We start from the raw sequence: 288,358 nt of genomic DNA on the forward strand, positions 1-288,358 counted from the left end.
TTTCCTCTCTCTCGCTCTCTCTCTTTATTTTCTTCTATTTTCTCCTTCCCTTTGCTCTCCTTCTCTCTTATTTCCTTTCCTCTCTCCCCCTCCCGTCTCTTTCGTTTCTTTTATTTCCTTCTTCCCTTTGCTCTCTTATTTCCTTTCCTCTCTCTCCCTCCCACTCTTTCTTTTCTTTCATTTCCTCCTTCCTTTTGCTCTTTTATTTCATTTTCTCTCTCTCCCTTCCTCTCTTTCATTTCTTTTCTTTCCTCCTTCATTTTGCTCTCTTTCTCTCTTATTTCCTTTCTACTGTCCTTCTCCCTCTCATTCGTTTCTTTTATTTAATTATTCCCTTTCCTCTCTCTCGCTCTCTCTCTTTATTTTCTTCTATTTCCTCCTTCCCTTTGCTCTCTTATTTTATTTCCTCTCTCTCTTCCTCTCTCATTTTCTTTTTTCCCTCCTCTCCTTTGCTCTTTTTCTCGATCTTCTTTTCTCTCTTTCTCTATCACCTTTATCTTATTTCTCTTTCTCCAACTTCTTTTATTTCTCTCTCTCCAGTTTTTTTTATTTTCTATCTTGGCCTATTCCTTTTCTCGCTCGCTTTTATTTCTGTTCTCACATCTACCTGCACATATTTCTTATATCTCTCAAAACATTCCTATTTTACTTTGACCCATAAACATGAGAACAACGACTTTCTATGTGCCTGTATCCCAACACAGAATACAAACGGTTTTTTGTATTCTTCTTAGAAACTTTTCTATCTGTGCCAATGATCATGGCAATTAAACAATAACTTTATATTTGCTATGAGAGCCCCTTCCCCTCTCTGGAATTTTAGCAATATAGATTGGGTTGTGCGAAATAACTACAGAAAAAGGACTTTACAGCACATTTTTTAACATTGTACCAAAAGTATTGTATTTGATATTAACAATGTAATAGATAAATGTAAAATAATATTTACAGAAGTCATTCTAAAAATCACAGACACACACGTACACGCGGAAGGATGCGTTCCCATTCACACTTGCTGCTTTTCGAACATGAAGTCTCCTTTGGAACCGAAGGGTTGGAAGAGAAGAATGTTGCTTGGAAGTTGATTTATTTCCTCTGCTTCCGGTTTCACCACCCGTGCTTCGTCCTCTTGCTTCTTGTCCCACGCCTGTCTCTTTGCGGATGCGAATATAATGTAAAAGAGATTCCCCAAGAGATACGTAGCTGATGCGATGAAGAATACTTTTCTCCATTGGGCTTGGCTTGGCTGAAAAACGGAAATAAATTGTCTCCTTATTTATTCTGCTTACTGTATGTGCTCACAACTAGTGATATTGGTGCAATACATAATTGTTTCACAAGCACAGTATGTATCATTAGTTTACTTGGCTTTCAGATAAATGAGAGAAAAGGAACAAAGGGAAGGAGGAAAGAAAAGAAACGAAAGCGAGGGAGGGAGAGAGAGAGGAAATAACAGAGAAAGAGAACAAACGGAAGAAAGAAAGAAGAGAAACGAATGTGAGGGAGGGAGAGAGAGAGAGGAAAGGAAATAAAAAAGATAAAAAGGAGGAAAAAAGAAACGAAAAAGTGGGAGAGGGAGAGAGAAGAAAGGAAACAACAGAGAACGAGAGCAAAGGGAGAAGGAGATAAAAGAAACGAAAGAGAGAGAGGGAGAGAGAGAGGAAAGAAATAAGAGAGAGAAAAGCAAGGGGAAGGATGAATGCGAAGAAATGAAGGAGATGGAGGGGGAGAGAGAGGAAAATAAAAGGAAAGAAAGAGAGCAAGGAAAAAAAGGCACAAGAAAAGAAACGAAAGAAAGGGCGGGAGAGAGAGGAAAGGAAATAAGAGAGAGAGAGCAAAGGGAAGGAGGAAAGAAAGGAAACGAAAGAGAGAGAGAGAGAATGGGAGAGAGAGAAAGAGAGAGAGAGGAAAGGAAATAAGAGAGCAATGGGAAGGAGTAAATAAGAGACACGAAGGAGAGGGAGGGGAGAGAGGAAAGGAAATAAGAGAACAAAGGGAAGGAGGTAATAAAAGAAAGGAAAGAGAGAGAGGGAGAGAGAGGAAAGTTAATGAGAGAAAGGGAGCAAAGGGAAGGTGGAAAGAAAAGAAACGAAAGAGAGGGAGAGAGAGAGGAAATAAATAAATAAGAGATTAAAGGAAAGGAGAAATGAAAATAAAGGAAAGAGAGAGAAGGAGAGATGGAAGAGAGGAAAGGAAATAAGAGAGAAAGAGAATAAAGCGAAGGAGGAAAGACTAGAAACGAAAGAGAGAGAGCGCTGCATATTATAATTTTCCTTTTTTTCTCAAATGAAACTTGAAAAGATATTTACAATGAGGAAGGGTAGTAAGACGAAACAATAAATGCCGTGTTATGATTGTGGACCTCAGTAGCGGAGTGGCCACACACCAAGGGTCTCGGGTTCGAATCCAACGAGAGACATGATTTGATTTTTGTTATTTTCTTTCACTTTTAGATAATCGCAACAATAAGGATTAGCGATTTGATAAAACTTATGAAATGCCACTCACAATGTAAACCTATCACCGGTCCGGAATTGGGTCCTGGGGCCTGTGGGCAAGATATGGGAGATAGTGTTTATCTGTCCTGTTTAAAATGACATGGAAATTATAAGAAGCAATAAAATGAATCATAAAATACGAAAATAGTTTTTTTGTTTTTAAGTCCGTAGTGCGTCTGACTTCCACAAGGGAGATCAGGGTTCTATTCCCGGTTTGGTCATTTCAGGAGGAATTTTTCAAACAATGCCCCTGCATGAAGGAGCTCTGGGGTTCACCAGCTCCACCCCATACCGTACAAATTAAACTCAAAGAAGTATTTACTGTCCAAACAACAGTGTCTAGCTTTGTCTTTCCTGGAAAGAACAGGAATGAGGTTCGTTTGAGTTATTAATCTGTAATAATAGTACATTAAGATAAGAGTCGTTTCCTCTCTCATTTTCTCCAGTTGGCTAAGAATATACAATTTTAAGAAATTCAACAACTAGAGGGAATATTTTAGAAGAAATGAATTCCTTATCGAAAATAGCTAAGCACAATGGCTTAAAATGACGTAAGCACTGCTAAATCATGCAAAATCATATATATATTCCCATCTATGCATACCTATCAAAGACTACTGAAGCTATACTAGAATTACGACAAGGAATAATTCTATTTATTTCAGAAATATTTCCTTCGCCTTAGAAACACTTTATATATTCCATTACATGAATTTCTATGTATTGCAGGAATATCTCAACCTGACCAAAAAAATATGTCATAAAAATCTACCCGCAGTAATAAGTAGTAGCTACTATTAAGTAATTAAAGGTCTTTTCTACTGTTACGGCGGCCGATCCTAATGCTGGCAAGGGAAGTGGGAAGCGAGAAAGCCACCAATCCAGCACGATAAGAAACGCAGCAGCCAGTAGAACGAGGTTAACGTAGTACTTATTCCTGCCGCGTCGTATCTATCGGCGCCACCGTTGTTGTCTGCTTGGTATGCTGAGTAATCCCCACTCCCCACTTCCCTTGCTAGAGTTTTATCTGTGCCTATAGTATCGAGAAGGAGACGAAATGTATTCATTCACAAGATTCTAACTCACAATTTTACTGTAAGATTACATTTAGCTTTATACAAGTTAATTAGCGAGCTTTACAGTAGATGGCACTATTGTTTTCCCTAAATCTCTTTATCTCTAGTAATTCTCTTTATTTCTAGTAATGTTAGTGATTTTAATATTCAGCTGACTGGTACTGTTTTCTTTAAATATATTAAATCATTATATTATATTGCTTTACATTAGATCATAACTATTTCCCAAAAATCAAATAGCACAATTAATTTTCTAACTTCTTCTATGAAAAGAAGTTTTGTTCCTTATTATGACGATAATTAGTAAGAAAATTATAAAAATATAATTAAATAAAGAAGATTGAGAACATGTGAGTGAGAATTCTGTACAATCTGAAATTCCTGATTCTCACCTGAGATTCTTTCTGAGTCAGCAAACTATCTATGAATCAGCGGAATTCTTTATTTCTCTACTAACAAAAAATGCCAGTGTTTCTTTGTTTCTTTTATGCAAAATCTTCACGACTATTCCTAAACAGATGTCGAGATTGCAAAATCTCGTAAAAGCAACTTCATTTTTTTGTTATTGTCAATGTTGTACTCACTGTCACGATGAAAATTTAAATCAACTTTATACTTCACCATTTTGTACAAACGCACACAAATATTTTAAAAGCGTTTTGTATCAAAGAAGATTTATTCGTTCTTCACAGATGGAGCTACAAAAAAGGATTACAATCGTCCGCTTTGTCACATGAGAAATAATATCCAGTATGAAGTTTGAAACTGAACTTTTCGTAAAATAACTCCTCGTAACAACCAAGCTATCAATTTTACAGCTTAAATGAAAATTATCTAAAGTTATTAAATTTTATCTAGTATGTTGAAAATGGTTAAATAGTTATTCTTTAAAATGAAATTGTTACCAGTAATGTTGATACCAAGTTTTTAATGTAATTTTCGTTCCCCTAACATCTAAACATGTAGTCTACACATAGCTTGGGAAATAAAAAAAGGCAAATTATTACATTTCGAACTGTACATATGTGTATTCCTGCTATACAATTAAGATTGATTCACATCTGGGACTCATATTCCAACATTAATATCTTGATTGATTGATTTGATTTACTTTACTTCGCTTTTTGTGCCACTTTTGGCTAATTTGCGAAGATTGGGGATGAGTGATGATATGATGAAATTGATGAATGAACACTCACCAACATCCATGCCCAGGCCGGGATTCGAACCCGTAACCCCTGCCGTTGGAGCGCGATGTGCCACGGGAGCCGGCAACTTTAAGATATCTGTAATAGCTCTTATTCTGTTTCATGGATCGGATATTGTTAGTATTCTGATGGATGCTTAAGTTTTTGTTGATGATAATTGGAGCAGAAAGATTAAAGCTTTCACATAGATGAGTTGGGTTTAATGTCCACAGATAGGTTAGGCATGTTTTGGTTAATGTGCATAGATAGGTTAGGTATATGTGCTATTTACTGTGAATGAATAGGTTAGGTATATGTGTTGTTTAATGTGCTCAGGTAGGTTACGTGCATGTTTTGATTAATGTGTATAGATAGGTTAGGTACATGGTATATGTGTTATTTAATGCGAATGAATATGTTAGGTATATATGTTGTTTAATGCGCATAGATACACTAGGTATATGAGTTGTTTCATTTAATTGATTGAATAATTTTAAATCTTTGGGTATGTGGGCACACATGGCAATGTTGCACCCTTTAGTGTATACGGGAAATAGCCCGTTATCTAAAACCCTCACCTTCAAATAATAAAAAGCCCCTTTGAGAAAGGTTAAAAATGCAAGCTGTACAGGGACCTGGATATGACAAACACAACCCATTAAAAAAGGTAAGGAAAATTTTAAACATTACCTCAGAAACAATGTTTAAGGTTTGCTCTTCTCAATTTTTTAAAAAAGATGCTAAAACACTGTCATCGTTTCCCATCATGGCTGATAAATCGGTAAGGTGCACAAATAGGTTAGACATGTTTTGATTTATTTGCATAGATAGTTTAGGTACATGGTATGTGTTTGTTTAATGTGCACAGATAGATTAGGCATGTCTTTATTAATGTGCATAGTAGCTTGGGTACAGGGTATGTGAGCTATTTACTGTGAATTAATAGGTTAGGTATATGTGTTGTTTAATGTGCCCAGGTAGGTTAGGTGCATGTTTTGATTAATGTGCCCAGGTAGGTTAGGTGCATGTTTTGATTAATGTGCATAGATAGGTTAGGTGCATGGTATATGTATTATTTACTGTAAATGAATAGGTTAGGTATATGTGTTGTTGAATGTGCACAGATAAGTTAGGTGCATGTTTTGATAAATGTGCATAGATATGTTACGTATGTTTACTGTGAATGAATAGGCAAGGTAAATGTGTTGTTGAATGTGCCCAGGTAGGTTAGGTACATGTTTTGATTAATGTGCATAAGTAGGTTAGGTACATGGTATATGTGTTATTTACTGTAAATGAATAGGTTAGGTATATGTGTTGTGTAATGTGCATGCATAGGTTTGTGCATGGTACAGTGAGTTCGTTTTGGTTCTGAGCCGAGATAGCTCGTGAACAAATTTGAATAACTCTTATAACACAGGTTAGTACTCGTTATGCAATTCTAAATATAATCGTGTACATGTTAAAGATACTGCACGTGCGTAAATAAGCGAGACGTTACGGGACGAAAATCCCGGCATCTGAGCCATGTCAGGTGCTATCTCTCGGTCCAGAACCAAAACGAACGCACTGTATAGATGCTGTTTTATGTATATAGATAGTTGAAGTAGGTGTGCCTAGATTGTTTAGGCATATGTTTTGTTTCATACGCATAGAGACGTTAGGTATATGTGTTGCTTAATGTGAATAGGTAGGTTAGGTATATGTGTTGTTTTATCTGAGCAGATAGGTTAGGTGTATGTGCTGTATATTGTGTAGAAATATATTATTTATTTGTGTTATTTAAAAATTAGTGTTGTTACTTTTAATTAGTTGTACAAGGATTTTTATGAACAAAAAAACCGAACGATGCAAAATAAGAGGTATACAGCGTGTCTCAAAAGTAATATCGCAAACTGACACAGGTGAAAGTACACAATAATAGAAGCAAGAAAGTCTCAGAAAACATGGGTCTGCAAACGAGCCGTTTTCGAGATAATCGCAAATGTGTGATTACAAGCCGCCATTGACTTCATTGTTTGTAAACGTCGTCCTAGTTGGTAAAATGCTTATAATGTGTTCAAACGTGTGGTTACAAGCTGTCATTGATTGCATTTTGTAAACACCGAGTGCTTTTCTCCTTGCGTGGTCCGAGAGGTGGCGTTGCAATCAAACAGAACATTTCCGAGAGGTGGTACGGCTTGTACCCACACATTCGCACACATTATTAGCATTTTACCAACTAGGACGACGTTTACAAACAATGAAGTCAGTGGCGGCTTGTAATAACACATTCGCGATTATCTCGAAAACGGCTCGTTTGCAGACCCATGTTTACTGCGACTTCTTTGCTTCTATTATCGTGTACTTTCACCTGTGTCAGCGGAACGTGACAGCAAACAGCGATGTCCGTTGAAAGCGGAAACGGCCAGCGGGCGCTGCGAGTAGGTGCGTGCGGTGTTGGCACGTTCCGCGTACAGATTTACTCCGCTGAATATAAAAATCTATATAAAATCTGTTTCGAAATGTGAATTGACAATGATAATGGATTTTGAAAACAGATCCAAAGAGCTTCAAAATAATGTCAGTATTGTATTTGTAGGACTACCCAATACTAAGAAAAAGTTGTATTGGGCCTCCCCGATGGCGCAGTGGTAGCGTCGTCGCCTTGTAATCAAGGGGTCCCGGGTTCGATACCCAGTGGAGGAACAAGTGGTTCGGATCCCACTTTAAACTGTAGGTCCAGTCCCAATTAGCCTTACTGTGCATAAAGTGGACTTAAAACAACAAATCAACCAACCAACCAAGAAAAAGTTGTTTCGCAAAATTGAAAAGAACGTTTGTTTTTTTTTTTTAAAAAAATTGAAAACCTGAAAATTAACAATTGTTTTTAAAACCTTTCTGTCTGCACTCTACTAAAATTTCATAACGATCGGAAAGCCCGTTTTTTATTTACAAAATTTCAATGAGAGTGATCATTTCCAAAACTAAAAAAAAGCGGCCCTTTTTTTGTTCTCACGGCGATAAAAAATATAAGGCATACTCGAAAGAAATTTCGGTTAGCATAGTTTAACGCAGAATTGAATAAGATAAATCTTGATGTAACTCACTTTTATGTAGGTCTACTGGTTAATTTTTAATTGGAGTCCAAAATCGACTATCTATAATTTTTAATCCGATAGTAGATTCAGCATCCTTGCGTTAAAATCGAAACCAAATTCATGTGCAGACTTTAACAAGAGAATGAGTAATATTTTCTTTATCTGTTTTATATTGTTAGTTACCACAATATTTAATGTGGATAAATGTAATTGAATACCTACATATGTTAGAGCAGCATTGTTTTTTTTTTGTTTGTTTGTTTTTTGTTTGATTATACAAGTTTTGCTCCTTAAGTAGCAAAGCAGCCACAGGCTGAACTTCGCCCATGAACGAAGAATTTCTAATTCTAAGTCTAATTTGTGACCAACACTCACGTTATTGTTGATGATGATCCCAGCAGCCGTGGGGGCCATGAAGCCAGCGACGTTAGCCATGCAGTTGGTGATGCTCATGAGGACGCCTGCGAACCTGGGCGAGATGTCCATGTGGTTCACCTTGAATCCAGAGTAGGCTCCGCCATTGAGACCGACGCCGATTGTCAGAATGGCCACCGTCAACACCGGATTGCAACCCGTGTACGCTGCACCTATCAGGGCAATGCCAGGGGACCACTGACCTGAATGACATAAAGAATTGCTTCAGATGATTATAGTACAGTACCTTGTACTTTATTTTGAGGGGAGCTGAACTTCGTGTTTCATATATTCTATGTTATAACGGGTAGTTGACGATTACAAGTGAGAAAATCCATTAAAAACAGTAGTATTGGTTTGAATATCCTAATTAAGCACATTTTAAAGTTTGGTAAAGTAAAAGTAAAGTGTTCCCCTGTGCATAGCACCACGCCTTGAAGGCGTATAGGGGGTGTGGGGGTAACGCCCCACACTTTCTTGATCCGGTCGTGAGTGGGGGTGATGTGATCAGCATCACGCCCCTGACCGCCTTTACCCCCCAGGGTTTCCCCCAGGTAACCATGTTATTCGACGCTGGGTGGGCGCCGGGGCCGCTTCCACCGTTAGAAAAGTTCCCGGATTTGAACCGGCCGGGGATCGAACCCGGGACCTTGAGCATGGTAGTCAGACGCGTTACCGACTGAGCCACCGTTTGACACCTTTAAATGATGTAGAATTGTTTGGATCCAACAAGTATATTGTTTCACTTTTGTTTTCAGCATGTTTTTTTTTTTTTTGTAATGAATTTGTAGATTCGTAACACCCATGACAAAACAAAACACCCGTAACGCAGGATTGTTCTTTTTTATGTGGAATTTAATTTTCAATGTTGAGAATTTATCTCGTTCTTTATACATAACACAATGCATAAGGTTTATTCAGGGACCAGAGTTTTTTTTTTTTTTATTTCAAGATTTCTATCTGCAAAAACAGTTCACAAATTTGGTAAACATCTTTGAACTCATATTTCCTTCGATTTCTCTAACAAGGTTTTAATTTAGTTAATGTGTGATTGGCTGCAGGAAGTTTTTGATGTACTACTTCCGTTTCTATTCAGTTAGGAAAGAAAAGTAAGTAACACTAACGTTACAGTTTAAACATATATTGTCTGAAGTGCAACTGTGTACATAGTTCGTACTTACGCCCGTCCACACACAACAGAAGAAAGAAGATGTTCATATCTTCCGGAGCAACCTTATGCTTCGAAAAACCTCAATGATATTTCAAACTATGGAAAATTAAATATGCTTGGAATTCCTTCCACAGTATTCAAGTGAATGTTCATGTGGCTTTCTGGGGACAACCCTGGGGGGGGGGGGGGGGGTAAAGGAGGCCGCAATTTCGTACTGATCACATCACTTCCAAAATGGCCGACATCGAGAATGTGCGGGGCCCTGTTCCCACATCCCATAAATGTGCCTTCATGCCTTCAATAAGGAGAGCACAAAGTCGCCTCACAACTACATGATTGATGTACAACTTTGTCACACCGATTTTGAATTTGTACAAACCAAATTATTCAAAGGTTCTCATTCTGTGACGGAATGATCCGTCTAAAAGCAGTCTTTCAGCCTCATTAAGTTCATTAAAATTATCATACGTAATTCTTTTCAGATGTGCTGATTGGTACCCTAAAATGTATTGAAAAAACAAAGCCAACTGTAGCATTTACTTACCAATTGTATTTACCACTTTCCTCGTTGTGGTGTGAGAAGCACACCCACTGGTTATCATCCAATCAGCCACGTGACTTGCTGCTATAGAAAACACCCACATTGCCAAGTATGGTAGAGCAGACAAGAATCCATTCTGAAAACAAGAGCAGAAACGAAATAGTGTATAGACAATAAACGTACGTCTATAATCAACAATCCATACACAGATAAAGCAATGTAAATACATAGATTAGTGGGGTACGGTATAATTTTCTGATCTGTATATTGTATGAAAACTAAATAAGGAAAGACTACTGCATTATATCATACTTTAAAAGTCATATCTAGGTTCTCATTATCCCTAAACACCCTAAGGGTTTGGCTTGTTTTAACGTGATTTTTCTCTAAACATGACAAAACATTCGTTGTACAGTTGGGCGATCATTGTACATAGTAACTCTTCGTTAACAAAAATGAAACATTTCAATGTTGTATAAAAAAGTAAGTAAGAAAAAGCCAAGTGGGTTCACCACTGCCTGATTTTTCTTGTTTTGCTGATGTGGGAGTGCCGTTTCCATGACTCCTATTTGATTGTTTCTCATCGTGCATTGGTGTTCTTGTCTTGATTTCTTTTCATCTGCTACTATCGCTCGAGGTGTTGGTTTTCTTCTAGTTATTTGAGGGCTCACTCTGGTCGAGGCATAGGCGTGCGCACAGGAGGGCAGTTGCCCCCCCCCCTAACCACGGACGTTCGCAGATTTATTTCCACGAAGGCACAAGCAAGGTATTTTTCCATGGGGCATATTACCCGGATAATAGTGCTGTCCCGTCAAGAAACATCACTTCGAATTTGAAATTATCGCATAATAATTAATGTAAATTACTATGACTGAAATCAAATTATACGTGTAAAATATATACTTTTAGGTTGACATTCATTTTCGAAGAGCGGGTGTGGCCATTGCCCTCCCCTTCCAGACGTTCCATACCCCTATATTATTATACTTTCACTTAGAAATTTAGTGTAGAGGAATCTTATTGCTGTTATTAAACGATATTATACTCTTGAAGAAAATTAGATATTTTCAAGCCGATGAAAGTTCGTAGCAACTACTACAGGGGAAGGGGATTCAGTGGCGCAACCATAAGGGGGCAGGGGGCATTGCCTTACCCAACCTTGGGCGGAAATGAATTCTAGGAAGGCAAAGATTGAAGTAAAAGAATGCAAGACTAGAAGAAGGCAAGAGTAGTGGGGCAATTGCACTCTTGACTTCAAATTTTATACAAATAAAAACGCAATTTGTGAAATTTTCTTGCTCGCTTCGCTCGCAACGTATACTTTTCTTACAGTCTTGTCAAGTTCAGAGCAGTAGTAGTTAGGGGGTGTGAGAGTTCTCTCTCTCTAACTGAATGATCTGAATGAGAAAAAATTGTAAAAGAATGCCAGGGCGTTCCATGAATTTTATTGCGTGCTATTAAATCAATACTGTTTGTAATTTCCTTTCTTTCTGAAATGCATTGTGAATTATCAGAAGGGCAAGTATAAACAACTAAGTACTTTAGCCGCCAGTTGCTGCTATAACAGTTTGGTTTGGATGAAAAGGATTTCAAAGACAAGTTATATCATTTTTGCATTTGGTTTGTTATGAGCGGATGAATTGATTAAGTAATGTATTTAAATAATGTTACATACACACAAACACATACACACAAACATACATATATACCCATCAATGCAAAAAACTAAAAGAGTGAGATAAAATGAGATTATTAATTCCCCACTGAGCTTTCATCATGGATTTTGCCCCCTCCTAATCGGAGGGTCTGCGCACGCCTATGGGTCAAGGGCCCGATGTGTGAGCTTAAGGATGGCCGCTGTACCAATTGTGTTGACTGCGGAGTAGCTTTCTAATGCTATCCCAGAATTTGGCTGTTTTTCGTCTTATGACCTCTTCTATTGTATCAAACTCCACATCTTCCTGTATTTGGATGTTTGTTGTGTATCTGTCATGGCCACTTATTATCCTTGCAACCTTGTTTTGGAAGACTTGTAGTTTTTCTATTGTCCTCCTGGTTGCGTGGTGCCACGCTGGTATGACTGGTCTTATTATTTATTGTTTGTAGAGTGATATTCTCGTAGCAAGTGTCAGCTGAATGTTTCTGGACATTGCGTCTAGAAACCCCTATACTACAGCGCCTTGAATAACGTAGTGTGGAAAACGACCCAAGAAATTAGTTCCCCAGACGGATGAGAAACATAGATGGCAGTGCCATCAATGCCGGTGCTAATTTTCTTATGAAAGTAATGTGGCTTTGTTAGTAATGTATTGTATAGATTTGTTTGTCTTGAAATGCGGTACGTGAATTGATGGAAACAGTTATATTTGTGGAGTGATTTGCAGTCACGAAACGGCATTAATTTGGAAAGAAAAATAAAATAAAATTAATAAATAAATATCATGTGTAGAGTCCAGCACAGATATTTCTGCTGTGCGATGCGCGACAGAACTAAAGAAGCAGTTTTGCTAATGGAGCAGATAGAAACATCGCTGCAGTGCGCCGATGCACAGCTGTTACGTACAACAAGGAAATTAGATAATTCAGGTCTATCTAACGTTGAGTTTTAAACGTCATGCATTATACCAGGACTAGGATTAATATGTGCTAACAAGTGGCTTTGTATGTAGCTACATACATATGGACTAAAAATTCGCAAAATATGAACTAACACATACGTAAAATTACCAAAAATGCTGCAAAGACGACTTCTTCATACGATTCCTTATTTGAGTGATTTCAAACAAAATAAAAAAAATATTATTTTCATTGCATTAATGCACTGGTGGCGTTCTAACTGTTCACTCCCAAACCCCGTATACATTGGTACGGAACTGCAACGGCAGATAACAACATGCCAACGTGTTAAACCGCGACAATTGGACCACAACACTCCTCCTCAAGCAGTATTATTATTTCCTCTCTGTAATCGGCGAAAGTCGGTTGCCTTTGTTCTACATTTACAAACGATGCCGGCTTCCACAACAATAACAAGTACATATACTGCCACTAGACGATAAGCTGCGCGTCTTTTTCTTTTGCCTCCCTGGGGGGGGGGGGGGGTGGCGTTAGATGCCGCTCCATTTCGAACCCCCCGCCATTACGCAGCAACGGGAAATTGAAAATCAATATATTCCTAAGTAAAACATCAAAATATAAAATAAATAATGAGACTTCTTATGCTATTTCATACTATTAAGCGCAAAAGAATATCTCGCTCGACCACAGTTTTCAATAGGCTTATTTTTTTCTTCTCTTCAAATTTTGCCGCCCTGGCCGGTGGCACGGTTCGCCCTCCCCTTCCGCCGGCCCTGCTATGAACTTGGTCACCCATCAAAGCATGGCAATTTTAACACAGAAAACAATATGCATCGCATTAACCCATTACTGCCCAAATTATTTATTTTTCGAAATTTCTTGTATCCTTTGAAACCCTTTTGTAGTTTGTATAAAATAATGCCAAAATAATGATTTTTATTTTTTACGACCAATAGTCTTTTAGTTTTAGCATGTCAACAAATGTCGACAGTGAGCACCATCAATACTGAATAACAAAACCTTAATAAACATGATTATTTTACTAAATATATGGGCAGTTATTACAAGGAAATTCCACATATTTTATATTTTTATTGTTTGACATTCCGATTATATTGATACATGAACATATTTACAAGAAATTACAATGCTCATTCATATTTTTACATTTGCAGCGGTACATAATAAAATTCTATCAATTATTTCTGAATTGAGTTGCTACTTTCGAACCTAACTAAATAAAAACATAATTAAATTTTGGAAATAGAAAACAATGCATACTTTGTGTAAGTGTTGCTGATCTATTTCTGTGTGTGAAATGCCTCTGAACACTGTATATGGCATCCGACATTGCACTTCTTACATTTCTTCCTTGTAGCCTTTCCACAATGTCCACAACGTACTTGCTTGGAAACAGTTTCCAAATGATGTGATGTGCCATCAAATCGCACTTCAGGAAATACTCTGGATGAGACTTTAACGCTTGGCCTTCCTGCTAGTGGACGGTTTTTCACGTACGACTGCATATAATTCCGTACTACATACCTCGTAAATGAGAGCAGATCAAGCCCATCTTCTTTTCCTTTAGCAGTCAGGCGGTAAAGTTGCCATGCGTCGTTCATGCAAACGTTAAGCAAATAACTTATCATTGGCCAATACCACTTCTTGTTCCTGATACTAATCCTGTAGCATGCAATGTTTTGGTCCATGCGGTCAACACCACCCACGTAAGTATTATATAGAGCAACAGCCCGACCCTGTGGCCGAGTGGTGGTCTCGCGCCTAGCGCGGAACAGGTAGGTCGTGCTGTACGAGCTCTGTGCTTTGAGGAAAAGTGAAAGTTCAGCGCGATATCGGTACGTACGTGTGGGAGAGGTTGTGCTGTTCAACTGTGCTAGTGAAGAATTGGACAAAAGTAAAATATAGAATGGATCGCGAAAATACGATACAAATCAGTTTTGAAACGGGAACTTTGAAACCTAGTCCTTTGGAAGTACATGAATTTATTCATGATAAATTCAAACTGAGTGTGGATGAAATTGCAGCCATACAAATTCCCACGACGATGAAATGTGTATTTTTGAAATTAGTGCGTCCGGGAAAAATGAGAAAAATATTAGAAGAAAATACTGGTGAAGTGAACTTTTATTATAGTAGTGGAGCTGTGACACAAGTGAAACTGAGTGATGCGAATCGAATTTTGAAGCCGGTTCGAGTGTTTAATCTTCCTTTGGAAGTGCCAGAACGACAAATTCGTGAAAAACTGAGTGAATATGGGACAATCGATGAATTGAAAGCAGAAACTTGGAGTGACAAATTTAGGTACAAAGTGTATAATGGGGTGCGTCAGGTTTTGATGGCAATTAAGAAGCCAATTCCCTCCTTTGTGAAAATAGGTCAATATACGGCACATGTAGTATATAATGGTCAAATCCCGACTTGTGAATGGTGTGGTAGTAGTGATCACATGCGGTTTAATTGTACTTTACGGAAACCAACAGTGTTCAAAGTCATGGGTCGTGCAGTTCGGTCCTATAGCGAAGCAATTGCACCGTCTACATCTACACACGAAGATATAAATGTGAGTCAAGAATCAGCACAACTGTCTGTGATAGAAGGGCTTCAACAGGGAAAACATATACAGGAAGAGAAAAATATTCACAAGAATGATCAACAAACTTTGACCAAGGAAGGAACTGAAGAAAATATGCAAGATCAACCAAAAGAACCTGTGTTAAATGTTCAACTTATGCGACCAAGTGAAGAAATTTCCCTGGATACTATGGAGCAGAAGAAGGGTGGACCACTAAGACAACAAGAAGACATAACTAAAGTGCAAGAGGAATCGCGTGATGAAGTGCTACAGAGCAACAAGGAGAGGAAGCAGAATCAGACCAAGCAAAAGGACTTCAGACAAGAAGCTGAACAGGAAAAAGATTCGGAAACGGATAGTGAAAGTGGAAGTGTCCAAAGTAGTACGGGTCATTTGGTTTCCGGCTCACAAAAACGACCAAAGAGTATAAGGAAAGCGTCAGGCAGCAATCGGACGAAAAGACGATCATTGCGACATGTAAAAACAAATGTCCAAGACATGGTTATTGATCCAAGTCCGACAGGCCATGAAAGTTTGTGAATACTGGATACAGGTAATCACTTTAATGATTAGAAAATAGTATTATTTGGAATGAATATTTTTATATGGACTGTCAGAAAGTTAATGATATTGTATTGCGTGGTGGTAGATATTTATGGATTAAGCTATACAAAGGGAAGGGGTATTTCCTCCCCCCTACTAAAATAATATTGTTAGTGTGTTTGTTAATTTTTGGTGTATAACATTAGGGGCATATAAAAATAGTGTAAGAACTATTACTCTTAGATGGGGCAAAGGTGGAAGTATAAGTATTGGGAATACCCAATCCCAAAAATTTTGTTCATAGTATTTATGATGACGACCCTTCGTTTTGCTACAATAAATATAAACAAAATGAAATCCCTTACAAAACAGGCGGCGTTAGAGGACTTTATTATACAAGCTTCATTAGATATTGTATTTCTCCAAGAATGTGGTCAAATGAATTTCAATTTTTCCCCAACGATAAGAGTTCATAATAATGCAAATTTCCAATCGACAGGAACAGCTTTGTTAACACGTAATACGGTTCCCCTCACAAATGTGGTATGTCATCCTAATAATAGAATCATATCAGCAAAAGTTGCAAATGTATGGATATATAACATATATGCTCCATCCGGGTCACAGTGTAGAAAACAAAGGGATGAGTTTTTTGCGCAGGAAGTTGCTGTTGAAATGCAGGGTAGGAGAGAACACATAATATGTGGGGGAGATTTTAATTGTGTATTGTATCCGCAGGATCAAAGACCTGGATTTAACACGTCGAATTCATTGCAAAAATTAGTAACTGGCTTTAACTTCACAGATGTCTGGAGTGACAAATGTTTTGGGCAGAGGGGTTTCACGTATATACGTGACAATTGTGCATCCCGTTTGGATAGATTTTATGTCACACCCACATTACGTCAGAACGTAAAGTCCATCAGTATAACACCTACATGTTTTTCAGATCACAGTGCTGTCATTATGATGATAAATGTGGACATTCCAATAGTCCCGAGAGGGTACGGTTGTTGGAAATTAAATGCTTCAATTCTTAATGAGAAAAATTTCCAACAAGCATTTAATGACCAATGGTCGAGATGGATAACACACCGTCTGAGGAGGATAGATATAATCCGCTGGTGGGAGGAGATTCTCAAACCGGGTATAAAAAGATTTTGTATCAGTTACTGTAAGGAACGGTCGAGAGAGTGGACAAATAAATATAATTTTTACTACAGGGTATTGCGTGAACAAATTCAGCAAGCAACAGACGGGAAAAAAGTGCAAACTGAAGTCAAACGTATACAAGCTGTATTGTTAAAAATGACTGCAGAAAGGCGTCAAGGGGTCAAAATTCGTAGTAGACTTCCTCATTTTGACAACGATGAGGTCGCCTCTATCAGCCATGTAATTCATGAAAGAAAAAATGCTAAAAGACAATGTATTAGTGAAATATTTGATAATGGGGGAACAAAGATCAATTCAGCCCCTGAAATACGTAACTGCATTTATAATTATTTTGAGCAACAATATTCCCAACCAGCGTCACATAATGGAGCTTTAATGGATGAATTGGCATCCGAATCAGAGGTTTTTACAGATGAAGAAAGTGAAAACTTAAACAAAGAATATACAAGTGAGGAAGTGTTTCGAGCGGTTACGGTAGGGCAATCATTTTCAGCTCCTGGTTGGGATGGGATACCCAATAAGTTTTATCAAACCTTTTGGAAATTGATGGGTCAAACAATAACAGATTGGATAAATGCAGTGTTTAGCAAGTATCAAATGGGTAAATCTTCCAATACGGGTATTATAATTCTAATCCCAAAATGTCCAAAACCAAGCGAAGCTGGTCATTATAGACCCATCACCCTCCTTTGTACGGATTATAAAATATTGGCGCGATGTATGCTTGGCAGACTTATGCCTTATGTCGACAAATTAGTAGGAGAGGATCAATATGTTTTTGGTTTAAATAAGAAAATCACAAATGTTTTACAAACGATGCGTGAAATAATTACATGTTATAGATTACAGAACAAAAACTCTGAAAATGCTATATTAGCATTAGACTTTGAACGTGCTTTTGACTCGATAAATCATGAATATCTATTTAACGTTTTGCAGGGCTACGGTATACGTGGACATTTTCTTTCAGTATTTAAAAGTCTTTATAGTCATGCAACAGCAAAAATTCAAATAAATGGTTTTCTGACAAAAGAACTCTATATTTATAAAGGTGTAAGGCAAGGAGATCCTTTGTCGATGTTAGCGTTTTGTATTGCACTGAGACCCATTCTGTCTGAAATAGGCCGAAAAGTTCAAGGAATTAACATACACTCTAATACCATTAAGGTGTTAGCGTATGCTGACGATGTTACTGTATTAATAAATGAACAGTCTGATATTGATGAAACATGTCAAGTATTACAGAAATTTGGAAAATGGTCGGGATTAAAAATAAACCAAGAAAAATCGTCAATTTTGAATTTAAATTTGGTTCATTCTCACTCGCAGCGAGGTAATTTTAAGGTTGTACAAATGATACGTATACTAGGTATAATATATACGCATTCTATCCAAAGTATGATCCAATTAAATTATGATAGAGTATTAACTGGGGTTAAAGCGATATTACAAACAAATAAATTTCGCAGCCTTAGTTTACAGTCAAGGGTGACCTTTGTACATGTCTATGCACTGTCAAAGGTATGGTACATGGCAAAAATCCTCCCACTACGGAAGTTAGATATAAATAAACTTAAGAGTGCAGTAAATTGGTTTATTTGGAATGGTCAGATATTGAGGGTGAAACATGTATTACTTTGTTTGCCTTTTGCCGAGGGAGGAATGAATCTTGTGAATATAGAACTCAAATGCCAGGCCTTACGTATTCAAGCTGACACGCAGACATTGATTCAGCATCCACTCAGCCTCACAAGTAAAGTTTTGAGAAGCGCTTTGGACTATATTTCACTAGAGGCTCCTATTGATATTACTAGACTGGTAGACACTTTATGGTATTTTAAGTCAACAATAGTGGATATTAGTTATGCCCTATTACAATCTCCGATATTAACAATACCAGTGACATCGGAAATATATCGCAGACTATGTAAATTAGAACAACCAACTTGTAAAATTATTGAGCAAAATCCTAGAATGAAGTGGAGAGAAATATGGAATAATATTCAGGCTCACCATCTTACATCACGAATCCGATCAGCATGGTATATAATTGTCCACCAAATATTAATCACTGGAGAGAGACTGTATGATCTTAAATTAATAAATACGCCAATGTGTGCCAAATGTAATGTATCTGATAGTTTAGTCCATAGACTGAGTGAATGCCAAATAATAGAAACATCATGGCTTTATATAAGGAAACTTGTGAGTACTATTTGTCGAACATCAGTGTATAACATCTCTGTAAATATTCTTTTATATCCAGCTTTTGAATATTACCCAAAAACAAAACGTAAAAGTGTACAATGGCTCCTAGGACACTATGCCTATTTCTTATCGACATATCGGCAACCAGATTTTAATATACAATTTGTAAATTACCTCCATCAAGAATACCACAGGATACCTGACTGTAAAAGAAATAGATTGTATACTAATTTTCTTACTGTAATGTTTACTTGCCCAATGAGTTGAAATGTAAATTGCAAATGTAATGTAATAAATTGCAAAATGTAATAAAAAAAAAAAAAGTGGTTAGCACATCGCACTGCGACGCCAAGGGTCCCGCGTTCGAATCCCGGTCGGGCTTGGTTGTTTGTGAATGTCCATTCATCAATTTCATCATTTCATCATTTCATCACTCATCCCCATCTTCGCAAATTAGCCAAGAGGCACAAAACGCGAAGTAAAATAAACTAAAATCAATCAATCAATCAATCAATGTATAGAGCAACACACGAAGGTTGAGGAACTGAAATGTATTTTTTGTCCGCATTGCTCGATCGCCTTGCATGTCCCAGAGGTGACACACCCGAGACAGCCGATGCTACCGTAACGATGTTGTTATCATGGTAGCGTACAAGAGTAATGCCAGTACTTTTGTCTGTTAGTTGATGGTAACTTCTCCGCTCTTGTTTCCTGCACGAACTAACATCCGGAAGTGGAGCATTTTCTACACGATTTGGGCAAACCGTACCAGTTCCATCATGACCGCTTGCTTGTAAATGTTCCAGCAGACGAATGGAAGTAAAATAGTTGTCAAAAAACAAAGAGAGCCGTGAACGAGCCGAAAGTTCGGATATCAAATCCATGACTACAGAGCCACCTACTCCCAATTCTGGTATTGTATTTCCCGTCGCAGCACCTTGATACGGCTCTCCTTGAATAAGATATCCAAGACAGTAGTGGGAAAGTATATAGGATAAACCCAGGAAAGTATGAACCCCCCTCAGGCAGATTTGCTTACACTTAAAACTTGCTCAACATGCCCATATGAGCTTTTTGCTCAAGTGTGGAACCCTGCCTAATCAAAGATTTTTGTAAAAATGCCCTCGGGAATTTCTCGGAAAGTATGAACCCCCTCAGATTGATTTGTCTACACTTACAAAAGGCACTTCTGTGAGATTGTTGTCCATAAACCTGTCAAAAATATGCCCCTCTTGATATTGTATGATATCTTAAGTATAGTAACTGTTATAGTGCCCTAGCATGTATAGATTTCAAAATATTAACAATTTTGTTAATATTGCATTTTTCAGAAAATTCTATTTATAAAAATTGGACATTTACAGCTTAAGTATTGCATATATCAAAAAAATTATAGAGACATAAAATGTAGAGAATCTCGAGTAGAATATGTATACAAAATTTCAAATTTCCAATAGTGATAGTTGTTAAAAAATCGATAATTTCTTTAAATTTGAGATTTTTTAACAAAACTTCTAAACTTCATCCAGAATTGAAATAAACAACTCCCATGCCTCTATCTTGAAAAATAGGTAAGTTATTCAAGATCTAAAAAAAAAAAAAACAAGTGAAAAATTTATAGAGACTAAAAAAGTTGCATCTTGCCATGCTGAGTCCAAAGCAACAAACCCCATGTTTCTAGGATTCATGGTTCTCAAGATATAAGAGAAATAAAATTATCCCAAAATGTTCAGTATGTTGTTTAGGGGACCCGGTAGGTCGTGTATATGATGTCCCCAGAGCTCATATTCTTACAAGGTACCCCCCCCGTTGAGAACTGCCTGCCTGCCGGGGGGAATCAATATCCTCTGACCCAAGTTCTCAACAGCTCCTAGGAAATCAATATATTGATTCTCAACTCCCACCTTGCTGGGGGAAAACAAACAGTTTTATTACCTTCAGCAATTCTTATTAGCAACTCCGGCATTCTTATTAGCAGTTTTATTGCCGGATCAATACTTGTTGGAGCAGTTCCTCAGATTCCTGCACTGGCAGCACCGAGGTGTGATTAATACTTGAGCAAGTTCCTCAGATTCCCGCGGCGCTGGTAGCAGCAGTAGGATCAATACTTGGAGCAGCAGTTCTATTGCCTTCAGCAATTCTTATTAGCAAAAGCTCCTGCAGTTTTATTAGCAGTCTTATTGATTAGTTCCAGAGAGTCCCGCGCCGCCGCCGCTGCGCTGGGACATGGCGCTGCGGTATGGATTGCATGTACGCTCAGTAGAAAAACGGGATGTACGCCCAGAAGAAAATACTTCAGCAAAAAATATTAGAGAAGAGCTCATGTTTCTGAATGCACCCCCAACCCACCCCCACCCACCCCCAACACACCCCCACCCACCCACACCCACCCCCAACCCACCCCCACACCCACCCACCCACATCCATACATATTTACTTCCCGGTCCACTTCTATTGCATCATGTTGTGCAATATTAATTGATTAAATGGTTATGACATAATGTGATGATGTGGTGTTTTCTGATTGGTTTAAATAAGCAGTGTTTCTATTGGCTCTGTAAATCTATATAAGCCAGGGCACAGTGCAGATTCTTCACCATTGCTGGATCGGCAGTGGAACCCACATTGCGGGGGATAGAACCTGAACAGGCTCCACCAAAGTATAGGAGACTTGAAGCATATAATTTGGCGGAATAACCCAAGTAAGGTCATAGAGACAATATACACTGATGCAATAAAAGCCAATTTTTGGCAGGGGGGCCAAAGTGGTTCCTAAATACAAAATCTCAAGAACTAATTGACATAGAGCTATGCAGTTTTTTTGTCTGCACTGAACCCAACTGATATTTTTTATTAAGCATAGAATTTTGATTTGATTCCCAAGAAATTTTATATAAATACCAAAGCCAAAAATATTCACACACATACACACATACACATACACACACATATATACATACACACACAAAGCACAGTGCTGAACCCAACTGATATTTTTATCCAGCATAGAATTTTGATTTGAATCCCAGGAAATTGTATATAATAAACAACAACAAAAATGCCAAGTCAAAAATATTGTAATCAATGCAATAAGAATATATCCAGCCCTAATTGGGCCAAGCACCAAAAGATTTGTAACCCGGACAAATACAGAACTCCCACAAAAATATGCCCTAAATGCCATAGAAAATACAGCATGCAATACTTCACATATACACATAAAGATACTTGCTCTGTACAGTCATCAACACAACCATCCACATCTGGTCTGAAAAGGAAGCATGAAGCACCTGTTAATGCTGGACCTGCAAAGCAGCCATGCTATGCACCCATCCATAGCAGTTTTAATAGCCAATTAAGAGATTATCGGTTTGTATCAGAGCCAAGATGTGGTATTAATAATTTTTTGAACAGTGTAAATCCTGATGTGCAGGCAATTCTAAATGCACAAAATGGCTCTTATAAGCTGTCCCTCAAATTGTTTGCACAATATAAGAAACCAAATGGCACAAAATTTACACAGCCCCACATAACAGAAACTGTACCTGTATATTCAAATACAAATTCAGACAAAATAATAAGCAGTTTGATAGATCAATTGAACATTAAACACTCTGAATTTGCAGCAAAAGAGTCTGGATGGAGCCTATGCGGTTCATCACACAAGCTTTATGTTAATATTTCTGAATTCAGCTCATTACAAGGATCTACATATGTGCCATTACCTGCAAATATTAAAAACAAAAGAGCCGTGGTTAATATAGAAAATACCGACCAGAAATGCTTTTTGTGGTGTATTTTAGCTGCTTTGTATCCAGTTTCAAGGCATCCTGAGAGAATAACTTATTACAAACAACATGAACACAATTTTGATGAGGCAATGGAGGGTTTAGAATATCCAATGTCTGTTCAGAATATTGATAAATTTGAAAAAAAGGCCAGGCATATCAATGGCAAACAATTATATATTAATGTATTTATTTGTTCCACTGGCAATTGCTTGATAGAACCTCTCAGAATCAGTATAATTGATGATGATTCTGCTGTTCCGATTGATCTGCTCTTAATTGAAGGGGATGGCACATATCATTACACTCTGATACACAGTCTTGAAGCTTTAGTGAGAACACAACTAGACAAATCCAATACAATATTCAAGTTGTGCAGAAGATGTTTATGTGTATTTGATGGTAAAAAAATAATAAAAGGGGTTTGTAAAGTGAATGCAGAAATTGCCAAAAACAAGTTAATTGAGCATCTGAAATACTGTGGCAACCATAAACCTGTTCATATGGTGATGCCTAATCCAAGTGAAAAAGCAAAATTCAAAAAGTTTGAAGCCTTGTTGGAACACCCAGCATATATTGTCTGTGATTTTGAATCAAACCTCAAACCTCTTGTATTCTGCAATCCAGATCCTGAAGAATCTTCAATTACACCATACCAGCTACATGAACCTTCCAGCTTTTGTTATGTGGTTGTACAGGATGGTGTAGCTAGTGAGCCACACTTATACATGGGACCAGATGCCATCAAAGAATTTGCACAAAGAATAGAAAATGAGTGCCGTGACATAGCATCTAATATTTTATTAAAATCAAAACCCATGTTGCCTTTAACAGAGAAACAGATTGAAGATTTCAACAATGCAGAAAAATGCCCGGTATGTGATTCTGAATTTTCAGATACAAAAATCAAGGTGAAACACCATTCTCATACAGATGGTAAATTCTTAATGGCCCTGTGTAATAGCTGTAATATTAAGATCCAGAGACCAAAATTTATCCCTATATTTTGCCATGGAGCATCCAATTATGATTTCCATCATCTGATCAGATACGAGGGGTTTGACAAGCAGAATTTAAATATTTTAGCTGAAAATGATGAGAAATATATATCTATTAGCAAGATAATTAAAGTTAATGGTGTTCCTATTCACATAAGATTTCTTGATTCTTACAGAATTTTATCTGCTAGCCTGGCTACACTGGCAAATCAATTATCTGATGATCAATTCAAAATCACATGTGCTTTGTTTCCAAATCAGGACCTGAAATTAATTAGGCGGAAGGGTGTATATCCATATGACTATGTTACAGATTTTTCTAAATTTGATGAGTGTTCCCTGCCACCACAAGAAGAGTTTTACAGCAAAATCAGAGGATCTGGAATCACTGATGAAGATTATCACCATGCCCAATTGATGTGGAACAATTTAAAATGCCAGACATTTGGTGATTATCACATGGCATATTTGAAACTTGATGTCACCCTCTTAGCTGATATAATACAGGCATTCAGAAAATCTTCCATGCAAAATTATAGACTGGATCCAATATATTTTTTCAGTGCCCCAGGTCTAGCATGGCCCGCAATGTTTTTAAACACAAAAATGCATTTGGATCTGATCCAAGATCAAGATACGTATCTGTTTATGGAGAAATGTATAAGAGGAGGGATGGTACAATGTTCCCAGAGATATGCCAGAGCAAATAACAAGCATATTCCTGATTATGATCCAGCACTGCCATCAAATTATATAGTGTATGTAGATGCAAACAGCCTCTATGGTCATGGCATGATGCAAAAACTGCCATATGCAGGGCTTGAATGGGTTGAAGATTTCAATATTGAGGATCTTAAAGATTTTGATGACAGTAACTATGGCCTGTTCTTAGAGGTTGATCTGACAATTCCTGATAATTTACACAACAAATTTTCTGATCTGCCCCCAATTCCCGAGGTTCAGTGCTCACCTGGCTCTAAACAGAAGAAGCTCATGATGACTCTAGAGCCGAAACAGGATTATGTCATATATTACAAAAACCTCCAGTTCCTGATGAAACATGGTGTTCAAGTGACCAAAATTGGAAAAGTTTTGAGGTTCAGGCACTCAGAATGGTTGAAACCATACATTGATACAAATACAGAGCTTCGAACATCTGCAAAGAGCCAATTTGATAAGACCTTGTTTAAATTGATGGTTAATTCTGTGTATGGCAAAACTATTGAAAATGTCAGAAAACATACCGATGTTAAAATAATTACTGACCCCAGCCTGAGCAAAAAATTGGTTGCAAAGCCTAATTTCAATTACAGAAGAATTTATGATGAAAATATGGCACTTTTCAACATGAAAAAAACAAAGATTAAGTTTGATAAGCCTATTTATGTAGGGGCTGTGATATTGGAATTGGCCAAATTACATATGTTAAAGCTCTATTATGATGTGTTGAAACCTTTTTATGGTGATAATATAAAATTGATGTACATGGACACGGATAGTTTTATTCTTGATATTAAAACAGAAGATGTTTATCAAGATATGTCACAGCCTGAATTGTTTAAATATTTTGATACCAGTGAACATACAATAATTCAACCCCACAACAAAAAGGTGCCTGGCAAGTTAAAAGATGAGACACTTGGTGATGTTATTGTGGAATTTGCTGGGTTAAGTGCCAAGATGTATAGTTTTAAAACATGTAGTGGTGTTGCTGCCAAAAAAGCCAAGGGTATTGGCAAAGTAACTGTTGAAAAAAAGCTTGAATTTGAGGATTATAAAAATTGCCTCAAATCCCAGAGTTTAATCAGAACATCAGAATCCAGAATTCAGAGTGTGGATCACTTATTGACTTCAAATATTGTAAGAAAAGTGGCCCTGGACCCACATGATGATAAGAGATGCATTTTATCATGTGGCATACATACTCTACCATGGGGTCATTGTGATTTGAAAAGTGGGAATCAATGCCCAATTCCAGAGCATGATTTGAAATAAATAAACATGCCTATGAACTTATTTGGGTTCAAAAAACAGGCTATTATGGAGCTGCCAACACCACAACCCTCTCCTGATATGATATCTAAACTAAGTGGCTTGTTAATTATTCATCTAAACAGCATACTTACAGATATTGATGATGAAACAGGCAAAACATTGTACATATTTAACAATAATTTAAATCATTACCAATTACCTGTAGGTGGGCAATTGCAATTTATTACAACCCCTGAGGGTGATGTTAAAATTTCAGTAGGGAGAAATATTTATAGAATTAAGCACTCAAACATGATTTCTGGCACTGTATATACTGTTTCTGCTGGTGACTGCTTATATATTGAGATCCCTGGATCCTATGGCAAGCTTATACCCTTTTTTATAGAATTAAGAATTAGATATTCAATAATAAATAACCGCTAAAACAAAAATGCCTAATGATATATTTGGCCATACAAGACATGAAGATCACAGTGATGAGATTCTGATGCTTGATGTCAGAGTCAAGAAATTAAGAAGTGATTTACAAGCTTTGCAAACTACACTGAATGCCAGTCTTCAATTAGAAATTACAAATTTACAATCACAATGCATGGACCCTCTTCTTAAAATTGATTCTGAACTCAAATTGTTGCTTCAAAAATATACTGATCTGGCAACATTAGATAATTTTCAAAGTTTAGAAGAAGCTGTAGCAGCTCTTCAAGCCAAATTTAAGACCCAGGCCACCAACTCTGAGCAATTGAAACAGCAATTGGAAGAGCAGATAAATAATGTCCAGGCACAGCTCCAAACAATTGTCAAAAGCATAAAATCACAAGAAGATTTTGATCTAGTCATTTCCACTCTAAAAGAACAGATTCAGTCACTCCAGATACCTAACCTGGATCCTCTGCACAATGCCATAGCCGAGGTTAAAGAAAAAATTGAGACACTTGAAAATTTTATGAACAATTTGCCATCTTCTGATGCTTTGAATGCAATAACTCGGAGTGTTGCAAATATTAAGCTGCAACTTGAAACATATGAAGATTTTGGAAAAATTCAAAGTACCATAACCCATCTTGAAGGTACAATAGCAGCAGTGCAAAATGATTTGGCAAATGTACTAGAATCCAGATTGCCCGGTATTGTAGATACACTTGTCAGTGTCCAGCAACAAATCACAAAGCTTGAAAACCTCAACACTGAATCTGAACTATCTCATTTTCATCACTTGATAGATGATATCCAAACAAAACTTGAAATTTTACAACAATCCACACCCTCTGAGGCAGATATAGCCCTGCTCCAAAATGCTATGCAAAATGTGGCTGATGCTTCTGAATTAAACAATGTGAAATTGGCACTTGAATCTTTGCAAAATACTGTGTCTAATCTGCCTACATCACAGGAACTTAAAAATATAAAGAGGGCAGTGAATAGGATATTGAAATCAGAAGATATCAAGAATATCCAGACAGAGATCAAACAACTCACTCAGACAGTGGCCACTCTACCAACTAATCAACATATTAATGAACTGCATGTCCTGTTTGAGGATATCAGAAGACAGGTCCATGATCTTACTGCTCAAAATTCAAAATTGGCAGTTATTGAAAATTTGCAACAAATTGTAGCTAATATCAAGCAACAGCTAGGGACCATGGAATCCAATCAAGCAAATGCTCTGTCTGTTTTTGCCACCCAGCTTCAAGAGATTGTGCAACAATACAAGAAACTTGTTGTGGACATAAAAATCAAGCCAGGCTATGATGATGTTGTTAGGACCATCAATGAGCATCTTGAATCTGTAACAAGCAGATTGCTTACAGCAGAAAAAGAAATAACAGGCATAATCGAGAATCCAAAACATACAGTAATTCTTGAATTGTACAGCATCCCCAACAAAGAATATGATTCACCATTTACACCAGGTGGTAAAATATATATGCTGTCCCCTGCACAATTTTATTACCAGTTTTTTGTTGGGGGCACACTGAGACCAATCAAGATCAAATATTGGCTTCAACCACAGGCACACCACTACCCTACCTTATCAATAACAAATGCTGATAACAAAGTGAAAATCACCAGTGTAGAGTTAGAGGATTTTACAGACCCCAATACATTAGAAACAGCCTATACTGAAGATGATGGCTCTCTGGAATTTAAAATACATATTGGAGACAAATTATATTTAGAAAATCCTGTAGTATCAGCTGCTGAACACCCTATAGTTGCAATATTCTTGTTTACATATTATGTCTAGACAAATTATTGTTGATGAATTACACAGACAAGCCAGACATAATTATAAGAGACTGCCAGTAGTCACAAAAGGCATAGATGATTTATGGCAAGGGGACCTGATTGAGATGGCAAGTGGACAGTTGAAAAACTTAGATAAAATCAACAAGGGCTACAAGTATCTACTTACTGTAATAGACACATTTTCAAAATTTGCCTGGGCTGTGCCACTCAAATCCAAGACTGGAAAATGTGTTACAGAAGCCATCAGAACAATCATCAATCAGAGTGGAAGATCCCCGCGCTATTTGCAAACAGATAATGGCAAAGAATTTTATAATTCAGTGTTTCAACAATTTATTAAAAGCCAGGCAATAAAACATTACTCGAGTTACAGTGACCTCAAGGCCTCAATTGTAGAGAGATTCAACAGAACCCTAAAAAATCTTATGTATAAACAATTTACCCTCCAAGGTAATTATAAATGGATTAATATTCTTCCAGAACTTCTACATAAATATAACAACTCGGTCCATTCTACAATCAACATGAAACCCTCTGAAGTAACTTCATCTGATGAGCAAAAATTGATCAGGACTGTTTATTATCCTAGATACCAGCCAACAACAAGAAAGGCCAAATACAAGGTGGGTGATCAAGTAAGAATCAGCAAATATAAGCACTTATTCAAAAGAGGCTTTACAAGAAACTGGAGCTCTGAATTATTTACAGTGGTTCAAGTTAAACCTGGGACCCTTAACACATATATAATAAAAGACCACCGAGGAGAAATTCTCAAAGGCAGATTCTATGAAGAAGAACTCAGCAAAACTAAACAGCCTGACACATATCTCATAAAAAAAATCATCCGCAGAAAAGGCAACAAGTTATTTGTCAAATGGCTAGGACTTCCAGAACACAGCTGGATCGATGCAGACAAAGTGATAATATGAGCACCTGGGATGTTATAAAAAGGCTGCCAGAACCTGAACAGCAGATTAAGAGAAATGGCAAGTTGCTGCCTGAAAATATTAGATGTCTTATTGTTGGGCCATCGGCTTGTGGTAAAACTACACTAATGATTGATAATTTTTTATTGGCACCCAACTGGTTAGACTGGAAAAATAGGCACTTGTATGTTTTCTCTAAGAGCTTGGAACAATTAAAATATCAGCAGCTGATGAAGCTATATGATGGATTGGATATTGCCACTTTTGAACCAGATGTTAAGCCACTTCATGAATGTCTCGATAATTCTGTTGTTGTGTTTGATGACATTATACTGGATAATCAAAACAAGGTTAGAAATTTCTTTACACAGGGCCGGCACAAAAACATTGATTGTTTCTACCTGGCACAGACTTTTTCTAAAATTCCGAAGCAGCTGATCCGAGACAACAGCAATTTTATATGTGTGTTTCATCAAGATCATACCAACCTCAAACACATACATGATGAATATGTAGGTGGGGACTTGAGCTACAATGATTTTTCTAAATTTTGCAGCAGGTGCTAGAACCAGGACAGTTATGGGTTTGTCACTATTGATATGACAAGAACACCCAATAGTGGCAAATACAGAAATAAAATCAACAATTTTCTAGACATTGAAATATAAATAAATAACCATGAAAAGGCCAATCATTGATGTTCTTAAGTTAAGAGATTATCTTGTAAAAAGATTTAAGGGATGGAAATCAGAGAACCGGGGAATTTATGAAAAACACAAACAAACAGAACAGCCTATAATTGATTCTATTGGTGAATTAGGTAAGAATATCAAAACTGTTACAGAGCAAAATCAAAATTTGATCACAGAGCTTGTACCTGTAGCTGCAAGGAACATATTAGATTATCCATTCACCCCACTTTCCAGTATTCATACACCTAGTCCTATTGCTCCTAGAAGAATTGAAGCTACTCAGGATCCTATTGAATTGGGTCTTCTTGCTCAAAAATATTTAACCACACCTAAAGACAATAAAGATGAGGTGTTTGGCTTATATGCTGACACAGAGCTTGATGGTAGCATCATACATAGAATTGGCAATTTCAGAGTAACATTTATGGGGGATGATCTGATTGTTTATTCAGAATCTCGTCTCGGAGAAAAAGGTGCTTTTGTTAAGTACCCCGGCACACCTGGATTGTGGGAACTGATGACTCGGAAAAGGCCTGGCAGCTATACAGATCAAGATTATGAGCATTACAAAGAAATATTAATAAAATCAGATGCTCTATACCAGAACAATGATCCTACACAAAAAAGAGTTAAGTCTAGCAGTGGAGCAAAATACAACAATTTAATCAAGCCCATATGGTCACAGATCAAGACAGGAAGTGGGATCAAACAATACAACACCCTACCTAAAGAATTTGTGTGGGTTGATGATGTCAGGAAACTTGTAGATAGGTTGCTGGTGATAGCTGGGGAGGAAAATGCAGGGAACCACAATTTTTACAATGAAAAGGTTGGAATTATGGACATGATAAGCACCAAATTGTCTAATTTTATAGTGAATGACACTAAGGGGATTGGATATCTCATAAAAATTATTAATACTCTACCACCTAAATTTTGGAATATCTCTGAGGGTCGGGGCCTTGTTAATGACATTATAAACAAGCTGCCATTTGAACTACACATTCCCGGCTATCAGTATTGTGGTCCAGGTACAAAATTGGACCATAGATTAAACAGAGGTGATCCTGGTATTAATCCCCTAGATGCTGCTTGTAGAGACCATGACATAGCATACAACACACATTCTGATCTTGACAAAAGACATGTTGCAGACAAGAAATTAGAAGAGGCTGCATTTGGTAGATTTGTAAGCAAAGATGCTTCTTTGAGTGAAAAAATAGCAGCATTGGGGACCACCATAGCTATGAACACCAAACAAAAATTGGGGTGGGGGTTGTGAATATGTATATAATAAACCTACAATGAAGGCCAAGGGTGTTATGTATCAAATACCTTATGCAGGTCTCAAATCTCTTGGGCCTATTGATAGCCTTTTGACCAAAAAGCAGCGCAAGAAAAAAAAATTCTTGTATTGCCAAGGGCCATGGTATGAAATTATTACTTAGCACCCCCCAATTAAAAAAATTACAGCAATCTAGAAAAAAATCACATGTGGGGGGTTTCATATTTACTATCCCTGCCATCTTAGCTGCTCTCGGGGCTGTTGGGAGCTTGGCCGAGGGATCAGCTGCCATAGCAAAAACAGTAATAGATGCCAAGAAAAATAGGGCAGAATTAGATGAGCAGAGGCGCCATAACCTGGCCATGGAGAAACAAGGCAAAGGTGTTAAGAGAGCCATGAATAAGTTTAAAAAAACAAGAGCCGCTTACAAACCAAGATATTGAAGCTTTAATCAAGCCACTGGGCATCAAAAATTTTAGAGGTGTGCACATGTCTGATTCTTTACCAGAACAACCACTCAACAAAGAGTGTGGCATTGTTAATTTGGATAAGTACAAAAATCAGGGCACTCACTGGATCTGTTATCTTAAATATTTAAACAATGAGGCATTTGTGTTTGATTCATTTGGAGGTGTTCCACCTGAAAATTTAATAAAATATCTAAAATCAGCTAATCTTTATTACAATAATGCCCGTGTTCAAAACTTCAAAGATGTTAATTGTGGACATTTGTGTTTATCTGTTCTCAGATATATGTCTCAAATAAATAAACCATCAATTGAAGATTTTCAAAAAGCCTTGTGGTATCTGAAACATCATGGGGGTATTCCATCTCACCAGCCAAAATTCAATATTGAAACTCAAATTGCATGATGACATAGTGTATCCCAAAACAATAGCTCTCAGAGCATTTTATGGCATGTACTTGATCCCTAATATTACACACCACAACAACACAATTGCAGTAGGGGATCAAAAAATTGTCATCACTCCAGGGCAGTATAATCTGTCCACTTTAAATGCTCAATTACCCAGAGGTATAGTATTAACTCAAAATTCTGTCACTCACAGAGTAGAGATTGTATCTGCTACAGAAACAGTGGATCTGGGTACTATAGGAGAGCTGTTAGGCTTTGAGAACAACACAAAACTTGAACCAGGCATCAAACACACTGCTATGAATATACCCAAATTCTTAGCCATAGAGACTCTGAATATTCACTGTAATGTGGCCGAGGGTATGATCACCAAATCAAATGGCATAGGCACTCACAAACAAACTGGCATTATTGCAACATTTAAACCTAATTCTGAATTTATGGAGCCAATCATCTACACTCCATCCCCAACATTATATTTTCCTGTGTGTCATAACAGAATAGATAATATTGAATTGATGGTCACTAATGAAAAAGAAGAATTAGTTGATTTTGCTGGAGCCACAACAACTGCAATCATAGAGATTAATATTTAAATAAAAATACATACAAAAAAAATGGAAAATATTGAGAATTATGAGCTACAATCATTCCCCCCAAACAGGAGGACATTTGCAAATTTAAATCAACCCAACACAGAGATTGAGGTTGATCTTGATGTAGGAGATGGCTTTATACACCCCCACAGAGCAGATCTATACATCAAATTTGATGTTGTAAAGCTCGATGGAACAGATTATCCGGCAAATTCAAATATAAGATTGGTAGACAATTTTGTGCCGCATCTGTTCTCTGAAATTGAGATCAGAAAGCATGGCGTTGTTATAAACAGAGTGGATTATCCCGGCATTACCTCCACAGCTTTGGCCACATTAAAATTATCCAAAACCGAGGCTTCTTACTACAAAATAAGTGGATTTGAGGCTGGTGATAAAATTATATCTAAAAGCCACACAGTGCTGTTCCCTATGCGCCTGTTGCCAGGATTCTTCTCAGATTACAAAGATATTATGTGGAAGGGTGGTTTAAGAATTACATTTAGAAGAGCTGCCAATGATAATAATGCTTTGATGAGGTACAGTGCGATAAACTCTACCGGGGAAGCTTTGCCTAATACCTTACCAGATGCAGGCAAATGCATTATTCAGACTATGGAGCTAAGAATCCCGGTTGTTGAATATGAAGCCAGTTATGCTCTTAAATACAAAGCTGATATAATAAAAAATCCACAGATTCCTCTGCAATTTTATACATATCAATGTGTACAGAAGCCCGCAACTGGTACCTATTATGAGTTTGATGCTATAAATTCATTCTCCAGTATACAATATGACATGCCTGATTTTGTGGTGGTTCTGTTTCAGACTGGAAGACACAATAATCAGGAAAAAAATTCAAGTAAATTTGATAACTGTAACATCAAAAACATATATCTTAAAAATGGCAGAAATGAGGTCTTTCCTAGAGAAAATTATAATTTAGACATGTCCAAGAATGATTTCCTCAAATTATATGAGGCATTTACAGCATTCAAAAGGGTCACTACTGGCAATACTGACATGTATTACACACCAGATGAATTCAAAGCACAGAGACCCATGTTTGTCATCAACACTTCAAAAAGGAAACAAGTTGTGGTTAATGACAGGACAAACATTAAAATTATCTGTGAATTCCATGAGGCATTACCTGATGACACCATATGTAGTGTTATTCTCATAGGTGAAAAATCATATGTTTATGATGTAAGAAATGAGAGAGTCACGGAGCAATTCTAGAGGGTCTCTGCATATTGCATTTTTTTTAATAAACAAATTGAAGCTGGTATCCAATTGAACTTAAACCAGAAGTAAATATGTATGGGTATGTATGTAGGTGGCTCTTATAAGCAGCTTGGCCTAGTTTTAAGTATGGCTAAAAAAATATCAAGAGGTTTGACAGGTTTATGGACAACAATCTCACAGAAGTGCCTTTTGTAAGTATAGACAAATCAATCTGAGGGGGTTCATACTTTCCGAGAAATTCCCGAGGGCATTTTTACAAAAATCTTTGATTAGGCAGGGTTCCACACTTGAGCAAAAAGCTCATATGGGCATGTTGAGCAAGTTTTAAGTGTAAGCAAATCTGCCTGAGGGGGGTTCATACTTTCCTGGGTTTATAATATCACAAATACCACTACTCAAGACGCGTCGACAATGCCCATACTTTGAAACCAAAGCGAATGGGTTTCCCGTGGATGTGCTGTTTGGCGCCATGTCTCCCATAATATGGCACCATTGACTAGTCAATTGAGAGAGATGTATCACCTGGATAAAATTGAAGCCAACGCTCATTTATCATAGACCAAACTGGCCTTATCTTCCCAAAACGATCAACAGCGTCTAGTTTTGAATTGTCACAGAAATGTATGTATCGCAGTTTCTTCAAACCTATTCCTTGACATTGCTTTCGAAACACCTGCGTGATGTACATCTTCAGATAATTCCCAATACATTCTGGTTCTAGCCATTACATTGTATCCAGAAAGGAATAATATTGCAAAGAAAAGTTTGAGTTCATCCTTGCACAATGTAAATGCAGGTTTTCCCTTCTGTACAGCATACTCAATCGTGGATTGAACTATAAATTCAATAACTTCATCGTCCAAAAACATTTCGAACAATTGTACCGGTGTGAAATCATTTTGAAGAAAGTCGGGCCGTGTGAACTCGATCGAAGGTTTGTCTCCGATGTCACTCTTTTCCCACTTACGAACTTCAGACTTTATTCTCTGATGTGAAGGTATAACTTTTACTCCAGTCTTGATTTGTTTACTCTCGATTTGAACACAACTACCGGGATCTTTGCTTGTTGACGCTTCAGATTTTGGTCGCTTCTGCGGAGGACTTCCAAAATCAAACTGAGGCATGTCGGACACTGAAACAGCTGCAACCTTATCGCACGCATCATCATCTGGTTTACCCTGTCTCAAATGCACTATTTCCTTATCGGTGCTTTTGAAGCAAACCAGCACTGCACCTGTCCGAAGTTGATTACCAGAAAGTTTGTTCGTATCTCCAACGGGTTCATCTTCGTCACTATCACCATCGCTTAGAAGAACATTCTCAGGAGGCTCGGTGTATACGATTGCATCTAAGAGGTCGTCTGTCTCTTCTAATATACAAGCGATCTGCTCTACAGTCAACCTGGAAAAATTATACGACTGATATCGTAACAGGGCCGGTGATGAAAACAGTGGACCCGTCCGTGCTCACTGTAGACAAATGTAGAAGATGATAACAACCATTCAACGAAAGTGAACATAGCGTAAATATAACCAACATGTGCTATTTATGCACACATAAAAATAACCTAATTAAGATTTAGGATAATACGAAAAAACATACCTATTGCTAGCAGCCATAGCGCACGATGCAAACACAATGCAAACACGTGTGAACAACAATGACTCTCCAAGCTCTGTGGAGGGAAACTGAAGGTCACTATGCTGCAGTCGCTGAAGTAGTTGCCAACTCATCCACAAAAGTTAGGGTTGTAAACAAATATCACAAAACCCATGAGAAAAAAATTATACTAAATTATTAAATTTTATGTCGACAAATGTCGACAGTGGGCAGTGCAGCAAAAATGACAGCCTCCTCTTCCTCCACCTAAATCCCATCTTTCGCAGCAAACGTCGCAAACTCTCTTGACTTCCAGCAAAATGTATGTCCGCCTGTAATTTGACATGCAATTTTTTCAATGTCGGCACTTAATTTTCACGCAGAGCGTAGTCGTATATGCGCCTACGGACAACGTTTTCATCGAAAGCGATTTGGTCGCTGGTCTTTGTCGTTCTTTCCCGGGAGTGTGGAATGATGTGGAGGGCCTTCTGACATCTCAAGAGATTGTCTTTCGTTCATGATAGCCCTGATTGGTCGTTCAGGAACTCCAGTCGCAGCCGCTGCTCTCTTGCCAAAGTGCTGTATTGGGATGCTAACACCTTCACTGGCGTCCTCCTTCATGAACTCGTGCACGTTGCTTAGAATTTCCCGAGCTTGGCTATCCAAGATCTTTTATTTCAACTTTGACAGAACTGGAGGCATTATGGAATTTAACGTTCATTAAACACACACTTTCACATACACACACGCAATACACGCACACAACGTCAAACCGGTAAAATACTTAGTATGAAATAAAAATATGGTGCTTCCAATCCAACAAAACTCACCTTCATTTTACCTGCCTTTCCCCTTCCGTGACAGAAATAGTGCTTCATTATTACAGTTGGCAACACTAGTTACTAACTAGCCAATGAACATGCACTGCATAAAAGAAGCAACCACTACGCCGTGCTATATTGCCACATTACCGTCCCTGCCAAACGGTGGGAACCGCGAGCTGGAACGCTATTCAATGATGTTTGCGCGAGTGTGTCCAGGAATGGAATGACAATATGGCAACAATAGCGAAGGTTTTCGAGCAGGGTAGAACACGTGATACTAAGAGAGAGGGAGACGAAACGAAAATTGGTATCTACGCAACGGCAAATTTATGTGTGTTGTACTCTAACACAAGAAGAAACATCGCAAAGTGATTCCGGACGTCAGGTGTTGGATTGTGTACTAGAGTTTTATTTTCCTATGTTATTAGAATATAAATAGTATCCTGACAGATATTTCATACCAAGGTGACAAACCACAAGTGTCGCTTGGAAGCGAGCAGTACGTAATCAATGCAGCCTTTCGAACCGTAGGGACACAAGCTCTGACTGCACCATTTCCTCAAGGAGATTTTACGCCAAAGCGACACGCGACAAACGATACGAGGATTTCACATCAAAGCGACACGGGTCCTTCGGTCCAAGGCAATTTTCACACCGAAGCGACACATGTTGCTTGGAAACGAGCCAATCAAGAGCAACATTTCACATCGTAGCGGCATGACGGGAAGAACAGGCCAGAGTTCGGTTGGTGAAATCCTCAAGCGATAAGTGTCGCGTGCCGCTTGTCGCTTTGGTGCGCAATCTCCCTAAAGCAAGACACTTATTGCATAGCTCATGCGCGAGCAACAAACCACGGCAACATGTTGCAAGCTATTGAGGAAATGGCCCAGTTTGAGCGACGCACAAGCGACAAACCGACACGTGTGACTTATCGTGTCGCCTAGATCTGTTGTTGTAATGTGCGGTTTTTCGTGTCGCCTATCTTTTGTTCGCACAATTAGCAGAGAACGCTTGCCAATAGACTGAAGGCACCATGTCGCTTGTCACTTAGTTGGGAACTCCCCCTGTAGCGCGTCGCTTCGGTCTGAGCACCCTTACTTTAAGGAGCTTTCCGACCGAAGTAACAAGTAGCACGCGAATACGCCATATGAACGTGTCGTTTGCTGTTTGGACCCTCATGTGCAATGAATTCTATTTTTTGAAAGTTTCCTTACACTCATGTCGATGGCACTAAGAAAGTTTTGTGGGGTTCCCCTTGTCGTTTCACGCAATCGTCATTATCATCATCGCCGCGATTAGTTTAAAGCGGAAGAATAGAGACAGTAAATATAAAAAATACAAATGCTTCAGTGTGTATATCTTTAAAAGAAATTATGATTATGATAATAATAATGAACCTAATTCATACACAAAAATTTAGTTGCCAAGAGCATTCCACGCGTATTTTTTATCCCGTATTATTAACGAAAGTATGACGATAACAGGACGTGGTCGACTGTCTAGAATGTTCGTTAATATCTTCGCGACCACTGTACCAAATATCATAGCAATTATCACATTCATAGAAATGCTTCATGTAAAATAATCAGATGTTGCAGCGAAAACTCCATTTACTTCCATTATATAAGCAGACGAATACCAAGCACCGGGTTCAACACCAGCGCCTCTAGCGGATCATTTTCGAGTGGAACCCGCCAGAGCGCGCAGAACTGTGCCGTTTTCCACACTACGTTATTCAAGGCGCTGTACCTATACGTTGGTTTCCTTTGTTAGCGTTTCCGGTATATGGTTTTTGAATGTTAGCCAGGAACAGAATGCACCTGAGATATTTATTTGCTGTCAGTTACTACTTTAAAAACTTTAATACTTGAATATTTTACTTAAACAAAATTAACTGAACTTGTAAATCCTGGTTAATTATTTTGCATAGAATGTGCTATGTATTTTCAACAATGCACAGCTTTCTTGCAGATCGATTTTTGTCTCAAATGTCCTTCTGAACAGCAACGTATGCTACAGAGAACGGTCGTTTACTGAATATAACCTAATATATGAACAGGTGCTGCCATCTTGTGCTTGGAGCAGCAGGCTACTCTGCAATGGCTGTGTGCTTATTCGTATATTCGTATGTTCAGTTTCACAAATGTGAAATTACTCGTTTCTCTAGCGCCAAAACGGAGCATCCTAGAAGGAACACGCATAGAACATTTCGTGTAGAGACTTTGATGTAGATTAATTCTTGTTATAACCTGTTTTGCGATAGAATGCTTTCCAAACAAGATAATTGCTAAAATGTGATTTTTGGTGCCATTTTCAAAGATGGCGACCAAATCCGGGGCGGCAGAGAGGTGCAAAATTAATATGTTATTAAGAAATATTTTGGGAAGATACAAAATTTGTTCCAGCTTTCCATAATTTTTCCTTATTGGACCCCCTTGTTGATTGGCCTATGAGGTTTATTTCAGCCTACATGCTGGTGAGTTTCAGTTTGAGGTTAAGTCCACTTATATGCACTGAGAAGCTAATCGTGAATGGACCTTAGTTTAAAATTGAAACCTCCACAGGATATCAAGTCGGAGGGGTCCTACCTACTTACGTAGATAGGTATACTTTGGATATTTTAGGGCACTCTGCCAGTAGGTTAGGTGCTTTGTTTGACTACTTCTGTCTTTCGTATGTATACTGTGTCCCGGGAATCTTTGGAGCGAGCAAGCGAAAACAAGTATCTCTACACAAGACTCGAGACGGGTAAACCAAAGAATACGTGAGAGAGAACGGGAGGAAAAGCGACTACAGCTATCGCCTATTTATAACAGCGTAAACTGCTTCGCTTCGCCCACTCGCTTTCTCCCCTTCTCTACAGCAATGCGCGGCCTTGCTCCATAGATTCCCTGGAGAGAATATAGTACCTGTCATTTTATAACGGTTAGCATAAAACATTAAAATGCTGACCAAAGCAAACTTTTATAGTATAAAAATATACATAAAAACGTAACTTTTCCACCCTGTAACAGGGTCTTCTTCAGACGAAACTTCACAGCATTTTAATGTTTTATTAACATGGAAACAAGGCTTAACAGTGTTACCATTGGTACGCATAAGCTTCATTTCCAGGATTCGAATTGTTGTTGATCAGAGGGGATGGACTTATTGGGTTTTATATGTTATTAATCTTATAGATGAACACAGACTCGTATAGCACATAGACTTCTACCCTGAAAGCCTGGAACCTTTTAAACAACTCACCTGGTCGTCAACCTCACAGCTACAGTCTACGTTTCAGAATGAAACTTGTTCACAACCACTACTACGGCCGAATTTAAATGTGAATAGAATATTAAAAAAATAACTTTTGAACATGGAAACGAATTCCTGACACTTTCTCTTTAAAAAACATATTTTACTAACACCCCTTGTAAAAAAAACCTACAAAAATCAAGATTTTCAAAAACTGTAGATCCGAAATACGTTTTGGTGCAAAACCAAACAGCTTCTCCAAATATCGTGCAGTTCCGTGATTAAGATGCTTTGACTTGGAACGGTCCATACACAAACTTGTACCTAAATATCATCGATTTAACTTTCCACTTACTGCAGAATTCATAAGGATACACTGCTACATCTTACCTGTTGGATGTCAAAGTGAAGAACCTGCTTCATGAACGTCGGAAGCTCCGTCATGAGGGTTTCGTAGCCCCAATTCTGAGCAACATGGCTGACAAGAATGGCCCAAAATGGTAGGGAGAGAGCGATAGACTTCCATGGAGTTGGCATTGCCTGCAACAGAAAGGCATTTAATTGTTGGTTCTTCAACAAACAATACACGGATTTCAAAACAGATTTCGCTTCACTTTTTGTGAGGGAGAAAGTGGGTAATTAAAATTAATGTTATTAGTAGGAGTATTTAGAGATTTCTGAGCCCTCATTTGGCGCTCGAATCATCATTTGGAGCTCAGTGTTGCCAACTCACCCCACGAAAATTTCACCAACTGATATTTTGAAGCTTTTTACGGTGTATGTTAACCTCACAAGCAGTGTTGCCAACTCGGGCGAGGCGTAGCCTTTTATGGTGTATGTTAACCTCACCAGCAGTGTTTTTAACTCGGCGTAGCCTTTCACGGTGTATAATTTTTTAGCTTTTTGTGTGAGTGTACATGTGTTCGGGCGAGGCGTAGCTTTTTACGGTGTATGTTAACTTTACTAGCCTCAGCGTACATGAGAGTTCTGAATTTTTTTTTGAGGCTCGAATCATCATGTGGAGCTAGTCGTAGCTTTTTATGATGTATATTTTGAGGGGCCTAGTGTTGGCGACACTGTGGGTTTTTTACTGTAGTTTTTATGAGGGGGGTCTATTGCCCTCTGTTTACATCTGGCAACACTACCGTAGTTTGACAGTGTTGTTAACCTACTGGGTTTTTCACTGTAAATTTTCATCAAAGGACCTGAGGGGTCCATGTATTTTTTATGTCTGGCAATACTGTTGGGGGCCTAGTGTCGGCAACACTGTGGGTTTACTGTAGCCTTTTATAAGGGGGGTCTATTGCTTTTTGTTTACATCTGGCAACTCTATTGGATGTTCCTTTTTTGAGGCTCGAAATTATTATTTGAGGCTTGAAATCATCATTTGATGCTCGTCGGTGTTGCCTACCCACTCTACAAAAATTCTACTATATCGTAACGATATGATCTTTCACTGGCTAAGCTAACCTACAAATAGGAATTGGCGGCACTGACTTATAAACCAACTGGGTCCTCTTGGCATGTTTTTTCATGATGTGTTGCTAGGCTATTGAGCATCTTGGCGTATACAATGTATATATTTTGAGAGGGGGGTTATAGCTTTTTACGCTGTACGAATACTGGAAGCTTGACAGTGACAACCAACAGAGTAGGTAACACTAGTTTCTGACAGTGAATTTGAAATAAAATATTAAACAAAATACATGAGTAAGCACTGTAATTACAAATAGTACTAGTGTTATGCCCCCCCAACTCCAACTGGACAACTGGGGAAAATAATTGTACAACAATTTGTACCTAATTGTACAATACTTGTACCTAATTGTACAACATATACACAGACATAAAAGAGAGAGCCTTCCCGTAACTTACTTCATGTACAATTTATATGTTTTTACAACTGTGAAAAGAAAGCATATGTGTTCTGTATGCACACATTTATTCTTATTTTTCGAAGTTGAATGAAAGCACGTGTTTTTACGTTCTCGTAATACTGACCTTGCTCTACTGATTTTAAATTGCTTCCATCCGCTTTTTTTTTCTGTGTTATTTCCGTATGCACGCAACATTCGCTTTCAATAGACAGAAGGAATGTTAGTATAGCAGGCTCCGAGTTTACAATTTATTAAATTAAACAATAATTTATGTAAGAATATACTTGTACTTACCGAACACAAAATAATAAACAAGCACATGTGAATGTTTGTGTGTGTTCATGTTATATGACGACTGAGTAAAAAATAATGTTGACTCCCCGAAAGATAAAAGTTCCTAGTTCGACACCAGATGCATGCAAATTTTATGTTTTGCTCTCCAAAATCTTGATTTTTATGTTTGTGCTATTTGTCATACAGCAGAGGAGAAGAGGGGAGAGGGAGGGAAGGGGGTATTATTAGCGCCATCTATTAGCAAACAATAGAAATAAAAAGTAGGGTCAAACTTTTTCAACACCCAAAAATTTTAAACGTCCTCGTTTAGTAATACGATCAGCAGAAGACGTTTAAAAGAGTACTCTTTGTCGAGAAAGCTAATTGCTAGGGCCCATATATTGCTAAAATGTTCTTTAATTTACATATTTCTCATACCGCCATATGTTGTTCTAGTTGACTTCTTCCAAAAAAATGCTAATTAGCGAGAGTTAATTAAGCCAGGCAAGTAAAAGAAGCAAATAGGACAATATGTGGCGGCGTGGAAATATGTAAAAATTCGATAAAATTCGAATTAAAATTGGGGGATATTTTGCATTTTTTTCCTATAATGTACAAAACATTTACCGTACATAATCTTTTCTATTTACAACAGTATAAAATAAGAGGAATGTGTGACAATATCCATATTAATTAGGAAGGTATGTTGTATGCTAGGTTAGCTAATTGTGTCTTCTACAGCTTCACTGTATAGAGGAAAGATGGAAAAAGAGAGCTCTACAAAAACTAACGCTCTTAACAATATTGTACGCCCCGTGAAAATTATATATAAATAAGGCATAAGCGTATTATCTGCTTTCATGTCAGATTTTCCCGACCTGTGAGCTGTAGTGTTTAGGCGACAAGCGACCTGCTCAAATATAATACTGTTGACAATATTGTACGCCCCGTGAAAATTATATATAAATAAGGCATAAGCGTATTATCTGCTTTCATGTCAGATTTTCCCGACCTGTGAGCTGTAGTGTTTAGGCGACAAGCGACCTGCTCAAATATAATACTGTTGACAATATTGTACGCCCCGTGAAAATTATATATAAATAAGGCATAAGCGTATTATCTGCTTTCATGTCAGATTTTCCCGACCTGTGAGCTGTAGTGTTTAGGCGACAAGCGACCTGCTCAAATATAATACTGTTGACAATATTGTACGCCCCGTGAAAATTATATATAAATAAGGCATAAGCGTATTATCTGCTTTCATGTCAGATTTTCCCGACCTGTGAGCTGTAGTGTTTAGGCGACAAGCGACCTGCTCAAATATAATACTGTTGACAATATTGTACGCCCCGTGAAAATTATATATAAATAAGGCATAAGCGTATTATCTGCTTTCATGTCAGATTTTCCCGACCTGTGAGCTGTAGTGTTTAGGCGACAAGCGACCTGCTCAAATATAATACTGTTGACAATATTGTACGCCCCGTGAAAATTATATATAAATAAGGCATAAGCGTATCATCTGCTTTCATGTCAGATTTTCCCGACCTGTGAGCTGTAGTGTTTAGGCGACAAGCGACCTGCTCAAATATAATACTGTTGACAATATTGTACGCCCCGTGAAAATTATATATAAATAAGGCATAAGCGTATCATCTGCTTTCATGTCAGATTTTCCCGACCTGTGAGCTGTAGTGTTTAGGCGACAAGCGACCTGCTCAAATATAATACTGTTGACAATATTGTACGTATATTGTATTGTATAGGAGACTAGAAGCATATAATTTGGCGAAAAAAACCCAAATAAGATCATAGAAAATAGTTAAAAAAAAAGTGAGCAATTATATTTTGCATTGCACAGCATTTGGTATTAAATAACATACCCCCAAAAAATCTCTGCATTATGCGTTCTGTAAAAAATTGCCCTACGTGCCAAATTGCTATGTCAAGTGAACATTTTCAAAGGCACTGTCGTACTTGTGTGCCGGGAAAGCGAATATGTGCAACCAAACTGTGCTCTAAGTGCGGAAAAAATAAATCTATTGCCATCTTCAAGCGACACCAGCTTACTTGCAAGAGCACTGGAACATCTCTACCGCAACCTTCCAAGCGAAAGGTAGAAGTAACCTCCCTCGATGCATCGCCACCTGCCAAACGCGTCAAGCTGGCGAAGAAAGCAGACCGAATTGCGTTTGAGCATTTATTAGAAGACTTTAACATAACATCAGACAACTTCTGCGATGTGCGTAGTTTTCTGGAGAGCGAGCGAGCTAAGATAATATCCATCCTCAACGATGCATTGGCTACATACTCCACTAAATTCTATGCTGTGCTATGCTGCAAGTATAAGAAACCGTCTGATGAAATATATAAATTCTTCCATGCCACAAAAGCAAAAACACTGCATCAGGCAGATATCACTGACCTCGACAGCATCTACGACAAGTTTGTCGAGGAGCTTGTGGCAAAGCACGAGGAGCATCAGGCTAAAGGCTCGGGCGGTTCGCTGTGTGGCGACCCCCACGAACTTTGTCTGACACTTAGCAAGTTCCTGCCACTGGCAGGGTCTAGCTATATTGCCCTGCCACCCGAGGTTGAAGCAAGGAAAGCTGTTCTCAATATTCAGAACAAAGACACTAAATGCTTCCTCTGGTCGGTGCTGGCAGCATTGCACCCTATACCTAGGGAAAACCACTCGTACCGTGTTAACCACTACACGCAGTATGAGTCGGAACTGGAGGATGCAATGGCCGGGATTGCCTACCCTGTAGAAGTCTCGCATATTCGCAAGTTTGAGGTTCGTGCTCGTGACTTGTTGGGCCTACAATTAGCCATCAATGTTTACGGTCTCACCGAGAACGAAAATGAGGTCCACCCCATCCGGGTGAGCAACGTGAGCAACAACAACGAGGTACGAGAAATCAACCTCCTGCTCATCAAGGACGAGACCCATCACCATTACACCCTTATCCGTTCCCTCTCTCGGCTTGTTTCAAATCAGAAAAATAGACATAATGGTCACATCGTGGTGTGTCGCAGGTGCCTGTCCACTTTCGACAACCAAAACCATTATAAATTTAAACACTCTCGAGGACCCAATATTGCTGCTGAGAAGCTAGCTCGCCACATGTTCTACTGTGGTACCAACAAGCCTGCACGAATTATCCTGCCCGAACCTGGTGCAGTAGAGTGCTTTCGCATGCACAGTGCTATGGTGAAGCATCCTGCCTATATTGTAGCAGACTTCGAGGCCTTTCTTCAACCTTTGTCTAACTGCGAGCCCAACCCCGAAACATCCTCTACCATTCCTTTCCAAATCCACGAGGCCTCGAGTTACTCCTATGTTGTGGTGTGGCGAGACCAACATATTGCCTCCGAGCCCTATGTGTATCGCGGTCCCGACCCGGTCAAACACTTCCTGGAGAGAATGCAACAGGAAGCCATCAAGATAGGGAAGGTGCTGTTGGCCCCCAAGCCCATGCTGCCTCTGTCTCCGGAAGACAAGCATCAGCACGAAATAGCTCTAAATTGTCCTGTTTGCAACTCAGTCTTCACTGACGATAACAAAAAGGTCCACCACCATGACCATTATGGGAGCGGAAGCTACATTGGCCCGTGGTGCAACAGATGTAACTTGAGAGCCAGGGACCCGCGCTTCATACCGGTCTTTTTTCACAATGGCTCGGGATATGATTTCCATCACTTGGTCACACATCTAGGGTACGACAATGCGAGAATCAATGTCCTGGCACAGAACGAGGAGCGTTATATTAGCATCAGCAAGTGGGTGCCGATCCCCAACTCAAGCAGCAGCATCGAGCTTCGGTTCCTCGACTCTCTGAGGTTCCTCCAGGCAAGCCTCGATGCTCTTGCTGGGAAGCTCAGAGACGACCAACTAGCCATTACTACATTAAGTTTCCCGAACTTAGATGTCGCACTCATCAGACGTAAAGGGGTCTACCCCTACGAATACGTCACAGACCCTTCCAAGTTCGAAGAAGAGTTGCTGCCTCCCCAGGATAAGTTCTACAGCCAGCTGAGAGGTTCAGGTATTACCGACGAGGAGTACAAGCATGCTCAGTCTATGTGGGTCGAGTTGGGTTGCCGAACTTTCGGTGATTACCACGATGCATACCTGAAGCTTGATGTGACGCTTCTTGCCGATGTGTTCCAGGCGTTTCGGGCGACTGCGATAGACATTTACAACCTGGACCCTGTATATTTTTACAGCCTTCCTGGACTGGCATGGTCGGCCATGCTCCTGCTGACTAAAGTTAAACTTTCACTTATCTTCGATGTTGATATTATGCTTTTCATCGAGAGAGCTATCCGGGGCGGCATGGTCCAAGTGTCGCAACGCTTCGCACACGCCAACAATCACCACATGGCCACTGGTTACGACCCCTCCCAACCATCAAGCTACATCATGTACACTGATGTGAATAATCTTTACGGGCACTCCATGATGCAGCCACTCCCAACAGGACAGTTTGAGTGGGCTGATCCTTTATACCACGACATCGAAAAAGAGTGCGACGAGTTTGGGTTTTTTGCCGAGGTGGACCTTGACTTCCCCGAGAAGCTGCAGGATACATTCTGTGACCTTTCGCCTGCTCCGGAATTCAAGTGTCCACCTGGTTCGGATCAACCGAAGCTCGTCATGGACTTGGAGCCCAAAAAGCGTTATGTGCTACACTACCGGAACCTCCAGTGGTTAATGCAGCAAGGGGTCTCGGTCAAAGCAGTTTACCGCGTGCTCTTGTTCAGGCAGTCTCCATGGTTGAAGCCGTACATCGAACTGAACACCAAACATCGCACTGATGCCACTTCGGAACTTGATCGCGATTTTTTCAAATTAATGAACAATGCGGTATTTGGGAAGACCATGGAGAATGTGCGAAATCGCGTTGATGTGAGGTTGGTGACGAAGAAAACACAGTGTCGTCGACTTGTTGCAAGCCCGCTGTTTAGGTCTCGAACAATTTACAACGAACAGATGTCTCTGATTCACATGAACCGGGGCAAGGTGTTACTCAACAAGCCCATCTATGTGGGAGCTGCAGTTTTGGATCTGAGCAAGTTGTGCATGTTCGAGACATATTACGGCATACTACGTGCACACTACAACCACAATATCTCGCTCCTCTACACAGACACAGACAGCTTGGTGTACCATGTTCGCACGGCCGATGCGTATGGTGATATGGCCAAAGTTCCAGCTCTTGTCAAGCTCTTCGACACATCGGGCTATCCCCAGCTAAACCGGTATGGAATTCTGCCCCGGAACAAAAAAATACCCGGCAAACTCAAGGACGAGAAAGACGGGGATGTGATTGTGGAGTTTGCTGGACTTCGTGCCAAAGCCTATGCGATCCGGGCTGAGGGTTCAGTAACAAAAAAAGCAAAGTGTGTAAGCAGGCAAGTGGTTCGGGAGCACCTCAAGTTTGAGGATTACCTCGAGTGCCTCAGAACAAAATCACCCATTCTACAAAAAGAACATCGTATCCAAAGCGTCGATCATGTACTTACAACTAATATTGTCAGGAAAGTTGCTCTGGATGCACACGACGACAAGAGGTGTATTCTTGAATGTGGGGTCCATACACTTCCGTGGGGCCACTATCGCCTCCAAACTAGTAAGGCCTGCCCAGAGTGCAACAAAAAGTAATAGGCAATGCGAAAAAAACAATTTTAATTTACTTCCACTTCCTCGATTACATGCATGCATGGCACAGCAAAATTAAACTTCTGGAAACTGCTAATTGCAATTTGTACTTATATATATAAAATTCCACATTTATGATTGTGTGCTATTTTTTTTTATTTATTTAAAACTGTTCAGTCACTCTTTCATTCTTGACGTCATACACAAATGTTTTCTCTGCAATAAGAATGACACTGCACAGAGTATCTGCAGGCAAGGCATCGTGGAACTCGCATACAATCTTGATGTTGGTACGATCGTTGACCACAACCTTCTTCCTCTTAGATGTGTTGATGACGGTCATGGGTCTCCGTGCTTTGAATTCGCTGGGCGCGTAGTACACGTCCACGCTTCCCTCGGTCACGCGTTTGTAAGCCGTGTAAGCTTCGTAAAGTTTGAGGTAATCGTTTTTGGTCACGTCGAGGTTGTAATTCTCGCGCGGGAACACTTCGTTGCGTCCATTTTTGAGGTAAACGTTCTTGATCTTGCAGTCGTCGAACTTGCTGGAATCTTTTTCCTGATCGTTATCGCGCCCGGTCTGAAAAAGCACTACGACGAAATCTGGCATGTCGAACTGTATGTTGTTGAACTGCGTCGTCACGTCGAATTCCATGTGACTTCCCGACGCCATCTTCTGCACGCACTGGTAACCGTGAAAGTGAATCGGCACCTGCGGACTTTTCAAGATCTCCGCTTTGTACTTGAGGGCGTAGTTCGTTTCGTATTCCACCACCGGCATTCTCAATTCCATGCTCCGGATGACGCATTTCGCCGCTTCGGGTAAAGTGTTGGCTATCGGCGTGGTGCCGTCCGGACCCAAAGTAGCGTATCGCATCAGTGCGTTGTTGTCGTTGGCCGCTCTTCGAAACGTGACCCTCAGTCCTCCCTTCCACATGATCTCCTTGTAGTCTGAGAAGAAACCAGGCAGCAGACGCATGGGAAAGAGCACCGTGTGACTTTTCGTCGATATTTTGGTCCCGGCTTCGAATCCCCCGGCCTGGTAGTACGCTGCGTCCGTTTTGGATAATTTCAACGTTCCCACCGCTGTCGACGTGATGCCTGGATAATCTATTCTGTCGATGACGGTGTTGTGTTTCCTCACCTCCACCTGCGAGAACAGGTGAGGCACGAAGTTGTCCACGAGTATCAAGTTTGCTGCTGCGGGAAACGCGTCTCCGCTTTCCTTCTTCACCACGTCGAATTGAAGGTAGAGGTCCGCTCTGTGAGGATGAATGAACCCGTCGCCTACGTCCACGTCGTATTCGATCTCCCTGTTCGCTTCGTTCAGATTGGCGAACGTGCGACGGTTGGGAGGGAAAGACTGCAATTCGTAACTTTCGATTTGCTCCATTTTACATGTATGGTTATTTATTATACGTTGATCTCCACGATGGCCGTCGTAGTGGCACCTGCGAAATCCACCACGTCTCCTTTCTCGTTCGTCACCACCAACTCTATGTCGTCTATGCGGTTGCGACATACTGGAAAATAGATCGGCGAAGAGGGCGTGTAGATGATCGGTTCCATGAACTCAGAACTTGGTTTGAAAGTGGCTATGATTCCCGTCTGCTTGTGACTTCCTAATAATCCGTCCGAAGATTTCGTGATCATGCCTTCCGCCACGTTGCAGTGTACGTTCAGAGTCTCTATGGCCAAGAATTTAGGAATGTTGGTTGCTACGTGCTTGATGCCAGCTTCGAGTTTGGTGTCGTTCTCGAAACCTAAAAGTTCTCCCATGGTACCCAGGTCCACGGTCTCCGTCGCGGATAGGATTTCCACTCTGTGCGTGACTGAATTTTGAGAAAGGTATGTGCCTTTGGGTAATTGAGCTTGCAAAGTGGAAAGATTGTATTGTCCTGGCGTGACGACGATGTGTTCGCTTCCGACGCTAATTTTGTTGTTGTGCTGGGTGACGTTAGGTATGAGGTACATGCTGTAGAATGCACGCAGAGCCACGGATTTAGGATAGACGATGTCGTCGTGCAGCGTGAGTTTCAAGATTGAAGATTCGCTCGTGAGATGGAACACGCCCATCCTAGTGATGCTGTTTCAGGTTCCACAGTACTTTCTGGAAATCTTCGACCGTAGGGTTATTTATTTTAGAGAGAAACGCGAGCACGGAGAGGCAGAGATGACCGCAGTTCACGTCTCCGAAATCTTGAATGCGTTCGTCGTTGTAGTATATAGAGGTTTTGCTCGTTTTCAGATAATGAATTAAATTTGTAGGTGGAACACCTCCGAAAGAATCGAAAACGAATGCTTTATCATTGTCGTTTTTGTGGTAACATATCCAATGCGTGCCTGGATTTTCTTGACCGTCCAAGTTGACTACTCCGCATTCTCTTCTTTTAACGCTTGAAGGTAACGAGTCGGACATGAAAACTCCTCTGAAGTGTTTGATTTGTAACGGTCCGATCAGAGATTCAATGTCTCGGTTGGTGAGTGCTTCTGTTTCTTTTTTTTAAACTTTCTCATCACACCCTTCCCCTTTTTCTTCTCCATGGCCAGGTTGTGACGTTTCTGTTCTTCCAACTCGGCCTTGTTCTTCTTCGAGTCGATGACGGTTTTCGCGATGGCGGCGCTACCGCCGGCTAAACTTCCAACAGCCCCCAATGCTGCTAGGATGGCCGGGATGCTGAATATGAAACCTCCGACCTTTTGCTGTTTCCGCGAACGCTGCAATCTTTTCAATTGAGGTGTGCTGAGCAGCAATTTCATTCCGTGTCCTTTCGACAAGCAAGAACGTTTCTTCTCGCGCTGTTTCTTGGTGAGTAACCCATCGAGGGCACCTAGATTTTTAAGATTGGAGTATGGTATCTGGTACACGACACCCTTGGGCTTCATGTTGATGCTCTATGTGTTATTTTCACGGTATGTTATTTATATATATATTCTGAGATTTTTTCTTGTGTAGTTTTTTTTACGGTATGTTATTTATATATAAATATTCTGAGATTTTTTTTTCACGGCCCCGCAGTCGCTACACAAATTCTATTACGTGCTTCGTTTTCTTGCCAAGAAGTTCCTTTGCCCCCTTGTACACGATTCGAGTTTTGTTCTCGATTAAAATAGATAGCTTCTCGTCCGATAACATGTTAGCGTATCGATCTGGTAAAAATAGACTGTATTGTGCGTTGAGCAACAGGCGTACCTTGGGACCATACTGGGTAGAAACGATTGAACCGGAAGTTATCGTGTAAGATTTGCCGACTTCCAATTCCCGAATTTTTACATACTCGAATGACAAATTTAGCATTTGTTTTAATGCTTGGAGATCACTTATTTTTTCAGTTGTCATATCGAAGAAGAGAAATTTTCAGTGTATGTGTTAGAGAAATTTAATTTTTTTTCACGATGTGTGTTATTTATATATACCGAAGATTATTTTTTTTCACGATGTGTGTTATTTATATATTTTTTTTTCATGATTTGTATCGAAGATTTTTTTAACAGAGGAAGAAAGTTCGTGCTTCGGAGAACGCGATGATTTGCGTGATGATTTCTTCAGTTTCCTGTTTGGACTTACGCCAATCATCAGTATATCGTCTTCTTCCCTGCCTCGCCTCGTGCAGTTCATCCAACCTCTCGTTCAATTTCTCCCCCGCGGCCGACAGAAGAGTGTCGAGATCACCGCACCTCATTCCACTGATCTCCCGAAGACGGTCCTTGAGAACTATTTCGCATCCCATGTGAAATGCCGGCGTCGTTTTAGCTATGATCACAAGTTTATTAACATCTCCGTTAACTACCTTTTTGAATATTTTAGATAGTAGTTCGTGCGGCAAATCAGTTATGCAAGCCATGTTTATTTTTTACTGTATGTTATTTATATACCCCACCCCAATTTTTGTTTCGTGTTCATGGCGATGGTGGTACCCAGTGCGGCGACCCGTTCACCCAGCGATGCGTCTCTGCTCACGAATCTTTCGAAAGCTGCGTGCTCTAACTTTCTGTCTGCTTCGTGACGTGCGTCCAGATCCGTCTGCGTGGTGTTGTAGGCGATGTCGTGATCTTTGCATGCGGCGTCCAACAGATTCACACCCTTGTCTCCTCTCTCCAATCTTTTCTCGAGTTTGGTACCCGGTCCGCAGTACTGGTAGCCAGGTAGATGCATCTCGAAAGGTAACTTGTTGATGATGTCGTTCACGAGTCCCTTTCCTTCGGCCACGTTCCAAAATTTCGGAGGCAGCGTGTTGATGATTTTGATCAGGTAACCTATGCCCTTGTCGTCGTTCACGATGAAGTTGGAAAGTTTCGTGCTGATCATGTCCACGATGCCAACCTTCTCGTTGTAGAAATTACGATTGCCTGCATTCTCTTCGCCGGCTATCACCAACAATCGGTCCACGAGTTTCCTAACGTCGTCCACCCAAACGAATTCTTTGGGTAACGTGTTGTAGCGTTTGACGCCGCTGCCTGTTTTGACCTGGTTCCAAATCGGTTTGATGAGATTCCTGTACTTCTCGCCGCTGCTCGATTTCACCCTATTCTGCGAGGCGTCGTTGTTCTGGTACAAGGCATCCGTCATGATCAGAATTTCCTTGTAACTCTGGTAATCTTCGTCGGTGTAATCTTTCGGCTGCTTTTTGGCAACGAGTTCCCACAGTCCCACCGTACCCGGATACCTGTTCCAACTATCCTTGTCGCCTAAATTGACTTTAATGTCGTTGCCTTCGAAGGTCACCTTCGATTTCCCAATCTTCCACACCACACCGCCGCCTTCGCTGGTTTCCATGCTGGGATACAATCCGAACACTTCATCCTTGTCGAATTTCCCCGTGCTCAGGTAGTCTCGTGCCAAAGGCCCCAACTCGATTTTATCCGAAGACGACGACGTGCTGCCTATGGCTCGACGTCGTGCCGGTGCATCCTTCAGTTCGAACGGCGTCGAAGGAATGCTCGAAATAGGCGTGGGTACGGCGTAACTTTTAGCTGCGAGCGGTACGAGTTCATTAATCAAATTTTTATTTTGTTCCGTGACACTTTTAATTTCTTTACCTAGACTGCTGATGGCATCGATCACAGGTTGATCCTGACGTTTCTTCTCTTCGTAGAATCCGCGATTCTCGGATTTCCAACCTTTGAAGCGTTTCGCGAGGTAATCGCGAAGCTTGAGATTTTCGTCTTCGATTTTTCGTTTCGTCATGACGTTATTTATATACGTCGTTTCTCACAACGTTGCAACGTTTAGAAAGTCGTTGATTTTGTTTCTGTATTTTCCATCGTTGGGTTTTCTCGTCATGTCGATCGTCACAAATCCGAAATCGTCACCGTTCCAGCAAGTAGAGCAGCAGCGTTCCGAAAATTGATTGTAGTTCATGTCTCCGCCTACGTAGTCATCGTACGCGTGCTTGAGGTTGGTGTGATCTTGACGAAACAAACATATGAAATTAGCGTTGTCGCGTACTAACTGTTTTGGAATTTTGGAAAACGTTTGAGCTAGGTAGAAACAATCCATTCCTTTGTGACGACCTTGCGTGAAAAAGTTGCGAATTTCATTTTGATTTTCCAGGATGGCGTCGTCGAACACAACAACTGAATTTTCACGACAATCGTCGAGTGGTTTTATTTCCGAAGCGAACGTTGCAATGTCCAGACCATCGTACACTTTCATCAGTTGCTGGTATTTGGATTGCTCCAAACTTTTCGAGAACACGTACAGGTGCCTGTTCTTCCAATCTAGCCAATTCGGTGCGAGGAGAAAATTGTCCACGAGCAGTGTCGTTTTCCCACACCCCGAAGGACCTACGATCAGACAGCGGATGCTGTCGGGAAGCAACTCGCCGTTCTTTTTCTTCGTTTGACTTTCCGGATCCGGTAGACGCTTCACCACGTTCCACGTACTTACAAGATCACTTCGTCCGCGTCGATCCAACTCTTTTCCGGAAGTCCCAGCCATTTGACAAACAGTTTGTCACCTTTCCTACGCAATACTTTCTCGATGAGGTACGTGTCGGGGTGTTTCGTTTTAGAGAGTTCCTCTTCGTAAAATCTTCCTTTCAAAATCTCACCGCTACTATCTTTTATTATATACGTGTGTCGGTTTCCAGGTAAAACTCGAACCACCGTAAAGAGTTCCGTACTCCAATTTTTTGTGAATCCCTTCTCGAAGGTGCGTTTGAATTTGCTGATCCTCACTCGGTCTCCAATTTTGTATTTAGCTTTTTTTGTCGTGGGTGTGTACTTTGGACAGTAAACGGTAGAAATTAAACGCTGCTCGTCGGACTTGGTAACGTCAACTGGCTTCATGCCTATCGTTCTGTGTACCGTATCATTATAGGTGTCGACGAGTTCCGGCAGGATGTCAACCCATTTGTAATTTCCCCGAAGCGTGAATCGTTTCCACATGTGTGTTTTCAAGGTTCGATTGAATCTTTCCACGATGCTGGCTTTGATGTGACTGAAGGTCGAATAATGTCGAACGTCATGTTTTTGAATAAACTTTTGGAATACAGCGTTATAAAATTCCTTCCCCTTGTCTGTTTGCAGAAACCGAGGTCGTCTGCCACCGCTTTCGCGAAAAATTAATTTGAATGCTTCCGCGACGCACGTTCCCGTTTTGGCTTTCAAAGGTAGAGCCCATGCGAATTTCGAAAACGTGTCTATGACGGTGAGGAGGTACTTGTTGCCCTTGTTCAATTTATGCACGTTTTTCAAATTGCCGCTACTCATCTCCACGAGGTCACTTTGCCAGAGGTCGTCGATGCCCTTGGTTACCACAGCCAAACGTTCGTAGTTACGGCGTGCAGGTTTATGCAATTCTTCGACGATGGCTTGCCTAGACATTTTTTTTAGAGATTACGTTTCAAGAGAAGCACAAGCGTGATGGGATTCAAAGAGGGTGGCACTTCGCTCGTGTTTTGAATGATCAGCTTATCGCCGGCACTCACGTCGAAAACGGTGAGATCTTCGTCTTCGTGTATTTCATATATGTTGCGCGTTTCGTTCCAACGTGCCAGAGGAATGTTTCCTGCTTTCTGGACACCACGATTCGATATCAAAGTCATGGTGGGAACGCTAGCTTTTCTACCGTGAGACCAGTACGAAAATTCGTTTATCTGAATCGTGCCATCGAGGAGAAACTTGTAGTACGGATGATATGGATGCAACATGTACAGTTTGTTACCTTCGACGAACGTGGAGATTCTCTGTTGATTGGGTACGCTGTTGATTTCGATGGCTTGCAGAGAATGCAGTTTAGCGAATTTAGTGTCGACGCCGAGCAGATTACTGTGAACTTGTCCGAGTTTATTTTCGATGGGCAGCAAATGCTCGACTATGGTATCTGTTACGGCAGAAAACGACGGTTTGATTTTCACTTCCACGTTCAACTGCTTGTAGTTTTCGTTGAGTTCTTGCAACTTGGCACCGAAAGAAGCCAGCGTCGATTCCTGCGTGGATTCCAGCACTCCAACTTGATCTCTGATGTTGACGACGATGTTCTGAAGGTTCTCGACTTGATTCAATTTCGAGCTCTTCTCGGTAAGATCGTTCACGATGCTTCGCATCTCTGTAAACTGCGTGTGAAGGTCGGCGACGCTCTGGGAAGTGGGCAGCGTCGACACCAGCGAACTAATTTCGTCTAGAATCTGTTCCACGTTCGCCGTTTCCGTTTCTAGTCGTTTCAGCATTCGAGATATGTTTCTTTTCAAAACGTGCAATTCTTTGGAGGTGGGGAGATTGGCCACTTTACTCTCGAGATCGCTCAATGAACTTTTGATGTCGTTCGAATCGGATAGTGCCGTCACCGCCGTTTTCAATTTTTCCAAATCTTCGCTCGAAGGCACGCTCGTCCGTAACGATTCCAAGTCACCCTGTATGTTGTCGAGTACGTGATGAAAATGAGCGAGATTCGTTTCGACGTTCAAATTTTCTAAATATTCGATCTTCTGCTGAACCGTGCTCAACGTGTCTTGAATGCTCGTCAACGCTCTCGCTTCAGCGTGAATATTTTTAATTTCTTCGTTGATCAATTCCAAGGACGCCTGAAGCGTGGCGATGGTGGTTTGAATGTGTTCGAAATCTTGATAGGCCTCCAATTGAATTTTTATGTTCGCGACGCTTTTACCGATGACCTGCAGTTCGTCCGACGATGGTAGGTTCGTCATTGTATCTTCCAAAGTCTGCAACTTTGATTTAATTTCTTCCAACGTGCTGGTGAATTCTTCTTGTAATTTGGAAACAACGACATGCAAGCGTTCTGCGTCTATATCGTTCACGACGGTTTGAAGTTCAGAGAAATTCTTTTCTATTGCGGAAGTTCGTTCTTCGATTTCGAGTTTCAGTTTTTCCAAATCTTCATTTTTCGATTGAAATTGCTGTAATTTGGCCAAATCATTTTGAAGCGAATCCACGCTCAACTGTATATTTTGAACGCTGTCGTAAGAAGGTACGTCTACATAATTTTTTATGAGCGTTTTCAGTTCGGAATCGATTTTCAGAATGGGGTCGAGACATTGCGTTTGGAGCGTGGCGATTTCCGACTCTAAACTTTTGTTTAAGGTCTCCTGCAAAGCAATCAAATCGGTCCTCAACTTCTTAACTCGAATGTCCAACATGAGAATCTCTTCTGCGTGGTCTACACGCTTGGTGTTGCCGAAAATGTCGTTAGGCATTTTTGGTTAACGGTTATTTATAATAGGATAGACGATTCGTAATTCTACGAAGAGAGGAATGAGTTTGTCGTAATCTCCGAGAAGTTCCATGTAAAGATAATCTCCTGCAGAAACATCGTACGTAATGTTAGAAAGCATCTTGTCGTGCTTGATTCGAAAAATATTCTTGCCGGTAGAAATTTTGATTTCGCCTGCGTTTTCCGGATTCACGGTGATTTGAAGTTTCCCGTCGATCGGAATTTCGTAGAAATGTAAATTGTTATTAAAAACATAAAACATCTTGCCCACATCGTCATTCAGTTTCGTCCAAATGCTGTTGAGATGAACAATCAGTAAACCATTGAGTTTAGATAATACGGAAGATAAGAGGTTATTGGAATTTGGCGGTGCAGTCTCCATGTTGATCTGTTTGCGGAAGCCAAAAAGATTCATTGTCTTTGTTAGTTATTTAAGAATACGGTCAAAATTTTTTTTTGTTTGCTTGCGTCACAATACAGGCACGCGCGCGCACGTGTGTGTGTGCGACACATTGTTCCCGAAAGAGGTTTACAAAAGTCACGATATATAAACATTTGGTCCCACAGTTGGAAAATTACGATAAGTTGCATTCAAAAGTTTCAAAATATCATATAGTAGAATTTTTGTAGAGTGGGTAGGCAACACCGACGAGCCTCAAATAATAATTCAAGACTAGTCAGTGTTGCCAATTCCTATTTGTAGGTTAGCTTAGCCAGTGAAAGATCATATAGTGGAATTTTCTTCGGATGGGTTGGCAAAACCCAAGCCTCAAACAAAACATCCAATAAAATTGCCAAATATAAAAAAAAGACAATAGACCCCCCTCATAAAAGGCTACAGTAAACCCACAGTGTTGCCGACACTAGGCCCCCAACAGTATTGCCAGACATAAAAAATACATGGACCCCTCAGGTCCTTTGATGAAAATTTACAGTGAAAAACCCAGTAGGTTAACAACACTGTCAAACTACGGTAGTGTTGCCAGATGTAAACAGAGGGCAATAGACCCCCCTCATAAAAACTACAGTAAAAAACCCACAGTGTCGCCAACACTAGGCCCCTCAAAATATACATCATAAAAAGCTACGACTAGCTCCACATGATGATTCGAGCCTCAAAAAAAAATTCAGAACTCTCATGTACGCTGAGGCTAGTAAAGTTAACATACACCGTAAAAAGCTACGCCTCGCCCGAACACATGTACACTCACACAAAAAGCTAAAAAATTATACACCGTGAAAGGCTACGCCGAGTTAAAAACACTGCTGGTGAGGTTAACATACACCATAAAAGGCTACGCCTCGCCCGAGTTGGCAACACTGCTTGTGAGGTTAACATACACCGTGAAAGGCTTCAAAATATCAGTTGGTGAAATTTTCGTGGGGTGAGTTGGCAACACTGAGCTCCAAATGATGATTCGAGCGCCAAATGATGGCCCAGAAATCTCTAAATGCTCCTACTGTTATTGTAGACGATTTACAGGTAAAATCTTCCTTTTTAATGAAAACCATCGCATTGCTTATATTTATAATATTACTGTGGACTGTGTACACTGGAAAATTACCTTCAAATATTATTCTAGAGTTAAACTGGAACAGTCTGCCTGTCAGTTTACAAAACCGGACACAACAGTTATTTATTTAATACATTTTATCATGCATAAAGACTGATAATAATTATAAATTACAGTGAACCATAAATATATTTTTAAAACGGAGTCATTAACATTATTTAACTTATGTTGACTATGTAATATTCCTTAATACAAATTAACCGTCATTCACTTGAAAGTATTTAAATGGCAGAGCATATTGACGGCCAAAGACCGTCATTTATGTAGTCAACTTTTCTGGTATAGTTGGAACAAAAACCCGTGTAAACAACAACTTCTTGCCGTTAAATATTCCTCATATCAACTAATTTGGACAATTAAAATTGTTGCCTATCTAGAGAAGAAAATTTTGAAATTCGCCAAAAGAAATTTAAAATATCCTCACCTACCAGGTGAAGCATAGCTTGTGATGTTATTACAATTTTGTTGGATAATTTGAATTGCGTCGTCTTGCCCCATTTTTGATACTATGCAACGTACCTAACCTACTTATTTATAAATTTTAACCTGATTAACATCGTGACTATCATATGTTGACCTTAATGAAATTCAGACACGATGCCTGTATTTTTTCAAAATATTTAAATCAAATTACTCACTGTTTATCACAGTTTGAGGAAAATATAATTAATATTATTTGGAAGATACTGAAAATACTTATAGATATTTCCAGATTTTAATATTTTCCAGTTTTATGGAAGATAGTGCATAATACATCTATCTACACAGGCATTCACATAATATTTTGCAATTTTTTAACAACGGGCTGCTAAGCATATAGAAGTTGCTATAAGTACATAAACACCCCTGCCATCTTTCTTTATTTTTTAAATTGTTTGAAGAATAAAGTTGTGTAAAGTAAAAAAATGATCATGTGTAAAATTGTGTGTGTTTAACGTTGCTTTGTTTAACTTCCTCACATTAATAGCGATTATGAGCTTCAGTAATAATAATCAACTGACGAAATTTTAAAGGATAAATGTGAAAATGTCCTTCATGTACCCGAGGATTCGATGTCGTGATACCTGTGTTAAGAAGTTGGTCAGGAATGCTGGCTTTCAGTTCATCAAACAAACTGATTACTTTGACGAGGTACATTGATTAAATGTGTCATGGACAATTAAACGAACACGTTACTTTCTGTAATATTTCCTCACACAAACAAAATAAAAAATCTACAACAATATGATGTTATACAATCACTTACCGTCGAAACCCTTTCACTTCCCCAAAGAGACTTCATAATGTAAGACTTTTCCTCTGGAGATATGTGTTTATGGGAGCTGGGATCTTCGTACACCAGGAACAGAAACGCCACTGACCAAATCGTGCTGATGATACCGAAGACGTAGAAGATTGATGGCCAACCACCTGCAAAGCCATACTTTGCTAGCAGACCACTCAGGGGCATCGAGATCACAGTGCCGAATTGGGCTCCTGTAACAGAGAATATGACTATCACAGGATGTTTCGAGACCAGAGTAATAAATTGGGCTCGTACAACACAGAATATGACTATCACTTAGAGACATAGAGAGCAGAGTTCTGAATTGGGCTCGTACAACATAGAAATTTACTATCACTGGATGCTTCGTAACCAGAGTGATAAATGGGGCTCGTACAACACAGAATGTGACTATCACTTACGGATATAGAGAGATCACAGTGCCGAATTGGGCTCCTGTAACAGAGAATATGACTATCACAGGATGTTTCGAGACCAGAGTGATAAATTGGGCTCGTACAACACATAATATGACTATCACGGGATGTTTCATGACCAGAGTGATAAATTGGGCTCGTACAACACAGCATATGACTTTCACTTAGAAATATAGAGAGCAGAGTTCTGAATTGGGCTTGTACAACATAGAAAATGACTATCACTGGATGCTTCGTAACCAGTGATAAATGGGGCTCGTACAACACATAATATGACTATCACGGGATGTTTCATGACCAGAGTGATAAATTGGGCTCGTACAACACAAAATATTACTATCACGGGATGTTTCATGACCAGAGTGATAAATTGGGCTTCTATAACACAGAATATGACTATCACTTAGAAGCATAGGGACCAAAGTGCGAAATTGGACTTCTGCAACAGGCAATATAGCTATCATTTAGAGGCATGGGACCAGAGTAACCAATTGGGCTCCCGCAACATAGAATTGACGATCACTTAGAGACATAGAGATCAGAGTGACACGCTGGACTCCTAAAACGGAGAATTAATTGACTATGTCACTTGGACGCTAAAGACCAGAGTGCGAAATTGGACTCTGCACCAGGCAATATGGCTATGACACAGAGTCGTAGAGACCAGAGTGACAAGTTCGGCTTCTACAACAGGCAATATGACTCTCACATAGAGGCATCAAGTCCAGAGAAACCAATTGGGCTCCTGAAAAGGGGAATATGAAAATCACTTCGATGTTCCTATACCAGAGTGCTGAATATGGTTTACACAAAAAATATGACTTTTTAATAGAGACTTCCAGGTCAGAGTGAATAATTGGGCTCGTAAATAAGATAATATGATTATCACGGGAACAAAGTTCTCAATGGGGCTCATGCAACAGAGAATTTGATTACTTATTAAGGACAATCTAACTACAGTATTATTTTATTCGAAAAATATAAATTCCACGAAGATATCGACAAAGTATTTCGTACAATAATCATCTGCAAACCTAAAAGGGTATTTTCAAATTTTCTTAAATTATAAATGAAGAATTCCTTCTGAGATATATTCTAGGGAACGAGCGCACTTTATTATCTCGATTCAAAGTTTATCCATATAATTGCACTGGCCTGAAGAAATGTACAAGTAACTTTAGTATAGTAATAATTTAACATGAGTCGACTTGGATCACATTTCATTATCTTCTAAAATAGATTGGAAAAAGTTGGTTGCTGATACAGCCTTAATACATTCACAATGCTTGGTCTACGGAATAAATAAGTGCAGGGAAATGTTAAGGTTATATTCAACACGAACGGTTTTATTTATGGTAGAAACAGCATTCCTAACACTCATACAGGACCCAAAACGTATCAACTGGCACATATATGTTGACTCCAATGACACAGTAACAGTTGCGGGAATTGTGGAGGCAGTTGCCCCCAACTTTTTACCACTTGTGCCCCCACTTTTTACCACTTGTGCCCCCACTTTTTACCACTTTTGCCCCCGCACTATGAAGGGGAAGTAAACTATCCTTGCGCCCCTATACTTTTTGCACCTTACCCCCAGTTTTATTTATTTATTTATTTGTTTCCACCTATAACAGAGCTTTGGCTCAAATTGTAATAGGCTTACGTATATTATAAAGAATTAAAAAATTACAATTTCAACAATACAAAAACAAAAGAAGAAGAAAGAGTGCAAAACTACAATAATCATTGCGTAAAGAATACTAGCACAAATTTTATAGAAAACATAAACCTAAAAATGACATTTACAAAAGTATAACAAGATACATATCTAACAGTTGGGCTGAAAAGTTCGTAGGCTGACTCATAGATGGCGTTACTAGAATTAATTCCATGTGATTTTTACTTATAGCTCTTTTCAGTTCTTACGGCGGGCGCTCTAGAAGCTGACAGGGGAAGTGGGGAGCGGGGAAGCGACCAATCCAGCACGATAAGAAACGTAGCGGCCAGTAGAACGAGTTTCACGTAGTACTTTTTCCGGCCGCGTCGTGTCTCTCGGCGCCACTGCTGTTGTCTGGTTGGTCTGTTGAGTAATCCAGCTCCCCACTTCCCTTGGCAGAACTAGGACCGGCCGCCGTAAGAACTGAAAATAGCTATAGTACTAACCTTCAAAAGATACGTGTATAAATTTCACAGCTGCCGGGTAATTAGTTCGTGAGAGATAGCATTGTGAGTGAAGCAGCGTTTGTTATTGTGAAAAAATTGATAAAAAAGAATTTCGTGTGTTAATAAAGCATTGCTTTTTGGCAAAACAAAATACTGTTGAAGCCAAGGCTTGGCTTGATAAACATTATTCGGACTCTGCACCAGGAAAATCAACCGTTGAGAAGTGGTTTGCTAAATTTAAACGAGGCGAAATGAGCATCAAAGACGATGCACGCAGTGGACGCCCCAAAGAGGCTGTTACCGACGAAAACATCAAAAAAGTCCACAAAATAATTTTAAATGATCGTAAAGTGAAGTTGATCGAGATAGCTGAGACTTTAAAAGTATCAAAGGAACGTGTTGGACATATTGTGCATGAATATTTGAACATGCGCAAGCTGTGTGCAAAATGGGTGCCGCGCGTGCTCATAATCGACAATGCACCGTATCACAAATATGAAAACGATGGCAAAATTATATGAATTAGACTACGAATTGCTTCCCCATCCACCATATTCTCCAGATCTGGTCCCCAGTGACTTTTTCCTGTTTGCAGACCTTAAAAGAATGCTCGCTGGAAAGAAATTTAGCACTGATGAAGAGGTAATCGCCGAAACTGAGGCCTATTTTGAGGCTAAAGAGAAATCGTACTATAAAAATGGCATCGAAAAATTGTATGACCGCTATAATCGTTGTATCGTCCTCGAAGGCAACTACATTGAATAATAAAATCGAATTTTGTCAAAAAAATATTTTTTACTATTTTAGCCTACGAACTTTTCAGCCCAACTGTTATATGCAGACAGTCATAGCTATACACATGTATGTACTCATATATAAACAAATATATACATACGGGCATAATTATATTTACAAACATACCCATGTACGCAGAAGCCGGCCCTCGTGGTGATGTGGTTAGCACATCGCGCTACGACGACAGGGGTCCCGGGTTCGAATCCCGGCCTGGGCATGGATGTTTGTGAGTGTTCATTCATCCATTTTATCATGTCATCACTCATCCCCATTTTCACAAATTAGCCAAAAGTGGCACAAGAAGCGAAGTAAAATAAAATAAATTAATCAATCAAACCATGTCGCGTAAAAAACATCTATAATTGTTTGATTTGTTCATGCGCCAGCTTCGAAGGAACCTGCCACTGCACATTAACGTGCATAAACTACAAATGATTCACTTTTTGGTGTATCAAAATACAATGCATGAAAGGGCACTTTTCACAGCTGGTGTTCCGTGTGATGCTATAAAAATGCATGAATTGGGAAGATGTAACAAGATAATTTCAAAGATAACAAAATTTCACTTCTAATGCACCAATTGAGAGAGCTAGATGTGTAATTTTGTTATGTTTGAAATGATCTTGTTACATATTCCCAATTCATGCATTTTTAGTGCATCACAAGGAATACCAGCTGATAAAAGTGTCCTTTTACTCATTTCTGTGTGCATTTTGACACACCAAGAAGTGCATCATTTGCAGTTTACGCATGTTAATGTGTTATTGAAGTCAAAATATATGTGTCAGTTGACATGTTTTGGGGTCTATGTGTACTGTTATGACGGTACGCCACAGGTGCGGTGGCTCCCAAAGCATCCAACTTACAAAACCCCAGCTCCATACTCATTACTTCCAAAATAAATAAAAATAATAACTTTAAAAAAAAGCAAAATTATCCACATCAAATTTTAATGGAAATGTAACTGCCGTCCAGTAGCACACGATGCGCAGTTTAGAGGTTCAAAGATCTGCAGACTCAACAAATGAAAGATTATAAACAACTATTCCACTTTCCATATATAAATGAGGATCAATATATTCTACGCTATATTTATCTTTTTATCTTGAATTTTCGTTATCCGTCCTGTTACTTCATGGGCAACCCTCGGATATAATGCACTAATTCACTTATTTGAAGCCAAAGAACATTTGATTGTGATTACTTTGATCTAAATGTGGCACTTTTTCATCAACCCTCGCACAATTGACAATTAAACACACATGTTTGTTATGCACAGGGAAATTCTACAACCTGAATGAGAGCGATTGTTATTACACACACAGCAAAAAATCATAAATCACTGGATAAATTTGAACAAATTCCAATTTAGAACATTATATTTACGCGTATTATATTCATAAATTTGAATGTAGCCACCTCCTTACTATGCAAAGTGAAATCGACAAGTTCTTGAACATATGTAGTGACAATAATTACTTCGAAGTTACTCGAAAGGAATAATCTTTACCAAGGTAGGTATTTTATCCTACGAACCTGATGTTTTAGAAAAAACGACGAACGTGATTTGTTAATGAATAACCCTTTTCACAGTGGGGTGAACATTACTTTCAAACTCAACATACATGTACCAAGTCAGTCACCGTGAATAAACTTTCAAAACTCCCTTGTGATATACGGTTATGTCCTAATTGCGAACAGTCCTAATTGCGAGGAGTGCCTAAAACGTCCTAATTGCGAACACATAAAAATGAGGAAATACTTCCATGACCTAATTGCGAACACATAAAAATGAGGAAATACTTCCATGACCTAATTGCGAACACATGTAACTGAAAAACCTTTTTTCAAAAACTATTAAGGGTAGTGACTCAGAGAGAAAGCTGGTTTGACTAGCAACAACAGCTAACCTGATTGACTTATCATGGTCTTCTACTTTGTGAAGCTCTTCATAGTCAATTCACCTTTTCAGTCTATCGAACTTTTACTTTTTTTTTTTTTTTTACGAAAAAGTGGTGAAGAAGAACTAACAGGTATTGATGGTATACATACATTTTTAAGTACAGCATAATGTTTTGAAATTTGAATTTGAAATTAATACTTATATTATATTACTATTAAATGACTAAGCCCTTTTAAGTTATAAAGTGTGCAGTATGTAGTCGTATACAGAAAATAGACCACACTTGTATTATTAAATTATTTATACTTGGGGAACGACTTTAATCATGTCACATTTTCTATATTCCAAGAAGTCCCTTAAAAAATCGTTAAAAAGGCACAGAAAGTGGGAGAGAATGTTGTAGTTCCAAAGGCAGAAATTGTGTTCGCAATTAGGACCCTGTCCTTCGAGGTTATTCCTGTTTAGGCAGCAAGTGTTCGCAATTTGGACTGTTCGCAATTAGGACGACACCTGATATACAGACCGTAATACAAATGTGGATGCTTTCAAACAATATCACATTCAAGTTAAATTTAGTGACAATTTTCAACACTCAAGTAAATGAAAAGGATCCCTAATGCGTGAGAGATGGGTGTAAAAAATGCTGATAATATGAACGAGACAAGTTACTAATTCGTCCTAGACAGTGATGTGCGTTTACGCGTAAACAACGATATTCTACATTCTACACGTAGACTATTTTATACACGTACATTACGTAGTCTATGTAAAGAACATGGCGAAAGGTGATAACTTAGCAAAGAGCGCATTGGAATTAAAAGAAAATTATACGCGTATCAGTTGCTGATGTGTGAAGAGAACTTTTCATACTCTTTCTTCAAAATTCGAACAATTTCTCACCTAGGAAGAAACGTAATATAGGAAATATTCTAGTGTTTTATGGGGAAAAGATGACTTGCCTCACGACTGCCATCTGTTATTGTTTTTTTCATACTATATATCTTCTTCCATAGTTGATGATAGAAGAGAAGAACTTTGTTGTAAATAGGGTACTTTTCATTTCGTTGGGAACCAATATAGTTGAAAATGTCACTTTCATTTCAAGAAACCCTTGAAAATTAATTTTAATGCACTTTAGATTGTCTACGTAGTCTATGTAAACTACAACCCAATGTAATCTACGCGTAGATTACGTGTAGACAACGAATGTAGATGTAAACTTATACTCTACGGCACATCACTGGTCCTAGATTAATAAAGGGTTAAGTGGGCAGAAAATAGATTGAAGCGCGGCTGCCAATTACAATGCTTAACGCTCGCTTTCCTTCGCTTGGGACTTTTGCCAACTCACAAGTTCAGCGACCAACACACGACATAGCTGTGGATTCCTTTCTATTCGCAATTCAGTAATGGAACGGGTTCATCCCTGTTTCGCGGAAATGCCAACAATGTGTTGTTCCATGGGGAGCACGATTAAACGTCCTTTCCTTTCTGAAGCTCTACATGGTAGTGATCTAGGATCATTCTGACCTTATTCGCTGATGGCCTTGTCGAATGAATTAAACATTTTGTGCGAGTCCATGGGCGTCGGAAGGTAGGTCGAACAGGTCCGCCGGACATTAAAATCGAAACATTCAATTCACAGAGTTCCGTCTAATACCGTTTAAAAAGGACTGTAGTTTTTATGTAGATTCGAGCGACACCAATTTTCTCCAGGATGACTTCACGTTTTCTTCCTTGCGTGTGACAAGGAACTTCACATAAAATCAGTAGAAGTTCACTTCTCTCGGTATCTTCCTCAAAAATAATCTTTTAAAGTCATCTTACTTAATTTCTGACATCAAAACAGAATCATTTAACAAAGGACTAGGGGTACGGACGCACAGAAAGCTTTTAATCAAATGACTGATTGTATCTGACAACGTGTACCGTCAATAACTAGAAAGCTCCTTGTACTGTTCGACAACAAAAGACGAGCTTGACTCCAGCGGACGAATCCATACACAAACGGGGGAAGCAGAAACATTAATTTTTAGATCAGTGTTTCACTTATGTGCATTCAGTTATCTATTATCGCTCGATAATTCTGTTTATGATTTGTGGTGTTCGTAACAACTCGAAACAAACCCTCTCACAATGGAACAAACATGATTTTCGCGTTGCATCTGCTGCCATCCCTATTTTGTCAGTGGACTCGTCCAGTTAGCGCATACGGACTGGCGTCGATTGTCTCTACTAACGCAAAACCTGCTTCCCCCTCTACGTTCCACTTGCAGCCGTCACCCCTACTTTGCCATTGGACTCGTCCAGTTGGCGCATGCTTACTTGCGTCAACGTTCGGCAATAACGCAGGATGTGCTTCCTCGTGTGCGTTCAACTTGCACCCATCGCCCCTATTGTTCCAGTGAACTCGTCCAGTTAGCGCATGCGCACTGGAGTCTCAACTAACGTAGGTGGAGTGTAAACTACCCGAATGTGGTGAATTTCGTAATTAGAAAACCTTACATTCAGCTAATGATGTACGTCAAGTCCGGTGGCTTCCGTTTACTTGCTTAGAAGGCTCCCACATGAAACGGAGGTGACAAAGAATGGGGCACCGGCTGCTGTATAAGCTAAGGGTGCCACGAGGCAGCTTCTATTTAATGCAGTAGGGAGCACAGAGATTGTTGATACTACTTAGGATGTAAAGGTAAGTGTTGGAGCGTCCTTCTGCCTCCTATTTCCCTTCTCCACCTTTGGCTTACTACGTAAAAGCTACAAATCATAGCATTTTACCGAGTTTATATGTAAAGAGTGCTCGAACAATACAATGGTTGGCTAGGCATTACATTTCGTTCACGCCAACAATAGACTAACAAAATTGTTGGAAAATGATACGCAACCGTGGATACAAATGATTGTCTGCAAGTGCTTGAAATGACATCATATTTAAAATCCATCTGAAGTCATCACACAGGTTAGTATACAAAATACGGAACTAAAAGTTAAGACTTCAAACTAAAGAACAGTCATTTAATATTTGACAATTTTTATTGTCGATTCTTGTAAGTTGCTAATTAATAACATTATTGTAAATTTTAGAACCTTGATAATAGAGGGCTCTGTAGTTCGAATGCATTTCAATGATCCTGATCTAACCTACCGTTTTAATATATTTATTTGGTTCTACCCATTAATCTATGCACCAGTTACATTTCTTACAAATCCACAATACATGTAGAGGGAATTGAATATCTCAAGTGAATAAAAACTGTCTCATTTTCTTGGATCTTTTTCCCATTTTAAGTCCTCGTCGTAAGAATGTCGAATCGACCTTTCCTAATACAAATATGTATGATACGTCATTGTAAAGGGTACGAATCAAGGATTCCAGAAATGTAGGAGTTATGGTGAGGAAACTATTGGAATTGTAGAGAAACACGGTTTTAAGTTTGAGGAACCTCCATTAAAAATGAAACATAATGATCCTAATTTGCGTGCATGTGTAAGTCAAATGTCTAATTTGTTATGTATGTGTTTTTTTGTTTAGTTATCTTAGGATAAATAATACATTTACAGTGTGTTTATGCTAAGAGAACCAACCTAACAACGTACGCATTCCTTGAGAAACGTCACAACGCAAGGTTGTCCTCACGTTGTGCGATAAGGAATGCAAGCAGGGTCTCCCTTATTGCACAACGATCAGAGAACCTTGAGTAATAAAATAACCAAAAAACATATATTTCCAAAACAAATTGAAGAAAAACAAATTAAAATAATGAAAGTTATTTACAGCTATTAAAACATAGAAACTTCAATGTCCAAAAATAAAATTAAAATCATAAATACGGATGAAAACACAAAATAAAGAAAGGTTAATCCTAGTGGAAATTAGCATTTATATCCACGTTAAAAATCAAAGTTCGACCTGGCAATACTGTGTTTATAACATGAATGTGAATACAAGAAGAAAGCTATGGTAGGGTAAGGACGGGGCAAACGGACACCGGGGCAAACGGACAGTCCCTAAGAAAAATACGAATAATTTGCCTTTGAAGTTTGCAACAGTGCATCGGTTGGCGTTGTGATTTGAAGCAGAACGTTGGCGAGAAGGTGTGTTGAACATCGGTTGAAATCTTAAAGAAGAACGCCAATCCAGCCGTAAAACCTGACCAGGTAAGGATATTTGTACTAGCAAAAACCTAAACAGTAAAAATCTGTGTACGGAACATAAGGATTGCTTGGATTATGATGGTCCCGCCAAAGTTGCGCTTTGTAGTGTCGATATGTCATTGCCTCCTAGACATACACAGCCTGTGTCAACATGCTGCTGCCATCTGGTGGGCTTTATCGAAAATGTAAAGCCCAAGGCTACAGGCGGGGCGAACGGACAGGCTTGTGTTGGGGCAAACGGACATGCATAAAGTGCATATCATTTAAATACTATAAGGTATTATGTAATTCAGCAACTAATCTAAATTTGACTCAAAGTCGAAAGGGCATGTGTGAATTGTATGTAATGCATGTTTTACCCTCCAGATGTATGCCTTTCTAAAATAATGTGTCCTTGTTACAGGATAGTGCGACATCGTGAACGATCCACAGACAGCTGTTCCTGGACAGATGACAATATGCAGAGGGCTGTTAATGAAGTACAAGATGGCATGCCTCTAGCTACAGAAGAACATTGTCTGTCCGCGAATCACTTTACAGAGACGGGTGAGTAGCAACGTGAAATTCCGAAATTTGGCCAGCACACCACGCTTTCAAATGCAGTGGAGGTACAACTGGTGGAGCACCTTCTGAAACTTGATTCTATAGGATATGGTCTGACCTTTAAGGAACTCCGCAGTTTGGTATATCGGTATGCATTTACAAATGGTGTGCCACATTTTTTTAATGATCTACAAATGGCAGGGAAGGACTGGATACAAGGATTTTTAGCTCGTCACAAGTAACTCAGCTTGCGTGTTGCAGAGGCTCTGTCATATGCTCGCGCTAAAGGATTATCTAAGGCAAGTGTTAACATCTTTTACAATAATTTAACAAAGTTGCTAGACGAACACAATATGTGGGACAAACCTGCCAACGTATACAACTGTGACGTGACAGGCATGTAACTGATCTACAAACCAAAACGAGTCATATCAATGCGGGGCAAGAGAAGTCGTGAGCCAAACGAATTGTAAAAGGGGAGAAACAATCAGTGTTATGGAATGTGTATCTGCAACTGGCCACTATGTGCCTCCTTTTGTTATCATGAAGGGGTAAAGATATAATGAGAACTATGAAATTGGCATGCCTCCTGGGACGAAAATAGTTCTTTCGGATAGTGGATACATGCAATGGGAATAGTTTGCTCATTTTATGGACCATTTCATTAGTGTCAAACCCCCTGCTCTTGTAGTGCTCATGCTTGATGGACACGGATCGTATTGTTCAGATCCACCAACTCTGGAGAAGGCATTAGCCAATGACATGTACCTTCTGTGTTTACCTCCACACAGCACACACAAACGTCAGCCGCTCGACGTTTTGTTCTTTGGGCCACTTAAAACATTTTACAACGACGGCTGTAGAGTTTATGTGCGAAGAAATCCGGGGAAAGGTATCAATAAAGTGGCCTTTGGTGAAATTTTTGCAGAGGCTTGGAATCGTGCGGCCACAGTGGGGAATGCAGTAAATGGGTTTCATCCATTTAATCCACAACGCCTGCCTGAGCACGCATTTATTCCTGGAACTGTCCATGAAGTGAATGGTCAAGATCAGCGATCACCAGGACCTTTAGCGACAGACGATGCCTCATCCCAAGGAAGATTTCAAGAACTCAACCCCTTGCCATCAACTTCTGGGACCTCGAGCAGGAAACGAAAAACGGGAGAATCGCACTTATTAACGGATCCTTCTTTCATCGCTCGCCTCAAAGAGAAAAACTGACTGCAGCTAATGAAACAACAAGACTGGGAAAGCATGTTAAACGCACCGCAAAAGATGTGTGCCGTGTATGCAACGTTGTGTACAAGCAGGGTCAACACTGGGTGCAGTGCTTAGTGTGTTCTGTCTGGTTCCACCTAAAGTGCGTTGCAAATGGAAATGAGCTAGTGTCCATTTGCCCCTCTCACATGTCCGTTTGCCCCGCCATGGTGGGGCAAACGGACACTGCTACACACACTGATTCATTTAACAATTTGGAGGACAACGTTCAGTATTTTGAATTATACATTGTACTATTTGTTAGCTCAATGTTCACACTTTCTATATCGACCATAATTGTAATTTTTCAATAAACAGTTTGATAGTTATTTTTCAATATATCCTTAGAGTGTCCGTTTGTTTGCCCCGTCCTTACCCTAAGTAATGTAAGGAAGTATGTATTATTTCTCAGAACAGGAACATCTAATTGAAAAACGCACAGTGCCAAATAGGAGCTCGAATGAAGTACTACGATTGAACATATTTTTTTCTTACGCCCAAATGGTAAAACATACAACGTCCCCCCCCCCCGGTTGTACACCAGTCGTCACAAAGTTAGTCCGCTAATCCTTTAGTCGGGAACATGAGAATTTTTGTAAATCATCAGGGCTTGCTGGTCAGAAAAGAAACACAACACTGTTTTCCAAGTTAAAACGCAGTTTTATGATCGCGTATATTTCAAAATCACTTACCAATAAAACACTAGAACATTCAATAACATATAGCGAAAGTCCAAGTACATAATTAATTGCTTACTTTCAACTTATCGGCAATAAGAAAACTCGAAAACCCAAAATCTATACTTGAATTCTCTGAAAAACTAAATATGCTGACCAAGGCAGTAATTTATTTTATTAAAAACGTAAACTAAACGTAACGTTTCAACCTTCTAGCAAGGTCTTCTTCAGACTCTGTATCAAGTACAAAAGTAAAAGATACAAAAACGGGGCATTATATATACACACAAACATTACTCCCTCCAGACTATTTAGAAAGTTGTTTGGAACTTTCTAGCAGGTGACTTTCACTTTCCTAATTTACTTTCACCTAAAAGACTAAACACAATTACTTCCATATTGAATGTGGTTGGACTTTTAATCTCACGCTCTTTTCCCTTCATTTTTCTTCCTTCTCCTCTCCTCTTTATCTCTTGTCCTTTCCACTCTTTCTAACATCTTCTTCCATTCTTTGTTTAACTTCAATCCCCCATTCCAGTTCATTGTGTTTTCTTCACCTTTCTTCTCTATTTCCTTGGCTTCCTTCCATTTTCTCACTAGCATTCTCTTCTCCCTTCCTATCTGCTTAGCCTCATCCCACTCTATGTCATGTCCTGTTTCTCTCGTGTGTTTAAATATTGCATTTCTTTCTCTCTTAAGTCGTACATCATCCCTATATAGTTTCAACCTGTCTTTCAGCCTCTTTTTCGTTTCTCCTATGTACACACTCTGACATTCTTTACATTTCACTTCGTAGATAATCTCTTCCTCTTCCTCTTCTCTGTTTTCCTTTTTCTTGTTTGCATTCCTCGCTATTCCTAAGATGCTTCTCCCTCCCTTCCTGTAAGTTTTAATTCCCGCTTTCTTAAGCACTTTGCATATCTTTTCTGTGGTCTTCCCCATACTCCTTATTCCAAACCTTCTCTCTTTTTCTTTCTCTTCCTCTTCCTCTTCCAATTCTTCCCTGCCCGTTTTCTTCCTTCTTCTGTTTATGTCCAGTCTATCCTGCTTCTCATAGCCATTCTTTTCCAGCTGTTTCCATAGGCTATTTATTTTGCCTTCTTTTTCACATTCTTTCATGCATATTTTCTTGATTCTGTCCTCCATATTCTTTATAAAATTTATTTTTGTGAAAGTCACCTGCTAGAAAGTTCCAAACAACTTTCTAAATAGTCTGGAGGGAGTAATGTTTGTGTATATATAATGCCCCGTTTTTGTATCTTGTTACTTTTGTACTTGATACAGAGTCTGAAGAAGACCTTGCTAGAAGGTTGAAACGTTACGTTTAGTTTATGTTTTTAATAAAATAAATTACTGCCTTGGTCAGCATATTTAGTTTTTCATAATCATGGAAACAAGGCTTAATGGTGTTATACTTGAATTCTCTCCGTTTTCAAGTTCTTATTGATTCTTCACCCTCACCTGTTTATCCAAACTCAGTCTGTCGTCAGGTGAGAAACATTCAGGTGGGTTCACTTCCTCTGCTGAGATGAGAAAGTGACGTCAACACGAACAGATTTTGACGTATTTATAAACATATATAAAAGTTCCAACTACAACTGTATAAATCTAACTATAATTGTCTGTGACAACTTGCACATTATTGGAAGTAACAAACATTTTAAAAATCTTAACTTCTTACAAATATAAAACCTTAAACTCTCAGGTTCGTTACAAACAAAAGGGTCGATTGCGCAGTATAGCCTTCCTCGAAAAATGGTAATTTGTATTTCAGAATATACGATATCTAACACCTACATACTACAGTGCGTCCATTTCGATCTGCAGCCGAGAGATCGGGAGAAACGTGGCGGGCGGCGCTAACGGAGATGCCAACATTTGAGGCCTGTAATGCCCGCTTATTTTTGTGGACATCTTGCAAAACGAGCACTAACCTGTGTTATAACACGCAAAAGTTCTTCTGTAATTCTTCCAAGTTCCACCCTTATATACACAAATAAATACGCTTTAGAAATTATATTAAGAGCCACAGATAATACTCTGTAAAACATTTTAATCATAGTTTTGACCAGTAACGTTCTGCTTAAGTTTATATCCTTGAAAGAGTTTTGTGTCGATGGGGATCGTTTGGAGGTTTCGAATGTGCAACACTGTATCAAGATTACGCTGCAGACGAACCGTTAAAAGCTAATGGTGTTCGTGAGCTTCCTTGCAATCCGAAATCTCCTAGCTCAAGTTTTTTGTTCCTTCGCGACTACAAAGCTGTGAATATAGTGGCAGGCAGATGTAAACCAAGAGCGTGTTAATTTCGTACTGTGCGTAAGAGTGTTATTCTTGGTTACTTGCCGTTACTTGTTTGTGTTATTGCAGTATGTATGTGTGTTGTGTCAGTCAGACGATTGGAATGCCAGCCGCAAGGTTCACGTTAGAATAAAGAATTTTTATGTATGACACTTACGTGAAAACAGACTCGTGTCGAGACGTGTGTAGGCAATTTGTACAGAAATTCCCAGGCGTTTCACCTCCACATAGAGATACGGTTAGACGTCTTGTCCTTAAATTACGAGAAACTGGATCGTTAAATTTTAAAACACCTAAGCAAAAACGACGGATTCTAACCGAAGCAAAACTCGATGAAATTGGTGCAGCGTTAGAACGTTCTCCAAACAAACCTCTACGCCGTGTTTCACAGGAGATGGGCGTGTCAAAATCATCAGCACATACAGCCACTAAGGTACTAAAATTAAAACCGTACAGAGTTTCTATAGTGCAAGAATTACGGCCCCCTGACAACGTACGTAGAGTAAATTTCTGTAATTGAGTTTTGCAGAATATTGTAGATGGTATTGTTGATCCACAGTTAATAATTTTTTCGGATGAGGCATGGTTTCACTTGCGTGGTCATGTTTGTTCAGAGAACAATAGATACTGGAGCACTGAAAATCCCCGAATAATACACGAAGTTCCGTTACACGATGCAAAAATTGGTGTGTGGTGTGCTGTAAGTGCCAAAAGAATAATAGGGCCTATATTTTTTGAAGGCACAATAAATTCAGAGAGGTACCGCACACAAATACTCGCGCCGTTTTTTCAGTTGTTATCAGATAATGAGAGACAATATGGGTATTTTCAACAAGATTCGGCCACAGCCCATACCGCCGCTGATTCTTTGGACGCTATAAGGGAGGTGCTTGATGACAGAATAATTTCAAGAGGTTTATGGCCTTCACGTTCGCCAGATCTTACCGTATGTGACTATTATTTGTGGGGAACCTTGAAAAATAGAGTCTACCGAAATAACCCTCATAGCATCGACGAACTAAAAGACAATATAAGGGCAGAACTAGGAAGAATTACGGAAGAAGAACTTTTGCGTGTGAATCAAAATTTCATCAAACGATGCCAGGAATGTGTGAATGTAGGTGGACATCACTTTGAACAACTCTTATAACACAGGTTAGTGCTAGTTTTGCAATATTTATATAAATGTCTGCATATGTCCATAAAAATATGCGGGCATTACAGGCCGCAAATGTAGGCACCTCCGTCAGCGCCGCCCGCCACGTTTCTCCCGATCTCTCGGCTGCAGATCGAAATGGACGCACGGTATATATGTGCTCACTCCTCCTCATATTATTTTCATAATTACAAGGGAAAGTCAATTGAAAACCTTAAAAGTCCTTCAAAAATTACAGGACAGACTGTGCAGGTAACGACTGTTATTTATGAAACGACATCAAGGCTGCAACACTGATCAAGTGAGCTTCACAACACCATTTTTGTCATTTTTATAGATGGTGCCTCCTGCATGCACATGCACAAAAGAAGAGCAGTGGTTTCTTGCCCTCTGGAAGGCTAGAACGTATAGACATTCTGCCGCAAATGAAGATTCAATGTGTCTATGCAATCTTACCACGCCAGCAAGTTTGTAAATAGAGGAGGAATGGCCTCAGTCCGCACGCAAATGGATGGAAAGACCTTCGCGGTGGATCAAATATTCTCTTTTTGAGGTATATAGGCACTAACTCAGACTTGAAAATATATGTGGATCAGCAATGGGTCTATCCAAAAGTGCAGCAAACTTGTGCAAACTTACATGTGTCTCTTGGCTAATTTGCGAAAATGGGGATGAGTGATGTAATGATGAAATTGATGAATGGACATTCAGAAACAAGCATGCCCGAGCGGGATTTGAACCCGGGACACTTGCCATATTAAGATGAACCTGAAGGAAGTTGGTTAGAGAGTGAATTGGCCTTTCCCACGATAGGATCAGATACCTTGCCGCAATAAATCTTCAGGATAGGATGAGGAATAGCAAAGTGCTAGTTATTATAACTGTGCCAACATTTCGTTTTCAATTCCAGACAATTGGCCATGAATTTCAATAAGGATCTGAAAAGATGCCCCCAGCACGAAGACTGTGCACGGGGAACCTATAGCTCCACCAGTTAGCCTACAAGAAATCTGTTATGCGAAATTAAAGGTTGCAGTCATCTCGGCTAGCGAAAGAAGACTTCGTGACGTTTTGAACTTAGCAGAGTCAAAGAAATCGATGAAGGAGTACTTGTCGCAGCTTCCAATCACCTGTCGGGAACAACGGGATACCCACTGTAAATTGGGTATGGATGAACGGAATGCCCACTACAAATTTCGCATACCAGAGATCTTGTTTTCAGAAGGAGTAACGAAACTGGAACTATCTATCGAAGCGGCTTTTAGTCCGATGTATTTCAATACCCTGCTTCAACTTATTTCCACCGATGGCAAAATACTTCGTACTCTCAAATTAGAAAGCATGTATATCCGTCTTATGAACGTAAGCCACTATGGACATTTTAGAAATATCTTTACTTCCGCGCAAAATGTATCTACTTTGATTTTGCCCTTTATCTGCGATGATGAGATGCTGAATCTCATCGGAGAGCATTGCTCTTTCCTTCAAATTCTTGACGTGTCATCTTCTCGCTTCACTGACAAAGGAATCCACCTCCTGACCCAAAAACATAGTACGATTACCTCCAGGTACTGTCAACAGTGACACAACTTGGGAGAGCATCGTGTGGGGATTGCCAGATATTTTCCTGCCCTTGCAGAAACTGGTGCCACCTGGGGAGCAGGCTGAAAATTACGACAGGAAAGAAAGCCATCTGTGCGAAACACTGAGGTCATTAGATTTAGGCCAATCAAGTTAATCAAATTTTTTTGGCAATCATCTCCACATGGTTGACAACATTTCATCCAAGAAAATGATGGCTCTGTTGGAAATGATTCCGAAGTTACAGTCCTTAGGAAATGCAAGGATCGACAAGCTCTGTGAGGATAATGATCTCTTAACAGCGATGACCATGGAAAACATCTTTCAGCTTCCGTCGCTGTCTCTAACGTCAGCGGTCCTTCATTCGATGAACGTAGATAAGGTCAGCATCGTTTGTCGTCTGTTCCCCAATCTGGTTCGGTTGGAGTGTTTACATCACGACCCAGCAGCATTGATGGCACCGTGGTCTTTGGACACATTCAACGCCTTCGAATATCTCGAGTGGCTGAGCGCCTCGTGTATCTCAGGAGTACTCACAAACAAAGATCTCCGCGAACTTTAGGGAGAATCTGAGAGAATTGGAGATATTTGCACTTTCATCCCCGGATCCTTTCAAGCTTGCTGGCTGGCATCGTCACCTACCCACGTCTGACCCGCCTTCAGCTGACCAGTCCAACTTTCGTGTGGGATGGTGGCGAGTGCTTTTCCTCACTGGAGCACCTGAACGAGGTTGATCTCCATGGGACAGCGACAGTCGAAGTTGTCATCAAGATCTTGCAGTGCGCTCCAAATCTGCAGAAGCTACGAATCTTAGATATAATTGACAGAAAACCTGACTTCTTGCAGAAGATTATGGGAATCGATGAATCATCCAAATTAGAATCATTCGAACTGATGAACGGGTTTCTCATTGATACGGAAGAGGAGTTGAAAAGTTTTCTGACAACATGTGGGTAAAATACGTTTCCTGCAACAGTGGTCGAAGCTATGTATCATCACATGACCACTCCTCCGCCTCCACTGATTCAAGAGTTTTCTGGGTATAAAATTGTCAGTTTGTTCGTTTTATGCACACACACACAATATCCTCCCATTTGTTCTTATCTCAATACAACACAATGAGAAGAAAATGATAATTTCATTTCATCTTACGTGAAGTACAGTTTACCTACAATTTGAACTTAATTTTTTCAAGTATGTCGCAAAATGTGTCTTTCAAGTGTATGCAAGTATATTATTGAAACAAAACTTGAGCGTATTGTCACTACTGGAAATTTTAAAAAGCTGTCATTAATAAAAGTAAGAAATCCAGGCCATTGTGTGTTCTTTACAACCAAGATTCTCCCGTCGGAATTGGTCACAACAATTTGCGGAATAATTTCATTTCTAGTCGAAAGAAGAACATTCCTTCATATATTACCAAAGCATCTTTTCTGGAAATAACGCAGAATTGGATAATTATAAGGGTTTAGGTTTAGATAACAATATGAGAGCCTTGAAATTTTAATGCAAGACAAATTTGCCATATACTGTCTCACTCTGCACTGCCTCTTTAAATTCCCTCCTCTCTCGCTCTGTGTTCTTTATGTATTTCTCTTCTCTTCTCTCTCGCTCTTCCTCTTCTTCAAGTTCTCCACTCTCCCTCTCTCTGTCTTGAGTCTTTACTTTCTTCTTCTTTTCTCTCTTTATCTATGTCCTGTTTCTTTATTTCCTCTATCTCTCTGTCGGTCTTGTCTCTGTTTATTTCGTCTCCTCTCTCTCACTGTGCTCTGTTTCTTTAATTTCCCTCTCTCTGTGTTGCATATTTACATCTTACCCTGTTCTGCTTCTTTAATTTCCTTTCTCTCTCTCGCTTCTATATTTCTTTCCACCTATCTTCCTCTGACTGCTTCTTTATTTCCCCTCCCCCTCTTTCTGCCTTACGTCTTTACTTCTCTTCCCTCCTCATCACCCTCTTCAGCTCCTTTATCCCCCTATCTTCCTTGCTTCTTTTTCTCTTATTTCCCTCTCACTCTGGTCTGCTTCTTTAAGTTCCTTCCTTCCTCTCTCCCTCTCTCTCTCTCTCTCTCTCTTTGGTCTCCCATCTCTTTCTGGTCTCCCTCTCTCACTCTTTCCTCTCTTTCTGTCTCTGGTCGCCCCTTCTCAATTTCTCTCTGGTCTCCTCCCTCTCTCTCTGTCTTGCGTCTATACTTCTCTTCCCCTCAATCTTTCATTCTGTCGTGCTTCTCCACTTCCACATTGCTTCATTTCCCTTCTTACCTCATTTTTCTTTCTTATCCTCTTCTTTTCATTCTCTTCTTTTCTAACTCACTATCTTATGATAACACAAAACGGATACATAAACATGTTATAAATACCTACATATACCCCACAAATGTTCAATTTTGACCTCCCTTCGCAAATTATCTTTGAAACACACACCTGGCACAACCGATCTTGAACTTTCGCTTTACTCAAGACAAACTTCTTGATGATTCACATGCGCTTATGACAAACTGCCATACTATGTTATACTCTGTCCCGTTAATATCTAGAGCAAGCGAACGAAAACGAGTCCTCTGCGCAACTCTGCGAAAACGAGTCCTCTGCTCGATCAATGAACACGTATATGCGGCATGGAGTAGGCAACGAGACTGCAGACACAAGCCGTTTGTAGCAGGTCGCAGTGCGTCCGTCCACCCACTCGTTTCTTCCCCTTCTCTACCCTTACGCGCAGCTTTGCCTCACAGATTCCTGGGGCAGAATATAATGTAGAGGGCTACGGTTTTGATGACCTTAAAATTGCCAAAAAATGACCTTTAAAAAATGCATTTTTGAGCTAATACATGCAAGAAAATGCCCTATAAACTTAGAAAAATGACATAAAAATTCAGAAAGATTTGTAAAACTAATTTATAAGCTACCAAGAGACATTCAAATTACAAACTAACGTTACAGTATCTATCACATGTTCATTGCGTATGGTAATACAAGTAAGAAAGTTCACTTTTTGTCATCTTTAACACTCATATGCAAATTTTCAAAAGTGAATGATTGTCGGTTGTCGGACAATAGAGCCTTGTACATGGACAAATTTCTCTCGACTTCCACCGACACAAGAGGAGCGTACTTGAAATGAACAATATCACTTGCTGTTAAGTCAGTTTCAATTCAATGGAGTCCAAATTATTTCCCTGACAAAATGTCCGATACAGAGCACAAAACTTTGTACCACTTGTCTTTTAACAATAATTCGTCTGGCGAATTGTATTTACTGAGAGAAGGGGAAATCACATTGTTTGACCTGAATTGTTACACAATAGCTTGTATTAACAATATTGCACAGAAATTCTTTGTTTCTTTAAACACAGTCGTTCAGAACTGCGCTGAAGGCAATGAGACGAGAGTCGGAAACCTCTCTCCTTCAAAGGGTTACATTTGCATGTACAATGCCCTTTCTTTCACCAAAATGTAGAAAAATGTATAAGATTACTTTTAAAAGGCCGAAAAATGACTTAAACGGCTTAAAAAGTTAAAACAAAATTACCTTTACTACAAAAAAAGGTCAAACAATGCAAAAGAATGCCATAATAAAGCATCCTAATTTATTCACTTACGTGTAAAACACGTTCCTATCTACTTATGCAATGTTTCTGCCTTACCAAAAAAAAAATCCTAACCCTAATAATGTATATTGGTTCAGCTAATATTAGTTTCAGCAGCTGTGAGACAACTTACGCTCGTGACCATACAATGCACTGTAAAGTATTCAATTAGTAGTGAATATATTATTTTTTCTAACCTGCATACACAAAGGCCCCCATTCGGCTTCTTTCATTAGGAGGTATCCATTTGGCTAACATGGTGTGCGTGCAAGGCACTATGGGACCCTGGAATTAATAAAATATGATGATCACTGTGTGCTTTATAAAATTAAATGTATTTGTACGGTATATACCGCACATAAGTCGCCCGAAGTGAATATTCTTCTTCTTTAAAAATAACTTTAATTAGTCTAGTACGAATAGTTTTTACTGTAAACAGGTATGCTGTACTGGACACCTTCATGTCTACACCGAAACTAATACTGGCTGGAGAGGGGGCTATTTTTATGTGACTCGCCCTGTATGTTTCTTCTGCTACAATGGTCTACTTCAGCGGTTCTCAAACTGTGGTACGTCTAACCCCAAGGGTACATGAACGACTTCAAGGGGGTACGCGATCAGCTCGCAAGATAAGTGTCGAGAATACCCACACCAGAACGTTTCTCAACTTGAAAGTTTTCAGTGCTCGACCAGACATCAAGTTACTGTTTCAGGCTGTGCAGGCACATCCCTCTCACTAGAAACTCTGAGGAACTGCAATAAAAACTCCAAAATTGTTCTTGACAGTTGGTTACAAACTTTTTTTGTAGGATTCTAATGTGTATATGTTTAACATTTCCACACACAGCTCGATTGCCATTTTCCTCTATTGCAGACACACGCCTCCAACATATCAAAAACGCTCTACCAATCAGGCAGCCAAAAACAATCCCCGAAACCCACTCTTCAGAGAAATCCTATGGTGGGGTTACATTAGACGTTCATTTACGACTGAAGGGGACAATGAGGAAACAGTTTCAGAACCGCTCGTCTTCTTGCTTATGACAAGTACACAGTATAGCTCAACTCTCAAAATGAACATATGAACAATTTTTAATCGACCGTTGATTGTTCACAAAATTTTAAAATACCGGTGTATCGTAATACAGCTCATCAGGTTCATTGTAAAAAAAATATCTGGAACACAACAATGAGGCTTGTTTTATAGTAATGAGAAAATCTTCAAGTTTCGTTTTGTAAAGACGGTCATTCTTGCGCTGGTGTAGTGTTAAAGAAATTGGTGACTTTCAGATGTGCAGGAAAAGCAAGCTGTGCCTTAAAGTTCCATACTACCGGCGCCAACAAAGCAAATCTTTTGTTGAAACTGTTTTCTTGTGTGCGAGGAAACACGCAGGAAGACACCTAACTTGTAAAGTGTTGATTGCGTGCTGGAAGTGTTCCAATGTAGTCCACAAAATCAACAAGGCGAGGAAGCAGAGAATTGGATTGTATTTCACATTCCACAGTTTGAAGGGAGTTACGCAAGAGATTGTCACTCAGACCGTATAAGTTTCAGTTGCAACAGCAGTTGCAGCCTGGCGACCAGTGATGTGCCGTACACTATAAGTTTTAACACCATTAAGCCTTGTTTCCATGATATGAAAAACTAAATATGCTGACCAAGGCAGAAATTTATTTTATTAAAAAACATAAACTAAACGCAACGTTTCAACCTTCTAGCAAGGTATTCTTCAGACTCTGCACCAAGTACAAATGTAACAAGGTACAAAACAGGACGATATATATATATACACATCGTCCTGTTTTGTACCTTGTTACATTTGTACTTGGTGCAGAGTCTGAAGAATACCTTACTAGAAGGTTGAAACGTTACGTTCAGTTTATGTTTTATAATAAAATAAATTTCTGCCTATTGAGTTTTTCACTATAAGTTTACATCTACATGCGTTGTATACACGTAATCTACGCGTAGATTACATTGGGTTGTGGTTTACATAGACTACGTAGACAATCTAAAGTAAATTAAAATACATTTTCAAGGCTTTCATGAAAGAAAAGTGACATTGTCAACTATAACTGTTCTGTTCCTAATGAACTGACAAGAATCCTATTTACAACAAAATTTCTCTCTTCTCTTCTATCATCAACTTTGAAAGAAGATAAATAGTATGCAAAAGAAAACAACAGATGGCAGTGATGAGGCAAAAGTAGTCATTTTCCCACAAAAAATAGAATATCTCCTATGCTAGGAGTTTTCCTAGGTGCAAAATTGTTGGAAATTGCAAGAAAGAGTATAAAATGTTCATCTCACACATTAGCAACTAATACGCAGTATAATTTTGTTTTGCTTCTACATCGCCCTTTGCAAAGTTATCACTTTTCGCCATGTTGTTTACATAGATTATGTTACGCGTAGAATGTAGACTGTCGAGTTTAGGCGTAGGCGCACATCACTGCTGGCCTAAGTTAAGCCACATTGAGCATTTGGAGACATTTGAGCCATTCATAGAAACTTGAAGTGTTACTGATTGATACATAACACATATCATTGTTGTATTCCATTAGTTTAGTCAAAATAAATTCTTAAATTTGTTTATTATGATACACCCGGTATATATACTCTTTCATATAAGCGTAAATGAACCACAGTTGGTTGTAACATATGAACTAATTATATAATTATCTAGGAGTATCATATTGCGTATGACAATCGACAAGACATGTATGGCGCTGCACTCGCCTTAGCCACTAGAATTTCACATGCGTAATCTCACCTGCGCATAATCTCTACTAGTTATTGTGTAACTACAGTGTGTTCCAAAATGATTTTTGGGGTTTCAGAGTCGTTTAGTTTCCCCTTATATGTGGGGTCCAAGGACAAAGCTTATATGGAAGTAAACAAGAACTCGACAAGTTTACATGGTGTATCTTATAAATGTTCAATGTGAGCACCTTCCGTGATACGGCACACATCCACCCGGTAGTCTAATGTTTCTCGACGCTTTCGTTCAACACACTTGGACGTCCACAACTCTTCCCTTTGCAGACACATTCAGTTGTCTGAAACTTACTAAACCATCAACGATTGTTGTTATCGGACGGAGGATCACTTCCAATTCTCCACGGGAGTCGCCATCTTGTAATACACTAACGCCGCATTGACTGATGGGAAACAAATGATAAGCGCTCAGAGTAGCAAACCTCCACAGCCGTACGATATAAACATTCACCTTCGTCTGTTGCAATATACCAACTACTCGAAACCCCAATAATCATTTTGTGACACGCTGTATATAAATCTTGCGCATTTCTTGCAATCAGCTTACCTCTCCTAATCCTTGGATCACTCTTGTTGCAATAAGGGCTCCGTATCCGCCCTTTTGGGCTGCCAAAGGGACGAGGAGACCAACCACTGAGTTGATGAGCATCCCTACGCCCAGGAAGTACTTTGCTCCATATGTTTGCGACAGAATGCCGAAAGGAATCTGAGTGACGACATACCCGTAGAAAAAGGAACCAAGGATAAACCCTTGCAGCTTAGTGTCCCACACGAAAGAACCGTCAATTTCTTCTTCCTATAGTGTGAAAGAGAACACAATCAACTTAAATGCTGTTTAAATTTTATATAAATAATTCTTGTATATCTTGTTCATGCACCAGTTATACGAAGTGAACATGTACATAGTTACAAGTGTTGTCTCTTGAGAATTACGTGTTAATCATTGGAAGTGAAGACGTCAGTCTATGAGGTAATGCCAAGGGTACCAAGACGTGATATACAGGGTGTTTCCGTGAAGACGTTTCAGATTTTCAGGGATGATGGAAGGGGACAAAAGCACCAATATGAGATAAGAAATCCCTGTGCTGAAACGCCTCGTTCAGAAGTTGTAAGCCAGCGCGTTTGCCTGATCTGTTTCTTTATACATGTAAAAGTGGTATGTACGAGACACCTGTGGATAATGAGAAGGAAATCCTGGCAAAAAGAATCCTTGCTGCCTGTGATATCGTCAGAATGGCACCAAGGATGTTAGCGTGGATGCGACAAAGCTTCGTGCGACGCTTTTGTGCCTGCATACGCTGTGGGCCGATTTTTGAACAATTACTGTAACGTTTACGTTGTAGAGTGCTACGATATACTGTAGTAACGTCCCTGTAACACCCTGTACATATATTTACATATTAAAACTACCAACTAGGATCTTTCAATTCTTTTCCAATTTAATGACCATCCCAAACTTTGGTTCAACTTTGCTTTTGATAAGATCATTTTATGCACAGATGGGCTAATCGGGACTAGAACTACAGGCAAAGTAGCTACTGTACTAATATCACAATCCAGAAAAGAGGAACTTCTTCTACCTTCTAGTTCTAACAACAGATTGGATTATGGATTAAGAACTCTTGACTGGGGTGTTTCTGAACTGAGGGTCCTTATCCATAAACAAACACCATACATGACAGTTTCTCAAGGTCACATCCACTGTCCATTTTTGGGTTGGCATACCCTTCTCGTCACAATGGTTTTAGCTTGTGACTTCTGAATGAGGCGTTTCTTGACAGGGATCCCTTATCTCATATTGGTGCTTTGTGACCCCTTCCATCATCATTGAAAGTCTGAAACATGGTCACTGAAACAACCTGTATACCAAGATGTTGCTAGTAGGTAGATCAATAATGCAAAGTGAACAGACATTGGTTGAGGAACGATTATGTCATTTCCACATAAACGAATTTTCAAAAATAAGAATTTTACCGTCCGCTTCAAAAATTCATGTACTGCCTATTTCTTCGATATCTTAATTCAATTTAGGACTATAGTTGAATTTAGTAATTTTCACTTCATTCAATAGATTACAGAGTGATTCAAAAGTCCGAGGACAGGCTTTTTTCTCTGAAACGGATGCGGTAATGGCAGATTCAACTTCACCTGGATACCAGGGTCCATGTGTGAGGGGTGCTTCCAGAACATGACCGCCATCTTGAAGTCCGCAAAATTGGATCGAGGTGAAGATTTGCAAATGGAAATGGGGTCATGTGGGGGTATCAAACCACATTTGAAATATGCATGACAATACAAATCAGAAAAACATTATTCAGAACAATATACAGTCACAAGCAATAAAAATGGGACATCTGAATCCTGATATACTCGCTTCCTGCAAAGCGTCATGTGCGTTGCATAACTCTGAGGCGATAAGTGGATTTTAGTAGCAAAATTTGTATCACAACACTCAAAACGCCTTGCAGGGAAGGGAATATTTCGAGATTCAGTTGTTCCACTTTTATTGCCGCTAACTGTACTTGTCATTTTCTTCAGAACCAACACGCAAAGAATGGCTTACTTCCACTAATGAGAAAAGTAAGAAAGTAAATTAAAGTAACAAATAAACATCCTTGTATTTTGTTCCCTATTGTTGGTTATTCTTTAACAAAGCTTTGTTTCGAGGGATGGAATACATGTGTACTGTTATTGGTGGAATAGAAGGAACGCTTTTTCTTCCACTATGCTCTGTTTAAAAATGATCTGAAGTGCAGAGATCAAGTACGCTGTTCGATCCTGACGTGCGTTCTAAGTGTGTTGCTGACGAGAAAAATTACCACTTCGTTAATGAAGAAACGCAGCCGACTAACCATTGAAATGTTTGAAACATTCTAAGTAACTGTATGCCATGGCGCGCTGTAACAGTGAAACTGTTGCTTAACCGTGCAGAACAAAACCAAGATGGATTCACAGTAGCAATATGTAGCTTTTATTGTAGCTCTTATGACGATTTCGACCTCTTTGTCTCTACTTCACTCTCTTCTGAAGTGCAAGACTAATCTCTTTATATCCTCAATCTCTCTCTTTCTCTCTCTGAGCTCAGTCCATCTCTCTCTCTCTCTCTCTCTTTCCCTTCTCTTAACTTCTTCTCTCTTTCTCTCTCTCCTTCTCTCTCTCTCTCTCTCTCTCTCTCTCTCTCTCCTGAAGTACAAGTCTAATCTCTAAATTTCCTCAATCTCTCTCTTTCTCTCTCTGAGCTCAGTCTATCCCTCTTTCCCCTTTCGCTTCTCTCTCTCTCTCTCTCTGAGCTCAGTCTATCTCTTTCCCCTTTCCCTTCTCTTAACTTTTCCTATGTCTCTCCCTCTCTCTCTCTCTCTCTCTCTCTCTCTCTCTGAGCTCAGTGTATCTCAATTTCCCCTTTCCCATATCTTAACTTCTTCTCTCTCTCTCTCTCTCTCTCTCTCTCTCTCTCTCTATGAGCTCAGTGTATCTCTCTTTCCCCTTTCCATTCTCTTAACTTCTTCTCTCTCTCTCTATTTCCCTTCTCTTAACTTCTTCTCTCTCCCTCTTTCTCTCTCTCTCTCTTTCTCTCTGTCTCTCTATTTCTCTCTCTCTTTCTCTCTCTCTCTTTCTCTCTCTCTCTTTCTCTATTTCCCTTCTCTTAACTTCTTCTCTCTCTCTCTTTATCTCTTTCTCTATTTCCCTTCTCTTAACTTCTTCTATCTCTCTCTCGTTCTCTCTCTCTCTCTCTCTCTCTCTCTCTCTCTCTGAGCTCAGTCTATCTATCTTTGCCCTTTCCCTTATCTTAACTTCTTCTTCTTCTTCTTCTTCTTCTCTCTCTCTCTCTCTATCTATCTATCTGCATTAGAAACTATACATGTGTGCTAATTCTGCAACCCTTGAAATAGAGTAATAAATAAAACGAGGGTTCTTTCTTTGCATTTTTATTATCTTATGCATTTTCTGCATATCATCAGTTCAACAGTTCAACTTGACAATCGAAAATTAGTACACCATTTTTAAGTTCGTCGTCTGCGCTGTAAGGTGTGACTTTCTCTATGTCAACATCTTTTCCACGTAGTACAATCAGATAACCGGAGTCTTGCAGCTAACTAGGCTCTGGCGCCTGTACTCATGGCCAGTATAAACGTCTGTTGGATTTGTGTTGTGTGCTTTCCATGCATTTTAATTGTCCCTCGACCTATTTCATCCCATCATCATCCATCCTCTTCATCTTCGCAATTATCCAATACTGACAGACAGTAGCGGAGATTTGGTACCAAAACGGGGCTGGGGGGGCAAGGACAGTTTATTTTTTGTTTGCAGACAAAGCTAAGCATAAAGATGTTACAGAACAGGAGCAGAAACTGACAAAAAGTGGAGGACAACCGCTCCCTTGGAAACTGACAATTGAAATCAAGATCCTTGACTCTCGGTGTTTCCCAGTGTGGCTCCTGTAATGTAGTGTCTGTTCTTTGTTCTTAACAACTAACTAACTCTCTAGCATTCTTAAACCCGAAGGTTCATGGCTGCAGAAACACAGGCCTTCCAACTGTCCCTATCTTGAGCAAGATCTATATACTCTTTTCCATCTCTACCGATTTACTTTAGGTCCATCTCAACGTTGTCCCTCCATCTTCGTCTTGGCCTTCCTATAGGTCTCTTACCATCAGGTTTCCCAACAAGACTCCTGTGAACTCCACTTTCTTCTCCCATTCGTGCCACATGGCCTGCCCACCTAAGTCTTCTTGATTTAATTATTCTACTAATATCTGGACATGAATACAAATTATGTAGTTCTAAATTATGTAACCTTCTCCACTCACCTGTCTCCTCATCCCTTTTAGGTCCAAATATTTTCCTAAGGATCTTATTTTCAAATACTCTTAGTTCTTTGTTCTTAATAATAATAATAAAAATGATGTTGGCAGGCCCAAAAAAAATCATAACTTAGTGGCCCAAATTTTAGAAATCCCCCTCCCCTATTTATTGTTTGATTATAGATTAAACTAAAGCGTTCATACACTTACAATAGGCACATCGTCCAGCGTGTCCAACGCTGAACTGTTGGTCGTGTAAGCCGCGCATTCATCGCTCAGGACTTCCGCGTCAGAAAATATTGCCGTGTGGTTCACCATTGCAACAATGGCGACAGACATGTTGGTCCTCATGACGTAGGCGTTGGCCATTCCAAGGAAGAGCATGAAGGTGACCATGTGTCGTGCACCAAAGCATTCTGAAAAAATAGATGGACAAAAATCGTGTTATTTCGTTTCTTATTGAGTTTTAAGTTCACTTTATGCACAGAAGGCTAATAGAGACCGGACCTATATTTTAGAGTGGGATCCGAACCACTATATGCTTCCACCGGGTATCGAACCCGTGACCCCTTGATTGCAAGGCGATGAATTTACCGCTACTCATCAGCGGGGCCCTATTTTATTTCGCATGTTTTTGAATATTTTACTACCAGACACCCCTCTCAATACATTCTCGGAGTATGGGAAATGTATTTTAAATTTTAAGGAAGGAATTAATATTAGAATACCTGCTACATACATGCCACTGAATCACTGCATTGCCTAGAACAAAATTTCCCTTAACTGATATCTAGATAACAGCGAAAGGATTTACTTGAATGTTCGATAATGAATTCAAACAACTGAATGTATTTTAGATTGGAATTTCGTAACGGTTTTTAGAACAGAAATAAATGTTGGAGGACTTTACTGCCGAAGGTAACATGTCCAGCGCGGCCTTAAAGTTCCTACCAGGCACGTATCCAGGAAGAGGGCTAAGGGGCTGAAGCCCCCCCGAAATCCTACAAAAATATCTAATCTAAATATTATATAGTGGTAATTAATTTTACTTCCTTCGCAAGATTAAACATTAGATCGAAAAAGTTTTAGTGTATAATAGAGGAACCAGATTATATTTTTACATTCAACCATTTAATCCAAATAAAAAACAGATCCACAGCTTCGAAAATTTATATTTTTCTTTGTGAGAGGTTGTAAACTTTGAGTAAAATTTGCACCTAAATTTTAGTCTTTTTTTAACGTAATGTGTAAAAATACATTAACTTTGAATTTCAGTACACTAACTGTACAAAATGTAAGAAAAATAATGGACAATAGTTGTGTTGGATATTTACTCATATGGTGGATCTAGTAGCTTATAATAATAGTTGAGTTGAGTTGATTTGGTGTTTTAAGTCCACTTTATGCACAGTAAGTATAATCGGGACTAGACCTACAGTTTAAAGTGGGGTCCGAACCACTTGTGCCTCCACCGGGTATCGAACCTGGGACCCCTTGATTACAAGGTGACGACGCTACCACAGCGTAGCATAATAATAATAATAATGATGATAAATTTGGGTTAAAATTGATTTATTTTAAATAACTTATAATAGTTATTATTATAAAATGGCAATTATAACCGTGGTAATAATTATAATTATTGTCATTATTATTTCTACTAATCATGTTCTATCAACGGCCTGGCCCCTCTACAAATATTTCTGGCGACCCTCGTGCACATAAGGGATGAGCCTCCCCACCCCGAAATAAAATCCTGGCTACGGGCCTGGTTCCTACGTTGCTTCTTCGAACAGAGAAGGTACAACAATAGTTAAGAAACATCTAAGTCATAGTCACGAAGAGACAAGTGCTCCAACTTCAAAGCAAATCGAACTGAAATGAAAAATGTTCTACTTCACAACACCTCGAACAGACCACTAATCTCTTTGTATCAGTAAAATGTGTTCATTTCTTCTTTTTCAAACTGATAACAAGTTTAATTGAAGCTTTCATAGGGAAGTAATGTATCCATTTTTCGAAACGATATGCCCATGAACATTTTAGGAATCAAACATTCACCGAGAAAATGTCGACAGTTCTGAGTATCAAATCGTTTCCTCAGCTATTATGTAACATCTAATTTTTCGTTCGAGATTGTATAATGGTGAAACTCTTTTTTTCACTTAATCGTGATATTATCAATAATTTTTCGTGTAAAGTATTCCAATACATTACGTCATCGTGATTTCATTCCCTCAAAGACTAATATAAGTGTTATTGACAATTCACATACTGAGAGTAAACATCTCATGAAATGATTGACCAACTTATAGAATAGTCAAACAGACTTTGCAAGATATTTGCGTCATTTTATGCCCTACTTTACATTTTCCCTGTAAATCTTTGTTCGTTTGGACGTCATTTTGCACGTTTTCTGAATCATACACTACATTGCTGTAACCTTTAGTGGAATATTAATAGAAATTATTCACGTTTAGTTGAGACGGTACTTAGTAATATTTTGACTGGAACTTCTATGCTTCAAATGCACTATGCATAACTTAGAAAACCTTTGCTGCTAAACATCTACAACAGCTAGTAAATAATAACTGGTAAAGTGTGGTTCACAATTACCGCATTTCATTTGTTTGTAAATTTGTTGTGGGTGCCTCGGTATTTCGGTTACTTGCCTCCACCACTAACAAAACATTTTCCTGTGTGTCAGGAATTAAAATAACTTCGTGTTTATTGAAATGATAAATCAATTAGGGTGTGTGTCCCTTGTATACAAGGAGACTCACATTAGATCCAAGTGGACCTTCGCGATGGCAGAGTGGTAATCAAAGGGTCCCGGGTTCGATTCCCGGTGGAGGCACATAGTGGTTCGGATCCCACTTTAAACTGTAGGCCCGATTAGCAATACTGTGCATAAAGTGGACATAAAACACCAACTCAATCAATCAATCAATTAGATCACAGTGAATGTAACGTTGGCTACAATCCCAATGGAAACTTAAGGCTCAATCCAGAAAAATGAATGAGAACGTAATATTTTCTTTTTATTATATACAATTTTCTTGCTTGCTATGGTCGTAGGTGGCGATTACGGGGGGGGGGGCAACTTCTGGTTCCATTGGTGACGTCACTTTAGTGTACTTATGTTTTTGGAGATAATTTGAGGATTAATGGATACGTATATCTGGGGAATAACATTTTCATGGTTATGATAACATTTGAAGCTCTCCACAGGGTGAGAAATCATCGTAAAATTAACATTATAGCGTTAAATTTAACGCTAATAATGGAGTGCCAACGAGCGCTTGCGCATCTTTGAAGTCACTTTTCTATACTGTGGCTAGAATGAGTACAGATGGCGCTGGTAACCATTTGGAATATTAAACACACACACTAACCCACACATGTTCCATGCACAATAAAATATTCATATTTAAATTTGAAAGTTTCTTCTGATATCTCAATTACAGAATTAAGAGATATTAGAAAACATTTTCAACTTTAAATTTGAAAACATGATAACAGTCGTGTGGGCTATGGATATATTTTAAAAGAAATAAAATCACACTACGTTTACAATGCAGTAACTAGGAATCGGATTTTTAGTTGCAAAATTATGGCCTGAAAAGGGAAAGAAAGGTTCTGAAAATGTTTTCAAAAAGGTGTTACCTTAACAAAAAATAAAAGGAGGAACATCAGTCAGAGGGTAATACGAGACAAATGTACAAGGCTGTTAGAAATCTTAGTCCCGGATATCAACCAAGATTACACGTATGCAAAGATAAAGATGGGAAGCTGCTTACGGATCAAAGTAAATGCCTGAAAAGATGGGCAGCATATTTTCAGGACCTCTATAAATGTACTAGTAACTTCACAGATATTGTGGATTAGAAACAGCTCCAAGTCACAGAATGTCAGTTAGAAGGACCATCGTTCGACGATGTGAAATGTGCAATATTGAAATTAAATAATAATAAAGCACCTGGAGAAGACTTGCTCCCCGCAGAGGTATTTAAGAAAGGTGGAGAAGCTCTCTGGAGGAAAGTTAAACCAATTAGTTTGCATGATATGCTACCAAGAGGAAATACCCAGTACCTGGAGATATGGAGTTATCCTTCCCATCCATAAAAAAAGACGACATAAAGAAATGTGTTAACTACAGAGGAATAACCCTGCTAAATATTGGATACAAAATATTCTCCAATACTCTGTACATGAGAGCATCTAAAATAGCAGAAGAAAAGCTAGGGGAATATCAGTGTGGATTCCGTTCTAGATCACATCTTCACCATAACCCAAATTATGGAAACGTTCTATGGGCATAGTATAGATCTGCACCTTCTATTTATAGACTATCAGCGGGCATTTTATAGCTTGCACAGAGCAGGGATTACTAAGGTACTAAAGAAAGTAGGATTCCCTGGTAAATTAATGAGTCTAATTAAAATTACTTTAGAAAATACAACAGCTGGAGTCATGGTGCAGGATGAAGTCTCATCAACCATTAAAATAGAAACAGGGGTGAGACAAGGGGATGCGCTGCTTACTTTAATTTTTAGCATTATGCTACATGATATTATCGGTCCACAGCAAAAACGGGGGAGCATATTCTACAAAACAACTCAGATGCTCGCTTATGCTGATGATATTGTGATAATATCACGGACCCTTGCAGACCTTAAAGGCACTTTCTTAAAGGTAGATAGCAAATCCAGAGAAACTGGACTCTTAATTCATGAAACCAAAACGAGATACATGAGAATGTCCAGATCGCCAACCAGACGAAATCCCGTGGTTCTGAATGTAGAGACATGCTGTTTTGAAGGAGTTTCCACTTTTACCTACCTTGGAGCCCTTCTACATAACAATAAAGAAGAAGAAGAGACAATTAACCACAGGATCCAGGCTGGAAACATACAATATTATGCACATGTAGAATTGTTCAAGTCCAAGAGCCTCTCCAAAAACACAAAATTAAGACTATATAGGACACTCATCTGCATCCAAAGCAGAAAGCAATTTAATGTGCTTTGAAAGAAAAATCTTACGAAAGACCTTTGGTCCCATTAAGAATGAAGATGGATCCTATAGAATTAGGAATAACATGGAGCTAGAAGAGTTTATCCAACGTGTGGGGAGATACATCAAATCAAAACGTTTAAGATGGGAAGGACATCTGATGAGAATGGAGGAGGACAGATTACCACGCTTGGTATTAAACCAGAAACTCTAGGGAACAAGGCCGAAAGGAAGATGAAGGGGAAGATGGATAGATGCCGTGGAGGATGATTTGAAAAGGATAAATGCACGTAATTGGAAGAATGTAGTTGAAGACAGAACGAGGTGGAGGAAGATTGCTTGGGATGCCAGAGCCTACCAAGGGCTGTAGAGCAATAGAAGAAGAAGAAGAAGAAGAAGAAGAAATTTGAAAACATGATTACAGTCGTGTTCACTATAGATATATTTTTAAAGAATTAAAATCACACTAATTAAATTAACTATGTAATAAGTAGGGAAGGGATTTTAAGGTGCTATCTTATGGCCGGAAAAGGGAAAGAAAGATTCTGAAAATGTTTTCAAAAAGGTGCAAAAAAATAGGTGTTGATAAAATGCTTTTATTCAGTTCTCAGCCAGTTAAATTAACATTCTTTATTCAACACTGTAGCAAGTAACATAATTTATGCAAAACATGGTATAATTTATATTATAACATTTTATAACTCTCGTTCTGCTCTACAAAATAAGACTATAAAATTTAATGTAGCTAGCCATAAGAGTAAAAATAATTTATTTTTCTGTCCAATGTTTTAACAAAACATGAAAGAAAAGGAAGGAAGCATCAAAGAGGGGTTAAAAGGGATAAATGTGCGAATCTCACGAAAAGGTGTAAAAAGTGTGTTCATTTTCCTTGATTTCATGTCCTAAAATACATATCTCAAACAATCCGTATGAAAAGAGTTATATTTTTGAAAATGTGCTGCACCCTAAAATCCGTTCTGTAGTAATAACTCTACGACGCTAGGGGTCCCGGGTTCGAATCCTGGTTTGGGCATGGATGTTTTTGATTGTCCATTCATTAATTTCATCATGTCATCAGTCATCCCCATCTTCGCAAATTTGCCAAAAATGACACAAGAAACGAAGTAAAATAAAGCATATCAATCAATCAATCAATCTAGTAATAACCGTAAATGCTTTAGTGATTTTAGATAGTAATTTCTCATGCCAACGTTTTTACAGTGTTGGAGCACACAAAGAAAACAAGGTCAATCCACTCTTTACATGTTATTCCTGCTATACATGAGTTTACAGCATTGGTGTCGGAAGAGAGTGAGGAAAGAGACATATAACCTGTCTTACAATTCCAGAAAAGATATATTTTAGTATATTTACCTAACATAATGACACTAACGGTGGTTGATACTTGAATTGTGGAAAAAAAAACGAAAAAAAAACACCTTCTTCCATATCTCCAATTAGTTTAATTGTGACATGTTTGTTAATATTTTATTAAAATTATGAGATTAAGAAAATAAATCTAAAAATAATAGAGTTTGGAATGCAGGAGAGACTCATGATGATAATTACAGGAATTTATTCTGGAAATCACAGAGTGCAGCACCTTCCTCGTACTACCACTAATATTCCTATCATGGTTGTCAGCATTTAGGAAAAGTATTGAAGTTTAAAAGTTTAAGAAATATATATATGCTGTAACTGTACAGTTTGTGCTTTTAAGCTGATTCTCAGCAACATACACAATATACATTACCATACATTTTTGAATCCTTGTCCCGAGGTTCAAAACTTGCAGTACCTGAAGTTCTGTGGATGCTAGTTTAGGCAATAGACACGTACCTCTTCAAATTGTAGCTTAACGCCCATTTCCTTTTAGATATATATAGGTTTATTCATAATATATTTACAGAAGTTAATTCTTGGCCGTTATTCGCAAAATTACATTCCGGTGTACCCTGTCCCCCCTTCCCGAAGAGAGTGTGTAGACTCGCGTAGCCACTGGCTCCACGAGTAAAAAAAAATATATAACCTTCAGTACCAAAAAAGTGGCTGAAGGTATGTGTGCTGTGTACCAGGTTTCCCACATGAAATAAACTATTGGAATAATGTGAAAAGAGCAAGTGTGTGTATTAAAAGAAAGAAAGTTAACATCCCCGCCGTCAGTTCACATAATAAGGAAAGAAAGCTCGCCCAGCCGCTCCCCTCAGAGAAAAAGATACCTCTTACATTGCTGTACTCCGCCAAACATCTGAGGCAGACTGCTCCCCTGCCCTTCCTATTTATAGGCCCCGCTAATGACCTAAACCGTTACTGGAAACTTACCGCTCCCCAACAGCCAAGAACCCAAACGTACAGGAATACATAGACATACACAATTTATAACATAAAAAGGATCCAGTAATGATCGCATCATTACATAGTCCCCCCTTCCTGAAGAGAGAAAAATCAAAGTTCTGTAACCTAGAAAAATAATAATAATATACACAAAGCACTTGTCCGCAGTTTCTGTTCACTACTAACACACTTTCATTAGATCACACGACACTGACAGTCAATGTTCACCCTAATTTTGTCCACAAGTGTACTTCGAGATCCGCGATCTTCCCTCAGCACTGGAGCTGGTTAACACACGTCGATTCTTACCCACTCAGCATCTCTTCCATCCTTCCTCCTGGACCAATGAGAGACAGTCTCCTGGAAATCCATCCAAGTCATCAAGGCTGCTGGTTCGACTCCCGGCAACGCCACTGCTCTGCGCTCCTGCCGAGATCGGAAGTCACCGCTTCAGCCGGTTTCCACATGAATGGATCGAACTGGCTCTACGTCCGAAGATGTCACTGCTATGCCCGGCGCTAGAACTGCGTTCACTCGCCACCGAACTGCGACTTCTCGACGAAATTACACGGTAAAAGAATACGCACTAACTTTTCGTTACTTTCGCGATGAAATTGACTGCGGAACGACACTTTTGTATGAGTACTGTATGAGATATGAGGTAGAGAAAATAAGTGAAAGATAGAATAAAGAAAATATAGATAAGTCCCTATGTACAATATTTACAAAAAATCCCCCTTTGAAATTAGAATAGAATCTGTTTCTCAGCTTGTAACGCATCCGGGATATATCTTCGTCTTGCTCCTCATGCCGAAGTTACGTGCGGAATTGGGTTCGGCTACTTTCCTTGTAGAGTCAGGTGGCGAAGAATAAGGCTTTAACTGGTCACTGTTGGCTCTCAATATTCTTCCGTCCCCGCTGTGTTTCATTTTGAAAGTATTTGCCGAAGTTTGCTCCACAATTGCGTGTGATCCAGAGGACTTCCCCGAGAATTTACTGGTTACTCTGCGGGCCTTACCAGAGATAGGATGTTCCTTAAGCCAAGCTTTATCCCCCACCTGAAACGTGCATTTGCGGCGTTTCCTATCACAATCTTTCTTCTTGGCGTCTTCCATCCTGAATTTCGTTTCCTCCTTACTTGACATGAAATCTTGCTTATTCCTGTCATCTTTTAATACGCAGCATGGCTGGCACGACTTACAATACTGGATAACGTCTTTAGTTAGGCCTATCCAAGTGTATTGTTCCCTAACCTTCGCTAACGTTTTCAATGTCCCAGGATGACAAGCGAATGCATTATCATGCAACGACACGAGAATTTACGTTCCTTCCTTCTCCTCATTCTTTGTACTTTTCCGTAGGCAAATTTCTACTAAGAATTCCCTCGTTGTCGAAGTACGAAGATTTGGCCTGGGTCTTCACCTTTTCCTTGTACTTCTTCGTTCCTTCCACCTCCTCATTCCTTGTAGCCCTCGCTACGTCAGCAAGAAACTTGTCTTTCATTTGCTCGGAAATGAGGGAGGCTGTGCCCATAAGCCTACGTGGCTCCTCAGAATTGTATTCTTCATTTCCCTCAGTGGCGGAGAATGGCAACAATGAAGAATGGTCCATTTCTTTACTTTCAGAGAGACGAACCATGGGCAGTTTTGTGCTCCGAAGCAAATTTTCCCTCTGTTTCTTCCTCATTTCGTTCGCACTTTCTGCAGTACACAAAGCGCTGAAATCTGCAACTGATTTCTGCACAGTGTCAGTCGAACATTCAACACGGTCAATCATGTCCTCAGTTTCGGGGTGTGGTTTGCAATTTCCCATCGTCGCGGTTGCTTCAGCAACAGTTTCATTTCTTTCCATCGTCGCGGTCATCGTCGCGGTTAGCCCAGCTCCAGCTTCCACAGTCGACGTTCTCCCCTGCTGCGAGAACGGAAGCCTCTTTCCCACTTCCCTCTTCTCCGCAGAAAATAAATGAATGACGTTACTGTCCTCAAAACTGTAGCCTCCCTGCTTCAAATGTAGCGATATGCCGGCCTTCCTTATGAACCCACGACCTGCGATAAATCCCGTGAAACAATTGCGCAGAACGACGAATTTATGCTTAAATTTCATCCCATTCAAATGTACAGTAAGATACATTTCCCCACGCGATTGTACAGAGCCTACTGCCAAAGAAATATTAATACGTTTATTGTTAATCTTATTTCCTTGTTTTTCCAGTTCTCTTGTGATCTCAACAGACACGGTGCTCACAGACGCACCAGAATCCAAATATAGCGAGAAGTCCTTTCCCTGAACCTTACAGGTGACTAACGGTTTTTTGTCGCCAGAAGTGAAATTTCTGCAGTTGCGTATTTCCCTATTCCTCCCCCTGTTTTGCTTTCCTTCTACGTGTGCAAGAACTGGAGTCAGGGTTGGCATGTTTAAAACAAAAGTGTTTAAAACATTTTGTTTTAAACGTTTTAAACACATGGCTTTGTTTTTTTTACAAATGTTTTAAACGTTTAAAACAATGTGTTTTAAACATGTTTTTTTTACAAGTGTTTAAAACACATTTTGGGCAACCTTTTGTTCTGACGTCACTGGAGAAAGCTTTTTAATTTTAGCCTAAATGCCTATGGTTAGGTCAGGCAGGCTAGCTATGTATGCACAAGGTAGCAAAATTGTTGTGCGACAAGAAAGACCCATTCTTTACTGCAGAAATCGAAACCTCTCAGTTCCTTGTTACGTATCGTCCTGTAAGTTTGAGACTGGTGGAAGCTTGAAATGGAAACTAATTATGTAAATACACAATGCGTGATTTTGATCATGACGTAATTTTTTTTTTTTTTTTTTTTTTGCGATACGATTCATTGGTCTATATAACTGAATGAAGCGCAGATGCTTACCTTTGGTAACATAATTTTGTACTTTGAAAGATAAATTCATCTGGAGAATCTATTATGACACTGCAGGTTGTTTTCTGCTATATAAACTGTCCAGGCAGCAGGCAATATTTCACCGTGATTTTTTCAGGACGAGGATAGTAATTCTATAATATTTAGTTTCTTGAAATTTAGATGAATATAAATCCTAACCTACTTCAGTAGTGGCGGAAAAAGGGGGGCTATTACCCACAACTTTTGTCCCTGCAGACACGGGCGCCGACTTGCCAAAATTATTGGGGGGGGCTCTGATCACTGAAATAAATTAATGAATTACTCACTCTCTCCCTCTTTTAAGTTTTGGCCTCAGTGTTCGGAATCTCATAAAAGCTAGGAGTGTGCGGGATCCCAAAAAGTCAGGACTGGGATCGGGAAAAAAATTTCCCGTTCCGATCCGGACTTCTGGAAATGATTTCCCGAATTTTTGGGATCCCGTGCAGTCGGGGAATACCGAATGCTCATTTGAAAATGTCGTTATTTCTTGACGTTTTCTGCATTGTCAATTTCTGGAACTTACCGTAAATGGTTAGTTTTTAATCCAGAAATCACTTAAAGTGAAAATGACGTGTATGATTCGAGATTTTCAGAGCTTCTGGAAATTTTGAACATTTCCCGACTCAGTAGGGAAATTGAAAATTTTTCCCGTCCCGATCCCGTCCCGCACACCCTTAATAAAAGCCCATGAATTCCTCAAAAATATCATTTTTTTTATTCACAGTTCGAATGCAGAATATTAATTGTCCACGGATGGATATGTCACAAGTTTCGTCAACCGTCAACCATAATAGCAAAATATTCCCGACTTTTATTATCTGCTACTACGGAGCGTAAAAGAGATCTCCCTAATATATCAATGATCTCGTTCTGAATGTCATGCGAGAGCCATTTGTAGCCCGAACGTCCCATCCACTACCCTAGTTCATGCACATCGTCTTTTGAAACTCTTTTTTAGTAAAAATTTTAACAATACTCATAATTACATACGTAGTATATACTAGTAATAAATCATGCGTTTTGCTGTCTCTGGCCATAGCCTCCCCAAAGTTGATGGTTTAGCGGTTTCAGCCCCCAAAGTTGATGGTCTAGAAAATTTTAAATGTGTATTAAAAGTTAAGTTCATGTGGCACAATTCAGAGTAAACTTTACAAGAGAAGCAAAATAATACATTAGATCCTCTTAAGCAAAATTATTTGTGGGGATCTGCCCCCACATTGTTAATATTGGGGGGCTAGAGCCCCCCAAGCCCCATGGAGTCGGCGCCTATGCCTGCAGTAGAGGTGTGCGGTATCCCGAAAAGTCAGGACCGGGATCGGGAAAGAAAATATCCGTCCCGATCCCGACTTCCCGACTTTTTGCGTTCCCAAACAGTCTGGAAATTCCGAATGGTCATTTTAAAACGTCGTCAATTCTAGACGTTCTCTGCATTGTGGTTTTTTACCAGAAGTGCATAAACAAGCACTTAAGATGGAAATTACGGGTAGAATTAGAGATTTCAAGAGCTTTGGAAAAATTTCGAACACATCCCGTCCCGAAAATTTTCCGACTTTTTCGGGAAATTGAGAATTTTCCGAGTCCCGAATGTCGGAATTTAAAGAATTGCCCGTCCCGACCCAAAAAATTCTGTCCCGCACACCCCTACCCTGCAGTATGGTAAACCTTATCTCCAAAGGTAAATAAACTGTCCTTGTCGCCATTGTACTCATAAAAATGAGTATTTTTTTCTCTTTAACGACTTTAAGTATAATTTACTGGGAAAAGGTTGAATTTGTTTTGTTTAAAACATGTTTAAAACATGTTTTTTATAACTCATGTTTAAAACTATGTTTAAAACAAAAAAAACATGTTTTAAACAAAAAAAACAGTTTGTTTTGTTCTTTTTAAAAAAACACAAATTTTGCCAACCCGGAGTTATCTGTTCTGGTCTAACGGTATCTTTAGAAACGGAAAAGGTGGCGCCTTTCTGCGGACCATCATACCCCCTTCTCCTCGCCGGTTCGTCTGCTCTCGACGTGGTTCCAAAATTCCCGGAAAGGCTCAAGCGGTTGAAAAGACCCGGCTTTATGGCACTCATTGATACTTCTGTTCCCACGCGGCCGAAAGGGTTTGTTGCCCCCGCAGCTACTAATTGCCTTGCGACACTCCCTGAAGTTGACGCTAGTGGTAAATTGCTCTCTCTTAGCTCTGGACAATAGTACAGAGCTTCTGAATACAATCTCTTTTGAATGTCCATAGAATGGGTTTCCAAATCTTTGATTGTTGCGAATGTCCTGTTGTACAGTGTCTCTCAAAAGTTTTAGGACAACGACATTTTAAACTAGGCAACCCAATTTACACAAGGCGTTGGTGGGTTGCGTGTAGAGTTAGGCTCAATTTCAGGGTTGCCACATGCACAATAAATATTTATAAAATACGCGAAAGAAATAAAAACAAGTATTAGTGTATAAATGTATTAAAAATATCACTATTACTATATCGCAAGTGACAAAATTCTTTCTGAAAGAAAAAGAGTAGGTTTTCTAGTATTTCATCGCTGATGAGTCTACAGAAAGGAAAAGAGGTGAGAGAAAACGAGAGGTGACAAAGGACAGGAGAAAGAGAAAGCGAAAGGAGAAGAGGAAAAGTAGAGGAGAGAGAGAAGAAAGAGAGGATAGACGAGGAGAGGAGAATGGAAAAAGATTCTAGGAGAGATGAGGAAAATGGAGCAAACAAGAGAAAAGAGAAGGAAAACGAGATGAGAGAAGCGTGGAGAGTAGAGTAAAGGAGAGAAAAAGAGAAGAACGAAAAGAAGAGGAGAAAAGTGCGTGGAGTCGGAATTCTAAGACAGGAAAGGAGATACGAGGAGTGGAGATGAGTGGGATGGAGATAAGATGTGAGAAAAGTAGGGAAGGCGATATGAGGTAAAAGCAGAGCAGAAGGAGGGGAGAGAAGAAGGAGAAGAGAAGAAGAGAAGGGACTGAAGAGAAAAGGTAGTTGCAGAAAATAACGTCTCAGCGTCAAGAATTGATGCATTGGTCAAATTATCGACATGAAACATTCAATAACATTTTGAAATGTATTGGAGAATGTATTAGATCGGTGCGAAATGCCTTTTGCCTTAGTTCAGAGCAAGGTAAAATCTTACATGTAAGATCTTTTATTTTACCTGCGATTATACCACTAAAAACATGAATGTAATTTTAAAATTTATAAGAATTATCCAATTTTTGTCCACTTCTCGGTTAGTTGAAATGGAGATTTTGTAATTTAATATTTCCCCTCCCCCCCATCGTTAATTCCAAACTGAATCATTCCGTTTCACACGGCGTGGACAATGAACACAATGGTATAGGTCTAAAACTTACGAAAATTTTCTGCCACCGGAAGGGTTTGAACCTACGACCATCAGATTGACAGTCCTGAATGGTAAACACTACCCTACAAGCTTTCGCTCCTGAAAGTAAGTAAAAGGAGCTGACCAATGTGAAATGTAAATGCAACTCTCCTACATGTAATGTGCAAACAATACTTGTTTGTAACAAAGAAAACGAAGGTAGTACGACTCGGCGAAAACATTTAATGGAGAATTGCACATGATGAGAACTTTTCATTCGATATTTGCGGAGGTATCCTTGCATTGAACTCGAGTGGGAAAAGGGGTAAAATTAGTATGTCCTGAATTGCCTCAAATATAAATAGTAATTTCATTAATATTTGTCAATGTATTTGAAGCAGTACACAATTATTGTTAGAGTATCATAATTCACGATCTTATACATGAAAATATCCCTTTGAACGTGTGTCAATTCATTTATTTGTTTATTTTTTTATAAATTCCATTTGCAGAACAATGTAGCCACTATACACTGCTATTACAAATAATGTTACCATGCTCTTGTTTGTAATAAAACAAGAATTAAAAAAAGAACACCTTCTAAGGAGGATCGAACCTTGGACCGCGATCAATGTAGCGCGCTCTGCTAACCACTCTTTTTTTTTTTTTTTTTTTTTTTATTGTCTCATTCTGATATACAAGTTATGGAATTACATTGTTTTTGACATAAGTGTATTATTGCGATTACAATTTGTATTTCTATCTGGTTAACCTTTACATTTTTGTTTGACCTAAATTAAGTATAAAGCACTAATAAGAAATTTGCATACCATTTCTTCCTTGCTTGGAGAGGAATTTTTTCATATTGTTCTTGCAAGAAGATACTGAATTGTTTCTTAAAACTGCTCTCGTCATTGTGAAATATATATAATAAGTATTCAGTTATCAACCATTGTACTGCTCGTTGTTTTGTTGGTGGATAAAAATTGAAAGCAGGAAAAACTATATCTGTATCCGTAAACTTTGTTAATGAGGTGCGGCATATACGACTGAGCATTGTTCGCAATTTGTTCCACGCCGTGGAGGAGTTGCGACACTTCGTTATCCTGTGGGCTAAAGAGTCAGGCACGTTGCATGATATACAGTTAGGAGAGTCACTGATTCCATATTGGTATGTCCTATCTCTTGTCACTATAACACGATGAACCACTTTGTACCATATTGATTGGGCAGCTTTTGAAAGGTGTTTGGCGGAGACATTTTCCCATATTTGTGGCCAATTATGTGTATTGAAATCCCGGACTATTCGTGGTACTGTGTGCTTGAAACTATTGATTTCACTATATAACTTTTTAACAGATGGTGTAATTGTATCATGTCGTAATAACTGGTAGCATACCTGTAAAGCGATGTCCTTATAAAACGAAAATCTTTTGGGGATACTTTGAATATCGATGGGAGCTTCTAATGGAATGTCCTGTATTATCTTCTGTATACATGCTTGGGTCGTTGACTCGTGCAGTGAGAAAGCTGTTTTAAGGCCAGTCTGTACAAACAATGCTCTTGCCTGTGTGTTCACGTGTATTAGTGCCAAACCACCTGTCTTCTCTGATAACGTGACCTCATTTATTGCCACCCGGAAAATTGTATCGTGCCACAAAAAGCAGCCAACTGCTTTGTTGACCTTGGCTAAGTGCTGTGTTTTGAAGGGCAGGATTTTTGCTACATACCAAAGTTTAGAGAGAGCAAAAACGTTGATAAATCTTACTCGTGTTTTTAAACTCAGAGAGCGCATCTTGTTCACTCTGAGGACGTAGATTGCCCTCTCGCACGTGAGATTACTATTGGCTTCGATCGTTTCATCGATATTTGCATAGAAGTTTATACCTAACACTTTTATTTTCTTGTCTACAGGGATCTCCGTATTGTTTGTGAAAGGATTCTCCTTGCCAAGGGGCATCAGGAATGACTTTCGATTGTTTAGTTTTGCTCCTGATGTGAGCTCAAAAGTATGTATTTGGCTTTTAACACTGTACAGATCTCTTTCATCCTTGAGAAAAATCGTGACGTCGTCCATGAAACTGCCAACTTGTATTGTGGTGGAAGCCATAGAAATGCCCTGTACATGATGCTGGATACTAAACAAAAAGGGGGCTATTGTGAGGACGTACAATGTGCTACTCAAGGGACTACCTTGGAGTACACCTCGTCGCATTTTAAAACTTGTTGTCAAGAAACCATTTATTTTGAGTTTTAGCAGCATATGATTATATAATGTTTTTATCCAATTAAGAAAAGTTTCTCCGAAGCCATATGCTTCTAAGACTTTGTACAGATATTCGTGGCTCACTCTGTCATATGCTTGAGAAAAATCTAAAGATAGAATTGCCTCTGATGCATTCTTATTTTGTTTGGTAATAATTACGTCTCTTATCGTTTGTAGCAAGTGATGTATACTTTGGGACGTATTACAAGCGAACTGTAAATTGCCAATAAGTTTAACCATATATTTTTTTAAACGCTGATTTATGCACCTACTTATAAGTTTGATGTCGCTGCTCAATATGGAAATTGGCCTAAAATCTGTGACGAACTTTGGATTTGCCTTTTTGGGAACTAACACTATAACTCCCGTGCTACTGGTCTTCCCTATGGTCCCTGTTGTCAACACTTCGTTGACCCATTCCGTTAATTCGTCTCCTATTAGATCCCAGAAACATTGATAGAATTCTGATGGTAATCCATCTTCGGCTGTAGTTTTATTCCTCGGAGCTTTGAATACTGCATCATGAACCTCCTTTTTACTAAACGGTTGTGTGAGCTCAGTTCTTTCATTTTCTGTCAGTGACGCAGGGAGGTAGTTCAAAAAATTGCATTGCGTTTCTGTTGGATTAAAGGCTTGACCAAGAAGATTTTTATAGTATTGCAAAAACCTGTCGTGTATACTATGAGGGCTGGTGACAACTTCACCGGAATCTAAAGTTAATTTATGAATAACGTGACTCCTGGCGTGTTTATGTTCTTGAAGAATGTGACTTAGTGTGGCTTGCTCGTCTGGGTCTATAGGAAGAATCTTGCTCTTTATTATTGCTGCAGATTTTCGTTTCCTATGTATAGCAAGTAATTGCGCTTTTATTTCATTTGCATAAGGACGATCGAAATTACCTTGCAATGCTAAACGATGGAGATCATTCAAGACTGCATACAAAAAATTATATTTGTTTCTTTGATCTCTACTAACCTCTGCACTGAAGAATTTACTGACCTGACGAAATTTAGGCTTAACTCGAGTTTCCCACCACTCGATTAGGGTCTTGTGCACTGGCCGAGAGGCCTTGAGTTCGTTCCACGTTTCCCTGATTAGCTGGACATAACTACCATTGCGTAATAATGTGCTATTTAAAAGCCAGTATCCGCTACCTTGTCGGGGTTTGATCAAATCTAAATTTATTTTGAGAATTGGGACACTATGATCACTAAAGCATACTGGAAAATTTTGAACACTAATGATATATTCCTGAAATCTTGGTGCGACATAAAACCTATCGATCCTTGACGCACTATTGGAGGTGATATGTGTGTAACCTTGACTTTCGCCATTGGTGTGTATCCAAGCGTCACGCAGTTGTAACCCCTGCGTTAATTCATACAGCGCACGTGAGAAGTTGTATCCTGGATTTTGATCTTGTGAACGAATTACGCAGTTAAAATCTCCCACTAGTATAGTGTCTAGTGTGTGGGATGTCAACTCGGGCCCTACAACTGTTGAAAAAAAATCTTCTCTTTCCCGTCTGTTTTGGCTTCCTGACGGAGCATACACATTACAGAGAAACACTGAGCCTAATTTGGCACTTATTTGTCTGCCCGTGGGATGGGGCACTACATTACGTAAATCCAAGTGTCGCCTACATGCTATGGCAGTCCCTTGTGCAAAGGGAGTAAAATTGTTGTAAACTTTAAACATGTTCAGTACAGAAAAATCGTCTATGGCTACCTCTTGTAAGAGGGCCACATCAATAGACGATTTAATGAGAAAGTCATTGAGAGCAATTATTTTGGTCTTACTTTGCATTTGATTCAAATTTATAGATGCCAAGGTAAATGTTTGCATGATTAGAACTGTCCACAAAAGAAAACTAAACTTACTTACATTCTTCAACATTACTAAACTCTAATTTCTGCCTAGAATGCATTAACTATGGTTTCCACTAAATAAATCTGGGGTAAGTTTGTTACTCGTCGAAGGTTGCTCTTTAATTACATTTCCTGAATGACTTGTTAAACTACCCTTTGAAACATCTTGTTTTGGGGTACCAGGTTCTACTCTAAATTCGTTATGAACTATTGTGGAACTTACGCATTCATTATTTTTCTTCTTCTTTCTACGTAGCACCATGGACTCTTCCGCCACTGACCGTAACCTTGATACAGATCTTGACCGTGATTTCCTAGGAGAGGTAACTACGGGGAATTCTGCCTCCGCGAACAAAGCACTTGGGGGTGGGGGCGGGGGTATGTGATGCGTCTCCTCTGCAGTGGTCAATGTTGGCTGCTCCATCTCGTCCCTTCCTGTTGGTGCATTCTTCTCACTAACTTCCTGTCTGGTACCTGTCTCCTCGTCGGTGATTCTGGGGCTATCCGTGTTCCCTCCATTGCTATCTCCTGACGCTGGGACTTCTGCAACTAACGGAGCTAAATCTCTTGGTTTAGTCCGTACGGGTAGCACAGTTGGTTCATATACCATCGGTACATTGTCAGCGGGTATATTAACCGGACCCCTGCGGGGCTGGTTCCCTGAGGATCGACGCTTAGGGCACTGAGCAACTACATGATCCTCCCCCGAACACGCGAGGCACGTACGCACCTGCCCAGGGTATGTTACCCAATAAGAGTCTCCATTCATTGTTACATATGAGGGTATGGGTTTACGTAGTATCATTTTAATCAAGACACGTCCAGTTCGAGTAGGGTAAATGTGATCTGCAGAGTATGTCTCGTCTTCAATTTTTTAACCCTTCCCCATAAGACCTCATGACACGACTTATCACTTCTGCACTTAATTCGATTGGGACTACATGGATTCTGACGATTACATGCCGCTGGTGGGCCCATTCTACTTCAACTTTATGATCACCATCTACGTCACTGTAGATTACCTCAGCACCAAAATCATTTAGTAACCGTTCTCCTACCACTTTTGTCGCAAATTTCACGTACAAACACTTACGAAAGTAATCTATTTCAAAACTGAGCACTTGGTTCGTAGGCACTTGGTAGACATCATGAAACCATCGATGAAAATCCAATGACGTAGGTCGCGTTTTGACCTCACGGAAAACAAATTTCAAGGTGTATTCTCTTTGTGTATTCATCGTGAACTATTTCATCGTATCTTCACTGGCTCACGGTAATTGTCGTCAAAACCTCGCTTGCACTCCAAAGGAAAAAAAGAACTAACACAACACTAGCAAACCGTATACGGCCCTAGCTAACTCGGACAGTTCGATCACTAAGCCTTCTCACGCGAAGAGCGGAGCTCGGTACGAACTGATACCTGCACGAGCTGCAGGCAGACTGAAACAATGTAGCCACTATACACTGCTATTACAAATAATGTTACCATGCTCTTGTTTGTAATAAAACAAGAATTAAAAAAAGAACACCTTCTAAGGAGGATCGAACCTTGGACCGCGATCAATGTAGCGCGCTCTGCTAACCACTCCGCCACGGAGGTCGACAGAACCAATACACCACGCCCTTACCTTCGATTGAAACAAGAATTTTTAAGTATTCTGTCTCTCCAATATTGTAAATGACGTTGGGTATACATGTAGTTGAACTTTTACTTTAATTTTGGATTGCTTTCTTGTAGTATAGCAGATATCTTCGATAAACAATTTTCGAAGTGATGAAGAAAAACGAGAATATTGGTAGTTGTGAAAATGCGAGTTCTTTCTTCTAACTTATTGTTGTGATTAGACATTATTAATGAAAAATATCTAGAGGCTTGAACGTTGCAAGACGATGTTCTTTTCCTATGATACTGCAACAGACGAAATGCATGTTTACTGACCCCAATCTAGTGTTCAGAACAGTCTTATGAAATGTATTTGCTGTTGCGTAAGGTAACACGAAATAATTTCACCGTTTGCGAACTACCAAATCTGCGCAACGTTAGACTTAAACAGGCGGAAAATTTTATTCTTCACATTTTACAGTATTAGTCAAGAGAGACTCGTGGGACACTGTGTTAAGGTGCTGGAGTAAATCCTTCTTATTTTTCTTCCGCGAAGAACAACAATTTTTAAAGTAGAGCAACAGTAGTTCCTCTCTTTCTCATTTCTTTTAAATTCTTCCACATTCCTTTAATTGGGTTAAATAAAAATAAAAATATTGCTTGCATTTCTGTCATTGACGTAGACCAGGCCCGTACGCAGGATTTCTTTGATTCTTTGAGGGAGGGGCCAGACCCAAATGTGTGTGTGTGTGTGTGTGTGTGTGTGTTTATATGAGAGAGAGAGAGAGAGACAGACAGATATTACGAAATAGTTCAAATAGTGCGAGCGCGATTGAAAAGTCATGATCATTCTATGTTTAGAAAATAATATATTTATAAATTAAATGTTGCGTACTAGGAATTATTATTATAATAAAAAACATGTGTAATTTTGAGTTAAGAAAAAACAATAATAAAGAGACATTCTCGCATCACGATTGCAGTTCGAAAAAGTCGGGACAGGGATTGAAAGTAACGCACTGTCCTGACTAAATCGGTGAATCGCACGTCTGCTAGCCTTGCATTATAAAACTAAAACCATCCAATATTGCAGCCTGAAGACTTATGCGCAAGAAACAGATTCATTTATGTAAGAACAAAATTGAAATTTTTACACATTTTTAAAATCGACAATGTTATTTTCGTAGTTATTGATAGGTTCACATTCAAATATTTCAGGGTTCGAGGGGGGTATGGCCCCCATGCCCCCCCTGGGTACTGGCCTGACGTAGACAGTGGGAGAGAAATTTTGGATAATCTTTGTATTAAATTTATTACTTACATCCACCTTATGCTCAGATAGGTTTATTGACAATCGTGAACTTGTCGTTTAATAGATAATATTTGGTTTTAAACGACGGGAGAACATTGGTCTAATTTCCTTTCAAGCTCTTTTGAGAGAATATATACTTCTACAATAGCAATCGCGTTCGGAAACGGTGAAAAAAAAATTACTTGGTTTTCAAAGGCAGACAACCTTGGTAGCGTAGCTCGCTTGTGTTCAAAGTGACTCACTCACGCTATTCAAGGCCGCTTCTTATCGCAAAACACTGCGTCGATGCACAGTGTCTGCACCCAGCTAGTTACAAGTGACCAGAATCGAATTTTAAAGAGAATCTGAAGAATCATAGATTTCATCAAAGGCGGCTAGGTGGGCACTAGCTCAACATGCAATAGTTTAAGTGATAATTTCTGACAACCAAGAAACCTTATTGAATAAGTATTGGGATAGTAATACGTGTTCGTGAATCCTCTCCTTTTTAACAATGTAAGCTCGAAGACAATCTGTATTCCATTTGTTTATATTGACAACTTGGTCAACCTGAGGTTATTTTAAGGAACGATTTCGTAGATGTTCATGTAACCGTTATACAATTACAAATCAAATATATTCACAACCTTATATATACTAACAGCGAAGAAATAAATTCAGAGTTAAATTTCAAATGCATGTGTATAGATTAATTCTAGAAGTACAGAGCTGTATCAGAGTATTGAACTTCTTTTTGCAGGATAACGTTTACAATATTGACGCGAGAGAATAATTAAGAACTGTTGTTTCAATAGAAGGTAAGGGCGTGGTGTATTGGTTACAGTTCTTGAAACCATTGATCGCGGTCCAAGGTTCGATCCTCCTTAGGAGGTGTTCTTTTTTTAATTCTCCTTTTATTACAAACAAGAGCATGGTAACATTATTTGTAATAGCAGTGTATAGTGGCTACATTGTTCTGCAAATGGAATTTATAAAAAAATAAACAAATATATGAATTGACACACGTTCAAAGGGATATTTTCATGTATAAGATCGTGAATTATGATACTCTAACAATAATTGTGTACTGCTTCAAATACATTGACAAATATTAATGAAATTACTATTTATATTTGTGGCAATTCAGGACATACTAATTTTACCCCTTTTCCCACTCGAGTTCAATGCAAGGATACCTCCGCAAATATCGAATGAAAAGTTCTCATCATGTGCAATTCTCCATTAAATGTTTTCGCCGAGTCGTACTACCTTCGTTTTCTTTGTTACAAACAAGTATTGTTTGCACATTACATGTAGGAGAGTTGCATTTACATTTCACATTGGTCAGCTCCTTTTACTTACTTTCAGGAGCGAAAGCTTGTAGGGTAGTGTTTACCATTCAGGACTGTCAATCTGATGGTCGTAGGTTCAAACCCTTCCGGTGGCAGAAAATTTTCGTAAGTTTTAGACCTATACCATTGTGTTCATTGTCCACGCCGTGTGAAACGGAATGATTCAGTTTGGAATTAACGATGGGGGAGGGGAAATATTAAATTACAAAATCTCCATTTCAACTAACCGAGAAGTGGACAAAAATTGGATAATTCTTATAAATTTTAAAATTACATTCATGTTTTTAGTGGTATAATCGCAGGTAAAATAAAAGATCTTACATGTAAGATTTTACCTTGCTCTGAACTAAGGCAAAAGGCATTTCGCACCGATCTAATACATTCTCCAATACATTTCAAAATGTTATTGAATGTTTCATGTCGATAATTTGACCAATGCATCAATTCTTGACGCTGAGACGTTATTTTCTGCAACTACCTTTTCTCTTCAGTCCCTTCTCTTCTTCTCTTCTCCTTCTTCTCTCCCCTCCTTCTGCTCTGCTTTTACCTCATATCGCCTTCCCTACTTTTCTCACATCTTATCTCCATCCCACTCATCTCCACTCCTCGTATCTCCTTTCCTGTCTTAGAATTCCGACTCCACGCACTTTTCTCCTCTTCTTTTCGTTCTTCTCTTTTTCTCTCCTTTACTCTACTCTCCACGCTTCTCTCATCTCGTTTTCCTTCTTTTTTCTCTTGTTTGCTCCATTTTCCTCATCTCTCCTAGAATCTTTTTCCATTCTCCTCTCCTCGTCTATCCTCTCTTTCTTCTCTCTCTCCTCTACTTTTCCTCTTCTCCTTTCGCTTTCTCTTTCTCCTGTCCTTTGTCACCTCTCGTTTTCTCTCACCTCTTTTCCTTTCTGTAGACTCATCAGCGATGAAATACTAGAAAACCTATTCTTTTTCTTTCAGAAAGAATTTTGTCACTTGCGATATAATAGTGATATTTTTAATACATTTATACACTAATACTTGTTTTTATTTCTTTCGCGTATTTTATAAATATTTATTGTGCATGTGGCAACCCTGAAATTGAGCCTAACTCTACACGCAACCCACCAACGCCTTGTGTAAATTGGGTTGCCTAGTTTAAAATGTCGTTGTCCTAAAACTTTTGAGAGACACTGTACAAGTATGTTCTGAATTTAGGATGGGAAAATTTCAAAACATGCTGGAAAATCTCATCTTCTGTCCCCCGTTTCTCCCTCATTGCGAAAAGCTTCCTGGTGTGTCGAATAAATGCAAGAAGAGACTGGTCTGGTGACTGGTAATTGTTCTGAATGATCCTTGCTATTTCCGAATCATAATCGACACTAAAGTATTCCTCAAGAAAAGCCTTCTCGAATTCCCTAAAAGTGCCGAAAGGTCTCGAAAATCTGAACCAATCTGCGGCGATTTCCTTCAACGAAAGCGGCAAGATTCTATCTAAGAGAAAAGTATCCCCAATTTCCATGATTTCCTGATAATTGCGTAATTCATACAAATAATCGTGTGGACTTACATCGCCGACGTTTCCCTTAAAGATCGGAATGTTAATGTTGCTTTTTTCCAAGATTTTGCTCATTTTTTCCTCTCCGGTCCTTATCGAAGTTCCTTGTGTAACATTTAGAGAAAGTCTCTCAAGTTCCCCAACAATATCTTCCTCAGGCCTTCCCTCCAAGTTCGCATTGCCTAGCAACTTGCCAATGAGCTCCCTGTCTATTTGAATTGCCATTTTGTCTTCTGTTACTGTCTTTCCACTTCGCAATAACATATGCCTTCAGTACTTCTCACAAAAAATATCCCGACTCTGAGCCCCCAGTATGTAACGGTATAGTTTGTGCTTTTAAGCTGATTCTCAGCAACATACACAATATACATTACCATACATTTTTGAATCCTTGTCCCGAGGTTCAAAACTTGCAGTACCTGAAGTTCTGTGGATGCTAGTTTAGGCAATAGACACGTACTTCTTCAAATTATAGCTTAACGCCCATTTCCTTTTAGATATATATAGGTTTATTCATAATATATTTACAGAAGTTAATTCTTGGCCGTTATTCGCAAAATTACATTCCGGTGTACCCTGTCCCCCCTTCCCGAAGAGAGTGTGTAGACTCGCGTAGCCACTGGCTCCACGAGTAAAAAAAAAATATATATAACCTTCAGTACCAAAAAAGTGGCTGAAGGTATGTGTGTTGTGTACCCGGTTTCCCACATGAAATAAACTATTGGAATAATGTGAAAAGAGCAAGTGTGTGTATTAAAAGAAAGAAAGTTAACATCCCCGCCGTCGGTTCACATAATAAGGAAAGAAAGCTCGCCCAGCCGCTCCCCTCAGAGAAAAAGATACCTCTTACATTGCTGTACTCCGCCAAACATCTGAGGCAGACTGTTCCCCTGCCCTTCCTATTTATAGGCCCCGCTAATGACCTAAACCGTTACTGGAAACTTACCGCTCCCCAACAGCCAAGAACCCAAACGTACAGGAATACATAGACGTACACAATTTATAACATAAAAAGGATCCAGTAATGATCTTATCATTACAATGTAATATGTGAGATGTCATTTGCTGCCGTTTAACATAATGCGTGTGTTTTTTAAACAAACTTCTTATGCACATGGTGATGCAACTTTCAGACATTCCAAAGTAAAATTTTCACAATGTTTACGGCAGCCTGCTCTGCAAGAATTTTAAAAATTTCAGCATTGTACTTCCATCGCCTACACCCGATTGGTCCTCCACGGGGACGGACGTGTTTGGGTCCCTGGAGCCCCATCTATTTGGGGGCCCCGCACTTGCTCCAGCCTGAGGCTTCGAACCCCTTGGGGTAACGCCGCATTGCACCCCTTTCCGTCCGCCGATCAAAAAAGTGGGGGAAAAGTTGAAAAAACGTGCAAAATTTCGCACTCCCTCGAAATTCAAAATGGCCGCCATTTTGAAAAATCAAGATAGCACGTCGAAAGGGGACCATCGAAGCTGCTCCGAACCAAGTACCACCGATCTTGCCTCCGAACGATACCGGAGGTGCGAGTTTCCAAAAATGGGTACCTGGAAAATACTTTGGCCCCTCCTGGAGGTCCCCATATGGGCCCCGGTGCCCCACGCTTTTTCCCACCCATAGGGAACCCTAGGTGGGCTACCACGTGGTACCGGTCCAGATCCGCTCCGGTTACCGGTTCGTGGCTCCACCTACCTTCCCCCTCTCATTTTCCTCCGTGCAGGTACGTGTATTTCCAAGGTTGCCCGAAACGTACCCTGAAAGTTTCCAAGTTTTCCCACACCAGGAAAATCTGCCAGTTTGGAATTTGTACATCACTTTGGTTTTTAGACATATCTCATTTATTCATCAAAGAGACTCGATCGTTTTAATTCTTGCTTGCACTTTGCCCTACATCAAAGTTCTCTAGCCCTTCTTGTCTGTCACTTCTACATAATTCCAGAATAGAAGGAAACATTATATAATTGAAATGAAATAGTACGTTTCATTTCACAGTAAGTTTTATAGAGAAATAGACAAAAGTTCAATAGTATCCTTGTCAGTGACATCTGTAGTCATGTTATCATACCGTTATGTATGTGTTCTCTTATGTTATGTGTTATGTTATTTTACCGTTAGCGTCATCACGGTAAATTTTAGACAACCTAACCACCTAACCTCCCCTACTGAATCTGACACTGATAGTAAACCATGTTATATGATATATCATAAAAATAATTAATGCAGTCAAATTGTTACCATTTTATAGAGGTACACGTTACGTAGGTAGAGAGGCATGAGGGAATATCTCGTTATTCAATGTTGAATAATATTATGATATTAGTAGTGGAAAAGTATTGTTTCTACGCAATCCTTGTAGGTGGACCTAGTATTTAACCTCAGTTGTGACATATTTTGATGATTTTTTTATGGATTTTATTGCGTTCGACGATGTTCTAGCCCTATTTTTTGCTCAATCTCATTTTTGGAGCCTCATCTTTGTAGATATGCCATGATCTTACGTGATATAACTTAACCTATTCACTTTTTTACAGCCTTTTACGGGTTAAAATAACCTGCAAAGTGTAAAATGGTTGTTTCTATGTTATTCTTGTAGGTGGACCCTCAGCGTAAACGGCTACGATGTATTTTTTGTTGATTTTATAGTATTTGACGATGTTCTAGCCCTATTTTTTTTGCTTAATCTTATTTTTGTAGGTGGTGGGCCCTCAACGTAAAGGCCTACGATGTATTTGTTTTTTTTTTTTTGTTTTTTTTTTGTAGGTGGAGGCCCTCAGCGTAAACGGCTACGATGTATTTTTTTTATGATGTGTGAGCCCCCCCCTTTTCACGATGTATGTCGTGGAATTGGTTCAATGCCCCCTACTACTTTTGGAGGGGCCTCAGTGGGGGGCTCGCAGTGTTGCCAACTTACTCCACAAAAATTTTACCATGTGATATTTTGCAGGCGAAGCTAACCTACAAATAGAAGTTGGCACAGTAGGGGGCTCGCAGTTATAAAACTCGTCGAGCAATAGCAGATAAAGCAATAATCGTTTTCCTACAGCCCATAGTTTAAGAATTACAAAACATCTTAGAAATTACACCTTGAAATTTTAATCTAAAATAACTCGGAACCAGCAAGCACTAATCATCATCTGTAGAGTACTTCTAATTTTTTATCGAATGCTAAAGGGTCTTTCGTTAAGAGTGATACTTTTTAAAATTTGAAAAACAAATAAACCACTCAACGTATCAAAGTAAATTGTGCTTTATTTTGAAGTTTAGACATTGCAGTTATATTCTGAACATGTCCACCACGGCTTTGAACACACTGACGCACACGAACCTCCAATTGTTAATCACTCTGGCCAACATTAGTGGCGTTATGTCTGCGATAGCCTGACGAATGTTCCAAAGTTCATGGCTTGTCAGCATAGACCTGGGCTTTGATGTAGCCCCAAAGAAAAAAATCCATGGGTGTTAAATCACACGACCGTGGCGGCCAATTCACACATCCACGTCTTGAGATGATCCGGTCGCCAAACTTCTCCCTCAGCAAATCGAGCGTAGCATTAGCTGTGTGGGACGTAGTGCCATCCTGCTGGAACCACATGTTTTCAATATCTATTGCGTCACGTTCTGGCCACAGAAATTCGCGTAACATGGATCTGTAGCGGTTGCCATTGACTGTAACTGTTCTCTCATCATCTCGAGAGAAATAAGGTCCAATGATGCCGCCACGCCATAAACCGCACCACACAGTGAGTTTTTCTAAATGCAATGGCACCTCATGGACCACTTGTGGGTTCTTCTCGCTCCAATAACGACAATTTTGCGAATTGACGAATCCACTAAGACAACAATGCGCCTCGTCTGAGATGATTTTTCCACTGAAATCAGTATCAGTGGAGCCATGGTGTGCGTCAGTGTGTTCAAAGCCGTGGTGGGCATTTGAACGATATTTTGTTCAGAACATAACTGCAATGTCTAAGCTTCAAAATAAAGAATAATTTACTTTGATACGTTGAGTGGTTTATTTTTTTTTCAAATTTTAAAAAGTATCACTCTTAATGAAAGACCCTATATTAAAATTTTTGAATTAGGGTAAAAATTAAGCCAGCAAATCAAGTTTCTTAAAATTAAAAAAATGTATATATTTCCGAAACTTGAGGGGATGGAATTAATTTTGTTTGATAGTCGAGAAATTTTCGTCAAACTCTATCCAACAAACCTATAATTATCATCCTAGCTCAATTAGGAGCCAAGAAAATTAATTTCTTAGAAAACGTCTTAAGATATTTGTCTTAAGAAAATTTTCTTGACAGACCGGAAGTAACATCTTGACAGACCGGAAGTAACATCTTGACAGACCGGAAGTTGACTTACTTAAAGATTAAGATATTTGTCTTAAGACATTTTTATAAGACGTTGAGTATCTCGACTCCTATGGGAGCTAGAACCATATAACTTTGGTCTATGTATATACTAGTGCTTTTCCAACATGTTCACCCACCTTAGAACCTTCACAGATAAAAAAGTAAAGTTTCCCCCTGAGCACAAATTCATGCCTTTTTCTGCATCGAGTTACGTCCCTCTACCACCGACCATTCAAAGCAAAGATGCAGTGTTAAATATTCAAAATAATGACTCAAAATGCTTTCTTTGGTGCATCTTGGCAGCTCTGTATCCTGTTCATTGGAAAAATAATCCAGAGCGAGTTTATCATTACAAGCAGTACGAGACAGAGTTTGAAAATGTAATGTCTAGCATTGAATACCCTGTGGCATTGTCAGACATATCAAAGTTCGAGTCGCGCGCACGAGATTCTGATGGAAAACGCATTGCTATTAATGTATATTATTATACGCCAGAAAAACATCTTGTGCATCCCACCAGGATATATAATATCAACGATAATAATGCTCATATAATTAATCTTCTTTTAATTTCAAACAACAATATTCACTATTACTGCCTTATTCGTTCACTATCACGACTAATCAGAAGTCAAGCAACGAAGTATGTAAATCACATCGAGGTTTGTCCAAGGTGTATGACCACCTTTAATGATCGAAGAGAATTCAATCACCAAATATATACCGCACGACAAATTGCTATTGAAAAACGTGTCGAACATGAAATATATTGCGGTGAGAACAAACCAACTCGAATGTTGATGCCCAAAAAAAACGAAGTCGAAGAATTCAAAATGTACAACGCTTTGTTTGATCATCCAGCCATTATCGTCGCAGATTTTGAATCATTTCAGAAGCCACTGTCCACCTGCAAACCAAATCCAAAAATTTCCTCCACAAAACCATACCAGCTTCATGAACCAAATAGTTTTGGTTACATTGTCGTACGACAAGATGAAATAAATAAACCGTATGTATACCGTGGACAGAATGTTATCGAACACTTTTTTGAAAAGATGGAAGAGGAGGTTGAGAAAATTGGCAGCTTCTTGCAAATATCCAAACCGATGAATTTGTTGACATCAGAGGAACAAAAAATATTTGATGAAACTGTCGAGTGTCCAGTGTGCAATCAATACTTCACAAACGAGAATCGTAAAGTGTTTCACCATTCGCACACAGACGGTCGTTTCATCAGCGGAATCTGTAATGATTGCAACCTCAAAATTCAAAGGCCCAAATTTGTCCCCATATTTTTTCATAATGGATCGAATTATGGTTATGACACACAAAAAAATGATATTCTTGCTCAAAATGAAGAACGATACATTTCTATAAGTAAGAAAGTTAAGATTTCGGGGACAAATAAAACCATAGAGATGAGGTTCCTTGACTCGTTCAGATTTATCTCTGCACGTTTGGACGCTCTAGCAAGTAAAGTTTGTGACGAACAATTCAAAATTACGAAGGCTAGTTTTCCCAACATAGATATAAAAGTGATTAGAAGTAAAGGGATTTATCCGTATGAATACGTAAACAATGAATCTAAATTTAATGACGACACTCTCCCTCCTCAAAAAGAATTCTTCAGTCAACTGAGAAAAGCAGGAATTACGGACAAAGAATACGAACATGCACAACTGATGTGGGATAAACTAGAATGTAAAACATTCGGAGATTATCACAACGCATACTTGAAATTAGACGTAACAATACTTGCGGATGTTTTTCAAGCATTCAGGAAAACGTCAATGTCTATTTACAAGTTGGACCCAGCGCATTTCTTCAGCCTCCCGGGATTAGCGTGGTCTGCAATGTTGTTGCAAACTAAAATTAAGTTAGAATTATTAACAGATGTAAACACGTTACTTTTCATCGAGAGAGGGATTCGGGGTGGGATGGTACAATGTGCACAGAGACATGCAGAAGCCAACAACATGCACATGGAAGAAAAATATGATGCAAATAAACCATCGAATTACATTTTTACATCGATGTTAATAATGTCTATGGATATGCTATGGTACAGAAACTTCCTTATGGAGGTTTCGAATGGATAGAACCAACTTCCATAAATATTATTGATTTTGACGTTTGTGAATTTGGTTTTTTTGCAGAAGTGGATATTGAATTTCCAGACAATTCGCATGATATTTTTCTCGATTTACCACCGGTACCCGAACTTAAATGTCCACCTAATTCTAATCAACACAAGCTTTTATTAACTTTGGAGAAAAAAGAAAGATACGTTCTCCATTACAAAAGTCTACAGTTTTTGATTGCGATGGGTGTTAAGGTATTGGATATTAGAAGAGTCCTCAGGTTTAAACATTCCGAGTGGCTCAAACCATACATTGAAACAAACACACAACATAGAACAGTTGCCACTTCCGATTTAGACAAAGATTTTTCAAATTGATGAACAATGCTGTATATGGCAAAACAATGGAGAACGTGAGAAATCACGCGGACGTGAGATTGGTTTCAGATGAAAATAAATGCAGTAAGTTGGTGGCTGATCGTAGATTTAAATCACGAAAAATTTACAACGACAATCTGTCACTTTTCAATCTAGATATAAAAGTGATAAAATTCCGAAAACCAATTTATGTGGGAGCAACAGTTTTAGATTTATCGAAACTTCACATGTTTCAATTTCACTACAATGTTCTGAAACCTTTCTACAACAATAGCATTTCATTACTTTACATGGACACCGAAAGTTTTATTTATAGCATTAAAACATCCAATCTATATGAAGATGTAAAAAATCCGTTCTTGCTTGATTATTATGATACTTCTTCCTACCCTCAACAAAACAGATTTGGAATTCCACCTAGTACCAAAAAGTTCTAGGTAAATTAAAAGACGAGTGTAATGGTGACATCATTCTCGAGTTTGCCGGTTTGATTTCCAAAATGTATACATTAAGAACTGAGAGCAGCATCACGAAGAAAGCTAAAGGTGTTGGTAAAAATACTGTACAAAACAAACTTTCATTTCAAAACTATATTGAATGTTTGAAGGAATTGAAGCCGCAGCTACGATTGGAAAAAAGAATCCAAAGTGTAGACCATGTGATTACAACAAACAAAGTTATGAAAGTAGCATTAGATCCGCATGATGATAAAAGATGTATTTTGTCTTGTGGGATCTACACGTTGCCTTGGGGGCACTATCGTTTAAATAGTAGTAAGAAATGCATACAATGCACTTGAGGAAAAAAACACCGTACACATACAAAAAAAATCAATTATTATATCATACAAAATAATTTACATGCAACTAACCTTACGGCTGGCAATATTTCTATCAACACAAGCATATAAAATAACCATGCCTATGAACCTGTTTGGCTTCAGGAAGCAAGCTATGGAAGTGCCCGTCTAAACTGCACCATCATCATCACCTCCAAAATTGGACCTGTTGCCCTCCCTACTATCTAAACTCAACGGTTTGCTCATTATTCATCTCAACAGCATCATGACTCAGTACGACGATGACGTGGGCAAAACTTTCTATGTATTCAACAGCAACTTGAATTATTACCAGTTCCTCATCTCTGGCAAACTGCAGTTCAACATGAACCCTGAGAACAAAGGGGAGGTCAAGGTTTCCTCTGGCAAGAACATCTATCGCATCAAGCATGATAGGATGGATGCGACTACAACGTACGATGTGTCTGCTGGCGATCGCCTGTACGTGGAGCTCTTGGACGACTACGATAAACTCATCCCTCTTTTTATAGAAATGAAAATCACCTACCCTATAATAAATAACCATAGCAACAATGCCTAATGACATCTTTGGTCACACGAAACGCGACGACCACGGCGACAGCTTCTCATGCTCGACGTCAGGGTGAAGAAGCTGCGAAGCGACCTGCAGGCCCTGCAGTCCACGCTCAACTCCAGCCTCCAGTCAGAGATAGCCAGCCTGCAGTTTCAGTGCCTGGACCCCGTACTCAAGATCGACGCCGAGCTTAAATTGCTGCTGCAAAAATATACCGACCTCGCGTCAATAGACAACCTCGAGAACCTGGCACTGAGTGTAGGCAAGCTCCAAAACGAACTTGTGAAGCTGCAGCAAGCGCAAACTTCTGACGTGGAACAGCTGAAGCGACACTTGCAGGACCAAACTAGCACCATCCAGACTGAACTGCAAAACATTATCCAGAGTATAAAAACTCAAGATGACTACGATCGCGTGAATGCAAGTATTGCCAAATTACACGAACAGTTTCAATCGTTCGAAATTCCTACGTTAGAAAGCATCAAAGCTAAGCTTCAAACGGACGCTTTGCATGCAGCCATCAACGAAGTTAAAACTAAACTCCAAACGCTACAGGACTTCATCGACAATCTACCTTCGTCCAGCGAGTTGAATGCTATTGCCCGTAGCGTGGCCAACATCAAACTCCAACTTGAGACCTACGAGGATTTCGGGAAGCTGCAAGGCACCATAGCCCATATTGAGGATGCTCTCCCCGTCATCAAAAATGATCTGGCAAACGTACATGAAGCACTGGAATCCAAACTGCCTGGCATCAGGGATACTCTGGCCAGCGTCCAACAGCAGATCACCAAGTTGGAAAATCTAAACACCGAATCAGAGTTGTCGCATTTTCATCACTTGATCGACGACAAACAGACTAAGTTGGAAACTTTGCAACAATCCACCTTCACGCCGGACGACATAACACAATTACAAGAAGGCATACGCGCTGCTGCTGCTGCCTCAGAGTTGGACGCGATGAAAAAAAAGCTTTGGAGTCGCTCCAAAACACGGTGGCCAACCCTGCCTGCCTCGCAGGAATTGAAAAGCGTGAAGAGGGCTCTCAACCGAATACTCAAATCCGACGACATCAAAAACATCCAACCGAAATTGAATTGCTTCGGGAGTATGTTGCAACGTTGCCTACCAACCAGAACATTAGCGAGCTACATTAATTGTTTGCGGAAATTAGAACCCAGGTCCACGACCTCGCAACCCAGAGCTCCAAGTTTACACTCGTGGAAAGTCTACAGCAGATTATTGCCAGCGTGAAAGAGCAAATTGGCAGCATCGAGGCGAGCCAGGAATCGACCATAGCCAATTTCAGCACCCAACTACATGACTCAAACGAAAAATTCAAGAGACTAATTGTCGATGTGAAGATCAAGCCCGATTACGACACTGTTGTCCGTGCTATCGAGGAGCATCTGGAATCAATAAATGGTGGATTGGAAGATGTGGAGAGTGAGGTTCGAACCAACGTGAACACTCTGAACGCAAGCATCGACAATCTCAAGTCCACAATTATCATCGAACTATACAGCATTCCAAACAGAGAGTTTTCCTCGCCCTTCAATCCAGGTTCCAAACTCTATATGCTGACTCCTGCAAAAGCCTATCACCAATTTTTCCTCGCTGGCACACTTCAGTTCGTCAAGATTTCCTACTGGTCTTTGCCTCACGCAACCCACTACCCAACCATGACCGTGACGAACATCAGTGACGAGGCTAAAATAAGAGGAGTGGAGTTGGTCGATTTCACCCACCCCGAAACTCGCTAGACTGCCTATGCCGAAGATGCCACTCAAATTATTGACATAGAAATAGGTGACAAACTGTACATAGAAAACCCGGCATTGTCTGCAGCCAGAAATCCCATCCAAGCTATATTTTTATTTCCGCGCAATGTCTAGGCAGGCTATTGTGAACGAGCTGCACAAACCTGCACGACGAAATTATAAACGATTGGCTGTAGTAACCAAAAGCATTGACGACCTGTGGCAAGCTGACCTTGTGGAAATGAGCAGTGGCAACTTAAAACATTTACATAAAATCAACAAGGGATACAAGTATCTTATCACCATTATAGACACATTTTCAAAATTTGCGTGGGTTTTACCCCTCAAGGCAAAAACAGGAATCTCTGTAGTGGAAGCATTCAAAACTATTTTTGATAAAAGTGGCAGGCGACCTCGATTTCTTCAAACAGACAACGGAAAAGAATTCTACAACTCTGTCTTTCGGCAATTTATTCAAAAACAAAATATTCAACATTACTCGACCTTTAGTCACATCAAAGCCAGCGTAGTGGAACGTTTCAACCGAACTCTCAAAACACGCATGTGGAAATGATTCACGCTTCAGGGGAATTACAAGTGGCTCGACATGCTTCCGGAACTTGTTAACAGCTATAATCACAGTTTGCATCGCACGATAAACATGAAACCAGCTGACGTCAACAAATCTGACGAGCAGCGTTTAATTTCTACGGTTTATTGTCCAAAGTACAAATTTACAAGCAAGAAACCGAAATACAAAATTGGAGATCAGGTGAGAATCAGTAAATTTAAGCATGAGTTTGAAAAAGGCTTCACTAAAATTGGAGTACGGAACTTTTCACCGTAGTTCGAGTCTTACCCGGAAATCGTCACACGTATATAATAAAAGATAATCGCGACGAAATTCTGAAAGGAAGATTTTACGAAGAGGAACTTTCTAAAACAAAATACCCCGACACGTATCTTATTGAAAAAGTATTACGTAGAAAAGGTGACAAACTGTTGGTGAAATGGCTGGGACTCGAAGAAAAAGGTTGGATAGACGCAAACGAGGTGATTGTGTAACGGGTGCTGGGGATGTGGTACGAAAATAATGGATTGATATTGCTCAGGATAGGGGCAGATGGAAGGCTTGTGTTGCTGCAGCCATAAACATTCGGGTTTAGGAATGTTAGAGAGTAAGTTAGTGCGGGAGGAAAATGTGGGGGGTAACTGCTCCTCACACCCCCTAAACGTTGACTACGCAATGCATTCTTCTGCGACTTGGGGCAATCCTCCATATTTTACTCTCATATAGGTCAATTTAGTATCCACTTATTCTCATCACCCTCTTATGCACTCACAACGTCGGTGATGCCTCAATGCACTATTCCCGTTCATCCCAGTTCTTGGCTCTACATGGAATTCTTTCCCTCATTTTTATTCCATCTCTTTTACCATGTCCTATTTATTCTCTTTATTGTTGAATTAGACAGTATCTTTCCTCTCAAATTCTGGTCAGAGCATCCCCGATGGCGCAGTGGTACCGTCGTCGCCTTGCAATCAACGGGCCCCGGGTTCGATACCCGGTGGAGGCACATAGTGGTTCGGATTCCACTTTAAGCTGTAGTGTCCCGTTTAGCCTTATTGCGCATAAAGTGGACTTGAACCATCAAATCAATCAATCAATCCAATTCTGGTCACGATATGACAGATAATGTCATATGGCACGTTTAAGATGTTACGTTTGTACAGTTGCGGAAAAAAATCAAGTAATCTATGCACGTCCATTATTTCTACTTAGCCTACACGTAATTCAAGAATTTACGAGGAAAGGAATGTAACAGCTATAAAATATACTTCTACTCACCTTAATTTTAGTAAGTGACGCTAGATGGCGCCATGCGGGAATTTCGATTAAACAGTAAATTATTGAATCTTGTCTCACTTAAAAGTTACGATTACGATAAAGTTACAGTCCCTTTAATCTTAACGTCTTTGGTACAAGTGTTGATCATTTATATCAGTGGTTAACTTGTCTGTAAAATTTTGCCGCCAAAAAGTTTGCTATTGCCTTATGCACAGGGACATTTCGATGTCACAGTGAGTACACGCATGGGTAAATTGCATTGATGGTGTTTCAAAATAGCTCTTACAGCGTGTTACACCCAAATCCTTTGCATAAACAAAGCAAGAAGGTTTAATTAACTGTTTATTACAAAATGATCCTTAATATATATATATATATGTATGTATGCTAATGCGCAATGGTATAATAATGAAAATGGTTTGTTTAACTAGGAAATTCGTGCTGTGCACAAAAAGAGAAGGTGGTGAAGAAAGGAGTGTGCAAGATGGCGGTCGAGTTATACTGCGTAGTGAGTATAAGGTAAGCTGTTGTTACCAAGATATATGCATGAGCTCATGTCGTCGAACAAAGGGTAGATCTACCTAGATTGTACTGACCGTTTATAGCATGATTTCGTACGAATCGTGTGATCCAAGATAATTTCGGATAGTTCGTTGCGATTGTCATGGTGCTTTACATATGGAGGATGACGTCATCATTATAAGAATTGGCGTTGTCGCATAATACAAGCCTGTTTTTTCGGGAAAACTGGTCATGTGGCAACTGTGCCTTTAGAGGAACGTAGAACGGTCAACTCTGAATGGTACACAACAATTTGTTTGCCAGAGGTCTTCGGTCAAATACGGAAAACAAACAAACGCCGTCGGATCATTCTTCATCAAGACAATGCCAGCTGTCACACATCTCGTCCAACAACCGACTTTATGAACAGTCAAAAAATCGAATTGATGGGTCATCCGCCGTACAGTCCTGATTTGGTACCCAATGACTTCTTCTTGTTCCCGAATGTCAAGAATAAATTGCGTGGACAACGATTTTCGTCGGCGGAAGACGCCGTTGATGCGTTCAAAAACCATATTATGGAGGTGTCTCAAGAAGATTGGAAAAACTGCTTTGACAAATGGTTCGAACGAATGCAAAAGTGTATTGACCATAAAGGAGAATACTTCGAAAAACAATAAAGCAGTTTTCAGTGCCAACTTCCTGTTTTTTCATTGTTAGGCTCAAAATATAAATAGTGACCCTCGTATTAACAAAGTAATGATATAGATTTTACAATCAAAATTATGTTTTTGAAGAATAGAACACTTACGGTGTAGAATTATTGACAATATAGTTAATAATTTAAACAAATATTGACTTACGCTTCTGTTTATGATGTTCTTCACTGTCTGGGATCGCTTCGTTCACCTTGTACCACCTCATTGTCAAGAGCAGATCTCACACAAGGTCACACACGTTCAAACACACAACAACCACTCTAGACCTCTCACACGTACACACTCACACACACTCAGTCACACAGGAGCATCGGTGGTCCATTCAGGCTATCGTCTGTTGAAGACCTGTATGCAGGAAGGTGATATATGTAGCCGAGAAAATGTGTTTGCTCTTCTCCTTTTGCACCGTCTCCACTCCAGCCGATGTGAAAACAGTTTAACAGGTCTAATGAGTTGGCAAGACAGGACATGATCTCTTCCTTACAGGCGCTTTTCTCCAACACTTAGAGCTTTCGTAACGTTGCATGAACTCATACCAGGCGTGCTATTTTAAGGCGATAATGGAAGGACAACATGGCTACTGAGGAAAAGCTTAATTTCTCTTCTTAACTGCTTGTATCTCCCAGTGTTTCTTAGTAATTTTGAGGTATTATTTCTTTGAACTATAATTGCAAGCCTGTTCGTAGTTTCCTGATGCCCTGTAGACGTGATTCGACTTCTATTTGTAGATTTTCCTTGTTGAGAATCATGCTACAATAACTGAGTTTGAGTTATTGTTTTAAGTCCACTTTATGCACAGTAAGGCTAATCGGGACTGGACCTACAGTTTAAAGTAGAGTCCAAACCACAACGTTCCTGCACATGGTATCGAACCCGGGACCTCTTGATTATAAGGCGACGACGCTACCCACTACGCCATCGGGGAGACGTAATACTAAGAAACAAAACTGACATATTTAATTTCAAATTAGAAAAGCAAATACAGCTCTTTTTTTTTTTTTTTTTGAAGAGGAAAGAATTGGTGAGCTCGTAAAAATTGTGTGTCAAATGTAGGAACTAGGGCAGAACATGTTATTTTTATATTCTATCACTTGATCCGGGTTCGAATCCCGGAGTATTGTTTGTGAGTGTTCATTCATCAATTTCATCATATCATCACTCACCCTCATCGTCGTGATTAGCCGAAAGTGGCAGAAAGGCGACGATAAATGAAAAATAAAACATATCACATAATCCAATAATTAAAATGTTTCCATGAATTTCAAAAATGATTTTTTTTATTTTAGAATGCACATTTGAAATTTCACCTTACTTTGAAAGATTTTTCTTGAAGCAGTTTCGTGGTTGTATAGTGTATAGTTGTGTATGGTTGTATAGTGTATACATAAGTATTTCCCGGCAAATTGTACATCACAATTTTCATTAATGTTTCTCTTGCAGCCTACCTGCGTGTTTTTAAGGCATGTACATATTTACGTCTAGCTGAGAGGTTACGTCAGAGGTTGTCAGCAATTTGACAGTTTTATTTCAATTCTTAAAGCTCTCATTCGATCATGCAAAGAATGACGTACAATTTGCTTGGTGCTTGGCAATACTTATGCATTCCACTTCCTCGTAAAGAGTATAATAATAATACATGGCAACAAATTAATAGTTTATTACATGTTTAGAGCAATAATTACCGTTATAATTATGTGTATAATTCAACGTGAGAACTGCCTGACCCACTCCTTACAATAACTTCTCGTGACGCACTGACTACTATCAACATATTGTGAAGAATTAAAGTGAGTTATATTTCAAGGAAAATATATTGAACGGTCAGTTTTTATTCATACTAACAATATTTAAGTTTATACGTGGCATAGAATTCTCATTTTGGGCAAGTTGTATGTTTTGCCACATTTTCTTCCATTGAGCATTTTTTGGGAGTGGGGGCTGGGTCATACGTAGGGTTGAAACGCCGTCGAAGCTAAGGTAGATACCTTAAATCTATATTCGTATTTGTATTTTTAATTTTACGTATGCTTCTTTGACACTTTTGGCGGTGTGATGATTAGTTACAGTTCAAGAAGGGACAGTCAAAGATTATACCCATGCATGTAGATCTATCACTACAAACGCTCGCTAATTTAAATTCGCGTAGATGAGGTAAATCGCTTTAGCAGCTGCGAATAGATCACTCGTATAGAATTGATATGAATATGGGTCTACCTGATGGCGAAGTGGTAAGATTGCCGCGTTGCAATCAAGGGGACCCGGGTTTGATATCCGATGGAGGCACATAGCTGTTTGGAAAGCAGTATACTGTAGGTCCAGTCCAGATTATCCTATCTGTGTATAAAGTGGACTATAATAAAACATTGATTTGGAGTCCACTTTATGCACAGTAAGGCTAATCGGGACTGGACGTACAGTTTAAAGTGGGATCCGAACCACTATGTGCCTCCACCGGGTATCGAACCCGGGACCCTTGATTACAAGGCGACGACGCTACCACTGCGCCATCGGGTGTAATAAAAGAAATCGGAAACTTTTCATTTGAATACGTGTTGACACCAGAGGTTATTTATGTGTGTGGAATTTCCAGTTTTCTGATAGCTTTTTAGAATATGATACACTGACGGACAAAATAAACCGGACACTTGCATTTTTTGTGATAGCGCATGAATTCTGATTCGAAGGCTAACTAAGTGTTGCAGAAACTGAATGCATAAACAAAGTTCGGGCCTATGAATGGTGCATATGGTACTACATGATCTCCCAAACATTCTGTAATATATCATTGCAATTCAGATGTCAAATATTAAGGTGTCCGGTTTTTTTGTCCAGCAGTATATAAGTGTTTGCATTTTTTGGGATATTTTATCATAGCACCTACGACCAAACAGGCTTACAATACAAAATTCGGTGGTGAAATCGTGCACTCTTTCACCGACACAGTGTTATCACAGACGAGAGAACCTTGTTGGAAATGTTGGCGCCCTATACAGTTCAGCGCTCCTGGCGATTATGCACGTCTCGCTCCGTCCGAAGAACGTATGAATGGTTTGAGTAAGCATGTTGTAAAATACTAACACTAGTAATATGGACACCTACTGAGAGAGCCAATGGGGTCGCTCCTTGAAGTGAATAAAAAATTCTATCTTGCTTGTATTTGTGTTCTTCTCCACCCTTCTTCCTTCCCGTGTCTTGGAATTTATTTCTTTTGGTTTACTCTGTTAAGTGTTGATTAGATTATTTCTTAACTTTAGTCTTTCATTTCATGTCTTGTCCTCTCGGTTACTTTTTCTCCCTCTCTGGAACTTCTTTTAATTCTCTCACTGATTTTTTGTGTACTTTTCTTTGACCTTATTTCTGCTCCTCTCTGTTCTATCTTGATCTTCCTTTAGTTCTTTCTTGGTTCTTCTATTTATCACACTCTTACTCTCTCTCTCTCTCTCTCTCTCTCTCTCTCTCTCTCTCTCTCTCTCCCTCTCTCTCTCTCTCCATCGTCCAGGCTTCATTCCTTGTTATTTTTCTTCTTTTTCTCTGCCTTTTTTTCCAAACCTAATCCATTCCCTCTTTACCCCTGTTTTTCACTCTCCCCCTTTTACTCTCTCTCTCTTTCTCTCTCTCTCCCTCTCTCTCTCTCCTACCTCCTCCTTGTCTCTCTCTCCCCATCTTTCAGGCTTCATTTATTTTCTGTTTCTTATTCTTCTCTGTCTCCTTTCCACAATTAATCCATTCTCCTTCTGCTACTGTTTCTCATCCTCACTCCCTCTCTTTCTCTTTCTGTTATATCCCTCTCTCTGCTTCCTTAAAAATAGTTTTACCTTACTGTAACCCGTAATCATGACGTCAAACGATTTTAAGCACAGCGTTTTGGTTACGACCGCTTTTTTTGTCCAGTAAAAACCGGCATGTGAGAAAATCACGTGCTACTTCTGAGGTCCAAGTGTCACCTACTTTCTATTTCCCTTTGGCTCAGAATGACGTCTGTAGAAGAGCATCTATTGGAGTATACTGGTAGGCACGATTCGCCATCCCTCAATATTGTCCAGTTTTCTTAGGGCTAAATGTCTGTCTATTATTCCTTGCTGCAAATGCTTTCCACAAGCAGCATCGTCTGCATATAGAATCACCCACATTGTAGTCGTGATAGTTTGTTACTTTGTGTTTGCAAATCGTGTCTCGGTTTTATGATGGTTCATTGTGGCCAGAGCTGTGTGCTAATTGGCTGATGCACAGTAACGTTCACCATACCATGGCGGGAAATGCCTTATCATGTGTTGTCTGTACAACATGCAGTCTACACGTGTTCTCCACGTGAAACTATCTTGCTACCGTTCTTTTCGAAAACTTACAAGTCATTCTCTGTGACGTAAATGGATGGTTCTTGTGAATGGACTGTTGAGCACGATATTTGCTCTGTCCGGACGAATCTCGGATCGAATTGAGGCAATACAAATATACATGCTTTGTGCGTGTCACTCAAGGTCAAAGGAGTGACCAAATCGAGCAACATACGATGCTCTCTGGCAAGCATAGAACAAGGAAATTATGTCAAAGTCTAAGTTTATTCAAAGTGCAATGGATGTAAAGTTTAATGTGGGATCCAAACCCACTACGTGCCTCCATCGGGTTTCGAACCTTAGACTCCTTAACTACAAGGCGACAAGTATTACCACCACCTCACCAGGCATGTCCAGTAAACTATGTGGTTGGGCGTTGGAGATATTGATAAATCAGGGTGGGCCAGGATTTAAGAGGTCTTGGTGCGATAGACACTTGATTACAAACAATGTCAATGGCAACTCCTATCTGAACTGCAAACTATGGAGAACCAATAAGAACGACATGAAAAAATTGAATTGCCTAAGTGGCGGTGTAACATTTTCAATATAGGGGATATGACGTTTTTCAAGCACTTTAGGCGTAATATATGAATATTACCTGTGTTATGTCTTCGGTAAAACGCATACGCAACCTGGGATAAAGAAATAAGAAATTACTTACAATTTGTTTCAATTTTAGGCTTTTGCCATCTTTTTCCCAGAAGTGGTGGTGATGATAATTTTTCACCTCATTCATTCTTTATTGATATTTTTCTTTCCAGAATCAATACAAGTTGACATAATTTTTACAAAGTTTTATAGTAACAAATTTGAATGTATCTTTACCATATTGTCTTATTCATTTTATTATTGAATAATTCGAAAGCCAAAAAGATTTTGTAAAAATCGCTACTATGTTAAGCTATGGTTTGCTGTGAACTTATTTTTTTAATTTTTTTTTCTTTCTTGTTTCTGAATGTTTTACTGTGGTGGAAATGAGTTAATATCTTGATCTTTTTTACAGAATTTAGGCTATTGTTTAAAATTGAGAAGATAACCACATGTAAGAAGATAAAGCTTAATTTCTAATTCCATAAAGAAAATGTATGTAATTGCCAAATGGCTCCCACATCAAGATCATTTGCATGATATTGATATAGGGATCGCAAGTAAAGTGTTCAGCAACTGGGAAAGACTAACATTGACATAGGTGGCGTAATAAGTTATAGGTGTAACGTAAGGAGAGACACTTGCCCCCCCCCCCTTCCCGGGCCAAAAAATTCAGGTTTATTAAAATTTACAAGTTAAGGGCACGTTTGTAAATCTCCTGGAACCTGAGGAGAAAAGTAATAAATAGCAAGTTTTCTGATATTGCAAATTTAAGACTTGTTTAGCAAAATATTTCTATGCTAATTTAATTATTTGTAAAACTTTCCTATTCTGCCCTTCCATAATGAAGTCCCAAGTTTGACCTATTGATTTAAATTACACTCTCATGATGGAAAATCGCAAAGTTGGGAAGACGTTACTGTATTAAATTTCAGACTTGTGACAATTTTTGTTGCTGTTTACGCCTATTTTCTGCCCCTTTTGGCTAATCGAGAAGATGAGGATGCGTGATGATAAGATGAAATTGATGAAGGAACACTCGAACCTCCAGTGCCAAAACCGGGAATCAAGCTCGTGTCTACTTAATGCGCCCTCAGTCACAGAGTCGACCTGAATGATTTTGTGTTATACCTGTTGACCAAAATTAAAGTTGCCCTTCTCAGAGCCCAGTTCAAAGCAATGGATTGAGTTGAAACTTAGTATAGAGGCAATGGAGGCCATAGGGAGATGAATGATGACGAAAATTAGTTCCAATTTTCACCACCAGGCGAAGCTTGAAGAGTGAAGATGGGAAATTCCTTGGAACAGTGGCGGGGTGCAATCGGTGCATGGAATGCGGTCATCAGGAAGTCGACAATGACGGTCAAAGGCAGTCTAAACATTAGTAGCCTGTTTTTCCTAGGACTTGTTACCGCCATAGTACTAATTATCTTGGGAATAGAACAAAATCCAGGACCATATACAACAGAGGATGTTATTCAGAAGTTAATCTCGATGGACGAAAAACTCGATAGCATGTCTCAAACAACCACTAGTGTAGAGGGCGATATACGGTCGTTACCTGCAGAATTACGAGAACTGAAGGCTGAAAACTCTTTCTTGAAAGAAAAATTAGTGTTTTGTGAATCGAAGCTGGACGATCTTGAAAACCGCTGCAGAAGAAACAATTTGGTATTTTACGGCTTCAGGGAAATGCAAGGGGAAACGTGGGCGATGTCGGAGGAGCTGGTGAGGGATGCTCTATGTTACATTCTGGAAATAAATACGAGTGACTTCGATGTAGAGAGAGCGCACCGATTGGGATCAGGATCCACGAGACTCATTATAGTACAATTTGCAAACTTCAAAGTGAAAGAAATTATCCTTGCGCGAGCTCGCTTCTTGAAGGGAACAGGCATCAGTGTACAGGAAGATTTCTCAAAGCGTGTGCGGGATACCCGACGGGAACTGGGAAAATATATTCAACATGCACGAGAGCAAAACCTATTTGCAAAATTAAAGTACGATAAGCTGGTGATAGAAAGTACAGTCCATACGTTAAGTGATTTAGTCGCAAATGGACTGCCATGTGTAAAGGACAACGTGTTGGAAGAAAATGTGTCTATTACTGATACAGTGAGTATTTTTTTCCGACGTCAGGCGTGACATTCCCCTCGGTGCTAGGCAAGAAACGGTCGATTCTACTTCTACATTGTCCCCCCCGCTGGAAGTGCCGAAGGTGATAAGGAAACAGGACCCACGTTGTTGCGGAACAGAGACCAGGGGCCGGTTGTATAAACATCACTAACTGGTGATCAGATTTGATCTACGATCCGGTAGTGAACTAAGTTCAAGCTTCTATCATGTTGTATAAAGCTAACTGTCGATTTGTCGATCTTAGTTCAAATCCTGATCTTGGATCAAAGAAATACGTTTGGCAACGTGGCAAATCCAGACATGTCGCTAGTGTGCCTGTGATGTTGCCAATTGTCCAACACTGAACAGCAAATATTTTAAAGTCGGTTTCGGAAAATGCATGTATTTAATATTTCAATAAAGAATAAATCTGAGGTGCTGGATGTAGTAAATATTCGAACATGTTGCAAATTTTGTAACATCACGTAAATTAGATACTAAACGGCCATTTATTGCTTGTGCACGTTCCACGTGGATGATTTGTCCTTGCCAACGAAAGCAACTATCGCTTCTCTGTTGCAAAGGGGAGAATATATGCTTGAATAAATAGATTTTTTTTAAAAAAAATATGTATTTCTCTTTAATGCTAAAAAGAGATATAACAACTTTCTTATACTCGGATTTGGAGCTATTGTTCATGTAAGGAGATGTTTATTATACTTATTTTGTGATTACACGACATGTTACAGGTGTACAATTAGTTCCTGTAAGTAATATACGAAATTTTCCTTGCACTTCAATAGCCTACGTTGTGAAATGTAAAATGTGTTTGCGTTTTCCCGAATGGAAAGAAATATTGAAACAACAGAGGTGCTTGTCCTCTCGGATGTAAATTATACACAAAACAAATAATATTGGAAATATAATATGTGTCATTTATATATCGGGAGGAGAGAAAGCTTTACCAACTAAAATGCAACGTGCTCGGTTCATAAAGAAGTAGATATATATACACTACAACCAAAGTTACATGATCTGTTCCATTCTGCGGACAACATTGATTTGCAATAACACTTGGCTGGATGCAGTAAAGCGAAATGGTAATATTTTTATACTCCCTCTTCATCCCAACACAAGTTTTACAATGATATCATATCAACAAGAAAATATAAGCGGGTCTATTTTCGGTTTGTATCAACATTCGATTGTTCTCAAGTTACTTTTCTCTGATCGTGCAATTAAACAATGTTACAATATGCTCTTGCAGTCATTTAAGGCAAATTTCAAGAAAAAAATACATGGTATTTCAAACAGTAAATAACAATGACACACGATATATGGAAAGAAAGAAAAATGGAAGAAATATTTATCATTGTTCACCTCGTTGTGCATGCTTCTTCTTTATTATTATGCAAACAGGATTTTATGAATTGATTCTCCCGTCTTCCCGCATACGTTCACTTGAAACACATTTTACAAGCAAATATTCGTTAGTACAGCCATGTTACAACCGCTGAACTACGGTCAATGTCTGCTGATCGGAGAAAAATCGCGGATCAATTTTGATCCCAGATCGCAGGGACTGAATCTCAGTTCAACTTTTATACAACACAAAATCAGAGTTCAGCGTAACTGCAGATAAATTTTACTGGCTAATCGAGGATCAACTGTTTTATACAATCGGGCCCAGGTATCTCCAGCAGGAATCCGGGACAAAGCGACGCGAAATCCTCCCCCTCCCTCCTTCAGAAACAATCAACTACACCCTAGGACCAATACATCTTACCAACTCAGGGGTCAGCAACCTCGCTGACAAAGGACTGACGGATTCACCAAGCAAGACATCAGTAAAGTAAGTACAAACAGTTCCAAATGCACAGCAACCGGTTATGATTTCTCGGTATTTCAAATCTGCTACCAGAACGTTCGCGGACTTAGAACTAAAACAAATGAATTTTACAAGAGCTTGCTTTCGAACAACTATAGTGCAATATTGATGACAGAAAGCTGGTTAACGGAATCGCACATGGACAGTGAACTTTTTGATGATCGTTATGTGGTTTATAGGTCCGATCGAAACGCAATAACAACAGGAAAAGAAAAAGGGGGAGGGGTAGCTGTAGCGATAAAATGTAAATTTAAGAGTGTGTTAGTCGACTCTCCGCGTTTAGATCCAAACATAGACTGCATCCTCGTTAAAGTGTTAATTCAAGGCAATGGGATGTTATATATTTGTGTAGTGTACATAGCACCAGGTAGCAACTTCAATACTTACTGCGAATTCTTTAGGTTCATAGAAATGCACTGTCAACCTGGTAAAGTTAAACTCCTCTTGGCCGGCGACTTTAATCTCCCTGACATACTGACTCCAATTATGACTTAACGACTTCAACTGGACCTTATTTAGAATTGCACAATGTCGTAAACTTATCTGACTTAATAAGCCTAAATGACGTAAAGAATAATAACGGAAAGACACTCGATTTGATTTTGACAAATGGACAGGGAATAACAGTGACACGGAGCACACAGCCACTAGTTCCTGAAGGCACACACCATCCCTCGCTGCTAGTAGATATTAATCAGGTCAAAGAAACCCGCTATAAAACTTGTCGTAAGCTACAGTACAATTTCAGTAAGGCCGACTTTCCATCCATCTATCACAAACTGCTTAACACGAACTGGGATGTATTGAAAACAAAGAATGACGTTGATCAAGCTACAGACGTGTTTTATGAAATTATATATAAAATATTCGATGAATGTGTCCCCTTAAAAAAAAGCCGCAAAAGACAGTACCCGTGTTGGTTTACGAGCAGCATTATTAAAAGTATAAGTAGGAAGCATTACCACCACAAGAAGTGGAAAAAACAGGCGGGAGACTTTCGATACCACTACAATAAATTAAGCGAATTTCGAACAATAGTTAGTAAGGAAATTATTGATGCATACAACAGTTATGTTGCCAATTCGGAAATAAATATTGCAAAAGATAGCACCCAGTTTTGGTCGTTTGTTGCAAATAAACGTAAGAAAAGCAACAAAGATCCTGTACTGTTCAAGGATAAAGTGTTGTCAGACCGACGTTCAGTAGTCGAAGCTTTTGCACAGCATTTTCAGTCGGAGTGTGAAAATGATCCCTCTAGATACGACATGAAAGTATTGCCTAACCATAAACAATATGAAACTTTGGATAATCTTAATATTACAGAGATAGGAATTGAAGACATAGGAAAAAAGCCATTAAAAAGTTAAAACCTAAGAAATCAGCCGGACCGGACAAGATACCGCCCTATGTAGTTAAAGGTTGCAGTGATGTGTTGAAATACCCATTATATCTAATTTTCAATTTAATTCTTGCAAAGCACAAATTCCCTGAAAAATGGAAAGCCACGGCAATTTGCTCACTTTCCAAAACCATTAACACTAATGACGTACAAGACTACCGACCAATAAGTATATTATCAGCCCCAGCAAAAATATTCGAAAAAATCATGCACTGTTACATATTTACTCACGTAAAACCTGTAATATCATCGTTTCAACATGGCTTTGTACCACGTAGATCAGTGTTGACCAATCTCACCGATATTACCAATTTTATAAGTTCAACCTTGGACGAGGGAGGTCAAGTTGACGCAATATATACAGACTTCTGCAAAGCATTCGACTTGGTTAACCACGATATCCTATTAAGTAAATTAGAATGCTTCAATATTTCTGAACCACTGCGTCAATTGTTCGCTTCCTATTTGCAGAATCGTAAGCAGTACGTGACGTATAAAAGCCACACATCTTCAGAGATAAGAGTCACCTCTGGAGTACCTCAGGGGTCTAACCTTGGGCCACTTCTTTTCACACTACTTATTAACGATTTGCCGGATTCATTTGAAAATTCACGCAAATTGCTTTTCGCAGATGACCTGAAATTCTACAGAAAAATAAGCAAACAAGATGATAGTGTTCAACTTCAAAATGATATTACAAATTTAGAAACGTGGACAATAAACAATGATTTAACACTAAATATCAATAAATGCCATTTTGTATCATATACTCGAAAGAAAAACCCAGTTGAATTTCAGTATCAAATATACAACCATACTCTAGCAAGAAATTTTTTAGTCAAGGATTTAGGGGTTATTTTTTATTCAAATCTTACTTTTAATAAACACGTAGAACAAATAATTAGTGAAGCGTTCAAGAGCCTTGGGTTCATTCTTAGAATGGGGAGGGATTTCAAGAGTATAGACACACTAAAAGTTTTGTATTATTCGTATGTAAGACCAAAACTTGAATATGCATCTGTTATATGGAATACAGTCACAGCAAAGTACAGTGTAGCAATTGAAAGAGTCCAATCACGATTTCTTAGATTTTTAAAATACAAATTTCAGAAAGTTTACCCCAGATTTGAACACTACGACAACCTAATATATGAAAGTCGGTTTACGAAGCTGTGTCATAGAAGAACGTTACAGGAAATAGTATTCTTGTGGAAGTTGTTAAATAACGAAGTAGATGCTGAACATCTACTCTGCCAGATAAATTTTCGAATCCCGTCGTCGAAAACTAGACTCAAGAACGAAGTGTTTCTTATAAAGAAGGCTAGATCGGAAATTAAAAGGAAATCTCCATTGTGGAGAATGTGCACCAGTTACAATAAATTGTTAATCAAGAATAAATATTGACATCTTTTCTATGAACCTAAGGGACCTCAGAAAAGCCACTATTAACACAATGACCTAAGCTTAAACACATAATTTCCTAATGAAATGATATGTGATCAAGTGTGTGTGTATATATAGGAAATAATTTTAAATGTATTTTTATGTAGGTGTGTGTATATAATATATATATATATTACAGAAATATATGTAATTGTATTCACTATGTATCCTTCACATGGGCTCTGTAATTAGGTATGTACCTGTTGATTTCGATAAATAAATAAATAAATAAATATGGCGCTGGTGCATAGAGGCAATGGAAACCATGGGGAGATGAATGCTGATGAAAATTAGTTCTAATTTTCATCACCAGGTGTTAATATGGCGCTGGTGCAGAGGGAATATTCCTGGAATCGGTTCGTGGGACTATTGATTACACTCCCTTAAGATTCCAAAGTGTCATTCATCTTGACAGGGTGCATATTGAACACTGCTGTACCGACATAAACTGGTTGTTGTTACTTCAGCGCCACATATGTAGTCTCTTACGAAAATCTGCGCTATAGATCCAGTCTTGTTAAGCCCCTGTGTATACTGCTGACTTTAAATCAGATTTGTATAAATATTTAATACATATAGAATGTTCGCAAGACTTTAATAATGCTGTTATTTTGGCGTTCTTTTAACGATTTTATGAAGTGTATAAATGTATTGAATTATAGTTACTGAATAAATAAAATTGATACAGGTAATCCTGCGTAATGTCATTTGAAATAGGTACAAAACAAGTCATGTTTGTTAAGCAAATCTGTTTTCATTTCTTTTTTTTGGTGGAAACGTATTTCTGTTTGCAGCGGTTTTGACACTCTGGATTGGAGGTAACATTTCAGCTTGTCAGTGAAACCAGTCTAGTAAACAGTGACATGTGCCAAGGCGGGATTGACACGGTCAAATAACACGACCCCCTTCCAGCAAAATCGTGTACTAAAGTGTACAGTCATTTATTTTCTCTTTGAGCTTCGCATTCTCTCGTGTCTGTGAAGCTTGCGACTACAGCGCCACAGGGACAATCTTATCTTGGCCATGCTGCAAAGTCAGATTTTCAGACATCACTTTCAGAACTGCCCATCCACACAATTTCGTTGTTACATTATCATGAAATGGAAACTCATTGTTAGGCATTGTCGTGTTAGAGCATTGTTTGATAACGTAGCAACTTCTTGACACCATCTGATTCCGGGAGACTCATCCAACAAGGGGTGAGTGGTGCATAAAAAAGGTAACCGATATTTTACTTTGTGTTTAGTTTGTTTATTTTGTGTTATATGAATTTATACACTCTACTATTCAAGTTAGAACTCTCTACCGTACAATTACATGTACTACATGTCCTCCTCCGAGGCCCGTACCCAGGACTTCTTAAGGGGGGGGGCAAACCCGAAACCTTGTATATATATATATATATATATATATATATATATATATATATATATATATATTGTGGAACGATTCAAGGGAGACTGTAAAAAAAGGTAAAATCTCTCGCCAGACATCAGTGCTCGGTCAAGCGACAATTTACAACACAACATAGCATTCCACAAATAGCGGAAACACATGACGTCAGGAGACACGGCATTCTTCGATACTACCGGGTTCAAGCCCGCCATCGGCTGGCAAATACGGAAGTGCTGTCCAAGCAGCTAGGAAGTATTTGCCAGCAGCTTAAAAGACCTAAGCACCAGAATTCGACTCTCAGTGGGCTCAGTGAGGCTCGGTCGGCTCAGTCAAGTCTCAGAACTCAAGGACCTCCAGAAGAAACCCAGGCGAAGACCTCGACACCTTCCAGGTCTCAGCCCGGCTCGGGAAACCGAGAAAGCTTCTTTCGCCTAAGGCAACCGCAGTACATTCGCGAGTTGACCTTCTTCAGCACCACGGCTTACAACTTGTAGCCGTCGGACAGAACGTCGTCCCAGCGCCTTTCCTAAGGCCGATACTCCAAGACCAACGTGTGCTTCGTCGCCAGCCACGGGCAAGAAGACCGTGGGCCGTCGAACTCAGGACTCCGTGCTCTGTCGCCTGACGTCCACACTCAACCGCTTGGCCGAGAGGTAAGATGTACGTCGTCTACATCCCTTGACATCATTCCACTCCCTGCCAGAAGCCTGTCAGTGAGATTGTATGGGGACCATAAACGTAACGTAACCTAGCTCTACCATCTGACCCCTAAAGCGTTCACAATAACGATCCCCGTAGTGTTAGTAATTGAAACCAGTGAACGCATCATGGTGGAGTTGCTTTGGGCTATCTTGTAATTTTGTACACTCCCGTACAAGTTGCGCGTAACATTATAACCCCCCCCCCCCCGCAATCCCAGTTTCGAATCATGGTATAGTTGCAATAGACGCAACAACAATTTTATTCGCTCCCATAAAAATTGCTTTTAAATTCATGGCGAAAGTGCGAAAGTGCGAAACCTTAGCATAACTTTTGCATTCCGCCGTACATGCCAATACAGCCCACATTAACTTCTTCATTCATATCAGTTATCAGCGGATGACAGAGATGCACTTATGCTGTAATTTCGGGTGCGAAAACGATAGCATTAACGTCAAATGTCTAAAATTTTGCTAAGAGCGTGTAAATCAATCATCCAACCAAAACAACCTAAACCTCATTCCTATTCAGTTACAAGTAACGAATGAACACATCACTACATGACGTATTAGATCAGTCACTCGATGAAATTTTAAAACTAGCTTCAGAAATACGTAAACCCCCCACCCCGCCCCTAACTAGATCTAAGGCAACAGCTTCATACCCCCTGTTTGTAAGAGGTCTGGAAACTCCCAGACGGAAAAAGAAGATTCCTTTCACCAGTACCCCCGAATTACCTAGATCGCATACCGCAACCACTATGACTCTACACTTACCGACTAATCTCTACCCACCCTCTTTCTCCGGGCAAGATCCCTCACGAGTTGAGGAGTTCTTCTCAAAATTTGACAGTGTGGCCACTGCCCTCACGTGGACAAATGTCCAGTGCAAAGAAATGCTACCCCTTTTTCTCTCAGATGTGGCCCTAATGTACTTTAACGATATCAAAACTCGGCCCACATTTGCCACATTAACTGTAAAGCAGATCAAAGACGAGATGATAACGTTATTTCGCGGCAGTTATTCTCCCGCCCAACCCACTCAAATTCTTATGGAAACCAAACAGTCCCTGGGACAGTCAGTTTTTGACTACATTGTCAGAAAAAAAACATTAATTTTAAGATTTTTTCCTCAAGCCACCAATGAACAAATAATGTCATTTCTCATCTCTGGTCTGCTCAGTAAGTACATTCAGGCGATCGGCCATCAACAATTTGAATCCACCTCCGAGCTTATAACATTTTTGCAAAATAGCGAGCGACAGGAATCACTCATTCAAGCTAGGAAAAATGATGAGCAAACTCAAGCATTAAATCTTGTAAACCAAGCTGCTGCGTTGCAGAATTTACAATACCAAGCTTCAATGCAATCGCATACGGCACCCGCGCCTGCAGCGAACATTGCTCCCAGTATATACTCAACACTCACGCCCCCTCCTTCCCTGCCCCCTCAACAACAATCCCATTACGCGGCATACGTCACACCACAAAGCATTTCCACAAACCACGCCCTCGGTTCTCAATACAGGGCAAACTTAGCTCCAACAGTTCAGAGCTCGGATCTCGCTGCAAGCACATCAACGCCAATTGCATCTAGATCTAATTTCACCCAGCAAGCGGCAGCATCGCCCAGCTGCGTTCAGACCCACGACGATTGCATTTCACATCAGTTCGGGGCGATGCGTATCTCTAACCATTGCCGTATTGACTTACCCAGGCGTCTTAAATGTATAGATGGTAGAGGATCCCGTCCCCACCAAAACAATTTAGAGCAGGGGAACAATTGTTATCAGCCTCAACCAAATGGTTATATTAGCGGGAATAGGTATTTCAGAGGAACGTCTAGGTCAACCCGTTCGAATTCAAGAGGACGCGGGGGTAACCGAAACGCAAATCCCCGTCCATTGTATCCAAACCCTTGTGAATACTGTGGATTAAGAAATCATGAATCAAATTCTTGTTTTTATAAACCAGAGGATTCTTTAAACTAAATAGGGGTACGAGTCAAGCGCCAACCCGATCTCGTACCGTTCAACATACAGAAACATTGGTAGAAAAAGACAGTTTACCTTATTTAAAGGCCACCCTTATAAATAAATAAATCGAACTCATGATCGATACAGGTTCACAAATATCCATCTGTAGCAAGAGTATTGTACCGTCAGGTGCAAAAATAATTCAAGCAAAAACTACAATAAAAGGTGTAACTGGATATCAGGTGAATTTATCTGAAATAGCGGTTTTACAACTGAAAATAGGTAAATTTAAATACTCTCACGCATTTAGAATAATTGAATCAAATAGCATGCCTTGCATTTTAGGAAATGATTTTTTAACAGCTCAGAAATGCAGCATTTCATTAAAAGAAAAAACTATTTCCATCACAAATCTGGGACACATTCCACTTTGGAATATCAAAAAGAAACACTCGTCACATACAGTGTCTAATGAAGTCATTAACAGAATTGCAATTAGATGTACAAAAGCCGTTATTTCAGAAAATATCACATTGTGTCCGCGTACAAAGAACTACGTGCCAGTTTCGTTCCAACGAAACAATAAAAACGAGCCCGTATTACTGACCCCCTCTGTTGAAACACTGCTTACTCATGGTATTTGTATACCTCACTGTACATTAAACCCCCAGTCAGGAATTTTACTTGTCATTAACCCAAGTGATGTGCGTGTTACTTTAAAAGCGGGTACACAGATAGGCGAAATCGCATCATGTAACATAGTAACAGATGTCACGGACATCATGAATTTTGACACTTTTCAGGCTAATCGTGACTTTTCATTTACATGCACAAACAACGCAAATCCTTCACCGAGCCAGCTTAAGTTTGATCCAAAACTAATAGACGTAAATCAAGACCTATCACAGGAAGACAGGCAAAAAGTGTTAGACTTAGTGTACAATTATTCTGATATTATGTCATGGGAAGGTGACCCACCCAGTGTCACGAACGCTTACGAACATGACATCGAGTTAACGCACGACAAGCCCATTATAAGCAAACAGTATAGAATTCCTTTTAATTTGCAAGAAACAATGAAAGGTGAGATCGCGAAACTTGTCAAAGACGGTGTTCTGAGTGAGTCACAGGGTTCGAACTACAGACACCCCGTAGTTTTAGTGAAAACACGCGATAATTTTTACCGTTTTGTTTCCGATCTTCGTGCTTTTAATGTTGCGTTAAAACCCCGAGGCCTAACTCAGCCCACAACAGCGCAAATTTTAGCTGACATAGGCGGAAAAAAGTGGTATAGTGTGCTTGATTTACGTGCAGCTTTCTTTCAAATACCACTCTCGCAACGTTCCAAGGAGTTAACAGCATTCTCTGTCGAAGGCATTGGTTCATTTCACTATAATCGGTTAATTATGGGAATGAAGACTTCATCTGCAGTAATGAATTTTCTCATGCACAAGTTACTACGTGAAATTCCAGCTTCAGAAGTATCATGTTACACAGATGATATTATTTGCAGTGCCGACACAATAACAGAAATGCTACACGTTCTGGAGAAGGTATTTCAGAAACTACGAGAAGCTAATCTCAAGTTAGGAACTAAGAAATGCAAATATTTGTATAACGAGGTCCCCATCTTGGGCCACCTTGTCTCTCAAAAGGGCACCCGAATATCGGACCACATTATCAAGCCTATCACAGACTTCCCCCAGCCGAAGTCGAAGAAGAATCTAAAAAGTTTCCTCGGGCTTATTAACTTCATACGGAAGTTCTTATCCGGTTTCCATGTCCCCGCGGAATGTTTATTTCGCTTGCTGAAATAGAATGTCAAGTTCCAATGGACCGAAACTCATCAAGAAGCTTTTAATAAGTTAAAAACCATGATAACAACTGCGCCCGTTCTTAAAAGCTACGACTCACGGAAGAAAACGCTCGTATTCGTGGATGCTTCATACGTGGGCATCGCTGGGGCCCTCCTCCAGGAAGAAAAAGACGGTACGCGTTCTGTAATAGCATACTGTAGTCGCTGTCTTACAGACACCGAGAAGAAATATGATGTTTTCACACTCGAGATCACAGCAGCGCAATATGTACTAAAGACTTTTAGATATTTTCTCATAAACTCTAAATTCACGGTTTTTACGGATAATCATGCGCTGTCATATTTGAAAACAACCAAAGCTGAAAATTCGTTGCTAGCAAGGAAGGCCATTTTTTTTTCAAGAGTTCGACTTCGATATTCAGCACATTTCGTCGGCTAATAATGCACTGGCCGACTGCTTAAGTCGCCAACCTGTAAATAAGGCTAATCACGACGATGAAATTGATTCCGATAGCGAAGACATGGCGCGCCAGGTATTTTCCATCCAAGCCCAGTCTTTTGACATGGCTACCGCACAAAGACAAGACCCCTACTTTGACAACATAATTAAAATATTAGAAGACGACCCCTCAGCTAACCCTAAGTATGAAAAAACAGCGTATTCTTTCACTCTTGAGAACGGTCTGCTCCATAGGCTTACCAGATTCGCAAACGGTTACAAGAAACAGGTTTGCGTACCCAAAGCGAACCGCAAAGAAGTGTTCGAACTTGTGCACGCTAATCAGAACATGAACGCTCATCAGGGAGCAGATAAAACTTACAGGCACCTTGTATCTCGGTATTACATACCAGACATGAAACGCTTTGTGTATGACCAAGTGAAAAAGTGTGTGCCATGCCAAATAGCTAAGCGTCATCCTGGCGCTAGGCAACACACATTACAGCATTCCGAACCGGAAGAAGTTCCGTTCAAGAAGATTCATTTAGATGTTTGCGGCCCCCTTGCGTCAAATACTAAAGGTCACAAGTATTTTTTATGTGTAGTGGATAGTTGTACAAGGTACGTCGTGGCGACCACCATTCCGAATCACGATGCCAAATCAATTGCTGACGCACTTTTTCTTTGTGTTTTCCTCAGGTTTGGTCTCCCAGCTACGATCGTTCTTGATAAATCGTCTTCAAATACCTCAAATCTAATGCATGAGCTAGCTCAGTTAACCGGCATACAGCTAAAATACGTAAATACTGCGGCTCATTACACAAACGGCTTAGTGGAAGCATCCTTCAATTACCTTAAGAATATCATTAAGCCCTACGTTCTCACAACAAAAGGTAAATGGCAAGATTATTTGCAATCTGCCGTACAAGCTCACAACATAAGCTTCCACGACTCTGCCCGCCAAAGTGCATTTTATTTGTTACACGGGTTCGAACCACGTCTGCTGATAGACGCAGTCATCCCATCACCCCCACAAGCAACGGCCCCTACAAATGAAAAACGGCTGGAACAGTTAAAAGACACTCGCAAGTTGGCTCACGACAATTTAAAGAAGCGCTTTCTACAGCAAAAGAAATATTCGGATAGTATTACTCAACAAACCGAATATACGGTAGGACAAGATGTTTGGATCCTCGAAAATACACCTGCCCCAAACACCCCCCGCGCTTTTGCCATCTATTACAAGTTTAGAGGTAAAATAGTAGAGAAAATGGACGCGAATTCTTACAAGGTTTCATTCAAAGATGGTCGAAATAGAGAGAAAGTCGATACTTTCTCAATAGCTAGACTAAAGCCTCGCTTTGAGGGCGATCTCTCTGACACAGAAGAACAGACAGATCCCTCTCACAGTACTGCAGATTAAAAGAAAAGAAAAACTAATTTTTGTTGTGTACTCACCAGGCACATGCTCCAATGTCGCCCCCCCCCCCCCATGCTCCTGCAAAACTCACTAAACACCCAATAACTGCACTAATTCTCCTTTCTCTTATCAATGGCTTTCCCATACGTTAACCACTGCATTTATTTCAATGTGAACAAATATTAGAAATAGCACAACAACTCCAGTGTTGCCAGATTGATTTTTTTCTCACAAATCAGAATAACGAAACGGAAAGAATAGCAAACTTTTCCGAGCATAGCATGGCTACAAGAAACAGTAATTTTTACACGCGCACAACACATAAAAACCAACAACACAGAAAGCACGATGAATTGTTTCAGACTAGCGATTCATGCGAATTCGTTGAAGCAGCGTGCATCGCGTATATGCTTACTCCACAGAATTCGTGTGTTCTTGGGAACCACGTATGGAAAAGCATAGACTCAAGCAAACTCATCAATCCAATGAAAGTCAGCACTTCACTGTGTCAGTAGATTATGCTGACAGCCCCGAATTGCTGTGTGTATGACACAGTTTGGGCTGAAGAATATAACAAAGCGCACAAAGCATAAATAAAGAAGCGCATTCATGTTAGGAAGCTAGAATTGTTGGCTCAGGAATACTCGATTCTTCTTGTTTCAAACTATTCTTTATTAACAATAATAACAAATCAAAAGTGAGAAATAATAACTTTAATATTAACAACACTAACATTTTGCACAAATATCAATAATGCATAAACTTATGCTTTATTTTAATAAGTAAATCATTAATAAATAAATAAGAATGTAGCAGTGAACATTAATTATTCTGCAACGACACATCCCACATTGCTCAAACTAATATTTCGTTCAATTCCGTTACTTTTATCCCAAGAACGCTAATGCTCTCTCACCCCATGTTCTCCTCCAATCCCCAAGTCATGTTGCGTCATATTTATCCATTGCCTTATTCGTTATTCTAACGCTCAGTATAATCCTCGTCTACTTGTATTACAAAATCAGAACTTGTAGAAAACCATTCCAAAGGGTAACGACTACGAAATTCCAACTATAAGTGCACCTTTGCCGTCGTTATCTCGCCCATTAGTACGACCTCCCCCTCCGCCCCAAACAATCTCTATGGCAGTCCCCACACATCAAGCTCCCCCAATCCCATCAGTAGCTCCACAAATTCAAACCCTCAAAGTGAAACGCAATCCTCCCCCACAGTCTATCTACTCGCAAGAATATATTTCCCACACTCTCCTTCTATAATCACCCCAACTCTCGGCTAAGGGACAGACGTCATTCCATCCGGAAGCAGACCAGAGGAGTACCAACATCTTCGACGCCACGACTCTAACCTCCCCCGCCACGCTGTGTTTCAATCAGTGCATCGAAACGGAGCTACGTGTCGTCACCTTGGCGACACACTTACGTGCTCAAAACAAACTGTATAAAAGTGCTTCAAAACAAACAGTGTATAAGTGCTTCGATTCACAGTGTGCACACAACAAAAGAAAAGAAAAATCACAAGTCGTTATTTCTTGATGCAATTAAGCTCTAAACAATTATTTTAAGTTTAACGACTTCCACCTCACGACATGCAGTTTAAACAATTGACAGTATTCTAAACACATAATACTGCAAAACTTATGTAAAAAAAATATTTTATTCATCGATTAGGGTATTATTAATAAGGTAAATACAACAAAAACAACAACACAAGTATTATCAGTGCCACAAGGTCAGGAACACTACTAGTACATGGACACTGCAATAACAAAAAACAACAAAAAAAGAAACGAATTTCTTGGGTGTATATCTGTTTTCTTGCTTATGTACAAAAGAATGCATGAACACTGCCATATAAGCTATAATTTCTTTTGTGCATATCAACAGGTGAAGGTATAATCAATTATGTAATCCATCGGTCAACGGGAACCTTACCTCACAATATTATGTAATTTTTTTTTTGGGTCAAATAAACTAACCTCATATAATCTTTCTCAAGGTGATGGGTAACCACAAGCCTGTGGATACTCTACGAGCAGGGGAATGTGGAACGATTCAAGGGAAACTCTGTAAAAAAAGGTAAAATCTCTCGCCAGACATCAGTGCTCGGTCAAGCGACAATTTACAACACAACATAGCATTCCACAAATAGCGGAAACACATGACGTCAGGAGACACGGCATTCTTCGATACTACCGGGTTCAAGCCCGCCATCGGCTGGCAAATACGGAAGTGCTGTCCAAGCAGCTAGGAAGTATTTGCCAGCAGCTTAAAAGACCTAAGCACCAGAATTCGACTCTCAGTGGGCTCAGTGAGGCTCGGTCGGCTCAGTCAAGTCTCAGAACTCAAGGACCTCCAGAAGAAACCCAGGCGAAGACCTCGACACCTTCCAGGTCTCAGCCCGGCTCGGGAAACCGAGAAAGCTTCTTTCGCCTAAGGCAACCGCAGTACATTCGCGAGTTGACCTTCTTCAGCACCACGGCTTACAACTTGTAGCCGTCGGACAGACCGTCGTCCCGGCGCCTTTCCTAAGGCCGATACTCCAAGACCAACGTGTGCTTCGTCGCCAGCCACGGGCAAGAAGACCGTGGGCCGTCGAACTCAGGACTCCGTGCTCTGTCGCCTGACGTCCACACTCAACCGCTTGGCCGAGAGGTAAGATGTACGTCGTCTACATCCCTTGACATCATTCCACTCCCTGCCAGAAGCCTGTCAGTGAGATTGTATGGGGACCATAAACGTAACGTAACCTAGCTCTACCATCTGACCCCTAAAGCGTTCACAATAACGATCCCCGTAGTGTTAGTAATTGAAACCAGTGAACTCATCAATATATACGTATGTATGTATGTATGTATATATATTAGTCATGTAATATATGACAAGTATTAAATTATTAATTACTCCCTCTGTCCCATAATTATTGTCCGGTATGCCAAAATGGTAACTTTTTATTTAGGTTATTTTGGATACTTGATTGGCCAATTTGTACTGATCCTTGAGTAATAACGTTGTATGACACATTCCAGTGTTTCATTTTCTTCTTCTGTATACACCAATGCCACGGTTTGCATATAGGACAATTATTATGGGACAACAAACAAAAGTGTACCGGACAATAATTATGGGACAGAGCGAGTAATTCATTCATTGTTTTCTGCCTAATTGGCAAGTTTTTCACTGCAATCTCCAGCTTTCCCTATTCTCTACCTTACGCTTTGTAATAGCATATGACCCAGTTAATTTAATATCATCCATAAGCTGATATCTCTTTCTTCCAAGGACTTTTCCTCCTTCAACCATTCCATCCAAGGCATCTCTTAGCACGCAGTTCTTTCTTAGACAGTGTCCTAACCAGTTTCTTTTCCTCTTCTTGATGGTCTTCAGTATAGATCTTTTTCACCAACTCTTTTCAGTACGGCTTCGTTTCTTACCTTGTCCGTCCATTGTACACGCTCCATTTTTCGCCATGTCCACATTTCAAAAGCTTCGAGTCGTTTCTCTTCATTTCTTCTCAACGTCCAGGTTTCTGCACCATATAGTGCTACACTCCACACAAAACATTTCACTAATCTCTTTCTTAGACCTATGTCCATGGGCCCACAAGAAAGATTTTTTCTTCTATTAAAAGCTTCTTTTGCTATTGCGATTCTCATTTTCACTTCTTGGTTGCAGCTCATGCACTGCTTATAGTGCATCCAAGGTACTTGAAGATATCCACTTGCTGGATTCTTTCACTGTTTGCTCTCACATTAATATTCCTTGGTTTCCGTCTTATAACCATTGCCTTTGTCTTCTTTACATTAATCTTCATCCCATACTGCTCACAGCTGCTGTTTAACTCTTCTAACATACTATTTATGGTTATTTCATCCTCAGCGAATAATGCCATGTCATCAGCAAATCTTATGCAGTTTATTCTTCTTCCTCCCAAGTTGACACCTCCTGAGCCCTGGAAACAATTTTTCACTATATCTTCTAAATAGATATTAAACAAAGTAGGCGATAGGCAGCATCCTTGTCGTACTTCTCTTCCAATTTCACAGCCTTCTGTCATTTCGTCTCCTGTTCTCACTTTAACTCGTTGATTCATGTATAAGTTGCTTAGAAGTCTTCTCTCTTTCCAATCTACACCAATTTTCTTCAGAATTTCTAAAAGTTTAACCCAATTCACTCTATCAAAGACTTTCTCCAGGTCTGCAAATACTACAAACACCTCCTTTACTTTTTCTAAATATCTTTCCCCAATGGTCCTCAGTAAACCAATTGCATCCCTTGTACCTCTTCCTTTCCTGAAACCAAACTGTTCTTCCTCTAACTCGCCACTGACCTTCGAGTATAGGCGTCTGTTCAGAATTCTTAGAAGAATTTTTGCCGAGTGAGATATCAAGCTGATTGTCCTGTACTCAGAACATTTTCTGGCATTGCTTTTCTTCTGCAGAGATACCAAAACAGTCTCCGTGAAATCTTGTGGCCAATCCCCTTTCTCATAGATTTCATTGCATAAGTGCAGTATTTCTCTTACTCCATCTCCCAGGCATTTGATAAGTTCAACAGGAATTTCATCAGTGCCCGTTGCTTTCCCATTCCTCATTATTTCTTTGAGTGCTTGCTCAAATTCTTCATTCAGGATATAGTATCCTTTCACATCATCAGGCACGTCGTCTTCATTTTCTACATTCAGACTGTCTGGGCGATTCTCTTTCTGGTAGAGCTCTTCAACGTACTTTCCCCACACATTCGATATTCCTTTATTGTCTGTGATTTCACATCCTTCCTCGTCTTCTATCATCCACAATGTTTTCCATTTCTTCTTTTGGAAGCCCAAGCAGTTTACTTCACGATACATCAAGTCATACCTTCCTCTTTTTTCCAGTTCTTCAATTTCTTCACATTTTTGTTTCATCCATTGTTCTTTTATCCTGTCAGTTTTTCTTCTTAGCTGGTTATTCAGTATCCTGTAATTATGTCTTCCCTCTTCTGTATTTACATTCTTCCATTTTCTCCGTTCCTCCATTTTTTCCAGCATACTTTCAGTAATCCATGGTTTCTTTGCACTTTTCCTTTCCCTGTAGCCTATTGTTTCATCCACTGCCTTCTGTAAGCAGCTTTTTATTCCATCCCACATCTCATCCTTATTGTTACAACTAGCTTTAAACTTATTATAGTTTCCTTGGAAACGTTCTGCTAATTTTTGTCTTTCTTCTTCTTCCCTTAGCTTCTATAAGTGGGGTTTGTTGCTCACCTGGTTTTGGGTTACCTTCTTCAATGTAAGATTGATTTCTCCTATTAGCAAGATGTGGTCTGAATTAATATCAGCTCCTGGCAATGTCTTCGCATTTTTCAAACAATTTCGAAATCTTTCTTGGACCAGTATGTAATCTATCTGGTATATTTTGCAATCTCTTGGACATATCCACGTGTACCTCCTTCTTTTATGTTGCTGGAAAAGTGTGTTTCCAACAATTAGGGAGTTCCTTTTACAAAATTTACCAGGCTTACCCTCTCTCATTTCTCTCACCTAATCCATATCTTCCTACTGTACTTCAATCCTGCATTTCTCCTACTACAGCGTTCCAATCACCCATTACGATAGTGCACGATCCCTTTCTCTCTTTTTCCATCAAGTCTTCTATCTTCTGTTTTCCTCCACTTCTTCTTCTGACAACCCACTATGTGGCATATACACTTGAATTAACACTAAGTCTTTCTTCTTTCCTTGAAGTTTCACCATTATAATCCTGTCATCCACATAACGCACTGCTATAACTTTATGTTTCACACGTGGTCCTAGCACTATTCCCACACCACGGTTTCCTTGTTGATCACCTCCAGAATAAAACATCTTGAACTCATCACTCAATATTTCATGAAAAAATATAAATATGCTGACCAAGGCAGTAATTTATTTTATTAAAAACATAAACTAAACGTAACGTTTCAACCTTCTAGCAAGGTCTTCATCAGACTCTGTATCAAGTACAAAAATAACAAGATACCAAAAACAGGGCATTATATACACAAAACATTACTCCCTCCAGACTAATAGAAAGTTGTTTTGGAACTTTCTCGCAGGTGGCTTTCACTATACTTTCACCTAAAAGGCGAAAAATATATACTTTCATATAGAATGTGGACTGGGCTTTATATATCACGCTCTTTTTCCTTCATTTTCTTCCTTCTCCTCTCCTCTTTTTCTCTTGTCCTTTCCACTCTTTCTAACACTTTCTTCCATTCTTTGTTTAACTTCAGTCCCCCATTCCAGTTCATTGTGTCTTCTTCACCTTTCTTCTCTATTTCCTTGGCTTCCTTCCATTTTCTCACTAGCATTCTCTTCTCCCTTACTATCTGCTTAGCCTCATCCCACTCTATGTCATGTCCTGTTTCTCTCGTGTGTTTAAATATCGCATTTCTCTCTCTCTTAAGTCGTACATCATCCCTATGTTGTTTCAACCTATCTTTCAGTCTCTTTTTCGTTTCTCCTATGTACACACTCTGACATTCTTTACATTTTACTTCGTAGATAATCCCTTCCTCTTCCTCTTCTCTGTTTTCCTTTTTCTTGTTTGCATTCTTCGCTATTCCTAAGATGCTTCTCCCTCCCTTCCTGTAAGTTTTAATGCCCGCTTTCCTAAGCACTTTGCATATCTTTTCTGTGGTCTCCCCCATACTCCTTATTCCAAACCACCTCTCTTTTTCTTTCTCTTCATCTTTTTCTTTCTCTTCCAATTCTCCCCTTCCTCTTTTCTTCCTTCTTCTGTTTATGTTCAGTCTATCCTGCTTCTCATAGCCATTCTTTTCCAGCTGTTTCCATAGGCTATTTATTTTGCCTTCCTTTTCACATTCCTTCGTGCATATTTTCGTTATTCTGTCCTCCATATTCTTTATGAAATTTCTTTTTGTCACCTCACTTACATCACTTCTTTTGTGGCAGAATACCCCTGCTGCACACTTCTTCTGATGCCAAGCGGTTTCAATTTCTTCTCCTCTCTTCCTTTTCATCAATATATCAAGGTAGCTTAACTTGCCTTCTTCTTCTATTTCAAGTTCCAATAAAATCCCTCTTTCTTCATCTTGTATTTCTTTGGCAAAAATGTCAAGCTGCCTCTTTGTTCCCTTCCATATGCCAAAACAATCGTCCACATATCTGCAAAACAAAATTATTTTGTCACCTCCTTTTTCTATCACTTTCTTTTCCCATTCATTCATAACCAATTCAGCCAATGCTGGGCTTAGGCTAGAACCTATATTCAGTCCTTCAGAATTGGAAGAGAAAGAAAAAGATGAAGAGAAAGAAAAAGAGAGGTGGTTTGGAATAAGGAGTATGGGGGAGACCACAGAAAAGATATGCAAAGTGCTTAGGAAAGCGGGCATTAAAACTTACAGGAAGGGAGGGAGAAGCATCTTAGGAATAGCGAAGAATGCAAACAAGTAAAAGGAAAACAGAGAAGAGGAAGAGGAAGGGATTATCTACGAAGTAAAATGTAAAGAATGTCAGAGTGTGTACATAGGAGAAACGAAAAAGAGACTGAAAGATAGGTTGAAACAACATAGGGATGATGTACGACTTAAGAGAGAGAGAAATGCGATATTTAAACACACGAGAGAAACAGGACATGACATAGAGTGGGATGAGGCTAAGCAGATAGTAAGGGAGAAGAGAATGCTAGTGAGAAAATGGAAGGTAGCCAAGGAAATAGAGAAGAAAGGTGAAGAAGACACAATGAACTGGAATGGGGGACTGAAGTTAAACAAAGAATGGAAGAAAGTGTTAGAAAGAGTGGAAAGGACAAGAGAAAAATAGGAGAGGAGAAGGAAGAAAATGAAGGAAAAAGAGCGTGATATATAAAGCCCAGTCCACATTCTATATGAAAGTATATATTTTTTGCCTTTTAGGTGAAAGTATAGTGAAAGCCACCTGCGAGAAAGTTCCAAAACAACTTTCTATTAGTCTGGAGGGAGTAATGTTTTGTGTATATAATGCCCTGTTTTTGGTATCTTGTTATTTTTGTACTTGATACAGAGTCTGATGAAGACCTTGCTAGAAGGTTGAAACGTTACGTTTAGTTTATGTTTTTAATAAAATAAATTACTGCCTTGGTCAGCATATTTATATTTTTTCATAATAATGGAAACAAGGCTTAATGGTGTTATCAATATTTCACCATTTTGTTAACACCTCACTTCTGATATTCCCATAACATCTACTTTGTTTCTTCTCATTTCTGCTTTTAAGTTTTCTAGCTTTCCCGAATGTAACAGGGTTCTGACATTCCACGTTCCAATCCTTAATCTTACCTTCTGTTTGCTTCTCTTTTCCCCATCAGTGTCCTTTGTCATAACGTGTCCTTCCCAGACATCCCCCTCCCGGACATCCGAATGGGGGGCTAGTTTACGTCCGGAATATTTTGCCTTGGAATGACTCATCATGACTTCAGTTTTTATAGGGAAAATATATATGCGGTAGCTTCCCGTTGCTTTCCGCACACCACTCTCTCTTTCGCATATTGAAAGATCCCAGGGGGTCCCAACGAGGAGGTGAGGAGAGTGGATTTGGCCCTCCGGACTTCACCGAAATTCATTGCACCAAACTTATGATGTTTGGATATGGGTTGCATATCAGTTCCATCACGGTTTTTGACTCAAGGTCGAGAAATCCCATTTAATATCATTATTTATTAATTTATATATATTTATTTTTATAAACATATATAAACAAAGTAATTTGCTACATTTATACCAGCAAATTAATTCCTTTAACGACTGGTTCAAAATGGCAAGAAATTAGAAGATAGATGAAATGTTTTTAATAAGTGTTACATATTATTTAATTATTGCTTTTTATTAAAAAAGATAATTACATTTTCATACTTTTATTACGTTATGTTTTTATAATGGTGTAAATATATTAATGGTCTCTCGAAAGAAAATATTTCCTTATCAGAATTGTAGCTAGAGAATTCAGAGTCCAGGACGAGAATGATTCTCGCACCCCCTGCACCAAATTTGCACCCCATTACCTAGATATAGCTGACATACTTAGACATTGTAGAAATATCATGTACCTACTCTTTTCCACTGAATCCGATAAAAAGAAAACTTAGCATTCAAGAAATATGTCTAATAAAAGGACCGTCGATTGAGAATCCCACACCATCTTCTTTGAAGCGGTGTGTGTTATTGTTCACATCTGCAAAATCAATTGCAAATTAAAGATAACTAGGTGGAGGGACAAAAAATTAGAAACTTCAAGAATACATTAGTTTCCTATTAAATTAACATGTAAGTGCTATGTTTTATTCCCAACGAAAGGAGGTGAGAAATGGAGGGGAAATGACAGGTCGGTCTAGTTGCTATGTTTCAAGTGCCTAGGGTGACAATGACAACCACCTTCGCAGCTACGGCTCCATTTCTTACTAGTCTAATTTGATATAATTTTAAAATCTTATCTATGACTGTAGAAGTACGTTTTTACCCCATGCTGTTACCAGCCCTAAAGAGAGAAAGAAAGAGAGAGAGAGAGAGAGAGAGAGAGAGAGAGAGAACAAGAGATGTATGCAACATTCATACATAGGCAAACATCATTCTTTGTTATTTCTTCTTTGTGTGTGTTTATGATGTTATTCTTAGTAAAGTATGTTTGAAGTTCAAACTAAGTGCTTATCTTTGTTGTTATAACACAAACTCTTACCCTCGGAAAATTTTAAAGGGGGAAATATTTTAATAGAACAAGATCGTTGGTGGAGAGGTGGGAGACCTCTTTCCGCCATCGGAATTCGTACCCTGAATATGGCCACCAACGCAATGAAATTATCCTTATAATAAAGAGCATGTCAGACTGTGAATTAACCACAAAAAGAGGACATTTTCTAATCTTACTGCAGTTCAAAAAAATTGAAAACAGGGAGTAAATATGGTGACTGTCCCGACCAAACTGGAACATTTAGTAGCTTTGCATAAACTGTTATAAAACTAAAATTACTAAATATAGTAGACTACAGACTTCTGGTGTCTGCCTCTCTCCAGAGACAACCCATTGATTTATGCAAGAAGAAAATCTAAATTCTTGCAAAATCTTAAAAATTATCCATGTTATTTTCGTAGCTTTGCATCAAATCAATTTTTAGCTCGAGGGGGAGGGGGCATGGCCCCCATTGGCCCTCCCCCTGGGTACGGGCCTGCCTCCTTCCTTTTGAATAACATATTCCATGCGCTCGGTTATTCTGGAAACCATTCCAGAGCACTGTTCGGACGTTATGTCAGAGAGCTGATTCAATGTTTGTGCGAAGCTCGTGTAGAGTTTGTGGAGGTGGTTTGAAACACTTCTCTTTTAACAGTCTCCATAGAAATGCATCGGTTATTGTAAGGTCTGGACTTTGAGATGGATAAGGCAACTCAGATCCTCTTGACACAAGCCGATGTGGAAACAGTTCTCGGTTTCCTCGCCCTATGTGTGCGGTGACTCCGTCCTGCTGAAACACTTGCTCGTTAATAATGTCCTTAGGTCTATATTGATTGATTGATTGATCTATGATTAGACAACAATCTGTGAAAAAAGAGAAGCAGACAAATGAATTAGTACATGTTGCAGAATTTCACATGTAACACACACACGTACATACATACATACATACATACATATGTTGAGTCGTCTGGTTCTTTAGCCAAAGATAACGATATGTGAACCTAACCCCCGACAAATTACTTCATTGTTGTATACACTCATAAAAAAGCACAAAGTGAAACTTTGAGATCGAGATCAGAAATCCTCATAACTTAAAATATCAGTTTATTTATGGTTCGTAATAACTAACATATTTTCACTTCAAGCTTTTGAAAAATCTCCACGCTTCAACGTTGCAGATATGCAGATTGAATGTTTTGTGCCACTATTTGAACAGTTAGTACAACATGTTAAACGAAATAACGTCCAAATAGAAGTTTTATATCTGATGTGCAAGTACAAGTTCCTTAATTAGTCAATTTTATTAGTTCAAACCTTAAAGAAATAGAACTGTATATACGTACAATTCATATCTGTCGAATATTGCGTCAAATCAGGTCAGGGGTATTGTTTTTTTGCTCCAATCTGAAACTTCCAAAACCTTTAGTCAACTCATTTGCTTATTTTCTTATTTGTATTTTGCTGATTCGGATTATTTTTGTTATTTGAATTATATTGCATGATATGAAATATTAATTCTTCATCTAATTGAATATTTTTGCATCATGGTTAGTTCAATGAATTTTAAAATGTTCGATATTTGTTGAATCACGAAATAATTGTAATGTTACAGTGTGAAATGAAAATCTCGTCGTTTTTGAACGAATGATGCCCAGATTTCTAATTGATCAAATTTTTGCTCCATGACTACAAGTATCTTTGAACTGGGAATAACAATTATTTATATCAGTTAGATTCTCTTTGAAAGACAGAGATCTGAGAACCAAAATAATATGAAGAGGCCATATGTTCAAGTTAGTAGTTAAACAGAGGTTGACAGAAACGTCACACATTGACGTATATTATATTATTGACAGCAATAGATTATTCATTTGAAATAATATAGTTGAATATATTATTCGATAATAGCTTTGGCATGACTTATTACAAAGTGTGTTCGAAAAAATATCTATCAAAAAAAAAAAATCTCAGCAACAATTAGTGATAGGATCGTTTTTCCGAAAGAGAACTCATCAACTTTTATCACCAATAGGTGTTTGCAGAGATTTTTTTTATTGGCAGATATTTATTCGTCTCCTTTTTTACATGTACGTATAGAAACCAGTAAAATTGTACATGAATGACAAACAAAATGGAATACTCATACACTTTCTTCTTCGGAATTCGGTAACTCAGAAGTAATGACTAAAATTAAAAATTTTCCATCGCCTAGTAAGAAAATATTGTTGTGTGATACTGCGATGAATATTACTACTCAATTAATCTAATTTTCAATCTACTTCACAGAAAGTGCACCATGGACCACAATATCCAACTACATAGGTCCATTCACCACCCAAATTCAGTTTATCGAATAATACCTCCACGACTTCAAAAACTCCAGGAAATTTGTTACTCGAAGATAAGCAAAATGATCGTTAGCAATTGTAAGAACAGACTAAACGAAATATTCAATTTTGATGGAAACAAAAGCGGCATTAGGGAGTACCTCGCCCAGCTACCAGTCACCGTACGAGCAGAAATTCTGGAAAAGTTACGGGTGAAAGATGAGCTTACACTTACAGCTTTACCTGCTTCAAGTGCTCTTTTCGAAAGGTGTGAGGAAATTTACATGGCAAAGGAACGACCATTGGAAGCAAAAGCACGTGGAGAATTTATTTGACTTCCTATTGCTGGAGGGAAGAGACCTTCGCAGGTTGACACTGGTATTTAACTCCGTTTTTCGCAATGTCTCCCCAATAATGTATGTGAAAATTGGATATATTGTAGAGATATGGAGATTATTAAACCGAGAAAACCTCGTCATGTTAATATTCACACTTGTTTATTTCCTGGACTTGTCCGACCAGCGAGCGATCTCAAGAATGCGCTAACTTGTAACTTCCGTAAAACAAGGAACTGGAAAGGCAAACGCGTGGATCTAAACAGGATCTACCGCGTTCGAAAGGTTTAACAACCTTTCGACGCCTAGAATGATAAAAGCAAGCTCCGTCCCGAAGCTCGCTCTCTTTTGGATTCTGACACTCATCGACGCTACATGGATAATTAGTCTAATTACTTTACAACACATTACACTGCTGAACTACGACGATGGAACACGGAGTTACCGCTGCCTAGCATGCTACAAGGCGCAAGGGATTGCTCGGTTTGGTGAGCTGAGGGTCGCCGGATAGAACCTTGGCAACTGTCACGATTCGGTCTGCAAGGAGCATCAGGACAAGACAACACACACACCTACCAGGTATGAACAAGCGTGAATAACCTTTACACCAACTTTCCATATCTCTACCCTCCTAATCGGAGCAGGTTCAGCCATCAGATATTATTAAGCTCTACCTAAATGTTTAAATGAAACTTCCCTGTGACCTCTAACCCCAGGAAAACGGGGTTACAACATGGTGGAGGTGCTTCAGGCCCTTTTTTGCAATTAAGTACCCTCCTGTACGAATTGCTTTACATTAAATTATTCTCTCGCCCCTCTCCCTCCCACTTTGGGAGCATTTTTAAAGTAAATTTTTAGTAATTCCAACTCATACTCCCACAGTACGCTTAAGATGCGTCGGACCCAGTGACAATTTTGTGTATGACCCTATGGAACAACCCCTAATTTTCTTTTTATGCCGAGCACCCACCCAACAAAAATCTAGTTCTTCTGCATAACATATATTCAAGCATCATTCACACAGGAATGAGAACACTTGCTTATACTTATTTGACCAGCGATATATTAATGACATAAATAACTGTATACCCATACTTTCATTTGTTCTTTGGTCAGCACGACGAACCTTCGTTTATGAATACGTCACAGATAGCGTTGCACGAACACCTAGATTCCTCCCTCGACCAAATCATAGAGTTAGCAACTGCAATCACGGCAAATGCAATAAATTCACGACCTTTATCCCCAATTACCTCCACTCCACTAACACGGTTAAGGTCTGCTAATAGAAATTACCCTCAATTTGTCCTTGGACTGCAAACACCCGACAGAAACCAACCTCAGCCCTTAGCAAGTACCCCAGCTCCCGTTTCAACTCCCTCTAACACTGTTAATAGTTCTGGTAACGTAGCTGTAGAAATTTCCACCACTAACATGGCCACCCCAATTGCAACTGCATTATACCCGGCACCATTTAGCGGAAATGACCCAAAATACATTGACTCATTTTTCCTTAAGTTTCAAAATGTAGCACACGCCGCAGGATGGTCGGAAGCTAAGAGTAAAGAGATGTTACCTTTATTTTTGACTGACACTGCTTTAACTTATTTTCATGACATGCAGAAACGACCCAATTATGTAGACTTGACATACACCCATATCAAAGACGAGCTAAGTACGCTATTTAAGGGATCATACCTATCAGCAGATCCTGTACAGATAATACTCCAAAGAAAGCAAATGATAACCGAACCCATCCATACCTATGTTATTGCTAAGAAGGCATTGGTCCAGCAATACTTCCCGAACGCCACTGAAGAACAAACTCTCTCTTACATCATCACGGGACTGCGAGCCAAATACATTGGCTGTTTAACCAACAAGCATTTCGCCAGAACAGAAGAATTAATTGCCCACCTACAGAATTTTGAACGCCAGCAGTCATTGATTAATTCACGTATGTTGGAGGAGAAATTGGAAATAGATCAGGCAATCGCTCAGGCGAGCTTACCCCAGACATTCACCCCGTCATCACTTCACAGCTGTTCGCATGCACAGGTCTACTCCCCCCTCCCCAGTAATCCATTGAACCCGAGTCAACAGTTTGTGTCATACAACCAGTGTCCATCTCCTTTCATCCCACCATCGGCTCATCAAGTCCAAAGTCTACAGTCCAATCCCGCTCCCGTAAATAATTCCCACACAGTGTATCAAGGAATGTATCATGTACCGAGTTCTGATAGTGTCCGCTGCGCGGCGCCACCAGCCGTAGCCAGAGTAGAACACGCTCCAAATGCCGCCTCTGGTGATGAAATAAACAAACTCTCGTCACAACTGTCGAGCATGTCCCTCTTTTCGAGCGAACAGCTGAACGCAAGTTCTCTTTTCAATCTTTGCTCAAATGAACTGGAATTTGCGAAGACGGCTAATCAAAACGCACATAACAGAGGTTTCAACAAGGGGAATAATAACTCCTCTTCCTACAGAAATAATAATAATCACAGAGCTAATCACAGAGGTAATTATAGATCGAACTCACGAGGCCAATTCAGAGGTCATAGTAACAAGAGGTTTCAACGTCGAGATCAGGCTAATCGCGACGATGCAAATACCTCAGCCTGTAAGTTCTGTGGTCGTTATAATCACGAGAGCGACAACTGCTTTTACAAGCCACAACGAGACAGTGGTTTAAACTAAAATCGTCTTCGACTTGCAGGAACGAAATTGAAGATAATACCAGATTAGATAAAGTTCCTATCATTGACAGAAATGGCCTATATTTTATTAATAGTAGCATACAAGGCAAACAAGTAGATTTACTTATTGACGTGGGTTCCCAAATCTCAATTTATGCTTCCCACCTTCTCCCTACTGAAAGAAAAACATACAAGGTACAATCCACAATCCAAGGTGTGTCCGGATCGAAACTGAGTGTGTCTGAAATTGTAGTTCTTCCTATCATAATTGGAAAGCGTAAATATTCGCACCCATTTAGAATAGTAGATTCAACTAACGTCCCTCCCCTTTTAGGAAATGACTTTTTACGAACGCAGAGGTGCGAAATGTCGTTGAAAGACAACACAATAACTCTTTATCATTTAGGACGTACTCCTAATTATAGTATTTTAAGATCAAAGTACAAGACTCACCAGCTGTCCCATGACATATTCACTCAAATTGAGAATGTAAATGTGTATGAGGGAAAAGCTACCCTTTCAAACACAGTTCAGTTAAGTCCACGATCCAAGACTTATATCAATTTGAACATTACCACTACGACACCTAATACCCATAAGCCTGTACTTTTTACACCATCTGCTTCCCTTATGAGCCAGCATCCAGTAGTTCTTCCCAATGCTGCAGTAAACCCGCAGTCACCTGTCATTCACATACACAACCCTACGGAAACCACAATCACTTTGGAAAGTGACACAATATTAGGCGAAATATCGACATGTGAAATTTTAACTGACGTTACTTCCGTTTGGGAACATAAAAACGAAGATGTCGCATTTTCATACTCTTGTAATGAAAATAGTACAGTGAAGCAAGAAATCAGTGAAAGTCAATAGAAATTTGACCCCTCCCTCCTCACAGTTAACCCTGATATTCCCCGAGAAGAAAGAGAAAAATCCTAAAGCTCGCATACACGTATGCAGATATTTTTGTCTGGCCAGGGGATAAATTAACTAAAACCAATGTTTTGGAATATGATATCAAACTGACAGATGACACACCAGTGTATGCCAAAACCTACCCTATTCCTTTTCATAACCGAGAACCCATGAAACAGGAAGTTCAGAAATTACTAGACCAAGGTGTTATAGAGCGCTGTGAAGGGAGTCCCTATCGACACCCAGTCCTATTAGTTAAGAAACCCAATGGGACTTACCGTTTTATTTCTGATTTGCGCGCGCTTAATGAGGTAATAGCTCCGATTTCTTTACAATCCCCAGACATAAAAACCATCATGACAGAGATGGCTGGAAAGAAATATTACTCAATTTTAGATATGTCCAGTGCATTCTTTCAAATTCCATTAGCAGAGCGTTCTAAGGACATTACCGCCTTTTCTATTAACAATCTGGGTAGTTTTAGATATGCTAGTTTATGTCAGGGATTGAAAACATCCCCCGGAGTAATGAATCGCGTAAGCGAACTTGCCCTTAGCGGAATAGACAGTTCAGAACTTTCTGTTTACACTGATGATATTATTATTTACAGTTCAAATCTCCCACACATGCTTAACATACTGGACAGAGTGTTTCAAAAGTTACGAACAGCATCCCTTAAATTATCACCCTCTAAGTGTAGGCTAGCTTTTACCGAAGTAAAAGTCCTTGGTAACTTGGTATCTCAAAAGGGAGTTAAGATTTCAGAACACATTCTTAAAGCTATTTTGGAATATCCCACCCCTACCACCAAACGCAAGCTTCGTAGTTTTCTAGGACTTGTAAATTTCATTCGACGATTTGTGCAAGGTTTTGCAGGACCAACAGAATGTTTATTTAAGCTTCTTAAAAAGAATGTTAAGTTTCAATGGACTAATGAACACCAGAAAAGCTTTGAAACACTGAAAGAAATTATCACTTCCGCCCCTATCCTCCGCCCTTATGACCCTAAGCGCCCCTCATATGTATACATTGATGCAAGCGGAGAAGGAGTTGGAGGATCGTTGTTACAGCCTGATGACGAAGGAAATTTACATCCATGTGCCTATTGTTCACGAGCCTTAACAGACACAGAGAAAAGAGCTGACACATTTTCACTCGAAATTGCAGGTGCATATTATGTATTGAAAACTTTCAAATTTTTTCTTATGAATCAACATTTTGTGGTTCTCACAGACAATAAAGCCTTATCTTATCTTCGTTCAACTAAACACCATAGTTCTATTTTAGGAAGAAGAGCCCTTTATTTTCAGAATTTTTATTTCGAAATAAGGCATGTCAGCGCTAGTAAAAATGAACTTGCGGATGCACTCTCCCGTGCAAGTTTACAGCTTGACAAGACTAATCTTGACAAGAAAGATGATGATGATGATGACGACTTATTTTTTCATCAAGTATTTCATGCACAAGCAGCAGATTTTGATATTAGTTCAGAACAACGTAAAGACCCCTATTTCAGAGACATTATTGACGTATTAGAAAACAAAGATAAAGCTAGTAACCCTAAACTAGAAAAGCTTTCGTATTCTTATGTACTCAAAAATGGAGTCTTATACAGGACTAATAAAATCAAAACTGGTAATGGGATAGACTTTGTATTCCCCATGCATTAAGAAATCAAGTTTTCGATCTTATTCATGCACACAAAATGAACGGAAGTCACCAAGGTGCTCAAAAGACATATAATTTAATGCTTATGCGCTACTTTTTCCCTAATATGAAGAAATTTGTGTACGATAAGGTTAGACATTGCGTCCCTTGTCAGATTTCAAAGAAACCACAAGGTTCTAAAGCACATACCCTGCAAACATTTCAACCAGCCCAAATTCCTTTCCAACGAATTCATATTGACGTATGTGGTCCTTTAGTCTCTTCAAAAACGCACAAATACAAATATTTCCTATCGGTAGTTGATAGTTGTACAAGGTACGTAATAACAGCTCCTTTGGCTAATCATGACGCACAAAACATAGCAACAGCCCTAGTTGAGAAAGTCTTTTTAGTCCATGGCATCCCGGAAACGATCTATTTAGATCGTTCAACACCCAATTCAAGTTTAGTCTTACGAGAGTTAGCTAATATTACAGGCGTACAACTAAAATATGTAGATACTTGTGCCCATTTCACGAATGGATTAGTTGAAAGTTCATTTAGTTACTTAAAGAAAGTTATGAGAGTTTTTGTGTTAGAAAAGAAGGCTTCATGGTGTGACTATTTAGCTAGCGCAGCGTTCAGCCACAACGTTACAATCCATTCTGGATCACTCCAGAGCCCGTATTTTACTTTGTTTGGCTACAACCCCAGGATCTTAGCTGACGCAGTCCTTCCTTCGAACCCCGACAATGTTTCCCAGACGAACGCACAGAGACTTGAACTCCTGACTTCCATACGTAAGACAGCACATGACAACCTGCATAAGCGTTACGAACAGCAGAAAAAGTACGCAGACAGCACTTCTAGGCAAATACAGTACTCACCAGGACAACATGTATGGATTCTAGATGCCATTCCAACTCCAGGCGTGTCAAAAGCCTTTGCGTCCTCTTATAAGTACAAAGGAACTATTCTTCGCAAAGTTAACGAGAATTCCTACGAAGTAACTTTCATCGACGGCAGGAATAAACAAAAGACTGACACTATTACTATTTCTAGACTCAAAGCCCGCTACGACTAGTGCCATGATAACCCCACTAATATTCATTAACACGCCACTATGTTATTACTCTCTTTAGCCTCATCGCTCCGTACATTGCACATGCTAACATCCCATGATCCAGCATTTTCTCACGCTCATCCACCCCCCCCCCCCTTCTTTCCACTTCCCGTGCTCGCACTGCATTTCTGCGTTAGAACGAACTCATTTTTATTTTTAATACAACATGGTTATTTTTATTTTTAACAAGATCAGGATTTTAGAATGCTATCTCAATCGTCGGAACATTTATAATACATCTCTTGCCTAATAATTTATTTTTACTGATATTTTAATGTTATTTTATAATATGCGATTAAACGCATAGTAATAGTCAGAACATATCACTTAGCTGATTTGACTAATAAGTACTTAGTGTGTTTATGGTTCTCACTAGCTAATATTTTTTTCCCCCATTTGCTGGTACATATACGCTCAAATGAAGAAAAAGTACACAGACATAAAGAAAGAAAGAACTAAGATAGAACAAGATCAATGATTTAAAGAACAAATGAACTGCGTAGAACTTGCTTGAACTTTTGGCTTTTTGGCCATAGCAATTTTTATTTACGCTCAGGTGTAACGCGAACTGCTTCTTTGAAAGCTGCAATGCACTAAATATGTTAACAAAGCATATAATAAATATAGGCAAATGTTCCCACTCTCTCCTTTAATATTATAGTTCCAATATTGATAGCATACAACATGGTATAGCTCATATCCCATGAAATTACAATCTACTGTATTTTTCAACGAACTCTTACACAAATCTATTACTTACTCTTTTTCACTTCTTTTTCATTTTTTTTATTAGCAGCGAATCGAAGGCGCTTAAACCTTTGTCCACAAGACACGTAAAATTCTTGCAATTGCTTTTATAAACGACATTTACACATATTATAGAAGGAAATGTCTCGTAATCACTTAGTTCGTTCTATTATCGCTGAATTCTCCTTTCTTTTCTCATTTCATTCCCGGCTAAGCCGACTATTCTAACTACCCCCCCGTTGCGCCCCGGCGAACTTTCCTTACAACATGGAACTATTCCAACACCAACTTCTCCCCCCCCCCCGTTGCCCCGGCGAACTTTTCTTCAGGTAAACCTGTTAATCATAAACAGGCCCCCTTAAAAACTCTACATCATATAAGTAATAACGCCATGTTACCTCCCCTCCCCCCCAAAATAATTCACCAGTTTTAACTGAAAGTCCTTTTTCAATTGATTTTATAACCCGTCATCATTTATTGTAAATCTGCTCCACTACCTTTTGCTTTTTCCTAATTTTTCCCTTTTTTTTTGCGCTTGTTTCATTCTCATCGCCACGGATGTTACCGGACCCATGACGACCACCGGCTTGTACCATCGAGCGAGAGACCTAGGCTCATCGCAGAGACCGACAACGATTTTGTGGAGTTCCAGCACCAAAGGACCCGTTCCCGTCTGGACCACATGGCTGATTTTCCATCTCCCAGGCCGCGACCCAGATGTGGAGCACTTTACTCAGGATGTCTCTTGACCCAAAGCGCCATCGCAAACTTGACTTCCAGACTGCCCTACCATGACGTCACGGCGATCTACATCGACAAGGCCCCGCCCACTCCGTGCGTACTGCCCGTGTTTACTGACGACACATGATACTTAATGTTATTTTTCATCGGCTAAAAGTGTTCCGGTGCTCAGCCACTTCAACTACCGTCAGGCACGCGCAATTAATACACACGCATGTCCTTTACAGTGCCAAAAGTTTGTGCCCATGGGTACTGCCCATACTGGATTAGAGATACGTCTCTATCTTTTGTGTTTTTTTTTTCGTCAGCTGCAAAGAATGTCCAGCCTATAGCGACATGAAGTTTACAGCGTTGCGATGGCAACTCACCTCAAGGTTCCGCCCCAGCATCGTGTGTGATATGCCGAGTGTACTTTGAACTCAGCAAACAGTAAATACAACCGCGTGCGGTTTCCGGCGTTTCTTCACACTGTGCTGACATGTGTTTTTTTTTATTATTCTCGTGTTGTCATCATTCATTCAAAACTGGTTCAGTGTCACACTTATGTAATTATTTATACCCATGCCTCAGAACTTAGTTATTGTGCTCGTACTTTTTGAGTTTATAAGAGGCTATAACCTACAGTTTTAATTTTTTTTCTCTACGTGTTTTTATATTTTTCTCAACGGTGTTTGGTGCTACGTTATTTTTGATGATATGACTATTCTGGTGATTTCAATTTTTTTTTATGGTGATGTGAATCTTCTGGTGATTGACTTGCTGTATTGGTTTTCTACGAGTTTGATATGTTAATAAATCATAATTTTTAAATATAACATACTCCGGACGAGGTAGTCGACCATCACAGAGTGGTTCGATTATTTCAACAAGGGGAATGTAGAGATATGGAGATTATTAAACCGAGAAAACCTCGTCATGTTAATATTCACACTTGTTTATTTCCTGGACTTGTCCGACCAGCGAGCGATCTCAAGAATGCGCTAACTTGTAACTTCCGTAAAACAAGGAACTGGAAAGGCAAACGCGTGGATCTAAACAGGATCTATCGCGTTCGAAAGGTTTAACAACCTTTCGACGCCTAGAATGATAAAAGCAAGCTCCGTCCCGGAGCTCGCTCTCTTTTGGATTCTGACACTCATCGACGCTACATGGATAATTAGTCTAATTACTTTACAACACATTACACTGCTGAACTACGACGATGGAACACGGAGTTACCGCTGCCTAGCATGCTACAAGGCGCAAGGGATTGCTCGGTTTGGTGAGCTGAGGGTCGCCGGATAGAACCTTGGCAACTGTCACGATTCGGTCTGCAAGGAGCATCAGGACAAGACAACACACACACCTACCAGGTATGAACAAGCGTGAATAACCTTTACACCAACTTTCCATATCTCTACCCTCCTAATCGGAGCAGGTTCAGCCACAGATATTATTAAGCTCTACCTAAATGTTTAAATGAAACTTCCCTGTGACCTCTAACCCCAGGAAAACGCTGCAGAGCACCTTGTGAGTCTGGAGTTATCTCATATTTTTGGAAATACCATTATGAAGTTGATTGGCGAGAATTGCACCCGTCTACAGAGACTAAACATATCGAAATCAAGGATTACTGCCAAGGGTGTCCATTACTTAACCCAAAACTTTGTCCGACATCCAGTGGAGACTGAAGAAGGAAAAAGGGTTTGGGAGAGCACCCTATTTGGACTTCCTGAAATTTTTCCGCCACTGGGGGAGCTGTTGCCAGAAGGGGAACCTGTCACGTTCTACGAGAGAAAGAAGAGCCCATTGTGTTCTACTTTAAAATCTCTGAACATTGGGGATATATATGGGTCAAAGTTTAAATCACTTCTAGCACTATTGGAACTCATACCAGATTTAGAGACTCTAGGCGACAGGGCTACTCGTGTGCTCATAAGAGAGTGGTACAAGTTAAAGAAAACAAGTGACGATTTTGCACTCCATCCGCTCAATCTCACATCAGTCGAAGTTCGTGAAATCGATAAGCATATATTACCCATGATAAATATGATGTGTCCGAAGCTACGACGACTGAAATACCGGTGCGTTTACGAAAAAGAATTGTCAACATTTTCACTAGGTGAATTCAACAGCTTTCAATACCTCGAGTCTCTGATCATTTCCTATGGCATGGGTTTTTCTAAAGAATTTATAGGAGCATTGTCACCAGCAACAAGAGAAAGATTAAAGGAGATAAGAGTTTCAGAGCCATTCTCGGAAGAACCAGTTGATATTTCTAGTGTACAGCTGTGTGCAGAGCTTACCCGTCTTCAACTAAATTTTAAAACTATTATCTGGGGTGGTTCTTCTAACGGCGGCCAGATCCTAACATCACTTGAAAACTTGAGCTCCGTTCGTTTCTCGGGGAAAGTAACAGGCAAGGCCATCCTTTCAATTTTGGAATGCGCCCCGAATTTGGAAAGTTTGACTGTTGATGATATCATTGAAAGAAATAAAGACTTCTTGCAACGAATACTTGGGTTGAGAAAGATGCTGAGGTTGGAAACATTTCAAGTGAAACATGGATTTTTACTCGACACGGAAGATGAATTGATTGCTTTCGTCGCACACTTTGAGAATCTTAAACATGCGGGCAAAATACGATTTCTATCAAATTAAAGGTTGTTATTCTAAACGTACTTATGAATTTCTCTTTCATTTACTGCTTTCATTGTGTACTACATCAAACTTGAAGTCAACCTTTATATGGAGTACACTCGAATTCTGAAACTGTGTGCATATGTTTGTAAATATATATTACATGCATTGAAGCTCTTCTGCTATTTTATTAGATTACTCGGTATGAACACAACAGCTTCAACTATTATCGTTGTGCTTTATTTTCATACTAGCTGATTAGCCGGCGTTGCCGGGTATTTATTTATCCCAATCTTGTATTAGACAGGAAAATAATTAATTCTAACTAGAGTGTAAAAATGTAACTAATTTTAAATGTGATCGTGAATGTCACCAATTAGCTTAGCGACTCCAAAAAGCTATGGATTCGACACTAATCTAGGTAATTTGTTGCATTTCATTTTTCACCCCCTCTCGCCCCCATGCCGATAGGTGATGAACCGCATTGGGAGTGTCACGAAAACTATGGATCCCATTCGCAACACAGTTTGAATGTTAGACAACCCGAGAAACAATATCGTTGTGCTGATTGCATAGAGTCACGGATGTGTGTTTGGGCGGAATTTAATATCGGTGGTTCTCGATTATTTTTACATGTCACCCCTTCCCACCCCAACCCTAAGGGTGCCAGGTGTGTCTTAGCCCCACAGTGTTTCTTTCCAGATTGCATGTGATACGTGTACCAAGTTTGGTTGAAATTGCTCCAGGCGTTCGAGAGTTATGCCGGAACAAACAAATATGTACACCCACCCACACACACACACATACATCCGGTATATAATGTATAGATTTTGCTATGTTTTACTTTGTTTTTCAATGTCCGTTCGCCAGGCACGTACACCATCATCACTTCCAACCTGCTAGTGTACCGCACGTCGGACGCTGTTTCTCAATGTCATTCATAATGAATGCAAAACTAAATCATCCGTACACAATACACCAGCGAAGACACAATCAACCGTACACGTACAAAGGGCGAAGTGTCGACAGAGCACCTTAGAAGAAGTGTTGCAACCATGTAGGGCCAGAGATATGGAGGAGGAATGGGAAAGCTCCGACAGGGGCGTCGCCAGGGGGGTGCGAAGGGATGCTTGCGCACTCCTTACTTTACGGTGTAAAATTATTTTTTCTTTTTAAATTTTAGTACACTTTTCTGCCAAATATAACTACCCAAAACTATACCTTCATTGTGCTTTTAAAGTAGTAATTTTAATTGTTTGTGATAGTTACATAAACTGAAAACAACTTTTGAGGAAGTTATTTTCCATTATTTCTCTCGCGATATATACCAACGTTATCGCTTCTGTATAATCTCTCCCTCATCGTAGCGATTACACTAATAAAAAATATCAAATAAAATAAAGTGTTAAGTTTCGTTAGCATTTTATCATAGATGACTCCTAAAAGTGGATTGGTATTTGATGTAGTAGCTATAGACTGCATGAGCATTTCACTCCTTATTTTCAACATCGCACCCCCATAATTCAATTCCGCACCTCCGCAGGACCCCTAGATGATTAATACTAACGCCGCCGCTGAGCTCCAGCCTTGACTGGACTGTTTTCGTGGCGGGGACTCTAGTAGGAATAGTAAGGCAATTGTCATGAAGGGGGAAATTCCAGTATTTCTGCCGCTCTACAACTTCCATATTCGTTGATCGAATTGTAACTTTACTGCTCTCACCATGCAGTTAGTATTATTGTATTTGAGTTGATGTCAGCGTGAGTCAAAGAGAAAAACTTAAATAACGTTTGTGTCTACTACTAGTCAGTGTAGGATTCATGAAGTTTGTCAGGGTATACACTGACTTCCTTATGATTCCAAAATAGCTGCGATAGTAGATTTCTGCCCGTATTGTGTGTGTGTGTGTGTGTGTGTGTGTGTGTATAGACGTGCAGTGTTCGAATTGAAGAAAATGTAGAGTGGGGAAAAACTTCAGAACAACTACTAATCAGTGGCGGCGACGATGGGGGGCGTGGTGGGGCAGTTGCCCCCACTAATTCCTTAAATTGTAAGATAAAGCATTTGTGTTATATTCAGCACTTCTTGAAAAAAAACTACATATTTTCATTTGTGTGTACTAAATTTCATCTTACAATGCATAATTATTATATTAATATTTGCAAGACACAATGGAAAACAAAGGTTGGGTGCAATATAATGGTAATCCACATCCATTTCTTTCCACAACTTGCCTCCAAAATTATTTTGTGAAAATATTTTGTTCATTTATTTATTTCGCAAAGATTCTTAACAGAACATATTGTTCCAATTATAAAGGATCATATTAAAAACATTTATAATAAAGAATAAATATACATCTTAAAAATTACAGAATCACAGAACTATAGAATTACAAAATTACAAAATATAAAGAAAAAGATACAGAAAATAGAGAATAGAAACGGCAGTAGGTATGTTATACAAAGTTACAGAACAAAATACAAATACAATATAGTACATTCTCAGCAGAGTATCGCTAAATACTTTCAAATACAAAGATATAATACATCGCACAATAGTCTATGAACACTATTGTTGCCGCAATACACAGATTATGTGTTATGTGATTACTGAAATTCTCATTTATATCTAAATAGTAGTTTCAAGACATTTGAAACATATCTGTGAAATTAATGAATTTCCAAAATATTCATTAGAATTTTTCTCAAAAGGATCTTTCTGTGGGTTGCCATTTTCTTGCCCACAGGTAGTGACACTACTTAATAATATTCCAGTAATAGGCCTACGTACTCATATAATAACCTTGTAATGATTTACAGAAAACAGCTAATTCTTCTACTTCCATTGTCTTTGATTTAGTTTATTTTACTTCGCTTTTCTGACACATGTGGCTAATCGCGAAGATGAGGATGAAAGAGGATGTGATGAAATTGATGAATGGGCACTCACAAACAACAACCATGCCCAAGCTGGGATTCGAATTCGTGATTCCTGGCGTCGTAACGACGTGTAGATGAAAAGTTGCACTTAGCGATAGCAGTGCAACTTCACTGGACAACTCATAATTCCTTTTTTGGATTTTTCTAACATGGCATCCTTCAGCGTTTTCTTTCCTGTAGGATCAGTCGGGTTCTCTCTTTTCTTCTTGCTTTATTTTTACACTACTATTCTGGCACTTATTCTTCCATTGCATTTACACTAATGTTCTGACACGAAACTTATAAATACTACGTAGAATGGAATAGAAGTAGTGTTGACGTGTCGGTACTTCATTATTTTTACAAGACTTTACTATTACATGTAAATTCAGTTATACGCATCTGTATCTATCTTATTATGCTGAAAATTAACTGTGTATATATATGCGTATTTTTCTTATTTGAGTCAAGAGCTTTCATTTGATACCATACACAAGGCCACTTTAAAACCATGTAATAAAATAAGCTGACAATAGTTTGGATTGCAACAGACGCCATGTTGCGTCATAGCTCAAAATGCTCAAGGTCACCGAAGTGTCACCCTTCAGACTCAGTTTCAGCACATTTTCTCCACACATAATCAGTTAAAAATATCCTCTATTACTTACAACGTTGGTTACTATTCTGGGCCGCCCTCCGTGGCGGAATGGTTAGCACATCGCGATACAACGCCAGGAGGCCGGGTTCGAATCCTGGCATAGGCATGGATGTTTGTGAGTGTCCATTCATCAATTTCATCATGTCATCTCTCATCCCCATCTTTGCAAATTAGCCAAAAGTGGCACAAAAACGTAATAAAATAGAACAAATCTGGGTATCGGAGTACTCCGATTGTTGAGATCGTAACAGACAATATTAAAATGAAAGTTGCTTAGCACACATTCGAATTTGATTTTTGACATGTAAGGTCCACCCGAATACAACTCCCACCTTGAAAATCACGAATGGAAATGGCTGCACAAGTTTTAAAGTAACAACACGGTCGGAGACAAGAAGATTAAGAATCAAAGTAGCACTAAGAATGGCTAGAAACTGCAAAGGATGGGCGGTGTGAGCCAAAAATAACCAACAACTAACATCACGCATTTCCTTCAAGTACAATTAAAACAAGGTGAGTACTTGTGTGACAAAATTCATAGTCTGCTAGTTTTTCTGGAGATTATGTGTGGAGAGTTTTGCAAATTTTCAGTGCTAAATCCTCTCGTTGTTCAATTATCTGTGAAAATTAACAACATTTAACAAGTGATATCAGTGTATTTGAATCTTGGATCTTTTAGTTAAATCTCCTAATTCTGTAGGTCAATTTATGAAGCCTGGTAAACTCATGCAAAATAAAACCCAATGAAATGTTCACACATTGCACAGGATTCGTACCTACAACACCTTTCTTACCAGATCGCCGCACTTACGACACCACAGCAAAGACTGGTATTTGAGGTATGTGGGTATCACAATACCATCACGATAATTACAGAACGCAGTGTACATAATTATCGTAATAACTCAAAATCAACAGCATTCTGACAACACAGATTATCCAGATCTTTTGCTCCACAGAATCTAAAAAAATATTTTCGTCTGGTACAACGTAATCCAATTTTAAAATAAGTAAGGGCCGGTTTTATAAACATTACTAACTGGAGATCAGATTTGATCTACGATCCGGGAATAATCTAAGTTCAAGCTTGTATCACGTTGTATAAAGGTAACTGTCGATTTGTCGCTCTTAGATCAAATCCTGATCTTAAGTAAAACAGAAATAGGTTTGGCAACGTTGCAAAACATCGATAGCACTGGTTTGCCTGTGATGTTACGAATTGTCCAACACTGAACAGCAAATGTTTTAAAGTTGTTTTCGGAAAATACATATATTTCAAATTTGAATATAGAATAAATGTGAGGTGATGGACGTAGTAAATATTCCTGTATACTACAAACTTAGTAGAATCATGTAAATTAAATACTTTACTTCATTGCGGGTGTGATTTCTACGTGGATGGCTTGTCGTTAATTAAGAAAGAAACTATCGGTTGCAAAGGGCAGAACATATGCTAACATAAATATATTTTAAAGAAACTGTATTTATTTGTAATGCTAAAAGAAGATGTAACAACATCCTTATGCCAGGATTCTAAGCTATTGTGCATGTGAGGAGATGTATGCTGCACTTATTTTGTGATTACTTGATAATGTGTGCAGAGTTTTGCAAATTTTCAGTACTAAATCCAGCTGGACCATTCGTTCCTGTAAGTAACATACGGAATTTTCCTTGCACTTAACTGAATAACTTTCGCTTTCAAATGTAGAATGTGTCAGCAGTTTCCAGAATGGAAAAAAACATATTGAAACAACAATGGTGTTTGTCCTCTCGGATATAAATTGCGCCCAAAATTTTATTTCATTATGATAAAACAAAAAAGATGATATGTGCAGTTTACATATAAGGAGGAGAGGAAGCTTTACCAATTAAAATGCAACGTGTTCAGTTCATAAACAGGAGATGTATACACTACAGCCCACGTTACTAGCTCTGTTTCAGTCTGCGGACAAGATTGAATTCCAATGATACTAGGCTTGATGCAGCAAAGTGAAATGGTAATATTTTTATGCTCCCTCTTTATCCAACGCAAGGTTTACAATAACATCAACAAAAAAACATAAACGGGTAATATTTTCTGTTTGTATCAACACTTGATTGCTCTCACTGATCTCTCGCTGATCTTGAAATTAAACAATATTCTTTGGAAAGCTATCCTGAATTCGAAAACTCAACATTCAAAATTTTCCATTACCTAGTAAAATAATATTGTTGTGTGAAACTGAAATTAATATATAATTAAATAACAAACTCATTCACAGGTTGTACGCCATGGACCACAATAACCAAATAAAGAAGTGCACTTTCCACCCAGATTCAGTTTATCGCTTAGTACCTCCAGGACTTCAGCAACTCCAGGGAATTTGTTACTCGAAGATAAGGGAAATGATTGTGCGCTGTTGCAAGAAGAGACTAAATGATATTTTCAATTTTGATAGAAACAAAAGCACCATGAAGGAATACCTTGCCCAGCTACCAGTCACCGTACGGGAAGAAATTCTGGAATACTTGTCGGTGAAAGAAGATAAAAAAGAAAATTACCCGTTACAGCTTTACCTGCTTGAAGTGCTTTTCTCGACAGGTGTGAGGGAATTGGAATGGGTAAGAAATGGAAAATGGAAGCAAAAACACGTGGGGGCTTTATTGGATTTGATATCGGTGGAGGGTAGAGACCTTCGCAGGTTGAAACTGGCATTTATAACCTCTTCATTTCACCTCCTTTCAATTAACTCATTTTATATTGATTTCTCGCAAACATTCTATCAAAAGATTGTAAACATCTTAGCTTCTGCTGAGAACCTCGTAAGTCTGGAGTTATCGGATGTTTGTGATGACACCATTATGAAGTTGATTGGTGAGTCTTGCACCCGACTGCAGAGACTATACATAACTTCGTCAAAGATTACTGCCACAGGTGTTCATTACCTGACTCAAAACTTTGTCCGACATCCAGTGGAGACTGAAGAAGGGAAAAGGATTTGGCAGAGCACCCTCTGGGGACTTCCTGGGATTTTCCCGTCACTGGAGGAACTTTTACCTGAAGGAGAATCTGTCACGTTCTACGAGAGGAAGAAGAGCCCATTGTGTTCTACTTTAAAATCTCTGAATATTAGAGATGTTCATGAGTCAAAGTTCAAAGCAGTTCTTGCAATATTAGAACTCATACCAGACTTAGAGACTCTAGACGAGGGGGCTACTAGTGTGCTCATACGTGAGTTGTACAAGTTAAAGACAACCCGTGATGATTTTGCACTTCATCCTCTGAATCTCACATCAGTTGACGTTGAAAAAATCGATGACCATATATTACACATGATAAATAGTATTTGTCCGAAGCTACGGCGATTGAAGTACTGGAGCCGTTTCCAAAAAGGACCGTCATCATTTTCGCTCAGTGTGTTCAACAGCTTTCAATACCTCGAGTCACTGAACATTTCGTATATCGTGAGTTTTTCTCGACTGTTTTTAGGAGAACTGTCACCAGCAATAAGAGAGAGATTAAAAGAGATAGAACTTTGCGAATCATTCTCCGAAGTACCAATGGATGTGTCCAGTGTCCATCAGTGTTCAGCGGTCCGCATTCTTTATCTAAGTTTCACCACCATTTTATGGGATGGTTCTTCAAATGGCGGCCAGCTTCCAGCACCCAAACAACTTCAAAACCTGAGCTTCGTTAGACTTTCTTGTAAAGTAACAGCCAAGGCCGTCCTTTCAATTTTGGAATGCGCCCCGAATTTGGAATATTTCGTACTTGATGATATTATTGAAAGAAATGAAGATTTCGTGCAGCGAATACTTTCCATGAGAAAGATGCCGAGGTTGGAAACATTCCAAGTATATTGTGGGTTTCTGCTCGACACAGAAGATGAACTATTGTCCTTCCTCTCACACTTTGATAAACTTAAACATGTGGGCAAAATACGATTTCTGTCTGATTAATTTTTCATATTCTAAATGTACATGAAAATTTCTTGTACATATACTGCATTCATTACATACTATATCAACATTGAAGTCAATCCTTACATGGAGTGCACTAAAACTTTTGAAACTGTGTACATGCATTCGCAAATAAACATTATTTATATTGATACGTTGCTGTTATTTAATTATGTTACTCGATATGGACACAAGAGCTTCAGATATGATCATTGTGTTGTATTTTATAGTTTCCTTGTTACAATGCTACAACAGCCAAACCCTAGATACTCGAGTTTGATGTCTCCAATTAAAAGTTAACCAGTACCTACAAAAAAAACAAGTTACATTAAAATTTCCCTTATTCAATTCGGTGTTAATCTATGCTAACCAAATTTTTTGAAGTATGTCATATTTTTTATCGCCGTGAGAATACAAAAAGTGCCGTTCTCTTTCTAATTTTGCAAATGATCGCTATAAATAAAAAAAACTTCAGGTCCAAAACATGTTTGCGAAACAACTTTCTCTTAGTATTGAGTAGTCCTACAAATAGAATATTGGTCTTATTTTAAAGCTCTTTGCAATCTGTTTTTAAAACTGATTATCATTCTCAATTCACAATGAGAAACCGATTTTATGTAGAATTTTAAACAACTGAGTGAAGCTGTAGACGGAGCGTGGCAACACCGCTTGCATTGACTCGCAGTTACAGCACGCGGTTTCCACGGTTCAACGGACATCGTTGTGTGCCGTGTTGCCACATTTCGCGTATATGCTGCAGCTTTCTTCAGTTGTTTACGAATCTGTATAAAATCGGTTTCGCATTCTGAACAGAGGCCTGCACAAGACCCATAAGAAACACGTCTACAACAATATGCAACATGCACGTCACGCCAGGTGTTCGACATCGCGGAAGGGAGATTCTCTCCACAGCTGTGCACAGGCCTCGATGTCTGCCAGGATTTTTTCTTTACCCGGGTACTAAGAAGTCACGTGAGACTCGATGTAGTTACTGCAGTCAGACGTGAGCAACACTGTCAATACGGCCATTATATAAGCATGGATATATTTGATATATTTGAATTTCTGCTAGTCGCAGGTGCCTTGAGGTTGTACAGTAACGGACACTGCCGGCTTGTAACGATTCCATTGAAAGTGAATGTATTCATTACAAGCCGGCAGTGTCCGTGACTGTACATCCATTGGCGTAGCAAGGGGGTGGGAGAAGTAGGCGACCACCCTGGGCCCATGAGGTTGATACAAAAAACGTAATACATAAAAGTGAGAAAAAAAGGCTAATTTTTGTGGCCAATAAAATTAAAACATTTGGTTTTTATATGGCTTTATATTCTAGTTTAACGTTATAATTTGAATGAATACGTCAAATCAGAGGCATAACATAGAGGCGGGCGGGAGCCCTACGCGTAAGAGGCCCCAGAAAAAGTCAAAATTGTTCTCATTTTTCATGTGACATTAACGCAAAAATTGCTTGGACATTTTTATCTATTTATTCTTTTCTTGAATAAAAAGCACTTTGTCTTGACTTTTCTTCTGTCTATTGACCTTGCATGCCCGATTTTAATACAGGGTGATTCAAAAGTCGCGCGACATAGGACAACTCCGTTAATTGTGCAGATACCGAAAAAACTATAGAGGACAAAATTGTTGGACATATGTTTGAAATCATGACCGTGATGTTGCATTTGTATTATTTTCATTGTGTGCAGGAAACAAGAACAAAATTGTTGGAAAATACGTTTTAAATCATGGCCGTAATGTTGAATTTTTCTTTTTTTCCCCCAGTAATCATCATCAATGTCCCAGTACACAATTCAGGAAAGGGTGGAAATGGGTCTTATCCATGTTGCAGGGATGAGTCTACGGGAAGCTGCGGAGGAATATCAAAGACGGCATCCAGATCAACCACCGCCACTGCATGCAACCATTGGTCGTTTACTGGAGCGGTTCAAGGCAACAGGCAGTATCCATGACAAACGACGGTCTGGGCTGCCACGTACAGCAACAGATCATGCAACCTCAGCTAGCATACTAGCTAAGCTGACAGTCAGTCCAACACGGTAACACGAAAAGTGGCTCAAGAATGTGGCATCAGTCAAGCATCCGTGTCCAGGATACTATCCAGAAATCATTTCCATCCATATCCTGTGCATTTTGTCCAGGAACTGCATAGAGATGACACCGATAGACGGGTGCAGTTCTGTGAGTGGTTTACTGAAAGACGAACGCAGCAGCCACACCTTGAAGCTGATAGCATTTCGAGAGCATTTCGAGATGACACTCCTGCCCTATTTGGATAATCTACCCCTAGCAAAACGACGGGGGGTTTTCTTTCAGCAAGATGAAGCACCGCCGCATTACGGACTAACAACTCGCGAATTGTTGAATGATGTTTTACCTGGGCGTTGGATAGGTCGCAGGGGTCCCGTGGAATGGCCGCCTAGGTCACCAGATTTGAAACCACTTGACTTTTTCCTCTTGGCCATCTCAAATCTCTCGTGTACAGAAACAGGCCCCGAGCACTGCAAGAACTTCAGGAAAACATCAGAGGAGCCTGTGCAACAATAACACCTATGGTGTTACGTAATGTGCGCAAGAGTTCTGTGAACCATATTCGGATGTGCCGTCAACAGGATGGCAATCAATTTGAACAATTCCTCCGGTAGTGTCCCAGCGGTGCAGCTGCTAGACATTCAGTTCAGGTCGTTCCTTTGTATCAGTTTTCCACTCCGTGCGGTTGCTATTGCTATTGCGATTGTCAATTTTGCTGTTCGGTCGTAAATGGAGTACGGCTATGACATTGATTTGTTTGTGTTTCTTTCCGTTTGCCATTTTGACAGTCATTTTGTTTTCTTTTGTTTGTGATTTCAAGCAGACTGATAAATGGTCCATCTGCTGTCGCGACAATTATGCTCATGATTTCCAACAATGTATTTCCTACATTTATGCCCTCTATCGTTTTTTCGGTATCTGCACAAATAACGGAGTTGTCCTATGTCGCGCGACTTTTGAATCACCCTGTATATTAACAATAAAGCACCTCAAACTTCCACGGAGCAAGTTGTGGGACATTTAAATGCTTCCGTTGTTTTCAACTGAAGAAGTGCATGGACAATATTAGCAGTTCTTCTTTCCTTCCTACAACTTCAAATGCAGTGATTGCCCTCAGTAACGGGTGCGAAGATGATTTATCTTACGAATTTACCGATCAAGTTTTACGTTTCTGGAATCAAGTTCTTTGGCAAAGTTTCTTCTCCTTGATAACTCTACACTAGCTTCCATTGTTATCTGTATCCTGTACCGCCTTCTGTTTGTCTCTTACTCTTCAAGTAACAACCACGAAAAAAGAACTCTCTTTCTCAATATCGAAACTTAAGAAATACTCCTGGAAGGTAGTGTAGAATGGAATGATTCAGGCCAAATTTAGCGGACTCAGTAATCTCACATTTGAACGTGAAAGGGCAAGATCTATTGATGTTGTGAAGTAAAAGTGTAATTCGTTGCCCAGAAGCCAGCTTTCTGTTAAGCAAAGAGGTTTTATTTGAATCAAGTTGATTTAAATTGCGATTTAAATCAAGATATAAATTGGGAAATCCTATTTTTAAAAAAATCACTCATTTAAATCACTTTAATAGGGTAAAGGAGAATTCACACCGAAGAGACACACGACAGGCAACACGCGATACGAGAGTTTTACACCGAAGAGACAAGATGCATGCGACATGTGGCAAACGACACTTGTTTCTTGCTCAGTTCGCATGATGATAACGATATAATTGCATTAATCAGTTTTTTAATCGGCCGAAAAAAAGTAACAAGAGACATTGTTACATATAAATCGCGATTGTAAAATGTGTGCAAGTTTTTGAAACTCGGGAGAGGCAAGTTCTGCATGAGAAACATAGAAATAATATGCACTCATCTCAAACTATATACGCTAGACTTTCCAGCCTGGATAAAGCAAAGACTTAAACACTAGAGAAATGATTCTCAACCTTTTTGAAGGCACGACTCGTATTAAGATATAATGGTCTGTCTGGATGTACGAAAAACCATCATTACCTCCTTCAAAGAGTAAGTGTAATTTGGAAGAAAAACAGATCACTACGTATTTTTAGTTTTTAGTACTGTAAGTTTTTATTACAGTACGTGAATGATAGAGCAATGAAATTTCAGAGAATTGAGGAAAAATTCATAAATTTTATTTTCCACACACTAATACACCTCCACATGTGCCCCATTGGTAGCACGAACAATATCCAGTCTGTATTCAACTTCTTGCCATGTTCTCTCCAACATGTCCCCTGTTACTGTTCCAATCGTATCACGTATGCGGGTTCGTTACTCTGGGATGCTATTCACTGAAGTCGCAAACACACGATCCTTGACGTAACCCCAGAGGAAGAAGTCCAGCGGAGTGAGGTCAGGTGAACGTGGGGGCCACCGTATCGGTCCATCGTGTCCAACCCAGCGATTAGGAAAATGTAGAATTGAGGGACCTCCGAACATCCAGACTGCAGTGTGGGGGAGCCCCATCTTGTTGGAAGATGATGTCCGGTTGTAGAGCAACTACTTGGAGTACACAAACTGTTCCAACATGTCCAAGTACACAGAGCCTGTTACTGTATCTTCATTGAAAACAAACGGACCGATAATCCTGTTCTTCATTAGACCACACCAAACATTCAATTTTGGGTTATCGCGGACATGTTCTCTGTACACATGTGGGTTTTCAGATCCCCAGATCCGTATGTTATGCCGGTTGACAATCCCCGACACGTGAAACGTTGCTTCGTCTGAAAACAGGACGTTGTCAAGGAAGTGAGGATTCATGTCGATACGCTGCAGCATTTTCATACCAAATTCTTTGCGACGCGGCTTATCACCTGGCTTCAATTGTTGCATAATCTGCACTTTATACGGATACAACCGAAGCAGCTTGTGCAGGACTCGATGCATTGTTTTGGATGCACATTGAATTGCCTAGATGCCTGGCGGATGGATTTACACTGGCTTCTCTGAAACCCCGCTCGAATTTCTTCCACCTTTTCCTCCGATACACGACGGCGAGCTCCACCAGATTGTTTTAGGACACTGCCGGTTGTTAGAAACTTACTAAACCACAGCGTAAACCACAGCCTAATTGATTTAGCATTAGGTACAACTCCTCCGTACACTCGTCTGAAATTTCTTTGCGTTCTAATCACAGATTTTGTCTCAGCATACCACACCACTGCCTGCTTGCGTTGTTGAGCGGTCGCCATTTTTATTTATGCGACCGTGGCGCTGCGTAGTGAGCAAATGGACAACTTCAAGTCATGAAAACTTGAAGATCTGGCCTTTCATTTGGTGTTATAGTTATTTCACAATTCACCGTACTTCGTTCACAGTAATTAATTGAAATTAGGAAGATTTGAACGGAACACTCTGTATATATTTGAGATTCTTTCTCTTCACGGTAAACTTCCACAAGTAAACATTAAACTTTAATATTTTATCTGAGTTGGTTATTCTTTCCTGTTCTAGAAAAAATGGCTGCCAGACTATTCTGGCGAGGGGTGGTGACGAGAGCAGCAGCAAGGTAACCTGTATTTGCGTTCTGTACAGGGTGATTCGGAACAATTCGGACAATCTTCATGAGATCATTCCTGACAGAACAAGGAAGGAGAAAGTCCATGTGAACATATGTGTGGAAATGCACGTTTTCCACGATAGATGGCAGCTTCATTAGAGCACTAGTACGTGTGTGTTCATGCCACGGTCTAATATACACGGCGAACTTTGCCTAGCTTATCACCCAGGATTACATAATTATTCCAAAAGAATATATATATATATAATGTACTTACATTCATCTAAGAAACATACCGTCTTCTAACTCGAAACAATCTCTCATTATATATGTAGAGATTATGATATTCTAACAAGTAGTATATTTTTTCATTAGAAATTTAGGAAGCTTTACAAAAATAAGCTAGTGAAATCATTGATTCAAAAAATCACACATATAACTCATGTATTAAATATTAGAGGATCTCTATAGTTACCTAACAGCTGCCCTCCGTGGCGGAGTGGTTAGCACAACGCGCTACAACGCCAAAGGGTCCTGGGTTCGAATTAGGCTCATCTTTGTGAGTGTCATCAATTTAATCACATCGTTACTCATCCGTATCGATTAGCCAAAAGTGGCACAAAATCGACGGTAAATAAGATAAATCAAATCAAATATAATAAAAAACAGCTATTTGTGAAACTGTAGGTTCAAACACACACATGATGGAACATGTATTGGCAAGTGAAAATGAAAAAAAAAAATCCTTACGAGGGGTTCGAACAGGCATCTTCTGGCTCGTAAATTTGTAACACTAACCACCCCCTAACTAACTAACTAACTCATTCTCTGGCGGCTTCCCCGATGGCGCAGTGGTATCGTCGTGCCTTGAAATCAAGGGGTACCGGGTTCGATACCCGGTGGAGGCACATGGCACAGTACTTCGGATCCCACTTTAAACTGTAAGTCCAGTCCCGATTAGCCTTACTGTGCATAAAGTGGACTTAAAACACCAAGTCAATCAATCATTCATTGGCCTTCTTAAACCCGAAGGTTTATGGCTGCAGCAACACAAACCTTGCATCTGTGCCTGTCCGGGGGCAAGAGCAACCCAATCTTTTCCATCCTTACCGATTTCTATTAAGCCCATCTCAACGTTATCTCTCCATCTTCGTCTTGCTCTTCCTACAGGTCGCTTACCATCAGGTTTTCCAACAAGAATTCTGTAAACTCGTCTTTCATCTCTCATTCGTGCCACATGGCCTGCCCACCTAAGTCTTCATGATTTATGATTCTAGTAATATCTGGACATGAATACAAATTATGTAGTTCTAAATTATGTAACCTCCACTCACCTGTCTCCTCATCCCTTTTAGGTTCAAATATTTTTATAAGGATTTTATTTTCAGATACTCTCAATTTATGTTCCTCTTTCAAGGGGCCAAGTTTCGCATCCATATGATACTACAGGGAAAATTACTGTTTTGTATACTTTAACGTTTAGTTTCTTAGATATTATACGAGAAGATAAAAGTTTACGAAGAGAAAAGTAACACGCATTTCCTGCTTTTATTACCTCTTTAATATTTTCATTTTTTACTATTACTCCTAAGTACTTGAATTTCAAAGCTGGTTCAAAAGGATTGTTATCAATAATTAGATTTTGATTATTATCGAACACTTGGTTTCGGCTTGTAAGCATAGCACATATTTAGTTATCAATTTGCTAACTTCAAACCGTATCTCTTTCGCTGCTTTTTATAATATTTTACCATTATGTTTCATTGTATTTATATACCGGGTGTACCAGAAGTCTTTCCCTGATTGCAAACTTTATTCATATTCGCTATATGTAAGGTAAAGATGTGAAAGTGGTGCCAAAATGTTGGAAAACTAACCAAGTTTTTTTTTGTTCCAGGTTTCAGTAACGTGGCTGTAGTGTAACAGTGTCAGTGCCCTGAAAACCGAAAATGTTCACAAATCAGGAAAAAGCTCAGTGTGTCCCCTGGTATCATTAGGCAACAAAGCATGTACAATTTGCACTTTGTATGCACGAAAAAATAAGCATTTGTGTAAGATATCATAAAGATAACTTTTTGGCTGATGTTTTACGTTGTTTGACATCGCTGAGGTTGATGGTTCGACCACTTCTAGGTAAGTCAGCAACAGATTCTGTGGTCTTGAACTTGTCATACTAGGACGTAATGCTCTCGACATCAGGCGCCATCTTTCAATAAGTTGTTTGAAAGTTCTCTGCACTGTTATTGGTGACCGGATCGCGAATTTCTTTTTCCAGTCAACTTGTGAATGCGGGTTCATTTCTTGCTCTCTGATTTGCTGTTGGAAAGTTATGGTTCTCTGATTGTAAGGATATCTTATTTCCTATTTTCAGCCCAAATTTGCTGCTTTCTAATCTAATCTAACCTAACCTAACCTAACGTACAGCGCAAATAAGATATTCTCACAATCACAGCACCGTAACTTTCCAACATTTAATCAGAGAGCAAGAAATGAACCCGCATTCACAAGTTGACTGGAAAAAGAAAAAGCGCGACCGGGTCTCGTGACACACTGAGATTTTTCCTGATTTGTGAACATTTCCGGTTTCCTGGGCACTGACACTGCTACTGTACACTACAGCCGCGTTACTGAAACCTGGAACAAAAAAAACTTCGTTAGTTTTCAAACATTTTGGCACTACTTTCACATATCTACATTGCATATAGCGGATATGAATAAAGTTTGTAATCAGGATAAGACTTCTGGGACACCCGGTATATATATCATCACCTAGTAAGTCTACATCATTTTCATATGCTAACAACTGACAAGGGAGGTTATCTAAGTGTCCCCTCCGATTTCCATGAAACTTGGCAAGTGTATAGAGGGGCCCAAAGGAAGAAATACGTGTTTTTTTATTTCGGCTAAAAAACTGTTTTAGGGGGGCAAAACCTCCCCTCAGATGTCAAGATGAGAACAAATTGAAGTGGGGATCTGAACCCTGTGTCCCCCTCCCATATCCATGAAATTTGGCAGGTGTATAGAGGGGCCCAAAGGAAGGAATAAGTGTTTTTTTGTTTCGGCTAAAAAACGCTTTTAGGGGCCAAAAAAACCCTCAAATGTCAAGATGCGGACAAATTGGAGTGGGGATCTGACCCCTGTGCACCCCTTCGATTTCCATGAAACTTGTCAGGTGTATAGAAGGGCCCAAAGGAAGGAATACGTATTTTTGTTTCGGCTAAAAACTGTATTAGGGGGGCAAAACCTCCTCTGAAATGTCAAAATGAGGACAAATTGAAGTCGGGATCTGACCCCTGTGTCCACCTCCGATTTCCATGAAACTTGGCAGGTGTATAGAAGGGCCCAAAGGAAGAAATACGTGTTTTTTGTATTTGGCTAAAAGACAGTTTTAGGGGGCAAAACCTCCCCTCAAATGTCACGACGAGAACAAATATCTTATGCTTCCAGATACTAAGTGCATAAAATGCAAATGAAATAATGGGAAACAGTATATAGTAATAATAATAATAATTATTATTATTTGGAATAAAATTTATTTTTGTTAATTTATAATATTTATTACTGTATAATAACATTTATAACCGTGGTAATTATACTTATTATTTATCTACTATTCAACTTTTATTATTTGCCCAACCCCCCCTGCAAAAATTTCTGGCAACGCCTATCCCTGCCAACCCAAATCCTTCTGGCACACATTATTTGGACATAACTTCCAAACACTTGAAGTAGGAATGATATGTGAAATTTATACGATTTCAATTTCTTCAAATTTGAATTTTCTTTCACAACACCATCATTTCAACTGAGAATTCACTTTCTAAGCACATAGTACGTAATAGTGTGCATTACAAGAAATCAATACGGATTGATTAACGGAAATTGTACTTGTATAAAGGTCCACCGCAATAGAGTCTGCTGCGAGGCACATGCAGCTGCTATCAGTCATTAAAACTAATTACAATTGCCCTAAACCTGCCGTTCCTAACCTAACAATTCCTCTTAGTTCTAAGAATGCATATGTGGTTACATTAGGAGGATCAGGTTTATAGCTATTAGGAATTAGTTTCAGTGACTGTTAGGAGCTGGATGTGCCTCGCACCAGACCCATCTGGAATATAACCTAAAGAATCCGAGAACGGTTTGCTAAATTTAACAAATAACACGTTTGTAAACTGTGGTTTTACCAAAAAATACAGGAGTTTTAACAATGTTATTAATTATTGTTTTCGGATTAATCCAGCAATCTATGTCACTGAGCAAACATAATATTTGATTTGTTAAGAGCACGTGACACAATAACCGAAAGAAACAAGGGAAGCATTGTTGAAGATATCAACATAAATGAGTTTCTGATTACACAATCTTCTAGATAAGGATATGATATGTCAGTTCTTTTCACTGGCAATTGAATTATAACATAAATCCATTGCTGTCAAAAGTGGAAAGTATCTTTCATGATCGATATGATAATATACAGTTAATTGTTTGCTGTGAATTGGTAAAATGACGTCACCAACACTGACTGTTGATAAACTCTTAAACCGGAATGAAAGATAGGATAACATGAATAGAACACTATTGTAATGAATTGGAAGAGGTGGCTACAAGGTTGAAGTAAACGGGTTCTATGCTCTCTCCCGTATATCACTGGAGCAAGGCAGGGAAGAGGGGATCGAGCGAAGCAGTACACGCTGCTGTGAAGGCTGGTAGCAAGTGTCGCTTCCCCACTCCACGCAATCCCATTCCCTCTCACGTGTTCATTGGCGGAGCCGTCTCGCGTCACTACTTGCGCAGAGACTTGTTTTCGTTGCTACGGAGATAGCGGGGACAGAGAATAGTCACACCCCATAGCTAATATCTAAGTAAGAAAATTACAAGTAACCAATGCAATTTTCACTCCAAGCCAAATTTGTAATCAAGGGGTCCAAGGTTCGATACCTCTTGTTGGCACATAGTGGTTCGGATCCCACTCTAAACTGTATGTCCAGTCCTGATTAGTCTTTGGGAATCACTATGTCAATAGGAGACAAATTAAGGTTGTATTTTATTTTAGAAATTAAATTATTTATTTGGAAAACAGGTATGAACATTACAATATAAATACTTTAACAAATGCTACTAAATACTTTGGAAAAGCTGGTATTGAATTTACAACAATAAAAATAATAATAGAAATTGTCATTATGCCTTTAGTTTGTGATAATTTTAGTTATTTGGTTTCTTCTTTCGACATCCAGGGGCAGTCGTTGTAGTTGTGGTTGGTTCTGTTGTAGTTGTGGTTGGTTCTGTTGTAGTTGTGGTTGGTTCTGTAGTAGTTGTGGTTGGTTCTGTTGGAGTTGTGGTTGGTTCTGTAGTAGTTGTGGTTGGTTCTGTTGGAGTTGTGGTTGGTTCTGTTGTAGTTGTGGTTGGTTCTGTAGTAGTTGTGGTAGGTTCTGTTGGAGTTGTGGTTGGTTCTGTTGTAGTTGTGGTTGGTTCTGTTGGAGTTGTGGTTGGTTCTGTAGTAGTTGTGGTTGGTTCTGTAGTAGTTGTGGTTGGTTCTGTTGTAGTTGTGGTTGGTTCTGTTGGAGTTGTGGTTGGTTCTGTAGTAGTTGTGGTTGGTTCTGTAGTAGTTGTGGTTGGTTCTGTTGTAGTTGTGGTTGGTTCTGTTGGAGTTGTGGTTGGTTCTGTAGTAGTTGTGGTAGGTTCTGTTGGAGTTGTGGTTGGTTCTGTAGTAGTTGTGGTTGGTTCTGTTGGAGTTGTGGTTGGTTCTGTAGTAGTTGTGGTTGGTTCTGTTGGAGTTGTGGTTGGTTCTGTAGTAGTTGTGGTAGGTTCTGTTGGAGTTGTGGTTGGTTCTGTTGTAGTTGTGGTTGGTTCTGTTGGAGTTGTGGTTGGTTCTGTAGTAGTTGTGGTTGGTTCTGTAGTAGTTGTGGTTGGTTCTGTTGTAGTTGTGGTTGGTTCTGTTGGAGTTGTGGTTGGTTCTGTAGTAGTTGTGGTTGGTTCTGTAGTAGTTGTGGTTGGTTCTGTTGTAGTTGTGGTTGGTTCTGTAGTAGTTGTGGTTGGTTCTGTTGGAGTTGTGTCACAAGGGTCGATGGTACTGCTGGAACTTCCAGTTCCAGGACCATATATGGTGATTCCTAAGCTGTCGATGGCTACCACGTCAATTCCAGTCCCATTCCCAAGGTTTCCATAAATCCAGATCTATGGAACGGTAAATATCATATGTACAGACACATTTTATTCATGAACATTAATTTCTAATTGTTTACTCTTTTAGATGTGCAGAATTAAATAAGTAGCATGTAAATTAAGTTAGATAAATATGGGATAGTCAGTAATTTGTTATCTGTGGCACCTCTTGGAATTCTGATAAACCACATTTTGGCTATTCCTCCGTTCAGTGGCGGCGATTTGTTTCCAAAACCGGTGGCAAGGTGTCGAAATAGGAGGGGGGAGCAAGGTGGACTAGACAAACAAGGAGGCAAGGAGCTTAAAAAGGAGCATCTCATGACGATATCCCCGAAAATAACAAGGAAGATAATTGTCGATGCTTGTTTGTCCGAAGATCGTGAATCATGGAATCATGAAGATGGTCTACGATATTCATTTCTGAACTCGCTTTCGACATTTTGTGATCTTTGTAAATTTTTCAGGTGAAATTGCATTTGCGACTATCTCTATTTTAATAGAATATTATATGTCACAGGTGTAGTGGTTTCTGAATGAACAAGATAAGATATGCGTTTCATATTTCATTTAATTATCACATAGTGCTAAGTGTTCCGCATTTTGCGACGTTTTCCGCAAGTAACACATCATACTTGTTTACATAATTTTAAATTCTACGTTTTCCTACGAAAACTCACTACTTCTAAGTAAGTAATATAGAAAGGTATATGTCTGATTTTCTAACTGAAATTAGTTATAATAAAAATACAGCAATGTATATTTCTTTACTTACAATAGTTCTAACGGTCTGAAGTGCCAGAAATTTTATGGATCATTCTCAAAGATAAGTGTAATATTTTCAATAATATTTGAAAATTATTTTGAGTGTACCATAAAGAGGTATACAATTAATTTTATTCAAGAGGAATTTTATTAGTTCTTCCCAATGACGTTGGTTTGGTATTCGATGGTGCTACATAGTGGTACGGATATCACTAAACTGGAGGTTCAGTCCCGATTAGCCTATCTGTGCATACAGCTGACTTGAAACAGAAACTCAAACTCAAGGGTTTGTTGGTTTTATGAGATTGTTAATGAGAATTACAATAAATAATTACATTAACATTATTACTTGTACTTTTATGCCGCATGAAGCTAATCGCGGCGATGAGATAGAGGATGATTAGATGAAACTGATTAAGGAATACCCACAAAGGAACAACCATGACCAGCCCATGACTGACTCGAACCCAAACCTTTTGAGTACAGCGAATGTGAGTTTACATATATCTCGAAGATGCAGCTACTCGTCATAAGAGCGCAAGTGTATTTTAAAAACCTGCATTGACACAAATATGATTACTTCTTTAGCTTTTTTTTTATAGTGCTTTTCCATACGTTCTAAACATATGATTTATTTAAACAATCATAACAGTAGACTCTCCGATGGCGTAGTGGTAACGTTGTCGCCTTGTAATCAAGGAGTTACGGGTTCGATACCCGTGCATATGGCAGAGTGGTTCAGATCCCACTGTAAACTGTAGGTTCAGCCCCAATTAGCCATTTCTGTGCATAAAGTGGACTTAAAACACCAACTGAATCAATCAATCAATCAATCTTAACAGTACCTGCACACTCAGACAAAGAAAAAAGTACCTGAATTGGTTCTTTGAGACCCGCTGGGATATCCGCTGACTCCTTGTACCATTGGTTGGTTGTGGGACCGGACTTGGAGTAGAGGTTGAGCAGCTGCTGCTGGAAGACCGGTGCGTCCTCCAGGTAGTAGACCTGGACCCCGTTGGCATTGGGGAGGTAGGCCCTGGTGAAGTAGGAGAGAGACACCTCACCACCGTTGGGAATTTTTAGCCAGGGAGTGTTCATGGCTGCCCCTCCGGACACCTGCTTCAGAAGGTCGACAACGGCGACACCGTCGCTGCCATCTGGGGGCCCCGGGATGGGGGCGTCCTTCTCCTCCCTTATGGCTTCGATGGTCGACTGCTTCCAGATCACGGTGTTGTAGGGGTTCTGTTCCAGGTTTCCCAGATCCTTCTCGAAGTGGTACACGATGTCTGTGCCGTGGACCTTTGTGAAAAAGCAGGTCGCTAGGAAGATCAGTTTCAATACCTGTAAAGTCTTCATGGTTCTTTTCGTGAAACTGCTTGTGATGCAGAGACTTCAAGATGCTTCTGATGTAATGTTAGAAACCTCCACTTTTATATTAGACAAGGGCAATAAAAGAAAGAAGGTCACTTAAATTTGATCAAATTACACAGATTACTACGAGCTTAATCTGAATGTCTTGATTACAAGGAAATTTCACATATTGAGGTCAGATTTATTGCAATCTGCCATCAAAGTAACACTTGGATTACAGTGACCTTTTTTCAATATCGTGCACCTTACCGCTCTACAAGATAAAGTATAATATAGTTACAAAATTGTGCAATGAATACATCATAAATCTAGACTGAAAGATTTTGATATAATTCTCATTTTGTAAGGGAATTCACCGTGATTAACTTTCTTATTTTTATCTAACTTTAATGGTGAGATGATAATGTTTCTTTGTTTTCAATGCTACACTGATAATATCTTGTAAAATTTAACTCGCCAATTTCTTACATATTTGCTTGCAAATACCTCGATGTTAATGCTAAGAATTTGGTGAACGTTTCGACAGAGCACTCTTAATGTTCATAAGAATCATAAGAAAATATTTCACTGGTTAGAACACTTGGTCGTGCAATAAGTAGGATCTGTAGGACAAGATCGTCCATGCAACTCAAATATCTAAAGTGTCAAAAATGTATTAATCTCAGGTTTATATCAAATAGATTTTGTTCCCTCCATCATCTCTAGATTTCGACTTAGCATTCTCGCCTATTATACGAACAGTTGCTAATTCGTTTGCTAGATTTTGCTGTCGGCATCATCAGAATATTTCGGGAAATTCTTGAAACGGAATTGTAGGTCGCTTCAGTCTACAATCAGATGGGACTCGATTGTTTTGATCAGGTATTACCGAACGGAGTAAAGTTTGTCAAACTTTGAAAATCAAAGGACTGTTGTTCATTGGAATGTGACTAATGTTTCTTTTTCTATTTTTTTCAACTTTGGCAGTTGAAATAGAATTTAAACTATTCTTTGCACTTTTCGAACTACTTCTTAAATTGAAATAGAGTATATTCTAGTTTAAAACTTGGCATATTTTCAACCATAATCGTTCAAAGTAGAAGGGAAAATACTTAAGACCAAACAATAGACCCTTTAATTGACATTAATGGCTTTTTTATTCATTTTCGAGGGGTGACGCTATTGTTAATTAATCTAGCGCCACGTGGCGACACGTGTCGGGGGTGGAGGAGGAGATGAGTCATCGATGACTCATGCACACGTGTGAGTTTGAAATTAATGGTTTTCCATTAGTGCACAAAAGACACTATTATGTATTCCGTTTTTGACCTAAGCTAACACTATTGTTGTATTTTATTAATGCGTTTCTGCCGGATATGAGTCACAGATGATTTATACTGACGTTGGAGTTTGGAATTAATGGTTTCTCCATTAAGGTACAAAAGACACTATTGTGGAGTTCGTTTTTACTCTAACCTAACACTATTGTTGTATATTATATATGCGTTTCTGCCGGATATGAGTCAGGGGTGCTTTATGCACACGTGGGAACTTGGAATTAATGGTTTTTCCATTAATGTACAAACGACATTTTCGGCCTATTCTAAGGCGTCACGTCCGGCCATTTTGGCGTCGGTGGTGAGTCATATTTGGTATAATTAAGGATCCGGATTTACCCGAATTCAACCGGTGTCGACGCGTTCGATCGGAGGTAGAAGATATTATAACACATGTTCGCTTTAAAGGCGAAGAAATTGAACGATGTATCCTATATGCAAACGAAGTATGCGAGCGGAATCCATGTTAATAATATTAACCTGTTACGGAAGAACCTGTTATGTGGTTGCATTCATCGGCACCCCCAAAACCGCGCGCGTTCATGGATACGCGTGGGGAAGAAAGGGTCGCCATTGTTACGGTCCCCTTCGCTTGGTCTTCTTCCGAAGTTGAATGGAAGGCAAGTGTCGCCAAATTTTTACACACGAGTATTGATTTTCTTTGAGGTTCCAATTTTATTTGGTGGAAGTAATCTACGCGGTATTTCTGCCGCCTTTCGTAACATTGCAAAGACTATTTGACCAAAACCGTAAGGAATTTGGCTGAACTAAGAACATTCAGTTCCAGTATCTACAAGTTAAAGTGGATGCCAGCCACTATTTGCCCTTATTTCGGGGTTGCGAACCACGGACCATTTGATTATTGCCTTATATACATCAGGATTCACGTAAAATTGACCAGATGTTTTTACTGTTAGGGACAATATTTCGCATTTTTTGTGTATTTTTACTCAGAAAACGCTATTTGAACGATTCAAGCAAGAGTTCGCATGGCAATTTAGACACACAAACTGTGTTTCTTCAACTTTAGCTGAAATTTAGGTTTATTTTTTACTCTATTATCACAATTTCTTCTATTCAGGCAACATTTTTTATTAAATTTTGGACTCACAGAGACATTTTTCAACTTTTAACTTGATATTTTAAAAGTTTATTTCCATTTTTTACTCTAATATCACAATTTCTTCTATTCAGGCAACATTTTTTATTAAATTTTGGACTCACAAAGACATTTTTCAACTTTTAACTTGTTATTTTAAAAGTTTATTTCCATTTTTACTCTAATATCACAATTTCATCTATTCTGGCAGGAGTGTTTATTCCAGTTTAGACTTGCAAAGATAATTTTTTCAACTTCTTTTATTAATTTTTCTATTTATTGCCTTTTGTATCTTATATTTATTAATTCTTAACTTTGAGTTTTGTTCTTTATTTAAAAAATTTCTCTAATCACTAAGGAAGAAGTACTTTTAAGTAAAACTGTACCCACAAACTTTATTATTACTATTATTATTAGTATTATTATTATTGTTGTTGATTTTGTTTTGATGTAGTTGTTGAATCTTGTTGTTGTTGTTAGGGTTTATTGACTTCCACTACGCTATTTTTGGTTTGCTTCGTAGGAAAGTTTGCTTATTTTAGAGTTTCCTAGGTATTTTCTTACTGTTAGGGTAGGTAAAGTTTCCTAAATATATGAGTAGGGTTCCATATATTCTTGTTCTTGCATGTTTTTCATATGATGCGATCACCACAACTCTCCAAGGGCTTTTACTGCATGTTTCCATTTTTATTGAGGCTTAGTGATTCCTAGAGCCACTTTATGCATGAGAGAAAGCTTGAAAATTTTGATCTCAGATAGCCGTCAACCTTATGTCAGAGTATTTTCGAGTATATTTTAGTCTTATTATGGCCCACTAGAATATCACGGCTTGCTTTTTTTTTAAGTATGTTGCGCAGTTATTGTATTTTTGCTTTTGCTTTCTAGATAAACTGTATGAAATGTTTAATATTTGTACTTTTTTTTGCACTTATAAGAGGCCAAACTTTTACTGTAACTAAAATTATTATGTCTCTAGGCACTGAAACCCCTTTACCAAGAGTACTATAACTGCATGTTTATTAATATTGTTTCTTTCATCCCTCAAATATAACAATTTAACAATATAATGACTAATCACAGGACAAGTCGATGTTAGCAGATGACTACGTGGCTCTTAAGTCCACCTGCCAAACTTTTCTTACCATGCTATTTACCCTTATAGTCTTTTATTCGGGGTACGTTTCAAGTACTATTGAATTTTTGAGTGTTTGATTAACACCAGGGGTTATTTGTATCTGTTATGCTTTATTATTTGAGGCTTCTTTTTTTATTCTACAATCACTATATGTCCCTGAGAACTAAATTTCCACTGACTGAAGCTTAAAGCTTACGCTCTGCAGCATGTTGAATGGTTAAGCACTGGTCAATATGAATTTTACAGAGGCTAGTAGGAGGCATAGGAACACCCGCCAGAGCATTATTAGCGTGCAAGAAGCACTTTCAGGGAGTACTACGAGGAAACGAAGTTGATTTTTTTGAGTGCTTTACCAGTTACACAGCCAATATTTGCTATTTCAAGTAACTACATGTACCAGAACATTTTACAGCCCAACACTAACTAGACTTCAATTTATACTATATTAGGGGCTAAATGTAGCAAGAACACTGATTGTACATATTTTTGAGAATCCAACTATATCAGGATTTTTTCTATGTAAGTATATTTTTATTGATTACTAACTTTAACAGACCAATCAGGAAGACAACAAAATTCACTAAACTTAGTACTATAGTGTAGGTGATTGCATGAAAAGTAGAAATTATAACATCCACAAGATTTCGCTTTTTTTGCTTTTGTGACTAATCGTGACGCTGAGGATGAATGGATGGCCAAAAATCTTAAGGACTGGATGTATTTTACCACTACAGACGCCTATGTAGAAACACTAGAGTACTGTTAGCTTTCAAAATTGAGGATATACTGTACTGTTTCTTAAATATTTTGTACTTGGCACGTTACAGTTATATCCATTTCAGGACAAATATTGCTAAAACTCTCAAATTTACTGGTACAAGTTGATATTTCTGCTATCAGAGGAATTAACAACCCTATTTTACAAACAAATGGTATTGTTTACACTTTATTTACTTCAATAATAATATTTTACAGTAATTGAATCATTCAGCCCTAGTCAATACTTTACTGCATCAGAAAGTTTGTTATTAATCTAATAAGTATGCTATTTTGGGATATTCTAATGCAAACGTTGTTTAATTCACTGGTTATAATGCAAACTTTTGCACAAATTCGATATATTCACTACCTTCAAACCAAACAATTGTACTTATTTAGCGCAATTCATTTATATTTCTTGTAATTAACTTATGTTTCTTATAATTAACAAACTAAACTAATTACTTTGGCATGTTAAAAACCTTATTTTTTTACTATTTCCTATTCTATCAGGTTCTATATTGCTGTTTTTATCAATTATGTAAGACCACACTCTGGTAAATGCCTATATATTCTCTTTTATACACACGCACGCACGCTACACACACACACACACACACACACACACACACACACACATTTACACACTTATACGAACATACATCTGACGTTTTTCAATATTTTGCTATGAAGTTTGCATCCACGCTATTCAAACAAGGGCAGGCAATGTAGTATTTATGAGTATTAGTAATCCCAAAGTGGTGTTTTTTGTGTCCAAGTTCAGATGAGAGTCTGCTATGTGCCTTTTGCAGGGGATTGCATGTGAAGTGTATGCATATTGAGCATTATTGAGTGTGTAGGCTTCCAAGTTTTGCTGTTATTTTCCTATAATTCTGCGAGACTGTAGAGAGTTCTCCCTTTTCAACCAGTTTTCTTTCATTGATTGGATACTTTTTGGGAACTTAGCAGTTTTTTATGTTATGAAGCAGATTGTTGTAGAATATTTTGCATGGTCATTTGTGATATTGAGTGCCTGCTGTAACGGAAGTAAGTATCTTTCCTTCTTGTGTTGATGTTCTCGTGTAGGTTTCCTATTTTCGGTCAAGTTGCAGTAGGGAACTTAGCAGTTTTTTATGTTATGAAGCAGATTGTTGTAGAATATTTTGCATGGTCTTTTGTGATATTGAGTGGGTGCTGTAATATTAGTAAGTATCTTTCCTTTTTGTGTTGATGTTCTTGTCTAGGTTTCCTATTTTCGGTCAAGTTGCAGTACTTAGAATAATCGCTATTGTCTTATTGATCTACGAAGCTCCTTTGAATAATCATTTGCATGTGACCCTATACTCCACGCTGTACTTTGTTCTGGGAGCTATCTTTTGAAGCCTTGGCATTCTGCTAGTACAGTATTATTAGCGTAGAGGTAAATTAGTTCGTGAAAATATGTATTTTTCTGATTAACTATAGTCGCTTAGTTGTTCTAGCAGGTATAAGTAGTTACTGCTGATGTTGTTAATTTTCTATTCGCAGGGGCTATGTATGATGTAGCGTATTTGTGTTGGCTGTCCCTTTTATTCCTATGTTGTTGAGTTTCTCCATAAGCATGTCCTGTATTACTCTATTCTATGCCTTGTTGCTGCTAGATATCTGAGGTATCTTGCTGGTTCATATCTGATGTAGCTTGTTTGACTATCTATTATTTTTGCTATGGCTGTGGCTATTGATGTCCCTTTCTGAATTCCATGTTGGTTTCTGTTTATCCTTGTTGCTGCTTGCAAACTTCATAGCAAAATATTGAAAAACGTCAGATGTATGTTCGTATAAGTGTGTAAATGTGTGTGTGTGTGTGTGTGTGTGTGTGTGTGTGTGTAGCGTGCGTGCGTGTGTATAAAAGAGAATATATAGGCATTTACCAGAGTGTGGTCTTACATAATTGATAAAAACAGCAATATAGAACCTGATAGAATAGGAAATAGTAAAAAAATAAGGTTTTTAACATGCCAAAGTAATTAGTTTAGTTTGTTAATTATAAGAAACATAAGTTAATTACAAGAAATATAAATGAAATGCGCTAAATAAGTACAATTGTTTGGTTTGAAGGTAGTGAATATATCGAATTTGTGCAAAAGTTTGCATTATAACCAGTGAATTAAACAACGTTTGCATTAGAATATCCCAAAATAGCATACTTATTAGATTAATAACAAACTTTCTGATGCAGTAAAGTATTGACTAGGGCTGAATGATTCAATTACTGTAAAATATTATTATTGAAGTAAATAAAGTGTAAACAATACCATTTGTTTGTAAAATAGGGTTGTTAATTCCTCTGATAGCAGAAATATCAACTTGTACCAGTAAATTTGAGAGTTTTAGCAATATTTGTCCTGAAATGGATATAACTGTAACGTGCCAAGTACAAAATATTTAAGAAACAGTACAGTATATCCTCAATTTTGAAAGCTAACAGTACTCTAGTGTTTCTACATAGGCGTCTGTAGTGGTAAAATACATCCAGTCCTTAAGATTTTTGGCCATCCATTCATCCTCAGCGTCACGATTAGTCACAAAAGCAAAAAAAGCGAAATCTTGTGGATGTTATAATTTCTACTTTTCATGCAATCACCTACACTATAGTACTAAGTTTAGTGAATTTTGTTGTCTTCCTGATTGGTCTGTTAAAGTTAGTAATCAATAAAAATATACTTACATAGAAAAAATCCTGATATAGTTGGATTCTCAAAAATATGTACAATCAGTGTTCTTGCTACATTTAGCCCCTAATATAGTATAAATTGAAGTCTAGTTAGTGTTGGGCTGTAAAATGTTCTGGTACATGTAGTTACTTGAAATAGCAAATATTGGCTGTGTAACTGGTAAAGCACTCAAAAAAATCAACTTCGTTTCCTCGTAGTACTCCCTGAAAGTGCTTCTTGCACGCTAATAATGCTCTGGCGGGTGTTCCTATGCCTCCTACTAGCCTCTGTAAAATTCATATTGACCAGTGCTTAACCATTCAACATGCTGCAGAGCGTAAGCTTTAAGCTTCAGTCAGTGGAAATTTAGTTCTCAGGGACATATAGTGATTGTAGAATAAAAAAAGAAGCCTCAAATAATAAAGCATAACAGATACAAATAACCCCTGGTGTTAATCAAACACTCAAAAATTCAATAGTACTTGAAACGTACCCCGAATAAAAGACTATAAGGGTAAATAGCATGGTAAGAAAAGTTTGGCAGGTGGACTTAAGAGCCACGTAGTCATCTGCTAACATCGACTTGTCCTGTGATTAGTCATTATATTGTTAAATTGTTATATTTGAGGGATGAAAGAAACAATATTAATAAACATGCAGTTATAGTACTCTTGGTAAAGGGGTTTCAGTGCCTAGAGACATAATAATTTTAGTTACAGTAAAAGTTTGGCCTCTTATAAGTGCAAAAAAAAGTACAAATATTAAACATTTCATACAGTTTATCTAGAAAGCAAAAGCAAAAATACAATAACTGCGCAACATACTTAAAAAAAAAGCAAGCCGTGATATTCTAGTTTGCCATAATAAGACTAAAATATACTCGAAAATACTCTGACATAAGGTTGACGGCTATCTGAGATCAAAATTTTCAAGCTTTCTCTCATGCATAAAGTGGCTCTAGGAATCACTAAGCCTCAATAAAAATGGAAACATGCAGTAAAAGCCCTTGGAGAGTTGTGGTGATCGCATCATATGAAAAACATGCAAGAACAAGAATATATGGAACCCTACTCATATATTTAGGAAACTTTACCTACCCTAACAGTAAGAAAATACCTAGGAAACTCTAAAATAAGCAAACTTTCCTACGAAGCAAACCAAAAATAGCGTAGTGGAAGTCAATAAACCCTAACAACAACAACAAGATTCAACAACTACATCAAAACAAAAACAACAACAATAATAATAATACTAATAATAATAGTAATAATAAAGTTTGTGGGTACAGTTTTACTTAAAAGTACTTCTTCCTTAGTGATTAGAGAAATTTTTTAAATAAAGAACAAAACTCAAAGTTAAGAATTAATAAATATAAGATACAAAAGGCAATAAATAGAAAAATTAATAAAAGAAGTTGAAAAAATTATCTTTGCAAGTCTAAACTGGAATAAACACTCCTGCCAGAATAGATGAAATTGTGATATTAGAGTAAAAATGGAAATAAACTTTTAAAATAACAAGTTAAAAGTTGAAAAATGTCTTTGTGAGTCCAAAATTTAATAAAAAATGTTGCCTGAATAGAAGAAATTGTGATATTAGAGTAAAAAATGGAAATAAACTTTTAAAATATCAAGTTAAAAGTTGAAAAATGTCTCTGTGAGTCCAAAATTTAATAAAAAATGTTGCCTGAATAGAAGAAATTGTGATAATAGAGTAAAAAATAAACCTAAATTTCAGCTAAAGTTGAAGAAACACAGTTTGTGTGTCTAAATTGCCATGCGAACTCTTGCTTGAATCGTTCAAATAGCGTTTTCTGAGTAAAAATACACAAAAAATGCGAAATATTGTCCCTAACAGTAAAAACATCTGGTCAATTTTACGTGAATCCTGATGTATATAAGGCAATAATCAAATGGTCCGTGGTTCGCAACCCCGAAATAAGGGCAAATAGTGGCTGGCATCCACTTTAACTTGTAGATACTGGAACTGAATGTTCTTAGTTCAGCCAAATTCCTTACGGTTTTGGTCAAATAGTCTTTGCAATGTTACGAAAGGCGGCAGAAATACCGCGTAGATTACTTCCACCAAATAAAATTGGAACCTCAAAGAAAATCAATACTCGTGTGTAAAAATTTGGCGACACTTGCCTTCCATTCAACTTCGGAAGAAGACCAAGCGAAGGGGACCGTAACAATGGCGACCCTTTCTTCCCCACGCGTATCCATGAACGCGCGCGGTTTTGGGGGTGCCGATGAATGCAACCACATAACAGGTTCTTCCGTAACAGGTTAATATTATTAACATGGATTCCGCTCGCATACTTCGTTTGCATATAGGATACATCGTTCAATTTCTTCGCCTTTAAAGCGAACATCTGTTATAATATCTTCTACCTCCGATCGAACGCGTCGACACCGGTTGAATTCGGGTAAATCCGGATCCTTAATTATACCAAATATGACTCACCACCGACGCCAAAATGGCCGGACGTGACGCCTTAGAATAGGCCGAAAATGTCGTTTGTACATTAATGGAAAAACCATTAATTCCAAGTTCCCACGTGTGCATAAAGCACCCCTGACTCATATCCGGCAGAAACGCATATATAATATACAACAATAGTGTTAGGTTAGAGTAAAAACGAACTCCACAATAGTGTCTTTTGTACCTTAATGGAGAAACCATTAATTCCAAACTCCAACGTCAGTATAAATCATCTGTGACTCATATCCGGCAGAAACGCATTAATAAAATACAACAATAGTGTTAGCTTAGGTCAAAAACGGAATACATAATAGTGTCTTTTGTGCACTAATGGAAAACCATTAATTTCAAACTCACACGTGTGCATGAGTCATCGATGACTCATCTCCTCCTCCACCCCCGACACGTGTCGCCACGTGGCGCTAGATTAATTAACAATAGCGTCACCCCTCGAAAATGAATAAAAAAGCCATTAATGTCAATTAAAGGGTCTATTGTTTGGTCTTAAGTATTTTCCCTTCTACTGTTCAACATGGAACATATCTCTTGACGAAGATTCTGGGATCAGATATAGTTGTCCATTTGTGATCTATTTTCATCTCTTACATCTAATCATCATACTTTCTTGTCGTTACGTTTAAGCTAAAGTTTCTAGCAAGGGATAGCAAAAAATTAGAATATTGCAATAAATGACTTGTTCATCAATAGTCGTTGATTTTCAAAGAAATAAGGTGTTTTATTTATCCATCTCCCTGTCTCTTAGATCTCTATTTATCTGCCTTGTCTCTCTTTCTCTTTCTCAGCTTCATTTCTTTTATTTCGCTTATGTTCACTCTCTCCTTTCCACCTCTTCACGTTTCTCGTTTCTTTATTCATGTTTCGTCCTCTCTCTCTCTCTCTCTCTCTCTCTCTCTCTCTTTCTCTCCATCTTTCTTTCATGTTATTCCTTTCCTTTTCTCTCTGCCTTAAAATGTTTCTTTCATATACTGACACATAAATATGATATTAATACTCATATCCCTAAAAAAGACGTAGCCTTCAATTTGGACCAACTCGCTGAAAAAAATATTTTGGTGTTCAAGGGTGTAGTCATACAGAATATCGCAATGAATGAAAAATTCATGGAAAATATTAAGTCTGAAAGCGATATTTCTGAAGCATACAATCAGGAATTTAGTGACCTGAAACACCTATCTCTATACCTAATATTTCTTTACTAGCGCTTTGTAAGGAAGGGATCCCGGGTTCGATACCTAAAGGAGGCACATAGTAGTTGATATCCCAAATTAATCTGTAGGTCCAGTACCAAGTACCCTATCTGTGCATAAAATTAGACTCAAAACAAAAACTCCTTATTTTAGGGCGAGTTATCTCTAGAGGTAAGTCCATCTGCATATAGGAGACAAGTAATATAAAAGAGTAACCGATACTTATTCATATAAAATCTTTGATATCTCAGACACAGCTGAAATTACGAAAGTGAAATTCAATTTTGATTGAAACACGTAAAATAACAAGTTTATTGTTATTGAAGAACTCTTCATGTAAGCGTGAGAATAAATAAACTAAATAAATCTACATACATTTCGATCAGTCAGAAACTACTGCATATTCAAAGAGAAAAAAAATCCGATCTCCTGTTAAGCCAGGTGTCGCTGATTCGAATCCCTGGTAAGACAAGGATGTTTGTGTTTCTCTGTCCTGAAGCCCTGAATGAAAATTTGAGTTGAAATTGATATGCTGTTGAGGTGAGGAAAACCGTCGCGTAAGAGTTTTCCTAAAAAGAAACAGTTCTCGAATCTTGGATTCGAATCCTGGCCTGGGCATGGGTTTCACTTGATTTCTGCAGGAATATTCATGAAAAGAAATGTTTAAGAGTTCCAAGGGGTTTTCTCTCAGTGTGTGAAATCATGGGGCAATATTTAATTTTCATCTGAAATTGCATCAAGCATTACCTTCAAATACACTGAGATAAGCAAATGATTGCTTCTCTTATGTCAATCAAAAAACTGCTTTGAAAGATAAGTCGAAAAAAATTTTAAATCTGAAATCAATACCTCAATGTAATGACGTACATCAAAATCATGAACGTTGCAATATCTGATAAGAAAGCAGATTTATGGTGTATTGATTTCAAAATACGTGCAAATATCTTCAATGAACTTTATTTTAAAACTATGCAACAGGAAATAATGAAGGACACTGTTATTCTATTTGCAAATTATTTATCAATGATATCTTTTAGTAATACGCCTGACCTCAAACATACAAACTATACGGATTAAGACTACTATAATCCGAGATTAAAGATTTGTGGCAGTAATTCTACTGACCTTCTTTATTTTATTGCACTTCTCTAATATAAAAGTGCAGATTTCTGAGGTTTCTGCATCAGAAATATCTAGAGCTTCTGCATCAGACACAGTTTCACGACAAAGAACCATGAAGACTTTACAGGTATTTAAACTGGTCTTCCTAGCGACCTGCTTTTTCACGAAGGTCCACGCCACAGACATCGTGTACCACTTCGAGAAGGATCTGGGAGACCTGGTGCAGAACCAATACAACACCGTGATCTGGAAGCAGTCGACCATCGACGCCATAAGGGCGGAGAAGGATGCCCCCATCCCGGGGCCCCCAGATGGCAGCGACGGTGTCGCAGTCGTCGACCTTCTGAAGCAGGTGTCCGGAGGGGCAGCCATGAACACCCCTTGGCTCAACATTCCCGACGGTGGTGAGGTGTCTCTCTCCTACTTCACCAGGGCCTACCTCCCGGAAGCCAACGGGGTCCAGGTCTACTACTTGGAAGACGCACCGGTCTTCCAGCAGCAGCTGCTCAACCTCTACTCCAAGTCCGGTCCCACAACCAACCAATGGTACAAGGAGTCAGCGGATATCCCAGCGGGTCTCAAACAACCAATTCAGGTACTTTGCACATTATGTTTCTCTGATTCTAGAAGTACTGTTAACATTGGTTAAATAATGTTCATATATTGAGTAAAATATATGGGTTGTAAATTTATAAGTGGCAACACTGTCAAACAGAGGTGATAACACCGTTCCTTGTCAGTTGAGATCCATACAGGTGTGTGGAGTGTCAAAAATGGTCGGCGTAGCGAGTGCTGTTGTGTATGCACCGGGGTGACATGAACAACATTTTGTTCACTGCCTTAATACATGTTTGTCAAGGTAAGCCAGCGATTTTGGATCAAAATCCAAGCTGCACGTGGCAAAAGTGCACGAGAATGTCATCAATACTTGCATGAGTAGCCTGTTAGTCTTTTTTCAGGCTTTTATATAACTTTTTTCTGAAATCATCATTATTTCTTGAAGCTTTATGTAAAATTACAAAATGATCTGATCAATGGCTAAGGAGAATATAAAATAAAATGTAAACAAGAGTATGTTTGTCGAGGGTGAGTGAAAAAAAATAGGGGGTGTCTTTCAACCATAAGGGAAGAGTGTATACCAAATGTAATCGAAATCCGAGATTTTGGGTGACAAAATCTTCGTTTTTTGCGTTGATTTAATGTGAAATGACACTATTCTTAAATAGCGCATATACTAACAACCGCATCATTCCTGACAAAGTTTCATAAATGCTACAAACGTTATTTTCTTGTGCACCAGATAACGCGTGTTATAACCAAACGAGTCTGAGTTTTACAACCAATGGAAGAACAGCAAAGGTAGTTTATCAGAGTTCCAAGAGGTGTTACAGATACCAAACCGGATGATTCTGTGTTTTATTTTATTGACTATTCCATATTTGTCTAACTTACTTTACCCTATCTTGCTTCTGCGGCTTAGATAATACATGAAGTTTACTTTATGAGCCATTCAATGTAAAAGTGGACATCACTTATTGTACATGAAATTAAAGGGGAAACCATATAGAATTTGGAAATACAACCATTAGTTTCATGGCTTTTAAATAACATTGTTTCTAACCTATTACTTTTTATAGTAGAAGTTTGATATTATGTCTGGTGTTTCCACTTAATTTAGTTTCATTATGATACAGTATTGTACCATAAGAAAACTAAATTAATTCATTTCGTTCTAATTGTCTCATTGTTTGTTTGTATATCTTAAGCTCTGAAGTTTCCTACTTTATTTCTGAAACAAAACTTAGTATGAAAAATCTTTTTGTTAAAATTTTCATACCCTTTGCCTTGTTCAATAATCCTACAAAATAACAATGTGCATATGTCATACCAGTCACAGGCAAAAAATGCTTATAAGAAAAGTATGTAGTAATATTTTTAGAAACTAAAAACACCTAAATCTCGAGTAAAGGTTGTGAAAATATAATGAAATTGTTTGAGTAAACCATAAATTTCGCAGAGTTTTCTGAAAGACTGAAGAAGGTCATAAAATCATGTCTCAGAAGTGTCAGGTACAAAAAATGTATTTAGCTGAAAATTTAGATGGGGAAGGAATATTCTGAAATTAAATAACTTTCATCAAGAAAAATGTAATTGTATGAATTGATAGAGTTACATATTTGAAGGTGCTAAGAAAATAATTTAAAAATGAATGTAAATTTGTGTGAATGTCACACCACACAACGGAATTACCCAGATACAAATCTTCAACAGTAAACAATTAGAAACAAATGTTTGTGGTTAATTTATCTCTACATGTGATATTTATCGTCCCATAGATATGGATTTATGGTAACCAAGGAAACGGGACTGGAATTGACGTGGTAGCCATCGACAGCTTAGGAATCACTGGTGTCATCGTTAGTCCTGGAAGTAGTAGCACCACTACCACCCAATCTTATGACGATTGTGATACAACTACAACTAGTACTTCCCCAACTACAACTACATCTACACCGACACCTACACCAACACCGACTCCCTCTGGATGCAGAAAGAAGAGACCGAATAACTAAAATGACCACAGAATAAGCGAACAATGACCTTATCCAATATTTCTATTGTGGTAAATGCAATACCTCTTCAGCAAAGTAGTATATATTGGTTAAAGTGTTCATACTGTAATGTTAAAAACTGTGTTCCAAATAAATAATTTAATCTCTAAAATAAAAGAAAACAACTTTAATTTGTCTCCCGTTCCCATTCAAAACGTTGCATGGCTGGTGATACATACATACATACATAGATGTATATGTGTGTGTATGTGTACCCTTAATTTTCCATGAATGTGGAATGTGAATGTGGAATGTGAACATGGTCACTGAAAAAAATTATATAAAATACGCACTTACCGTTCCTAAATTTGAACTTTCTAATTTCAACAATTAAGTAACATTAATGTTTGACTCCAAGATTAAAATTTAAAGTTCGAACTGTTTATAAGGTATTGAAATCTTTATGAAATATGGCCAAAATATTATTATACATAGACTTTAGTTTTCCATAAATAAATGATTTAGTGGAATTGCATAGAATCGCTTTTATTGTTTCGGCGTCACTTTCACTACAAAGTCCTTGCCTACGTAAATAACATATGTTGTCAAAAAAAAAGAAAGTGTTAGTAAGTGTAGTGATGTAGTAGCCACCACGGTTGGTAGAACATAACAGCAAATCGATTGTTAAAGCTTTAATAGTTGTTGTTGGTGTAATAAGACGCCAATGATGGTGCTGATCAAGATCTATTGCCTTGCACCAATATTTGCATGATCATGTTTAGCGTTACTTTACAACAAATCTTTTACACTGTAGATAGCAGCGTAAATTGGGCTTAACTTTAACAAACATAACTTAAAAATTTTGTAGGCTTTCCCTCATGTACTTGTCACCCCAAGTTACGCCTATGACTGTAGATAATATACAGTGGGACTGGCAGATTTTAAAAGTGTGTTGTTTTAATATGGTAAGCAGTAGCTACAAACAAAAACATACATTTTGAAGGCAAGCTCACCAAGTTTTATTAGAAGCAGTTACAGCTCAGTATAACTCCACATTAGCTCCGTTTGTTACACTGAGAATGTCCAGCCCGTATTCACTGTCCCTCCAAGTGTTCTGTAGCATCTGAGGGATTACAGAAGCAAGAGCAGTCCGAATACGGACCTGCAGTTCTTGTAGATCATCTGTCTTTTGGCCAGATTGCGCCATGCCTTTGATGTACTCCCAAAAGAAAGAAGTCCGAGAGGTAACATCAATCTTCTGCAGAATGTCCATCGCAAATGAATGTCTTTTCTACTTGTCATCTGGCTTAATTTCTGACAACTACACCTTGTATGCGTACAGACGTAACCTTTTGTGCACGACTTCGTGAACAGTGGACCTTGAAATTCCTAGCTGCCTGCTCGATTCCCTTATTGGCTTCGCGTGCTTTTCCTGTACCGATGCCATTTTTGTTTGAGCGACACTAGCGCCACCACCGCTAGTTGTACATGTATGAAAATTTGATGAACCAAACTCACCAATGTACTATTGTCTTGTAATGCTTTGTTAACAAAAAGCTCGATTTGTTCAAATGTAATAACTATTTATAAACTGTCAGTTATAATCTGGACACCCTGTATATTTCGCATGACACTTTCTGAAAGTAAAATACAAATGATTGCCCTCTATCTGCGAAAGTGTTATTGACTCAGTGCTAAGGTAGACCTACTTGTTTACGTACTTGAAATCAAATATAAAAGTTTTCGATTTTGCAATCATTTGATCTTTAATACAGGGCCGGATTTTCTGGTTTTTTGTTGTTGTAAGCCCACTTAATGCACAGAAAGGTTCATCTAGACTGGAAATCAGGGTTGCTTAAGGTTCAGGAACCATAAATTCTAATGGCTATTATTGGATTCCACTGCAGGAGCGGAACTTTTTTCTCGCACAATTTAAATTCCATCCAAGATGCGCGTTGTTTCATTGAAAAATTGTTCCTGGACTGTAGTTTAATTGATTCTGGAAAAACGTTCCTGGACCGTATTTAAAGTAATCTGAAGAAAACGTTGCTAGATCGAATTGAAATTCTTTATATATAAAAAAGGTTCTTTATGGTCCAGAACCCATTCACGCTTGCTGATTTTCTCTCCTGGACCTGAATTGAATTTATTTAATATTCCTAGATCTTCAACAATCCTGCTGGAAATACTGTTTGAAGTGATATCAAAACCACTGTGCCATGTGCCTGCACCGGGAATCGAACCCGAGACCAGATTGAAGATGTCACCACCATTAGCCAAAATAAAAATTACCGAGTCTATTTGTGAGAGAAACTAATTTCTCTCTTGGTATATAATTCACGCACTAACTACATTCACTATTTGGAGTCTGTGGAGTGAGGTCACGCATAACGGCAGAGAATGGGAGATAGCGGAGCAAAGCAGTGCATGTTGCTGTAAACAAGTGGTTCGTTCATTGGTCGAGCCCTTTCAAGTCCTTCCTATGAAGAGGACTTCATCGTTCTCATGCTCCAGAGATCTCGGGTACAGATCGTAAATATGCATTCCGTACATCGGCACATTTCATTTATTTATTTTTTTCCCTTCAACAGAGACAAGAGGCTCCAATTACGGAAGGTATTATTACAATGTTACATTTACATTTAAAACGTGTACACACATGCACACTCATCCCCCTTCCTCCTTTACACCCAAACATACATAAACATAGACATAAAATACATAATAACAGGTCCCGGGTTCGATACCCGATGGAGGCACATAGTAATTCGGATCCAACTTTGTGCATAAAGTGGACTTATAACATCAACTCAATCAATCAATCAATAAATATAATACGTTATATATGTATATATATACACAGTGTGTCCGAGAAAAAATATACCAATAAAGAATTTAAATAACTCAACAACCGTTAACGACAGAAATGTAAAATAACGTTTATTTGGAAAAGAAAATCATAGATTTTTTTTTAACCAAAGAACAAGAAAAAAATTTCACCTTAGTAGATCTCAATGTGTGCTCCTTTGGTGGCGCGACAAACATCAAGGCGGTACTCAACCTTCATCCAAGTGTTCTTCAACATTTGATGAGTGACGGAGCCACATGCATCGATAAATATTTCACGGAGATCATTGAGGTCTTGCACAGGTGTTTGGTAAACCATAGTCTTCACATAACCCCAAAGGAAAAAGTCCAAAGGAGTCAAGTCTGGTGACCGTGGTGGCCATTTAATGGGTCCAACCCTCCCCCAATTACCAGCGAAATTGTTATTAAGGAAGTTAGTAACACAACGGGCATAATGTTGGGGGGGCCCATCCTGCTGAAACATGTACCCATGAGGTATACGAGGTACAGCATACTGTTGCAACATTTGCAGGTAACTTGCACAGTAGTGTAATTGATACTAATATAAACTCGATAAAGTATGAGTCCCCCTCAGGCAGATTTGGCTACACTTAAACCTAGCTCAAGATGTGCATATGAGCTTATTGCTCAAGTGTAGTACTCTGTCTAATCCAAGATTTTTGTAAAAATGCCCTCGGGAATTTCCCGTGAAAGTATGACCCCCCTCAGGCAGATTTGGCTACACTTATAAAAGGCACTTCTGTGAGATTGTTGTCCATAAGCTTGTTAAAAATATGGCCCTCTTGATATTGTTTTGGATACACTTAAAACTAAGCCAAGATGCTCATAAGAGCCACCCACACCCACCCACACCCACCTACACCCACACATATTTACTTCCGGTCCACTTCCTGTCCACTTCCGGTTTACCCACACCTACACCTACCTACACCCACACTTACCTACACCCACACTCACCTACACCTACTTACACCCACACTCACCTACACCCACCCACACTCACCTACACTCACCTACACCTACCCACACATACACATACACACACACACACACACACATACACACACGCGCATATACAAAGTATACAAAGCGCACTGCTGAACCCAACTGATATTTTTTATTAAGTATAGAGTTTTGATTTGAAACCCAAGAAATTTTATATAATAAACCAACAACAAAAATACCAAAGCCAAACATATTTACACACTAAGTATACACACTAAGTATACAAAGCACACTGCTGAACCCAACTGATATTTTTTATTAAGCATAGAATTTTGATTTGAACCCCAAGAAATTTTATATAATAAACCAACAACAAAAATACCAAAGCCAAACATATTTACACACTAAGTATATACACTAGGTATACAAAGCATACTGCTGAACCCAACTGATATTTTTTATTAAGCATAGAATTTTGATTTGAACCCCAAGAAATTTTATATAATAAACCAACAACAAAAATGCCAAATCAAAAATATTGTAATCAATGCAATAAGAATATATCCAGCCCCAATTGGGCTAAGCATCAAAAGAATTGTAATCCAGACAAATGCAGAACACCCACAAAAATATGCCCTAAATGCCATAGAAAATATAGCATGGAATATTTCACATATAAACATATAGATACTTGTTCTCCACAGTCATCAACATTGCCCCTACAACCATCTACATCTGGTCTGAAAAGGAAGTCTGAAACACCTGTTAATGCTAGACCGGCAAAGCAGCCACGCTATGAACCCATCCATAGCAGTTTTGCTGGCCAACTTAGGGATTACCGGTTTGTATCAGAGCAAAAATGTGGTATTAAGAATTTTTTGAACAGTATAAATTCTGATGTGCAGGCAATTCTAAATGCACAAAATGGCTCTTATAAGCTGTCCCTCAAATTGTTTACACAATATAAGAAACCAAATGGCACAAAATTTACACAGCCCCACATAACAGAAACTGTAGCTATATATTCAAATACAAATTCAGACAAAATAATAAGCAGTTTGATAGATCAATTGAATATTAAACACTCTGAATTTGCAGCAAAAGAGTCAGGATGGAGCCTATGCGGATCTCCACACAAGCTCTATGTTAATATTTCTGAATTCAACCCATTACAAGGATCTACATATCTGCCATTACCTAACAATATTAAAAACAAAAGAGCCGTGGTTAACATAGAAAATAATGATGAGAAATGCTTTCTGTGGTGTATTTTAGCTGCTTTGTATCCAGTTTTAAGGAATCCTGAGAGAATAACTTATTATAAACAACATGAACATGATTTTGATGATGCAATGGAGGGCTTAGAATATCCAATGTCTGTTCAGAATATTGATAAATTTGAAAAAAAGGCCAGGGATATCAATGGTAAACAATTATCTATTAATGTTTTTATTTGTTCTACTGGCCGTGGCAATTGCTTGATAGCACCTCTCAGAATCAGTACACTTGATGATGATTCTACTGTTCCGATTGATCTGCTCTTAATTGAAGGGGATGACACACACCATTACACTCTGATACACAGTCTTGAAGCTTTAGTAAGAAAACAAATAGACAAATTTAATACAATATTCAAGTTGTGCCGAAGATGTTTAACTGTATTTGATGGTCACAAAATGGTGAATGGGGTTCGTGAAAAAAATGCAGAAATTGCTAAAAACAAGTTAATTGAACATTTTAAATACTGTGGCAACCATAAATCTGTTCATATGGTGATGCCTAATCCAAATGAAAATGCCAAATTCAAAAAATTTGAAGCCTTGTTGGAACACCCAGCATATATAGTCTGTGATTTTGAATCAAATCTCAAACCTCTTGCATTCTGCAGCCCAGATCCTGATGAATCTTCAATTACATCATACCAGTTACATGAACCTTCTAGTTTTTATTATGTGATTGTACAGGATGGTGTTGTTAGTAAAGAATATTTATACATGGGAGCAGATGCCATCAAAGAATTTGCACATAGAATAGAAAATGAGTGCCATGACATAGCATCTAATGTCTTATTAAAATCAAAACCCATGTTGCCTTTAACAAAGGATCAGATTGAAGATTTCAACAATGCAGAAAAATGCCCGGTATGTGATTGTGAATTTTCAGATACAAATATCAAGGTGAAACACCATTCTCATACAGATGGTAAATTCTTAATGGCCCTGTGTAATAGCTGTCATATTAAGATCCAGAGACCAAAATTTGTCCCTGTATTTTGCCATGGTGCATCCAACTATGATTTTCATCATCTGATCAGGTACGAGAGGTTTGACAAGCAGAATTTAAATATTTTAGCAGAAAATAATGAGAAACATATTGCTACTCGCGCACTTTGACGTGGCCTGTGGCCACGTCTCGTGCGCTCGCCGACGTGGTTCGCTTATTTGGAAAGTTTTGAACGTAAATTTATGTGTGTATGCGCTGTAATATGTACAAATAATCAAAATATTATTGGTTGTTTCTTAATAATAAGCTGGGTAAGTAATAACAGTTTCAGGATAGTTAGTTAGATGTTTTGTGTAAACGAATTCAATAGCGACACTAAATTGGAAAAGTAACATTTTACTTCTGTACTCAGTTTTACATTTTTCAACATAATTGAAATAAAGAAATGTTTTCCTTCATTCTTCGCAAATTTCTATCTCTCCTCTGCAATGAATTCTGATGCTCACATTTTAAAATTCGAAAACTTTAATACTGTGCACAAAGTGGACTTAAAACACCAAATCAATCAATCAATCAATCGAAAACTCTAGCATAATTCCCTTACAGTAGCATTCGGGGTGAAAATAAACTTTCTTTAAGTTCCCTAGCAACGTCCGTTTCCATGGTGAACAACAAGCACGGCAAGCTCTAAGGAATTGCATGTCATTATACCCCCTAAACATTTAGTTGAAACAAGCACGATGCAGATATTTACGCATTGAGTATAACAATATATAGGTAATTGTATCTGGGCTGAAACTCCTTATTATGTAGATGTCACCCTTGTTTCAGGCACCTTTTCTAAACCAGGAGTTGATTCATCTGTGTGTTACTTATCTGTGAGAAATATAATGTAGCTGGACAATTAAGAATTGAAGGAAACAATGTGTGCAAAAGAAATGCCCGTGGCAACGGTTGCTAAGGACGTGAGAAAAGGGCATTTTCACCCTTAAGGAAGGGCCGATTGAGAGATTTTTGAATTTTCTCGGTCTTTTGGGACGATTTCATGGGGGGTCGTAATCGGGCGTTTTTCGGCTTCGGGGCTTCCTTCATGGAGAACATTTATGTCAGTGAGTGAGTGAGTGGTGGGATTGGGGCTATATATATATTGGACTCGCGTACTGTCGATGTGGCCTTTGGCCACGTCTTGTACGCTCGCATGCGTGACCTTCGGCCACGTTGTGATCGCAATCATGTTTTAGATGGGGTTCCTCAATGATCTTAATGACTTTAAAAATGTCTGCATGTTGTATTGGATGATGGGGAACATGTGTACAAATTCGCTAATTTGAAAAGTTTATAAAGTAACTTAAGGGGGGAATGGGCTCTAATAAGGTACAAATATTCAAACTATTAGTGTCTATTTTCTTAATAATGAACTGAGTAAGTAATAACCGTTTCAAGATACGTAGTTGGATGTTTTACATAAACGAACTAAATTGAAAATGCAATATTTACGTATTTTGTTATTTTCAAATTTTTGAACGTAATTGGATAATAACTGTTTTCCGTCATTCCCCTCAAATTCCTACCTTGCCTCTGTAATAAATTCTGATGCTCGTATTTTGAAATTCGAAAAGTCTAGCATAATTCCCTTACAGTAGTTTTCGGGGTGAAAATAAACTTCCTTTAAGTTCCCTAGCAACGTCCGTTTCCATGGACATCAACAGGCACGGCAAGCTCTAAGGAATTGCATGTCATTATACCCCCTAAATATTTAGTTGAAACAAGCACGATGCAGATATTTACGCATTGAGTATAACAATATATACTATCACCACCCTCGTTTCCTTCGAGAAAACCAAACTCCCGTGAGGAAACGAGGCTGATGTGACCGCGCAGTGGAGCATGCTATTGAGAGTCCTATGCGTCTCGAGAATGTTCATTGAAAAATACAGATGTTACAATTAAAACCAGCATGTTTCAAAGAAACCAGATAAAGTTATATATTAACATGAGTTTTATTGCACGGTATTGAAAACAAATTGAAAAATATAATGTTAACAAAAATCTTTTGGAACCATTCTATCGTTCCATTACTCCCCTAAGTTAAATTAAAGTCACATACCAAATACCAATTAGAACTAACGAACTCTACCTTACATGAATAACGCTAGTGTACGTGCAGTGTATCTGATCGGCGTGCTACCCAGAACTCGAGTGCTTCAGCCTTCCTGTTAGCTCTTGAACACTCGAGCTCGTCTTGTGCAGCACCAATCAGATCACGCCTGACTTCAATTCTACTTCTTATATTTAACCCTAGAGTTCGTTAGTGTACACATCATCTTGAAAGACCCGTTTACATAACAAAGTGGTCTTAACCTCCCCCACTCGGGGGTAATTTACAAAAATTACACCTTAGTTATGATACCATTCTAATTTAAGTATGTTCTGGGTAGCCAGCGCCGTTATTCCAATAAATCTGGTGTTGTGTGTCGCGACATAAAGCTAGGCGTACAGACCCCATCTGAAATATACAAAATCGAGAACAGTATCTTCGTAACTTACATGAACACCCTGTATAACATTTATAACTCAAACATATGTATATTATTTTGAGTACTTTTCACATATAAAAATAATTAGTATACAAATTATTTACAAATGTATGTGTCGACACATCATTAATGGATTTGCAACATTGTTTTTGGATTTTCAGATTACGTAATCTTTAACCTTCGTTCAGTCACACATTTCCGGAAAGGAATTCAAAAGTCTGACCTTGAGTCAGTTACGCAGGTACAACTTGAACTAAAGACATGCCTATACAGCAGACTTCTACAAGTAGCAGATGGTTACACAGATAAGACGCAACACAAGGAGTTCTGACACGTGTTTTGGGTAGCACGTCGATAAAGAAAAAAAATCTGGGGAGTTCTAATCGTGAAGTCGAGACAGATACCTTTTCAATTGACTAACATGAGCTCGACGAATTTTCTTGGAGTCATTTATATTTTCTAATAAAACACTATTACCCCCTAGAAATTTTATTATCTGATAAGGTCCAGCATATTTCATACTCAATGATTTCGTTATATTTTGTGCTAGACTAGAGATTTCATGCGTCTCTACTAAAACTAAGTCACCTACCGAAAATCTTATGTCTGCAAATTTTTTTTTATACATTTTGTCTCGCTTATGCCACATTTTAACCATATTTTCAATGGCAAGTTCCCATTTATTTATTAAATCTTGTTTTTCAAGATGTTCATCCGACAAGATAAATTGCCACTTAACTTCTAGAGGAGAGTACAACTTCCTACCCAAAAATAATTCTGCCGGAGACATCTTTAAGGTTTCATGATATACTGAATTGATACTAAAGACAATTTCTTGTAAAACACTTGACCATTTGTCTTGTCTGTTGTGTATATAAGTTCGCATGGAACTTTTGATAGTAGATATGTATCTTTCACTCAAGTTTGCCGCCGCATGGTATGGCGATATTGTAATATGACGAATTCCCATGGAGTATAAATATGAGGTGAAATATTGACTTTTAAAATAAGCTGCATTATCAGTTACACATTCATAAGGTACTCCTAGTAACATAAATGTTTTATGTAGTAATTTGACACACATTTTAGAACTAATCTTAGCCATTTCGTGACATACACAAAACCTAGTAGCGGCGTCTACCATTATTAATATAAACTTATTTCCACCAGACATTGGTAACGGACCTATTACGTCCATAAATATACGTTGTAAGGGTAATTTTATGATTTCTGACATCAAAGCATTAGACGCAGGTACATTTCTTTTCTTTGCCTTTTGGCAAACATCACAACTACTTACAAATCGTTGAATGTGATTTTTCATACCTTCCCACGTAAACCTAGACTGTATTTTCTTGAGAGTTTTTACCCAATAACAATGGGATCCACCAATTACATTCGAGTGAAAATAATCGATTATTGAATTTTGTAAATGTTCTGGCACACATATTTTAAACGTTTGATTTAGTGCACGAGTTTTCTTGTACAAAATATTATTAACTAACTTATAATCTGGAACCAATTCTTTATTATTTATTTTATCTATGATTCGGGACAATACTTTATCTTTTTTCTGTTCCAAATCAAATGATAAAGAGAATAATGGATGAAAATACATTCCCAAATTTACATGTTGCAATTCTTCAAGTTCTAAACTTTCTGTATCAAATTCTTGACTGTTGTAAATGCGTGAGAGAAAATCAGCTATAACATTAGCTGTGGTGGAAATGTGAGAGATTTCAAACTGATATTCGGAAAGCTTTTGTAAATATCTAGCATACAATGGATATTTCTTAGCTCTCCTTATCATCCATGTAACACTGAGGGAATCCATCTGAACCGTAAATGGTCTTAATTTTAAATAGAAACCAAATTTCTCGATAGCTAACATTAAACCCATTAATTCTATTTCATATATAGTTTTTGATTTATGTTTCTCTTTCAACCGTTTGGAATGAAAATAAACCGGTTTTAGTTGACCCTTTTCATTTTCCTGCAACAACGTGCATCCGAACCCCTTTAAGCTTCCATCCACTTGTACTGTGAAGGGTTTATTTAGGTCAGGTAGTTTCAGAACTACAAAATCTTCAAAACATTGCTTTAGTTTGTCGAAGGCAGACTGTTGAGACTGTCCCCACTGAAATTTAACTCCTTTAACCTTTAAATCATACAAAGGTGCCATTATTTCATGAAAATTTGGAATAAATCGGCTGAAGTAAGAGAGAAACCCACAAAGTCTATTTAAACCTCTCATATTTTTAGGAGGTGGAAGTTTATGTATGGCTGCTATTCTATCTGGGTCCATGCATAGTTTTCCTGATTTAATAATGAATCCCAAATATTGAATTTCTAATTTCATGAACTGACTTTTAGTAGGGGAGATGGTGACCCCCCATTGCTTAAATCTGTCGAAGACAATTCGAAGGTGTCTCATATGTGTCTCTTTGTCTGGGCTAAACACAATTACATCATCTGCATAGAATTCCAAAATTTTACCTTTCAAGTCACCCAAAATTTTATACATAATTCGGGCTAAGCTACTAGGGCCAATTTTAAGACCAAATGGGATCCTAGTGTACTGGTAAAATCCCGAGGAGGTCCCGAAGGCAGTCAGTGCTTTCGAATTCTCAGTTAATTTAATGTGATGAAAAGCCTTTTTTATGTCTAGCACACTATAAACATTTCCTTGGCTAATTGACATCAAACTTTCCTCTAACACCGTGTTAGGAAAGGCATCAAATAGTATATGTTTATTGACTTCAGAGTAGTTACAAACAAGCCTACTTTTATTGTTTTTACCTTTCACTATGAAGCAAGGTGAACAATAGTTACTTTGGCACTCTTCTATAATTCCCTTTTCTAATAAATCTTGAACAATTGATTCAATTTCTAATCTTTTCTCACGAGTTACTGGATATGGATTTATTCTAACGGGAGTTGTATCTTTTAACTTTATATGATATTCATAATCCCTTATACATCCTATATCATTATCAGTAAGTACGTCAGAAAATTCCTTTTTCAGCTTACCTAGTTCTTGCTCATAATAGCCTATATTTTCAGTCTGCATTCCCAGATGTGTCCCTTGATGTCTTCTAGGCCTGCCAAAGTGTTCTCGGGTTCCTGGTCTGCTTCTTTTCCGGACTCCAACTTGTTCCCGGCGGTCGTCGTATCCACTTGCTTGACGAATCGTCTGCCCATTTGAATATTGAGGAGTAGAAACACTTTCCTGAAAAATTGTACATCCTTTAAGTAAACTATCACCATTCCACTTAATTGGCACAATCTTATTGCTGCTTTTTAACTGCACTACACCATCACTTAACTTTATATTCATTCCAGTTCGAATTTGAAATTTTAGGCCAAGAACTAAGTCTACAGGTAAGTTTTTAGCAATGTACATATCAACTGGCCACGACATTTCATTAATTTGAACTCCAACTGTCACTCTCTTATTAAGATGTAAACTGGAAGAATTACCCACGGTAACTTTGATATCTACCTCTTGCTCGTGAAAATTTCTCTTATCTTTAATTAATTGCCAAATACTGTCTTTAATAATGTTCTCAGAGCAACCTGTATCAATACAAGCCAACACTGGTATCTTTTCCACAGAACAGTCAATGAAAACTGCTTGCAGCCCCTGTTTATTTATAGTTTTCGACAGATCTCTATTCATTATATAGGCCTGTCTTTTAAGGGGACAATTTGATTCTTTATGATTAAAGTTTGTACAAAATCGGCATTGAATAGGAACTTTGTCTTTAGGCAAGGGGAAGGAAACAAGTTTTTCCTGTCTTTTTTCCGCATAAAATTCCCTTGCAATAACATGTTGTTTTTGCATTCTTTTTAGACTCGATTTGAATGTTTCAAGAGAGTCAGGAACTTCACTCATTATAAGAAATTTCTCGGAATATCTAGGCAACAGTCTTTCGACCAACAAGGCACAAAATTCCGCATCTGTCCACGCAACTTGCAAAACTCGGGCTCTCCTTAATCTAGTTTCTAAAAATTCTACTGGGTCTTCCCAATTATCCTGCCTGCGTAATACATAGTTCGTAATGAGCTTCTCACGTCCCAGAGACGTCACATGAGTATCCAGTACTTTCCTCACAACTTCTCGCCACATGCTGTTCTTCGATATACAAGTCAACCATAAACTATACAATCTTTGTCCCACTTTATTTAGCACTGACAACATGATTTCTCTCAAGGGAAACAACCCCTTTTCCACAATTTTCTCTATTGCTAGCAAAAATTGAAATATATTATCCGAAGATTCGGATACCACGGGCGGAACATCAGCAATAGCTTGAACTAACGTATTCTGTGCAATATGACTAGTTAACTTGCTTAACACACCATCAGGAAAAATAACACTATTGTTACTTCTTTCATTAATATTAAGCCTAACTTCTTCGTCCGAATCAGAGAACTGTATTAAATTGTGACGAGGGCGTCTATTTACCCAGGAAGTCCTGATAGGAACCCTATAACTAGGTTGTACCTCTACATTTCTTTGGTCGAGTACATTAATAGGATTATTCTCATTACCTTCAGATCGCTGGTCTCTGTTACGAGTTGACGAAAAAGGCTCACGATATTGCGTGAGATCCGAGTCTCCCACCTGATCTAAGGTTAATAAAGAATTCACACCATCCATTTTCTTTATATTGCAAATAGTGTATCTGTAATTAGAAACACACGTTAATACTAAATTCTAATTTTCATATCTCCCCCCTTCTGTTCCATAACCAATTAAATTTTCCCTTTCTTTTGCGATGAACAGATTGAATACTGGCATTTTTCAATGTAACGAGCAGAGCAAACCGACAGCTGGTATGCAAGGTCAAATGAACATGCCTCTGGAAACACACGATCAACCATGCTCTCTCTTATCACCACCCTCGTTTCCTTCGAGAAAACCAAACTCCCGTGAGGAAACGAGGCTGATGTGACCGCGCAGTGGAGCATGCTATTGAGAGTCCTATGCGTCTCGAGAATGTTCATTGAAAAATACAGATGTTACAATTAAAACCAGCATGTTTCAAAGAAACCAGATAAAGTTATATATTAACATGAGTTTTATTGCACGGTATTGAAAACAAATTGAAAAATATAATGTTAACAAAAATCTTTTGGAACCATTCTATCGTTCCATTACTCCCCTAAGTTAAATTAAAGTCACATACCAAATACCAATTAGAACTAACGAACTCTACCTTACATGAATAACGCTAGTGTACGTGCAGTGTATCTGATCGGCGTGCTACCCAGAACTCGAGTGCTTCAGCCTTCCTGTTAGCTCTTGAACACTCGAGCTCGTCTTGTGCAGCACCAATCAGATCACGCCTGACTTCAATTCTACTTCTTATATTTAACCCTAGAGTTCGTTAGTGTACACATCATCTTGAAAGACCCGTTTACATAACAAAGTGGTCTTAATACGTAATTGTATCTGGGCTGAAACTCCTTATTATGTAGATGTCACCCTTGTTTCAGGCACATTTTCAAAACCAGGAGTTGATTCATCTGTGTGTTACTTATCTGTGAGAAATATAATGTAGCTGGACAATTAAGAATTGAAGGAAACAATGTGTGCAAAAGAAATGCCCGTGGCAACGGTTGCTAAGGACGTGAGAAAAGGGCATTTTCACCCTTAAGGAAGGGCCGATTGAGAGATTTTTGAATTTTCTCGGACTTTTGGGACGATTTCATGGGGGGTCGTAATCGGGCGTTTTTCGCCTCCGGGACTTCCTTCATGGAGAACATTTATGTCAGTGAGTGAGTGAGTGGTGGGATTGGGGCTTTATATATATTGGACTCGCGTACTTTCGACGTGGCCTTTGGCCACGTCTTGTACGCTCGCATGCATGACATTCGGCCACGTTGTGGGCGCAATCATCTTATAGATAGGGTTCTTCATAGATCTTAATGACTTTGAAAATGTCTGCATGTTGTATTGGATGATGGGGAACATATGTATAAGTTTGAAAAGTTTAGAAAGTAACTTTGTGTGTGTATGGGCTCTAATAAGGTACAAATATTCAAAATATTTTTCTCTATTTTCTTCATAATGAACTGAGTAAATAATAACCGTTTCAAGATAAGTAGTTGGATGTTTTACATTTACGAATTAAATTGAGACACTAAATTGAAAATGTTATATTTACTTCTTTTGTCATTTTCACATTTTTGAACGTAATTGGATAATAACTGTTTTCCGTCATTCCCCTCTTTTGCCTACCTTGCCTCTGTAATAAATTCTGATGCTCGCATTTTGAAATTCGAAGAGTCTAGCATAATTACCTTACAGTAGTTTTCGGGGTGAAAATAAACATTCTTAAATTCCCTAGCAACGTCCGTTTCCATGGACAACAACAGGCACGGCAAGCTCTAAGGAATTGCATGTCATTATACCCCCTAAACATTTAGTTAAAACATGCACGATGTAGATATTTACGCATTGAGTATAACAATATATACGGAATTGTATCTGGGCTGAAACTCCTTATTATGTAGATGTCACCCTTGTTTCAGGCACCTTTTCAAAGTCATGAGTTTATTCATCTGTGTGCTATTGATCTGTGAGAAATATAATGTAGCTAGACAATTAAGAATTGAAGGAAACAATGTGTGCTGCAAAAAATGCCCGTGGCAACGGTTGCTAAGAACGTGAGAAAAGGGCATTTTCACCCTTAAGGAAGGGCCGATTGAGCGATTTTTTAATTTTCTCGACTCTTTGGGACAATTTCATGGGGGGTCGTAATCGGACATTTTTCGCCTCCGGGGCTTCCTTCATGGAGAACATTTATGTCAGTGAGTGAGTGAGTGGTGGGATTGGGGCTATATATATATTGGATTAGCAAGATAATTAAAGTTAATGGTGTTCCTATTCACTTAAGATTTCTTGATTCCTACAGAATTCTGTCTGCTAGCTTCGGTACACTGGCCAATCAATTATCTGATGATCAATTCAAAATCACATGTGCTTTGTTTCCAAATCAGGACCTGAAATTAATTAGGCGGAAGGGTGTATATCCATATGATTATGTTACAGATTTTTCTAAATTTGATGAGTGTGCTCTGCCACCACAACAAAAGTTCTACAGCAAACTCAGAGGATCTGGAATCACTGATGAAGATTATCACCATTCCCAGTTGATGTGGAACAATTTAAAATGCCAGACATTTGGTGATTATCACAAGGCATACTTGAAACTTGATGTCACTCTCTTGGCTGATATACTTCAGACATTTAGAAAATCTTCCATGGAAAATTATAAGCTGGATCCAATGTATTTTTACAGTGCACCAGGCCTAGCATGGTCTGCAATGTTTTTAAACACTAAAATGCAATTGGATCTGATCCAGGATCAAGATATGTATCTGTTTATGGAACAATGTATAAAGAGGAGGCATGGTGCAATGTTCTCAGAGATATGCCAGAGCTAACAACAAATATATTCCTGATTATGATCCAGCACTGCCATCAAATTATATACTTTATGTGGATGCCAATAGCCTCTGTGGTTATGCTATGATGCATAAACTGCCATATGCAGGGCTTGAGTGGGTTGAAGATTTCAATATTGAAGATCTTCAGGATTTTGATGACAGTAACTATGGCCTGTTCTTAGAAGTTGATCAAACAATCCAGATAATTTACACAACACATTTTCTGATCTGCCCCCAATTCCTGAGGTTGAGTGTTCACCTGGCTCTAAGCAGAAGAAATTGATGATGACTGGAGCCAAAACAGGATTATGTCATATATTACAAAAACCTCCAGTTCCTGATGCATCATGGTGTTCAAGTGACCAAAGTTGGCAAAGTCTTAAGGTTCAGGCACTCAAGATGGTTGAAGCCATATATTGATACAAACACAGAGCTTCGAACATCTGCAAGGAGCCAATTTGATAAGACCTTGTTTAAATTGATGGTAAATTCAGTGTATGGCAAAACCATAGAAAATGTCAGAAAACATATTGATGTTAAATTAATTACTGACGCCAGCCGGAGCAAAAAATTGATTGCAAAGCCTAATTTCAACTACAGAAGAATTTATGATGAAAATATGGCACTTTTCAACATGAAAAAAACGAAGATTAAGTTTGATAAGCCTATTTATGTAGGGGCTGTGATATTGGAATTGGCCAAATTACACATGTTAAAATTGTATTATGATGTGCTGAAACCTTTTTATGGTGATTGTGTAAAACTGATGTACATGGACACAGATAGCTTTATTCTTGATATTCAAACAGAAGATGTTTATAAAGATATGTCACAGCCTGCATTGCTTGAATATTTTGATACCAGTGAACATAGAAATATTCAACCCCACAACAAAAAGGTGCCTGGCAAGTTAAAAGATGAGACACATGGTGATGTTATTGTGGCATTTGCAGGGTTAAGGGCCAAGATGTACAGTTTTGAAACATGTAGTGGTGCTGTTGTCAAAAAGGCCAAGGGCATTGGCAGAGTAATTGTTGACAAAGAGCTTGAATTTGAAGATTATGAAGATTGTCTCAAAACCCAGAGTTCAATCAGAACATCAGAATGCAGAATTCAGAGTGTGGATTACTTGTTGACTACAAATGTTGTAAGAAAAGTGGCTCTGGACCCACATGATGATAAGAGATGCATTTTGTCATGTGGGATACATACTCTACCATGGGGTCATTGTGACTTGATAAGTGGCAAACAATGTCCAATTACAAAGCATGATTTGAAATAAATAAACATGCCTATGAACTTATTTGGGTTCAAAAAACAGGCTATTATGGACCTGCCAACACCAGCACCCTCTCCTGATATACAATCTGTGATATCTAAACTAAGTGGTTTGTTAATTATTCATCTGAACTGCATACTTACAGATGTTGATGATAAAACAGGTAAAACATTGTACATATTTAACAATAATTTAAATCATTACCAATTACCTGTAGGTGGTCAATTACAATTTATTACAACCCCCGAGGGTAATGTCAAGATTTGAATAGGGAGAAATATTTATAGAATTAAGCACTCAAACATGATTTCTGGCACTGTATATACTGTTTCTGCTGGTGACTGCTTATATATTGAGGTCCCGGGATCATATGACAAGCTTATACTTTTTTTTATAGAATTAAGAATCAGATATTCAATAATAAATAACCACTAAAACAAAATGCCTAATTATATATTTGGCCATACAAGGCATGAAGATCACAGTGATGAGATTCTGATGCTTGATGTCAGAGTCAAGAAATTAAGAAGTGATTTACAAGCTTTACAAACCACACTTAATGCCAGTCTTCAACTAGAAATTACAAATTTGCAATCACAATGCATGGACCCTCTCCTTAAAATTGATTCTGAACTCAAATTATTGCTTCAGAAATATACTGATTTAGCCACATTACATAATTTTCAAAGTTTAGAAGAAGCTGTAGCAGCTCTTCAAGCCAAATTTAAGACCCAGGCCACCAACTCTGAGCAATTGAAACAACAATTGGAAGAGCAGATAAATAATGTCCAGACACAGCTCCAAACAATTGTCAAAAGCATAAAATCACAAGAAGATTTTGATCTAGTGATTTCCACTCTAAAGAAACAGATTCAATCTCTACAGATACCTAATCTGGACCCTCTGAACAATGCCATAGCTGAGGTTAAAGAAAAAATTGAGACACTTGAATATTTTATGAACAACTTACCATCTTCTGATGCTTTGAGTGCAATAACTCGGAGTGTTGCCAACATTAAGCTGCAACTTGAAACATATGAAGATTTTGGAAAAATTCAGAGTACCATAACCCATCTTGAGGGTACAATAGCAGCAGTGCAAAGTGATTTGACAAATGTACAAGAATCTCTAGAATCCCGCTTGCCTGGTATTGTAGACACCCTTGTCAGTGTCCAGGAACAGATCACAAAGCTTGAAAACCTCAACACTGAATCTGAGCTATCTCATTTTCATCACTTGATCGATGATATCCAAACAAAGCTTGAAATTTTACAACAATCAACACCCACTCAGGCAGATATAGCCCTGCTCCAAGATGCTATGCAAAGTGTGGCTGATGCTTCTGAATTAAATAATGTGAAATTGGCACTTGAATCTTTGCAGAATACTGTATCAAATCTGCCTACATCACAGGAACTTAAAAATATTAAGAGGGCAGTGAATCGCATATTGAAATCAGAAGATATCAAGAATATTCAAAAAGAGATCAAACAACTTATTCAGACAGTGGCCACTCTACCAAATAATCAACATATTAATGAACTGAATGCCCTGTTTGAGGATATCAGAAGACAAGTCCATGATCTTACTGCTCAAAATTCAAAATTGGCAGTTGTTGAAAATTTACAGCAAATTGTAGCTAATATCAAGCAACAGCTAGGGACCATGGAATCCAATCAAGCAAATGCTCTGTCTGTTTTTGCCACCCAGCTACAAGAGATTGTGCAACAATACAAGAAACTTGTTGTGGACATAAAGATCAAGCCAGGCCATGATGATGTTGTTAGAACTATCAATGAGCACCTTGAATCTGTAACAAGTAGATTGCTTACAGCAGAAAAAGAAATAACCGGCATAATCGAAAATCCTAAACATACAGTAATTCTTGAATTGTACAGTATCCCCAACAAAGAATATGATTCACCATTTACACCAGGTGGCAAAATATATATGCTGTCCCCTGCACAATTTTATTACCAGTTTTTTGTTGGGGGCACACTGAGACCAATCAAGATCAAATATTGGCTACAACCACAGGCACACCACTACCCTACCTTATCAATAACAAATGCTGACAACAAACCAAAAATCACCAGTGTAGAGTTAGAGGATTTTACAGATCCCAATACATTAGAAACATCTTATGCTGAAGATGATGGTTCTCTAGAATTTAATATACAAATAGGAGACAAACTGTATTTAGAAAATCCTGTAGTATCAGCTGCTGAACACCCTATAGTTGCAATATTCTTATTTACATACTATGTCTAGACAAATTATTGTTGATGAATTACACAGACAAGCCAGACATAATTATAAGAGACTGCCAGTGGTTACAAAGGGCATAGATGATTTATGGCAGTGTGACTTGGTGGAAATGGCAAGTGGACAGCTGAAAATCTTAGACAAGATCAACAAGGGCTACAAGTATCTACTCACTGTCATAGACACATTTTCAAAATTTGCCTGGGCTGTGCCACTCAAATCCAAGACTGGAAAATGTGTTACAGAAGACTTCAGGACAATCATCAGAGTGGAAGATCACCGCGCTATTTGCAAACAGATAATGGCAAAGAATTTTATAATTCTGTGTTCCAACAATTTATTAAAAGCCAGTCAATACAACATTACTCGAGTTACAGTGATCTCAAGGCCTCAATTGTAGAGAGATTCAACAAAACCCTAAAAAATCATATGTATAAACAATTTACCCTCCAAGGTAATTATAAATGGCTTAATATTCTTCCAGAACTTTTACATAGATATAACAACTCGGTCCATTCCACAATCAACATGAAGCCCTCTGAGGTAACTTCATCTGATGAGCAAAAATTGATCAGAACTGTTTATTATCCTAGATACCAGCCAACAACAAGAAAAGCCAAATACAAGGTGGGTGATCAAGTAAGAATCAGCAAATATAAGCACTTATTCAAAACAGGCTTTACAAGAAACTGGAGCACTGAATTATTTACAGTGGCTCAAGTTAAACCTGGGACTCCTAACACATATATAATAAAAGATCACCGAGGAGAAATTCTCAAAGGCAGGTTTTATGAAGAAGAACTCAGCAAAACTAAGCAGCCTGACACATATCTCATAGAACAAATCATCCGCAGAAAAGGCAACAAGTTACTTGTCAAATGGCTAGGACTCCCAGAACACAGCTGGATCGATGCAGACAAAGTGATACTATGAACACCTGGGATGTTATAAAAAGGCTGCCAGAGCCTGAACAGCAGAATAAGAGAAATGGAATGTTGCTGCCTGATAATATTAGATGTCTTATTGTTGGGCCATCAGCTTGTGGTAAAACTACACTAATGATTGATAATTTTTTATTGGCACCCAACTGGTTAGACTGGAAAAACAGGCACTTGTATGTCTTCTCTAAGAGCTTGGAACAATTAAAATATCAGCAGCTGATGAAGCTATATGATGGACTGGATATAGCCACTTTTGAACCAGATGTTAAGCCACTTCATGAATGTCTCGATAATTCTGTTGTTGTGTTTGATGATATTATACTGGATAATCAAAACAAGGTTAGAAATTTCTTTACACAGGGCCGACACAAAAACATTGATTGCTTCTACCTGGCACAGACTTTTTCTAAAATACCGAAGCAGCTGATCCGAGACAACAGCAATTTTATATGTGTGTTTCATCAAGACCATACCAACCTCAAACACATACATGATGAATATGTAGGTCGTGACTTGAGCTGCAATAATTTTTCCAAGTTTTGCAGTAGGTGCTGGAACCAGGACAGCTATGGGTTTGTCACAATTGATATGACAAGAAAACCTAATAGTGGTAAATATAGAAATAAAATTAACAATTTTCTAGACATTGAAACATATATAAATAACCATGAAAAGGCCAATCATTGATGATCTTAAATTAAGAGATTATCTTGTAAAAAGATTTAAGGGATGGAAATCAGAGAACCGAGGAATCTATGAAAAACACAAGCAAACAGAACAGCCTATTATTGATGCTATTAGTGAATTAGGTAAAAATATCAAAACTGTTACAGAACAAAATCAAAATTTGATCACAGAGCTTGTACCTGTAGCTGCAAGGAATATATTAGATTATCCAATCACCCCACTTTCTAGTATTCATACACCTAGTCCTGTTGCTCCTCGAAGAATTGAAGCTACTCAGGATCCTATTGAATTGGGTCTTCTTGCTCAAAAATATTTAAGCACACCTAAAGACAACAAAGATGAGGTGTTTGGCTTATATGCTGACACAGAGCGTGATGGTAGCATCATACATAGAATTGGCAATTTCAGAGTAACATTTATGGGAGATGATCTAATTGTATATTCAGAATCTCATCTTGGAGAAAGAGGTGCTTTTGTTAAGTATCCTGGCACACCTGGATTGTGGGAACTGATGACTAGGAAGAGACCTGGCAGCTATACAGATCAAGATTATGAGCATTACAAAGAAATATTAATAAAATCAGATGCTCTATACCAGAACAATGATCCCACACAAAAAAGAGTTAAGTCTACCAGTGGAGCAAAATACAACAACTTAATCAAGCCCATATGGTCACAGATCAAGACAGGTAGTGGAATCAAACAATACAACACCCTGCCTAAAGAATTTGTGTGGGTTGATGATGTCAGGAAACTTGTAGATAGGTTGCTGGTCATAGCTGGGGAAGAAAATGCTGGGAACCACAATTTTTACAATGAAAAGTTTGGAATTATGGACATGATAAGCACAAAATTGTCTAATTTTATAGTGAATGACACTAAGGGCATTGGATATCTTATAAAAATTATTAATACTCTACCACCTAAATTTTGGAATGTCTCTGAGGGTCGGGGGCTGGTTAATGACATCATAAACAAGCTGCCATTTGAACTACATATTCCAGGCTATCAGTATTGTGGTCCAGGCACAAAATTGGACCATAGATTAAACAGAGGTGATCCTGGTGTTAACCCCCTAGATGCTGCTTGTAGAGACCATGACATAGCATACAACACCCATACTGATCTTGACAAGAGACATGTTGCAGACAAGAAATTAGAAGAGGCTGCATTTGGTAGATTTGTAAGCAAAGATGCTTCTTTAAGTGAAAGAATAGCAGCATTGGGGACCACCATAGCTATGAACACCAAACAAAAACTGGGGTGGGGGTTGTGAATATATATATAATAAACCTACAATGAAGGCCAAGGGTGTTATGTATCAGATACCTTATGCAGGTCTTAAATCTCTTAAAACTATTGATAGTCTTTTAACCAAAAAGCAGCGCAAGAAAAAAACTCTTGTCTTTCCAAGGGCCATGGTATGAAATTGTTGCTTAGTACCCCCCAATTAAAAAAATTACAGCAATCTAGAAAAAAATTGTATACAGGTGGCTTCATATTTACTATCCCGACCATCTTAGCAGCACTTGGTGCTGTTTGGAGCTTGGCTGGGGGATCAGCTGCTATAGCAAAAACAGTAATAGATACCAAGAAGAATAAGGCAGAATTAGATGAAATAAAGCGCCATAACCTGGCCATGGAGAAACAAGGCAAAGGTGTTAAGAGAGCCATGAATAAGTTTAAAAAAACAAGAGCCGCTTACAAACCAAGATATTGAAGCTTTAATCAAGCCACTGGGCATCAAAAATTTTAGAGGTGTGTACATGTCTGATTCTTTACCAGAACAACCACTTAACAAAGAGTGTGGCATAGCTAATTTGGATAAGTACAAAAATCAGGGCACTCACTGGATCTGTTATCTTAAATATTTAAACAATGAGGCATTTGTGTTTGATTCATTTGGAGGTGTTCCACCTGAAAATTTAGTAAAATATCTAAAATCAGCTAATCTTTATTACAATAATGCCCGTGTTCAAAATTTCAAAAAATGTTAATTGTGGACATCTGTGTTTATCTGTTCTTAGATATCTGTCTCAAATAAATAAACCATCAATTGAAGATTTTCAAAAAGCCCTGTGGTATCTGAAACATCATGGGAGTATTCCATCTCACGAGCCAAAATTCAATATTGAAACTTAGATTACATGATGATATAGTGTATCCCAAAACAATAGCTCTCAGAGCATTTTATGGCATGTACTTGATCCCTAATATTACACACCACAACAACACAATTGCAGTTGGTGATCAAAAAATTGTTATCACTCCAGGGCAATATAATCTATCTACTCTAAATGCTCAATTACCCAGAGGTATAGTGTTAACTCAAAATTCTGTCACTCACAGAGTAGAGATTGTCTGTGCTATAGAAACAGTGGATCTGGGTACTATAGGAGAGCTGTTAGGCTTTGAGAACAACGCAAAACTTGAACCAGCCATGAAACACACTGCTATTAATATACCCAAATTCTTAGCCATAGAAACTCTGAATATTCACTGTAATGTGGCCGAGGGTATGATCACCAAATCAAATGGCATGGGCACTCACAAACAAACTAGCATCATTGCAACATTCAAACCTAACTCTGAATTTATGGAGCCAATCATCTACACTCCATCCCCAACATTATATTTTCCTGTGGGCCCTAACAGAATAGATTATATTGAGTTGATGGTCACTAATGAAAAAGAAGAATTAGTTGATTTTGCTGGAGCCACAACAACTACAATCATAGAGATTAATATTTAAATAAAAATACATACAAAAAAAATGGAAAATATTGAGAGTTATGAGCTACAATCATTCCCCCCAAACAGGAGGACCTTTGCAAATTTAAATCAACCCAACACAGAGATTGAGGTTGATCTTGATGTAGGGGATGGCTTTATACACCCCCACAGAGCAGATCTATACATCGAGTTTGATGTTGTAAAGCTCGATGGTACAGATTATCCGGCAAATTCAAATATAAGATTGGTAGACAATTTTGTGCCACATCTGTTCTCTGAAATTGAGATCAGAAAACATGGTGTTGTTATAAACAGAGTAGATTACCCTGGCATTACCTCTACAGCTTTGGCCACACTAAAATTATCCAAAACCGAGGCATCATACTACAAAATAGGTGGATTTGAGGCTGGTGATAAAATATTATCCAAGAGCCACACAATATTGTTCCCCATGCGCCTGTTGCCAGGATTCTTCTCAGATTACAAAGATATTATGTGGAAGGGTGGTTTAAGAATTACATTTAGAAGAGCTGCCAATGATAATAATGCTTTGATGAGGTACAGTACATTAAACTCTACAGGGGAAGCTCTGCCTAATACCCTACCTGATGAAGGCAAATGCCTTATTCAGACTATGGAGCTAAGAATCCCGGTTGTTGAATATGAAGCCAGTTATGCTCTTAAATATAAAGCAGATATCCTAAAAAATCCACAGGTACCTTTACAATTTTATACATATCAATGTGTACAGAAGCCTGCCACTGGTACCTATTATGAGTTTGATGCTACAAATTCATTCTCCAGTATACAATATGACATGCCAGATTTTGTGGTGGTACTGTTTCAGACTGGAAGATACAATAATCAGGAAAAAAATTCAAGTAAATTTGATAACTGCAACATCAAGAACATTTATCTTAAAAATGGCAGAAATGAGGTGTTCCCTAGAGAAAATTATAATTTAGACATGTCCAAGGATGATTTCCTTAAATTATATGAAGCATTTACAGCATACAAAAGGGTCACTACTGGCAATACTGACATGTATTACACACCAGATGAATTCAAAGCACAGAGACCCATGTTTGTTATCAACACCTCAAAAAGGAAACAAGTTGTGGTTAATGACAGGACAAACATTAAAATTATCTGTGAATTCCATGATACACTCCCTGATGACACCATATGTAGTGTTATTCTTATAGGTGAAAAATATGTTTATGATGTAAGAAATGAGAGAGTCACAGAGCAATTCTAGAGGATTTCTGCATATTACATTGTTTTAGTACTAGATATGCAAGTTGGGCCTGGTGCCCAATTGAACTTAAACCGGAAGTGACCGGAAGTAAATATGTGTGGGTGTAGGTGGGTGTGGGTGGGTGTGGGTGGCTCTTATGAGCATCTTGGCTTAGTTTTAAGTGTATCCAAAACAATATCAAGAGGGCCATATTTTTAACAAGCTTATGGATAACAATCTCACAGAAGTGCCTTTTATAAGTGTAGCCAAATCTGCCTGAGGGGGGCTCATACTTTCACGGGAAATTCCCGAGGGCATTTTTACAAAAATCTTGGATTAGACAGGGTACTACACTTGAGCAATAAGCTCATATGCACATCTTGAGCTAGGTTTAAGTGTAGCCAAATCTGCCTGAGGGGGGCTCATACTTTATCGAGTTTATATTGGTATCAATTACACTACTTTGCACCTGTAACTGTAGCTTCCTCAAAGAAAAAGGGCCCAATTACGGAATCTCGTGTCAAACCACACCACACATTCAACTTGGGGCTGTCGCGTTCATGTTCAACAACTGCATGGGGATTCTGCTCACCCCATATTCTACAGTTATGCCTATGCACTTTTCCGGAAATGTGGAAGGTAGCCTCATATGAAAATGTTACGCGTGTCAGGAATTCATTGTCATCATCATTGCGTGATAGCACTTCAATACCATAATCAAACCTAGCCGGTTTATCACTGCACTTTAGTTTCTGAACAAGCTGTAACTTCTAGGCTCTAAGCCTTAACCTTTTATGTACGATATCATGCACAGCAGAACGTGGAATTTGAAGTTGAGAACTAGCACGTCTCACAGATTTATGCGTGCTTCTCTGGAAAGCTTCCTGAACGGCAACCACTTTATCCTCGCTCACACGCTTCCGACTACTACCTTTCTTCCTCAACAAAGACCCTGTTTCCAGCAATTGTTTATGCGATTTAACAATGCAATGACGTTCTGGTGCTTCCTGTCCATATTGTTGCCGGAATCTTCTTTGTACCGTTACAGGAGACTTCAATTCTGCAAACCAAAAGCAGCACTCAACTTTCTGACGAACAGTAAACGGCGCCATTGTACAGACTACTCACGAACAAAGACGCGCATGCGTTTAATTATGTTACGATTTTTTTCCCTTCTGGTGGTAAAAAAATTCCTTTCTTCCCTCCTCCAAATAAACGTTATTTGACATTTCTATCGTTAACGATTGTTGAGTTATTTAAATTCTTTATTGGTATATTTTTTCTCGAACACACTGTATATGTGTGTGTGTGTATATATACACACACACACACACACACACACACACACACACACACACACACACACACACACATGGGCGTAGCTTGAGACCTAAGTTTGAGGGGATGTTATCAAACCGTAAGCTTCAATTTTGGGGAAGAGTTTGAGTTTGTGTCTTAAGTTCACTCTCTGCGCAGCATGGCTAATCGGGACTGGACCTACAGCTTAAAGTGGGATCCGAACCACTATGTGCCTCCACCGTGTATCGAACCCGGGAACCCTTGATTACAAGGCAACGACGCTACTACTGTGCTATCGGGGAGGCAATTTGGGGGGAAGAGACTCGAAAATGTTTCCATCGCATAGAAACAGCGTCCAGGATTATTTCCTAAATAACTCTTACGTTTGCGAAATCACATTTATTAATATTTTTTTTCCCTCAGGTACCCTAACTTGTAAATTTGAATAAACCTGCAAATTTGGGGGGGGATCAAGTTCCCCCATTTCCTCCCCCCAGAGCCGGATTAAGCCGAAATTGGGCCTGATGCTGCATACTGACAGCATTAACTTGGAATCTTTGGTGAACAATAAACACAACGACGTTATAGTTACGTCAAAGCGCAAAGAATAATAGTAACTGTATAATAAGTAACGCTGTATATAGGCGTCAGAAATTGGGGCTCCAAATTTCGTTCTAAGATTTGTTTTCAGGTTAATATAGCAAAAGAAAACTGTTCAGCTTTCGGAAAATTCTCGTCTGTTTTCATCTGGGCCTATTTCAGGAATGGACCTAATGCTGCAGCATCAATAGCACCCACCTTAATCCGTAAGTGCTTTCCACCAAGTTACGCCTATATGTAGGCCTATATGTACATCTTCGTGAGAGATGTAAAGATTTTCATAGTTACCTGTCGAATTAACAAGTATACGACTGCATGCAACATAAATGTCACCCAATTATGATAAAATCGTATTACAAAAATTTGGAGATATTAATTTTTTTCATTTCCTGATTCAATAATGTGTTGCATTTCTTTCATGTATTAGGGTGGATCAAATAAAAACGGAACAGGAGTCACAGAATGAAATCAACAAGGTTTATTTCAAGCGTAATCTCCAAAGTTACACAAGCACTAGTCCCACTGTTTCACAAAGCGGTGAATACCCTACTTGTAGAACTCCTTTGGCTGAGATCGGAACCAGTTGCGAACATTGTACATGACTTCATTGTCCGAGTGGAAGCGCCGACACCTCAATGCCTTTTTCAAGGGACCAATAATATGGAAGTTGCATGCCAATAGGTCAGGGCTATACGGTGGGTGTTCCAATACGTTGCGAACGTGTTTTTTTGTAGCAGCTGCCGTATGTGGCCGTGAGTTGTCATGCAGCAAACCACTCCAATGGACAACAGGCCGGGCCGTTTGGCCTTGATTTCTGCTCGGACGATACTGCTGTCCGACCGCCTATCCATATCACGTGCTCATGAACGACTATCTAGGGCGAGTCCATTATGCAGTACGAGTTTCCTTCCTTACCTCCCGCTTTAACTCTACACAGGGGTGTCGCCACACACATACATAAATATAACCCAATACATCCACTGTTCCGTTTTCATTTGATCCACCCTTTTACATAAGCTTAATAATACATATACTTTTGACGAGAGTTCCAGGACTGAGCTTGTAAAAAAAAACAATTTATTCAACGTACGAACTTATGGTCCTAGGTCTTGTCAAAATAGTCCCCTCGGCTATTATTGCACAGCTGTCACCGTTCTGGAGGTCATGGAAGCAAGCAGAAAGAGACTCATCTTTGATGCTTCTAATATCATATGTCACAGACGTTTGGATTGCTGAAATATCTTCATGACGCTTCCCTTGCAGAGGTGTTTTCACACGGGGAACAAATAATATCACACGGCGATAGGTCGGGTGAATATGGGGGATGTGGTAGACCAAGGATACGTTGCATGACCAGTAATTCCTGGACTGATAATGCAGTATGGGGCTTTGCATTGTCGTGCAATAAGAACCATTGCCCAGATGCCTACAAATCAGAACAGTGCTGCCGAATTGGTTGACGAAAACGTTTCAGGAAGTCAATATGAAAGCTTTGGTTTACCGTTTGTCCTTCACGCAGATATGCATAGTGCACAAAAACCATTACAATCAAAAAATGCGATCATGGTTTTCTCTGTCACTCTGACATCGACTTGCACTGAATCTCTGCTCTCCCGAAACCTTTTGTGCCATTGAAAGACACGGTTTCTAGATAATGTCTCCTCACAATATGCTTGCTGTATCATACTCCATGTTTCACTAGGGGTCTTCCCTAGCATAACGTAGAACTTAATGTTAACTCTCTGCTCGGAATCCACGTGAATCACTCGTGTAACTTCCAACTAATTGCGCCAAGAAGCTGAACAGTGGGTTGTTAAGCACAGTACTGCCATCTAGTGAGTTTACATGGAGACACTTCCAAGGCAATGTCTATTCAGAATACATCAGGTGACCGAATAACACCAATTTCTTGTGTTTGAATATCACAGGTAAAGAATTTAAAAAAATCAGTCCTGGAACTTTTCTAACGAAAGTTATACATGCGCTCAATGTAAAGAGGAAATGCACTCACCTCAATGAAAGAACTGCAAACACCTCTTCTTCAATTTCTTATGCCAATGGAGATAATGAAATCCTTGCAAATTATGCTGTTTATGAAGAACAAGCCTTACAGGCGCAACCTAAATCCATTGTAGTAAAATTAAAATAAGCACCAGGAACATATTGCCTCCCTGAATACAACGCCCCTATATTTTGTTCCTGCTGCAACATAACGATCAGATTACCGTCCAATTCTATTGGCAGTGTTCCTGACACTTGTTTCAAATTGGGTAAAATGTAACTGTTTTACCTTCTTCTTATGGTAATACTAATTTTCCAAGTCAGGGACTGTTATTGGCTTCTCGAGTCCCTCATCCGCTGTGAGCTGATTTTGTAACCAAAGCAAAAATGCGCATGGTATTCGTTCCAGAAAGCTAAACAGTATATTCCGCTCTACTACTGTGACGTCTTGCGGTGTAGATGTGCAAATACGTCGACCTGAACTTTCGCGACAAAAGAAACTGGCTTTTGTATAACACTTCCTTGTTCGCCAAGGACTTTGTGGCCAAAAATAAAAAGACTATCGTTTCCAACCCACCCTACTTGCCTGACTTAGCCCTCTGCGACTATTCCCACGACTGAAGATTAAGTTGACACGATTGAGACGACAGTGCTGAACAACCTCACATAACACGACTTTCAGGAATGAATTTTTAAAATGAAATAATACAATTGGAGGTTTTTAAGCAGAAGTTGATGGCAGAAAATAGGCCCAATTTGAGGTTTTGACCAAATGATATAAACAGTTCCAAAAACTTTGTATATCACCTCATATCTTAATCAAGTACACTCATTTGAATGCATTTGCCTTGTATTTTGTACTTTTCAATCTGGCTTCGAACATCAATAAACAGCATCCCTTCGTTTATTTATTACATTTGCAATTTAGCATCAGTTTTGAACCAATTCATTCATATTATCTGAATTGTTTTATGGAATATGTAACGTCTCTTATAATAAACTTAAACTTTCACTAACAGATGGCAGGGCACTATTAGAATATATATTACTCCTCCATTCTCAAATAAAGAAGCTGTACTAGGAAGAGGGACACAAAATAAAATATAATAAAAAATTCCCATGAAAGAAAGTGAAATGAAAAATCAATTGAACAAAGAAAAACACTAAATATTGTACAAAATGTAATTCTCTTCAAATATATATTAGAATGAAAATGAAATAATTGAACGATATATGTGTGTCTTCCAATTGCATTTTCTACAAATTATTCCTCCGATAGGAGTGTAGTAAATATTGTGAATTCACTGGGGGAAAACATCCAACGTATAACATTATTATAGTAATAAATAAATATAATTTCATATAGTTTATCTTATCGTTAGTATTAATAAGACCATTACTGTTTACAAGAATTATTCTATTTTACATCATATTAGACCCATTTAACTTATTTACATCAAAGAGGTGTGCCAAATTAGATTTTTTCTATTTTCATCTAATGAAAATCCATATCCTGCAAATGAGATCTCTTCCCTATTTGTATTCCTCACAAAGGAAGCTTTCGTGTCAAACTATTCTCTTGAAAAGTGTCTTGTAGGCATATCTATGGCTTCCAAATTATTCCTCCCAAAGGAGCTTTCCAAGTTGTCACCTAGTTTGCGCATCATTCTCTCGAAAGCCGTCTTGTTAGTTGCACTCTCGCTTGCAAATCATTCTTCCGATAGGAGTATTCTCAGCTGACCCCTTTGTTTGTATATTATCTTGTCCAAATGCGTGTTGTCATCTGTTCACTCGCATGCAAATTATTCCTCCGAAAGGAGTATTCTCAGTTGTCCATTGGTTTGCAAATTTTCCTGTTAAAATGCGTCTTGTCATCGTTTATTTCGCTTGCAAATTATTCCTCCGAAATGAGTATTCTCAACTGCCCCTTGGTTTGTAAATTATCCTGTCGAAAGGCGTTTCTTAGCTATTCTCTCGCTTACAAATTATTCCTCCGAAAGGAGTATTCGCAACTGTCCCTTGGTTTGTAAACTATCCTGTCGAAAGGCGTTTCTTAGCTATTCTCTCGCTTTAAAATTATTCCTCCGAAAGGAGTATTCTCAGCTGTGCTCTGGCTTACAAATTATCCTGTCGAAAGGCGTTTTGTCATCGTTTATATCGCTTACAAATTATTCCTCCGAAAGGAGTATTCTCAACTGTCCCTTGGTTTGTAAATTATCCTGTCGAAAGGCGTTTCTTAGTTGTTCTCTCGCTTGCAAATTATTCCTCCGAAAGGAGTATTCTCAACTGTCCCTTGGTTTGTAAATTATCCTGTCGAAAGGCGTCTCTTAGTTGTTCTCTCGCTTGCAAATTATTCCTCCGAAAGGAGTATTCTCAACTGTCCCTTGGTTTGTAAATTATCCTGTCGAAAGGCGTTTCTTAGCTATTCTCTCGCTTACAAATTATTCCTCCGAAAGGAGTATTCTCAGCTGTCCTCTGGCTTACAAATTATCCTGTCGAAAGGCGTCTTATCATCGTTTATATCACGTACAAATTATTCCTCCGAAAGGAGTATTCTCAGCTGTCCTCTGGCTTGCAAATTATCCTGTCGAAAGGCGTTTTGTCATCGTTTATATCGCTTACAAATTATTCCTCCGAAAGGAGTATTCTCAACTGTCTCCTGGCTTGCGAATTATATGGTCGAAAGGCGTTTCTTAGCTATTCTCTCGCTTACAAATTATTCCTCCGAAAGGAGTATTCTCAGCTGTCCTCTGGCTTGCAAATTATCCTGTCGAAAGGCGTTTTGTCATCGTTTATATCGCTTAAAATTATTCCTCCGAAAGGAGTATTCTCAGCTGTCTCCTGGCTTGCGAATTATATGGTCGAAAGGCGTTTCTTAGCTATTCTCTCGCTTACAAATTATTCCTCCGAAAGCAGTATTCTCAGCTGTCCTCTGGCTTGCAAATTATCCTGTCGAAAGGCGTTTATCATCGTTTATATCGCTTACAAATTATTCCTCCGAAAGGAGTATTCTCAGCTGTCTACTGGCTTGCGAATTATATGGTCGAAAGGCGTTTCTTAGCTATTCTCTCGCTTACAAATTATTCCTCCGAAAGGAGTATTCTCAGCTGTCCTCTGGCTTGCAAATTATCCTGTCGAAAGGCGTTTTGTCATCGTTTATATCGCTTACAAATTATTCCTCCTAAAGGAGTATTCTCAACTGTCCCTTGATTTGTAAATTATCCTGTCGAATGGCGTCTCTTAGCTATTCTCTCGCTTACAAATTATTCCTTCGAGAGGAGTATTCTCAGCTGTCCTCTGGCTTGCAAACTATCCTGTGGAAAGGCGTTTCTTAGCTATTCTCTCGCTTACAAATTATTCCTCCGAAAGGAGTATTCTCAACTGTCTCCTGGCTTGCGAATTATACGGTCGAAAGGCGTTTCTTAGCTATTCTCTCGCCAACAAATTATTCCTCCGAAAGGAGTATTCGCAACTGTCCCTTGGTTTGTAAATTATCCTGTCGAAAAGCGTTTCTTAGCTATTCTCTCGCTTACAAATTATTCCTCCGAAAGGAGTATTCTCAGCTGTCCTCTGGCTTGCAAATTATCCTGTCGAAAGGCGTTTTGTCATCGTTTACATCGCTTACAAATATTTCCTCCGAAAGGAATATTCTCAGCTGTGCTCTGGCTTGCAAATTATCCTGTCGAAAGGCGTTTTGTCATCGTTTATATCGCTTACAAATTATTCCTCCGAAAGGAGTATTCTCAACTGTCCCTTGGTTTGTAAATTATCCTGTCGAAAGGCGTCTCTTAGTTGTTCTCTCGCTTGCAAATTATTCCTCCGAAAGGAATATTCTCAACTGTCCCTTGGTTTGTAAATTATCCTGTTGAAAGGCGTCTCTTAGCTATTCTCTCGCTTACAAATTATTCCTCCGAAAGGAGTATTCTCAGCTGTCCTCTGGTTTACAAATTATCCTGTCGAAAGGCGTTTTGTCGTCGTTTATATCGCTTACAAATTATTCCTCCGAAAGGAGTATTCTCAGCTGTGCTCTGGTTTGCAAATTATCCTGTCGAAAGGCGTTTTGTCATCGTTTATATCGCTTACAAATTATTCCTCCTAAAGGAGTATTCTCAACTGTCCCTTGATTTGTAAATTATCCTGTCGAATGGCGTCTCTTAGCTATTCTCTCGCTTACAAATTATTCCTTCGAGAGGAGTATTCTCAGCTGTCCCCTGGCTTGCAAACTATCCTGTGGAAAGGCGTTTCTTAGCTATTCACTCGCTTACAAATTATTCCTCCGAAAGGAGTATTCTCAACTGTCTCCTGGCTTGCGAATTAAACGGTCGAAAGGCGTTTCTTAGCTATTCTCTCGCCAACAAATTATTCCTCCGAAAGGAGTATTCGCAACTGTCCCTTGGTTTGTAAATTATCCTGTCGAAAGGCGTTTCTTAGCTATTCTCTCGCTTACAAATTGTTCCTCCGAAAGGAGTATTCTCAGCAGTCCTCTGGCTTGCAAATTATCCTGTCGAAAGGCGTTTTGTCATCGTTTATATCGCTTACAAATTATTCCTCCGAAAGGAGTATTCTCAGCTGTGCTCTGGCTTGCAAATTATCCTGTCGAAAGGCGTTTTGTCATCGTTTATATCGCTTACAAATTATTCCTCCGAAAGGAGTATTCTCAACTGTCCCTTGGTTTGTAAATTATCCTGTCGAAAGGCGTCTCTTAGTTGTTCTCTCGCTTGCAAATTATTCCTCCGAAAGGAGTATTCTCAACTGTCCCTTGGTTTGTAAATTATCCTGTCGAAAGGCGTCTCTTAGCTATTCTCTCGCTTACAAATTATTCCTCCGAAAGGAGTATTCTCAGCTGTCCTCTGGCTTGCAAATTATCCTGTCGAAAGGCGTTTTGTCATCGTTTATATCGCTTACAAATTATTCCTCCGAAAGGAGTATTCTCAGCTGTGCTCTGGCTTGCAAATTATCCTGTCGAAAGGCGTTTTGTCATCGTTTATATCGCTTACAAATTATTCCTCCTAAAGGAGTATTCTCAACTGTCCCTTGATTTGTAAATTATCCTGTCGAATGGCGTCTCTTAGCTATTCTCTCGCTTACAAATTATTCCTTCGAGAGGAGTATTCTCAGCTGTCCCCTGGCTTGCAAACTATCCTGTGGAAAGGCGTTTCTTAGCTATTCTCTCGCTTACAAATTATTCCTCCGAAAGGAGTATTCTCAACTGTCTCCTGGCTTGCGAATTATAAGGTCGAATGGCGTTTCTTAGCTATTCTCTCGCCAACAAATTATTCCTCCGAAAGGAGTATTCGCAACTGCCCCTTGGTTTGTAAATTATCCTGTCGAAAGGCGTTTCTTAGCTATTCTCTCGCTTACAAATTATTCCTCCGATAGAAGTATTCTCAGCTGTCCCCTGGCTTGCAAAATATCCTGTCGAAAGACATCTTGTCATCTGTTATATCGTTTTCAAATTATTCTCTGGTAAGTGATACCTCTTCACTCTTGTGTTGGAATTTGCTCTCCTGAAGACGATCTTCTTCTTCCTCGGCGTATATGGCAATTATTTCCCGATAATAAGTATTCTTCGCCAATAAGTTCTGGTAGTTTTGCTCGTTGAAAATTTTTGCCCCCTCTTCAAAATGCTTGCTTGTATCTCTCAGTTTCATCTTCTTGTTTTGCATTAATGACCTCTAAAAAATATCAAATACACATTTTTTGTTGTCTATTTCATATTTTATTTTCCATCAAAATACTTGCAACCTGTTAAATTTCCATAACTTGTACACATCTGTGCCAGGCCAAGATTTGCGCATGTGTTCACCCTTAGATTACAGCATTGAGAGTTCCACCATCCTATGTGGATAATTAATTTGTAACGTTAAATACATTCGACTTTGTTACTTTATTTTTACTACTAAGCTTCATAATCTTATTAATTTATTTTCTTATCTCTTTAAAATAACATTTTCCAAAAGGGTGCATTTGAGTAGAAGGAGTACATGGGCTTTCACCCCTCCTCCCCCTCGGCCTGTTTTATTCATATAAAGTGGCACACTTGTAGGAGGTAAAGTTCAACTTCGATGGCAATTTCGGGTGTTGGCACACCCGAACAAAATGCTCCGAAAACATCATATGGTTGTGTTATGCACTCATATCCATTCCGTTAAGGGAATTTTTCTCACTGTCTGCGACAAACGGGATGGTATTCACGGGAATTTTCTGCAGTGTCATTTTAAGTAAGGTAGGTGAGCCAAATGTAGTCCGTATTCGCCAGGTGGCACACTTTACGAGAATCATATTAGTTTTTAACACTGCTAAGAAATGGCAGTACATTATTATACCCATTGCCCCTCAGGTACAGTATGCAGAAAATCAACTGTCCCGAGCTGCCAGAAGCCATTGTATGTAAGGTATTGAGTAGCCGATCTAGCACATTAGTCACCGCTGTTATTTTCAGGTATGTGAGAAATGTGTGCATGTACATCTTTGAAATTAACGAATGTTCATATATTATACATATTTTGAAAGCTCATTAGTTATCTATTTCATCATGTAGTTAGATTGTAAAAATGTTTTTTGTGCCAAATGCAACCTTACCTACTTTTGTTTTAAAACCTTGGTTTCTAAGGTGAGCCATTGTTACTTTGGTTTATTTAACTTCGCTTTTCTGGCGCTTTCGATTAATTGCGAAGATGAAAATGAGTGATGATGTGATAAAATTGATGAAAAGGACACTCGAACATCTATACTAAGGCCTGGATTCGAACCCGGGACCACCTGGCGTTTTAAGGGCTGTAATAAACACTCCTGCACGGGAATCGGCTATTCGTGATTACTGTATATAATGCATGCTAACATTCAAAAGTTTGAGACCAACAATTTTCTCTAATAAATTGTAGAAATGAGAAGAAACATGAATAAATATTTTTTTCTGGAGCACAAGCAACATTTTCTAAGCAACACCCAAGGTGACCCATTTGTAACGGTTTTGTAATTATTTTCCTTTTTAAAGTTACAAGAAATTTTACAAAATGTCCATTTGATAGACGTTGTTGATTAGTTATAGAAACTACATATTTTAATTCCAGACATTTATCTATCATTAGATGTTTGTAAATTGCCCTAGGAGATTAACTATGACCACTTTTGGTTCACCTACCTTACGTACCCCTAAAAAATTCAAACGTGAAAGAAATGTGATCAAACAATTCACCAGATTAGACTTTCAACAATACATGCACGGTATCTATACTATGTGCCACGATCCACTTCCTTTATCTGGAAACAGTGTTTTTCTTTCTCGAAAGGGTTCTGGCAGATTTTATTTTTTTAATCTACCATTGTTGAAGATCGCTACCATCTGTGGGGTTATCCAATATCGTGCCTTGAATTCGGTGAGGTAAACTGTTTATATTACACTGAATTTCATAAGGAAAAATCACTATAATTTATTTTTTTATCCAGTATTATCACTGCAGGGAGGCGTGGTAGGCAAATGCCCCATACCCCATGCTAGTTTCCGCTTGTTCCATTCAGCTCTGCGAGTCTGCATTTCTCTCAAGTCGCTCCCCAAGTGTATTCACGACGCTGGGTCGACATGAGATATCTATCAAACTTAGGACCATTTTCACCAAAGGTGAGAGTACTGTAGTATTAATGGTCTTCGCTTTTGTCGGATTTGTTTTTTAGACTCGTAATGTGTTTGAATGGACAATTAATAACTATAGTAAAACAAGTCTTAATAAGTATATACTCTTAGTTAATCCAAAATATTATTGTAATGTAAGTATAACAAAAAAAATGAAAATTTTATTGAGGAAATGTAGCTAAATACTTATCACTCAAGACACTGCAAACTCTCATTTCATATTCAGCTAACGGTATTAGAAAATATATAGCCTACATATTCTACTGGATTAATCTTTCAAAATTAGTTTGCCTGAAAATTTCAATAAAGTAGAGATATGGTAAAATAGATAATGTGTATATTTATCTTAGTGAGTCTATATTATGTTTTCATTACCTGACGATCCCCCCCCTCTCTCTCTCTGTCTCTCTATCTCTCTCAGTATGTGTGTGTACGTGCATATGTAGGTGGGATGGTGTGCGGTGTATGTACACGCCAGGGTTGTTAAAAATCCAAGAACCCATAAGTTCTAATGGGTTGTATTGGGTTCCGCTGAAGGACCAAACATTTTCTCTCGTACAATTTCAATTCGGTCCAAGTTGCGTAGGATTTCTGTACCGAATTTAAATTGATCCGCAAAAAAGGTCCCTGGACCGTATTTTATTTGAGGCTAAAATAAGGTTCCTGGACCGAATTTAAATTAATCTAAAAAGAAAGGTTCCTGGACCGAATTGAAATACTTTACAGATAGAAAGTTCATTTACGGTCCAGAACCCAATTACTCTTGCTGATTTTCTCTCCCGGATCGGAATTGAATATATTTAAAATTCCTGGACATTTAACAACCCTGGTACTTGATTTGATTGATTGATTGATTTGTTGTTTTAAGTCCACTTTATGCACAGTAAGGCTACTCGGGACTGGCCTTACAGTTTAAAGTGGGATCCAACAACCCTGGTACTCGCACACACATGTACGCAAACATAAAACATACAAAGATGCACACAAACATACAAATATGAACATGTGTGTGTATGTGGGTGTGTTTGTAAGCACAGGGGAGTGGACATCTATACAGGACGTCGCCCTTCATGACAGGGTACAAAGACTATGAGGACCAACGACAGCAGGTTCAGTCTCGATTAGCCTAACTGTGCATAAAGTTGACTTACAACAAACTTCTACTCAAGCAAAACTTACTAATTTTACAAACTTTAATGTACACTCATCCAATACAATAAATAACAGTAAAACCGTGAAATCGAATTTATTATACATTTACGTTTCATCTAATGAAAAAATCATACATATTTATTTATTGAACTTGAAATTCAATATTTTCTAATATTTGGTGAGTTTACAAGTTACCATAAGGACTTTAGCCAACACATGAATTAAATAATAATAATGAATTCCCGAAATACAAAAAACCGCAAGTGTAAATTACTTGACATGACATACAGGGATGAACTTTTTGTATGTACCAGCTGCATATAAACCCTTGTGTTTGGGAAAGAATATTTTTTGTAGTTTTCTGCTCAGTGGTGTCATAAGGCCCTCTCTTACCCCGCAATGCACAAAGAAAGTGGGCGATTTAACGAGAGCCAGTAAGTACTTTCTTTCCTAGCACAGTCATTAAGGAACCTCCAAAATGTAAATATCATACAGAATTGCCCTCTATGAACATTAATATGAAACAATAATGACACTGTAATCGAAAAGAGTCATTAATCAAGAGATTCGCATTTGTTTCTCGAGTGTCAAACTTTTTGACCAACAAGAATAAAACACAATAATAGAGGTTAACAAAGAAGAGTGACATGCGTACTGAAGTTGGAAGCTTATGCCGTCTATTACCTCATGCGCAAACTACGAACTTGTGGGGATATGTACGAGGGCTGTTCAATAAAGAATAATATACTTTTTTCTTACAAGAAATATTTACTCGCCTTCAGAATTTTGTTGGTATTTCTCAAAGTAGTCCCCATTGGATGCAATGCACTCTTTTCAGAGTTCTTTCCGGTCTTCGAAGGCACGCTGGAGGCAGTTTTGATAGATCTTTCAGAATCACATCAGCAGGCTTCACTACTGATTCTGATGAAGTAAAATGCCTTCCGCGAAGGCGTTTCTTCAAATTGGGGAATAGATTGATTTGCTTTATTTTACTTTGCTTTTGTGCCACTTTTGGCTAATTTGCAAAGACGGGGCTGAGTGATGATATGATGAAATTGATTAATTGACACAAACATCCATACCCAGGACAGGATACGAACACCCCTGGCATAGTAGTGCGATGTGCTAGCCACTCCGCCACGGGGGTGGCTTGGGTAAAGGAAAACAGTCGCATGGGGTTAAGTCTGGACTATAGGGAGGGTGAGGCACAACGTTTTTCGCGAGATTTTCAGAAACAATGTTTTGCGATGTGCGGCCGTGAATATACATCCACCGCGTACAAAGATCTCTCATACGCGTGGGTGCACACAATGAAATTTTCTGTTAGTACTCTCAACGTTATTCGACGATTTTCTCTCTCTCAATAACAGCAGCGATGTTGATGTTTTCATCCGTAACAGCCCTGACCAGAGCTCCGGGTCCACGTTTTTTTTAAAATTGATTTCTCCCCTCTTTAAACATTTTAACCCACCTTCTAGCTTTGCTATATGGAAGAACAGACTCTCCATAGGCCTCCTGTACCATTTCGTAGGCCTCAGCTGACGATTTATTCAGACGAAAGCAAAATTTCAACGCAGTGCATTGTTATTTCCTCCATTGTTATTGCCGTAGACGGAACTGAACATGTCTCAACCTGCACGGCTGTTACAGGCACACAACTGAAATCAAAACAATGAAACTATAACTTGACAAGTTTAAAAACAAGACGCTGCAATCCATTGTTTGCGCACCTCGCATCACATTTCCCCACCCCATTGTCTGCAGCGACGTTAGTTCGCAGTGTTGCAAACCTGGAGGGAGAGGAATCGTATGAGAATTTTCAACGAAATTTGAATGTGAAAGGCATGAATTAGTATCCCCTCACCTACGCTACCTATTGATTACGCTAAATTCTAAATACATTTTGATATTTTCCCTTTAAACCTTAAATGAATTAAGTTATATTAGGAATATTTCTTACCAGCATAAGAAATGTAAGAAATAAAATGATAGAAAAATGAAAAAAATATATAAACGATAGAACTGAGCTCACCTTCTAAATGTTTTCCAGTTCTCCTCCTTCAGTTTCACTCTCCCACTCATCCGAGTCTGTGTCTACCGATGAATCTGTGTCCGTGTCTGAATCGGCTTCACCAAGTCTAATTATCAGTTCATCTACACGCTCGTCCTTAAGTCCATCTCTTTCAAAGTAAGAATCTTCAATTTTTTTCACGTGTTCACAACATTTAATCCATTTCTGTACAGAATATTGACTAAATAATTTTCCCAGCAATTCTTACTTTGCGTCCAGTGAATCCGAAATGAATTCCCTTGCCTTACCCTTGATCCCCCCCCCCCCCACACAAGCTCAATGGGATTTAAGTCTGCGTGGTAAGGCGGAAGTCGTATTATGGTGTGCCCCGTGTTTCTAAATTTCGTGTCAATCGCATACTGTTTCACATAAGGTACACTTTGAATTTTTAACTACAATTGCCTTTTGTTCATTGTTCACAATGCTTTCACTCTATTCTCCGCATCAATTTCAGTTTCGTTTGCAGGTTTGTCTGTCGCTGAGAGCCACTGTACCATGAAAATCGTCATATTTGTTTTAGCTTAATTTTGCTGATTTGGCACCACTGGTACTCTCAACGCCAGACCAGTGAGTAGAAAAGTGGTGGGGAGGATGACGTAATAGCAAGTGCTCCGCAGCGATCTGCGCATATCGGGACTTAACTTGTCAGGCTATAGTACTGCATGTACACTATGCATTAAGGTAACAATACAACATAAAATTAAATGTTAGCGCTAGGAATTATGTGAATAAAGAAAACATAATTCTTTATTAAACAGCCAACGTAGAATAATCTATTTTCTCTTATTATCTGTGAGTATATTTTGAGAGAGTTGATTTCTGAAGACATGATTTACGATTACGGTTTTACGTTTTAAAAAATATGTAGGACATGCTCTACTTAAGTTAAGACTTTCAATTGTAACATTGCACATATTTTACAAAATGATATATACTCTGTCCCGGCTATCACTGTAGCATAGCGGCAGAAAATGAAGGGGGATCGAGTGGGCTACACGCTGCAGTTGCTTCCTCCCTCCACGCAATCCCATTCCCTCTCACGTGTTCATTGGTGTAGCCGTCTCGCGTCACTACTTGCGCAGAGACTTGTTTTCGTTCACTTGCTCCAAAGAAAGCCGGAACAGTGTATACGTAACCATCACAATGTGATACAAAGTCTTACATTACGTATAACAAGTAGGGTCCGATTTAGACCTCGAAATCCAACTTTCAGCGAAGCACAAGACAATTTTACGTTACGATTTATATAGTATTCATCAGTGTAGGTAAAACGTAGCCATAATTTTATTATTTTATTTATTTGCTATTCATGCATATCAATGTTGGTGATTACTACTTAGGTTTATTCTTGTGTAACTATATAATGTACTGGAAACTACTGGAAAAAGTTATGAAACGAGACTTATGTACCTAGGTAAGAAGGCTTTATTTTGTTCTGCAAAGAGGGTAGGACACAGCCGGTATAGCCACTAGTGATAATATTAACATTATTACCTTAGTATTAACATTACCGACCTGTAATCAAATGTCCAGTATTGGTTTTCAGTTGCTGCATATTTCAATTTCAAATAAGTAAAGTACCATTTCTGTTAAACTTTTTATTTGTTTTATTCTTTCATGTTGTTCGCTTGTTTTGTTCGTTGGAATATTGTTATAGTAGCTTTTCACAATACTTAATTGCCACTGTGGGTGGGGGGGGGGGGAAGTTCATGTTCTCAGCTAAATCCGCAAATGATCTCTGTTTATTCGGGAAACTAGGTCGTTGTTTGGATAGACCTCCTCATTGGTAACCTCATGAACACGGCATTATATTTTTCACATTTCAACATATTTTCTAAAAGATGAGTGCAATATAATATTAATATTATAATATTCATAACCAGGGACCGGATATCTGAAAAATTATCTATAAAATGACCTAAAAATATCAATAAAATAACCTAAACATGTGACTTACAAATTTTGTTCTTTTTTCAACCTATGACAGTTAATATGACACAGTTTACTTCTGTAACGTTAGAATTCAAATTAAAAAGTGTATGTGAATTTTAGGTATAAAAATCTGTAAAAATCTTACCTTATTGGGAATTATTGCAGTAGGTAATGCGAGTGGCATGTAGCTTTGATCCTACAATCGCGTTACGATAGGATTCTTGTTTTCATTGTTACAGACATCAAAGCGATCAATGTCAGTTCCTGGCAAAAAATGAAAGAGTAAAACGTAATTCAATTACATTACGTTTTTGTGCAATTACGCAAAAATGACCAAAAAAAAAGAGTTAAAATTTGAAAAAAAATGACTTAAAACTTAAAACGAAAATATTGCGAAGGAATTCACAATAATATTTAAATTCTTATAACCAGAGGTTCATATTCAGAATTTTAATACATCATCAAAATCCGGCCCCTGGATGCATATTATGCAGTTGTATCTTGTTAACTTACGGTGATATATGAGGTGTTTATCATTCCCTATTTTTGGTTCCATTAATAACAGGTTGATAAGGAGAATGATAGCCCCAGCAGTAAGATACAATTGCAAAAACTGGGGGAATTCCGGTATAAGCTTCAGTTGGTTTATTTTCCTACTAGCAAAAAGTTGAACTTCAAAATATATATGCATGTGTATAATATTTCTTATCCTAAAACTGCATGGCTCAGTAGGCCTGTTAGGGCCAAGACCTGCCAGAGCGACTTTTTGATTGGGTGACGCGTGGTCAGTGCATCGAGTCCCATCGCCGCTGTTTTCTGGTTTTCGAGACCGGAGCCAGCTACTTCGTTTCCAGTAGCTCCCTAATTGTCCTCACGACACTGGGTCAACGCCGAAATTTCATTGGCTCTAACCGGAAATACAACCCATGACCGCTCGCACCAAAAGCAAGAGCGCTAACTAACGCTGGGTACCCATATGATATTTAGTTACTAACGTAAATTGTCCATAACTCATGGATGGTCGATATTGATGGAACTAAAGAATGAATTCCGGGTAACGAATAATCTACTAAGTGCTGTTGTAGAGCAATGTACTTACATGTCGATTTGTATATCCACATATCCATGGCTGAGGTCCTGCAGGAAACAACTCATTTTAGAAGACCTGAGTCCAAAGGAACACACCAACAACAACGAAGACCACCTCTGATGATACTGGCTGTTTAACCTTTCAGTAATAAGTCCTAGGGTACAAAAATTAGACACTAGAATATAGCTAAAAACCATGAAAACGAACCATCTGATACTCATAACTGAGAATATCTATGATAAATTTACAACAACAAAAAAAATCATCAAATATTCCTAATCCACACTAGAGAAAGACGGCTAAATTAGAAAAAAGTGAATGTTGTCTCATGGAACAATAGTTTTACCAAAAAATATGTAAAACTGTTATTTTGATGGAATTGACTCACACGGCAATACTATCCCTAGTGATTTTTTCGAAAGGGATATAGTGTTGCGGAAGGGGGATTCACATGATTTTGTTACACTCAAACACTCAAATATATCATTTCGTACAATATAGAAGCACTGTTTTGAAGTTAGTATGAGACATTGGGCATCCTCAGTCAAAATTCTGCTTCTCTTTCAAATTCCTCTTTTGCCTAACTTTTGGTAGGTTCTGATTTCAAAGGAGCAGAATATTTTCAGAAAGGAAAAGCAGGACACTATGCACTGAAGCCCCAATCTTCATTTTTTCTTTCAAATTATTTTCTGCTTCCTCGTTCCAAATACACGTATACATACTTGTAAGTACATAAAAGCAAGATAGTCAAAGTTGAGAAAATGATGGCAGCCATCCCCCAGTTAAGAAATTTACGTAAGCAGCCTTCACTTAATATATTGTATCCATGTTGAATCAAACAAGCATCCCCCCAACCTGTGAACCTCCACTTCCAGCACTGCTTTAAAGTTACATGTGAAGTTTTTCCAACTTTCTCAAAGAGTAATGAATTCTGTTCCACACTTATTCATGATATTAAGGATGACATGGTTAAAACCATCTTGATTTAAATCGGCCAGCCGTGCATAACATATGAAAAATATGGTAATTTGACAACTATCAATAAAATAGTATTTTTCTACACAGTTATGAACAGCTGTAAAGGAAAGAAAGGCCTCCTATTGACAAATCAAAGGATCCATGTTTATTTGTCTAAGAAACAAGCAATGAATGTATGTATAATGCAATACACAAGTCTTATTCGACTTCAAACTTTTTGAAGCATAGTTTGCCTAATAATGAAGTGCTTGCAACCAATTAGGACTATGGATTTTCAGAATCAACTCAATGTTCAAGTTAGGTTACATCATTTAGTAAATTACTTTCTTAATGTTTCAACTTTTAGTTTCAACTTGTCGGCTGTTCATATATTGTTCATAATTGAAAAAGAAAACTGTATGTTGGTGCATTTATGTCTGGTAAACATAAACTAAACTAAGCAATTTTGAGCACATTATCCAAAAGAACACTTCCTTGGAACTTCCACCGGTCGCATGCCTAACCTTGTTTCGCTCTAACTAAAAACTTCGAATATTGTATTTCTACATATTCACAGAATTCGCATAAAGTAGCTTCACGAACAGTGTGTATATGAAAATATGAATAAATGCACACTACACTTTCAATAAAACTTACAAATGCACTTCCTATTGAATTGAAGTTATTTTTAAACTGCAAACCGATAATTCATGTTATGCAGGACATTTCGCACCACATTTTTCAAAGAAAGGCCATATTTGGCTTTTTAGATCGCGGACTGCAGGACAAAAATCTAAAAAGAGAGGATTGTTCTGCGAAAGTATGGTGCAAAGGTGAATTTCAAAATGAAGGCAGCTTTTATCAGAGGATAGCTAATTTGAATAGAATCAGGCTTTGGATGTGATAATATTACTAAATCGTATTACGTCAGGACATACAACTACTAAAAGTCATTTACAAAAGATCCGGATTGTACAAAACCCAAACTTTACATGTGGCAACAAGGAAGATATACACCATATCATATTTGAGTGTAATAGATACACACAAGAAAGAGAGACATTCTATAAAATTGTTATAAACTGTGAAATTCCACTTCCTCAGTGTTTGGAATATTTGATTTGTGAACCTAACCTTACAGTCGGATATATATTGTTATCTTTTTTTAGAAAATGTGGCTTAACTATTTAGTAGAAAAAACTTTTATTGATAGTGTATTTTAATAACAATGTACTAAAAATGTAAGTATATGTACAGTACATATACAGATATGAGAAAAACTGCTTAGTGGTAATCCCAAGTAAAATGTAAATGAAATAAATAAATACCCTATTTTAAACTGTGTATTCAATCCCCCATTAGCTACCTGCGCATAAAGTAGACTTTAAACGAGGTTTTTAAGGCAAATTTCACCCTAGATCAATGTAATGCAAATATCTTACAGAATGAATAGGAGTAGCTCGTAAGTAATTTACACTCTTACCTCATATTATAATAATAATTCCTATGTGCTGTCATCGTTCTGCGAGTTCCGAAGTTGCAGCTTGAACACTTATTTCGATATTACTGTAACATAATCTCGTCCATTTCAGGAGAGCTTTCATCATCTTCATTTGTGTTGTGCATAACTATGGTGATATGAATACATGGCTATTGTTCGAAGAGCCACTTATTAACTGTTCATTGTTGTTAATAATTATCTCACTAGCTGGTGCAATGTACTATCGTTAGGAAAGTGTCCATGTGCACATATCCTCACGGAAGAGATTGTTGCCAACATTCTGTCCCTTTATCTTTGAAGCACGCGAACGGAAACAAGTCTGTTAGATATTATGTGAGTTGGCACCTGGCAATATTGTTTACTCTGTATTCTGGGCAATAGCCTGTGCAGTACTTTGTTTGTTCTATGCTGTGTTGTATTACTGTCAACCCGGGCAAGAAAGTATGAAGATTGTCATGTTTTTTACTGTGTTGTGCACATGTTCTTGAGAATATAGTCAAAAGGATATTAGCAACGAGTCTTTTATTTCTCAATCCAACAAAGTCTCTGCACAAGTAGCGACGTGAGACGAGCCCATGAACATGTGAGAGGAACGGCATTGCGCGCGAGTGTGTGTGTGTGTGTGTGTGTGTATGCAGTCACGAGCCTTCGCAGTAGCGTGTACTGCTTTATTCTGCCCACTCGATCCCCCTCCCATTCTTTGTCGTTATGCACGGCCTTGCTCCAGAGATAGTTGGGCCAGGGTATAGGACAAAGGATTTCTGGGGCTCATGTGGAAACTTAGGTCGCCTTTCCAAGTCTTCACATTTGTTATTTCTTCATATTTATGAATTTAGTGATGATGATCTTTTCGCCGTTATTAAACAACATTATACTCTTCAAAAAACATTTTGAAGTCGACAAAAGTTCAAAGCAATGATCTAAGCCGGCATCGATTATAGAAGAGCTAGATTATTTGAACGAATAAAGCAAATTGCAAAATCATAGCAGACATGTACAAAAGCTCATGCCATGAGACTTAATGGTTTAATTTTATTAAATGAAACATATTTCCCCAACTTCATTCACATCTAGGTGAACATAACAGATTGCTGATTAAATTCTAGAAAACTATACATTTTGCAATAATGCAATGGATAGAAGTCAATGTGTAATGAGATTTATATTTTCAAAACAATTGGCGTGATATATTGTTATATTTCTCTCAAAAATGTAACATTCCTAAAATCAAATACACGCTTCTTGTACGTCATTTAACTCATTAGAATAGTTTATGTGAATCTTGGCGCTTCTGATCAGTGACCTGAAATTGTTACACAACCTTTTGAATTCTAAAAGTTTAATAACTTTCATCCTAACATATGATAAATTAATAATTTACCATTGCATTACAGTGTTCTACAAATTTTCACTTTTGGCTTTTATGGAAATGAAAGTAGCTGTTTCTTACTGAAATTGACCTTCTGAACAAGAATATGCACTTCATTTTATAAGATAAGGTGCTAATTCGATGTTACAGCATAATTTATGTTACCCATAAGCAATGCATTGGCTCTTATTTTCAAGATAAGCATAATTCATGTTATATGGGGAACCGAATATGATTTCTTTATGTTTTCTGGGTCGCTGAACACGAAAATGATATCTAAATTGATTGATTAACTCTTGTTTTCGAGATAATAGCAATTTAGTATAAATAGATTACAATAAAATGACAGAAAATTGCATTAAAAAAGTTACTTTAACGGTGTCTCTTTTGGCCTGTCTATGATATTCTCTTTCAGGAGCATCCCTTTTCACCAACCAGCAATAATCACCTAACATGGAAGCACTCCATTTCCTTTTATATCGTTGTTCAATCACCGAAATGTCTTGGTGGAAGCGCTTGACATGTTCATCGCTCACGGCACCACAATTTAGCGGGAAGAAATCCAGTTCGGGGTGCAAAAAGTGAACTTTCAGTAACATATTGCACCCCAGTTGTTTTTAAGAGTCCATCAGATTTTCTACAAGTTCTTTCAAATTTTCAGCTTTGAAATTTCCCAGAAAACCAATCGAAACATTTTTAAATGATTGCCATGCTGCGTTTTCCCTGCCACTTAGCACTTCTTCAAACTGATGGTCTTAAAAAAGTTTCTTGATTTGTGGACCAATAAACACGCCTGCTCTTACTTTGTCGAAACTGAGCTTGGGGATTTTTTACGTATGTAAGTGAATGTAGAACTCTTCACATCTAAAGCTTTCACAAAATTCTTCATAAGCCCCAATTTTATATGATATGTGGGGGAAGCAAAACTTTGCTTCGCTCTATCAAAGGTTCATGTGCAACATTTTTCATCCCAGGAGTTAACGATTGTTATTGGGACCAAGTTTTCTTAGCATAGTGGGTGTCCCTCGCGCGGCTATCCCACTCGCATAGAAAACAACAATATTTAGTGTAGCCGGCTTGCAGTCGTAACAAAATAGCAAATACCTTGAAATCACCACATACTTCCCACTGCTACTTCTTATAGTCTATTCCTATCACAATGTTTTGCATATTTGCATATGTTTCTTTTGTGTTAGTTGCATACACCACAGGAATGGAAGGAAACTTATTTCCGTTATGTAGAAGTACCGCTGTAAGACTTGTCTTTGAAGCGTCAATGAACAGTCGCCACTGATCAGGAATGTTACTCATATTAAATGCATCCATCAGGCAACCAATGTCTATGCAATACGAGAAAGCCCCGTCAGTTTTAAAGAATTGCTCAAAATATTTGTTTCTGCAGCGATATCTTCTAACTTTCACGGTGGCGTGTAGACAATTGAATTGTTGTAAACTTGATGCCAAGAATTATGCCTAATTTTTAGGACGTTCTAGATCTTATGATTCGAGGAGTCTGCGCTTGTCAAGTAGTCTGCATCTCTTGAAGTCAATGGCTGCTCTTGTACGTTGTTTGAAGAAACACTGCTATTTTCGTCAGAGTCCATAGAAAGGTTTTCTGGAAGTTCAAGAACAGGAAGTCTTTCGCCATGAGACACAGGCCGAATTGCTGATGGTATATGAGGGTACACAAATGTTGATTTTCTCTTCCTGAACATACCTTTCTTACTAGGGGGAATCGTACAGAAATAACTTAGAAATAACAATTAGTAGTGTAATTGGTAGGCTCCCTCCACACCATGGGCACTGCAAACGGCATACAACGACCTTTTCCATTCACCCACGCATTAAGTTTGGACGAACACGTAATGCAGCACACGTGTGGTGATCATTTTTGTCCAGGTCCCCTATTTTACACCCGAAATATAAGAAATATGATTTCTTAATAGATGGCGTAACCGAACACTTCATCGAAGCAAATGCCACTTCTCCGCATATATAGCAAAAGTTATCCGGATTATTCACGCACTTCCGGAACATTTTTCTGCTTGTCTTTAGGATTAAAATGCCAGATGAAATTGTCCCAACACAATACTCATGGATGCATTTCGGTACACATCAGACATACGATCACTATCCTACAATAAGAACTGAAAACTCTGATCACGTGATTATCACGCATGCAGGGGAATAGCCGATCACGTGATGAACACGCGTTCAGCGAGAATTGCGGCATGATCCTGCAGTTTTGCCAACTGTTTATCGGTGCGAACCCCATATTTAGTGAGAAAATCGTAATTTCAAGTAGTGGCTGTAATTAAAAAAAAGCAGAGCTTAGCTACAAATTTCAATGTCATTTTCGAATTCAGTGGCCTCGAATTAATCAAGATTAGCTAATCTCATTTCCATAACATTTTGTGTGTAGAACTGTGTTATCAGACTAATTATTTTATCTAATGTATCAATAATACCTAATTATGAATAGGCATTTTTTTAATGAGTTGCATGATACACTTGAAAAGGAATTTTTGGTTAATTTTACGTCAAAACTTCGACATAATTATTGATGATGGGATCAAAGAGCCAAGTAATTAAAATTTCATTAATAATTATCACTCATTGTCAAGGAAATATGCATCTAATTGGCATTCATCTCTATAATCCCGGGAGTGGCATTACTGTGATTGATAAACTGCAATAATGTTTGACGTAGTTAGCAATATCATTACTTGGGATTCCTTGTGTGTATATAAAGACCCGGTGATTTTGTGACGGACACCAGCTGGAAGTCGAAGTTACTACCGCTATCACAATGAAGGCCTTCCTCGCTCTAATCGCCCTCTGCCTAGTGGCTAAGGTTCGCTCTGAGACGATCACCTGGGACTTCGAAGATAGCCTTGGGAATCTGGAGCAGAACCCCGACAACACCGTGGTCTGGAAGCAGTCGTCCATCGACGACATAAGGAAGCACAAGAAGAGTCCCATCCCAGGAACTCCAGATGGCAGCGAGGGTGTCGCTGTCGTCGATCTTCTGAAGCAGGTGTCCGGAGGGGCCGCACTGAACACTCCCTGGCTCAACATTCCCGACGGTGGTAAGGTGTCTCTCTCCTATTTCACCAGGGCCTACCTCCCGGAAGCCAACGGAGTCCAGGTCGCCTACCTGGAGAACGGTCCCGTCTACCAGGAGATCATCCTCGACCTCTACGCCGAGTCCAACCCTTCGACTGACGAGTGGTACGAGGCATCTGCAGAGATTCCTTCTGGTCTCAAGCAGCCCCTGCAGGTAAGAAACGATTTGACACTGTTTGATTAGAATAGGAAAGGAAGGAAAAGGTGTATTCCACAAATCACACCGTGAATACTATTTTATTTTTACAGAAAACAATATATAATGAACACGTCTTCATAGGCTACACTCTTGTACAGGTCTGGAGCACTTGGCAGCTCTAAGCATTTAAAAATTGTAATCCTTGCCGTTTGCTCATCCTAGAGCTGGATATAGATTTTATGGATGCATTGCCCTATATTCGTATCCGGTTATTAACGTTCTGCATTACACGAATTCATTCAAATATAATTAGTGTAAACAAAATAAAATGAAACCAGGCTCTTTGAGTGCAAAAGATCCCGCAATCAAAGGTTCCTGATTTCAGTAACGGAATATTCTAACTGTCCTTTACTGATCATCAGCTTCAACTTATCATAATTCATGTCTATCGTCTGGATTATCGAAACGGGGTAATAAAGCGAGTTATACGTAGATACATTCGCCATATAGCGTACATTCGTTTACTTTTAGTATTGTTGAAGAGTGTTTTGCATGCAGAAACACTAATTTCTACTGTGATTTCATGAACCACTTTATTCTACATTTCATATAAATAATCTAAAGGAACTGTATTCTAAGATATTATATAAGCAATATTAGTTTTATAAGTGAGACAACTACATTATTGCGAACCCACTAACAAGAGCTTCTTATTCTTTGTAGATCTGGGTGTACGGTACCCAAGGCAACGGCACTGATATCGACGTGGTGGCCATCGACAACCTGAGCGTATCAGGAGTTGAGGACGAAGGGGATTCTGATGAATCCGGTGACTCCGGATCGGAGTCAGGCAGTGAATCGTCTGAAGAAGGCAGTGAATCGTCTGAAGATGGCAGTGAATCAACCGAAGATGGTAGCTCCTCATCAGAAGAAGATGGTTCAATTGAAGAGGAGACAGATGCTCCAACCACCACCACCACCACCACCACCACTACTACTACTACTACCACCACACCTCCTCCACCACCAACCACTGAGAAACCAGAAGATGGTGGCGACAACTCTTCAGAAGAAGACGACGAAGAGGAGTTGTAATGGAGTACAAGGAGGAGGAAGAAGAGTCACATCAACTAGCACTATGTCGAAGTAACTACCTAATTGTCAAACAAACGTATTTCATAAAATAAATTACATTTTTGATTTGGTGCCATATCTTTCCTTCTGCACTCTAACTCAAATTCAAATTCTTTATTTGCATGGGCGAGGTTCAGCCTGAGGCTGTTCTGCCACCTAACCCGTGTCATCGATTACATTTAAATTTACATTTCTTATACATACGTTATTACAGTATTAATACAGTGTGCAATAAACTGTATGATTTAGTTACAAAATCTATTGATAAAATAATTGTAATAAGTGTATGAATAAAATTATACAAAAATTGTGAAAAGACAACAACATAAAAATAAAATAAAATGAATAAAAAATATTTTTTTAAAAAAAAGATGTAGACAAAATACATAACATAAACATACAAGATACATCATAGTATGTGAACATAATCTCTGCTCTGCCAAAATAAAATTATTTACTTCATTTCGGAAAGATTCTATTTTAGATATGCTCGACATGGTCTTAGGTAGGGCACTCCATATCTTTGCAGCAAAATATGAAAACGACGACTGATATACCTGTGTGTTGCAGAGTGGAAGGTTAATTTTGAAATTATTTCTGGTATGGTGGCTGTGAATACTGGTGCGAGGGATCAACATGTCTGCCAGATACGACGGCTTGCCAGATGTAATAATTTTATGTATAAGGCAATATGTATGCAGTAGTCGCCTACGCTACATTATTTATGGAAGGTAAAATATGTTCATGCTTCGGGATGCAAAATATGAACAGCACGCAGGCATTTTAGCATTTTTGAATTTTTGCTTGTAAAGTTTTATTTATTCTACCAGAGTACACTACGTCACAATAGTCGAGAAATGGATATATAAATGTTTCAACTATGAATTTAATCCTATCATAATTCATCCTCATCATCGTTGCAGAAAAGCGAAGTGAAATAAATAAAATCAATCAACTAATCAATCCACCAATGATCTATATTTTCTTCTTGATAAGCACATAAACACTAAGTTATTAGTCCGCAAAGTTATGATCAAAAGCATACTTTGACTCTTTACACGCCGCCAATTCTTGTGGGAAATACTAGAAACAAGAACATTTTTGATTTCACATGGGACATATTCCAAACCTCAAGTCATGTTAGGTCAAATTTCAATTTCAAGATTGGTTTTGATACCAAAAGGCAGATAAGATATTTCTCAACACCTGCAAAAAGAAACCAATCAAGCTAGCAAAAGTTCATATAATATTCATTTACACATTGTGCGTATCTCTACAAGGTTACAGTGAAATGCTGCAAAAATTAACCTATTCATACCCTCTTTCATTCTAAACATTTTGATTCGTATGACCCGAAACCGAAAGCAAAGTAGAAAGTAAAGGCTAATACGTACCTAACCTGTCGTATACCTTTGACTAGAGCGCTGTTTGCAGCTCACGAAGTAAATTACTCCACAATGTATTTCGATGCAGAGCGACAAGAGAAAGAGACGAGAATCACAAGGAAGTATGGGTTGAGGCCGAGCGACAGGATAAGGCCCCCAGATGCACGTGGAGGCATGGTTTGACTACGGGCGACGTGATAAGTCGCCCAGATGCACATTGAAATATGCATTGACTCTGGGCAACGAAATGAAACTCTGTTTCGCTAATAACGCAGGACGTACTAATGGTACGTTATAATAATGCACGTGTAATTCGTACAGACCTTTTAGAACCTTAACTGTAGGTAAACAATTTTTCGTATGGTGTAGGCTATGTTTTACCTTTTTTTTTACAACACGTTTGACAATAAAATCTAACAATTGAAACGAATTAAATATGTTACTTGCTTTTTATTTTTAAAACTGAAAGTATATCTAAGCATAAAATTGGGGATATATTAAGTAAATTGACTCTATTTCTTCAAGTGTGTGATACGAGTTTATTAAAATCTTAACAGTTTTCACATTTTGTTTTTCATAATGTAGCTACAGACATATGTGATGTGAGTCTATTGAGACGTGATGTGAGTCTATTAAGTCGTGCTGATTGATATCCAAAAGTAATCGTACGATTTGCAATAGCCTGTTTGATTTTAATATACAGTAATTTAATATTTCTCATTCATTATTTGTTTTCCGATGGTTCTTATATATGCTGCATTGTATCAGCACCTTAAACTCAGTGATTGGAACTGGACTGTTATTGTCCAACTCCAACAGTGAATGCAGGCTGATATTAGTTAAAGTAGCCCCAGTAGCAGAAATACTATGTGATTAAGAAACACGTTCATAATGCGAAGTAGATAAAATTGCGCATTAAAGGGGAGTACATAGATAATTGTTTCCTCAATTCTTGGAGGGAGTTACTATACAATAAAAGAGTTACTATACGCCCTCCATCTTTAGATCTGAGTTTTACCCCCTGTACCCCCTGAAATAATTTGGCAGACGTCAGATGTGCCTAAAATAGTGCATACACCCATCAAAATTGAAAAAAGTCTGGATAAAGTCTTGCTCATTCTACAAGTCGATTTCCTAGGTAGAAAAGAGTTACATATATTTTCTATAATGTGAAATAAAACTAGTGCTATATATTACTTCCATTTTTCCTATAAACTCTCTTTATTTACTTGTTTGCAAAAATACAACTTTCCTGCTTTATTTGATGCAAAAAATTTACAATTAGCTCTTAAAAATCCAGTGACGCTGAAATTCTCCAATGGAGAAATTTGACAATGTGACTAGCAGATCTGAAAAAGTTTTGATAAATTAGAAAAAAACTTCTCTCAGCTTCTGCAACATCAGTGCAAATGGACATACGACAAAATACTATTCAGCCGGCGATATTGCTATAGTAACAGAAATTGTCAGGAAAATTCTGAATGCAATTTAGTGTTTGAAAAAGAGTTTTAAGGATGGTGATTCGACTTTTATTGCTTCTACCGTTTTGCGGAAACGTCAAACAAATAATTAAAAGAATAACTAATATGAAAAAAATGGCAACGAAAAGTTTTGTTTGAAAAACCTTGCAATAAATCACTAAATAATTCGGTTTCATACGTCTTGCGCATTTAGGTAACGATTATGAAATTATGTTATTTTGGAATGTAAACTCCATTGTTGAAAAACTGTATAGTGACATGCAGAACACTCTTGAAATGGTAACTCACATGACTGTGATTTTTCATTCAGAAAAGTGCGTGGACATTGTGACATTGTTGAAGTAATACCAGAGAGAAGGAGCGAGGGATAAGGAACTCTTGGTTCCTTTGATCTTCCTGTCCCTCGCGTGGCGGGCAACCTGATTGGTGGCTGGATTTCGGGCCTAGCAGGAATAGTCTATGGGCCAGCCAAGATGGTGGTAAAATTTGGGCGTACTAATTTTCCTTTAAACCACAGTTACGTGGTTATGAATTGATACCCAAAAACCAAGGTTGCCATCTCAAAGTGGTAGCTAATAGAAATGGCGGCAAATCCAATATGACGGATGTTGACATTTGAAAAGATGACTATAACTCTGAAACCAACGGCTCGATCTCAACGAACGTTTTTTTTTAAATGAAAGCTTAATATATGTTATATATTTATGTCATGTATAGTTTTTCAATAGGAGCAACCGTTAAGTAGTTATATGCGGATTAGTAAAACAAAATCGTATTTTTTACTATTAATTTTATATTTATCATTAATTTGTTAATAATCTAGGCATCTGAGAAGAAAATGTTCCAAACAAACATTGTAGCACAAACGATTATCTTTAACTTCACATATTACACTTGTTGGTTGTCACCTTCGAATTCATATAAAACAAATGAATTATGTAGTGTGTGCATCGAATTCTTCTAGCACCATGTGTCCTTAGTCCTATTTACTTACATGTATTGTAACTGGTATTGACTATTGAACAGTATATTATTGTTATATAAATACAATAACATTTAATAATAATCATAATAATTCATATTAGTATCGTTATTATTATTAATATATAAACAATAATAGTGGTTTTTGTTGTTGTAGTATTAACTAGCCATTAATGTTGTTTAATTCTTGCCGATGTTCATGGAAGAATGTTATTGACTGATTGAAATTAAAATTATGTATGCATCTGCACATAGGCTAGTTTCGACCGTCATATTATATGAGGCCAATCCCCTTACTGTGTATAAAAAATCACCATGCGTGTCTCTAAAATCTCCTTACCGAGGGTAAAAACCGAGGCGGTACTGGAGCACTCAGCACATGTATTCCTATGAGCAATACACAGGAGACCATACATACAACCATACAAAGGTAGCCTCCCCGATGGCTTAGTGTAACGTCGTCGCCTTGTGATCAAGGGGACCCGGGTTCGATACCCTGTGGAGGCACAAAGTGGTTCGGATCTCACTTTAAACTGTGGGTCCACTCCGGATTTTCCTATCTGTGCATAAAGTGTACTTAAAAAGAAAATCTCAAGTCAAACAACACTACAAAGGATTGTGATGGGGTGTTGTGTAGTATGTAGCATACCAACTGTAACGTGTCAATAAAGCGTTTCCTGACTACGATGTGTTTCTCGACTCCATCCCCCACCCCCCGCAACTCAATTTCACCCAGGGTCAACGCCAATGTCTTCCATCATGTTTCCCGCTAGTTCAGATGTGGAGTATGTGGCATCTGACAGCTTTTTCGACATTCCACACTACACCGCTTTCGCCTCACAGTGTGCAGCGTTTTCGAAAATGCTCTCTAACGCGTCAATAACGCATTTCCGGACCCATGTTCATATAAAATTATTTCATCGTCTCCATGTGAGGAATATGTCCCCCAAGTATTGACGTATATTTTTGTTACACCCTGTATAACAATAATATACTGTTCAATAGTCAATACCAGTTACAATACGTGTAAGTAAATAGGACTAAGGACACATCCTGCTACAAGAATTCGATGCACACACTACATAATTCATTTGTTTTACAACCTCTGACAATAAAGTTCGGTGAATGATCCTGAATATCGAAAGTAGACGAATTCTTAATGAAACCTACCTTACTGTCCTTTGAAGTAGTCCCCTCCCATGGCTATGCACCGTTGAGAACGGCTGTACATGTCCTGGAAACTTTTAGAAAAGTCTTCTTTCGGGATGGTGTTCAAGACCCTCGTCACATTCCGTTGGATGTCCGGAATATCCTCAAATCTCTGACCTTTCAAAGCGATTTTGAGGCATGGGAAGAGAAAGAAATCTGGAGGATTCAGATCCAAATTTCTTGCAATGCATTGCTACAGAGGATGAGAGGTGGTGTGTGATTTACGACCCTGAAACGAAACGCCAAAGCATGGAATGGCGTTCTCCTGCATCAGCCCGACGGAAGAAGGTCAAGACGTAAAAATCACGCATCAAGACGATGCTTATAACTTTCTTCGACAGTGATCGCATGATCCACAAGGAATACCTGCCGGAGGGAACAACAATTTTTCCGCCTTGGCCTTTCCAGGACATGTACAGCCGTTCTCAACGGTGCATAGCCACTTCGAAGTGGCACTACTTCGAAGGCAGTAAGGTAGGTTTCATTACGAATTCATCTATTTTCGATATTCAGGATCATTCACCGAACTTTATTGTCAGAGGTTGTATATGAATTCTATGGTGAAAACCAACAAGTCGTAACAATCCCTAAGACTTGGAAAGATGGTACAGAAAATCAAGACGTTTCTTACGAAGAGATACGGCAGAAATTTAAGGATGAATTTACAGGGTCCTTGGATCAACTCCAGATCGAGGAACAAATTCGATACAGATTACACAAGGAAACTGAGCCAGTTACGAATTATGTTCGGGACAAACATAAGGCAGACCCAAAAATGAGTGTTCAACAACAGATCAAACATATCATATTAGGATTACAGGTGGATTACATGAAAGATATCCACCATAAAGAGTATGAGTCAGTGCATGGGTTACTTAAGGATTTAAAATCCTTTGAAAAACTTCAGTTCTTGATGAGACAGCGCAAGCTGAAAGAACTGAGTTACGAAGATCAAAGGGACAGTTTATTCTCTCCTTTGCATCATGCACCAACCTTTCCGCAAAAGCAGCAGATTTTACTGCAGAGTAACAATCTGGCTACTGCTGAGTCTGCGCAATCGCGACCCACTTCAGACATTGAGGCAAGATTCAATGCCTTGCAAAAGGAGGTTGAGCAATTAAAATTATCTAATAATCCTCAAAATACCAAAGCTCAAGTCCAGGCTCAGGAAACTGGTCTGGAAGCGAGATTAGCCAGTCTCACTTTGAGATTGGATAGCATAGAGGATCAAAAACAGAACCCTGGCACCGACTCATCTACTCCAAAACAATTTAGAGAACCTTATTATAGGGATAGCTATCAGTCAGGTAATAATTATAGAGGCTCCTACCGGGGTAACAATAATAGACGACAGTACAATAAGGGGTACAGGAATGGACGCAATAATAATAATAATTCAGATCGCAATAGGCTAGATGGCAATACCCAACAATGGCGAGGACGTGGAAACTTCCGCGGACAGAACTCGCGGGGTTCCTCGTCTTCAGCAGGGCGAGGCCAGGAAGACAGGGAAGAGCAACGGGGGAGAACACGCTGCTCGATTTGTAACTACCCTAATCACACAGCAGCCACTTGTTTTCAGAACACGGAGGCTTTAAACGAACAGTGACTGCCCATGGAAGAGACGTATGCGCAGATTTCGTTGGAAAACAAATATCAGTCTCTACTTTCCCCTATGAGGAATTAATTTACATTAACGCAGTGTTAGGGGGACAACGTCAGAGGTTTCTTGTGGATTCCGGAAGCCAAGTATCAGTTACCAGTGATCGAGGTATTCCTTCAACCGCCAAACGTTTTAAAATTCATACGGCCATAAGGGGAGTAGCAAAAGAACAAATTGAAATTTAAGAGATTGTCCTGTTAACATTTGCAATCAACGGCCGCAATTTTACACATCCTTTTCGGATGATTCCAAATTTTGAACATGGGACAATCTTGGGAAATGATTTTTTAAGAGCTCATAAAGCAAATTTGGATTTTGATCAAAATCGACTCACATTGAGGAGATTTGGTACTCCTCCGCGAAACCAGTTAAGGACGGAACACAGAAAAACCTTTGACGTATCCATAAAAGTTGCTAGTCTGATCAGGGATTTATATGTGCCAGAATTTGTAACTTCCACACAAATTAGAATCAAACATAGATCTCATTTGTGCATTCCTGTCAAATTGACAAATTCTAGTAATCAGAGTTTAACTTATTTAGAACCAGATTTACAGTTTCAAATGGACACAGGCTTAATGGTGCCTCAAGCCATTGTAAATCCGGAGTCACTTTTAATTTGGATTACCAACCCAAATTCTTACAAAATTAAAATTAGGAAAGGGGCACGCTTAGGTACCGCAGTGGCATGGCAAAATCCAGTACAGCTTCGCGTCATATTGCAGATGACGAAGGACCTAACGTTATGGTGACCAAGGAGACTGGCACCATGACAAAACCAGTGCACGACATTACTAAATTTGACATTAATCCAGCATTAGAACCCGATCAGAAATTGCAACTTAGACAATTATTAGAGAGGTATGTAGATGTGTTTTCTTGGTCCGAGCAGGACATTGGTTGCGCCACTAACTATACGCATCGTATAAAGTTAAAGGACGATTCTGAATTTCACGTCCCAGCCTACCCTATACCTGTACACCTGCGTAAGGAAATTAATCAGCAAATTGACAACTTGCTAGAAGCAGGCGTCATCAGTCCTACGACATCACCCTACAATTCACCAGTTTTTCTTGTTAAGAAGAAATCAGGAGCTTATCGCATGGTGTAGGATTTCCGATTACTTAATGCTAGGTCTGTTTTCGATGCAGTTTCTATAGGAAACATTTCAGAAATATTGCACAATATGGCAGGTAAGAGCTACTACTGTAGTGCCGACCTGAAACAAGGATTTTTTTAAATACCATTAGCAGAAGAATCGAAAAAATATACTGCCTTTACTATACCAGCCAGTTGACAATTTGCCATGAATTTTACACCTATGGGACATGTGACATCTCCCGCGGCGATGACCCGATGTGTTCAGCTCGCTACAGCGGGGATGAATGACAATAACTTTGCCTTTTATATCGATGACATGTTTGTATTTGCTAATACATTTAAGGATATGTTGGTGAATCTAGAGAAAATGTTTCAATGTTTATGATCTGCCGGATTGAAATTAGCTGTACCTAAATGTTCATTTGGATATTACGAGACAATTGCCTTAGACCACAATGTGGGCAGATATGGTTACCGTATCAGCGATAGAATACTGTCATCCATTAAGAATTATAAGGTTCCTAAAACCACAAAAAAAGGTTAAAATGTTTTTAGGTCTTTGCAGCTACGTAAGGAAGTACGTCAAAAAATTTTCTGACATTGCATCACCATTACAAGGTTTAATCCGTAAAGGCAAGAAATTTACATGGGGTCCTGAACAACAATCAGCATTTGAGAAATTAAAGGAAGCACTAATTACTGCACCTGTTTTGTTACCTTACGATCCAGCGAAGAACACCAAGGTTTTTACCGCTGCTTCATCTCATGCGGTCAGTGGCGTATTAATGCAGCCCAATGCAGAAGGAGAGTACTTGCCATGTGCGTACTGCAGTAGAACGTTGACGGACACTGAAAAAAGATTGAGTGTTATTGAATAAGAACTAACAGCTATTTTATATGCTCTCAAATCATTTAGATTCTTTCTTGTGGGGCACCATTTCGATTTACATACGGACAACAAAGCAATTACGTATATTAGGACATCCCGTAATTTAAGCTCAAAGCTCCTTCGATGGAGTAACCTTTTGGAGGATTTTTCATTCACTCCTATCCATGTCAAAACTACGGAGAACATCGCTGATCCCCTTAGCAGAGAATGTGGAGAAAATATGGAGGATGGCAACACTGAAGAGGACATTCCCGAACCCAGGACACTTACATTATTTGATGCAACCACAGATGTTGCGGAACATCAGAGACAGGATTCATTTTTTGGCCCAATTATTAAAGTTTTGGAAGACCCAGACAGGGACGATGGAACACTACCTTTATCCATCCAAAGGCAGGTTTATCATCATGTGTTGGCAGATGGTGTATTATATAGACAACAGAAATTAGGAGCAACTACCAGGAAATTGTTATGCATTCCAATGACGTTACGTGATTCTGTGATTGAGACACTCCACGCTTCACCCATAGGAGGTTCTCATCTTGGATTTACCAAATGGTACAACGTTGCATTGTCACGAATTTATTTTCCACATATGAAATTATTCATTCAAAGGAAAATTAGGGAATGTATTACATGTCAGCAGAATAAAAGCCGTCCGGGTCCACCATCAGGAGAACTGTGTACTTTTCCCGCACAAAAGCCGTTCCAGCGGATTTGCCTGGACTTTTCAGGTCCATATCCTCCTTCATACCATCTTCGTCACCGATATATAATTGCCGCAACAGATTTTGGGACGCGGTATTTAATAGCCAAACCAGTTGCGGATTGTACGGCCAGTACAGCAGCTGAATTTGTGTATGAGGAAATAGTGTTACGCTACGGAACCCCACAGGATATTTACACCGATCGCGGATCAGCATTTAAGTCTAAGCTCTTTCAGGAACTCGGCAATAAATTGGGAATAACCATCAAGTTTTCGCCAGTAGGTTTACACAATTCGATAGGGCTTTCTGAACGTAACCACGGCGTATTGCAGATTATAATAAAGTGTTATGTTAATTCAAAACACACTGATTGGGTCCAATATTTACAACCAAGTGTATTCAGTTATATCACTACAAGGAATCAGAATTTGAGGTATAGCCCATTCTTTTTAGTACATGGATTCCAACCTACTTTGCCCTGGGAACTTGCATTACACACACCAAGTTGTGAAAATGTGGAGAAAGATGTACGGTTCCGAGTATTGGAGAAAGCAAGAACCAATGCTACGGATAACTTAGCGAAGCGACATGTTGAAGTAAAGAAGTATTATGATCGAAAGAGGAAGCAGATCAAATTTCAACCAGGTGATAAAGTATTAATTTTTGACAGCACCAAGAAAATTGGAACCGCACGGTGCTTTTCAGGTATTTATAAAGGCCCAGCCACAGTTATCCGAGAAGAGAATCCTAACACATACCTGGTGGAATTCCAGAACAAGCGCGGAAAGACATTAGTGGACTCTATTGCCGTCCCGAGACTCAAAAAATACTATGCGCCAGATGACGGTGAAGTCGAAGAGAACTTGGCAGGTCAAGATGAAGATGAAGATCATCAAGAGGACAACGCGGATTCACGCATGGATAATGGTCACTAAAAATGAAAATTCATATAAGTAACAGGTTTAACATTTTAATTTCACTTGCGGGACATAATAATAATTTATAATAAAATGGCACTAATAATATTAAAGATTAAAAGCAGACTTATTATTTAATAATGTGCTTTAGGCACAAAAGTTTTTGCAGTATGTAATAATACTAGCTCAGCGAATACATCACTAGAATTTTATAGTTACTCTTCAGAAGAAGGTATATAATTATATTAGCAAAGTTTATTTTAAGCGCCAGTTAATGAGGATATTTATATTATATGAATATGTAGACGTCGACGTCAAGATTTTATTGCGCTCCAATAACAAGTATTTTCCTTCGGATATTGGATCATGACCAAAATCCTGGAAATACATTCTGCCATCGCAGAATGATAATGATTAAACCACAACGGTTTTAGTTTCTAACTTTGCCACAATAATATGCTAAGCATATTTTAGAATGTGTAGAGAGAATTAAAGATTCTTCAAGTTTTAGTGATGTTAGTATTTTAATGCATTTAAAGATTGCATAAATAATAATTATTATTTTATTTCAGGTAGTCAGGAGTAAATCAGTCTCAATTTTTCCTTTACCTTGTACCTCAGTACGGTTCGATTGATTTTAAGTATTTAAACATTAACACCTGAAATTAAATAAGATAAGTTTGCAGAAAAATTTAAAATAAGATAAGTTAAACAGTGCTAATAAATTTAGAGAATAAATAAATTATATCAAATAAATAATTTAAAGCAGATAAATTGAGCCTAGACTCAATAAAGTTGAGTTAAAATAATTTAGACTAGGCAGGCTTAAAGTACGTATTAGTTTTGAAGAACTTTTTGTTTTGATTGCCTAAGCAACATGAAAATCATTGCGATTTTAGCTATTTTAAACGGATTTCTTCCATATGATAAAAGCTTCTAATTTTATTTATCTGTTGAACAAGTCCTTTGACTATCCTTATATTATAATTACAATTTTATTATTAACAACATTTATTATTAGTATTTTTATAATTTTCATAATTTGTTACTGTCAATGTCAACGCAAGAAATCTATTATTATTTATGACCATGAGTGTACCAACGAATTTCCGTTAAGCAAACTTAATAATGATTCACCATCCATTGACCAGATTTACGATGATGTTGCACCGATGGTTGAAGTGGTACCTTTGAAAACGATAAATCCGCCACTGCCGCCTCCACTGCCTCAATCTGTTATTATTCAATCCAGTACACAACAAGAAGTTCAAGATGTATCCAGAAATATTTTAGTCACCAAAGACGACATTTTAAATTTGCCGAAGAATATTGTATCTGTTAAAGATAGAGTTCAGGAATTTGCCGTAAGCAAGGGTCCAAATTTTGTTCAAAACAGACGCAAAATTGAAAGTGAATTGCCTATTTCACCCTGTGTTCAGCCAGTTGTAAAAGTTAAAGATTTATTTGTAAATCAGTCAACAGTAAAAGTCGAGAAAGTTTCAAATGTGACTTTAAAAGCAGAAAGTAAGCCAAATTCTCAGGTTTCCGAACCTGGTGTATCTTTCACAAATCATATTTTTTACGACTACACGTTCGCCTAGAATTTTTTATATTCATTACGATTCAAATTTTAAGTATAATTCATCTTTTAGGATTGAGTATACTTTATGCAAGGTTTATTAGTCATTTATTTTGCTAGCAGCTTCCCAAGTCTTGTTCTTGTACGAGCACGGAAGTGTTCAAGTAAACACGCTGTCGCAAGCGCGACGATTTTTTCTCTCTTTCCAGCCCGCCTATTACAACATAATAATTTATTTTATAATTTTCAACAGAATTTAGAACATGTTTGCAACACTTACTTTTGTTTATTAATTTTACATTTTGTAATTTTGAAGTGAAGTCTATTACTGACAATAAATTATTTCAGTTTATTAGAACACGTAATGGTAGTTTAATATCAGATTCAGGTCAATTCATTGTCATTCAAAATTTGAATAATAATTTGAACACCCATAGATCAATTCAGATTAACGAAAGGCAATCTATTTTTTTTAATTATCAGGATTTTTCGCAGATTATTGTGGATCAACAAATTTTACATACAAGAATTTTAGCTTTTGAACAAGTAAAAATGAAGGAAATTGAATTACCACTTAATATTCCCAAGAATTTATCTGATTTCACTATTCCCCAATGGACTCCGCTTGAACTTGCTTTAAAGCAACTTAATCAATCGATTAGTAAGGGCATTTCATTTCAGGAATTAGTTTTAAACCCTTTGCCCATGTCTATATTAGTTTTTGTTATTTGGAATGTTTTACTAACCGCAACCCTAGGATATTATTTCTATAAGCACTATCAACTCACGAGACAGGTTCAATCAGAGCAGCACAGTAATAATTAATAGTTTAAGGCAACACATTAATCATGGACATTAATATTTCAATTACGGTTGGATATTTTATTTAAATTTTCCTTATTTATTTTCAGAGTTATGGCAATTATTTAATCAATTTATTTTAATTTATCTTATTTTGATGAGGCAATTTAATTTAATTTTAAGAAAAGGCAATGGAAATAAGTTTGGTTTTTTGTGCATAAACGTGAATTATATCTACCCATCCTTTGCAATTTCCTTTCTTTATTATAATTTTCCCTTTTAACCTAACCTGTCTATACGGAACGACGTGGACAAGCAATGCCTACACCATCCATGGGCATTTTTCATGACGGACATTCGCAGACAGGCTATTACTACACAGAAAGATTCATCACCATTCTACGAGGGAGACATGCAGACATTTTTTACTATACGAGGACTACATTTTTCCCGGAAAGCTATATTCAACCAAGACAGTTCAATGGATTCCAGACTTTCAACGACACCTAGTGAAGGAACCAGATAAAATTTCCCTCCACACTGTTTGCAGTTCGAGCAACAACTTTTCCCCATCTCCCAAGTTTTACGGGTAATTTACCACATCCTTTACATTGCCCCAATGCAGTCAAGACGACAAGCAATCCAAAAAGAAGAAGAAGCAGAGAAAACATACATTCTACAAGCAGCAGTTTCGGTCACAAACAGTAATTACAGAATTATGGTTCGAATTGTGCTACAGTGTTTTCCCACACATACACATGCAAGTTTATATCATGTGTATTCATGTGAACATTTGCCGTGCATTATGGAAAACAATACTTTTCCATAGCCCTTCTACAAATCTTCAGTTTCGGACCATGCTTGCTAGCCAGTTTTACATGCATTATAGTTTACATTACATTACAAGGAGACGACAAGCGCCAGTTGTGTCAAATTATTCAACGATAGCAATTAGTGCGTTAATTTTTTTAAAGAGAAATTTTTTATTATGGATAACCAAACGAACATGCAAGAAATAAAAAACATAACTACAGCACTTTCGAACATTTTAGAAAGCATGCTTTAGTGCCAATGTTTTATGCAAATGTTTCTTCCAAACAGTTACTTGTGTTTCACCAACATGGTACATAGTAAATAATACAATTGTACACCGGACATTTTCTGATATTTACAATCAGAGTAGACAGTTGGTAAGATACTTGCAAGATTATTATTTTTTTCTGTGTGCAGTTATACAAAGGTATTCACCAAGCCATATATATGTATACAGTGTACAGATTAACGTAGAAAAGAAAATTGAACGCTATATTTAGGTTTTTACCAGCGACAGTTTTCAGTGTAACTAATTATATGCATCAAATATTGTATAATAATACATCGGAATGTGCAACATAGCCTGTGAAAGTTCATATATTTGACGACGTCAGGAGTGAAGTGGCTACGCAGTTAGTAAAACATATTACACTTTGGTATGACCAGGCTTTCACACAGAAAAAACAGTGAGATGTGTATTTTGTGACAATGTTCTACATGCCTACTTACGTTTCTACTTACTTGTGCACCTTTTTGAGGTTTTGTAGTTTCTTTGAAGGGTCCTGTACGGGCTCCAATGTATAGAAACATTGGGAACCAGCTTTCCTGGTAAGAACAGCAGCCATTTCAGGTTTTGTTTACATGGCAAGCCACGCCTTGTACAGACTATTGACCACGCGCTTGTGATTTGTAAAAACGAGCAATTCTACATCAAAACAATTTACGCACGAACAATTGCGTTCAATCGCAAGTTATATCACTTAATGACATAAATTTTGTAATTATTAATCATATAATCATACATAATATTGTTTTTTTATATTATGTCGACATGCGTCCTTGTTTTATGGTTGTAATGTTTAGGGAATCAAAAGAAAACTATGTTTTTTGTTGTTGTTTTTTTATATATTTTGTATGTGTGTTTTTCTAAGAAAATACATGGAATTGGCGAACCTGGGTCATGTCAAGCTTTGCGATTTAACTTTTAAATTTTGAAAAGGGAAAATTTTTCTCCGCGCGGGCGAACGTAACAATCCCTAAGATTGTATGTTTATTTTATTAAGTCTCTCTGAACGCTTCATGTTGACCAGGGCATTCACTTGTTTTTCTCAGCTGTCTCAAGCCTCTTAGGCATGTTTACAATGCATTGTGTTGTGCCATGCAAACCTCCTGAGCATTCAGGAAACAGGTAATACTTCTGGTTATGGGGTCGGCGGTTTGTATGGTAGCAATTATAATAAACACGATTCGGCATTGAGGAAGAGCTCGATGGCCTGGGAATATAGAGGTGAGACAAGCTGAGGGATGGCTGACTTTTGGGATTGACTTGAGAGAGGGAAGGTGGTCAGCAAGGCAGTAGGTGAGAAGTGGAAGGACGCTTTGGTCAGCATAGGAGAGAAGCTTACAGAGGACTTCGCTATTTTTGATTCAGCTAAAGACTTCAGATAGACAGGTAATTATCCTACACCCGGCCATGGTTCAGGTTCAACGGTTCATAAAACCCAACGAGTGACCATTGTCTTTTCTGTAGTCTAGTTCTTAGTGTAATTTTGTACCTTTCGCATTGCCAAGCGATAACTCGTCATGTCAATGACGAGTGGTCTCATCAAGAGGATGAATGATGAGTAGTTTACATCACCCCAGCAATTAATTGCAGAAGCAACTGGTTCAGATCCCCTCATTCTTTAGAATGACACGAAGTGTAATATGTCAAATTAAAGATAAGCGTTTACGCTACAGTGTTTGTTTGGAACATGTTCTTCTCAGATGCCTAGATTATTAATAAATAAATGAAGAACATAAAGTAAATAGTAAAAGATACGATTTGCTTTTACTAATCCCTGATTAACTACTAAACGGTTGCTCCTATCGAAAAACTAAAGATAACATTAAACATAGAAAATACATTAAGCTTTCATTTTTTTAAAAAAAAGCTCTTTTAGATCGGGCAATTAGTTTCAGAGATATAGTCATCTTTTCAAATGTCAACATCCGCCATCTTGGATTGGCCGCCATTTCTATTAGCTACCACATTGAGATGGCAAGCATGGTTTTGTGGTATCCTTACACACTCATATAACTGTGGCATAAAGGAAAATTAGTACCCCAAATTATACCGAATTCTTGATTTTGGCACTTGAACAAAATCAGTGGCGCGTTAGCTGTTGAACGTCGCTGCGCTGAACATGGGTTTGAAGCTGCACAGTGCCTAGAAAAGGGTCGACTTGGTATTCTGCAATAAATTGCAATAACAATGGAGAAAGAAAGGATGAACAAGGAACACACATAAGTATCTTCCGCTTCCCAAAAGGACCAAAAAGGTGTTTCCTTTGACCTTTGTGCATTCATACACTGAACATCATTTTCTGATAGTAGCACAACACATAATTTTGATAGTAAATAACATGGAAACAGAAATATCCTCACCTTTTTTAACCTTACAAGGTCCGTCCACTAGGGAGTTTTTAAATTAATTTTCCCTTACTTGTTTGTCACCGTCAAATAATGTCGTCAAGAAATTAATAAATATCACATCCAGAAGTGTAGTGATATTATATATTTTACAAATCGACGAAACGAGATCTACCAAACGGTTGCTGTGGTGTGGTTTATTGTGTGATGATGATTGTTGAAAGAACAGGTTTATTACTGTGCGTGCAAGAAGGACGGGGCCAGTAGCAACATCATCATCATTCCGTTGTGATTTACAATAATTTATTATTTTGCCAGGTGTCCGTTTAGGCGGCCGTTTGAATGTCCGTTTAGGCGACACTCACGAGGGGACATTCATTGTTATTTTTATTTATTATTTGAGCAACATGAAAAGTTCAAATTTTACCGCTGTATTTTTGAAAGACAGAAAATGCATGACGAATATAATTCTCTTGTACATATGACATGTATAACTTTCATGTACAACATAATATATAGGGTGGGAAATACCCTTTTGCTAGGGGTCTGCAGGAAAACTGTGTGAACATGGAGTAGGCTTTTTTCTGTGTTTCAGGAATAAATTCCAAGATGGCGAATCTATTGTGTGACAGCGAGAAGCAGCGAGTTGTCGATCGGGTGAGAGCCAATGTGTTGCGATACGCAATGGAAGGTGGAGTTCTGAATGGCCGGGTGCATCACCGGACCTGAATCCAGTGGAGCACTTTGGGGCTATTCTAAAGGACGCAGTTGAGTCCTTGAAGATAGTGGAACGCGGACCGCTATTCCCGGGCAACACTCATTGCACATCTGGAACAAGTCCTCCGTGACATGGAATGGTATACGGACTTGTTTGCGAATCTTCTGAGCTCCTACCCTGATCGTCTTCGTGCTGTGAGAGAAACAAACGGCGGACATAATAACTTTTAATTTTGTTTTTGTAACCACAATTGTCGTAGTAAACATTTGGTATTACCATAATTTCTTGATTTTCGTTACTTTTTACTGTGGACCCCTAGCAAAAGGTTATTTCCCACCCTGTACGTACTTTAAATATATGCAACATGGAGCGACGTAAAAGAAGAAAATATGGAAGATGTTAACACTCAATTGTGCACGTATTCAAAGTTTCTTTAATACACACACGCACACACACAAACACACACACACACACACACACACACACACATCCTAAATGTATAATATATTATTAAAATATATTACATAATTAATTTGTCAGCCTCATAACAAAGCAACAGCAAGAAGGCTAATCGGAACTGGGCCTACAGTTTAAGATGGGATCCGAAGCACTAGGTGCCTCCATCGGGTATCGATCCCGGGACCCCTTGATTATAAGGCGACGACGCTGCAAGTGCGCCATCGGGGAGGCCTCCCAAAATATTATTGACTTTTGATATTGTGCCTATACTAGTGGCTCCAACAAACACAAAAGTACGGGCGTGCCGAGCAAAAACAAATTACCAAGTTTTAGGTAAAAATTGATAATTTAGACCGACATGTTGGTGTAAATTTTTAATTCGAAGGGGGAATTTACCCTTATTTGCCCTCGCTTCAGATGCCTTTGAGGGGGAACAAGTGTGAGTATCTGTAGCGGCGGATAAAAATCAGTAAGCGTGCATACACAATTCTATTTAAAGGCAAAGACATGTAATGAAAAATTAAGAAATTCCTACCAGAAAACAAAATTCTCAAATTTGAATTCATTTCATGTAAGTGTGACACGTACTTTCTCATCCACTAATATTTATTGTTATTAATTATCTTTTCTCTTGTTCAAATCTTTATTGTTCTTTAATCTTAATTTTTGTAATTTACCTATCACTGATAATAACAGGATAGTGACTAACCTGTATATACTTATCTTGTAAGGGCTGTTATCATGGCAATTACGAGTGTCTTTTGTCTTGACTTTGAAGTTCGGGCTCAGTTTTTGAATAGAGTGATCAAGTTTGGATTATAAGAAGTTTAATTTCTTTGAGTGAAATGGATTATATGTTAGGCATATAAGTATTTAGTTTGGAAAGAACTAAATTCGATTTCCTTGGCACTTGTAGCGTCGTTGCCTTATAATCAAGGGGTCCCGGGATCGATACCCGGTGGAGGCACATAGTGCTTCGGATCCCACCTTAGTGCAAACTTAACTTTGATTTGTATTTGACGAACAAACAGAGAGATATTACCCCATACCCTGAGAGGCATGCTTTCGAGTGTTTCATGTGAACTTATTATTTACTCTTTTAGTTAAATCATGTTCCTTTGACTAAAGAACATGTCAAGATTTTGGCGCAACAACGCGGGGCTCGAAATCTGTTGTTTGCTTAGTGGTGTTTATTTTTGTGTTCGTGAAGTGTAATTGATTTTTGATTGTGATGGAAATTCTGTGTTAAAAGAATATGGATAAGATAATGTTGAGAAGTGCAAGTAAATCGTCGTCTGAGGAGAATGAATCTCCAGTGCAGTCAGTTCCCGTTACAGCAGATCTGCTTTCTTCATTACGGATTATGTTGGAGGAAAGTACAAGGGCTCTGGAATCTAAAATTCAGGAAAACATTAGAGAAAGTTCTAGCAATCTGGAAGCCAAGATCCAAGAAAACTCCAGAAGTGTGGAACGTAGTTTGAACTTAAAGTTAGACGGAAGTGGTAGAAATCTGGTGGAATCAGAAAGGCGCTTAGAGGAGAAGTTTTTACAGGGTTATTCGAAACTCACAGAATCTGCTTTGGAGATGGGACAGAGACTGGAGAATTTGATAGCCAAAGTGGAAGAAAAACAACAGAAGATAAAAGAAAGCATTCAAATAGAGATCGTTAACTTACGTCAGACATGTGAAGCAAACGTTCTGCAAGTGGAATCAAACGTGCAAAAAGGAATTGCGAGAAGAGGTTGAACGGTCGCAGGGACACTTTGTAAGGAAATCGCTGAAGAACAGAGCAGTTTCAGAATGGAAGTGTTTAAAAATGTAATCACCAGGAATCTGTTATCACAGATAAGTTAGAAGATACCATTAACCAGAAAGTGGCAGAGAAACTTGCTGAGAATATAAATGAAACCAAGGTATACAGAAAAGCTGACGAAGAACGGAGGAAAATAGTTGAAACTAAAGAAGACAAATTTTCCTCAGATGTTGGTCATATCTGTAGTGAAATTGTTCATATTTCTGCCCAGCTGAATAGGTTGCAGATACAGACGAACTATGATCATCCTAAAATCCACAGTGTAGATAAAGGTTTTGGAAGATTGACATTTTATCCCATCTGTTCAGATGAAGCTTCAAACCTGCAAGGAAAAACCCAACGGAAAAATATGTACAAGAAGATGAACGAATCCAGCTCTTCAGACAGTGAATCAAATGCTAGCAGCAGAAGAAACAGAAGAGAGCCTTCTTCACGCATTGTACATACTGGTGTAACTCCTAGGATGCCAGACATCAATTCTATGAGAAAGTTCGACGGCAATATTATCGCTACTTCAGCTGAAATATATTTAAAGCAATTGAATACAAACCTTGAAATTCTACAGATTCCTCAACATTATAGGCTTGAAATGATTCCACGTTTGTTAACTGGAAAGGCCTATCACTGGTTTTATTCGCATAAGAACGATTTCCGCACTTACTATCATTTCTGCAGAAAGTTCAAGAAGCGTTTTGCTTCAACAGAAGCGAAAGAGAGAGAATTGGCGTCTGTGAGGACTAGGCGGTACAATAAGCAAAATGATAACAATGTGAAGGAATATGTTTGGTCCGTGTACTCTGCCTATAGGAATCTGAGTAATCATTACACCGAGCAGGAAGTAGTTAATCTAATCATCGGACAGCTACCTTGTAGAGTAAAACAATTGTGCTTGGCTCATGCTCCGAACACCGTGGATCTCTTAGCGGATTTTGTCAAGAGATATGAGCAAGCAGAGGAACAAGATGCATGGCGGTCTACATGGAGACGAGATATTGGAGCGGAACAAAACAGCAAGGATGGGCAATTACTAGAGTTCGCCTAGTTCAGCAGCAAAACAGCAGAAACCAAATTGACAGTTCAGACTCAAGAAATGGATATGGATACCATCGGCAGCTTCTGTTTAGGTCACGACGAAAATATCCAGCTTCCAGAGATAATCCTTACGATAGATCGTATCCTAACAGCGGGTTTTCTTCGCCAAGTCAACAACGTTTTTCTCCACAGAGAGATAACAATAATTCTCCAAAGACTCAAATGACGAACAGTGGCCTGTAGACAGACATTGTTGAACCATATCCCAGCACTGAGCAACGGCGTAGTGTGGCAGTAACGAGGAACTTCTGTTGGGACACCGGATCTAATGTGGACCAGGTGCAGGATTTCACCCCTCGCCTGACATAGAAACGTTCCTTATGTTAGGCAGTCTCGGAGGGAACTGGTGGCAAGAAGAAAGATTTTGCAGTCTGGTGACAAAGATATTATGCTGATGTTCGTAACAAATCAGAATTTACCTGTACCAGAGCGTATAGAAGAGAAAGTATGTGCACTTCGTTTTCTTCCCGTAAGCCGCCCGACCCTGTGGCCGAGTGGTTAGGACATCGACGCCAAGGGTCCCGGGTTCGAATCCCGGTCGGGCTTGGTTGTTTGTGAATGTCCATTCATCAATTTCATCATTTCATCACTCATCCCCATTTTCGCAAATTAGCCAAGAGGCACAAAACGCGAAGTAAAATAAACTAAATCAAATCAAATCAAATCTTCCCGTAAGCCAAGTGAATAGAGCGGTGCCCCACCGAAACACTGGCAGCACCTTCACTTGCGAGCGTCTTCTGCTTGCAGTGCGGCCGCGCTTTACGTAGAGCGTTGTGTTTTGTTGTGCTAGAATAACATTGTGTACTTTTATTAATGACAGCGTTATTACGTTATTGAGTTTAGCGTCGTTAGATTTGTGATTGATCCGTTGTGAGTAGTTTGTGTTGTGTTCAACGCATTATTATTGTGCTTGAGACAGCAGCGAGCGAAAACTACAAGATGCATACGTGTTCCGTACCCGGCTGTAGATCTAGATATGACCGCTGTTCTTCAGGCAGTAGACATTTTTAGGCCACCTAAAGACAGTAATGGTCTCTCAAAATGGGAGAGTGCCATCCCTAGAAAAGATAAAAAAACTAAGTCATAATTGCTATGTGTGTGATATTCATTTTCCACTGACCTTTTAGTGAAAGTGGATTCGTTCATAGTGGATGGCGATACAGTAGAAATTCCACGACATAGGTGGAAATTAAAACCAGAAGCAGTTCCTCATATATTTCCTAATCTGCCCAAATACCTCTCTAAGACAGGCAATCCTTGCGGACAGATGATAATAAAGTACAGTATGCGCCAAAATATACAGTACTGAAATTAAAAGACGAACATTACATTGTTGCCATCTGTGAGTTTATTTATCCTGAAAGAAACACTAACATACACACTATTAGCGAGTTTACAACTTTCTTTTCACTACTGAGAACACGAGCGGCTGGAGCTATGCCCCATCGACAAACGCACATGCTCGTTCGAAGTGCGCGAGTTTCAGTACTCTATATTTTGGCGCATACCGTAAGTACTCGTCGCAATGTATCATTAAGCTTATCAGTAGAGGATGATTTGCTTCACACTGCGGATGCTAGCAATACAATAGCATTGCTAAAGAAAAAACTTAAGAATCAGAAACGCAATTTAATTAGAACGCAGAATAAACTAAAGGTCGCACAGGCTAAAATAAATTTGCTTGAAAAAGGCGTTAAAGATGCTAAATTAAAGACAACGGTCACACAGTCAAAACAGTTCGCGTCTCTTAGCAAAAATCAAAAAATTGTAATTGATACAATCTTAAAGAAATACCAACTGAAAAGTAAGACAGGAATGAGATACAGTTCTGAGTTTATACTCGATTCTCTTCTATTAAAAATTAAGTCCCCCAAGGGGTATAGACACTGTTTGCATCACGATTTGCTACCTTTGCCTTCTGAAGCTCACTTGAGAAAATTGGTGAAGGGTCTTAAATGTCATCGACGCTATAACACATTTTTTAGTGAAAATAATGAGAATGAGCGTAGCGGAATGTTGATTTTTGATGAAGTTAAACTTAGGGAAGCAATTCAGTTTAACTCGAATTCCTTAAAAATAGACGGCTTTGTTGATTTGGGAAATCTTACTCCAGACGAAAGCAAGAATCAATTAGCAAATCATGCTCTAGTTTTTATGTTTGTTCCTTTTCTGTATAATTGGATTCAACCCATAACAGTATATGCTAGCAGGAATGCCACCCCTGGTGACATTCTCACAAAAATACTTATCCAGGTAATCATACATTTGGAAAAAGCAGGGGTCAGAATTATTGGTTTTTACATCTGACGGTAGCTAATCTAACAAAAAGTAATGGAAATGCTTAGGAATTTCCGGAAACAGAAACAATCTTAAGTGCTCTATATCCAATCCAGCTGTCTCTAGTAGAAAGCTTTGGGCATTTTCAGACGCACCACATATATTTAAATGCATAAGGAATAACTTCCATGATAGTGCAGGTGTACTATAATGGTGATATTGTTGATTATTCATTTTACAGAAAAGTGTATGAACATGATTCATCTACTGAACTTTCCGGTATGAAAGCTTGCTACAAAGTGACCTCTGCTCATTTGGATCCTAATTCATTCTAACGAATGAATGTAAGACTCGTAATGCAGCTGTTCAGCAGATCTGTGGCTAATGGAATAAAATTTTATCGGAGTATTAATTCAGAGGGGTTAGAAGGCAGTGAAACAACTGAAAATTTCACAAGGGACCTAAACTGCCTGGTTGACGTATTAAATTAATTCACTCCTGCACAGGCACTATATAAAGGATCAGAAGCACATACAACTTTAATAAAATGGAAAATGCTGTCCTTAGAGATAATCGAAATTCCTTCGCTTCAGAAAAAACTCTAGAGTCCTTAAGAGTGACTTTAGAAAGTACTTTAGAAGTGTCTGAATATTTGTGGAAGAACAATTGCAAGTACTTTTTGACAGGAAAATTTAATCAAGATCTCCTAGATCGCCATTTTGGTATATTGCGGTCGTTCACTTGTGATGATCATCCCTCCACTGTGGATTTTCTGCATGCATATGCTGCAATTAATTTACGTACCAGCAAAACTTGCTTTATTTTTGGGCGGAAACTGTGAATACAGGACTGAATCTCCTCTGACGTCTTTTGTTAATCAAATGCGAACTCTGGCAAGATCAACCGAAAATAAAAATCTTTCGGCGAAGAAGCAAGCTGAAAATATAATAAGGGAAAAAAATTCCATTGTTGAAGATGAAATTCAAATACCGGACTGGGAAAACAACATACCGAACTTAAATGAACAAAGTGTTGGTAAAGGATACTTGGTGTATCATTTAGCAGGATACGTAGTGCGGTATATTTAAAAAATGTCACGGATTGTAAACTGTGTACAACTTTTCTGCACGGGGAACCAACTAATGTACCTGCCTCACTTACGTTAATCCAAGACTATGGTTCTGGCAATGGCTGTAAATACCTTACCTATGCATCGAAAAGTGTTTATGATGTGATGTTACGAGTGGAAGCATTTGTTGAAGAAAAAATATCATGTGTTAGTAGTTTATGGGGTGATATATTTTTTTAGTGTTTGGACAATTTAAATATAATTGCTGTAAAAACTTCGCAATTAGGATGCTGTGAAGATCATGTGCTGCGTACGATACCTAAACTCGTATTTCACTATCTGAAATGCAGTGGCGTAGCATGGACATTTCGGGTGGGAACGCCAAGTCCGAAGGAAGAGTCGGCCCTTTCTTGCTTAATAATTTACTTATGGTATTAGTCGCCACGGGTATTATTTGCCTGAAGTAAGCTGGGTTTTCAATAAAACATCATCATTGCATGTTTTAGCTAGAAAATTAGATGCCTCACTATGCCACAGATGTTTTGAACTCTGCACTTCTATACCTTTTTTTATATCTTTCTGCATGACGCAAGTCATTAAAAACCTACCTGAATCACAAGCGCCTCTGCACAACAGTAGACGTCATTGTTGTGGGCGATCCAACTACTCATTGATTTGGTTTATTTTACTTCGCTTTTCTACCACTTTTGGTTAATTGCGAATATGAATATGAGTGATGATATCGATGAAGGGACACTGACAAAGAACACCCGTGCTCACGCCGGGATTCGAACCAGGGACCTCTGTCGTCTTGGCGCACTGTGAAAAGCAGAGTGGATGATCCAAATATCGTACACTCTACTGTGCTGATTAGTAAATCAGACCACTGTTTATTACATCTTGAGAATGCTGATAAACATTTTAAAATAATTTTGTCCAGAGACCATTCGATGTTAATAGTTTTCAAATGAATGCTAAACATTTCCATTCACACAATATTAAGTAGTTAGATAATAACGAAAAAATACAATAAAAAAAATAATAGTTTTGCGGGTTAAGTGGTAGAGCAGCCACAGGCTGAATTTCTATCACGAGGACTTCACCAACTTATTTGACAAAAACTGTGTTGATATTTTAGTTTCTAATACACATGGCTGTTCGTGCGATAAATTATACAATGCAGTGGCAATTAAGAAGCAGTATATTTGAGATTGGTAAAGTTACGTCAGTCAATATTGCGTATTGTAGCATCACACAGCACGAGTTGCATGAGCGCGAAGAGCGAAGAACCGGGTAGTAATACTGCCGCTGTGGTCTGCTTCAGAAGGCAGGAAGGGTCACATGAACCAATCACGGTAGACCTCTCGTACGCCGGCGTAAGAGAGCCTATTTACGCGCGTGCTGTATAAATGGAAGCTTTCCCTCCATAAAGGCTGCAAGGAATATAGGAGTCCTGTACGCCGAACCTGCTCGGCGTCCGGCCGGGAAAGGCATTGAAAAGAGATGCTAGAACGAGTGTTGAGAGTGGAGCGTTGCAAGCGGATTGCGAAAAATAGCCATTATAATGCCATGAAGGTCAAACATATATGAAATTAGTCACGTTTTACTTTATAATCTGGGAACGCCGGGCGTACGGGCGTACTATAACGCTACGCCACTGCTGAAATGTCGATTTTTCTTCCGCACCAAGGAGATAAGAAAGGAATTAAGTGCCTCGAAGACAGCAAAATCATCTCGGAAATTCTCCAAACTATCCAGCTGCTGAGCTTTTCTCCAAACGTAAGTAACATGCATTTTGTTTCTTATGTAGTTAGTTATGTAAGCAACGCGAGCATCTTCCGCACCCTCTCAAACGTCACCACTGCTATCTAGGCGGTGGACCACGGCAACTCAGGGAGTGCGCACACTATTTCTTCTATACGCTCTGCCTGTACATTAAGGCAGATCGTTCAGTATAAAAATTCAGTGAGCTAGAACTAGAATTCAGAACTTGAATTTGTAGGAAAACGTAACTCAGTGCTCGAAACTACTGAAAGGACCATTCTAATGGAAATCATAATTGTGTTACCCTGCCCCCGTGTCAGGGCAACAGTGTTTTTTTCCTTATTGAAATATTTATTAATATGTTAATTAATTGGGTAGTCAAGTGTACAAACATATACATGTGTGATTAGTATAAATCAATTTATTATGCATTTTCAGGTTCGTATTATTCCATGTATAAATACCATGTAGCTCTCTGTTCTTGTTTCGTGTTTCGAACGTTCAAAAGAAAGGCGGTCAGTTTAGCTGTTAAAGATTAAAAATTTTGAAAGAAGGGCCGTCGGCAACGTATACGTCGGGCGACCTCGCACCTGTTAAGACATTTCTTGGAGTAACGCGAGTCTGGCTTGTGACAAGCGTACTACCGACGTAATTCATGAAATGTAAAGCATCCAGGTACAAACAATAGAGATTTCCAACATCAAAATTAGAGTTTTGGCCCGATAATTAGAGAAATGAACGTTCGGATACGACTTGTATATACTTCAAATTTTACATTAATTAAACTATAGAAAATATCCAAAATTTCCGTTTTTAATTTCACAGATGCTGGACAAGGTAATTTATCCCCCTATAGCAAAAAGGTTTCGCAAAGGTTATCCGTTGTCTCTTGTAGTTAATTATATAATTATGTTGACTTGTAGCAACCCACGTGCATTGTCGTACAAAGAAAGATACCCCTAGAATAAGCAGAGCCGAGAACGAAGTGCACCGAACCCCGAGTGCGGAGGTAAAGTGTGGGGGGGTCAGACTAGTAACAATTGTTAAAGATTTACCATAAGAGTAGTGTAAAAGTATATACAACCAGGACGAGAAAGTATGAACCCCCCTCAGGCAGATTTGACTACACTTAAAACTAGCTCAACATGCCCATATGAGCTTTTTGCTCAAGTGTGGAACCCTGTCTAATCCAAGATTTTTGTATAAATGCCCTCGGGAATATCCCGTGAAAGTATTACCCCCCTCAGATTGATTTGCCTACACTTATAAAAGGCACTTCTGTGAGATTGTTGTCCATAAATTTGTTAAAAATATGCCCCTCTTGATATTTTTTTTGCCCACGCCTAAAACTAAGCCAAGATGCTCATAAGAGCTACCCACACACACACACACACACATACACACCCACACCCACCCACACCCACACATATTTACTTCCGGTCCACTTCCGGTTCACTTCCGGTTCACTTCCGGTCCACTTCCGGTCCACTTCCGGTTTGCCTACTTCCGGTACACTTGTGGCCTATTTCTGGTTTATTTATATTGCATCATGTTTTGCAACAAATTATTACCCAGTATTATGCAAAAAAATATTAGACATGTGTTGTTTTCTGATTGGTTGGTTATGACATAATGTGATGATGTGTTATATTCTGATTGGCTTATTGTTTCAGATGTTTTCAATGCGGTCTGTGCTTAGGCTATATAAAGAGATTTTGCATTGCATATCAGCCAGTATTGTGAGAGTTGTTGAAGAGTAAGGGTGTGTTGTTGCAGTGCTACTCATATTTTTTAAACACAAAAATATTGCAGATTTGTATAAATTGAATTACAAATCTATTTGATTTAATATACAGAATTTTAACAACCTGTCATATGTTTATTAAGTATAAAGTTTTGATTTGGACCCCAAGAAATTTTATATAAATAGCAAAGCCAAAAATATTAACACACACACACACACACACAAATCACACTGCTGAACCCAACTGATATTATTTATTAAGCATAGAATTTTGATTTGAACCCCAGGAAATTTTATATAATAAACAACAACAAAAAATGTCAAATCAAAAACATTGTAATCAATGCAAAAAGAATATATCCAGCCCCAATTGGGCTAAGCATCAAAAGAATTGTAATCCAGACAAATGCAAAACTCCCACAAAAATATGCCCTAAATGCCATAGAAAATATAATCTGGAATACTTCACAGATAAACATAAAGGTACTTGTTCTGCACAGTCATCAACATTGCCCCCACAACCATCTACATCTGGTCTGAAAAGGAAGCATGAAACACCTGTTAATGCTGGACCGGCAAAGCAGCCACGCTATGAACCCATCCATAGCAGTTTTGCTGGCCAATTAAGGGATTACCGGTTTGTATCAGAGCCAAGATGTGGTATTAAGAATTTTTTGAACAGTTTAAATCCTGATGTGCAGGCAATTCTAAATGCACAAAATGCCTCTTATAAGCTGTCCCTCAAATTGTTTACACAATATAAGAAGCCAAATGGCACAAAATTTACACAGCCCCACATAACAGAAACTGTACCGGTATATTCAAATGCAAATTCAGACAAAATAATAAGCAGTTTGATAGATCAATTGAATATTAAACACTCTGAATTTGCAGCAAAAGAGTCTGGATGGAGCCTATGCGGATCTCCACACAAGCTCTATGTTAATATTTCTGAATTCAGCCCATTACAAGGATCTACATATTTGCCATTACCTGCCAATATTAAAAACAAACAAGCCGTGGTTAATATAAAAAATAATGATGAGAAATGCTTTTTGTGGTGTATTTTAGCTGCTTTGTATCCAGTTTCAAGGCATCCTGAGCGAATAAGTTATTATAAACAACATGAAAATGATTTTGATGAAGCAATGGAGGGTTTAGAATATCCAATGTCTGTTCAGAATATTGATAAATTTGAAAAAAGGCCAGGAATATCAATGGTAAACAATTATCTATTAATGTATTTATTGGTTCTACTGGCCGTGGCAATTGCTTGATAGCACCTCTCAGAATCAGTACATTTGATGATGATTCTGCTGTTCCGATTGATCTGCTCTTAATTGAAGGGGATGATACACACCATTATACTCTGATACGCAGTCTTGAAGCTTTAGTCAGAAAACAACTAGACAAATCCAATACAATATTCAAGTTGTGCAGAAGATGTTTATCTGTATTTGATGGTAAAAAAAATAATAAATGGGGTTTGTGAAGTGAATGCAGAAATTGCTAAAAACAAGTTAATTGAGCATCTGAAATACTGTGGCAACCATAAACCTGTTCATATGGTGATGCCTAATCCAAGTGAAAATGCCAAATTCAAAAAATTTGAAGCCTTGTTGGAACACCCAGCATATATAGTCTGTGATTTTGAATCAAATCTCAAACCCCTTGCATTCTGTAGCCCAGATCCTGATGAACCTTCAATTACACCATACCAGTTACATGAACCTTCTAGTTTTTATTATGTTGTTGTACAGGATGGTGTTGTTAGTAAAGAATATTTATACATGGGAGCAGATGCCATCAAAGAATTTGCACATAGAATAGAAAATGAGTGCCATGACATAGCATCTAATGTCTTATTAAAATCAAAACCCATGTTGCCTTTAACAGAGAAACAGATTGAAGATTTCAACAATGCAGAAAAATGCCCGGTATGCGATTCTGAATTTTCAGATACAAATATCAAGGTTCATCACCATTCTCATACAGATGGTAAATTCTTAATGGCCCTGTGTAATAGCTGTAATATTAAGATCCAGAGACCAAAATTTGTCCCTATATTTTGCCATGGTGCATCCAATTATGATTTTCATCATTTGATCAGGTACGAGGGGTTTGACAAGCAGAATTTAAATATTTTAGCTGAAAATAATGAGAAATATATTGCCATTAGCAAAATAATTAAAGTTAATGGTGTTCCTATTCACTTAAGATTTCTTGATTCATACAGAATTTTATCGGCTAGCCTGGCTACACTGGCCACTCAATTATCTGATGATCAATTCAAAATCACATGTGCTTTGTTTCCAAATCAGGACCTGAAATTAATTAGGCGGAAGGGTGTATATCCGTATGATTATGTTACAGATTTTTCTAAATTTGATGAGTGTTCTCTGCCACCACAACAAGAGTTTTACAGCAAAATCAGAGCATCTGGAATCACTGATGATGATTATCACCATGCCCAGTTGATGTGGAACAATTTAAAATGCCAGACATTTGGTGATTATCACAAGGCATATTTAAAACTTGATGTGACTCTCTTAGCTGATATACTGCAGGCATTCAGAAAATCTTCCATGCAAAATTATAAACTGGATCCAATGTATTTTTACAGTGCTCCGGGCCTAGCATGGTCTGCAATGTTTTTAAACACTAAAATGCAATTGGATCTGATCCAGGATCAAGATATGTATCTGTTTATGGAACAATGTATAAGAGGAGGCATGGTGCAATGTTCTCAGAGATATGCCAGAGCAAATAACAAATATATTCCTGATTATGATCCAGCACTGCCATCAAATTATATACTGTATGTAGATGCCAACAGCCTCTATGGTTATGCTATGATGAAAAAACTGCCATATGCAGGGCTTGAGTGGGTCGATGATTTCAATATTGAAGATCTTAAGGATTTTGATGACAGTAACTATGGCCTGTTCTTAGAGGTTGATCTGACAATTCCTGATGATTTACACAACACATTTTCTGATCTGCCCCCAATTCCCGAGGTTAAGTGTTCACCTGGCTCTAAACAGAAGAAATTGATGATGACTCTAGAGCCGAAACAGGATTATGTCATATATTACAAAAACCTCCAGTTCGTGATGAAACATGGTGTTCAAGTGACCAAAATTGGAAAAGTTTTGAGGTTCAGGCACTCAAGATGGTTGAAACCATATATTGATACAAACACAGAGCTTCGAACATCTGCAATGAGCCAATTCGATAAGACCTTGTTTAAATTGATGGTCAATTCAGTGTATGGCAAAACAATTGAAAATGTCAGAAAACATATTGATGTTAAAATAATTACTGACCCCAGCCGGAGCAAAAAATTGATTGCAAAGCCCAACTTCAATTACAGAAGAATATATGATGAGAATATGGCACTTTTCAACGTGAAAAAACAAAGATCAAGTTTGATAAGCCTATTTATGTAGGGGCTGTGATATTGGAATTGGCCAAATTACACATGTTAAAATTGTATTAAGATGTGTTGAAACCTTTTTATAAGGATCGTGTAAAACTGATGTACATGGACACAGATAGTTTTGTTCTTGATATTCAAACAGAAGATGTTTATCAAGATATAACACAGCCTGAATTATTTAAATATTTTGATACCAGTGAACATACAGAGATTCAGCACCACAACAAAAAGGTGCCTGGCAAGTTAAAAGATGAGACACTTGGTGATGTTATTGTGGCATTTGCTGGGTTAAGGGCCAAGATGTACAGCTTTGAAACATGTAGTGGTGCTGTTGCAAAAAAAGCCAAGGGCATTGGCAGAGTGACTGTAGACAAAGAGCTTGAATTTGAGGATTACAAAAATTGCCTCAAATCATGTAGCACAATCAGAACATCAGAATCCAGAATTCAGAGTGTGGATCACTTGTTGACTAGCAATATTGTAAGAAAAGTGGCTCTGGACCCACATGATGACAAGAGATGCATTTTGTCATGTGGCATACATACTTTACCATGGGGTCATTGTGATTTGAAAAGTGGCAAACAATGCCCAATTACAGAGCATGATTTGAAATAAATAAACATGCCTATGAACTTATTTGGGTTCAAAAAACAGGCTATTATGGACCTGCCAACACCACAACCCTCTTCTGATATAATATCTAAACTAAGTGCTTTGTTAATTATTCATCTGAACAGCATACTTACAGATGTTGATGATGAAACAGGTAAATCATTGTACATATTTAACAATAATTTAAATCATTACCAATTACCTGTAGGTGGTCAATTGCAATTTATTACAACCCCTGAGGGTAATGTCAAGATTTCAGTAGGGGAGAAATATTTATAGAATTAAGCACTCAAACATGATTTCTGGCACTGTATATACTGTTTCTGCTGGTGACTGCTTATATATTGAGGTCCCTGGATCATATGACAAGCTTATACCTTTTTTTATAGAATTAAGAATCAGATATTCAATAATAAATAACCACTAAAACAAAAATGCCTAATGATATATTTGGCCATACAAGGCATGAAGATCACAGTGATGAGATTCTGATGCTTGATGTCAGAGTCAAGAAATTAAGAAGTGATTTACAAGCTTTACAAACCACACTCAATGCCAGCCTTCAACTAGAAATTACAAATTTACAATCACAATACATGGACCCTCTTCTTAAAATTGACTCAGAACTCAAATTGCTGCTTCAGAAATATACTGACTTGGCCACATTGGATAATTTTCAAAGTTTAGAAGAAGCTGTAGCAGCTCTTCAAGCCAAATTTAAGACCCAGGCCACCAACTCTGAGCAATTGAAACAGCAATTGGAAGAGCAGATAAATAATGTCCAGACACAGCTCCAAACAATTGTCAAAAGCATAAAATCACAAGAAGATTTTGATCTAGTGATTTCCACTCTAAAGGAACAGATTCAATCACTCCAGATACCTAATCTGGACCCTCTGAACAATGCCATAGCCGAGGTTAAAGAAAAAATTGAGACACTTGAAAATTTTATGAACAACTTGCCATCTTCTGATGCTTTGAGTGCAATAACTCGGAGTGTTGCCAACATTAAGCTGCAACTTGAAACATATGAAGATTTTGGAATAATTCAAAGTACCATAACCCATCTTGAGGGTACAATAGCAGCAGTGCAAAGTGATTTGACAAATGTACAAGAATCTCTAGAATCCCGCCTGCCTGGTATTGTAGACACACTTGTCAGTGTCCAGCAACAGATCACAAAACTTGATAACCTCAACACTGAATCTGAGCTATCTCATTTTCATCACTTGATCGATGATATCCGAACAAAACTTGAAATTTTACAACAATCAACACCCACTCAGGCAGATATAGACCTGCTTCAAAATGCTATGCAAAATGTGGCTGATGCATCTGAATTAAATAATGTGAAATTGGCACTTGAATCTTTGCAAAATACTGTAACAAATCTGCCTACATCTCAGGAACTTAAAAATATAAAGACGGCAGTGAATCGCATATTGAAATCAGAAGATATCAAGAATATCCAGACAGAGATCAAACAACTCACTCAAACAGTGGCCACTCTACCAACTAATCAACATATTAATGAACTGCATGCCCTGTTTGAGGATATCAGAAGACAGGTCCATGATCTTACTGCACAAAATTCAAACTTGGCAGTTATTGAAAATTTGCAACAAATTGTAGCTAATATCAAGCAACAGCTAGGGACCATTGAATCCAATCAAGCAAATGCCCTGTCTGTTTTTGCCACCCAGCTTCAAGAGATTGTGCAACAATACAAGAAACTTGTTGTGGACATAAAAATCAAGCCAGGCCATGATGATGTTGTTAGGACCATCAATGAGCACCTTGAATCTGTAACAAGCAGATTGCTTACAGCAGAAAAAGAAATAACCGGCATAATCGAGAATCCAAAACATACAGTAATTCTTGAATTGTACAGCATCCCCAACAAAGAATATGATTCACCATTTACACCAGGTGGCAAAATATATATGCTGTCCCCTGCACAATTTTATTACCAATTTTTTGTTGGGGGCACACTGAGACCAATCAAGATCAAATATTGGCTTCAACCACAGGCACACCACTACCCCACCTTATCAATAACAAATGCTGACAACAAACCAAAAATCACCAGTGTAGAGTTAGAGGATTTTACAGATCCCAATACATTAGAAACATCTTATGCTGAAGATGAAGGCTCTCTGGAATTTCATATACAAATAGGAGACAAATTATATTTAGAAAATCCTGTAGTATCAGCTGCTGAACACCCCATAGTTGCAATATTCCTGTTTACATATTATGTCTTGACAAATTATTGTTGATGAATTACACAGACAAGCCAGACATAATTATGAGAGACTGCCGGTAGTCACAAAAGGCATAGATGATTTATGGCAGAGCGACTTGATTGAGATGGCAAGTGGACAGCTGAAAAACTTAGACAAGATCAACAAGGGCTACAAGTATCTACTCACTGTAATAGACACATTTTCAAAATTTGCCTGGGCTGTGCCACTCAAATCCAAGACTGGAAAATGTGTTACAGAAGCCTTCAGGACAATCATCAATCAGAGTGGAAGATCACCGCGCTATTTGCAAACAGATAATGGCAAAGAATTTTATAATTCTGTGTTCCAACAATTTATTAAAAGCCAGTCAATACAACATTATTCGAGTTACAGTGATCTCAAAGCCTCAATTGTAGAGAGATTCAACAAAACCCTAAAAAATCTTATGTATAAAGAATTTACACTTCAAGGTAATTATAAATGGCTTAATATTCTTCCAGAACTTCTACATAAATATAACAACTCGGTCCATTCCACAATCAACATGAAACCCTCTGAAGTAACTTCATCTGATGAGCAAAAATTGATCAGGACTGTTTATTATCCTAGATACCAGCCAACAACAAGAAAGGCCAAATACAAGGTGGGTGATCAAGTAAGAATCAGCAAATATAAGCACTTATTCAAAAGAGGCTTTACAAGAAACTGGAGCATTGAATTATTTACAGTAGTTCAAATTAAACCTGGGACCCTTAACACATATATAATAAAAGACCACCGAGGAGAAATTCTCAAAGGCCGGTTCTATGAAGAAGAACTCAACAAAATTAACAGCCTGACACATATCTCATAGAAAAAATCATCCGCAGAAAAGGCAACAAATTATTTGTCAAATGGCTAGGACTTCCAGAACACAGCTGGATCGATGCAGACAAAGTGATAATATGAGCACCTGGGATGTTATAAACAGGCTGCCAGAACCTGAACAGCAGATTAAGAGAAATGGCAAGTTGCTGCCTGATAATATTAGATGTCTTATTGTTGGGCCATCGGCTTGTGGTAAAACTACACTAATGATTGATAATTTTTTATTGGCACCCAACTGGTTAGACTGGAAAAACAGGCACTTGTATGTCTTCTCTAAGAGCTTGGAACAATTAAAATATCAGCAGCTGATGAAGCTATATGATGGATTGGATATTGCCACTTTTGAACCAGATGTTAAGCCACTCCATGAATGTCTTGATAACTCTGTTGTTGTGTTTGATGACATTATACTGGATAATCAAAACAAGGTTAGAAATTTCTTTACACAGGGCCGACACAAAAACATTGATTGCTTCTACCTGGCACAGACTTTTTCTAAAATACCGAAGCAGCTGATCCGAGACAACAGCAATTTTATATGTGTGTTTCATCAAGATCATACCAACCTCAAACACATACATGATGAATATGTAGGTGGGGACTTGAGCTACAATGATTTTTCCAAGTTTTGCAGTAGGTGCTGGAATCAGGACAGCTATGGGTTTGTCACAATTGATATGACAATTAAAGCCAATAGTGGTAAATACAGAAATAAAATTAACAATTCTCTAGACATTGAAACATATATAAATAACCATGAAAAGGCCAATCATTGATGATCTTAAATTAAGAGATTATCTTGTAAAAGGATTTAAGGGATGGAAATCGGAGAAACGAGGAATTTATGAGCAACACGAACAAACAGAACAGCCTATTATTGATGCTATTAGTGAATTAGGTAAAAATATCAAAACTGTTACAGAGCAAAATCAAAATTTGATCACAGAGCTTGTACCTGTAGCTGCAAGGAACATATTAGATTATCCAATCACCCCACTTTCCAGTATTCATACACCTAGTCCTGTTGCTCCTCGAAGAATTGAAGCTACTCAGGATCCTATTGAATTGGGTCTTCTTGCTCAAAAATATTTAAGCACACCTAAAGACAACAAAGATGAGGTTTTTGGCTTATATGCTGACACAGAGCGTGATGGTAGCATCATACATAGAATTGGCAATTTCAGAGTAACATTTATGGGAGATGATCTGATTGTATATTCAGAATCTCATCTTGGAGAAAAAGGTGGTTTTGTTAAATATCCCAGCACACCTGGATTGTGGGAACTGATGACTAGGAAAAGGCCTGGCAACTATACAGATCAAGATTATGAACATTACAAAGAAATATTAATAAAATCAGATGCTCTATACCAGAACAATGATCCCACACAAAAAAGAGTCAAGTCTAGCAGTGGAGCAAAATATAACAGCTTAATCAAGCCCATATGGTCACAGATCAAGACTGGCA

The 288,358-nt window shown here is 38.5% G+C and overlaps 2 protein-coding genes across 2 annotated transcripts; one reads left to right on the forward strand and one right to left on the reverse strand.

Moving 5' to 3' along the window:
- Positions 1–862: 862 nt before the first annotated feature.
- LOC145999651 (putative inorganic phosphate cotransporter) lies at positions 863–123,725 on the reverse strand. Its single transcript, XM_083136779.1, has 10 exons — positions 123,475–123,725; positions 87,045–87,250; positions 82,580–82,828; positions 79,451–79,538; positions 58,704–58,916; positions 49,812–49,825; positions 39,771–39,920; positions 9,971–10,103; positions 8,217–8,458; positions 863–1,246 (listed from the first exon to the last, which is right to left on the reverse strand). Exons 1-10 carry the CDS (start codon positions 123,533–123,535, stop codon positions 1,007–1,009), a joined length of 1,596 nt encoding a protein of 531 aa, XP_082992905.1. The 5' UTR covers positions 123,536–123,725; the 3' UTR covers positions 863–1,006.
- A 127,257-nt stretch (positions 123,726–250,982) lies between these two features.
- On the forward strand, positions 250,983–252,646 carry LOC145999439 (uncharacterized). Its single transcript, XM_083136401.1, has 2 exons — positions 250,983–251,513; positions 252,222–252,646. The coding sequence occupies exons 1-2, from the start codon at positions 251,043–251,045 to the stop codon at positions 252,591–252,593; spliced, it is 843 nt and encodes a 280-aa protein (XP_082992527.1). The 5' UTR covers positions 250,983–251,042; the 3' UTR covers positions 252,594–252,646.
- Positions 252,647–288,358: the final 35,712 nt, after the last annotated feature.

Source organism: Lepisma saccharinum, chromosome 15, assembly GCF_977018435.1.
Source record: "Lepisma saccharinum chromosome 15, izLepSacc3.1, whole genome shotgun sequence".
Classification (NCBI taxonomy): domain Eukaryota; kingdom Metazoa; phylum Arthropoda; class Insecta; order Zygentoma; family Lepismatidae; genus Lepisma; species Lepisma saccharinum.

What these genes read in the sequence shown, in the direction of transcription:
- LOC145999651 (XM_083136779.1), bottom strand. Translation starts at nt 123,535, where the DNA reads ATGAGGTGGTACAAGGTGAACGAAGCGATCCCAGACAGTGAAGAACAT. An exon ending in AGAACATCATAAACAGAAGC is followed by an intron (nt 87,251 to 123,474) that starts GTAAGTCAATAT and finishes CTATTTTTTCAG; the next exon opens with AATGCTTTGGTGCACGACAC. An exon ending in GGATCATCATCAACAATAAC is followed by an intron (nt 1,247 to 8,216) that starts GTGAGTGTTGGT and finishes TCCGTTTTTCAG; the next exon opens with CCAAGCCAAGCCCAATGGAG.
- LOC145999439 (XM_083136401.1), top strand. Translation starts at nt 251,043, where the DNA reads ATGAAGGCCTTCCTCGCTCTAATCGCCCTCTGCCTAGTGGCTAAGGTT. An exon ending in GTCTCAAGCAGCCCCTGCAG is followed by an intron (nt 251,514 to 252,221) that starts GTAAGAAACGAT and finishes TATTCTTTGTAG; the next exon opens with ATCTGGGTGTACGGTACCCA.